A 288,358-nucleotide genomic window follows, 5' to 3' on the forward strand; every position below is an offset into this window, starting at 1 on the left:
AAACCAGCTAGACAAAACTTACTTAATTTGTGGAGAGATAATTTTATATAGTGTATTCCCTTTTTTCTCCTTTGGGCCTTGATGCCTTGTAATTTTGCTGAACCTGTACTATCCATTTTTTTATTTAATTGAAAAGAAAAAAATAGGTAGGACTCCCCTGCTGATTCGGTAAAAAAAAACAGAAACGATTTTTAGCAATGTCTCTATTTTTGGTGTAGGCTACTCTACAAAATCCGTCTCTAAAACTGGTATCCGAGCCAGGTCGTTGAAAGGTCCTAATGGTTAGAGGGGGGTGAATAGCTTATTAAAAATTTCTACAACAACACTTAATAAACCAGTTAGACAATTATAAGACGAAGCAAGTATTGTGCTAGCCTACTAAAAATACAAGCCACCTAGCATAATTCTAGTTTCTATAGTTTCTAATCACATAATGGCTATGTAAGTGTGCCCTCAAAGGCTAACTAAAAAACCACACTAACCAAACTAACAAACTCTCACAACTAGCTACACTAAAGAGCTTGATAACTAGTTTACGGTAATGTAAAGAGAATGAGCAAGATGGTTATACCGCTGAGTCGAGTGAACCAATCAATCATAAGAATGAATACCAATAAAGACTAATCACCTCAGAATCAAATGATGATACAATAATTTTTACCGAGGTTCACTTGCTTGCCCGCAAGCTAGTCCTCGTTGTGGCGATTCACTCGCTTAGAGGTTCACGCGCTAATTGGCATCACACGCAAAACCCTCAATAGGGTGCCGCACAACCAACACAAGATGAGAATCACACAAGCCACGAGCAATTCACTAGAGTACCTTTTGGCTCTCCGCCGGGGAAAGGTCAAGAACCCCTCACAATTACCACGATCGGAGCCGGAGACAATCACCAACCTCCGCTCGATGATCCTCGCTGCTCCAAGCCGTCTAGGTGGCGGCAACCACCAAGAGTAACAAGCGAATCCCGCAATGAAACACAAACACCAAGTGCCTCTAAATACAAACACTCAAGTAATGCACTTGGATTCACTCCCAATCTCACAAAGATAATGAATCAATGATGGAGATGAGTGGGAGGGCTTTGACTAAGCTCACAAGGTTGCTATATCAATGCAAATGGCCAAGAGAGTGAGTTAGAGCCGGCAATGTGACTTAAATAGAAGCCCCCCACAAAATAGAGCCGTTGTACCCCTTCACTGGTCACAGCTCGGGGTGATCGGATGCTCCGATCAGATTGACCGGACGTAGGACCCCAGCGTCCGGTCGCGCGATGCACGCCACGTGGCCTCTACTTCAAATGCTGATCGTCCGATCTCAACGGTCATCAGTACATTTAAGTTGTGACCGGACGCACTGCTCAAAGTGATCAGACACTGCTGGATGCACTGCTCAAAGTGACCGGACGCAGGACCCCAGCTGTAATACCTCAAAAATCCACACACCAAAAATCACAACCACAAAATTTTTGTGTTAGCACTATATGATGTTGAGTGAAACATGTAGAAGCCAAACCCTAGTTCTGGATTGGATGTGACCCAACTAGGTTAAAATCATAAGCATAGTTTGGTTTTATGCCACATGTGTAATTAAATTCCTAAATAAATAAATCATGCATGCATCCTTAGACCCACGTGTGATTTGGATTCTCTTGCCTTATGTGATGTTTAACTAACTTACTTAATATTTATGATAAACCCTAACCAAATTGGCAACAAATAAAAGAGAAAGGAAAGAAGAGGGAGCAGCAGCAGCCCAGGCCTGCTTGGCCTTGCAAACCAGCCCGCCTGCCCTTTCACGCGCGTAGCCCATGAAGCCGGCCCAGTATCACCGCCCGCACGTGCACAGCCGCTGACAAGCCGACCTCGCTTGTCAGCTATCATGCAGCCACATCACGCCAAGCGCCTGACGACCTGACCCCGCTTGTCAGCACAATAGCGTCTTCTTCCCCTCGCCCACGCAATCTCCCCGCGCGATCGGAGGCCGACCAGCGTGGCAGGCGCGGGCCTAGGGTCATGCAAATCGCATGACCTTGTTCCCCTTTGCACCGCGCTTATGCTACCGCACAAGAGCCATCGGATGCGCCGCACGTATCACCACCGCCCGATCGTCGTCCGCCATTGGAGCCCTTGGAGCTCGACTATAAAAGCCAATGTCCATGAGCCCTAACCCTCAGCCCGTTCGCCGCCGCCGCTGGTGGCATAGCACCACACAGCGTCAAGCCAAGAGAGAGGGAGGAGGGAGAAGCAAGGTGGAGAAGGAAGCCGCTACGGGGAGGACCTCGCTAGAGCCAGGAGCGCCGCCCCGATCAGCTACAGCGACATAGCTGCTCGGCACGGCACTGCATCGCCTCGTCATGGCCTCGCCTCGCCACCACACCGCCATCCTACCGCCACGAACCCTACGGTGAGCCATCTTGCTGAGACCATCTCCCTAGCCAAATGGAACGTGCACCGCCATGATCGAAACCTTGCTGAAGCTTCGAGCTCCAGCCTAGCCCAACTGGTTAGCTAGGGAGACTGCCATGGCCACGCTTGCTGAGACCTAGGACGCGCCGTGCGAGCTCCAGCCATGACGTTGTACATCGGAGCAGGAGCGCACATGCACGGACACGCTCATCATGGCCGAGAGCACAACCATGGCGAGACCACCGTGTCTTCTATGTTGCGGTAAAGGCAACGTTGACACCCCGACTAGCTCCGCCATGTAAAGAGACACACCGCACTCACCTTAGCTGAGGAAGAAGCCCACTAGAGCCCTGCGTTGCCGCACCGCACCTCGTCGGAGCGCCACCGCCTCTGTTTTGCCCCCACCACCGTGGCCGGAGCCACTGGGAGTACCAGGAGCTCCTCCAACACGCCCACCATGGCCGTAGAAGCACCGTGGAGCTCACACGCTCTTCCAACTAGGCTCTCGCTACCACTGCAGCCCTATCCATGCACACCGACGAACCCACGTCGCCGTTCACCGTGGCCAGAGCCCTAGGAAGCCCTAGCCGTCGCCCTAACCCCACCGTCGCAATTGCCGAGGCTTAGGGGAAGCTATTGCCTACCCTAATCGAATGCTAGCGCTGCCGCAGGAGCTTGTTGGTGACCTCACCGCCGGCGGGAGCCCTGTCGGGGAAGAGAAGGGGATTTTCCCATCATCGAGCTCCGACCACGACCACATCCCGAGCAGCTCCGCCGAGCAGCTTCGACCACGACCATGTCGTGCACGTGAACCAAACCCTAGGAAGGAGTAAGTGGACCAAGTCCATCATAGACCAGCTCTACGGTCTATGGACCAACACAGGCGGGTTCATCATGAACCGTGCCTCACCTGCGCTCGTGGATCACGGCCCGTTAGTGGCCCAGTAAGACAACGTGGCTGCACCAGTGTGTGCCATGTGGCAGGCAAAGCCCACCCCATATCTAGGCCCAACCGACCTAGTTTGGGCCCGGCCTATATTGACCATTGACCGGTCAAACGATGAACGCTGACCGAGGCCACATGTCAGTGACACCGCCATGCGAGACCCACCTGTCAGCCGTGGTTTAGCTCTGATGATGTCATGCTAATGTCAGCATGCCACGTAGACCAACAGGAGCGTGACATGTGTCAGCACGATATTAATTCAGCCTTTTCCCATTTCTAGAAATGATTGAAACTTCAGAAATTCATAACTAATTCATACGAACTCAGAAAAATACAAGACTAGGACCAAAATTCATCTAAAATCGAGCTCTACGTAATGAACCCATGTTTGAGTGCATTTGGCTCTTTTCGATTTCTCATTGCTTTTTGTGCTATTCTATAGACGTCGCTAACGTGACTATAATTTGATCATTTACAAACTCGGAGGAGAACCAGACGGATGAGGACCGAGAGTATCGTGAGGAGTACGGAGACGACTTCACTGAAGGTGCCACATCTCACCCAATCTCGTAGCACATATTACGCATGGCTAATATAGAACTGCTATTGCTTTACTTTACTGTTATAATCATACTATGATAGGACTTGCATGGTAGTATGCTTACTTGATGGCCTTTACCTTGACGCAACCTTACCCATGTATACCCTGCTATTAGGCTAGACACACGCTTACTGCTATATTTTATTGCTTATACTTCTACTACGCTTATACTACATTAATGCGTGGTGGAAACTGGTGTTATCTGGACTATGGGGAGAGTGTTGTGTGTGTGACTTGGGTGTGTGGAGGGTGAGAGTTATGTCAACCAAGTTGGAGTATACGATGAGCCTAGGGCAAGTCTTGCCATGGGGTGCTACCTAGGCACCCCTAGAAATGGATACCTATGGTGGGTAAATGGTATATAAGGTGGTCCTGGGTATGAACCTATGATGGAAGGAGCCCGGGGTGGAGGTGCTGTGGTGGCACGGTAAATAGAAACCCTAATAAAGACATTCTGGCTTGGTCATCCCTAAGGACTTACTAGTACTCAGATTCACCGAGAAGCCTTACGTACCACTCATCCTATATGGTGCGGGATGGCCGGACTACTTGGTAGGATATTGTCACTACTGCTAGGTTGATAGCGGACAGTGTAAGGAGGTACGGGGCGCGGAGGATTCCCCCACACCCTTTTGAGACTTCATGGAGACCTTGTGGACCCGACTCATGACTCACAGTTTCAGCCACCCCAGACTAGACTTAGGGTGTACCAGGGCTGAATGGTAGAGTGGCATTATCCTAGGCTAGCAAGCGGTCGGAATCAGCCCAGTTGATGATGGTTAGTGAGGAAGGCGGATCTTGTGGTTATATAAAACCTCTACAGAGTGTATGGTTGATCGATCGATACATGAGCCGACTTGTCGACTATGGACCTTTCCTGGATTTCTCTTAAACTAGATAATGAGATGAGTCCTTCTCTTCTTCCCCCGTGAGAGAGTGTCGGTCATAGCCGGGGGCTATGGGCCTTGAGACAGTGCCAAGAGGGAGTTGGCCTATCGACTGAGCGATGGTATGGTGATGGTGTGGAGATGGTGGTATATCGATCCCTAGATCGAAACTTGGCTCTGGACGGAAATGGGGTGGAATGGGTGTGGGAATGGTGTTAAAACTTGACCAACTATTATTATATACTTAATATGCTAAAACATAGGAAACCCCAGCCTTATAGGTTCCTTTTGATTATATCCCACTTGCATCCAATTTCCACAAAGCAATGCTCATAGGGTGGGAGTGGCCAGTACAAATCGTACTGATAAATTTTGGCACACAGGTTCTACTGAGAAGTATAGCTCCGAGAAGTTTGATGGTTGAGGGGTTCATTCCTACGCTCGAGTTTGGCGATCTTATCTTCAAGCTGTTTTGAATGAATGCTACTTTTGGTTCCGCCAATGCGGTGATGTAATAATTTATGTAATTTCGCACTATTTGTACTCTGATATTATCATTGTATGGATGTGATAGTCGACTAGAATTTGGGTAATATGATCTACAACGGTCATAATACACTTTGACTATATGGATTTCCCTTCGTGGAAATCAGGTCGCTTCAGTTGGTATCAGAGCCATACTTGACCATAGGACAAAACCCTCAGAAATGGACGATAGAATAGGATGTGAACAGCCCTTCTTTCGGTTATATACCGACTCTGCATTTACTTTTATGCAAGGCTTATCTATTATTGACCTGCTAACACCTGTTCCTCAAAACATGCAGATGGCAACGAACGTCGACTGGCCGCCTCTAGGACCGCTACCTCTGGACCACACCAAGCTTACCTTCGACCTACGTGAGCTCAGGGGTTTTGCATAGACCCTCTACCGAGTTCTCATCACGTTAGGAGTCCCTGACGAGCTTGTCAAGGTCACTTGCACCGGGAAGCTAGCTCAAGAAGGAGGAATCGAAGGACCGATTATCACCACAGTCGAGTCCCCAGCTAGCACTACCTTATCTTCTGTCCCAGCTTTCACCGAGTTGACTATAGATGACATAGTCGAGGAGGGACTGCGAGCTATCTCACATAAGGCACTTCACAGAGTGATGAGGGACCACTACGAGCACCTAAAGATGATAGAGTTCCATCTATTTCCCTAGGCCCTCGACCTCAGCCTTACCCCTAGTGAGCAGAGTTTTGAAGCCGACAGAGCTATCTTTGCCGAGGAGGATAGATGCCTTCGCGTCTCGGCTATCCACCTACTGGAGCAGGACAGGTACGTGACCCAGCTGGAGTAGAGGAGACGTCAGGACCAGGCCCTTCTGTGGGAGTACCAGGAGCGAGACTTGCAGGGAGCACAGGAGCGAGCTAGTCTACTTGAGATAGTTGCTAAGCTATAGGACGAGCTCAACCGTCGTGAAGAAGTCCACAGAATCGAGGTCGCAGACTTACAGGACAAAGCCGCTGACCTAGGCAACAGGAACTGCTACCTCAATAGCAAGGTCTTGGAGTTGCAGAGAGAGTTGGACGACAAGAAGGCCAAGTTCAGCCACAGAGGAGATAGAGAGAGGTCCAAAGGGATTGATATGCTGAAAATCCAATCAAAGAACAAGACCATGACTCAGGATCTAGAGGAGTTCAGGAAGAAGGCCATTTGCAACTAGGGTCACCTGATCGAGGCACTTTGGCAGAACGAGTACCTATAGGATAAGTGTGAGAGGACATGGTAGGCTTGGCAGAAGTCTGACAAGAAGCACCTCAGGGAGATGAAGGGTATGTGGGATCAGCTACCCAAGGAGATTCGTAGCAAGACGAAGCCTAGGATAGAGGAGTTTGAGTTAGCCCTGACTCGCCTCAACCTAGACGCCTACCCTACCCTACCTAGAGCCAAGCCTACTGAGGAGCTCGCTGAGGCCTTGAAGTACGTGTCCTGACTTCACAAGTCTGATGAGGAGATCGAGATCGAGAACAGTCGTATCCCAACTACGGTGTACGAGTTAGAGTAGATGACCCTACGTGGTCATGAGTCATGTCAGTGGCTTCCATAAGTTGTACCCCATGATGTACCCCTTATGAGATGTAATATGAGACACTATACGTAGTACGATTCTCACAAGTCTCCAAGTGTAGCTACTAGAGATGATGCTATGTAATAAAACCCATGTAATGAATGTTTTGGATCTTATTGTATTTTATGGACCTTATTGCTTCTTTGTAATGAGTGTTGGATAGAATAAATGTTTTTCTTTAAATCGTCAAAATCGTGTAATCATACTAAATTATAAGCACTTATGGCACAACACACTAAAATTCCTATGATCCATGTTGCAGATGCCGAACCGCCGATCTAATCGTCTAATGAACCGTGGACATGCGCCCACCCCTGAACTAGTCGAACCAAATGGGGGGCGTGGTGGCAACAACCGTGGTTGTGGCCGTGGCCGTGGACGTGGACGTGGACGTGGAGGGATACCCTTCAACCTAGAGAATACCCCGCCACCTGAGGAGAACATTCTGCCACCACCACCACTGAACCTAGCAGAGGTGATGGCACAACAGACCCAACTTCTTGCAGCTCTTGTTAACAGAGCAAACCGTCGCTAGGGAGGCCGGCAGAATGACTTCCAAAGGAAGCTGAAAGGATTTTTGAAGCTAAGGCCACCTACCTATGATGGCACCGACCCTGACCCGCTTGTAGCCGATGACTGGCTTAAGGAGATGGAAAAGAAGCTCAACCTCACCACCTTCACCGATGATGAGTGTGTTGGAGCTGCCACACACCAGCTCATAGGTGCAGCACGCGCCTGGTGGGATAGTTTTAGTGATTCCCATGAGGACCCTACCAACATCTTGTGGGATGAGTTCGTCGAAGCATTCACTAAGCATCACATTCCCAAGGGTATCATGGAGGCTAAGGCTGAGGAGTTCCGCAACATCAAGATGGGAAAGGATAGGGTGACTGAGTACACTACTCGTTTCACCAATCTTCTTCGCTATGCACCTTCCTATGTTGTGAACTCTGAGAAGGAGAAGCTATACTATTACCGCAAGGGACTTAACCCGCACATCAAGCTAAAGTTTGGCGGTATTGAGAGTAGCACATTGCGTGCTCTGGTGGATCGCTGCATTCAGATTAAGAAGGACCATGCTGAAGCTGGAGAGGAGTACAAGGAGAGGAAGCGTAAGCCTGAGGAGTCCTTCCATGGTCGTGATCGCAAGAGGTTCCGCAGAGATGCACCACCCAGGGAACGCTCTCGCCATAATAGGGATGACAACCCTAGATCGAGTAGGGGTAGTGGAGGCTACACCACCAAATACTCCCGCCCTGCTCAGGATCATTACACCTGAGACTATTATGCTCAGGACCGCAACACTCAAGACCGTTTCAACCGTTCTCGCTCTATGAATGAACGTCCAGCACTGAACTGCCCTGCACCAAGCACTGGAAACTGGAAGGCACCCGTGCCAACCCCTACAGGCAGAACGCCTTTCACCTGCTTCGCTTGTGGCCAACTGGGTCACAAGGCCGCTGAGTGCCCTCAAAACTCAGTCGCTCAGAAGTCTCAGCTCAAGGGATCTGCTACCCATGGATGTCTCAACCATCTAGACGCCGAGGAAGCACAGGCTGCCCCTGACGTGGTGTACGGTATGTTTTTAGTTAATGGCAATACTGCATTAGTTCTATTTGACTCTAGAGCAACTTGTTCTTACATATCATCCAAGTTTGCACAAGAACATGACCTGCCTGTAACTCCACGTGGAGAGCCTATCATCACCAGTTCACCTCTAGAAGACCTAAAATGCACCCACATCTGTAAGGGAGTGAGTCTTACCATTGAGGGTCTTATATTTAAAGCCAACCTAACCCTGTTACCTTCCACAAACCTAGATGTCATCTTAGGTATGGATTGGCTAACCATTCACCGAGGTATCATATCATGTTCACCTAGATACGTCCAAGTGACCCACCCATCGGGCCAAGTTATTAGATGTGAACCTCAGTCCAGAAAGTCCACTTCTATCCTGTGTGCCCTTAAAGCGAGTTCAAAATCACAAAAAGAGGAGAAGACAGTTCATGATGTGCTTGTAGTCAGAGACTATCCCGATGTATTCTCTGAAGAATTACCGGGTATGCCACTAGACCGTGATGTGGAGTTCATCATTGATCTCTTGCCGGGAACAGGACCCATTGCCAAGAGACCCTATCGCATGTCAGTTGATGAACTGGCCGAGCTCAAGAAACAGCTTGATGAGCTCATCTCAAAGGGATATATCAGACCTAGTGCTTCACCCTAGGGATCCCCCGTTCTGTTTGTTAAGAAGAAGGATGGCTCAATGAGAATGTGCATTGATTACCGGAACTTGAACGTAGTCACCATCAAGAACAAGTACCCCCTGCCAATGATTGATGATTTGCTTGATCAACTTCGAGGTGCTAAGTATTTCTCCAAGATTGATCTTAGATCTGGCTATCATCAGATGAAGATTCAAGAGAGTGACATCCCGAAGATAGCTTTTGTGACTAGGTATGGGCAGTATGAGTTCACCGTGGTGTCCTTTGGACTCACGAATGCTCCCACATACTTCATGAACATGATGAATAAGGTTTTCATGAATGAACTGGATAAGTTCATGGTAGTATTCATTGATGACATCCTTGTCTATTCACCCACCGCTGAAGAACATGAACATCATCTGAGAACTGTGCTTGAGAAACTAGCCCAACATCAGCTCTACGCAAAGTTCAGTAAATGCGAATTTTGGCTACACAGAGTTGCCTTCCTAGGACATGTACTATCAGCCAAAGGTGTCGTAGTTGACCCAGCCAAGATTGAAGCTGTGAAAGAGTGGGATCAACCCCGTAATGTGACAGAAGTCAGAAGTTTCTTGGGATTGGCTGGATATTACCGTCGGTTCATCAAAAACTTCTCCAAGATAGCTCGTCTGATGACCAACCTTCTGAAGAAGACTAAGGAGTTTGAATGGACGCCCACGTGCGAACAAAGCTTCCAGGAATTGAAACAAAAGCTTACCACAACTCCTATGCTAGCATTGCCTGATATCAGCAAAGATTTCGTGGTCTATTGTGATGCATCCCGTCAAGAACTTAGTTGTGTACTGATGCAAGATGGAAGAGTGATAGCATATGCATCTCGACAGTTGAAAGAACACGAGAACCGTTACCCAACCCATGATCTTGAGTTAGCAGCAGTGGTGCATGCCTTGAAGATTTGGAGACACTACTTGATAGGAAAAAAGTGTGATATCTATACAGATCACAAGAGCTTGAAGTACTTTTTCACTCAGGAAGATCTAAATATGAGGCAACACCGATGGCTAGAGTTGATCAAGGACTATGACCTAGAAATTCACTATCATCCGGGAAAAGCTAATGTAGTCACAGATGCTCTCAGTCACAAGAGTTACTATCACACTTTGATCACTGAATCCGTACCACCTGAGCTCAAGCAAGAGATTGATGATTTCCAACTTGAGATACTACCACATGACTTGTTGAATGAGCTCCGCATACAGTATGATCTCACAGATCGCATCTGTCAAGCTCAAAAAAGTTGTGAAGAGATCGAATATCTCTGTGGTCTGATGAAACTAGGCTACAAGACCAATCACCAAGAAGATGAACAAGGAACCATCTGGTTCAAGGATAGAATTTGTGTCCCTTCCAATCCAGCACTATGAGAGGAAATTCTATCTGAAGCCCATGATTCTAAGTACTGTATTCACCCAGAAAGTTTAAAGATGTATCAAGACTTGAAGAAACACTTTTGGTGGAAAGGCATGAAGACAGACATTGCGGGACATGTGGCACGATGTGACACCTGTAATAGAGTCAAGGCTGAACATCAAAGGCCTACAGGATTGCTAAAGCCTCTTGACGTTCCCGAGTGGAAATGGGAGAGCATATCCATGGATTTCATAGTTGGATTGCCCCGTTCATAGAAAGGCAATGATTCCATTTGGGTGATTGTTGATCGTTTGACCAAAGTTGCTCACTTTGTACCAGTTAAGACCAAGACCGATGCCGAAAAGTTAGCAGATCTATATGTTGAGCATATTCTCAGACTGTATGGAGCTCCCTCTAGTATTGTATCTGATCATGGTCCTCAGTTTGTGTCCCGATTCTAGGAAGCCCTGCACAAGTCCATTGGAACCAAGCTTGATTTTAGTACCGCTTATCACCTACAGACAGATGGACAGACAGAACGAGTAAATCAGATCTTAGAAGACATGCTTCATGCTAGTGTACTAAATTATGGCTCTGATTGGGAGAAATGCCTACCCTATGCAAAGTTCTCTTACAACAATAGCTACTAAGCCAGTATCAAGATGTCACCGTTTGAAGCTCTATATGGCAGACCTTGTAAGACACCTTTGATGTGGTCTCAACTAGGTGAAAGATCGTTCTTTGACTCTGCTAAGATTCAAGATGCCGAAGGAGTTACCCAAGTAAAGAAAAATTTGAGAATTGCCCAAAGTTGATACAAGAGCTATGCTGACAAAAGAAGAAGAGAACTTGAGTTCAATGTGGGAGACTTCGTCTATCTCAAGGTATCCCCGCTACGTGGAACTATCAGATTCCATGTTAAAGGAAAGCTAGCCCCTAGATTTGTTGGGCCATACAAGATCCGCAAAAGGATTGGAAAGCTCACCTACAAACTTGAGCTACCTGAGGAATTGGTGGGTGTACATCCCATATTCCATGTCTCATAGCTACGCAAGTGTTTGAGAGTGCCCGATGAAGTAGTTCCAACTGATACACTTGACATTCAAGACACTCTCGAGTATAAAGAACATCCTATCCGAATTCTAGGTAGAGATACCAAAGAGACCCGAAGCAAAACTATTCCTATGTGCAAGATCCAATGGAGCAATCACACTGAGAAAGAAGCAACATGGGAGAAAGAGTCTGACCTCCGGCTACAATATCCTTATCTCTTCGGAGGGTACGATCCACTTTAATCTCGGGGACGAGATTCTGTTAAGGGGGTAGGACTGTAACAACCCAAAAATCTACACACCAAAAATCACAACCACAAAATTTTTGTGTTAGCACTATGTGATGTTGAGTGAAACATGTAGAAGCCAAACCCTAGTTCTGGATTGGATGTGACCCAACTAGGTTAAAATCATAAGCATAGTTTGGTTTTATGCCACCTGTGTAATTAAATTCCTAAATAAATAAATCATGCATGCATCCTTAGACCCACGTGTGATTTGGATTCTCTTGCCTTATGTGATGTTTAACTAACTTACTTAATATTTATGATAAACCCTAACCAAATTGGCAACAAATAAAAGAGAAAGGAAACAAGGGAGCAGCAGCAGCCCAGGCCTACTCGGCCTTGCAAACCAGCCCGCCTATCCTTTCACATGCGTAGCCCATGAAGCCGGCCTAGCATCGCCGCCCGCACGTGCACAGCCGCTGACAAGCCGACCCCGCTTGTCAGCTATCACGTAGCCACATCACGCCAAGCGCCTGACAACCCGACCCTGCTTGTCAGCACAGTAGCGTCTTCTTCCCCTCGCCCACGCAATCTCCCCGCACGACCGGAGGCCGACCAGCATGGCAGGCGTAGGCCTAGGGTCATGCAAATCGCATGACCTTGTTCCCCTTTGCACCACGCTTATGCTACCGCACGAGAGCCATCGGATGCGCTGCACGTATCACCACCGCCTGATCACTGTCCACCATTGGAGCCCTTGGAGCTCGGCTATAAAAGCCAATGTCCGTGAGCCCTAACCCTCAGCCCATTCACCACCGCCGCTGGTGGCACAGCACCACACAGCGTCAAGCCGAGAGAGAGGGAGGAGGGAGAAGCAAGGTGGAGAAGGAAGCCGCTGCGGGGAGGACCTCACCGGAGCCAGGAGCGCCGCCCCGATCAGCTACAGCGACGTAGCTGCTCGGCACAGCACTACATCGCTTCGTCACGGCCTCGCCTCACCACCGCACCGCCATCCTACCGCCACGAACCATGCGGTGAGCCATCTTTCTGAGACCATCTCCCTAGCCAAATGGAACGTGCACTGCCATGATCGAAACCTTGCTGAAGCTTCGAGCTCCAGCCTAGCCCAACTGGTTAGCTAGGGAGACCACCATGGCCACGCTTGCCGAGACCCAGGACGCGCCGTGCGTGCTGCCATCAGCCAAAAGGAGGACCCCAGCCATGACGTTGTACATCGGAGCAGGAGCGCACATGCACGGACACACTCACCATGGCCGAGAGCACAACCATGGCGAGACCACCGCGTCTTCTACATTGCGGTAAAGGCAACGTTGACACCCTGACTAGCTCCGCCATGTCGAGAGACACACCGCACTCACCTTAGCCGAGGAAGAAGCCCACCAGAGCCCTGCGTTGCCGCACCGCACCTCGTCGGAGCGCCACCGCCTCTGTTTTGCCCTCACCACCATGGCCGGAGCCATTGGGAGTACCAAGAGCTCCTCCAACACGCCCACCATGGCCGTAGAAGCACCGTGGAGCTCACACGCTCTTCCAACTGGGCTCTCGCTACCACTGCAGCCCTGTCCATGCACGCCGATGAACCCACGCCGCCGTTCACCATGGCCAGAGCCCTAGGAAGCCCTAGCCGTCGCCCCGACCCCACCGTCGCAATTGCCGAGGCTTAGGGGAAGCTATTGCCTACCCTAATCGGATGCTAGCGCTGCTGCGGGAGCTCATCAGTGACCTCACCGCCGGCGGGAGCCCCATCGGGGAAGAGAAGGGGATTTTCCCATCATCGAGCTCCGACCACGACCACGTCCCGAGCAGCTCCGCCGAGCAGCTCCGACCACGACCTCGCCGACCATGACCACGCCGACCACGTCCCAAGCAGCTCCGCTGAGCAGCTTCGACCACGACCACGTCATGCACGTGAACCAAACCCTAGGAAGGAGTAAGTGGACCAAGTCCATCATAGACCGGCTCTGCGGTCTATGGACCAATGCAGGCGGGTTCACCATGAACCGCGCCTCACCTGCGCCCGTGGATCACGACCCATTAGTGGCCCAGTAGGACAACGTGGCCGCACCAGCATGCGCCATGTGGCAGGCAAAGCCCAACCCGTATCCAGGCCCAACCGGCCCAGTTTGGGCCCGAACTATATTGACCATTGACCGGTCAAACGGTGACCGCTGACCGGGGCCACATGTCAGTGACACCGCCATGCGGGACCCACCTGTCAGCCACGGTTTAGCTCTGATGATGTCATGCTGATGTCAGCATGCCACGTAGACCAACAGGAGCATGACACGTGTCAGCACGATATTAATTCAGTCTTTTCCCATTTTCAGAAATGATTGAAACTTTAGAAATTCATAACTAATTCATTCAAACTTAGAAAAATACAAGACCAGGACCAAAATTCATCTAAAATCGAGCTCTACGCAATGAACCCATGTTTGAGTGCATTTGGCTCTTTTTGAATTCTCATTGCTTTTTGTGCTATTCTATAGACGTCGCTAATGCGACTATAATTTGATCGTTTAGAGACTCGGAGGAGAACCAGAAGGATGTAGACCGAGAGTACCATGAGGAGTACGGAGACGACTTCACTAAAGGTGCCACATCCCACCTAATCTCATAGCACCTATTACGCACGGCTAATATAGAACTGCTATTGCTTTACTTTACTATTATAATCATACTATGATAGGACTTGCATGGTAGTATGCTTACTTGATGGCCTTTACCTTGACGCAACCTTACCCATGCATACCCTACTATTAGGCTAGACACACGCTTACTGCTATATTTCATTGCTTATACTTCTACTACGCTTATACTACATTAATACGTGGTGGAAACTGGTGTTATCTGGACTATGGGGAGAGTACTACGTGTGTGACTTGGGTGTGTAGAGGGTGAGGGTTGTGTCGACCAAATTGGAATATACGACGAGCCTGGGGCAAGTCTTGCCATGGGGTGCTACCTGGGCACCCCTGGAAATGGATACCTATGGTGGGTAAATAGTATATAAGGTGGTCCTAGGTGTGAACCTATGATGGGAGGAGCCCGGGGTGGAGGTGCTGTGGTGGCACGGTAAATGGAAACCTTGATGAAGACATTTTAGCTTAGTCATCCCTAAGGACTTACTAGTACTCAGATTCACCGGGAAGCCTTACGTACCACTCGCCCTATATGGTGCGGGGTGGCCGGACTACTTGGTAGGATATTGCCACTACTGCTAGGTTGATAGCGGATAGTGTAAGGAGGTACGGGGCACGGAGGATTCCCCCATACCCTTCCGAGACTTCATGGAGACCTTGTGGACCCGGCTCATAACTCACAGTTTTAGCCGCTCTAGACTAGACTTGGGGTGTAATAGGGCTAAATGGTAGAGTGGTATTATCCTAGGCTAGCAAGCGGTCGGAATCAGCCCAGTTGACGACGGTCAGCGAGGAAGGCGGATCTTGTGGTTATGTAAAACCTCTATAGAGTGTATGGTTGATCGATCGATACATGAGCCGACTTGTCGGCTATGGACCTTTCCTAGGTTTCGCTTAAACTAGATAATGAGATGAGTCATTCTCTTCTTCCCCCGTGAGAGAGTGTCGGTCGTAGCTGGGGGCTACGGGCCTTAAGATAGTGCCGAGAGAGAGTTGGCCTATCGACTGAGCGATGGTATGGTGATGATGCGGAGATGGTGGTATATCGATCCCTGGATCGAAACCTGGCTCTGGATGGAAATGGGGTGGAATGGGTGTGGGAATGATGTTAAAACTTGACCAACTATTATTATATACTTAATATGCTAAAACATAGGAAACCCCAGCCTTATAGGTTCCTTTTGATTATATCCCACTTGCATCTAATTTCCACAAAGCAATGCTCATAGGGTGGGAGTGGCCAGTACAAATCGTACTGATAAATTTTGGCACACAGGTTCTGCTGAGGAGTATAGCTCTGAGGAGTTTGACGGTTGAGGGGTTCATTCCTACGCTCGAGTTTGGCGATCTTATCTTCAAGCTGTTCTGAATGAATACTACTTTTGGTTCCACCAATGCGGCGATGTAATAATTTATGTAATTCCGCACTATTTGTACTCTGATATTATCATTGTATGGATGTGATAGTCGACTGGAATTTGGGTAATATGATCTACAACGGTCATAATACACTTCGACTCTGTGGATTTCCCTTCGTAGAAATCAGGTCGCTTCACCAGCGTCCGGTCGTTTCTAGTAAGGTTCCACTCGCAACCGGACGTGTTTGGTCACGCCCGACCAGACGTAGGACCCCAGCGTCCGGTCACTTCCAGTAAGCTCCCAGAGGTGGAAATTTGCGACCGGACTCACCCAGCGTTCGGTCACTCATCGTCTTCTCTGTGCGCTGCCACATCAGCGGGGTCGGACGTAGCCAGCCAGCGTCCGGTCACAAAGTTACCCAGCGTCCGGTCGAAGACCGACGTCAGCGTCTTCACTGCTTCCATTGACCGGATGCTCCGGTCCAGTTGAGACCAGCGTCCGGTGCACTCTGTGAAATCCTGTCTTTTCTATACAGGGCGCCGGTGGCACCGTCGGACTATCCGCCGGTGAAGTTTCTAACCCTTGCTCAAATGTGCCAACCACCAAGTGTATCACCTTGTGCACATGTGTTAGCATGTTTTCACAAATATTTTTAAGGGTGTTAGCACTCCACTAGATCCTAAATGCATATATAATGAGTTAGAGCATCTAGTGGCACTTTGATAACCGTATTTCAATACGAGTTTCACCCCTTTTAATAGTACGGCTATCGAGCCTAAATGTGATCACACTCACTAAGTGTCTTGATCACTGAAACAAAACAGCTTCTACCATTTATACCTTTGCTTTGAGCATTTTGTTTTTCTTTTTTATTTTCCAAGTCCAAGCACTTGATCATCACCATGGCAAGACCATTGTCATGTCATGATCTTCATTTGCTTCATCACTTGGAGTAGTGCGACCTATCTCATAATCACTTTGATAAACTAGGTTAATAGTTAGAGTTTCATCAATTCACCAAAACCAAACTAGAGCTTTCAACCGTCTCCAAAAATCAATTTTTAAAGGGCTTGGCCTTTCCAGTTGTCTTTAAAAATGCCTTAGCTGCCTCTAAAAATACCATTTTAGGGACGGCTAGGCTTTTCAGCTACCTCCACAAATGGAGGCATTTCTTCTAGAAATGGCTGGGAATTCTAGTCGTCTCTATAAATGGATTTTTAAAGGCGGTTGGCAATTTAGTCCACCTCTAAAAATAGGTGTAACATTTTATAACTTTTTTTAGTTAAGTCGTATCAAAAGAAACTTTATATCAAAGTTGTAGTATTCAAACGGATCTATAACATTACAGTGATGACCATTTCATTTGAAATCATCTAAGTTTTGACTTTTTTGAGTTTCAAGTTTTCATAACTTAAAATTCACTTTTTAATTTTTTTCTTAAAATGGCCTCGGATGAAGAAACTACATCCAATTATCAACAAACAGTTCTTGTTAATTGTGTGCTTTTCATGTCTTCGTCTCTACCTTTTAACTATTGTTTTATATTATAATTGTTATGAGATACCGATCAGTATGGTATATGTTGTTCGATCCAAATTAAATATTGATTACACTTAGCATATGTCCACCCTATCCGAAAATTTTAGTCTTGACTCGCCACTTAATACAGGTTTCGGTGCTTGTCTTAGTTCCTCCAACCCCAGTGCCATTTTACATGTCGACCGTATTTAGAAGAGAATTATCCTAGCCTCGTTTATCGGCGAGGCCAGAAAGTTTTCTAGTGTAGCAATTCATTTCGCTGGGAGGGAAAAAATAGTTATTTTAGTATTAAAACATAACAACAATTTTGTAGGAGTGGAAAACAAGAAAACACAAAAATCAAATATATGATCCTGTTTAGTTCTCAATGAGTTGAGAGGAATTGCTCATCAAATAATAAAACAAGAAAACACAAAATTCAAGTATAAAGTAATCTAATAATAAAATGGGACAGTTTCTAGATGTTAGTTTTATATTAATTTATAGTAGAATCAGCTGAACAATTTGAATGGGGTACAATTTATGTTTATGGTATCGAGGGAATTCGCTTAATAAAAAGTGAAAAAAAAATGGAGCGCTGTGTCTCGGGATGGCACGGCCGGCGCAGAGTACAACGTCTTGTTAAAATAAATAATAAGCTGAAGGCAGCGCCGAGGATGGAGTCACGCAAGCAAATCAAATGGCAGGTGAGGCACTGACACACACTTGACCTTCCCGGAGACGCAGCGCCGACCGCGCACACACTCTCGCCTCAAGGAGTAGGACTCCACAGCGACCCAACACAGCGGTCAAACAAAGGCAGCGGCAGCCGGCAGGAGCGAGAGAGCCGGCAGCGGCGTAACACCCCAAGTCACCTCCGCCTCGGCCTCCAAAGATCCCCGCTCCACCCCACCCCGAGGCTGAGCCGACCCGCGGTGATGTCGTCGGCGGTGCCCCCGCCGCCGCCCCAGCAGGAGGCCCCCTCCGGCGCCGCCGGCGGCGACAAGGTCCTGGCCGCGGCGCAGCACATCGTCAAGTCCCTCGCCACCTCCAAGAACGCCGCCGACGACATGATCCGCATACTCTCCGGCTTCGACAACCGCCTCTCCTCCATCACCAACGACCACCTCTTCCCCTCCCCAGACCTTTCCGCCGCCTCCGCGCCTGACTCCGCCGCCTCCGAGATCTCCGCCGCCGCCGCCTTCGACGCCGCCGACCAGCTCATCCAGCTCTGGGACGCCACCCCGGAGGCGCTCGTCTTCGAGGCCCCCGAGGACGACGTCGCGCAGTACCTCGCCGCCGTCGACGTCGCCATCGACCACCTCGCGCGCGGCGGCCCGGGGGGCGCACGGGCCGGCGTCGCCGTCCAGCTCGCCATGGCGCGCCTCGAGGAGGAGCTGCGCCACCTCATGATCCGCCACGCCGTCCCCATCGACCCCACGGGCCTCTTCTTCTCGCTCCGCCGCCTCTCGCTCGAGTCCATGGACGACCTCGACGCCTCCTCCCCCGACTTCGACGCCGCCACGCCGCACAGCCTCGCCCTCGACGCCACCCCCGCCGGCCCGGACACCGCGCGCGGCGCCGCCCTGGGATCTAACCCCTTCGAGGACCAGGTGTTCGACCCCGTGCGCCCCGAGGCCGTCGAGGACCTACGCGCCATCGCCCACCGGATGGCGCGCGCGGGGTACGCCCGCGAGCTCGCTGACGCCTACTGTGCCGTCCGCCGCGACCTGCTCGACGAGTACCTCTCCGTGCTTGGCGTCGAGCGCCTCAGCATCGATGACGTGCAGCGCATCGAGTGGAAGCTGCTCAACGACAAGATGAAGAAGTGGGTGCACGGGGTCAAGACGGTCGTGCGCGTGCTGCTGGCTGGTGAGCGCCGCCTCTGTGACCATGTGCTCGATGCGTCCGATGAGCTTATGGAGGAGTGCTTCCTTGAGTCCACCAAAGGATGCATTATGCAGATTCTTAGCTTTGGGGGTGCCGTGGCGGTATGCCCCCGCTCGCCAGAGAAGGTCCCTCGGATCCTTGACATGTACGAGGCACTCGCAGAGGTGATCCCCGAAATGAAGGACTTGTGTGTGGGAAGTTCTGGGGATGGTGTGATCAGTGACGTGCAAGCCATTCTTGATAGGCTTGGGGATGCTGTGAGGGGTAACCTGTTTGAGTTTGGGAAGATGTTACAGCAGGAGACCTCACGGAGGGCGATGACAACTGGAGAGATCCATCCAATGACACGCTATGTCATGAACTATTTGAGGTTGCTGGTTGTTTACAGTGAGACACTTGATGTACTCTTGGCTGATGACAGCAGTGATCATGATGCTTTCAGAAGTTCTGATGATCAGGATCAGGAACACTTGGAGAACATGACCCCTTTTGGAAGGCGTCTTCTGAAGCTGATATCTTACCTGGAGGCCAATTTGGAGGAAAAATCTAAGCTCTATGAAGATGCTGCCCTGGAGTGCATATTTGCCATGAACAATTTGCTCTATATTGTTCAGAAGGTAAAGGATTCCGAGCTAGGAAAGGTTTTGGGTGATCACTGGATAAAGAGGCGGAGTGGCAAGATTCGACAATATTCAAAGAGCTACCTAAGGCTTTCATGGACCAAGGCTTTGTCTTATTTCAAGGAAGATGGACATGGGAGTGGGAGTGGTAGTGGTAGCGGGAGTGGCAGTGGCAGTGGCAGTGGGCATTCAAGTTCGAGGATGTCCATCAAGGACAGGTTCAAGAACTTCAACATGACCTTTGAGGAAATTTACAGGAACCAGACACTCTGGAAAGTTCCAGATCCTCAGCTCCGGGAAGAACTGAAGATATCAATATCTGAAAATGTGATTCCAGCTTATCGTGCTTTTCTGGGCAGATATGGCAATCAAGTGGACGGGGGAAGAAATCCAGGAAAATATATAAAGTACACACCAGAAGATTTGGAGAGCCAGCTATCTGATTTATTTGAGGGATCACAAGTGTCTGCCAATCACTCTAGGAGAAGAACATAGTTCATGGTTGGCAGGATCATGTTGCAGGTATGATTTTGTTGAACGGATTGATATTGATGAACGTTTGTACACATCACATCTGTTGATTGGATGCTTGTTCCCATAGTAGTCACCACAATACTGTAATACAACATGTGAACCTTTTGTTATGCTTACTATTGCATAGTGTGAACGAAGAAATGCTGTACATTTATTGTCCTGTTGTTAATTGCAATCTGTGCTGACTATTTCACATTAGTCATAAGACCATTTGCCACTAGGTAGGGTACAGAGTGTCCAAGGGAACTTGTTCGGTTCGATTAATTAGGGTTGACACATTTCTTTGTTTCTTTCTTTTTTTTGAAAGGAAGGGGTTGCCACATTAGTCATGTGTTGTGCTGTCGCAGTCTTTTGATGATGGTGGACAAATATGTGATGCTAAACAGAAAAAGTTTATTTTTGCACCTTCAGTTTTCGGGTTATACATCTTGTACTGGCAAAGTTAAAAGAAAGTTTACGAGCTAGCTCATTCTTGACACTACCGGTAGCTCTGGCTTCATTGTTTCTTACTTGGCTTGTGACTTGTGGGCACCTTGTGCAAGGAACTCTGCCATTTAGCCTTTGATGATAAATTATTTCTCTGTTATCAATTATTACTTTTTCATAGTTTCAATTTCCATACACTGGTGTCTTATTTAGCCTCATATATATATATATAAGAGCTTGCCATTCAAAAGTTTTATTTGTGTGGTGCATGCTGCAAGCAGTGTGTTGAAGTATCCGTGGATTTCACACTTCCTAAAAATATTATGCTTTTAGGACATTGGTTATGCATGTAATCAATTTGGCATAAAAAATATCAGAGGTCCTGTGTTTGAGACCTGGTTGGCCCAAATACATGGAAAACCATAATCGTGATGCTTTAAAGGGGTCTCGTCTGTTCAAAGTGACATCAAGAGGATCCCATGGATCGACATGGCCCTACCACTGTTGAGTTCAGAAATCAGAGTGCAGTTATAGTTCACTGCAGAGTGTTTTAAGTAGTAGGTTGCCTGTTTTCTTCAGCAGCTTAAACTTTTGAGGAACGGGTGAATGCTTTAAAGTCAACTCTATGTAGATGGTACCTGAATGACTGAATCACCATTGCATGCCATAGGGGGCTAAACACTAAGATGGAATTATAGGTCTCCATTCAAAAGTTCTTTTACACGATAGTGCATACCAGAGGGGGCTAAACGCTGAGATGGAATTATAGCTTTCCATTCAAAAGTTCTTTTACACAATAGAACTCCCCAACTGCTGATTGCTTTTGCCCAAACATGGCTTTTGTATTAGAAGTTACAACATGCTCCACATATGCGAATTGGAAATTATACTATAGTAGTATCGTATTTGAATCTTGTTTTAGACAGCAGATGAGCAGAAGGATTTTATATTATCTCCAATTTGAACAAATTTTTGTTAATTTTGATCAAGCATTGTTGCATCACTAGTGGAACACCTGTCTTACTAATATCCTGATAATATATATGTACTTTGCCTCTTAGTAAAATTGTTGAGGTTCAGCATACACTCTTGGACAGTAGACACTTATTATGCATAGCATGTTTGCTCGTATCAGCAAATGAGGTTCCTCCGTCTCTGATGTTTCTCTTCACCAGTTTAAAACATCCTGCTGCATTTGGCAGCACTATCCAAGTTAGATATTAAAACCATGTCTAAATAGTAAATACATCAAACATTAAAAACATGGTAGAATCTCATTAGACGCTATTAATGTAAGAAAGGGAAATAATCCTGTAAAATTTAGATCTGATACTTGACTTAAATTGGAAAAGCCTGGATGGATGTCCAAAATTTTCTTTAGTTGCTGGTTTTTTCAAATATACAAAATAGTTAGCCAAATGAATCCTGAACTTAAACTTTGCTATCATAAGTATAGAAAGGAAAATAGACAAAGGAATTGGGAAGTTTTTTTTTCCCCTTTTGGAGTTCACGAATCGGGAAAATTTGTAGCATAAGCATAGAAAAGAAAACAATTAATGAGCTGTTGACCTCTCTGTCCAAAGAAGCCTACTAGAACCTGGTACTGGAACAACAAATACTAGATGGGACAATTGCACATTCACACAGGTTATCTAAGATCCATTCCAAACATACATTTACTCCCTCCGTCCCAGAATATCTGTCGTTCTCGCTTCCCGAGAAACAACTTTAACAAAATATATATTAAAAAATATTATTATTTATGATACATAATTAGCATCATTGGAAAGACCTTTGAATCTAGTTTTTTAACAAATTTATTTGGAGACACAAATGTTGCACATATTTTATACAAATTGAGTCAAAGTTATGGCACGGACACCGAAAACGACAGATAAATTGGGACGGAGGGAGTATGTGAAGACAATTTAAAACTAGAGCATGTTAATGCCAGTCTACCATACAATCAATAGAATAGTAGTGGTTACTACTGGGGTTCTGATGGGTACAGGTTGCAGCATGTTGATTGCCCAAATATCAAATAGATCAACAATTCAACATAAGTGTATGTGTCCTGTGCCATTATACAAATGTGAATTTGTGTTCTCATGTACATCCTATGGAGCATCCGAGCATGCGTGCATGGTGCTTGATATCAGCTTTCTGACATCATACTAGGACAAAGAAAAAGGTATCATGTTAGCCTCCTGTGGGTCTTCTTTCCCATTTGCCATCAACTAGTTTCTGATTTATTGTTCAAGCTTTCCAAATGCATGTAATCTATAAGCATATGCCTTAGTTATGCTGCTAAATTTGTACATACTGAAAACAAGTCTGTCAGACACATTTGAAAGGGTCTGTATATGTGTCATTGGTGAATACTTGTGCCTTTTCTGGTGCATCATAGGTCAACTTGTAATTTGGTGCTCTCTTTGTATCATTTATAGTATTGGATGTTTTCGTTGAGCTTTAACAAATGATTCCTTAAGTAATGTTTAGTTGATTCTGTCAAAAGAAAATGTACTCTTAATTTCTGCCTTTTGCTTATAGTAGTAAGTGATTTCCTATGTTTTCACATTGGCCGGTTTCTACTGTTAACTATATTTGTGATATTTTCTTGGACTACTCTATTTTCTGTTTTTTCAATTTGTCAACGTATTTTGTGGGGGGAAATGCTGTCGACTGTTTATTGTATATTATATTGCAATATTTGTGATGCTACTGAACGATGTACCTGTAGCCTGTAAGTCATTTTGGTGGAAACTTGAAGTACCCCTTTTGCTAGTGAGGTCATAGCATTTTTGTGGAAACTTGAAAACATGGTTTATGCATCAAATCGACTTCCAAATTCCTAAACCATATCAACGGCATATATGGAGTACTGCATCTATAGCAATTTTGCCATAAAGTTCTGGATTGGGTTCAAGTTTTCACTGAAAAACAATTGGAGTAGATATTCCCATATATCACCTGTATTGACTTGCTTGAAATTGAGATTGCTACCTGCCCTCTGGTTATGCTGCATATTGAATATTTGAAGGTACCATTTTTGTCAACCTGTCCATGTATTACTTTCTAGTTTTGAAACTTGAGACGAAATAGGGCGCTGGAACAAATATCTGAGTTAATGGCATTTTTTTTTTCAAAAACCTGGAAGGTCCAGTAGACCGGAAAGTCCCACCGGACACACAGAAAAAAGAAGACACCTAGCACATCCCCCAACGGGGGGTTAAACAGAGAATGGGTAAGTCGGGTTGTTAAGGACCCTAGAGCGTGTATCTATGTTCCTCCTTAGCTTTGAGGGCCACTTGTCGAGCATCCATCCTTAGCTTTGAGGGCCACTTGTCGAGCATCCATAGCCATGCCTGGGAAAATCTTTCTATTTCTTTCTTTCCAAATGTTCTACATCGTGTAAATCACCACCTCGTTAAAGTGTCGTCGTCGCTCCCTTGGGACTTTGGGTACCGCTTCTTCCCACCATGCTCTTATTTCTTTTGGTTGGATCTGAGGCTGGATTAAATCTGTTACAAAGTGCTCCCATGGCAACACAAGGTTCCAGACCTCTGTAGCAAAAGGGCATAGCAGGCAGGGGTGAAGGTTGGATTCCAATGGCCCATTGCACGTGACGCAGGTGATCTTGATGAGGTCAATTTTTTAGTTGCAAATTATCTGCCAGTGAGGATTTTGTTCTGGATAAGGATCCATGCAAAGAACATTCATTTATTTTACTGTGTGCGCTTTTCAAATAAGGTTTGGACGGAATTTTCTGAAACTCTTATAGAACTGAATTTGGTACGCCGAGCGAGTTGAGTATTTTTCATCAGGCGTCCATTTACTCTTACAAAGTGTACTTATCCTTCATCTTTGTTTCCTGGAGAATCTGTCTGAGGTTAGAGGCGATCCACACTTTCCTGAGTAGCACTGTTGCATTGGGCCCTCCATTGTGGAAACACCCTGTGGACAATGCACGTCATGCTTTTTAAATGTGGACCCCTTGATTTGTTTGCTTTCTTGTAAAGAGCTTTTATCAAGGCCGACAGATGTGAAATGCTGCATTGTTCAAAGGCATCGTAAAACCTCTTTGACAGAGATTGAGTGGTTAGATATTCTCGAATCTCGACAGTTTTGGCGTGCCTCCTCTTAAAGCGTCTGGATTTCACATGTGTGAGTGCTCAGGCACTTCGTTCCTTTCAAATAAAGGAAAAGTCCAGCATTTTCAGCAGGAAGAAACATGTTTTGCAAAAATCTTGATCATTTCTAACGTTAGTGTACTATATGAAAGCAAGGTGGGTCGTGCAATTGTACAGTTAGTATGCTGTCCAATTCTTTATGCAACTTATTTTTAATTTTACTCTAACATTCTACATTGCTAGTTGTTCCATCACGGGCGCTACGTCATGTTATGCTTTGACAACACCAAGCCCTTTATTATTGTTATTGCTACAAGTAGTTGTTCCACTACCTTCCGCGCTATGTCTTAGGGCCTGTTTGGTAGAGCTCCGGCTCCAGTTAAAATAGCTTCAGTTATGTCTTCATCTGTGGAGCAGATTCAATCAGAGAGTTGAAGCAGTTTTTATGACCGTTTGACAAAACAACTTCTTCTAGTAGTCCAAAAGGATGAAATGTCCGTAATACCCTTTTTCTTTTCTCTCTTTCCTTTTTCCTTTTTCCTTTTCTTCTCTTTTCTTTTCCTTTCTTTTCTTTTCTTTTCCCAACCTTATCTCATCGGTCAAACCACCGATGCATCCAACCATCCGCAGCCCCATGACCTTATCTGCATCCAGCCATCCGCATCTCTTCAACCATCGACGCCCGACGGCCGCCTACATCTGCATCCTCACGCCCGACGGCATCGGATGACCTCGGTGGCATGCGCCCGGCAGGTTCCACGCGGCGTCCCTGCGCCCCCAACGAGTGCTCGCACAACGGTGACCCCGGCGGACCCACACGGCGTCCCTGCGCTCAGCAGCGCGGCTCCTGCCCCTAAGGGCTCGCCCCTCGGCGACTCCAGCGGCCCCGGCGTCTCCGCGCTTGGCGGCGCCCGAATGTCCCAGCGAGTGCAAATCCGCCCGTCGCCCTGTGTTGGGCCCACGGGAGCAAGCGGAGCCGGTGGAAGCTAGGATTTTCTAGCTCCCACCCTCTCTCTCCTCTTCTCTCAGCGGAATATCCACGACTCCAAGCGTGAAGCCGTTTGCGTTGCCCCCGTTTGGTTGAAGAAGCGCAAAAATGGCTCCGGGAGCTGCCCAAGGAGCTGTACCAAACAACCCCTTAATTTATTGCTCTGACAACACCAAGACCTTGAGTTGTATGTATAGAGGGTTATGCCTAGTGCAGTTGCTCATATCCTCCATTAGGACGTCCTCAATGTCAACTTACAAATAGCTATCTAGATAAAGCTTAGAAATAATAAACAAAAACACTGTAGTGGAGGTTCGTATGAGCCGTGGGAGAGTTCTTTCTGAGAGATCACGCTAGACTAAGCTATTTAAAGTCGTTAGCTGTTGATCTCTCCCCTTGATAGTCAATAGAATTCTTTCTAAACTAGCTATTCGAGGACCATTGAGGATGCCCTTATTCACTCATATATCGTGCTTTGCAAATTAATGGTTCATCAAATTTTTTTTGTCATTGCTAGATATCACACTTTTAAACCCAGTTTCAGTGGAACTCTGCCTAGCTTTTTCGTGTACTTGAAAGCTCTAGTTTAGTTTTGGTTAATTGATGAAACCCTAAGTGCTAACCTAGTTTATCAAAGGGATCATGAGATAGGTAGCACTACTCCAAGTGATGAAGCAATGACGAAGATCATGACAATGGTGATGGCATGGTTATGATCAAAGGCCTGAACTTGGAAAAGAAGAAAAAGAAAAACAAAAGGCTCAAGGCAAAGGTATAAAATGTAGGAGCCATTTTATTTTAGTGATCAAGACACTTAATGAGTGTGATCACATTTAGGATAGATAGCCGTACTATTAAGAGGAGTGAAACTCGTATCGAAATGCGGTTATCAAAGTGCCACTAGATGCTCTAATTCATTGCATATGCATTTAGGATCTAGTGGAGTGCTAACACCCTTGGAAATATTTGTGAAAATATGCTAACACATGTGCACAAGGTGATACACTTGGTGGTTGGCACATTTGGGCAAGGGTGAAGGAGATAGAGATGATAGAGGGTCAGTCTTGCTGTTTTACAACTAACCAGACGCTGGTCTCAGGGAGACCAGCATGTCCGGTCAGGCATGGTAGTGATACCCTGGCGTCGGTCATGTGACCAGATGCTGGGCCTCTGACTGACCTGGACGCTGGAAGGCAGTGTCCGGTCAAAGCTGACGTAGCTGCACAGAAGTCAGAGGTAACTGACCGGATGCTGGATGTGTCCGATCAAGATTTGCCATCTTTAGGAGCTTACTGGAAATGACCGGACTCTGGGTGTTTGGCGTCCGATCACTTATGGCAGAGCGTCCTGGTCATGTCATGACCAGTTGAGATCAGACAACTCCTGTTGAACATAGGATGACACGTGGTCGCCATCGGGCGACCAGACGCTGAGCCCTGCGTCTAGTCAGTAGGACCGGAGCGTCCGGTCACCCCGATCAATACCCAGTGAAGGGGTACAACGACTCTATTTCGTGGGGGCTTCTATTTAAGCCCCATGGCCGGCTCTAGCTCACTCTCTTGCATATTTTCAGCAACCTTGTGAGCTTAGCCAAAGTACTCCCACTCATCTCTATCATTGATCCATCATCTTTGTGAGATTGGAAGAGAATCCAAGTGCATTGCTTGAGTGATTGCATCTAGAGGCACTTGGTATTCGTGTTGCGCTGTGGATTTCGCTTGTTACTCTTGGTGGTTACCACCACCTAGACAGCTTGGTGCAGTGGTGGAGGATCGGCATGAGTTGGTGATTGTTTGTGGCCGCCTTCGGTGATTGTGAGGGGAGTTGTACCTTCTTGGTGGAGTGCCAAAAGGTAACTCTAGTAAATTGCTCATGTCATTGAGTTACCTCACTTGTGAGTAGGTTCTTGCGGTGTCCAATCATGTGGACGAGGTTTGTGAAACACCTCTTAGCCGCTGAACCACCAAGTGTTGGTCGACACAACAGGGACGTAGCGTGTTGGCAAGCACGTAAACCTTGGGAGAAAATTGGTTGTCTCTTGTCATTTGTATTCTCCCGATGATTGGCTTAATCTTCATCTTGTGATTGGTTCACTCCTCTATATGGCGGTATAATCATTCTACTCACTCATTTACATTATTGTAAACTAGTTATGGCAAGCTCTTTAGTGTAATTAGAATTGAGAGCTTGCTTTGTTTTATTAAGTTCATCTAGTGGAGCTCTTTAGAGTAGGAAGATTGAGAGCTCTTAGTGAGTAGTAACTTTACAAGTTGTGTGCCTAGTAATCATTACAACTAGAATTGTTGGATAGGTGGCTTGCAACCCTTGTAGAGCTAGAGCAAGTTTGCATTTCGCTATTTGTCATACTAATCAAATTGCTCTAGTTGATTTATAGATTTTTAAATAGGCTATTCACCCCCCTCTAGCCATATTAGGACCTTTCAAGTGGTATCGGAGCCGTGGTCACCATTTGATTGAAGGCTTAACAACCTCGGTGTCAAATTATGGCTCAAGTTATGTTCAACCATGTGGAGGGCGAACCACCTGTTCTTTGATGGCACATGCTATGATTATTGGAAGAGAAAGATGAGGATGTATCTTGGTTCAATCAATGATTAAGTATGGGAGGTGACCGAGAATGACTATGCTATCATCGATCCCGATGATCCCACCAACCAAGATAAGATCAACAAGCAATGCAATACAATGGCTCTCAATACCATATGCAATGCCATTGATTCCAAGGTGTTTGAGCAAATCAAGGATTGTGAAAGAGCAAATGAGGTATGGAAAAGATTGGAAGAAATATATGAGGGCGCATCGGCGGTGAAGAGTGCCAAATTGTATATCCTCAAGGACAAGTTGACAAGTTTCAAGATGAAGGATGATGAAAGCATTCCGGAGATGTTCCATCATTTGCAAGTGATTGTTAATGATTTGAAGGCATTGGGAGAGAAGATCAAGGACGATGATGTCTCTCATCGGTTCTTGATGTGCCTACCTCCAAGATTTTAGATGTTGAGATTGCTCATCATAAGAGAAGGATTAAAGGAGATTACTCCCAACCAAGTACTAGGTGATGTCATGACACAAGAGACATACTGTGTGGAAAGGGAGGGGGATGACAAGGATGACAAGAAGGAAGAAGAGGACAAGAAGAAGAAGAGTATAGCATTCAAGGCTAGCTCATCATCATCATCTATGTGAAGACAATTTAAAACTAGAGCATGTTAATGCCAGTCTACCATACAATCAATAGAATAGTAGTGGTTACTACTGGGGTTCTGATGGGTACAGGTTGCAGCATGTTGATTGCCCAAATATCAAATAGATCAACAATTCAACATAAGTGTATGTGTCCTGTGCCATTATACAAATGTGAATTTGTGTTCTCATGTACATCCTATGGAGCATCCGAGCATGCGTGCATGGTGCTTGATATCAGCTTTCTGACATCATACTAGGACAAAGAAAAAGGTATCATGTTAGCCTCCTGTGGGTCTTCTTTCCCATTTGCCATCAACTAGTTTCTGATTTATTGTTCAAGCTTTCCAAATGCATGTAATCTATAAGCATATGCCTTAGTTATGCTGCTAAATTTGTACATACTGAAAACAAGTCTGTCAGACACATTTGAAAGGGTCTGTATATGTGTCATTGGTGAATACTTGTGCCTTTTCTGGTGCATCATAGGTCAACTTGTAATTTGGTGCTCTCTTTGTATCATTTATAGTATTGGATGTTTTCGTTGAGCTTTAACAAATGATTCCTTAAGTAATGTTTAGTTGATTCTGTCAAAAGAAAATGTACTCTTAATTTCTGCCTTTTGCTTATAGTAGTAAGTGATTTCCTATGTTTTCACATTGGCCGGTTTCTACTGTTAACTATATTTGTGATATTTTCTTGGACTACTCTATTTTCTGTTTTTTCAATTTGTCAACGTATTTTGTGGGGGGAAATGCTGTCGACTGTTTATTGTATATTATATTGCAATATTTGTGATGCTACTGAACGATGTACCTGTAGCCTGTAAGTCATTTTGGTGGAAACTTGAAGTACCCCTTTTGCTAGTGAGGTCATAGCATTTTTGTGGAAACTTGAAAACATGGTTTATGCATCAAATCGACTTCCAAATTCCTAAACCATATCAACGGCATATATGGAGTACTGCATCTATAGCAATTTTGCCATAAAGTTCTGGATTGGGTTCAAGTTTTCACTGAAAAACAATTGGAGTAGATATTCCCATATATCACCTGTATTGACTTGCTTGAAATTGAGATTGCTACCTGCCCTCTGGTTATGCTGCATATTGAATATTTGAAGGTACCATTTTTGTCAACCTGTCCATGTATTACTTTCTAGTTTTGAAACTTGAGACGAAATAGGGCGCTGGAACAAATATCTGAGTTAATGGCATTTTTTTTTTCAAAAACCTGGAAGGTCCAGTAGACCGGAAAGTCCCACCGGACACACAGAAAAAAGAAGACACCTAGCACATCCCCCAACGGGGGGTTAAACAGAGAATGGGTAAGTCGGGTTGTTAAGGACCCTAGAGCGTGTATCTATGTTCCTCCTTAGCTTTGAGGGCCACTTGTCGAGCATCCATCCTTAGCTTTGAGGGCCACTTGTCGAGCATCCATAGCCATGCCTGGGAAAATCTTTCTATTTCTTTCTTTCCAAATGTTCTACATCGTGTAAATCACCACCTCGTTAAAGTGTCGTCGTCGCTCCCTTGGGACTTTGGGTACCGCTTCTTCCCACCATGCTCTTATTTCTTTTGGTTGGATCTGAGGCTGGATTAAATCTGTTACAAAGTGCTCCCATGGCAACACAAGGTTCCAGACCTCTGTAGCAAAAGGGCATAGCAGGCAGGGGTGAAGGTTGGATTCCAATGGCCCATTGCACGTGACGCAGGTGATCTTGATGAGGTCAATTTTTTAGTTGCAAATTATCTGCCAGTGAGGATTTTGTTCTGGATAAGGATCCATGCAAAGAACATTCATTTATTTTACTGTGTGCGCTTTTCAAATAAGGTTTGGACGGAATTTTCTGAAACTCTTATAGAACTGAATTTGGTACGCCGAGCGAGTTGAGTATTTTTCATCAGGCGTCCATTTACTCTTACAAAGTGTACTTATCCTTCATCTTTGTTTCCTGGAGAATCTGTCTGAGGTTAGAGGCGATCCACACTTTCCTGAGTAGCACTGTTGCATTGGGCCCTCCATTGTGGAAACACCCTGTGGACAATGCACGTCATGCTTTTTAAATGTGGACCCCTTGATTTGTTTGCTTTCTTGTAAAGAGCTTTTATCAAGGCCGACAGATGTGAAATGCTGCATTGTTCAAAGGCATCGTAAAACCTCTTTGACAGAGATTGAGTGGTTAGATATTCTCGAATCTCGACAGTTTTGGCGTGCCTCCTCTTAAAGCGTCTGGATTTCACATGTGTGAGTGCTCAGGCACTTCGTTCCTTTCAAATAAAGGAAAAGTCCAGCATTTTCAGCAGGAAGAAACATGTTTTGCAAAAATCTTGATCATTTCTAACGTTAGTGTACTATATGAAAGCAAGGTGGGTCGTGCAATTGTACAGTTAGTATGCTGTCCAATTCTTTATGCAACTTATTTTTAATTTTACTCTAACATTCTACATTGCTAGTTGTTCCATCACGGGCGCTACGTCATGTTATGCTTTGACAACACCAAGCCCTTTATTATTGTTATTGCTACAAGTAGTTGTTCCACTACCTTCCGCGCTATGTCTTAGGGCCTGTTTGGTAGAGCTCCGGCTCCAGTTAAAATAGCTTCAGTTATGTCTTCATCTGTGGAGCAGATTCAATCAGAGAGTTGAAGCAGTTTTTATGACCGTTTGACAAAACAACTTCTTCTAGTAGTCCAAAAGGATGAAATGTCCGTAATACCCTTTTTCTTTTCTCTCTTTCCTTTTTCCTTTTTCCTTTTCTTCTCTTTTCTTTTCCTTTCTTTTCTTTTCTTTTCCCAACCTTATCTCATCGGTCAAACCACCGATGCATCCAACCATCCGCAGCCCCATGACCTTATCTGCATCCAGCCATCCGCATCTCTTCAACCATCGACGCCCGACGGCCGCCTACATCTGCATCCTCACGCCCGACGGCATCGGATGACCTCGGTGGCATGCGCCCGGCAGGTTCCACGCGGCGTCCCTGCGCCCCCAACGAGTGCTCGCACAACGGTGACCCCGGCGGACCCACACGGCGTCCCTGCGCTCAGCAGCGCGGCTCCTGCCCCTAAGGGCTCGCCCCTCGGCGACTCCAGCGGCCCCGGCGTCTCCGCGCTTGGCGGCGCCCGAATGTCCCAGCGAGTGCAAATCCGCCCGTCGCCCTGTGTTGGGCCCACGGGAGCAAGCGGAGCCGGTGGAAGCTAGGATTTTCTAGCTCCCACCCTCTCTCTCCTCTTCTCTCAGCGGAATATCCACGACTCCAAGCGTGAAGCCGTTTGCGTTGCCCCCGTTTGGTTGAAGAAGCGCAAAAATGGCTCCGGGAGCTGCCCAAGGAGCTGTACCAAACAACCCCTTAATTTATTGCTCTGACAACACCAAGACCTTGAGTTGTATGTATAGAGGGTTATGCCTAGTGCAGTTGCTCATATCCTCCATTAGGACGTCCTCAATGTCAACTTACAAATAGCTATCTAGATAAAGCTTAGAAATAATAAACAAAAACACTGTAGTGGAGGTTCGTATGAGCCGTGGGAGAGTTCTTTCTGAGAGATCACGCTAGACTAAGCTATTTAAAGTCGTTAGCTGTTGATCTCTCCCCTTGATAGTCAATAGAATTCTTTCTAAACTAGCTATTCGAGGACCATTGAGGATGCCCTTATTCACTCATATATCGTGCTTTGCAAATTAATGGTTCATCAAATTTTTTTTGTCATTGCTAGATATCACACTTTTAAACCCAGTTTCAGTGGAACTCTGCCTAGCTTTTTCGTGTACTTGAAAGCTCTAGTTTAGTTTTGGTTAATTGATGAAACCCTAAGTGCTAACCTAGTTTATCAAAGGGATCATGAGATAGGTAGCACTACTCCAAGTGATGAAGCAATGACGAAGATCATGACAATGGTGATGGCATGGTTATGATCAAAGGCCTGAACTTGGAAAAGAAGAAAAAGAAAAACAAAAGGCTCAAGGCAAAGGTATAAAATGTAGGAGCCATTTTATTTTAGTGATCAAGACACTTAATGAGTGTGATCACATTTAGGATAGATAGCCGTACTATTAAGAGGAGTGAAACTCGTATCGAAATGCGGTTATCAAAGTGCCACTAGATGCTCTAATTCATTGCATATGCATTTAGGATCTAGTGGAGTGCTAACACCCTTGGAAATATTTGTGAAAATATGCTAACACATGTGCACAAGGTGATACACTTGGTGGTTGGCACATTTGGGCAAGGGTGAAGGAGATAGAGATGATAGAGGGTCAGTCTTGCTGTTTTACAACTAACCAGACGCTGGTCTCAGGGAGACCAGCATGTCCGGTCAGGCATGGTAGTGATACCCTGGCGTCGGTCATGTGACCAGATGCTGGGCCTCTGACTGACCTGGACGCTGGAAGGCAGTGTCCGGTCAAAGCTGACGTAGCTGCACAGAAGTCAGAGGTAACTGACCGGATGCTGGATGTGTCCGATCAAGATTTGCCATCTTTAGGAGCTTACTGGAAATGACCGGACTCTGGGTGTTTGGCGTCCGATCACTTATGGCAGAGCGTCCTGGTCATGTCATGACCAGTTGAGATCAGACAACTCCTGTTGAACATAGGATGACACGTGGTCGCCATCGGGCGACCAGACGCTGAGCCCTGCGTCTAGTCAGTAGGACCGGAGCGTCCGGTCACCCCGATCAATACCCAGTGAAGGGGTACAACGACTCTATTTCGTGGGGGCTTCTATTTAAGCCCCATGGCCGGCTCTAGCTCACTCTCTTGCATATTTTCAGCAACCTTGTGAGCTTAGCCAAAGTACTCCCACTCATCTCTATCATTGATCCATCATCTTTGTGAGATTGGAAGAGAATCCAAGTGCATTGCTTGAGTGATTGCATCTAGAGGCACTTGGTATTCGTGTTGCGCTGTGGATTTCGCTTGTTACTCTTGGTGGTTACCACCACCTAGACAGCTTGGTGCAGTGGTGGAGGATCGGCATGAGTTGGTGATTGTTTGTGGCCGCCTTCGGTGATTGTGAGGGGAGTTGTACCTTCTTGGTGGAGTGCCAAAAGGTAACTCTAGTAAATTGCTCATGTCATTGAGTTACCTCACTTGTGAGTAGGTTCTTGCGGTGTCCAATCATGTGGACGAGGTTTGTGAAACACCTCTTAGCCGCTGAACCACCAAGTGTTGGTCGACACAACAGGGACGTAGCGTGTTGGCAAGCACGTAAACCTTGGGAGAAAATTGGTTGTCTCTTGTCATTTGTATTCTCCCGATGATTGGCTTAATCTTCATCTTGTGATTGGTTCACTCCTCTATATGGCGGTATAATCATTCTACTCACTCATTTACATTATTGTAAACTAGTTATGGCAAGCTCTTTAGTGTAATTAGAATTGAGAGCTTGCTTTGTTTTATTAAGTTCATCTAGTGGAGCTCTTTAGAGTAGGAAGATTGAGAGCTCTTAGTGAGTAGTAACTTTACAAGTTGTGTGCCTAGTAATCATTACAACTAGAATTGTTGGATAGGTGGCTTGCAACCCTTGTAGAGCTAGAGCAAGTTTGCATTTCGCTATTTGTCATACTAATCAAATTGCTCTAGTTGATTTATAGATTTTTAAATAGGCTATTCACCCCCCTCTAGCCATATTAGGACCTTTCAAGTGGTATCGGAGCCGTGGTCACCATTTGATTGAAGGCTTAACAACCTCGGTGTCAAATTATGGCTCAAGTTATGTTCAACCATGTGGAGGGCGAACCACCTGTTCTTTGATGGCACATGCTATGATTATTGGAAGAGAAAGATGAGGATGTATCTTGGTTCAATCAATGATTAAGTATGGGAGGTGACCGAGAATGACTATGCTATCATCGATCCCGATGATCCCACCAACCAAGATAAGATCAACAAGCAATGCAATACAATGGCTCTCAATACCATATGCAATGCCATTGATTCCAAGGTGTTTGAGCAAATCAAGGATTGTGAAAGAGCAAATGAGGTATGGAAAAGATTGGAAGAAATATATGAGGGCGCATCGGCGGTGAAGAGTGCCAAATTGTATATCCTCAAGGACAAGTTGACAAGTTTCAAGATGAAGGATGATGAAAGCATTCCGGAGATGTTCCATCATTTGCAAGTGATTGTTAATGATTTGAAGGCATTGGGAGAGAAGATCAAGGACGATGATGTCTCTCATCGGTTCTTGATGTGCCTACCTCCAAGATTTTAGATGTTGAGATTGCTCATCATAAGAGAAGGATTAAAGGAGATTACTCCCAACCAAGTACTAGGTGATGTCATGACACAAGAGACATACTGTGTGGAAAGGGAGGGGGATGACAAGGATGACAAGAAGGAAGAAGAGGACAAGAAGAAGAAGAGTATAGCATTCAAGGCTAGCTCATCATCATCATCCAAGAACAAGGGCAAGTCCAAGAAAGAATCAAGTGATGATGATGATCTTAGTGACATTGATGATGAAGCCATGACCCTATTTGTGCGCAAGATGGGTAAATTCATGAAGAAGAAGGGCTATGGTGTAAGAAAGAGAAGAGATCACACAAAGAGCAAAGAGTATGTGAGAAGATGCTACAATTGCAAGAGCCCCGATCATGTTGTAGCAAATTGTCCCTACAATAGTGATAATGATGAAGATGAGAAGAAGAAGCACAAGAAAGATAAAAATGAAAAGGAGAAGAAGGAGAAGAGAATGACCTTCCAAAAGAAGAAGAAATGTGGAGGCTATGTAGTCACTTGGGATAGCAATGGTTCCTTGGATGGTGATAACTCTAGTGATGATGACAAGAAATCTATCAAGAGAGCACTAGCAAGCATCGCCATCAACAAGAAGCTCTCCATCTTTGACACTCCATCGACATGCCTCATGGCAAAGCCTACCAAGATAAAATATGATGAGAATGATGATGATGAATGTGAAAGTGACTCTTGTAGGAATGAAAATGATGATGAAGATGAAGAGTACACCAAGGAGGAGCTCTTGGACATGTGTGAGCAAGTGCACGCTTGCAATGAGATGAAGAGAAATGTGTGCAAAGAATTGCGCAAGAAAGTAAAACTTCTTGAGCAATCCTTTGATGAGCTCAATGCTACTCATGAGAGGCTAATGGAAGCCCATGAGAAGCTTAGCAAAGCTCAGTCTAAGCTTGAAAAGGCTCACTCCTCTCTCATTGAGCAAGGCAAAGTGGAGGAAACCAAGAAGGAGCAAGTGATCATATCATGTGATGTGGGACTAACATATGATCTTATTGATGAATCTATTTTTGTTGCTCCCACTAACACTTCTTGTAGCACTACCACTTCTACTTCACCTTTGAGTGATGGTCTCACTTGTGAAACCTCACTAGTGGTGGAAAATAAGACCCTCAAGAAGGAGGTGAATGAGCTCACTCGTGCCTTAGGCAATGCCTATGGTGGAGAAGCCCGCTTACTAAAGTGCTTAGGTAGCCAAAGGTTTTCTCTCAATAAAGAGGGATTAGGCTATACCCCCAAGAAAGGCAAGACAACCTTTGTCACTCCCAAAGCTAGCTTTGTGAAGGGCAATGGTCGGTTTTGTAATAGATACAAGCAAGTTGGGCATATAGAGCAAAATTGCAAAACTAACAAGAACAAGCTACCTAATGTATCCTCAATCAAATTTGATTCTTGTTACATGCTTTATAAGGGTGCCAACGGTGTGAATGCTAAGTTCATTGGTACACTAATTGTGGGCCCAAAGAAGAAGGCCATTTAGGTACCAAAGATCTTGGTAACTAACCTACAAGGACCCAAGCAAGTTTGGGTACCTAAAAAGAATTGATCTTATTTTGTAGATAAATTATAAAGCCGAAGGAAGGCATTGGGTGCTTGATAGTGGGTGCACACAACACATGACCGGTGATCCAAGAATGTTCAATTCAATCAATGAAAACAAGAGCAATGGGTTTGATAGTATCACTTTTGGTGACAATGGAAAAGGCAAGGTCAAAGGGCTTGGTAAGATTGCAATATCTAATGACTTGAGCATTTCCAATATGCTACTAGTAGAGAGCTTGAACTTCAATCTATTGTTGGTAGCTTAATTGTGTGATCTTGGTTTTAAGTGCATATTTGGTGTGGATGATGTAGAGATTATAAGTGTAGATGGCTCTAACTTGATATTCAAAGGATTTAGATATGAGAATCTATACTTGGTTGATTTCAATACTAGAGAAGCTCAATTATTAACGTGTTTGATCACAAAATCTAGCATGGGTTGGTTATGGCATAGAAGGCTTGGTCATGTTGGAATGAAACAATTGAACACGTTGATTAAGCATGACTTAGTTAGAGGCTTGAAAGATGTCACATTTGAGAAGGATAAGCTATGTAGTGCATGTCAAGCCGTAAAACAAGTTGGTAATACACATCCTAAGAAAAGCATGATGAGCACATCTAAGGCATTTGAGTTGATGCACATGGACTTGTTTAGACCAACCACATACACTAGCATTGGTGAAAATAAATATGGATTTATGATTGTAGATGATTTCACTAGATACACATGGGTCTTCTTTCTTGGTGACAAGAGTAATGTGTTTGCAATATTCAAAACTTTTGTCAAGGGTGTTCACAATGAGTTTGAAACAACAATCAAGAAAGTTAGAAGTGACAATGGAAGTGGGTTCAAGAACACAAGAATTGATGAGTTGTGTAATGAATTTAGGAATTAGACATCAATTCTCGGCCAAGTACACTCCTCAATCAAATGGGTTAGTTGAAAGAAAGAATAGAACCTTAATTGATATGGCAAGATCAATGTTGAGTGAGTACAATGTGAGTCATTCATTTTGGGCCGAAGCAATCAACACTGGCTTGCTACTATAACAACCGACTCTATTGTCACCCCATGATTGGAGAAGACACCTTGAGTTATTGAATAGAAGAAAGCCCAACATAGCATACTTTCGGGTATTTGGTTGTAAATGCTATATATTGAAGAAAGGCACTAGATTGAGCAAGTTTAAAAAGAAATGTGATGAAGGTTTCTTGCTTGGTTACTCCACTACTAGCAAGGCTTATAGAGTTTGGAATTTGGCTAGTGGTACTCTTGAGGAGGTTCATGATGTGGAGTTTGATGAAACAAATGGTTCCCAAGAGAAAGATGAAAATCTAGATGATGTGAAAGGCACTCAATTGGTCAAGGCAATGAGAAACATGGACATTGGTAAGTTAAGGCCTAGAGAGGTGATTGATGCTGAAGATGACAAGAATCAAGTGTTCTCGAACTCAAATGTGAAAGCTAGTAGTTCTCATGATCAAATCCAAGCAAGCACTAGTGATGGCAATGTGCAAGATCAACAAGTGACTAGTTCATCATCTCAACCAAGTGATCAATCAAATGCTAGCAATCAAGTGCAAGTGCTTCAACCAACCAATGTTGCAAAGAGATAATCCATTAGACACCATCATTGGTGATATTTCAAGTGGTGTGCAAACAAGATCAAGATTGGCTTCATTTTGTGAGCATTTCTCATTTGTGTCATCCATGGAACCTAAGAAGATAGATGAAGCTTTGAAGGATGTTGATTGGGTCAATGCTATGCATGAAGAGCTAAACAACTTCACAAGAAACCAAGTATGGGAGTTAGTTGAGAGGCTGAAGGATCATAATGTGATTGGAACCAAGTGGGTCTTTCGAAACAAACAAGATCAAGATGGGATAGTAATAAGGAACAAAGCAAGATTAGTGGCTCAAGGTTACACTCAAGTTAAGGGTCTTGACTTTGGAGAAACATATGCCCTGGTTGCAAGATTGGAAGCAATTAGGATCTTGTTAGCCTATGCTTGTGCCCACAACATCAAGTTGTACCAAATGGATGTGAAGAGTGCATTTCTCAATGGGTACATAAATGAGCTTGTGTATGTTGAGCAACCTCCTGGTTTTGAAGATGAGAAGAAACCCAACCATGTTTATAAGTTGAGAAAGGCTTTGTATGGATTGAAACAAGCACCAAGAGCATGGTATGAGAGATTGAGGGATTTCCTACTCTCTAAGAGATTCAAGATGGGAAAGGTTGACACCACTCTCTTCACCAAGAAACTTGGAAATGACTTATTTGTGATGCAAATCTATGTTGATGATATCATATTTGGGTGAACAAATCAAGATTTTTGTGAGGAGTTTGGCAAAATGATGGCAAGTGAGTTTGAGATGTCTATGATTGGAGAGCTTAGTTGCTTCCTCGGTCTTCAAATCAAGCAAATAAAGAATGACACATTTGTGAGTCAAGGCAAGTATATCAAGGACATGCTCAAGAAGTTTGGAATGGATGATAGTAAAGCTATTAGTACACCAATGGGGACAAGTGGAAGCTTGGATAGTGGTGCAAGTGGCAACATGGTGGATCAAAAGATGTATCGGTCTATGATTGGAAGCCTACTCTATGTGACCGCATCAAGGCCGGATGTGATGTTTAGTGTATGCATGCGTGCTAGATTTCAAGCCTCACCAAGAGAAAGTCATTTGAAGGCAACTAAGAGGATATTAAGATACTTGAAGCATACACAATATGTTGGATTATGGTATCCCAAAGGAGCAAGATTTGAGTTGATTGGATATTCGGACTCCGATTATGCGGGATGCAAAATTGAGAGAAAGAGCACATCGGGTACATGTCAACTATTGGGAAGATCACTTGTATCTTGGTCATCAAAGAAGCAAAATAGTGTAGCACTTTCAACCGCCGAAGCAGAGTATATTTTGGCCGGTAGTTGTTGTGCCCAATTACTTTGGATGAAGGCTACTTTGAGTGATTTTGGAATTAGGATCAAGCAAGTGCCATTGCTATATGACAATGAGAGTGCCATCAAACTCACCAACAACCCGGTTCAACACTCAAGAACAAAGCATATAGATGTCCGTCATTATTTCATAAGAGATCACCAACAAAAAGGGGACATTTGCATAGAGAGTGTGGGCACCAAAGATCAACTTGCTGACATATTCACCAAGCCACTTGATGAAAAGAGATTTTGCAAGCTAAGGAATGAATTGAACATACTTGACTTCACCAATATGTGTTGATGCACCCCCGTTATATGATATGCCTCTCCTTCGAGCAATACAAGGTATAAATTGATTGGCATGACATTCATCCTTGCTAAGGACATGATTAGTGCATCTAAACATATTTCACATTTGAATAAGCTCATTTATGAAAATCAAATGAATTTGATGCTTGTATGTTACCACTATTGCTTGTATGTTTGAAACGATCTAGTGGTAGCATATGACATGTTTGTGGGCTTGTAAACCTAGTGTTTGATCTATAAAATGAGCTACAAGTGTTTAACTCAACATGGTACAAGATAACCCTTATTTGGAGGTGTGAAGAAGCTTGTCCTTGGATCAAACCGAGTTAAATATCTTTTGCAAGTAATCTAGATTGAACCAAATTGAAAAATGATCCTCATTTCACATGGTTTCACTCCAACCTATCTATAATTTGAACCTATCTATACTTTAAGCCTTTGTGGTCATTGATGACAAAGGGGAAGATAAACAAAGATAAGTGATAGGGGAAGAAATAGTGTACAGAGGATAAGATGTGACAAAGGAAGGGGATCAATTATAAATAAAATCTTGAGCACACAAGTAGGGGGAGCAAGCTCATGAACTTATATGGTGCATTTCATATGTCTGCTTGCATGGCACAAGTTTTAAATTTCAATATCCATGCTTGTGTGGTGTATGCTAGTTGTAGGTTTGAATGATAAAATGAAAAACTAGCATGCATAGGATATCTAATGATTTCATTTCAAAGTATTTACATGTGGTATCTAGCTATCAAGTGGTATCTAGCTAAAGTAACTAGACGTATGTTCATCATATGGAAACTAGATCCTTACTTGTAATATTGATCTCATGGGGTATTCTAGTTTTTATGTATGTTTAGTTACTAATGGTGCTAAGGATGGTATAATGGTGCACTCCGATTGGTATCACGCTTCAAAGATCCATCTCTTATACCTTAGCATCATTTGGTATAAATTATCTCCTATATTTCCTATCTAAGCATATGTGCAAAGCTACAATCCAAACTCTTAGCACATATGGAGGGGGAGCAATTACTACCATATGGAGTTCATGAAACTTGTCCATATCCTTTACACATGGTAAATATATTTGGGCAAGCAACATGAATTCAATTAAATCTTATTTCATATCTTTGTATAAGGGTTGTCATCAATTACCAAAAGGGGGAGATTGAAAGCTCTAGTTTGGTTTTGGTTAATTGATGAAACCCTAAGTGCTAACCTAGTTTATCAAAGGGATCATGAGATAGGTAGCACTACTCCAAGTGATGAAGCAATGACGAAGATCATGACAATGGTGATGGCATGGTTATGATCAAAGGCCTGAACTTGGAAAAGAAGAAAGAGAAAAACAAAAGGCTCAAGGCAAAGGTATAAAATGTAGGAGCCATTTTGTTTTAGTGATCAAGACACTTAATGAGTGTGATCACATTTAGGATAGATAGCCGTACTATTAAGAGGAGTGAAACTCGTATCGAAATGCGGTTATCAAAGTGCCACTAGATGCTCTAATTCATTGCATATGCATTTAGGATCTAGTGGAGTGCTAACACCCTTGGAAATATTTGTGAAAATATGCTGACATATGTGCACAAGGTGATACACTTGGTAGTTGGCACATTTGGGCAAGGGTGAAGGAGATAGAGATGATAGAGGGTCAGTCTTGCTGTTTTACAACTGACCCGCGTCCGGTCATGCGTGGCAGTGATACCCTGGCGTCGATCATGTGACCGGACGGTGGGCCTCTGACTGACCGGACGCTGGAAGGCAGTGTCCGGTCAAAGCTAATGTAGCTGCACAGAAGTTAGGGTAACTGATCGGACGCTGGATGTGTCCGGTCAAGGTCGACCGGACGTGTCCGGTCAAGATTTGCCGTCTTTAGGAGCTTACTGGAAATGACCGGACTCTGGGTGTTTGGCATCCGGTCACTTATGGTAGAGCGTCCGGTCATGTCATGACCATTGAGATCAGACGACTCCTGTTGAACGCAGGATGACACGTGGCCACCATCGGGCGACCGGACGCTGAGCCCTACGTCCGGTCAGTAGGACTGGCGCGTCCAGTCACCCCGATCAGTACCCAGTACAGGGGTACAACTGGCTCTATTTCATGGGGGCTTCTATTTAAGCCCCATGGACTGGCTCTAGCTCACTCTCTTGCACATTTTCATTGACATAGCAACCTTGTGAGCTTAGCCAAAGCACTCTCACTCATCTCCATCATTGATCCATCATCTTTGTGAGATTGGGAAAGAATCCAAGTGCATTGCTTGAGTGATTGCATCTAGAGGCACTTGGTATTCGTGTTGCGCTGCGGATTTCGCTTGTTACTCTTGGTGGTTACCACCACCTAGACGGCTTGGTGCAGCGGTGGAGGATTGGCATGAGTTGGTGATTGTTTGTGGCCGCCTTTGGTGATTGTGAGGGGAGTTGTATCTTCCCCGACGGAGTGCCGAAAGGTAACTCTAGTAAATTGCTTCGTGTCATTGAGTTACCTCACTTGTGAGTAGGTTCTTGCGGTGTCCAATCGTGTGGACGAGGTTTGTGGAACACCTCTTAGCCGCCGAATCACCAAGTGTTGGTCGACACAACGGGGACGTAGCGTGTTGGCAAGCACGTGAACCTCTGGAGAGAATCGGTTGTCTCTTGTCATTTGTATTCTCCCGGTGATTGGCTTAATCTTCATCTTGTGATTGGTTCACTCCTCTACACGACGGTATATTCACTCTACTCACTCATTTATATTCTTGTAAACTAGTTGTGGCAAGCTCTTTAGTGTAATTAGAATTGAGAGCTTGCTTTGTTTTATTAAGTTCATCTAGTGGAGCTCTTTAGAGTAGGAAGATTGAGAGCTCTTAGTGAGTAGTAACTTTGCAAGTTGTGTGCCTAGTAATCATTACAACTAGAATTGTTGGATAGGTGGCTTGCAACCCTTGTAGAGCTAAAGCAAGTTTGTATTTCACTATTTGTCATACTAATCAAATTGCTCTAGTTGATTTGTAGATTTTTAAATAGACTATTCACCCCCCTCTAGCCATATTAGAACCTTTCAGTACTCTAGTAAGACTCATTTTTATCTCTATTCTTAAAATGAACTATGAGCTGGTGAAGCTCTCTCGTAGCAAGGAGCTGAAGCTAGACAAACAACACCGTATCAAGCAGATCCTTACATTTGTCACCATCACCATGGGTTATGTCTTACCTACTTCCTCAGTGCAGAAAAGAATATAAGGTTTGACTTTAGTCAAACTTTGTTAGTTCGACCAAATTTACAAAAAAAATATCAATATTTACATATTTGAGAACATGTTTACTATAAAAATATACTTCATAATTAATCTAATTATATTTATTCAGTATTATAAATAGTTGTATTTTTTAGACCTTGAGAATTAGTGTTGATGCTCATTTTGTTGGATAAATATTAGTTAATATAATCAATTTAGGAATGTGGAAAACTATGGGCATCCTAAAACACGACATGGATTGGAAACCCATAATTTCATTTAGTGTTCAGTTAACTTTTATAACCGTCAAGTCATACATCGGACTTGATCACACCAATTCTCCTCCCATAAAAAAAGGAGTACGAGACCATCATTCTTCTCACATTCAAACGAACACTCCCAAATTAAAGTACGAATCCAAGAAACAAACTCGATTTCTTGTCACTTATTCTAATTTGAAGTAAGTAACTACACCCTGACCCCGACAGAAGTCGATCTTCCTTGATTAATTATTAGATGAAGCATGAAGATTGGCATGCAATGCGAGTGGGATATAGACATTCAGGCGCCCCTCTCCAGCAGCTCGCAGAACCTCTTGAAGGACTCGAGCTTCTGCAGCTTCATCTGCTCGTGGAACCGCCTGATGAAGACGTCCGCCACGCGGTCGATCTCGTCCTCCAGCCGGAACTCCCCCTCCGCCGCCGACCCTGCAGGAGCGGCGACGGCGGCGTCGTCCACGGTAGCAAGATGCTTCTCGCCTGCCGCTGCTGCTTCCACCACGTCCTTGTCCTCGTTGGCGCCGCCGCCGCCGGCGGCGTTCCGCTCCAGCGCGAAGCTCGGCAGGCTGCTGAGCAGGACGACCGCCCTCGCCTCCTGCTCCACAGCGAAGCTCGGCAGGCTCTGCAGCAGCGCGGCCTTCCTGGCGCCGCTGCTGGTTAGGAACAGGCGCTCGCCCTCGCCGCCGCAGCCTTGGCTGGCGCCCACCGCATTGCTGCTGCTGCTGTGGCTACTACTGCCTCCCATGATGGCGTGGATCTTGCTCTGGATGGCGTTGAGCAGGAGCTTCTTGTTGCGCATGATGCCGAGCACGATGAGGCCCGTCCGCAGGGAGCTGGCCTTGGTGCCCATCACGGCGGTGGACCTGGCCTTCACTGCCGCGACGATGGCGGTAAAGAGCTGCTTCAGGTACCTGGACGCCTTCTTCATCTTCCAAATGGAATAATGGGCCAAGAAATGCACAACTAATAATATGATTAACTAATGAGAGATCAAGCTAGCTGCTGTCGATCGATTGCTTTTGCTTGCTACAACGAGATCTGCTGGCTGCTGTCCCCGTCGCACGTGGTCACGCGGCCATCCTCGTCGGGCGAATGGGATTAGGCGATGGTAGCGGCTGGTCGGAGAAGCGGGTACCATTGCAGTCACATGCACGATCTGAGTCACGGCACGGCGGTGCGGGACGCTGGGGCACGCCGGCCGAGAACGTCGGGCGCTAGGCAGCGGCGGTGGTAGGGCGAGGGAGCGGACGAGCGGCAGCGGCGGTGGTGAGGGAAGGAGCGGATCGAGCGAACGGGAGCTAAGAAAATGAAACCGCAAAAAAAAACGTGGGGTGGGGGTGGGCGAGCTGAGATGCCAGCTGGCCGAATAAAGTGGGCCGGGCCTGTGCGAACGGAGGCACCGGGTGACCGAATTTTTTACAATTTAGTCTTTTTTTTGAAAGTTTCTCACAAATAAACTCATGGCGGAAAGAATTCAGAAAATAGACCCTTAGCTCGGCGTCATCGTCTCTAGCGCCGAGCTCCTGGGCACGATGGATGACCTGGCAGGTGGTGCCGAGCTCCCTGCATTTAACCCCGGCCCAACCTTCCTGCCCTAGTGTTCTTCCTATTCTTTCTCCTCCCTCTCGGGTTTTTTCTCTTCCCACTTCATCCTACCTCACGAATCGGCATATTGGACCTTGAAACCTTGTTGTGTGTGTGAATGAGAGGGAGCGAGTGATTATTTATAGGTTGAGAGGAGGAATGGATGCCTCTCAGTGTGCCATGTCAGCGATCCGTGTGCCTTTTCACCTAAGCCCTTGGATCAAACAATAATAAGATGGATGGTGGAGATAGAGTGGAGTTGTGCTTCCTTGTATGCCAGTACTATGTCAGTGATGTGATAAATCGTTGATGTCCCTGTATCTGAAAAGTCTATTTTTATTATCTGAAAACCATAGAATCATTCACTGTTGCTTGGTAACCCTAGATTCATCTACAAAGCGTATGTACGATACGTTTGGATTATACACTTTCTAATAAATTTATAATTAATATGTGTACTACATTTGTACCTTTTTAGCAGTGTAGTATGATTATTGTTTCGCGAAAAAAATTCATAAGAGTTTCTCTTGTTTTAGGAGCATCCATAGTTACAAATAGAGACATCATTATATATTCCAAACATTGAATCATCCAAAAAGCAAAATGCAACCACAACGAACATCACAACCAACATAATTTGTCCTGCTTAGTCCAAATAGTCCACAATGTCCTTACAGTCACAAATAGTTATAGAAAAGTAAATACAAAATCCATAATAGTGCATACTAACAACTACCACTTCCCTCACTGTCTCCTACTCTTGCCCTTACCCTTGTGACCGAGAGTGCTCGTACCTAGAGTGTAAGGGTCACGCGGACGGCGTCGCCTAGTGCCTAGAGGTGGTGTAGGATGAGTCGAGGGAGCTGTCATGGAGCTGAGAGGGGCCAAGCTCCTCGTGCCTCGTGTCCACGTCATCGTCATCAGTCTTCCTCGTCATCATCCCCGTCCCCTATAGCTACTTGACTAGAGGAACCCAAGCCACCTCTGCCTACGGAAGGAACGTACATGTCTTGCATCGTGTCTGTCCTGCAACCACAACGACCAGCCGCACGGCGTAGACGACGTGTTAACCTCTATTGTACAAAACTATGTTAACTGAAAGAATCCAACGTATTAATGATATGTTTGAAAGAATATTTTTAATCTTACGTCCAGGAAGCCAAGTATGTAGTCGTCATTGACTCTCGGCCAAACACGCTCGATCTCTTCAACTGAGCATTTGAGTGTATTGCCCTGCAATAAAGTTCTCAATAATAATACTTCTGAACATATAGCAATATGTTTTGTTTTCTTTTGTACAAGAATCTAATGTATTATAAGGGTTATACGGCTCAAAGGTTGCACTAACTACAATAGATAACTCCTAATGTCGGTCCAAGAATGCCTAATGTATTGTTATGCAACTTAACATATAAAAATAAGACAATTGGCTTACCACTCTGTCCAAGATCAGTCCTGCCTCCACCTGCCTTCCTGCATGAGTCGACTGGTTGTACGCCGTGTCTTCATCGTCGAAGGACTCGATGTTGGCGTAGTCAGCTTCGGTCCACTGTAGCCTCAGCCTGCACCGTGTCGCACGCTGGTACCAAGCTTGGTACCGCCTGAACTCACGGTTCATGTGCGGCTCGTTGTTGTCGTCCATGTTGTCGTGCATCTCCTCCCATTCCTCAATGAAGGACTGGTGGTGCCTCTCCTAGTAAAAAATCTTCTTGTTCCTCTGACGATCCAACTTGCACGTATGTCATCGTTACTTGAATCTATGTACATGTCACCATATTAATAGAAATGGACCATCATCATGAGACATTTGAAATATCAAAACACTTACTTGTGTAAGTCAACCCTAGTCGAGAACAGAACCGTAGGCCAAAGCTGTCTCACTCCAAATTGACGTGCAACCCTATCTGGCAGATGGTACTCGACAGTATAGAAGCAGATTAGAGGGCACCTCATCCTATAGAAGTCATCGTCAGCCCCACAAACGTTGCTCAGCTGAAAAGGAAGTGCGTCCTCTCCACCGTATGGCTCCCACTCCACCTACAACATGTCCAAACAAGATGTTAGATGGTATACTAATCCTTTTCAAACCAGCATGAAAAATAAAATTTACTTACACTAGACACCAGTCAGCGTGTCTAGCTCGTTGGTGAACTCAATGTACGCCCGGTCTAACCTCGCGTATGGAACCCTGGCCTGGTCCCAAAGGTATGACCACGTCGGCTGCCATCTTGGAGGCTGACCTTGGAACCACTCACGACGATCCAGGACAACCAACTGGAAGACAAGCCCACATCCACAGCTATAACAGGTACACGCATCCACCAAGTGATGGGTTTGACTGAAGACCGACGACACCCCTCACACAGCTGCCGGTATAGAAAACACAAGACTATAGAGCCCCAGCTATAGTGACCCGTCTGGTCCTAGTCACCGAGGCAATAGATCCACATCCAGGACGCACTATCACCCAGTGGCATCAGGGAAGAGAACGTAGGCAAATAGGTGTAGGATCCACGCCCTACAGTAGTACCCAACTAGTCTCCTCATCTGCCTCCTTGGGGCACTGTGCGAACTCTTCCCATAGCCAGGAGATGGGAACTCTAGAAGTGCGAGCCACTTGCTCGCCAAGCTCACGCCCAAGGAAGGCCTCCACTCGTGCTCTCCAGCCCTTTGACCTGCACTGCCCGGTGACTGGGTTGACGTGAATCCTTAGGCCTAGCATCTTCTGATAGTCTTGGAGCATGACTGTCATCTTCTCGAAAGGTAGGTGAAAGCTGTGAGTCTCCGGCCGCCACCTATATTTAAGACAAAGCAATATTAATTATCAAAAAGTCAATCGCATGAACAAATAGCCATGAACGGAGGCAATGATTCAATTTAATACCTGTCAACCAGTGTAGTTATGGCCACTGAGTTGAACTTGGGCAACCCACGATGAACCTAAAAAGAGATGACATCCAGGCCAGCTCTTTATAGGAAAGGAGTGTACCTATCGTCGTACCAGCATGTCCAAGAACCCACTGTGGGTTCTAGGACGAAGGAGCGGAAGGTCCTACTATCGAATAAAACATAAGTCTCCTGTTACTTCACGAATATATGTACGTTCATCAAATTTTGAACAAAACTTATAGATTATTACCTGCCCCAACGCTATGAGACGTCCTCGGTGGGTCGCCTCATACGTCGGGTCGAGCAGGTGGAATTGCTCCATCCTATAAAAAGTGAATGAATTAGAATTTCAATATACAATGAAACATGAACTTACAAATGTATAAGTAATTGACACCAATACAAGCACAAAATGAGACATGCATAATTAATTAAATGAAGACAATAAATATAAAATAATAAATTGAACCAATAGTCGCACCTCACTAATCTGTCAATGGCAACTTCATGAATTGTGGCCAAGTCTACTGCACTTGCCGCACTCGTACTGCTCGGGGTCAGTAACAAATGGAGTTCCTCTCCCATGCCTCGTTCTTCCGGGTATCTGATCCATAACCATCATGCGCCTCAGTTCTCTGCCTTGATCCACGCTTGTTCCAACGGTAAGCTGGATCCGCAATGTACTTCGACCCATCATATGGAGACCACTCTCTAGGGTCCCGAAAAGGCATGAAGTGGAGGCTCCATATGTGCACAAGCAGTGTCGACACTGAACTCGTGAGGTATCCTCCTCTCGATATTATAGTTGCGATGCCTAGTTGCTGCCACCAAATAAGAACATAGAAAGTGGTACTGTCTTGGTTTACCACAAGTGCACTTCAAATCTTGGAGGACAACCACATGTATCCTTGACTCTCGGACCTCGCCGTCGAACATTGTACCGCCCCTATGCTCGACCTGATAAGTCCCTGTGGCGTGGTCAAAGCATGCAACCTCATGTGTGCCAGCCCTTTCTCTTGCCTTCTCTAGGTGTGCCTTTGGTTTCGTAGCCCATATCTCTCCATCACTCCGCAACTGTAATGCATGGGCATGTCTATCGTTGAACCAGGCAACAAGCTTATAGAAGGTGAATTGAACGATTGCATTCACAGGCATACCACGTATCCCCAATAGCAACTTATTGAATGACTCTGCCATGTTGCTGCACTAAAACTCATACCTCCATCCACCGGCGTCGTGAGCTCTCGTCCATTTCTCCAAACCCCTCATCAAACCTGTGAGCCATTGTCTGCCTTCTGCATTTGATGCGGTTCTAACCTGCTCTAACTTTTCCTTAAAGTACTTGTCCTCAAGCTATCGAGTAGCCTCCTAGAACAGATCAAAGTTACTCTTGACACCATCCTTCTAGAGTAGATTCTCGGCAAGATGCCAAGTACACCAACGATGGTGCAAAGGTGCATACCCCTCTATCTGCTCTTGCATGGCATTAAGTATGCCCTGATGCCTATCGGATATGATGCCAACCTCCCCACCAGGCCCAACCACGTGTATCCAGACTAGCCTCAAGAACCATCCCCAACTGTCATTGTTCTCCTTCTCAACCAAAGCAAATGCCAAAGGAACCAACTTGTTGTTCACGTAACAGGATATGACTATAAGAAGTGTGCCCTGGTATTTGCCAATCAAGAATATACCATCAATGGAGAAGATGAGACGACAGTGCCTAAAGGCCTCGACACACTGAGGGAAGCACCAGAAGGCACGGAAGAATATCTGCCTCCCATCCTTCCATACATTAGGTTTTGGGATGTACTCATAATGCATTCCTGGATTCACCGCTTTGATTGCATTGAAAAGAACTGGCTGCTGCTCATACCCATCCTCCTAGTCCCCATATATCATCTTCCACGCTCGCTACTTAGCCCTCCATGCTTAACCATAAGTTATCACATATCCTCCATACAACGCCTCAACGGTCCTGATAATTGTCTACACCTTCATGTTGGGTTCTCCCTGCAAAATTTCCATCAACCGCTTGGCAATGAGGGTAGATGTCAACTACCGATGCCTCAGTGTCAAGCTCATGGTCAGCACAATTGTGTGGCCCAACAACTTTTGTGATCTTCCATTTTTTGGTTACCTGTTGCTTTCCTTGCACAAACCCTCCATGAGCAGCATTCCTTGTCACACACAACTAGTGTAACTGGCACTCCTGCATATGAATGCAATACCATGTAAGGCCTCTTTCATATCACTGCAAAAGTCTGCAACCACCTCTTCAAAGCAGGGAGGTCATTGAACACCCTCCCATTCTCAATTACCATGTTAGGACCGGCCTCAGGAAGCTTATAGGAGCTCATCATCACGTCCTTCTACAAACGCCTAATCGAAATGAGCAAGATTGCTGAACTCGTAAACTCTAGGATCACGATGACCGGGAAAGATACACCTCATCATCTCAACATCACTCTCCATCAGCTCTCCAACAGGGCGATCATCATTAGAATCAAGAGCCCTAGCCATCTCATATGGCTCTAAATCATGCATAATTTCAACACTATTGGAGCCACGAAATCCTATCTCCAAAGTGCACTTGCGCAGCAACAGGGGGCACATCCATATTCTCAGGAATGTCTCCTGCAACATCAGTACAGAAATAAGGAAAGAATGAAAAAATAGATGTAAGGAACGAGGTAAGCTCCCAAAAACCATGCGGTTAAGACACTTACTCGGATAATTCTGTGTCAAAGGGATCTCAAAAGGAGGATCTGCCATGGAAACATGAGTCTGACAACCATCTACAAATACCGCATTGGGGCAAAATGAGCATCGGGAACCGTAGGTGCAATCTACACATGCAGATAAGGTTCTAGAACAGGAGGGTCGATGTGTGCCTGATGATCCATTGCTGGGGTAAACCCATGACGGATGGGATCAACTAACACCCGACACACAACCACTGTCCAAACATTGCAGCTGGCTCTTCATAGCCGATCTCACATAGTTCTCCCACTGATCCGCACAACCAATTGAGATCATTCGCCTGAAGATGTTCGGAGGAGAACCTAGGTGCAAGTACACCATCAACTGTAATGTCATCATCTCCAAGGCAATGCAGCTCCTCCCGAGCCTTTGCAACCACCTCACTAAATGAAGGCCTATTATTGAATAGCACATGCACGCTTTGCATATCAAGAAACTCAACATATCTATAACGATCACTTTCAACGGTGCCTCCATGATATATGGTCACTAGGTTGTACATCTAGTTCAAACACGTAACGAAACACATGTCCTTTAGTCAAAATTAGACGATAGATAGTACCTCACAAGTACTTTCTAGCTATAAACTAAGTAATCAAGATAATAACTACTGTATATATATACAGTGTACTCACTAAATAGCTAGATCATATGTAGTTAACTAAATATGTAACTACATATCTAAGTAGCTATCTAACTATATCTATGAACCTATGTATCTATGTTACTATCTATCTACATATATATATCTCACTAGATCACTACCTGAGTCATCATATTAACTAGTAAATAACAAATGCCAACTAAGTATGCACATTGCATATTTATAATTTTTTACCTTTCCAACGACTGCTCCACGGACATCGAAGGAGTCGCAGCGGACGATGGGTTTGGGTCAGGCCGACGATCCGAACCGGCGGTGGCACGGTCGGCCCCTACAGGTGGCGGGGTCAACGGTGGCACGGTCGACGATAGCGATGGCGTGTGGTGGGCGCGGGATGCCTGGGCTCCACACGGCGCTCCTGCATGCCGAGGCGTGGCACGGGGGCTGGCGCGACCAAGGGGCGCGGGGCCGTCCGCTGGGCGCGTGGCGCGGGGTGGCCTCGGGGCCCGTGTGGGCGCGGCGTGGCTATGGGCGAGGGCGAGGGCGGCGGCGGCACGACGTGGGCGAGGGCAGCAGTGGCGGTGGTGGAGCTCAGCTATCCTAGGGCGAGAGATGGAGAAGAAGAGAGGAAAGGCGCGAGCCTAATAGGTATTAAAGGCTCGACACCATTGACGTTGGCGCCGAGCTCGGTGCCAAGATCTATGGCGCCGAGCTCCCTGCCGGGGCCCCTAGGAGCTCGGCGCTAGAGACGTTGGTGCCGACCTCGGCGCCAGCATCAATGGCGCCGAGCTAAGGATATATTTTCTGAATTCTTTCCGCCAGGGGTCTATTTGTAAGAAACTTTCAAAAAAAGGGCTAAATTATAAAAAATTTGGACCGGGTGAGCGCCCGTGGCTCGAGTTCGATGATTTAGGTTCGGTCGTCTACTGATTATTATTAAGTATTATTTAGTACCAGGGATATATATATATATATATATATATATATATATATATATAGAGAGAGAGAGAGAGAGAGAGAGAGAGTATATTTAGTAGCCAGCTATAAAATAAGTTATGCCGTAGCCACCTCCATTTACGATAATTTTATATACTAATGTACGATAATGTCAATACATATTTACGATAGTTGGGTTACTATAACACATGGAGATATTTACCATAACGTTATAGTAAACCACTTAGAAAGGAGTTACTATAATCTCGTAAATTAACATAGTAATTATCGTAACTCAAAGTGGCTTGAGTTATGATAATTACTATGTTAATTTACGAGATTATAGTAACTCCTTTTTAAGTGGTTTACTATAATGTTATGGTAAATATCTCCATGTGTTATAGTAACCCAACTATCGTAAATATGTATTGACATTATCGTACATTAGTATATAAAATTATCGTAAATGGAGGTGGCTACGGCATAACTTATTTTGTAGCCGGCTACTGAATATACTCTCCCTATACCTAGCTACAAAATAAGTTATTCTATAGCCACCTCCACTTACGATAATTTTATATATTAATTTACGAGAATGTCAATACATATTTACGATAGCTGGGTTACTATAACACATGGGGATATTTACCATAATATTATAGTAAACCACTTAGTAAGAAGTTACTATAATATCGTAAATTAACATAGTAATTATCGTAACTCATAGTGACTATAGAATAAGTTATTTTGTAGCCAGCTATAGGGTAGTATATACACACACACACTAGAGCTTCAAAGCCTATAGCAAGCTACATGCACACTTTTGATCTAACACTAACAATGTATGATGTATCCCATAATTTGTAAAAAAGGACAAGTAATAATATATAATCCGTTCATAATTATTCTGTTAATCCATCATAGCTAGGGCCTAAACGGAATCCAGTACAGTGCAGCAGCCGACAGGCGGGAGCCAGGAGCCACCGGAGCCCGACCAAACAGGGCCAAGGCTCAGTTGGCCGGATCCAGTACAGTGCAGTGAGCCGGCCAGTGATGAGCAGCGCCTCGCTTCCTTTTGTCCCCATGGTGAGTGGTATCTGCGTCCCACAGCCCTATTGCCACCCTACGCTGTGTCCCAGCAGCCTTGCCCGACCCTACATAGCTAGCTAGGGTGGCACAACCAATACTCCAATATCAGTACAATGCAACTATTGTCATGCAGGGACCAAAGTTTAACCTACCTACCTTTCTGAAAGTGGAAGAATGATCAACCGTAGTTTGTATTGATCTCTGGTGTACAATATATACACGTACAGGTGAGCCTTGGCTCAACGGACTCTCCTACAAAGCTGCTACGCGAGCTAGCGGCAGAGCGAGTACATGCGTGGCGTTGGCGAGCGTTGCGGATCGCGTGGTGACCGCGTCCATCGGATCGCGTCAACCACGTCCACCGATTACAAATGAGCTTACAAGCGGGCCCTATGCAGACTAATCCGCTAACACCCCCCCTTAGTCGCTGTTGTAGGTTTGCCAACGCAGAGGCTGTCTCAGAAGTCGTTGAAGAGCAAAGACGGCTAGCCCTTTGTGAAGATGTCCGCGAACTGGCGCTGCGCTCGGTATCTGAAGAACACGGAGCTCGCCGAGTGCACCCTTCTCTCTGACGAAATGAACGTCGAGCTCGATGTGTTTGGTTCAGTCGATGATGAACTGGATTGCACGCCATGTACACCGAAGAAACATTGTCGTAGTATGCGATCGTGGTGCCCTAGATGTGGCAGTGTAGCTCGCCGAGAAACTATCGTAGCCATGAACACTCAGCGACGACGTTGGTGACACCACTGGTACTCGGCCTCTGCGCTGGAACGCGAACATCATCGCCTATCTTTTGGAGCTCCAGGAGACGAGAGACTCGCCCAGGAACACTACAAAGCCCGACGTGGAGCGCCGTGTGTCCGGGCACCCTACCTAGTCCACGTCAGTGTACGCCGTGAGCTTGAGCGACACTGTAGGAAGAAGGTGGAGCCTGAGACTCATAGTTCCCTTGACGTAGAGTAGGATTCTCTTTAGCAGCGTTAGGTGGGCATCACGTGGCGCATGCATGTGCAAGCACACTTGCTGCACGGCATAGGTGATGTCCGACCGCGTTAGCATGAGGTACTGAAGCACCCCCACCATGCTTCTATACCAGGATGTGTCGTTGATGAGATTGCCGTCGGTGTCAGACGTTTTTGGGTGAACATCGGCTGGTGTCCCAGCTGCCTTGTAGTTGGTCATGCCAGCTCGTTCGAGGATCTCCTTAGCGTATTTCTCCTGTGAAAGGAAGAAGCCACCGTCATCACGTTGAATGTCGATGCTGAGGAAGAACCATAGTGGTCCCAAGTCCTTGATGGTGAACAAGAGCTTGAGCTTGGCGATGATGTGCTGAAGAAGGCGCAAGGACGAGGCCGACAAGATCATGTCGTCGACATAGAGGAGGAGATACGCTGTATCGGTGCCGTGGCGAAGCACAAAGAGGGAGCTATCAGCGTGAGATTGCATGAAGCCGAGGCTGGTGACATACGCGACAAAGCGAAGGAACCATTGGCGTGGAGCTTGACGAAGACCGTAGAGTGAGCGCGAGAGCAGGCACACGTCGTTCGGTTGTTCGGGGTGCTCGAAGCTAGTCGACTGGCTGTAGTACACCATTTCCTGTAGGTTCCCATGCAGGAACGCATTGGAGAGATCCAGCTGATGGGCCAGCCAACGCTAGGACACCACCAAGGTGAGTACCGTCCTGATCATCAGTGGCTTGACGACCGGCGAGAAGGTTTCGCCGAAGTTGATCCTAGGGCGTTGGTTGAAGCCGCGTACGACCCACCTTGCCTTGTACCGATCTAGGGTGCCGTCGGGGTTCCACTTGTGCTTGAAGACCCATTTGCCGGTTATGATCCGGGCACCGGGCGGGTGGTCTTAGAGCGTCCACGTGTTGTTTGCTTGGAGCGTGTCAAACTCGAGCTGCATTGCGGCACGCCAGTTGGGGTCGCGCAGTATCGCCCGGACTGACGAGTTAATGGGTGACGTTGTTGTGGACTCCATCTGCAGCGCATAGTTGGGGTTGGGCTTGAACACGTCGGCCTTTGCCCATGTCACCATATGGTGGGCAGGTGCTGGTGAGGCTAATGAAGCGGAGGCTGGAGATGAAGCCGGCGTGGTCGCGACATTCGATGCAGGCGATGATGCCGTGCCAGGCGAACCAGGCGGCATTGTGGCTTCCTAGGATGACGGCGAAGCCTGAGGAAGTTCCGCATCGGTGTCGACTATCGATGTTGGAGTACGTGGTGGTGCGGAGGATGTTGATGCTGCTGTGGTGTCGACGATCACCGATGCAGGCACCGGGCGTGCATCGGATGTGGGGGAAGCACAGAGGTGAGCACTGGTGCCACTGGTCTAGGCGTTGCACGCATGGGGCGTCAAGGTGGTAGGTGGTCGTCAAGCACAACATCGCACCTTGGTGTTGCAGGGGCTTCCTGGACTGCGCGAAACTGGAATACCTGTTCATCAAAGACAACGTGAAGCGAGGTGATCACCCGGTGCGTCACGACATCGTAGCAGCGATAGCCACAGTGGTCTGCGGGGTACCTGATGAATACGCAGAGCGTGGAGCGGGCGTCGAGATTGTGGTTTGTGGTGGTTGTGAGGTTAGGGAAGCAGCGACACCCGAACACGCGAAGCTCGTCGTAGGTCGGTTCGACGCCAAAGAGGAGGGCGAACGGTGTAGTGGTGCTGGTGGCGTGATATGGCCACCGGTTAATGATGTATGTCGCCGTGGACAGTGCCTCTACCCAGAACGCCAGGGGAGCTGCACTATGAAGAAGCATTGTTCAAACACAATCATTAAGAGTGCGGAGCACCCACTCGGCTTTCCCGTTCTGCTGTGAGGTATAGGGACAAGAAAGGTGAAATTGTATGCCATGTTCCACAAGAAGGAGCCGAGAAGCAGTAGAATCAAACTCCTTCCCATTATCTATCTGTAGAGCAAGAACGGGTAGACGGAACTGAGTGTGGGCGTATGCCAAGAATGCATGTAGGGTGGGCAGGAGCTCGGACTTCTTCCACAGAGGGAATGTTCAGAGGTAGTGCGTGAAATCATCAAGCACAGCAAGGTAGAATTTGTAGCCGGAATGACTGACAACAGGTGATGTCCAAACATCTGAATGTATTAACTGAAAGGGAAAATATGTATGTGATGTAGAGTCATTGAAAGGTAGACGAACATGTTTGTCCAATCGACATGAAGAACAAGAGTGTGCCACTAATTTATTACAATTGAAATCAAAACTAGCTAAAACTTGAGAAAGAACATGATGTCTGGGATGGCCGAGGCGCTGGTGCCACAAGGAGACCGTCGATGATGATGAAGCGGCGAGAGCTTGATGAGCCAGTAACCAGAGAGGGTAGAGGTCACCGCGGCTATCACATCGGAGCATCTCCCATGTTGGAAGATCCTTAATGGAGAAACCAGTGGGGTCAAATTCGATAGAAACATTGTTATCGCGAGTAAGACGTCGGACAAAGATTAAGTTCTTAATTAGAGAGGGAGCAACAAGAACATTGTGCAAAAACAAAGGGAAGAGGAAGTGGGGATGGAGCTGAAGGTCTGATGAGTCACGGACAATTGGGCACCATTGCCAACCGTGATCACGGAGGAGGAGGGTTTAAGGTGTTTAGGGAAAAAAATTACCAGGGGACGAGGCCATATGAGTGGTCGCGCCTATGTCGAGGTACCATTTGGCGGCGCTCGGAGGCTGCGTGGGCACGCCGACTGTGGACAGCGCCTGGTGGAGTGGATCCCAGTTGCCGAAGGAGCCGCTGTTCAAGGCTTGGGAGGCCATCATGGCCTGCTATGGCTGGAACCGATCAGTTCAACCCAAAAGCTTAAGCTGATGGGGAGAGGTGAGCAATTCACTTATATTCCAACACTCCCCCTCACATGGAGGCTTCCTCAGGCCCCGGACCTGGAATAAGAGCGAGCAACAATTATTTTATTTTAATTGCGCTAACCAGGATTCGAACTCGAGACCTCTGGCTCTGATACCATGAAAGTGGAAGAATGATCAACCGCACTTTGTATTGATCTCTGGTGTACAATATATACACGTACAGGTGAGCCTTGGCTCAACGGACTCTCCTACAAAGCTGCTACGCGAGCGAGCGGCAGAGCGAGTACATGCATGGCGTTGGCGAGCGTTGCGGATCACGTGGTGACCGCGTCCATCGGATCGCGTCAACCGCGTCCAGTGATTACAAACGAGCTTACAAGCGGGCCCTGTGCAGACTAATCCACTAACACTTTCCAAATGCCAAAAGCAAAATGTATAGGCCGAATCTTGCCCTTTCTTTTCCTCTCCGGCCGATCCTACCTTTCTTACACACCGTAGCAAATATCATTGACACACGTACCTATCATCTATTCCCTCCATCTAAAAACACTCATGCTTTTAGGATTCTTAGGATAAATTAATGCTCAAAACAAATTTACCCATGATTATCGAAGGTGATACATGCTAACTACTTCCTCCATTCTCAAATTAAATCAACTTCTAGAGTTGTTCTAAGGGCAGCTGCAATGGTGTCATTAGTGCTCTCTATTAGCTTCCACATTGGAGATCGAGAGAACCGACGAGCGAGAAGGAGTTCTCGCTGCTACTGGCAAGAGCCGCCAGCACGCGTCTCCACGCCAAGTGGGCACCATCACATGACTTCACCTCCCTTTGCTCTCATGGTTCGCATCCACATTCTTTTTCTCCCCTCTCACCGACGCCGATGACGCGGGAGGGAGGAGACCTCCACCGCCGTACCCCTGCTTATGGCTTGGGCAGGCAGATCTCGACCACCGTGCGCTGCCGGCGAGGAGGAGGTCAACTGTTACCTTGGGCCGACAGAACGCCCGTGTGCCCGTCCACTCCCTTCCCCCACACGAAACCAACATCTACATCTTGGTCTTCTCTAGAACGAAGGCAAGACGATGTCGAGGGGGGTGTCGAGGCCTTGGCGGGCTAGGCGAAGCAGCAAGCATTCGCATGGTGGATGTGACACGAGCTGGACTGGCGAGGCGGTCAACGCGGAGGCGAAGCACCGACATTAGTAGAGCGAAGCTCGACGTCGGTGGCTGACTCATGGAGAGGAAGAGCCATGGTCGATGGTGGTCAAAGAGGATCGGCTAGTTGGCTCGTGGGGAGGAGGAATAGCTGCCCATAGTGGCAAGGCAAAATGGGGAAGGCGTGAACACGGGACGATGACATTGCTGCCTACCTCGATGAGCCGAGCTCTGCGATCACCAACATGAGCCAGGGAAGACCGCCGAGAGAGAGAAGAGAGAGGTGTTGGGGTGGGGTGGAATGCGTTGGTGGCAAGGCGAAGCGGCATAGGCGTGATTGGGGATGGTGGCGTTGCCGCTTGCCTTGATGAGTTGAGCTTAGCCATCATTGGCACGAGCCAGGGAAGGCCATCGACACAGACGCACTGTTGTGTGTGGGGGGAGGGGTGCAGTGGCGAGCAGGGTGGGTCATGTTGCGCTCGTGCCAATGATGCGGTATATTAGAGAAAAAAACTGACATGCGGGTCCCACACAATATAGAAAATTTATGCTATAGATAAACAATTGGGTAGGTAATCTATACTTACTTAAATTTATGCTATAGGCAAACTATTGGGATAATTTTTGAATCCTAAAATTTCAAGTTTTCTATGACGGTGGAGTACGTGTGTAAATATATATACAGTGTATGGCACATGAGATTCCTATGAACAAAAGCAATGGAATCAAAGGCAGTACTAGGTAGGCCAGGGAGATTATTGGCCATTGTCATGGAGGTATGGATGGATGATTAGCTGTGATTATTCCTCTGGTGACCACCGTACCATCGAGTCATGGAGCTTTGCCGACTTCCGACGGCCGTCTTGGCCCTTGCATTGGGTGCGCGTCAGCTGGCAATCATCGTCTTCTTCCGAGGCATCACATGTTGATATATAATTAATGCGACGTGGAGCAATAAGCAGGTTGATCTGCGATACCAGTATACCACCATAACTGAGTGCTACTCTAGTTTTGTCTGAATAATTTACAACATGGCTTCGATCAGTAACTGGGCCGGGACACATCCAACAAAAATACGGTGTCTGTTCATCGTGGTCAGATTTACACATGGGAAAGCCAACAAGGGTTCAGGATACAAAAGAGAGAAATAATAGTGTTGGGCACATAGAGAGCTTTTAATCCTATCCGAGTCCGAGAGCAAATTCCGTGGGCTCCCGTATATATGCATGAACCTCTGTGCGTGTCGACCAAAGGTTCATGCACGATACAGCCTCGCCCAAGCCAACACTACGTGAAAACCAGTTTATATCAATAAGACTTTTTTTAGATACTGCTGGCATTGGAGCAGCTCATACAGTAACGTGTCTGAACTCCAGCACAGCAGTCGTTCCTACAAATAGCACAGTAGAGACGGCCGGTTATACGAGCCCCCTACAAATGCGTCGATTTGTAGGGACGACTGGTACGTAGAGGCGGCTTCTGTTCAACCCAAAGGTCCAAGGCCCAGTAACCTCATCTCTATCTCCACCGTTGGATGAATCAAATTGATGGTAGAGATGAAAACCTAGATCGGCTCTGAAAATTTCCCTCCTCTTCTCAAATGCGGCCACCCTCCCATCTCCCTCTGTGGGCACACGGTAGCCGGTCCTCACTCCAAATCGACGGGCTTTTTACATATTTATCATTATTACGATCGCCACTTACAGGAATCGCACTCTTAGAATGACGTTTACAAATTTAGCCGTTTTAGTTCGCGCTCCTTTCATTTTTACCACTTTCGCCTATGTGGCACGCCAGCTCGTGCTGACATGCTGGCACCGGCACGGGAAATGACCCCGCTGCCCCCAGCCATCTTTCAATTAGACGCGCCGTTGCCCTCTCCCTTTTCCCCCTCCCCATTTCGTTCGCCGCCGCCTCCTTCCTCTGCCCGCCCGCCGCCCCCATCCTGCTCGTCTCCACCGCCACGGCCACCACGGACGGCAACCATGTCGCATAGGGCGGAGTCATCCAGCTCGAGTAGGCCGGCGAGGAGGCTGAGTTCCACGGTCGCTAGGTTTGTGGCCTATCCGGTTGGTACGGAAACAGGGCTCCCCTTGATTGTCTGTCCCGATTGCAAGTTCGCTCGTGTGATTGAGCTTCGCGTGGTGCAGGACACTCGAAACAAGGGCCGCAGCTTCTTCAAATGCCCTAGAAACGCGGTGAGTTTTGGTGATATTCCTTTTTCCTTCATTCTAGCCCTAGCTTGTCTTATTTATTTCTTTTTTTTTGCACAATCCGCAGCTCTGTAGCTTCTATAGGTTCCAGAAGGCTTATTTCGATGAATTGGTCGACAAGAAGATCATCAGGATCTGCTGCGAGGAGATTGAGGAACTGGTGGAGGAGGGAGGAGAAGAGCACAGTGAAGGCGCCCATCTGGGGGTGGAGGGCTTGAAGGACCTGAAGACTGAGGCACTGGAGAAGAAGCTTGAGAAGATGATGTCAAAAATGAACTATGTCATTGTTTGTCTTGTGGTTCTTGTGTTTGGAGTAGTTTTCAAATCTATGATGACCTGATGTAGTGACTTTGTATGACAATGAACCCTTTTATTTCAATGAAATTGGTTGTCCAGTATGCTTGAATGAATGAGCAGTTGGAATTGTGCATTCTCAGTTTCAAATGAATGAGCAGTTGGAGTTGTTTTCAGTGAATGAGCAGTTACAACCAACTTGTAATGAAAAAGAGCAACTGCAAGCTGACATTGAAATAGGGGCTAATTGTTTGCCATTACATTACATAAATAAGATGTTCTTGACATTCAAATAGGGGCTAGTTTGCCATCACATAACTGAGATGTTCTTCACTACCAAAATAAGGGCACCATGCTTACTGTTTCTGTGCCCATTTAAGTACATAACATAAATTACATGCCATTGAACACAAAAGTTCCAGATCATTGCATAAAAGACCATCCATGGTGACTTGGCCTTGGCCTTGCCCTTCCCCTTGTCCTTCTCTCCATTCTTCTTAGGTGGTGGAGTTTTCTTCACTTTAGTTGCTAACTGCTTCCTCCTTGGTGTAATTTTTTTCACAGGCTCAGGTTGGACTTCATCTTGTGCAAACAGTGCCCTACTATAGGAAAAACATATTTAGTTACCAGCATAGTTTCAATTAACCATCTTAAAGAAGATGAAATGAGTACCTTCTAATTGGTGTTTCTGGTAGAACAGCTTCCAAAGCCATTAGTTCTAGGCCTCCTTCTTCTTCCCTTGCTGCTGCAAATTCATTTCTTGTAGCTTCCATTTCCTCCCTTGCTGCTGCTTCTGCTAGTTCCCTTGCTGCTTCTGCCTTCATTTGTGCTTCCAGGGCCTCCCTCTTAGCTTTTGCTAATGCTTCTCTTGCCAATGCTGCTCTTGTTCTTGGAGTTAGTGCTTCATCACCACCAGATGTCTTGGCCTTCTTCCTCCCAACCTTGGCTGGTTTCTTCTTACTTGCTCTCTTCCTACAAAGTGTAGGGTCAGTGGTTATCATTTACAAAAAAACAAAAACAAGTAAATCACAGTTAGAAGGCACCTTTTCTTTGTTCCAGTGTGGGGACACTTCCAGCTACTAGCCTTGTGACCATACTCTTTACAGTTTGGGCACCTGACTTGCCTAGTTGCTTTGCTTCCTATCTCCCTTGTTGGTTTCATCCTATTTTTCCTCAATCTTCCAGGCTCTTTCTTTTTCTGTAGTGGAGGGTGGACTTTGTACCCCTTGGCCACCTCAGGTCATTGATTCCTATCAGTGATGCTTGGAATTATACCTGCATATGCTGCTTGAAACTTGGCCACAGAATAATAGTTGTCCACAAAGGATCCCATGTCAGGGTTCCTCATGCTGGTGATAACTATCAGTGCATGTGGACATGGTTTACCAGTTAGTTGCCACTGCCTACAAGTGCAAATTTTCTGAGGTAAGTACACAACATGCCTTCTAACTTCTTCATCTTTGTACACCTCAGTGACCTCAGCTTCAGTAGGGTGACCTTTGGAAACATGCATGTGACCTAGTCCCCTAGAGGTAGCATTGAGCTGATAGATGACAGCAGGCAATATACCAGGAGGCAATGCTATAGAAATCTTCCTTCTTTTGGCAAACAAGATCATTATCTGCTCTCTAATGGCATCTACCATGCAGTGCATAGGCAGGTCTTTGTGCTCTTTGATCCAAGCATTCCAAGATTCTGCTAGATTGTTGTTTATGTAGTCACACTTGATATCAGCAGAGAACTTGCTTCTTGCCCAAAGAAATGGATGGTGCTCATCAAGCCATTTTTGCACCTCTGGACTAGCCACCAACACTTTGTTAAAGAAGTGCTTGAACTTATGTGGGGAATATGCTCTAGCTGCAGGCCACATATTCTTGCCATACACATCACCTGTGTAGTACTTCTTCATATTCTCCATCAAATGCCTAAAACATTTTCTCCACTCTGCATCTGGAAACACACTTTTTACAGCTGACTCCAAACCCTTGCATGCATCTATGCAGATTGCTAAGTGCTCCATGGGTCCAATTGCTTTCCTAAGTTGTTCCATAAACCAAACCCAATTGTCTTTTGTCTCAGAGTCAAAGAAGCCAAATGCTAAAGGAAACAACCAGTTATGGCCATCTAGAGCTAAGGCTGCTGGCATGTGGCCATTCTAGGACCCATTCAGAGCAGTGGAGTCTACACTGATATAAGGCCTACAGCCATTCAAAAAACCATCTATACTTGCTTTGAATGCACAGAAGAATCTGCTAAACCTAACTTTGCCTTCATCATCTGTGATAGTGTCTATCTCTACCACACTACCAGGTGATCTCAGTTCTATCTCAGCCTTTATCCTATACAACCAATCAAAAGAATCATTCCACTTACCAAAAAGCTTTTCAGATGCTCTCCTAGTACCATTGTACACTGTCTGGTAGGGGATGTCAATACCATATTTGAATTTCAACTCCTTTTTCATCTCTGTAGCCCCCATTGATGACTTCTTCTTTAAGAATTGAACTGCTCTCTCTGCCACCCATTTTATTGAGGCCATAGTGTTAGCTTCAACCCTTTGTGTAGATGCACACTTATGATCTTGTTTATTTATTTGAATCTGCATATACAAAAAAAGCCATACATAAGTATAATTGAAAGGCTTCAAACCACCAGTTCAATGGAGAAGATGCAATGCAAACAAAAACTACAACAAACATGTGTATAAAATCAGAAAATGTACCCTGACACTGCCATCATGTTGGGTTCTGGCTCTAAGTTTCCATGGGCAGCCTAGAGCACCACAGCAGACCCTGTATCTTTCTGTGTCTGAATGCTCAGTAACAAGCTCAAACTCCCTTTTTATAGCATATTGTTTAATTGCTAGCCTAAGCTCCTCCATGCTGGGATACACAGTGCCTACACTCATATCAGGATTGTCTTTGTCCCATTCATACAGTGGCTCTTCATGAGCAATGTCATCAACATCAATAGCTGCTGCATTCATGTCTTCATGCATCTGTGCTGACATAGCTGGAATTGGCACCTCTTATGTACCATGTTCTTCCTCTCTTGCCTCAGCTTCCTTGAATCCCATAGCCTCATATATCTGATCCTCATCAACAAGCTGTGTAGCAGTACCATCATCTTTAGGGTTCTCTTGAATGGTTATAATGCTCCAATCAACTACTACTATAGGTTGTTCATCATGGGGGGTGGGGTGCTACAAGTATCACCACAGCCTTCAACATCATTAGGCTCTGCACTATGTTCATTAGTCACACCAGAGACACATCTAGCTCTAGAAGCAGCTAAACTAGCATTGTCATTACACACACATTTCTTGACAACATCAACTGTAAGAAAAGCCACCCTCTCATCCCAGTGGTCCTTAATCATTTGCTGCACATGTTCATCCCTCCTAAGCTTCCACTCAGAGCCAGTCTCTTGGTCTACAACCCAGACTGCAAGTGTTTGAGAAGGCCCCCAGATAGTCTTTGTTGATAAATCATCATGGAATTTAGCAAGAGAGTACTGATCGTTCCTATCAAACCAGATGTCATGCTGCTGCTCTACCATGACCACTGGACCATATTCATCAGCAACATATGGACCAACCTTAACAACTAGCCTAAATGCACTGCCAGGATCGATCCTGGCATCATCATAGACATGGAAAAACATGAGCAAGTACAGACTAAGTACTACACACCTACTGTGGTAAAGTGCTTACCAAGGAGGGCAATCACCAGTGGCCATTGCGACACGGATCAGATGGAGACGTACTACATCAATCGCCTATGAAGAAAATAGCAGAGCAAGACGAAATCAGCGAACATTAACCTAATCCCTAACCCTACTCGGCGCGGGCTCTCTACCACACTACGAAGTAGGGCACGTACCTTCGATCTGTCGATGATGGATGTGCCGAAGAACACCAAGGTTGTCGTCCGTGGTGGCCGTGGCGGTGGAGATGAGCAGGATGGGGGCGGCGGGCGGGCAGAGGAAGGAGGCGGCGGCGAACGAAATGGGGAGGGGGAAAAGAGAGAGGGCAACGACGTGTCTAATTGAAAGATGACCGGGGGCAGCGGGGTCATTTCCCGTGCCGGTGCAAGCGTGTCAGCATGAGCTGGCATGCCACATAGGCGAAAGTGGTAAAAATGAAAGGAGTGCTAACTAAAATGGCTAAATTTGTAAGTGTCATTCTAAGAGTGTGATTCCTGTAAGTGGCGATCGTAATAATGGTAAATATGTAAAAAGCCCCAAATCGACTCGATAGGCGATAGCAGGTAGCGGCGGCGCTCCCGGTTCTGGCCCTCCGTGGCTTGGCGGCGCCACTCCCGGTCGGGCGACCCTACGTGGCTGCTCCTGACCCCAACCGATGCCCGTGCCCCTCAGCTTGCGTGCAAGCCTGAGCGCCACCTGCCTACGCCCGCGTGCAGGTCGCACAAGCAACGAGCCACCGGCGCCGCCGCGTCGGCCGCTGGGTGCTCCAACTCCCTCCATGATGGCGTGGCCACCTACACCTCGTCCATTTGCTGGAGCAGCGGAGCCCCACGACCCATCTTGCCTTAGGAGCCAGATCTGCTCATGCACGCCGCCCCTGAGCCAAATCCGCTCAACCACACAACGCTGGATCTCACATGCTGACTCCGCCCTGCATGAGGTATGGCAGCTTCTTTCTTCCCCTTCAGCTTATTTCAAAGGGAAAATTGGTTCTGTAGCATCGAAAGTTCGCGACTTCCGTAAAATACCATTGAAAGACATCGGTCCTGTAAAATATCACTGAAAGGTGCACACGCGAACTGAAAGCACCATTCTGTTAGATTTGAGCGTTAGGTCTGTACCCCTAAACCGGTAAGCTCTAAAAACATAAAAATCAAGCCCCAAACCAGTACAGGAGCTCTAAAAACATAAGAATAAAGTACAGGGCATGAACTGACATCATTTTAACACATGCAAGTCACCATATGCACTAAATATTAACTAAGCACATGAAAAATATTTTGGTTCAACACATGGACTAATATTGACCAACACATCTTGCAAGCACATGGCCAAATAGGTTCACAGTACAGGAACCATACTGGTCTGGTCCAACACATGCAGAACAACACATGCCCAAAATAGGTTCAGTACATGACTTTTTCATACAGCAACAGTTCAATAAAATGATTCAGGATCACACTAGCCTAGTTTATGATGACCCTCCTAGCAATGCCTCCTGGTGATGTATCCAGTTGTGCTGCCTTTCATCTTATTATTGGCCCTAGACTCACTGGTGTGCCTGGTGGTCTTGTTGGTGTAGAAACAGAAGCTGCCATCCTTCTTGTTGTTGGTCCTGGACTAACTGGTGCTTGGATGGCTAAGGAAGTAGAGGGGCTAGCTGTAGCTGTACCAGGTGATTGAGTGACTAAAGAAGTAGAGGTTATTCCTGTATCATTCTTTGAAGTACCACCTCCTCCCTTTCTTTTCCTATAAAATAGCAATGTAATCAAGTCATTTTGCATGTAGGGTAATTCAGCTAGAACATGAAACTTGAAGTTCAACTTACCTAGGTTCAACAGCAAGTTTAGTAGGGGGCTCAGAAGAAGTAGAGGTTCCTGTAGCATTCTTCTTGGACTTTTTGGAAGCATTCTTGCATTTTGAAGTACCACATCCTCCCTTTATTTTACTACAGAACAACAATGTAATCAAATCATTTTGCATGTGGGAAAAAAAGAAATCGATTCTATGGTACATCTTCTATCATGGGCAGTCAGCTGGGCTTATGGTCCCGGACGACAGTATGTCAGATCAGATCTGACCTGCCATACTACTGCCCTGGCTGGCCGGCCTGTAACCAACAGACTGCCCATGACATCTTCCAGTGATAGTCTAGTTTATAACCAACATATATATATATATATATATATATATATATATATACTCTAGAATGCTAGTGCTTTGTGGAACTGTTACTACTAGTCACAAATAATTGTGGTCTGGACACTAACAGGAATCTAGTTGGCTTCAACCTGCAGAACATACAGTGAGGTATTTGGGTGGGGAACACGACTTTCTTCTAATAGGCTACTTTAAGCACGTTTAGTGAATGTCTGAAATATTTTATCTGAAGCACCTGCACTAGGTTGGTTTCATTAAGGACTGGTAGCATGTGTTAATCATTATTTCTAGTTGGTGTGCAACTCTGTTTCTCCAGGTAAGAACTCTGAAAAATGTGCACGTGTCGACAGATCAGAGCCTCGAGGATCAGAGCAAAACTAAGGGCATGTGTTTCTGTAGTGTACTGCACATTGCCATGCAAGATAGCAGGTTAGTCACTAACATGATCCTTGCTTGATCTGTCAATGAAGTAACAGATTCTCATATGCATCAGCAGAAATGAATCAATAACTCAATTGCAGAAATCCTTTCCCATATGTGTTCTAATCATCTCAGAAGCTTGATTAGTCTTATTAGTAAAAGCATCACAAAGGGCTAGCTATACTGTATGCATGGAACCTTTCAACTACAGCTATAGCATGTTGTTTAGTACTCAATTACACATGAACACTGAATAGCATGGAAAATTTGTACAGGTGGTACTATCATTTTTCTAATAATATCAGTGATATACTCTGCAGCATGGCATATTTTCCTAAGCAACCACATGAACTAAAACTTGTATCCTACTGCAAGTTTGAAGAAGTAGAGGTTCAACTTACCTAAGTGCAACAAGTTCAGTAGGGGGCTCAGACGAAGTAGAGGTTCCTGTAGCATTCTTCTTGGACTTTTTGGAAGCATTCTTGCAGTTTGAAGTACTTGGTTTTTCTTTCCTTTTCCTACATAATAGCAAGGTAATCAACAATTATACTCAGAAGGAATTGGTATTGTACTAAGTGATAGGAGCATAAAATTAATTGACCTAGATTTAGTAGGTATTGGTTGTGGTAATTCAACACCAAGTTCAGTAGGGGGCTCACGACAACCCTTCTCAATGTGCCTAAAGTTGAAGCATCTTTTGCATTGGTAAGGACCCCTTTTTCCTGGCTCACCCTTACTCTTCAGCCTTTTCACTCTTGGCCTACCCGTGGACCTTTCAAGCTTTGGAGGCAACATTTGAAACCTGGGATCAACAATAGGCCACTGTGACTTGCCAACCATTGGGTTCACCTCAAACTGATAAGTAGCCTTGAAACGATGAACTGAGTAGTAGTCATGCACATAATCATCAAGTTTTATTTGTCTCAAGGAACCTATAAAGGCAATAACATGTGTGCAAGGTTTACCGGAAATATGCCACTGCCCACATGAACATGTCTTGCTTTCAAGATCCACATCATGCCTCCAAGGATAGTTGTCCTTAGTCAATCTAGATACCTCAGCCTTGAGACCACCACTCCCCTTAATTGTGTACTTCAAGTTTCTACTCTTCATTTTTAGCTCATTTATAACACTAGGGAGAATGGACCCTTCAAGTTTGTTAGCTATATGCTGCCTCATAGCTATCTTTTCCATGATCATACCCCTAATTGTGTCCACGAGGACATCCACAGGAAACCCTTTGGTCTCTTTAATCCAGTTGTTGAAGGACTCTGATATGTTGTTATTCACATAATCAACCTTGCATTCCCTTGAGAACTTAGCTCGAGACCAAAGTTGTTTGTGCTCTGCTTGCAAGTAAGGAATCGCTGCTGGACAATTCTCTCCAATTTTGTCCCAAAGCCAGTGATGCCTCCTAGGAGTACATGCCCAAGCACAAGGCCACATGTACTTTAGCACATCTCCATCGAAGTGCTTTCTAAAATTCTGCATGAGGTGCCTAAAACACTCTCTATGCTCAACATCACCTTGGAAGATGTCGTGGACCGCTATCTCTAAGCCTTTGCAAGCATCTGTGTGTATTGTGAGTCCATGTGGAGTTCCAATTGCTCTCTTCAATTGCTTCAGAAACCATGTCCAATTAGCTTTTGTCTCCTTGTAAAAAATTCCATATGCCACCGGGTACATCCAATTATGTCCATCAATTGTTGTTGCTGCAGCTAGCTGTCCATTATATTTACCTGTGAGGTGAGTAGAATCAACCCCTAGGTATGGCCTGCAACCAGCAAGAAATCCATTCACACATGCTTTGATGGCCACAAACATCCTACAGAAATAGACTTGACCATCCTTTTTGTTCTTCTTGCAATCAATCTCTACTATGCTTCCAGGACATGTACCTTCTAACTTGGCTTTGAAACTCCACAACATTCTAAAACTTTCGCCCCAAGTGCCATGTAGGCCTTTTAGTGCAAGTTGCCTTCCTTCCCACACCTTATTATATGACATTTTGATCGGAAACTATCTTTCAAGCTCAACTTGCAATTTCTTTGCTCCCAGGTCTGGAGTAGACTTGAGTATCTCTGTTGCTCTGTCAGCAATCTAGGCTTTGCTAGCCTCCTTACCCCTCACTTGGCTGGTGCTAGCACAGGTATGGCTAGAACCTATTGACACAACCTGAAAATAATAGAAGATATGGGATCTGAATTTAGTGTTTAAATATGGAGAGAACATGAAAAATAATACATTCTGTACATTCTAAAAATTATGGGTAGAACATGAAAACAACAATTAGTATACCATGAAAGTGGGGCAACCAAGTTTCTTTGCATGAACTTTCCATCCACACTCTGAATCTGCACATCTTGCCCTATATTTTGATTTATCACTATGCTCTACAAATGTTTGAAACTCCCTTTTTATGGCATATTGCTTAATCATCAGTACGAAGGCCTTTTTGTCAGTAAATGTCGAACCTTCCTTTATATCAGGGTTGTCTCTGTCATATGTAGTGAATGCAACATATGGAGCATCTTGCATCATGGTGGCTTCATTACTTGGCACCGCCTCAGGATCTGTAGCTTCAGTTACATTCTTGCTGCTCTCTATTTTCTTCTTTTCTTGCTGCACTTTCTCATTGCTTCCTACTTCAGGTACCTTCCTGAAATACCTCCACTCTTCATCAACTCCAACTGGATCATCTCCCTCATGGTCAACACCCGGCTCCATATATTGGTCACCTTCCTCCTCCTCTTCTACTCTAGAAGGACCAACAGCTGTAACACCAAGTTGAGGTTCCATGGCCCATTCTAGACCATCCAATTCTGCACTCACATGCATCTCATTGAATTTTTCTGTGACCTGAAGTTGTAAGTCATTCTCTTCATCTATCACTTCTCTTTCATTCTCAATCAAAGCCGTATCAACATGCTCACATCTATCTACGGTCATGATAAACTCCACCATTTTTTAGGCTCGCAGCAAAGTTAAAAGCTCTTGGTTCGTACCAAGGCAAATTGTTAGATTATTCTCACCCACAAACCAAAAGTTTGCCTCCTGATAACTAGCCCAACTAAAGTGCTTGAACACATAATTCTCCATATCAATGATGGAGTACTCTTCTGTATCCACCCACCAGTCCAAGCATCTACCCTTTTTGTACACAGATCGACCATCCTCAACAGTTGAGTAGGAAGAAACATCAATCACTACTCGACATGCATTGTTTGGATCGATCCTGAAATAGTAGTAGTGCAAAAAAAAAATTAGCACTGCTTCCAGATACCCTTTCTCATCGGTGACCATCCTCATACCACACAAATCGGACTTCGTAACTAATTTAAGTTGTATTACGAACCATGAACTAGATATCTATGGTTTCATTCTTACCCGTCGGGGATCTCAGATCGATGCATTGTTCCACCGCATGCGCACTGGAGGAGGAGTCACGGCCGGCGCAACACGCAGTCGAGGAGGAGGAGGTGGTGGACGGCGCAGGCAGCGTGGCCTCCACATGGGGAGCGGCCTGCGCGCAAAGAGGAAGCCACGACAGCCGACGTAGGAGGCCCTCCGAGCTCCCAGGCGACCGACGGATGGGCGGAGGCGGCGCGGCCTCCGCGCGAGTACCAGCCCGCGGCGGACGATGCGGCCTCCGCACGACGAGCGGCCCGTGGCGGATGGCGCAGGCGGCGAGGAAGCCGCGGTGGCAGGCGTAGGAGGCCTTCGGAGCTCCCAGGCGGCTGGCGGACGGGCGGAGGCGGCGCTCCCAGTAGAACCGAGCGCGGCGCGGCAAGACAGACAGGCAGAACCAGGCGTGCGCGGCGCAGCTGAGGTCTGAGGACAGGGATGGGGATAAGGCAAGGGCACAAATGTCATTTTCCCTTTGGAGTTTAGGTCAAATTAACGCTCCTGACTGTAAAACCTGATGAAGTGCTATTTGAAGTTAACGGTGATAACTTTCAGTGCTATTTTACGGGGACAAACTCTTTCAGTGGTATTTTACGGCGGTCGCAACCTTTCGATGCTGCCGAACCAATTTTCCCTATTTCAAATCGTCAAATCAGTACGACAACGTGCGTTTCTCGAGCTTTTCTCGAGTACTGGAGGCACGAAGGAGGCCGGACGCGGTGCCCTAACCCCAGTGCGGAGGGGCCAACGATGGTGCTCTGACTATAGCCCGCATGGACGTGAAGGGGCAGCACCTTCCGGTGAGCACTCAAACCCACACCACCGGCTGCTCTATCCACTCTCCCACTCAGATCTGGATGTGTAGTTGTGGCAAATTAGTACTTGTATATGTCGTGGTTTGATTTGATTATTGCAGAATTAGGCGTCTGTAGATGGATAATTGGTGCTCCCGTTCCAAATCTAACTTAGAACATTGAAGTAACATGTTTTAGCCTAATATCTTGATGCCTATTTTCTGGTTCACTAAATCATCGTATATGTAGATCTATAACATGAATACGATGTTGTGAATTTGGACGCTCTCCAAAATATGTGAATTTGGCTTTTGAAGTGTCTCCAAGAAAAGTTCAGTGTCCGAGCTTAGCATCTCTGGTGCATCACTGAATTTTTTGGGTTGAGTTCCACTGCTGCTACATAGATGTTTCCCATCAGCAGTATCCTCATACTAACTTCAAGTGTGCAAGGAGGATTATCTAACTCAGCAATCTTTGTTTGGATATCTTTGTTTGGATTAGGACCTTCAGCTCTGTACAGAGCTCCTCATTATTCTTGCAATTTTTATGAGGCCGGTCATCATGCTCCCTATGAATTTATCCTAAGAAATCTGCCTAGGCAAATTCAAGTTTATTTTCTTCTGCTTCTTTCATGCAGTTGGAATCTAATTGTATTATACTGCATGTTAATTAAACTTGTGTATGTTAAGCTTTCTGTTTCAGTTCAGTGACAATTAGTTCTCCCCAGTTTCTGTATCATACTGCAGATGTTCTCATGCAGTAAACTTTCTTGTCAATTTAGTACTTACAATAAGTCCTCATGTTTGTCATCTCTCTTTGATCATTGAGCAGGATGACTATGAAGTTGTTAGGAAGGTTTCTTTGGGGGCATCATTAAAATCAAGCCTATGAAGAAAATAATGTAGGCTATGAATCATATCTCCTTCCCCATTGCAGCTTTATGGTTACAGTACAAGCTTTTTTTATGAAACATGTCCTTACTTACTACATTGAACCTGGACTTGCTTATTTCTCTGAACTCCGAGTTATCTAAGTTACCTGCTTATATGCATTAGCTGCTATTAACTATTCTCTAACTGAACCTGTACTTGTTCTCATAGTTAACTGCTTATGTGCATTGACTTGCTTGTGTTTTCATATGCCGAAAAGAACCATGCAGGAAAATTGTTGTCCACCAGTTGATAAGTAGATGATTGGGTTTGTTGCTCTATAATACTTAGCCATTTTAAATTTGGACAATGAAATTGTTGTCCACCGGTTCATAAGTAATAGATGATTCAGTTTGTTGCTCTATAATACATAGTGATTTTAAATTTGGTTGAGTAACAGCTATGTTTGTTGGATGCTTGACAGAATCGCACCGGAGAAGGTATATGCTCTTAACTCTACTCTTATGTTGGACTACTTTCTTACTGTCAATACAACTTGTTTAAATCTGTTAATTTGCAATCCCATTACATAATTAGTTTCTAGTTTATTAAGGAGTTTTGTTTATTAAGAAGTCTAGTGGTACAAGGGATAGATGCAGTCTAGTTGCTGCCTTGTCGTCTTAATTTCCCAGATCGAATGGCTAGTTACCTGATTATCTGCACTGCAGTTCCATTTTTTTTTGCACTGCAGTTCTATTTGTAGTCATTCTTCCCTGAAACCTGGAATTCTTAGTCAACAATGAAATGATCTCACATTTGCTGTCATTCTTTCTTGAAACCTGTAAGGCTGTAACTGAGAACCGAAGTCACTCTAGCGCTGGTTGAATAATAAAGCTATGACCTGAAACGATTCATGGCGAGCCAGATGGACCTCAAATCAACAACGCGTTCTCGTTGTCAATCTCGTGGAGATCCATGTCGGTCCACGACGACAATTCATCGCTGGCTACACCAGCCCCGGCAACAGCAGATCCGATCTCGGAACTACCTCCGATGTCGTCTTCACCAACAACTCACCGTCCGCCAGGTGCTCGCCGTCAACGCCGACCAGATAACGCCATACGTCGTCGACCAGACTTTTTGTCTAAAGCTAAGTCATGCTTTAATATTTTCCTAAGTATTCTCCAATCTCCGTATATCGCCGCAATGTTTCTCCGAACTGTTTTCTCCATATTTGCTCTCCAAATGATTTTCCGAACCCCCAAACAGTCCTGTTGATGCTCGGTCGCCTCCAGAGACGGTCATGTCTCTGGCTCCTCCCTACACGTGCACGAGCGTCTGCCCTCTGCGTTATGGGTGGTCGGTAGCGGCTCCTTGGTCATGCCTGTTCCTCCTACACGTGCACGAGCTCCGCGCTCCGCGTTATGGTTAACGAGCTAGCTAGGGCTGGAGACTCAGCTACACACTAACTGTTCGGACGGTTTATATCAAATATAAATATATCTTCACGCCAACTGATCGACGAACCGCATACGCCGTTTCATCACCACTGCTGATTTTTCTCCAGAGTTCATTTATTTTTATATCATGTATGACCCGTTCTACATGTTTGTATTGTAGGATCATCGTCCAGCTGATCAGATCACCTGGTGCTCGGCTTCTCCACCGATCAACTGGTCGGACCGCTTAGTTCATGGACTTTGTCGTCGACTAGTTGATCGGACTGTTCGCCGGTCGCTTCTACTCAATGCGTACTTCACCGCCAACCAGTTGACCAGACTGTTCGTCGCTCGTGCTTCATCGTTAGCTACGCCGGGGACTCCTCAGCGCTCATTTTCTTCCTGCTCGAGGAGTAAGTGGGCACACTTCACCGCACGGACGTCGCCAGCTACGTCGGGGACTCCTCGGCGCTTGGACATTGCCAGCTTCGCCGGGGACTCCTCGGTGCTCGGACATCGCCGCCTACACCGGGGACTCCTCGGTGCTCGGTCATCGCCAGCGACGCCGAGGACTCCTCTCTCCTTGGTGCTCGGTCATCGCCTACGACACCGGGGACTCCTCGCTCCTCGGTGCTCGGACATCGCCAGCGACGCCGGGGACTCCTCCCTCTTTGGTGCTTGGACATCGCCAGCGACGCTGGGGACTCCTCGCTCCTCAGTGCTCGATCATCGCCAGCGACGCCGGGGACTCCTCGCTCCTCGGTGCTCGGTCATCGCCAGCGACGCTAGGGACTCCTCGCTCCTTAGTGCTCAGTCATCGCCAGCGATGCTGGGGACTTCTCGCTCCTTGGTTCTCGATCATCGCCATCAACGCCGGGGACTCCTCGCTCCTCGGTGCTCGGTCATCGCCAGCGACGCCGAAGACTCCTCGCTCCTCGGTGCTCGGTCATCGCCAGCGACGTCGGAGACTCCTCGCTCCTCGGTGCTTGGACATCACCAGCGACGCCGGGGACTCCTTGCTCCTCGGCGCTCGGACATCGCCACCTACGTCGGGGACTCCTCGGTGCTCGGTCATCACCAGCGACGCCGAGAACTCCTCGCTCCTCGATGCTCGGTCATCGTCAGCGACGCGAGGGACTCCTTGCTCCCTTGGTGCTCGGACATCGCCGCCTATGTCGGGGACTCCTCGCTCCTCGGTGCTCGGTCATCGCCAGCAACGTCGGGGACTCCTCGCTCCTCGGTGCTCGGGCATCGCCAGCGACGCTGGGGACTCCTCGCTCCTCGGTGCTCGGTCATTGCCAGCGACGCCGGGGACTCCTCGCTCCTCGGTGCTTGGACGTCGCCAGCGACGCCAGAGACTCCTCGCTCCTCGGTGCTCGGTCATCGCCAGCGATGCCAGGGACTCCTTGCTCCCTTGGCGCTCGGACAGCGCCGCCTACGCCGGGGACTCCTCGCTCCTCGGTGCTTGGTCATCGCCAGCGACGTCGGAGACTCCTCGCTCCTCGGTGCTCGGACATCGCCAGCGACGCCGAGGACTCCTCGTTCCTCGGTCCTCGATCATCGCCAACGACGCCGGGGACTCCTCGCTCCTCGGTGCTCAGACATCGCCAGCGACGTCGGGGACTCCTCGCTCCTCGGTGCTCGGACATCGCCAGCGACGCCGGGGACTCCTCGCTCCTCGGTGCTCGGACATCGCCAGCGGCGCCGGGGACTCCTCGCTCCTCGGTGCTCCCTTGGTGGTCGGATCTTGCTACGTCTCGTCGATGTGCTATCAAGTTGTTCAATGCTGTTCGGATCAGGATGCTGATCTTGGGCAGCACGTTTGGGGTCTTGATACGCGCATGTCAGACGACGTCAGCAAGCTTTTAGACTTCTTTTTCTTTGACCCTGCTACAAGATTCATTCTTCATCTTCCAGCAGGCTCGGGGACTAAGTGGGCACACTTCACCTTACGGTGAATGTGCTTGTTCTCATCTCGAGGCTACGCCCGAGGACTGGCTGCCTGCTCGGCTGGTCTTTTACTTTCTGACCCTGGCACCACGCGACTACGTCACCTACTGTCAGGCTCGGGGACTAAGTGGGCACACTTCACCTTGCGGTGAATGTGCTTGTTCTCATCTCGAGGCTACGTCCGGGGACTGGCTGCCTATTCGGCTGGTCTTCTACTTTCTGACCCTAGCATCACGCGACTACGTCACCTACTATCAGGCTCGGGGACTAGCTGTGGGGGTATGCCCCCCGGTATCCTCAAGACAAGACATGGGCCGCACCATCGGAGGTGGCCCAGCCCACAAGATCAAGGCGTGCATGACGCTGCTCGACGTGCACCGCAAGACCTTGTATAGTACCAAATATTATACTTTACTTGTAACTCTATCCCTCCAGACTATATAAGGAGAGGCATGGGTCCTCTAGTGGACAAGATTCATCTAGATCTATCTACTACATCTCAATACAATACATCAAAGACACATGACGTAGAGTATTACGTCGATCAGACGGCCCGAACCTGTCTAAATCGCTGTCTCGTGCGCCCTGTGTCACCATCCGGTTCCTGATCACGCGCACCCCCACCGACAAATCTACCATCGCGGGATACCCTCTCGGTGGACTGCCGAGCATATTCTGTCGACACTTCCTCTGCCTGTTGCTTTAAATGGAGAGACGGAAGAGCGAGAGAGACACGAGATGGATTCGGAGACGATAAGTCTAAGTGGCCACCTTCCTGGAGTATCAGGTATTTATATGGGGAGTACAATATGTGGACAACGTGAGGCCACATAGCATCCGACGTCTAGGCGCGGAATAGACGCCTGTGGTGGAGCATTACAGATTTACTAATGCATGCTTTGGTCTCAGGTTTATAAGAGTACCCATCAAAATGGTAAATCATATATTGTGTAACTCCTAGAATATTCTCATGTGCTCAAGAAGTACAGTAGGAAATTATTAGTGACCGGTTATGAGTTTGGCCCTCTGATTACTGCAACGGACCTTCGAACTTTCAGAACAGCCGGCACACTCTGAAAACGCTTACATTTTGCACCAAAATCACACGAGATGAGGGAATAATCAGAGCTTCATCAGCCGAAAAAGAAAAATGCAAAACGCCGATTTTGTAGCGGAGGCCCGCGGTTGTTTGTTGCCTTGCTGTCCTCCTTTTCCGGTTGGTTGGCGACGCTGGAGTGGAGGAGAATGCAGGCTCCGGCGAGGGCAACATGCGTGTGCCTATGGGTCTGCTAAGCTTCGTGGGCTGTGCGACTGAGTTGGTGTGGCGTGTCGGCCTAATCGTCCGTGCCTGGCCCGAGCATAAATGATCTAGGGAGGCCTTTCGTACCCAAGACGGCTTAGGGCACGTTCAACAGTTTAGACGGCTGTCGTCTGCAAGCACGGGTCATGTCACATAGAGACAGTAATACAGACAAATTATACAATGGGTTATCTTTTAGGCTATCTGCAAGATAATTAATTTTTGTACAGACTTATAAATTAAGGTGATAAAAAATGGCTTGCGAGCATGAGCCCCCGTCGTACAACGGTGCTAGAGCGGGCGATATAGCTTGGGAGCACGAGCCCTCGTCGTCTCTTCGCGAAGAGACGGCACACCCGTCTGTTGGCTGAGTCGAGGGATTTTTTTGCAAAAATGACATCTCCTAGACGACAAAAAGACGACCGTTGTACGTGCCCTTAGCTAGAGGTAAAGCCCAGCTCACTTGTGATAACGGGGTTGCTAGCTCCTGGACCAATGATCTGAGCATTTAACGTCGGACAGTGCAAATTCCCGTTTACACGTTAATACACAAATAAAAAAAAATCCTGTGCCCCACCATGTTTATTTGTACGCCGCTTCTTTCATATGGATCTAGCACAGTCTTATCCTCTCCCCTGTTGTCGGTTTGCAAACACAACATTATCCTCTCCCCCTGCCACTTTTCCTCCCATCGATGCCAATGTCTGAGCCGACGAGATTGGCAGCGGACGTTGCCTACGGCGCGGAGGCGAAGGGACTCGTCTCGCGACTCGTGCCCATGCTCAAGATGCGCAACCATTGGACAGCGCGGCAAAGGATCCGGTGGATGGCGGATGGTTCGATGACAGTGGGGCCTGTGCGCTCAACGGCGGGCACCATGGTGGCTTGGAGGATCCGCATGTCACAAGTGATCCGACCAAAAGTGACTTTGCAACACGGAGCAATGCGAGATGCAACATCAGAAGTTTTTATTTGCAACAATGAGAGATATATGATAAGAATAACATCATCTGATCCCATGAGATGTTTCATGCCGCAATATCCGATCGGAATCCCTTTTTACCTGTAAGTGGGAGACTTTGTAATTCAGCTATTAAAACATCCGACAACAACTCATGCAACAATAAAAAAAGACTAATGCAACACAGAAATATTACTTGTTGCAATATCAGAACAAGGCTACTGCAACACCACATTCATTCAACTACAACATGAAAGTGTTGCCTTCACGAAATCATCCCGCAAGGAAGAAGGGTACCCCCATGGCAACACAAATTCCCACCTTAACATCTCCAATCAACCATCGTAACATGCAAAATCAAAACATTGAAACATCACAAAATCTATAGAGAGGGGCAAGCAACAATCAGAATAGAAATCCTAGAAAAGTGAACAAAATCCGCAACAAGAGAAACGAACAATTGAAACAAATGAAATAAATACACAAAACATCTGGGCTTTACCGCTTGTCACGTCCATCTTGAGCGGAAGAGTCAGGTCGCCACAATGATTAGCCGTGGGCGAGGGGCCTAGGCGGCGACGACAGTGAAGCAGTAGAGGAAGAGCCGTAGGCAGGCGTGCGAGGGGGGAGGTGGCTAAGAAGGGGCATGGGCTGCGCTGAGTAGGGATGACCGCGTCCCCAACGCTGGCGAGCTCGGTCGGAGGAGGGACGGCTACAGGTGACGACGAGGCTACGTGGCATCCTGAGAGGCAGCTGCGAGCACCGCCGCGGAATGGCGATGAGGCAGCACGTCATGGTGAGGGAGCTGCGAGGGGCAAGCACCACTGCCAATGAGGCATCTGTGAGCGCTGCCGCGAAGAAAGAGAGTGAGCTACAGCAGAGAAAGAGAGAGGGGATGAATAGGATGAATGGCAGTGGGGGAGGAAGAGGATAGATACGTGGGTGGCAGGACATGTGGGGACATATGGGTGTGGACAACGGAAGCCTCCCATAAGTTGCGCCCGGATCGACAGAGCATAGGCTACACAGCACAGTGCTTGGCCACACACAATCTGCATGGTTATCATCCTCATCAGTACCATCTAGATCTCCTCTTACCATCCGGTCCGAACGTTCCGTCCGGATCTGCACTTACCATCATGCTTCCACGATCCCAACAGTAGCAGAATGTTAGGATAACTGAGCAGGGGATGGGGAAAAGGAGGACAGAATTAGGAAGGAGAAGCAGAGCACGGGATTGAGTTCAGATGAATGATTATAGATTGGTCTGTTTTGGTTCATACATGTTGTCCCGTTCTATGAGCGTATGGTTCCCATATATACATCTGGTTTACCGGTGGGCTATTCTAGCAGCACAGCTGCTTCTAGACCTAGGAATCAAGCCCATTGAGGCCCAGTAGTACGAGTACTTGGAAGCTTAACACGCTCACTCTTCCTCTATGCTATTGTCAAATGATGCACCGCTAATGGGCCGTCTTCAGGTGCTGTCGATACAGTAGGAGCTGCCCTGACACTCCCTCCCCCTTTAGGACTTGCTTGACCCCAAGCAGGAGCATTGGGGAATCGTTGCTTGAGAGGCTCGAGATCTTCCCATGTAGCTAATGATGGATGAAGGCCAGACCATTTGATGAGGCCCTGCAGAACCACAGCAGAGGAATCGCTGGAAGAAACACGGTGCTGAAGGACTTGTTCAGGAAACTGGAATCCAGTCAGCGAGGGTGGAAGTTCAGCCACTTGATGCTTAACTGGTAATGCTTGCTTCAATTGTGATACATGGAAAACTAGATGGATTTGTGAAGTTGGTGGAAGAAGGAGCCGGTATGCTACTGAAACCAACTCGAGCTACAATCTGGAAAGGACCAAAGAACTTGAATGACAACTTTTGATTTGCACGAGGGGCCACAGAAGACTGGACATACGGTTGCAACTTGAGATAGACCCAATCACCAATCTGAAAAGTTCTTTTCGATCTCTTTTTGTCAGCTTGGTCTTTCATACGACACTGAGCACGTAACAGATGTTGCTTGATCAAGTTTTGCATGACCAGTTTGTCTTCCAGCCAGTCAGTGTGCTCAACAGATGGGCATGCATCAATAGCATCAATGCCAAAATATCGAGGAGAATAGCCATAGAGGACTTCAAATGGTGAACGATCCTAGGGTCGAGTGCCAACTAGAGTTATACCAAAACTCAGCAAGATGAAGCCACTCAAACCATTTGACTGGTGTAGCATGAACAAAACAGCGAAGAAAAGTTTCCATACATTGATTCACGCGCTCTGTTTGGCCATCCATTTGCGGATGGTATGCGGAGCTTATCTTCAGCTAGACATCCGTGAGCTTGAACAATTCTTGCCATAGAGTACTTAGAAATATTTTGTCATGGTCGGAAATGATGGAAGATGGTAAACCATGAAGGCGGTAGACTTGCTGCATAAAGAGCTTAGCCACGCCTAGTGCTATGAATGGATGCTTAAGGGCAAGAAAATGACTGAATTTGGAGAAGCAATCCACTATGACCAAGATACAATTGTACCCATGAGACTGCTGGAAGGCCTTCAACAAAGTCCATGGAGATAGACTACCATGTAGAGGATGGTATAGGGAGTGGTTGCAGTAGGCCTGGATAGCGACACCGATTAGGTTTTGACTGCTGGCAAGTAGGACAAGTGGTGACAAAGTTATGCACATCAGATTTCAGTCCGGTCCAGGCAAACAATTGACGAACGCGACGATAGGTAACCAGAACACCTGAATGGCCACCAACTGCTGATGTATGCAGAGCCTGTATCACTTGAACTTGCAGCTTCTTGTTGTTACTAAGCCAGATGCGGTCTTTGTAGCGGAGAAGCCCATTCTGAAGGGTGAAATTGGGCATTGCAGAAGGGTCCACAGCCAGTTGTGCTATATAAAGCTGTGCTTGAGGATCAGAAGAGTAGCTGGCCACAATTTCAGCACACCACTGTGGAATGGCGGAAGAAACGGCAAAACAAGACTCTGGAGCATGTGGTCGGCGAGATAAAGCATCGGCTACACGATTGTCAGCCCCTTTCTTGTAGATAATGCGATATTGTAACCCAATAAGCTTGGTAAAAACTTTCTGCTGCCAAACTATATTCAAGCGTTGTTCATTAAGATGTATCAAGCTTTTCTGATCTGTAAAAATGAGGAACTCAACAAGCTATAAATAGGATCTCCATCGCTCTACTGCCAATAAGATGGCCATGTACTCCTTCTCACATGTGGACAGACCTTGAGTACGTGGACCCAATGGTTTACTAATGAATGCCAAGGGATGTCCCTGCTGCAAAAGAACAGCACCGACACCATTGTTAGATGCATCCGTTTCAATCGCAAATGATTTAGTAAAGTCTGGAATAGCTAGGACTGAGGGCCGAGCTCATGGCTTGCTTCAAGGTATCAAAAGCTAGCTGATGATTAGATGTCCAAACAAAATAGGTGCCCTTTTTCAGCAAGTTAGTCAATGGCTTGGCAATGACAGCAAAGTGTCGGATGAACTTCCTGTAAAAACCAACCAAACCCAGAAAACTGCGAAGTTCACTCACATTAGAGGGGGTTGGCCATGTAACAATGGCGGCAACCTTAGCAGGATCTGTGGCAATGCCCTCTGAGCTGATAATGTGGCCAAGATATGACAGCTTTTGTTGAGCAAAGCAACACTTAGATAATTTGATGTGCCAATGCTCTGACTGTAGAAGTTCAAACACCTTTCTGAGATCAATCAATGCTGCTCATAAGTTGGACTAAAAACTAAAATGTCATCAAAGAAGACTATCACACATTTGCGAAGAAGGGGTGCCAAAGTCAAATTCATGGCCTACTAGAAAGTGTTTGGAGCTCCAGTGAGACCAAACACCATGACCTTAAACTCAAAGTGGCCGGAGTGAGTGGAGAATGTTGTCTTATGTTCCTCACCCTCCTTGAGTCTGACTTGATGATAGCCAGCAAACAGATCCAAGATAGAAACCAGCGAGCTCCAAACAATTCATCCATGAGTTGGTCAAAAACAGGCATAGGAAAAGTGCCCTTGACTGTAAGATCATTCAAGTATCGATAGTCAACACAAAAATGCCAAGATCCATCCTTCTTTCACACCAGCAGCACTGGAGATGAGGAGGCAGAGCTGCTGGGCTAGATGAGACCTTGCTGAAGCATTTGTGAGACTTGGGCTTCTATTTCATCTTTAAGTGCTGGTGGATATCGATAGGGCCTGATGTTGACTGGTCGAGCTCCTTGAACCAATGGAATGGTCATATGGCCAGATTGGAGGAAGTTCAGAAGATGGATCACACACTGATTTAAAAATCCTACAGGAGCGGTACTATATCAGCAGGTAACTGGGATGCCTCACGAATAGGTTGAATCCCTGACCGAACTGACAACAGCTGAAAAACCATGTCAGAAGATTGCAATTCAGGGGAACCATGCAATACCACAGTGGAAGTGCCCATAGGAATCTGCATCCACTTGTTCCTCCAATCCACCCTCGAGCCAATCCATTCCAACAACAATATCATAAGTGCTTAATGGCAGGAGTTTCAGGGAATGAGTGAAAGAATGAGCAGCCATAGACCAACAACAATTCTCAGCAATAGCAGAACACTGTAAAATATCACCATTGGTGACCTAGACTCTATAACTGGCTGGCCTCAAGGCAACCGACTGCAGCTTATTAGCAACATGAGTACTGAGAAAGGAAGTAGTACTGCCGGAATCAATAAGAACAACAATGGGTATATCCTGAATGAAGCCAGCAAACTGCATTGTGCGAGGACCAGCCACTCCAGAAATAGATTCTTGTGAAATGACAAGGAACATGTGCTCTTCGGCTGGTGACACATCATCAGGTTCAGTACTGGCATCAGTGAGGGCAAAGAGTTCCAGTACCTCTTGCATGGCATGTAGTCGAACAGTAGCTGCACACTTGTGATCACGCGACCATTTCTCTGCACACTTATCACAGAGACCTCGGGCTCGACGATAATTGCGGAGCTGCTCGGAGCTTGTCTTTAGCTGTCTTGGCATTGGTCAGTGTAGTGAAGCCTAGCATCATCAGGTTTGGAATTGCGATCGCCTGCTCCTGGTGGAGGAGGGAGAGGGTACGCAGTCCTGAATGACTGTCGATGATAAGATGCCTGATCACGCCGACCGTCCTTGCGCTTGGAAGGATCGGCCACCTCTTCCTGCAACAGAGCCAAGGTATATGCAGTATCCAAATTTTGGGGTCGCTGAACCACAATAACAGAACGAATATCTTCACGCAAACCATCAACAAAATGAGTCGTATAGTATATCATGTCAATGTTTGGGTTATAGGCTTTGAGCTGATCGATCAATTCAGAGAAACGTTCGACATAATCGATGACAGTGGACTCTTCGTGAATATGGAACATACGACGGATCAGAATTTGGTGTTGATCACGGCCAAAGCGCTCATGCAGCATGCGGACAAAAAGTGGGCCAATCAAGTGATTTTCAGGTGGGGTTCGATAGATTGGATCCACCGAGCGGCAGTATCCTTGAATTGTTGTTTGGCGATTTTAAGCCAGAGGTGGGACTCAACTTGGTACATATCAAAGTAATCCTCAGCATTGGAAATCCACAGCCGAACGTTCTCAGCCGTGGAAGGTGGGAAAGGGAAACTTAGGTAAGCGACTAAGCGGCCAGGTATGGGGGTCAAGAGGTTTGTTGCGCGCGGTATACAGATCATAAGCAGTACCATGGAATTGAGGGATGGAGTTCGTACCATTGGCCGGGGAATGAGTGAGGGTGGTGACAACCCCGAACTCATTCTCCCATGGGGGTGTGTCGACGCCGTGCCCGCTGGGCCGAGCAGCCATTTCGACAGCAGATGGGCGCTTGTCGGTCTGCTCAACACCTGGTGGATATGCAATCAGGCCCGAAGCAGAAGATGATTGCTCGACGATGGACCGATCCCATGCCTTGTTCAGCTTCAGAACCTTCAGGTGCATATCGTCGAGCACTCCCTCAGCATCCTGGCGCCACTCCTCCAGGCCGCCCGTTACCTTCTCGATGATCTTCAGACAACCGTCGTGGCGGCGCTCGGACTCATTGAGGATGTTGTCGATGCGGGCCTCCGAGTCAGCGATGCGGCCATCGAGGCGAGTCTCCGATTCGATGATGCGTTGCTCCACCGAGTGCTCGGCATCTGCAAAAGGCTGATCTAAGATCTGCGTCTGCTCCTTAAAAAGGCGCTGGAGCTCCACCATCAGTTGTTGGCCTTCGGGACTCATGGCTCCCAACTTCTTGGTGGATCGGGTGTAGTGGGGATGAGGTGGTGGTGGAGGTGGGGGTGGTGGTGGGGAACTCGCCAGATCGAAGAGATTCTCCACAAATCGTCGAATGGGCCGTCGGAATTACAATAGTTCGTCGGAGCGCAGCAACTGACTGACCACCGGAAAACTCGAACCAACCGACAGCGTGTGTTCAGGCGATCGATGGCAGTGAATCTCAGGCGATCGGGATCGACTCGTCTTTGATACCAGGTTTGTTAGGATAACTGAGCAGGGGATGGGGAAAAAGGAGGACAAAATTAGGAAGGAGAAGCAGAGCACGGGATTGAGTTCAGACGAATGATTATAGATTGGTCTGTTTCGGTTCATACATGTTGTCCCGTTTTGTGAGCGTATGGTTCCCATATATACATCCGGTTTACTGGTGGGCTGTTCCAGCAGCACAGCTGCTTCTAGACCTAGGAATCAAGCCCATTGAGGACCCATTAGTACGAGTACTTGAAAGCTTAACACGCTCACTCTTCCTCTGTGATGTTGTCGAACGATGCACCGCTGATGGGCCGTCTTCAGGCGCTGCCAGGTACAGTAGGAGCTGCCCTGACACAGAAACAAAAGGGTGACTCGAATCCCCGGTGCTTGCAGTTGCAGTCTTGGAGATGAGCAGATGGCAGTGCGGGAGGCGAATGGTCCCGGGCGGGGCGGGGCGGCGACGTGCGAGCGCGGTCACCGCGGCCCTCACGTCGCCGTGCCGGGCGGGCGGGCACGACCGACCTCGTGAGATCCGGTCAAGACGACTCGTGCTCGGGGTCGGGGCTCGGCCTCGGTGGATGCATGTCGTCTGCTCTGCTCTGCTCGCTCTTTGCTATTGCTACCCTTCTTCCCCTTGCCTTGAGATGCGGGAGCACATGCACATGGACATGCCCGATCCTCTTCCACCTACCCTACTCTAAAAGCAGGAGCAAGAGCGAAGAGCTCCTCTCTCTTCCTCCGCCGCATCCCCATGTGCAGTGCAGCAGCTGCAGCTAGCGCGCATTGTTTTCTGCTCCCTCCAGTAGTGTAGCCCGGTCGGCCGGTCCATTCCTAATTCCATCGCCGACGACCGAGGATTAACGCAGCTGCTACCTACTGTCGGGGCACTGCACGCCACCTAGGAGCACTAACACTCCGATCCACGGTAATCATATTCTTTATTAAGCTGACATCCCCTTGCATTGCCAAGGTCTGATTGTCGTCAGTCAATTCCCAAATCGATCGTTAGGGAAACGGCAAGTAGAATTCAATCAAATCATGGTTTAAATCTAACGAGTTCTGGCATGTTTTGGACATGCGCAGGCGGCATGCCTAACGATAAGTATAGTACATGTACATATAGCTCGATCATCAGTTCTAGTTAATTCAATGTATGTATCCCATACCAATGGACAGCTTGCATGCGCTCTGTTTCTTGCTTGTAGCATCTGCCCTTCTTACCTAAACTTGATTGGATTAGTTTAGTTCAATGCACCAGTCGTCAGTCTGGCCACTCTAATCTCAAGTTAATCTCCCCAGAAGGCCAAAACCAAGCAGCTAGCTCTCAGCCAGCATGCAATCAAACCATGCAATGCATACTCCTCCTCATCTTCTTGTTGCCCTGAACGGGGACGGCTGAACCAGTGAACCGAAACCACCTCAGACAAGAAGCTGGGGGCATCCAATCCCCAATCATATGCAACAGCCAGACAGCTCATGCCTGCTGCTCCCAATCTGCATGCCGCCAACCCAAGGCCATCCATCCTCCATCCATGATATACTCCTACACACAGCCACGCACCCCATATACCCCTGTCTCCTCCATCCGTCCGTCCTTGCTCGCTCCGCTCTTGTGTGGGTGTGCGCGCCATTGCTCCTGCGCGCGCGCGCACACACACAGAAACCTGCAGATGCATGCCATGCAAGCTCTTTCTCGTGTTCGTTGCCGCACAAGACTTGAGCTGATGCCACTGTAACCAGGAGATCGATCGCGCTATCGCCAGCCGCTCCTCTTCCATGGGTACCATTCCGACCTATCCTTTCTACAGTCTACGCATAGCAGCAGTTCATTCGGTGCCCTGCATAGTATAGTTCTATCTTGGGTTGGCAGCTAGCATTTTTTTTTGCGTTCTTGTCCTACTGCGCTGCATTTCTTTGAGATTAGATTTTGTCCACAGAGGTCCACGCGGCTTTCTAGGAATGGTCTTTTTCTTGGATGTCTCTGTTTTTCATTTCTTTTTTTCACAGTTTCAGCCTGTTGTGGTCCTGGTCCACATCTTATCTGGGCGTAGCACCGTATCTTTGCTTTGTTGCTACTCCTGTACTGCATGTAATCTTTTGCAGGAGTACGCCTTCTTTGCACAGACAGAGCACCTAATCGTATTTGCTGTAGTAGAGATCTCTAAATTTTTCTCGTTTTGCGGGACTCGAATGTGGAATGGAATCCATGGAAGTAGCTTTACCCTGTTCCAAGGAGTAGGAGAACGAGACGGCGAGATCCTCCCTCCATCTTTGTTGCCTTTGGCATGCTCTTCTTATTCCTTCCACCAAGTCTAGTCACCAACAAACAAAGCTGCATCCATCTGATCTGACTCACTGCCCTTTCGACTCTTTCCTCCTTTTCCTTTGAGATCCACCCGCGCGCTTTTTCATCAGTTGATCCGAGTCCGGGAGCTGCCTGCCAGGGCGGCGTCGCTGATGCTGTCGCTGTTGAGCAGAAGCACGCCCAAATCCCGAGGCAAATCCGAGCACATGACTAGCCCCGCATCCTTGCTCCTTTCCGTTGCTGCTTATTCCTACTCCTATTCCTATAGGAGCAGTATTCATTCAGGTGGATCTCACCTGTGATACATGTGAAATCATTTCGATCGCCTTCTTTCTTGTGAATTTGTAGCACGTAACAAGCGATGTTTTTGTTTCTCATGGCAAGAAGATTCCGTCTTTACCAGCTGATACCTGAATCCAGGACTTCGATGCTGAGGGAGTCCACTGGGCTGGGCAGAGGAGTTTCCACCGGCACCACCAAGATCCGCAAGCGTTGCGCCGTGCCGCGTCGTCCTCGGACCGCCTCCGCCAGACGAGGAGGTGGGAGCTGCGGGCGAAGCGGAGCGTGCGCCTGATCGGCCGGAGCGTCAGAGCCGCGTCGCATTGCCCAAGCAGCAGCAGGAGGAGGAGGATCAAGAGGAGGAGGATGTCGGAGCCGTCCTGGACGAACCGGCGCTGCCGCCACGGCGACGTCGAGACGCGGTCCGCGGCGTCGGCCAGGAAGCTCGTCAGCGCGCTCTGGCAGCACGGCAAGGGCGGGAGCGCATTCGAGGAGGAAGAGGAGGAGGCGGAGGGGGAGGTCGGGTGGGACGACGCGGCCGCCAAGCGCCGGAGCTCCTCGGATCACCGGCGCAGCGCGTCGGTCGAGGTGGTGAGCGCCGCCGCTCGCCGTGTCGTGCTGCATGTGTTTGTTGTGTCACTGTCGGTCCTGCTCTGAATCTGTTTGTTTGCTTTCCTGCAGCTGTCCAAGTTGTCGAGAAGAAAGATCAAGGCTTTCAAGGATGATGATGGAGAGAGGAGCTGGCACAATGGCCATGCTCATGGCCACTGCTTCTCAGATGTCATGAGCAATGGCGGCACTGTGGGGGTAAGTTCCAATCTCCGTACAGTCGAACCCTTCCCTTCGCGTGTGAATTATGATGTTGGACAATTGCTTGCTCTTTGAATAACTATATACTTACTGTATCAACTAATGAGATTTTCCTTCTTCGTCAAAAAGAAAAAAACTAATGAGATTTTCCTAAACGTTGTCAACGCTGTAAGTATTACAGATCTTCGTTCAAAAGATTCAAAACAATTCAGAGTAAGGATTTTCCTTGCCAACCTTCACATTATCATAGACTGAATGAGGTTAGGATACAGAACCGAATCCTGCAGTTTTACCTCTGTCTGCATTTCTGCTGCGATTTTCTAAGTACGGCAGCCACCCCTCTGAACCTTTTTGGAGCCTAATCTATCCTCGTGGTTAGGCTGTACCGACTTCGATTATCATACTACTAACCTTGGCTTGCATTTCCAATGATGCATCATCTGTCTTCTGACAGCCACATGTGATCTTTGTCCACTTGCTCCACCGGCTGCTGTACTCTGCACCAGCCGGGCTTGTTTATTCGTCAGCTGATGCGATTCTCCTGCTCATCACCTCATGCCTAGCAGGCTAGCACCTAGGCTGTTGGTTAGAGGTGGCATTAGCTACTAGCTACGGTGCCCTTGTTAATTCTCCCCTAACTCTAAGTTTATGCGGCGACGCGAATAATTGACTGATCTATAAAGTTGGAGCCGAGATTCGACAGTTAGTTGGGACCTGTTTTTCAGTTGGTACAGCGGTTAGTTGAAGACGAGCGCCACGACGACAGCCTCAGCTCTGACTGTGTGTCTGTCAGCGCCGCCTAATCATGCTGCTGTTCAATCATCCTGCACTAGTCCTTGAGATGGAAGTTTACAGGGTAGTGTTCGGGCCGACTTTAATTTTTACTGTTCATGCTAGAAAATATCGTTCGTGCTAAAATATTGTGAGAAAAAACACTGCTTCGTCTGGAAACTGTGGCCAACCAGCCAGCCAAAAAACGCCAGCCGAACACACTGTGTAGTTGCTGATCATTTCATCTGTACCACCACCTTTTTCTGTTGAGTCTAAACATCTTCCAAGTTGCTGTTCATTTGCTGATATGAACAATTCGAGTATGGCCTTGTTTAGTTCTTCGCCCTAAAGTTTACTTTCCTATCCCATCAAATATTTGGACACATGCATAAAGTATTAAATATAGATTAAAAAATAACTATTGCACAGTTTACGGCTAATTTACGATACGAATCTTTTAAGCCTAATTAGTTCATGATGCTACCACACATGTGCTAATGACGGATTAATTAGGCTTAATAAATTCATCTCGTGGATTATTAACGGATTTTGTAATTTATTTTTTTATTAATATCCGAATATCTCATGTGATATCCCCATGTGACACCTAATATGATACCACAAAACTTTATAACCTATATTTAAACAAGGCCTATATGAAACAAGGGAAAATTGGTTTCATACATCCAAAGATCACGACATTCGGAAAATACTATCGAAAGACGTCCGTCACGTAAAATACCACCGAAAGAATGAAACGTTACCGAAAAATAGCATTCCGTCACGGTGGCCGCTTTTGCCGTCAACCCTTCCGTCGAGGCACCTTTCTTTCTCAATCCCGTGGCTTGCTCGGACGGTACCTCACCATCGCCATTGTCGCCCTCGTCCAGCCACCGTGAACTCATCGCGAACTCGTTTGCATGCATACAAACTCAATTGCTCTAGCATGCCGTGAGCTTATCACGCTCGGTGCCGGTGGGCTCCACATGGGCTGTGCGAGCTGGCCACGGGGCTCCAGATGCGCGTGCCTCTCTAGATTCACCATTGTCGCCCTCGTCCAGCCACCGTGAACTCATCGCAAACTCGTTTGCATGCATACAAACTCAATTGCTCTAGCATGCCATGAGCTTATCACGCTCGGTGCCGGTGGGCTCCACATGGGCTGTGCGAGCTGGCCACGGGGCTCCAGATGCGCGTGCCTCTCTAGATTCACCGTTGTCGCCCTCGTCCAGCCACCGTGAACTCATCGCGAACTCGTTTGCATGCATACAAACTCAATTGCTCTAGCATGCCATGAGCTTATCACGCTCGGTGCCGGTGGGCTCCACATGGGCTGTGCGAGCTGGCCACGGGGCTCTAGATGCACGTGCCTCTCTAGATTCGCCATTGTCGCCCTCGTCCAGCCATCGTGAACTCATCGCGAACTCGTTTGCATGCATACAAACTCAATTGCTCTAGCATGCCATGAGCTTATCACGCTCGGTGCCTGGTGGGCTCCACATGGGCTGTGCGAGCTGGCCACGGGGCTCCAGATGCGCGTGCCTCTCTAGATTCGCCATTGTCGCCCTCGTCCAGCCACCGTGAACTCATCGCGAAACTCGTTTGCATGCATACAAACTCAATTGCTCTAGCATGCCGTGAGCTTATCACGCTCGGTGCTGGTGGGCTCCACATGGGCTAGTGCGAGCTGGCCACGGGGCTCCAGATGCGCGTGCCTCTCCAGATTGGCATCAGGCCTGGTCCCCTCCATCGTCGGCATGGCCACCACGGCCATCTGTGTGGTAGAACCGCTCGAAAAAGCACACTTATGGGGGCGCTCGTATTCCACCAGACACTAAGCGCCCCGAAAGCCAGCTACATTGGGTGGTATCCGTCGGCCACATCCCGAGGAAGAACCCAAAACATCCATATTTTTCCCAAGGATCCAATAATGAGAACGAGTTACAATACAAGTCCATTTCATACATCTGAGTTTCTTAAAAGTACATTATTACAATACCAAATACTAGAGTGCGGAATGATAACAACGGAATTTTAAAAATAACATCTAGCGGTAGGGGCGAGGATTCCGTCTGAGCCCACTAGAAGGATCCTCCACACAAGGGTACTCTTCAAGCATCACCTGCAACAGGGGTAAATAAACCCTGAGTACACAATGTACTCGCAAGACTTATCTGACTAGTGGGAATAATTTTCCAACTCCAAGGAATATGATCGGCTTTATGGTTTGCTGTTTTTCTTTAGCAGAAAGCAATACTAATAGTGAGTCCCTATTTATGTGTTATTATTATCAGCCGTATTAAGTTATCATCTAGCCAGTCGATATAAGCACCTGTTCTACTTTCAAGCAAGAGTTGAGCAATCAGTTATATTTCTTCTCCTTTCCACTTCCAGTTCTTACTACGGATGCTAAACCGCAGACAAGCTGTACCGGATTTTCCGGCGATTCGCGAATCAATGTGCCCAGTTGGGTATCCCGAAAACACACTGCCCCGCTTGTACCCCAAGGCACAAGCAGGACTAACCCATCACTCTCCTAGTCCCGGGTGTCCAGGTCCCCATCCAAACTTGGACTCCAAGCCCCCACTCCTGAGTCCCGGACTCCGTGTGGTGCAAGGACCTCCACCATCCCCGCCTCCAATCAGTCAGTCCGGAAAAGAGCCGGATCCGCGATAAGAGAGCAACAAGTCTTCCCTACGCCCATACCCAAGTATGCGCTCGGGATAATAAATCTATGACTTGTCTAGAGCCATATGCAACGACTGGTCCTTAATCGACATGGACTAGGGAAAAAGTGTAACCAAGTTATGTCCTGTTGGCCGCAGGACACAACTCCTTACACCCACCAATACCCAATCCATATCCCTGCCCGGTCACCATTTTTCTTTCCACCATTTTATCATGAATGTTCATATTTTATTACCTATTTGCGAGTAACGGCAGGTTACTCACGCTACCGGTATCCTGAGCATAGCGGCTACTTGGCCTGTACTAGTAGGACTCATGGGTAAGTATGTTTATGCAGGTAGTTTCCATAAAATGCCTGTAACTTAAATGCACATCACATATATATATTCAATGATCATAAAAATATGGGTTATGCTCCGGGGCTTGCCTTGGGCAGGTGTCGGGTTAGCAGGGTCAGCACCAATAGGCTCCTAGGCTTCCTCCTACACGAGGATCTCCTCCTCATACTCCTCGATCACCTCGCCGTACTCCGGCTCGCCGACGGGCACGAAGTCTACCAGTTCGTGATCTACATGAAATGATGATGCAACGTTTAATAATACGGTAACAAAAATTCTTAAAATAAAAGTACATCGATTAAACTACTAAGTGAGGTCTACCCACTAAAGGCTAAGCTACATACCGTCACCACTAACAAGTATGAAACATGACATTCATTCTTATAGCAACTACAGGTATTCTTACTCCTAATGCTAATCTACACAATATACGATAAAGCAAAGGTAATGGCTACTCTATCTAACAACTAATTCTAAGGCTACAAAATTTACAGCAAGTACATAATGGCCTAGGGAACCTACCGTAAAATTTTTATATCGATAGCTATCACCAATTTTCCACAAATATTCCTACAAATATGAATCTACATAATACCAAGCTTTCTAATTAGACTTTACGAGCCTATCATCATAACAGCTAACTGTGAACTAACTACACTAACAGATAGATGGTGTTTTTGTGAACCTAACAAAATTAGTCTTGCTATTTTTGGACAACTACGCAATTTACTACGATTTATCAAAGTTCAATTCATAACTAAAATAAATAAACATTTCTAATTCACTGGAATTTAAGGAAACCGAATCCTACCCCTCGGCCCAACTTGCGCTGGCTAGGCCCGCCATGGCGCAACGCGCGTGCCAGCACAGCGTGGCCCACGCGCACGTGCGGCCCAGCCGGCCAACGGCCCGCGACGAGGGAAGACCCGCGCGCGAGGGCAAATATGCACAGACACCCCCGAACTACTATGTATTCACAGCGAGCTCTAAGACACTATTCTACCAGTCTAAGGTTTTACAGCTGCACCCTCCCCTTTCTCCTTCTTTACCGCGGCGACGTTCCCCGGCACCCGTGCGCGCACTGGCGCGATGGCGCGGGCATCGGGCGGCCACGCCGGCGTCATCCGAGCCTCTACTACCTAACTAAGGGGCAGATGATTACCTTGGGGACCAAGCGTAGCGACTGGAGGCTTCACGGTGAACAGGGGCGTCGTGCCGAGCCCCTCCCCGACAGTGGTCCCTTCCCTGCAATGGCGGGCGCGTTCCCATGAGTGATAGCGAAGGTGGAGCAAGCAACTAAGCTAGAGAGCTCAAGGGACTACCCATGGATACCTTCGTGTTGACAGTACGGCCAGAGACGGCCCGAGCCGAGCTGGCCGCGTGCGCACCGACACCGCAGCGGCGCACGGCGATGACACGACCACGTCAGAGAAGGTTGGACTGCTGCAACACTATGATCGAGGTGTGCAGGATGCTCAGGAGGGTAAGGCGGGGCTAGTGGTGCACTGAATTGCCATGGGGTGCCTTGGTTGCGAGGTTAGCCAATGGCGCAGGCTGCCCTGGTCTTATGGACCCGATGGCGTGGTGTTTCAAAATTAAAGCCTACGATGGAGCTACAGGCAGCGATGTGGGGTCGGTAGGACTACAGGCTACCTAGCGGAGTCGAGGACGTAGTCAATTTGCAACAGGGCACTGCTACCATGGCAAATTAGAAAGAACCAACCCGACGGCCATGGAGATAGCGGAGGCAGGGGAGGTCCTGGCGTGGCTTGGCTCGGTCTAGCTGTGGATGTCAATGCAACAGATAAGCACACGCCACGATGGGGGACAGTGGGACGTGCTCCAGACGACTGCCCGCACGGCCGCGGCTGCAAGCCAACAAGGCTCAGCATAGCATCACAGCGGTAGTGCCAGATAAGGAAAACATAGTGCGAGGGACGTGGAGGTGATGGTGGAGCAGGCTATTGTCCTACGCGCGAGCAGCCAAGGCAGGGTAGGGCATGGCACAGCAGAGCTTGGTTGGCGGCCCGGGCGTAGCGCGTCAGCCATGGTGCTGTGACCTGCGCGCCAACAAGTGTAGTAGGTAGACAAGGCAGTCACGCCAAGACCCTGCGCACGTGTGCCTCGACAGTGGCAGTGTGGACACAGCCAGCGCATTGGCGCACACGCGTTTGGGCGAGCTAGCAGCTGCAGACACGGCCAGTAACGGCGATGACCACGATCAGCGTGCATGGCAGACGGCCTTAGCACGCAGCGCAAGGCCATGCGCGTGCACAGGCACGGCGGTGGGGCGCAACCGGCATGGCAGCGGGATATGGCCGGCACGGCAGTGCGCTGGCAAGCCAGCAGCGGTGCCAGGCCAAGTGGTGACCGCGCCTAGAGCTCAGTCATGTGCCATGCATGCTTTTTAAAGCAGCTTGAAAACTTGTACATAATGCTCCAAAGGCCAAACCAACTGTTCGATGCACAAGAGGGTACGTTGGGCTGTCAATCAAAGTCTAGATATCGTACCACTTCCTAAGCCGATCGCTCTACAATTATTGCCAAAGATGGCTTCGTCGACTTTTTTAAAACTTACGCGGAACGACGTCGATTCGAACGATTTCGCGTCGAATCCCAAATCCGACCTATGGGATGTACTAGCGGGTTATCCTTGTCCTTGACCGCACATGTTTCATCGCCGTTCGCAAAACGTTCTATACATTTTTGTTCGACAAAATTAAATCAAGTGACATGACGCGTAACATTGTTTCATGTTCCGCATAAATGTTTCAAGTGTCTAACATTGATTTATAATTCGTGTTATACACAGATGCACATAAATATGATGCTCATGTGATGTTTAGCAAGAATAGTACAACGTAACACCGAGGGTGTTACAAATCTACCCCCCTAAAACAAAATCTTGACCCAAGATTTCGTGTGCCTAGTGTGAGAAAGAGACAGGGAATACATTTTTGGCGCAACACTAATTATTCGAGCCGGCGAGAAGGTGAGGGTAATGCTGCAATAGGTACCCTTGTTCCCAAGTGGCTTCAGCCTCTGAATGATTTTGCCACTGCACCTTGTAGAATTTTACCACTCTGTTCCTGGTCACTCTCTCCTCATCCAAGATTTTTATAGGGTGATCCACATACGTTAAATCTGGTTGGAGGGGAAGTCCTTCCATTTCCACTACTTCATCAGGAACTCACAAACACTTCTTCAGTTGTGATACATGGAACACATTATGTACTGCCGATAGAATATCTGGAAGTTGTAGTTGGTAAGCAACTGGACCACATTGCTCCAACACCTGATATGGACCCACATATCAAGGGGCTAGCTTGCCATGAATGCCAAACTGATGCACCCCTCTCATAGGAGACATCTTGAGATATACATAATCTCTAGCTGCAAACACCAAGGGCCTTCTCCGCTTATCAGCATAAGCTTTCTGTCAGCTTTGAGCTACCTTCAAGTGACTCCAAAAAATGCTCACTTAATCCCAAGCCACTTGGATGAGCTCATGCCCAAAGTATCCACGGTCTCCCACTTCAACCCAGTTGACTAGCGTCCTATACTTCCTTCCGTATAGCGCTTCAAATGGTGCCATGCGGATGCTTTCCTGATAACTGTTATTATATGAAAATTCAGCTAACTTCAAACACTTATCCCACTTCTCAGGAAAAGAAATGGTACAAGCCCTCAACATATCCTCGAACACTTGGTTCACCCTTTTAGTTTGACCATCAGTTTGTGGGTGGTATGCTGAGCTTCTAAGAAGATGAGTACCCAAACAGTGTTGCAGTTGCTCCCAGAAACGAGAGACAAAAACTGACCCTCTATCAGAAATGATAGTAAGAGGAACTCCATGTAGGGTCACAATCTGACTGAAATATATCTCAGCATACTTCTTAGCAGTATATCTAGTGTCCACTGGGATAAAGTGAGCGGACTTGGTGAGACGGTCCACAATGACCCAGATAGAATCATAACCTGTGGATGTGCGGGGTAAACCCACAATGAAATCCATGGAAATATCCTCCCATTTCCAAACAGGAATGGGCAAGGGCTGCAGATATCTAGGAGTACACATATGATCTGCTTTAACCCTGCCACAAGTGTCGCACTTCGCGACGTGCCGGGTGATGTCTTGCTTCATGTTAGACCACCAGTACAAGTGGCGCAGATCATGATACATCTTGTTACTGCTAGGATGAATAGACAACTTTGAATGGTGAGCTTCATTCAAAATTTTTCTTTTTAGCTCTTCATTGGATGGAACCACCCGTCTATCCTTGTATCCCATGACCCCCTGCTTATCGATGCTAAAGTGAGGGCCACGACCTTCGGCCATCAACTTCCTAATGTGAGGAATCTCTTCGGGGTCTTCCTTCTATTACTGAATAATCTGCTCCAGCAATTCTGAGGTCAATGCAATATGAGCTAACACCTCTGTGTGGTTGAGAGACAAAGGTATTTCCTCAACCTGATGTGACTTTCGGCTCAAAGCATCTTCTACAACATTGGCCTTTCCTGGGTGATAATGGACTTCCAAATTATAATCCTTTATCAACTCTAACCATCTCCTTTGCCTCATGTTCAGCTCAGACTGAGTAAAAATATACTTGAGGCGCTTGTGGTCTGTGAAGATGTACACTTTGTTGCCCAACAGATAATGCCTTCAAATATTCAGAGCGTGGATCATAGCAGCTAGCTCTAAGTCATGAGTGGGGTAGTTCACCTCGTGCTTCTTCAGTTGGCGCGAAGCATAAGCTATCACACGCCCATCTTGCATAAACACACACCCCAACCCCGTCCTCGAGGTATCACAATATACATCAAAGGGCCTATCAATATCTGGTTGGGCCAACACAGGAGCAGTGGTCAGAAAAGTCTTCAGAGATTGAAAAGCTTCTTCACAAGCTGAACTCCAATCAAACTTAGCTTCTTTCTAGAGTAGCTTGGTCATGGGCTAGGCTATCTTGGAGAAATCAGGAATGAAATGCTGATAGTATCCAGCTAGACCAATGAACTAACGGATCTGCTGCACAGACTTGGGAGATTTCCAATCCAACACATCTTGCACCATGCTGGGATCTATAGAAATGCCTTCAGGTGTCAACACATGCCCCAAAAACTACACTCGATCCAACCAAAACTCGCACTTGCCAAATTTAGCATACAGCTTGTGCTCCCTTAGTCAAGTTAGTACTATCCGAAGGTGTTGGGTATGCTCTTCATCATTCTTGGAATAGATTAGGATGTCATCAATGAAAACCACCACAAACTTATCCAGCTCCGGCATGAAAACTAAATTCATTAGGTACATGAAGAAGGCAGGAGCATTGGTGAGACCAAAAGACATCACTAGGTACTCATACATCCCATACCTAGTAGAGAAAGCTGTCTTTGGTATATCATGTGGCCTGATCTTGATCTGATGATAGCCTGATCGGAGATCAATCTTTGAGAACACCTTAGCACCAGCTAATTGGTCAAACAAGGTATCTATGCGGGGCAAGGGATACTTGTTCTTAACTGTTACCGCATTAAGAGGGCGGTAATCCACACACATTCGCAAGGTGCCATCCTTCTTCTTCACGAAAATAGCCGGGCAACCCTATGGTGAAGAACTAGGACGGATGAAACCTTTGTCCATTAACTCTTCTAGCTACTTCTTCATTTCAGCTAGTTCTCTTAGAGCCATGCAGTACGAGCGTCTAGAGATTGGAGCAGTACCAGGCTCAAGCTCAATGGAGAATTCTACCTCATGGTCCGGTGGCAACCCAGGAAGATCTTCAGGGAAAACATCTAGGAACTCACATACTACCGGAATAGAGGTAAGATCAGGAGCAGCTTCAGCATGGGCAACAATAGGTAAGACTGGATCCGAGGGTACAATAAGAGACATCCTATCCTCAGAAGAAGGAAGCCATAACTATACACTTCTCCTCTGCATATCCAATACTACCCCATACACCCGCAACCAGTTCATTCCAAGAATAGCATCAATGCCTTACCCAGGCATGACCATAAACTATAGGCAGTAAGTGTGGGTGGCTAATACCAAACTTACTGTATCCATGCGGGTATTGATGAACATTTGTGACCCCGTAGTATGGATCTTATAGGCATACGGTATAGCCATAAGTGGTAAGTTGTGCCGCTCTACAAACCCCATGCTCAAAAAGGAATGTGATGCATCGGAATCGAACAACACCAAAGCTAGGTGGGAGTCGATGGTAAACATACCAGCCATCATCGGCTCCAGCTGCAAAACCTATGCAGCATCTATGAAGTGCACCTGGGCAGACCTGCTGGGCACTTTCTTCTTAATGATGGTCCTCTTGACAAGCCTAGAATTTGCGAACGGTTGAGCTGACTGAGCTGGCTAGTTCTGAGGACAGGCTCGGGCATAGTGGCCATCTTTGCCACACTTGAAGCAAGCTCCTGGCCTGTTCCCAAACCCCTGATGAGGTGGGACCTGCTATCCTTGAGACTACTATGGCTACACCTGCTGTGGAGGTGCACGGTACTGAGTAGAGGAAGCCTACGAAGTCTGCTGGGGTTGCCAGAACAAAGGCCCGCCGGATGGTTGATAGGGCCCCCACCGGATAACCTAAATCTTCTATGTGTGAGGGTGGCTAGAGGATCCAGATGCCACCTACTTCCTCTTCCAATCAGCCTAGGATTCCCGCTGAAAACCCTCCATAGCAATGGCGGCGTTCATTAGAGCCCCAAAGGTCTGATAGTTCACCGTGTAGAGTTTTTCCTGAAGGAGGGGAGCCAGACCACGAAAGACGCGTTCCCTCTTCTTATCATCAGTATCCACCTAACTGCCAGCATACTGAGCCAAGTGATTAAACTTGCTCACATATTCCATCACTATCCTGTTCCCCTAGCGCAGCTCTAGGAACTCAGTCACCTTCTGGTTGATGACACCAGTAGGGATAAAGAACTCTCAGAACACGGTGGAGAACTCCTAACAGGTTGCCGGATGATCCACCTGCTCCATGGCCTGGAAGGTGTGCCACCATGCACCCGCGGACCCCAAAAGCTGTTGCGCTGCAAAGCGCACCTTCTGCTCGTCGGCCACTCCGAGGAGCCGAAACTTATGTTCCATAGTGCGAAGCCAGTGCTCCGTCTCTAGAGGCTCATTAGATGGGGTGAAGGTGGGTGGGTGAGTCTTGAGGAAGTCCTGGTAGGAGGATAGTCCCTCAGGACGACGGGCACCACCCGTGTTCCCACCGTGACCCCCGTGGCCTCCGTGGGCGAGGCCCATGATAGCCTGTGCCATAATGTCCATGGCACGAGCTGTTTCCTGGCGAGCAGCAGCTGACTCCTGGCGAGCAGCCAACAGCTCTACCATTATCTCTGTGGGAGTCATCGGCGGAGGCGGTGGCAGCGGCAGGAAAGGATGAGGAGCTAGAGGTGGAACCTCCTGACCTCCCTCGTTGCCGCGCTCAATGGCTCGGCCACTGTCACCCTAGCCCTCGTGATCCACCCCAGAACTGGTGCTCTCGTGTCCAGACCTTAGATTCATCTACAAGAGAGATGAACCATCCATTAGAACACCTTCTGGGATCAGAAGCAAGGAATTAGGGGATGACAACACATTTATTAAAGCATTTTGTTAGTTAGTCCTATCAATTTACTTTTTCAATTATATGTGAAGGGGGATTTCAGTCGAAGTAAGATGCTATTATCATGATGCATGCTTCGACCTATACGTTCACTCAAGCCAGAATATAGCGGCATTCGTAAAATTTTCAGCGCATCGCACACTCACTTTCCACAAGACTAAGCGATTTCTTACGTAACGTAAGTTAGTGTACCTACAGAAAATTGATTAGATAAAACCAGTGCCGCTATCCTAGATAGACTATATTGCTAGGGCTTATACTTATTTACCTAATATAATCGCATCCTACTTTTCGCAAAACTTTTGTTGGTCAAATTTTTAAGTTTTTGAAAAAGGGTGATGAACTCGTAACCATTATTGGCTCTGTACCAACTGTGGTAGAACCGCCCGAAATAGCACACTTACGGGGGCGCTCGTCTTCCACCAAACACTAAGGCCCCAAAAGCCAGCTACATCGGGCGGTATCCGTCGGGCACACCTCAAGGGAGAACCCGAAAGATCCACATTTTTCCCAAGGATCTAATAATGAGAACGAGTTACAATACAAGTCCATTTTATACATATGAGTTTCTTAAAAGTACATTATTATAATACCAAATACTAGAGTGTGGAATGATAACAGCGGAATTTTAAAAATAACATCTAGCGGTAGGGGCGAGGATTCTGTCTGAGCCCACCAGAAGGATCCTCCACACAAGGGTACTCTTCAAGCATCACCTGCAACAGGGGTAAATAAACTCTGAGTACACAATGTACTCGCAAGACTTATTCGACTAGTGGGAATAATTTTCCGACTCCAAGGAATATGATCGGCTTTATGGTTTGCTGGTTTTCTTTAGCAGAAAGCAATACTAATAGTGAGTCCCTATTTATGTGTTATTATTATCAGCCGTATTAAGTTATCATCTAGCCAGTCGATATAAGCACCTGTTCTACTTTCAAGCAAGAGTTGAGCAAACAGTTATATTTCTTCTCCTTTTCATTTCTATTTCTTACTATGGTGCTAAACCGCAGACAAGCCGTACCGGATTTCCTAGCGATTCATGAATCAATGTGCCCAGCTGGGTGTCCCAAAAACACACACCCCGCTTGTACGCAAGGCACAAGCAGGACTAACCCATTACTCTCCTATCTCGAGTGTCCAGGTCCCCGTCCAAACTTGGACTCCAAGCCCCCACTCCTGAGTCCCGGACTCCGTGTGGTGCAAGGACTTCCACCATCCCCGCCTCCAATCAGTCGGTCTAGAAAGAGCCAGATCCGCGATAAGAGAGTAACAAGTCTTCCCTGCGCCCATACCCAAGTATGCGCTCGGGACAATAAATCTGTGACTTGCCTAGAGCCATATGCAACGACCGGTCCTTAATCGACACAGACAGGGAAAAAGTGTAACCAAGTCATGTCCTGTTGGCCGCATGACACAACTCCTTACACCCACCAATACCCAATCCATATCCCTGCCCGGTCACCATTTTCCTTTCCACCATTTTAACATGAGTGTTCATATTTTATTACCTATTTGCGAGTAATGGCAGGTTACTCACGCTACCGGTATCCTCAGCATAGCAGCTACTCGGTCTGTACTAGTAGGACTCATGGGTAAGTATGTTTATGCAGGTAGTTTCCATAAAATACCTGTAACTTAAATGCACATCACATATATATATTCAATGATCATAAAAATATGGGTTATGCTCCGGGGCTTGCCTTGGGCAGGCGCTGGGTCAGCAGGGTCAGCACCAACAGGCTTCTATGCTTCCTCCTGCACGAGGATCTCCTCCTCATACTCCTCGATCACCTCATCGTACTCCGGCTCGCCGACGGGCACGAAGTCTACCAGTTCATGATCTACATGAAATGATGATGCAACGTTTAATAATACGGCAACAGAAATTCTTAAAATAAAAGTACATCGATTAAACTACTAAGTGAGGTCTACCCACTAAAGGCTAAGCTACATACCATCACCACTAACAAGTATGAAATATGACATTCATTCTTATAGCAACTACAGGTATTCTTACTCCTAATGCTAATTTACGTAATATACGATAAAGCAAAGGTAATAGCTACTCTATCTAACAACTCATTCTAAGGCTACCAAATTTACAGCAAGTACATAATGGCCTAGGGAATCTACTGTAAAATTTTTACGTCGATAGCTATCACCAATTTTTCACAAATATTCCTACAAATATGAATCTACATAATACCAAGCTTTCTAATTAGAATTTAAGAGTCTATCATCATAACAGCTAACTGTGAACTAACTACACTAACAGATAGATGGTGTTTTTGTGAACCTAACCAAATTAGTCTTGCTATTTTTGGACAACTACGCAATTTACTACGATTTATCGAAATTTAATTCATAACTAAAATAAATAAACATTTCTAATTCACTGGAATTTAGGGAAACCGAATCCTACCCCTCGGCCCAACTCACACTGGCTCAGCCCGCCACGGCGCGACACGCACGCGTGGCCCAGCCGGCCAACGGCCTACGACGAGGGAAGACTCGCGCGCGATGGCAAATATGCACGGACACCCCCAAACTACTATGTATTCACAGCGAACTCTAAGACACTATTCCACCAGTCTAAGGTTTTACAGCTACACCCTCCCCTTTCTCCTTTACCGCGGCGACGTCTCCCGACACCCGTGCGCGCACTAGCACGACGGCGCGGGCACCGGGCGGCCACGCCGGCGTCATCCGAGCCTCTACTACCTAACTAAGGGGCCGATGATTACCTTGGGGACCAAGCGCAGCGACTGGAGGCTTCACGGCGAACAGGGGCGCCATGCCGAGCCCCCTCCCCGGCGGTGGTCCCTTCCCTATGATGGCGGGCGCGTTCCCGTGAGTGACAGCGAAGGCAGAGCAAGCAACTAAGCTAGAGAGCTCAAGGGACAACCCACGGATACCTTCGCGTTGACGTTATGGCCGGAGACGGCCTGAGCCGAGCTGGCCACGTGCACACCGACGCCGCAGCGGCGCACGGTGATGACACGGCCGCGTCAGGGATGGTTGGACTGCTGCAACACTATGACCGAGGTGCGCAGGATGCTCAGGAGGGTAAGGTGGGGCTGGTGGTGCACTGAATTGCCACGAGGTGCCTTGGTTGCGAGGTTAGCCGACGGCGTAGGCCGCCCCGGTCTTATGGACCCGATGGCGCGGCGTTTCAAAATTGAAGCCTAGGACGGAGCTACAGGCAGTGATGTGGGGTCAGTAGGACTGCAGGCTACCTAGCGGAGTCGAGGACGTAGTCAATTTGCAACAGGGCACTGCTACCACGGCGAATTAGAAAGAACCGACCCGGCGGCCATGGAGACAGCGGAGGCAGGGAGGTCTTGGCGTGGCTTGGCTCGGTCCGGCTGTGGATGTCAACGCAACAGACAAGCACATGCCACGATGGGGGACAGTGAGACGTGCTCTAGGCAGCTGTCCGCACGATCGCGGATGCAAGCCGACGAGGCTCGGCACGGCGTCGCAGCGGCAGTGCCAGACAAGGAAAACACAGTGCGATGGATGCAGAGGTGATGGTGGAGCAGGCTGTCATCCTACGCGCGAGCAACCAAGGCGAGTCAACAGAGCAGTGCCAAGCGTGGCCGCTGGCGACATGTAGCGCGGGACCTGGCGCGCCTCCGGCCAAGGCAGGGCAGGGCATGGCGCGGCAGAGCTTGGTCGGCGGCTCGGGCGCAGCGCGTTAGCCGCGGTGCTGTGACCCGCGCGCCAACGAGTGCCAGCAGGGAGACAAGGCAGCCGCGCCAAGACCCTGCGCGCGTGTGCCTCGACGGTGGCAGTGCGGACGCAACCAGCGCATCGGCGCGCGTGCATTTGGGCGAGCCAGCAGCGGCGAACACGGCCAGCAGCGGCGATGACCGCAGTCAGCGCGTGTGGCAGACGGCCTTGGCACGCAGCGCAATGCCGTGCGTGTGCACAGGCGCGGCGGTGGGGCGCAGCCGGCGTGGCAGCGGGACATGGCCGACGCGGCAGTGCGCTGGCAAGCCAGCAACGGTGCCAAGCCAAGTGGTGACCGCGCCCAGAGCTCAGTCATGTGCCGTGCACTCTTTTTAAAGCAGCTTGAAAACTTGTACACGATGCTCCAAAGGCCAAACCAACTGTTCGATGCACAAGAGGGTACGTTGGGCTGTCGATCGGAGTCCAGATATCATACCACTTCCTAAGCCGATCGCTCTACAATTATTGCCAAAGATGGCTTCGTCGACCTTTTTAAAACTTACGCAGAACGACGTCGATTCGAACGATTTTGCGTCGAATCCTAAATCCGACTTACGGGATGTACTAGCGGGTTATCCTTGTCCTCGACCGCACATGTTTCATCGCCGTTCGCAAAACGTTCTATACATTTTTGTTCGACAAAATTCAATCAAGTGACATGACGCGTAACATTGTTTCATGTTCCGCATATGTTTCAAGTGTCTAACATTGATTTATAATTCGTGTTATACATAGATGCACATAAATATGATGCTCATGCGATGTTTAGCAAGAACAGCACAACGTAACACCGAGGGTGTTATAATCTGCGAGCAAATTGAAGCGCCTCGTCGTCGTTGCCTCGTCGTCACGTCCGTGCTCACGTGCTTCGCCATCGGCGAACCGCTCCCAGTGACTCTGTGTCCGAGACCAAAGTCCGCACCCCGCCCGGTTGGCGTCCCCTCATCGCCGCCGCCGCTCCGCGTCATCACGCAACCACAGCGCGAGGCACGACAGCAGGACGCGGGCGCTCTAGGCCGCCATGAATGCCTGCTCCGCGGCCATGGCCCACATGGCGAAGCAACAAGCACGACTTCCATCCACGCCATCCACGGCTGGCTCAAGCTGAGACTGACGCTGGTCAACGGCGTCGTCGAGGCCTCCCCCGTGATAGCGGGGCTCGCTGCATTCGTTGACCGGTGGGGGAAGGTGCTCGACCGCGTGCACTGCATGGACGTGCTCAACAGCTCAAGTTGATCAAGAGCAACACGAGCGCAGCCCGCGCGATCCACGTGCTCTAGAGCTACGAGCTGCGGGTGGCGCGGTGCATGAGGCAGTACTCTGCTGATCCTTCTTTTTTGCGTTTGCATGGTGAGGAGCTAAACGGTTGATTCACGCTGTTTTGCTCCAAATTATTACATAATGCTAGTTTCTGGTAACGGACGATTCTTTCAATAGTATTTTACGTGTCCGAGTTGTTTCAGTGATATTTTTTTGATACACGATTCTTTGAGTGCCATGGAACCGATTTTCGCATGAAACAATCTTGCTCCACCCATTTTCAGGGCCGCACTCCGGCACGCCAGGGTGACCGAAACAGAAGAATGGAGATGCAGGAGCTGTACAACAGCCTCACGGCTTCCAACGAGCTGGTCAGGGTCCTGGCCAACCTCCTGGGACCCACGGGGGGCCTCAACCCGACGGCGGCGTCCCTCCTCGCCGCGCTGCGCTCCGAGCTGGACGCCGCGCGCCAGCTCGTGAAGCAGCACAGGCGTGGCGGCGGCGAGGACGAATACGAGCGCCTGCTGCGGAGGCAGCTCGTGGAGGAGGTGCGCGCGTGGAAGTGCAGGCACAGGGAGAAGGCCGCGGCGACGGCGCGCCTGGTCGCCTCGGAGCTCGACGGCGAGCGGCGGTCGCGTAGGCGGGCGGAGAGGGTGGGCAAGAAGCTAGCGGAGGCGCTGGCGGAAGCGGAGGCGTCGCTGCGGGCGGCCACGCGGGAGCTTGAGCTGGAGAGGGCGTCCAGGGAGCGCCTGGAGAAGGTGTGCGACGAGCTCGCCAGAGGCGTTGGCGCCGGCACGGAGGCAGAGGAGGAGGAACTCAGGCGGGAAGCCGCCACCGCTCTGGAGGAGCTGGAGAGGGAGAGGGAGATGCTGCAGGTCGCCGACGAGCTCCGTGAGGAGCGGGTCCGGATGAAGCTGGCGGAGGCGAGGCTCCAGTTCGAGGAGAAGAATGCCGTCGTCGACTGCCTGCGCCAAGAGCTCGAGGCCTTCTTGGGCACCAGCACCGAACGTCGAGAAAAAACGCCTGTCCACCATGAACTGGTGACCAAGGATGTGGTGGAGGATCAGCAGCTGCAATTGGCTCTTGCCTCTGAATTCGGTGTCGACGGCATCGATCGTGTGGTCACAGAGAAGAGCGGACAAGAAGAAAATGCTGAAGCTAATGACGACTCGGAAGGCAGCGACATCGAGCTGAACATGGACGGCAACAGCTGGAGCTACACCAACACCTCCAGGTCCAGGGAGACGACGGCCAAGAACGCAGCGTCAGTGCACGGCTCACTTTCAGACAGAGCAACGGAATGTGGGGCCGACGCCGGCACCTTCGATCGGAGATCTGAGGCAACGAGGGAGGCACTGGAACAGGACTGGGCGGCGGACGGATGCAGTGACGACGGGACCACCACCAAGGACATGGACGAGGACGCGGAGAGGTACGAGGCGATCAAGAACCTCAGGGAGCAGATGCTGGCCGGCCACGCCTTTCTCTTCCTGTCCAAAGGTGAGGCCGACGCTGACAGCGATCGGCATCGCCATGGTTTCGCTTCTCATTTTGAAGACGGTGGCCTCTGGTGAGCCAAATTGCTTGGTGTTCAGCCGTTGATAGTGACACCAGCCCTCTTTCTTCAAAATTTGTGTACTCTCTTTTGGTTTTGTTGCTCCATTTGCACAGCACAGTTATAGAGTTCTTTTCCTCTGGGGTTTGGATGGATACTATTTCCACAGGAATCGTGGTTTCAAAGTTTTGATGTTTTGGCACTGGCATTTTGCGTTTGGTATCACAATCAAAACTCAAAACTCACAAATGCCTTATTTCTGTATACAGAATTATAAACTTACAACCTTAATTAATGTTAGTGGAGGCCTGCACTTAAATACCCAAGAGACGTGCGAAAAAAATAACTTCTAGAAATTCTGATAAGAATAAAAAAATTCTAGCAATCGATTTAGCATACTTAAATCGCTAACCACCGGATCTATTATCAGCCTGTTCGGGAGGCCGTAAACGATCGTGGATTATTTACTGCTGGCTGGTTTGGTGTGAGAGAAAAACACGGTTTCTGGCTGGAAATTTACGATCATTTACGAGCAAGCGAACAGGCTGTATGTTTTTGAAAAATATTCACAGTATCATCTAAACTTGTATCCAAATTACATGTATATGCCATCATAAAATACAATTCAAATTTACATCTAAATTACCCGCTACGCTATTAAGTGACCCCTTGTAAGGATTAAACGGTCGAAGAGGTGGGTGGTGGGTTGTTGGGGGGGGGGGGGGGGGGGGGTTGGGGGCTGAATTGTGCTCTAAAAAAAATAAAATAAACTGATAACCTTATGTTATGCAAACTGTAGACCCCTTAAGTACCTTTGGTTCCTAAGTTCTTCTAGAAAGCAATCTATCGAGTCCTTAGAGCCAACACACTAATCATCTCCTTAGCTAGGATCACACTTAAATAAGTTCCTTAGATAGCGAGTATGAAATCTATGCTAAGCACACCAACATAACACCTAGTTGTCACACAAGAAACGTACAATCAAAAAATAATGTAAAGCAAGTAGCGAGAAAGGTCGAGACAACTGGATTTTTTTTCCCGTGGTCTCGGTTTGTTGCCATGGGGAAATCATATGATGAACTAACCTTATTTTCTATGACACTATAAATTGAAGATACATCTTCATGTGTAGAGAATTGTCAACAAGACAATAGAACAGAGGTTCATGAAGGGAGCTGAAACTAGAGGGCAACACCATGCCAACGTTGCAGATCAAGAACTATTAGTGGCGCTACAAAGCATTGTGCTGATCAGATCTATCTAGGCATAAGGATTCATCCTACCGACCAATCTCCCTATGAGGTTTAGTGTTTATGGATTTATCTAGCTAGTCATCCAGTATAAAGCTAGGTGACATCTACAAGTATCTTGTTAACGATATTATAAGTTAATCTTTATTGGAAACTTATTACACTTGAACTGTGCCATGTGTTGTATGTTGTGCTTCATCTAAAGTCTGTTTCTTATGTGATTAGATCACTACAGGAAAGCCTCTGAGTGATCATAGTACATGTACCCCCACAATCTCACACAAATATACACATGGGCCACTAAGGGCCAAATCCAAACTAGATCGGATGTCACATTTCCAGCCCTACCTCTCATACTAAAAATGGATTAACCTTTCATGTAGAGTTAACTAACATTTTTAGTTTATGCATCCATAAATCAACTAGCTACGGATACACATATATCTCTATGCTTAAAGCAGCAAAGAAGAAACATTGGGACCACCTTGCAGTTTATAGTTTTCCTCCTTTTTCCAAATTTCCAAAAAGCCAATGGCAAGCCAAATTTCTCCATTCACCCATTCTCCAAGCCCAAACTAGTAGCTACAAAACCAAATATGAATGCATGGGACAATAAAACACTAAGAGAGGTGAAATACAACTGTAGGAGTAGAGGATTAAAGTACATCACCTTAGACTTTTAGGAGATCCAGTTCAGTAGCATGTTAAGTCAAGGTTGATGATGAAGACTTCTCACATATGTTCTTGAGAAGCTTTGCATTGAGATTCAAGACCCTTCATCATCACTATGAGAGAAGGATGGAAGAACCTTACTCCCACTCAAGTTCTTGGAGAGGTGGTAACCCAAGGTACATGATGTAGACTAGGCCCGATCTTCCGAAAGGTATGATAGCGTCAATTGGTGGAGACTCGACGTTCACGATCTAGGCTTCGAACCAAGACTGATTCGGACCCCCGCAACCGTTACACCACTGCTCCGTTGGTTATCAATCACGCGAACGCGATTGACCTCGCCGAGAAGGCTTTCCTGCAAGCGAATCGAGAACACAAGCAAGAACGGGATGAACGCAATCTAAAATTGCAAATAAATATGAGGCTTATGATAACGAGAAGGAGTTCAAGTCTTTATTCGAAAGGACTAATCGCCACAGGCAAACAAGATCAAGAACTAGGGCCCTGGTTCACAGCAAGTGGCCTTGGCGGCGACAGTTGCAGCAAATCGACGTCTGTTTCACGAGGAAATCAAGAACTAAACAAAACCCCCAAACCCTAAGGAGAGCGACGGCTGCTATTTATAGAGTCTTGGGCGTCACCCCCTAGACGCGCCCCCTAATGGGCCCAAACACGATACACGGTCCAACGGACCAAAAGACGGTGTCATAGCACCCTGGCAGATTCTGAATGCTGACTTATTTCTATGATTTCCGTTGATTACGAAGGTCTTTTGATGTGAAACCAATTGGGTTGGATTCCTTATCCAATTAGCTTTCCATCTATATATGGATCATCGAAAACAGAGTCCGGATGCGTCTTGGGTGACCAGTTTAAGGCAGACTGGTCTTGGAGGCCGAGACAGACTCGAACTTGTGTTGCTTTGGGCCTCCACCTCGGGGACTCGAACCGAATTGGCCTCGGACCTCCTTCTTGACCCTTGCTAGCCTCCTACCCCTCCATACCATGTGCCAAACATGGTCATATGCATGAGTGTCATGTCCTCATCATCCTTCCCTTCTTGACAAAAGCCGTCATCGGCGTCGATTGTGCTTGAAACTGATCCTGCACAACATAAAGGAGAGCGGGGTTGCGAAAACAAAGGGAACCGAAATAATTGTGAGAAGAAACATGACCATGTTACTAAGTTTGTAGCATGTCATCTCGCATAAAAATTTTAGCAAGCATGTAGACTCCATGATCCGAATGCACACGATGTATGTCAACACTATCCTGTAAAAGATTAGAACTAACCAAAGACAATGTAGGAATAGATGATCTAGCAGACATAGGTAGCAACCAACAATGCTCCCCTTCTTGGAAGTGAACTTGTTTCTTTAAGGAACATGAGAAAATGTTTGTATTATTATGGCTGCCCTCTAAACGATCATAATCTTGTACAACAAAAGGAGAATTCATATTACTACGAATGTATACTCGATGTATCATATATTGTCCCTTGTTGTTATATTTGCCAATAATATGATATGTATGTTTAGAAAACCAAGGCAAATCAACATATTTAAATAGGCTCTCCTCTAAACAATCTAGGTTACACAAAACATCAAATTCAATGTAACCCAAAGTATGTAAAGAAGCCAACAGTTTGAACTCATTAATTTTAGTAGCAATATGAATAATATGTTTATTTTCAGCAGAAGTGACTGGTTCCAAAACATGTAAAACTGAGGCATCATCAACCAATTCATCTTTATCATAAGGAACTTTAAGCAAATTATCATGGGACGGAGATAAATCAAGAGAGGGTTCCACTAACAATTGCTCTATGATAGTATGGTTTGTGGAAGAATTTAGTACATTAAAACTATTCTCACCTTCCGTGAGTGTAGCACCATGGGCATTACTTGTGTTCTCAGCAGTAGTAATAGGTGCATTGTGAAGTGATGGTTCTGAATTTGCATATGAGGTTGTATGCTCCTTATTTTCTTCCATGTCATCCTCTCGCTTATGTACATTATCATGCAGAAGGTTAGTCATAGCAAGAGGAATAACAACAGACTCTTCCTCTAAATGGTGCACCTCATCATATGAAGTCAAAACAGGAGGTGGATTAACAAAGGTTTCTCGCATAAGAAGTTTCATATCATTCCAAGTTTGAGGTTTATCAGAAGAATCTAAAGACTCCCACCAAGATAACGCAGAATGTCGCAAAACACTAGCTGCATTTTTTACCTTCCTCCTTGGACACATAAAGCGAGTAGCAAATATGTTATCTATGGCAATTTCTCACTCCATGTACTCATCAGCACCTATACCATCATAAGTCGGTGGATACGAACGACCTATCATTGTTAGAAGACAGCAAAAGACAACACAAGAGTATTATCCCTATCAACTACTTAGGTTGTGGATAAGAAAAAACAAGGCACTCAACTCTCAAGCGTCTTACCATGATCTTACAAGTGTTCTTACCAAAGCAACAGGCGATGCAATCGGTCGGTGACTGTGATACCGTTGTAGCTAGAGTGTAACAGTTGCAAGGCGGACCTATACTTGGTTAGAAAAAAGTGGAGCTTGGACAGGCACAATATAGTAGCAAGGAATAGCAAAATTCGCAACTGAATAGCAAAGCTGAATAAGTATCCCAAGTACTTGTCTTAGTTGCTGGCCTACTCATGTTCCAAATACCAGATGTATCAAGTGATGTGAACAACAAGAATATGATTTGGAACAAGGCAGAAATCAGCACACACAAACACAGCTCAAATGGTGTTCTCTATGTGCTCCTCTAGATATTGTTCCAGTTTTACCCCTCTTTTTCTCTATTTTTGGGCCGTCGTTGTTTTTTTGAGATTCTTTGATTTTTTTTCTTTTTATTTTTTGATATTTTTTCTTCACTTAGTACCACAAAAGAAGTAACCACAGAAAATATGAGCTTAAATAAGTGAAAGACGTGGCCTGTGGAATTTTCAGAAGACGTGCTCGAAATCGACAAAGACCTTGTGACCACGAAAAGAGGATCTTGTGACCACTTTTTGACCAAAATAAAAATCTCCGACCCCAACAAAGCTAGGGATGGATGGATCCAAATTTTTTTTCTGATTGATTTTGATATATGGAACATCGAAATCCGAGTTCGTATGCGAAAACTAGACCAGTTTTAAGAACGGACTCCAAATTAGAGGACAAAACGGGAACAATGCGCTCAAAATTAGTCACGACAGCAATGATTTGATGAAAACAGTGAAGACAAGTGTAGGAAATTAGATGACGTGGACTAGGGTTTGATGGATACAAAGGAAACTCAATAAGACTTGGAGATGTTCACGGATTATGATGAAAAACAAAGGGAAAAACACAAACTGAACTAAAAAATAATCTAAAACTAGCAACAAGAACTTGACGTAGGGCACAAACTCAACAACGCGAAACAGAGATGAAATTGCATGGCACAATAAGGCTATAGGACAGGAAATATGTGGTGGTGTACATTTTTTTTTTGCTTTTTATGGACTATAGGTAATGCAAAAACAGTAACAATCTAAAGGAGAAAACAAAGTTATACCTAACGGGCAACAAGGTCTCTGATACCACTTGATGTAGACTAGGCCTGATCTTTCGAAAGGTATGATAGCGTCGATTGGTGGAGACTCGACATTCACGATCTAGGCTTCAAACCAAGACTAATTTGGACCCTCGCAACCGTTACACCACTACTCCGTTGGTTATCAACCACGCGAACGCGATGGACCTCGCCGAGAAGGCTTTCCTGCAAGCGAATCAAGAACACAAGCAAGAACAGGGTGAACGCAATCTAAAATTGCAAATAAATATGAGGCTTATGATAACGAGAAGGAGTTCAAGTCTTTATTCGAAAGGACTAATCACCATAGGCGAACAAGATCAAGAACTGGGGCCCTGGTTCACAGCAAGCGGCCTTAGCGGCGATAGTTGCAGCAAAACGATGTCTGTTTCACGAGGAAATCAAGAACTAAACAAAACCCCCAAACCCTAAGGAGAGCGACGACTGCTATTTATAGAGTCTTGGGTGTCACCCCCCTGAATGCACCCCCTAATGGGCCCAAACATGATACACGGTCCAATGGACCAAAAGACGATGTCGTAGCACCCTGACAGATTCTGAATGCTGACTTGTTTCGACGATTCCCGTTGATTACGAAGGTCTTTTGATGTGAAACCAATTGGGTTGGCTTCCTTATCTAATTAGCTTTCCATTCATATGTGGATCATCGAAACAAAGTCTAAATGCATCCTAGGTGACTAGTTTAAGGCAGACTGGTCCTGGAGGCCGAGGCAGACTCAAACTTGAGTTGCTTTAAGCCTCCACCTTGGGGACTCGAACCAAATTAGCCTCGGACCTCCCTCTTGACTTGGACACCCTTGCTGGCCTCCTACCCCTCCATACCATGTGCCAAACATGGTCATATGCATGGGTGTCATGTCCTCATCAGTACATTTGACCAAGAAGAGGTTGAGGAAGTGGAGAAGGATGATAATAAGAAGAAGAGTATTGCATTCAAGGCCTCCTCTACCAAGGGCAAGAAAAAGAAGGAAGAATCATGTGATGATGAGGATTATAGAAGCTCAAGCATGGAGGAGGAAGAAATGGCTCTTGTTGTGAGAATATTTGGCAAGTACATGAAGAAGAAGGGCTTTGCTGGTGGAAGTAGAAGAAGAAGATCATCATCTAAGATGAAGGAAGGAAGAAGATGCTATGATTGTGGGGAGGTTGGTCATCTTGTGGCTGATTAACCCAACAAGAAGGACAAATCTTCCAAGAAAGATAAGAGCAAGAGTAAGGAGGAGGAGGAGGAGGAGGAGGAGGAGGAAGAAGAAGAAGAAGAAGAAGAAGAAGAAGAAGAAGAAGAAGAAGAAGAAGGGGCATGGTTATTGCATGTAGTAGGATTCAGATGCCTACACAAGTGATGATGAAGAGAAGGCCCCATCCAAGTTTCTTGCCAACATTTCTATTAACAAGAAGCCCTCCATCTTTGACACTCACACTTGCTTCATGGCCAAGGGCCCTAAGGTACAATATGATGAAAGTGATAGTGGTAGTGATAGTGAGGAGGAGGAGCTCTTGGAGCTTTTGTAAGAGGCCCAATCTCTCATGAACAAGAAGAGGGAGGAATTCAAAGAATGGCACAAGAGACATAGAGCTCTTGAGCAATCCTTTGAAGATAATTTGGCTACCCATGAGGCTCTACTTGACTCTAATGAGAATCTCAAGGATGCTCACTCCTTTATTCATGCTCAAAGGGATGAGCCTATTGCAAAAGATAGCATAAGAGTCACTTGTGATCTAATTGTTGAAAATATTTGTACTCCTATTATTGTTGCTACTAACCTTTCTTGTAGCACTAGCAAAGCTACCCGTTTGAGTGATCCACCACTGATTCATCTCCCATTATAGAAAATGAGACCCTCAAGAAGGAGGATGATGAGCTCACCCATGCATTGAACAAGGCATATATGAGTGAAGCACGCTTGTAGGAATGTCTAGGGAGCCAAAGGCTTTGCCTTAACAAGGAAGGCTTAGGATATGTCCCTATGAAATGCATTAAAGCTTATGTTTCTCACAACTGTTTGTGAAGAGCAATGGCAAGTTTTGCAACAAGTGCAAGCAAGTTGGGCACTTGGAGAGGGAATGTAAGAACAAGACTAACACCATATACTCCATCAAATTTGATTCTTGTTGTTTACTTTCTAAGGGTGCTAATGGTGTTTGTGCTAGGTTCATTGGTACACATCTCAATTATGCATCACTAATTAGGGTGTCTCCATTATTCTGTTTTGGCATAGTGATTGCTGGTTTTAACCCCTTTTTGATAAAGACACTCAAAAGAGTGCTTACAAAAGATGAACAACATGACATGAAACGACCTCTGAAAAAATAAGAGTATACTAAAGACTAATTTGGTTATCTTCTTCCTCTGATCGTCCACCGAGAGCTTGAAAATCACATTCAAAAGACAACAAAGAAAAAGGATACCTACGAACACCATCGCCATCCAAGGCTTTGAAGACCGCAAAGCCACACATCATGAACAACGAGATCTAGTACTCATAAAACATTGGCTGGAGAAAACCCCCAAGGAATGTAGGCTTACAACCCTTCACCATTAGAATAGAGTGTTGAAGATGCCAGACCTTGCTATAGAATAGACCAAAAGAAGAGATCAGAATCACTACATTGAAAGCCTTGCTTCCCATGACAAACACACCAATTGTCAAGATCTAAAAAGAACCAACAGATCTAACAAACCATACACTTTTTGGCCCTCGCCAATGCAGAATTGAATATCGTTGAGGTAGGAAGAGACTAAAGAGACCTTATTCCAATACGCCATCATCACCACCACCTCATCAATAATTCTAAAGACTAAACTCTAGATGAATAAGGATCAATAAAACCTAAATTTACGAAGGGGCTAGATTCTGCTTCTATGTAATGACCCAAATTCGCTACAACCTAGGCTCTCAACTTCGACCACCGACAAAGCTCCTAGATGAGCCCTACAATTTTTTGACACAGCAGAAACCGTGAATATATTGCTTCCTACCCAATGAGGTGACTCACAATCTAAAAGATGTAACACAACAAATCAGATTGTTAGAGATCAGGTTATTGACCTTTGGAATAAAAATTAATTGGCCCAGTGCCAAATCCTAAGTGTTGATCCCATCTCTCCACCAACAGAGAATACCAGACAGTCCGATGTCATACCGGACCATTCGCTAGTATCTGAACTGCATGTAGTGAGTGGGGAATGAGTTGTCCTCAACTCAACCCTTGACCCCACATGTCATATGCACGAAATTGGATGAACCATACCTCAGCTGAAGCAGCACCAACTGAACCCATTCTCCTATTTCTCACCTTCCTCTCTCTCTCTCTCTAAAAAGAGCAAGAACAAGGAAGAACTAGAGAGACAAAATGGAGATTGGAGATGGAGGTGGAAGATGGAGTGAAGGAATGCAACCCAAGATCATCACTTCATCAAGCTCAACTCATCCTCACCTCATGATCATGGTTAGCTCATGAGCTCTCATCTTAGTTAGTTGGAAATGTCTCCCAAACCCTAATCTCAATCTTTCATGCATGAATGGATCATGGAGTGTGGTGACATCTCATTCATCACAAAGGTAAGGTCAAGGCTCTATGCATGACCAATCTCATGAAACCCCTCTCAATGTCACTCTCATGCATTTCTTTGGATTCTTGCAAGGATGTTGGTATTTCTCTTCAAGAATGGAAAGCAAGGTGTGCTCAACCTCTTATCAAGGATCCTAGCCTCTCATGATTATCAACTTTGGAGTTAAGTTTCTTTTGCTCAATCTCAAGCCTTAGTCTCAAGTGGTTCATGAGAAGGAATAGAACCCAAATCACTAGGTGCACTAGTTAGACATAACCCAAAACCCATCTAGCTCTAGCGTAGCATATCCCTAGAGTTATTCTAGAAGTTTGGTGCACACATGTCTACTACCCTAAATTAGGATCTAACCAACTGAAAGCTCTAGTTTGGTTTTGGTGAATTGATGAAACCCTAAGTGCTAACCTAGTTTATCAAGTGATCATAAGATAAGTAGCACATTCCAAGTGGTGAAGCAAATGAAGATCATGACATGATGATGGTGATGCCATGGTGATGATCAAGTGCTTGGACTTTAAAAGAACAAAGAGAAAAACAAAATGCTCAAGGCAAAGGTATAAATGGTAGAAGCTATTTTGTTTTGGTGATCGAGACACTTAGTGATTGTGATCACAATTAGGATCGATAGCCGTACTATTAAGAGGGGTGAAATGCGTATCAAAATGCGGTTATCAAAGTGCCACTAGATGCTCTAACTCATTGCATATGTATTTAGGATCTAATGGAGTGCTAACACCCTTGAAAATGTTTGTGAAAATATGCTAACACATGTGCATAAAGTAATACACTTGGTGGTTGGCACATTTGAGCAAGGGTTAGGAACTTCATCGGCGGAGTGTCCGTCTGTAGAGTGCGTACAGTCCGATGGTACCATCGGCATCCTATACAGAAAAGATAGGGTCTCATAGAGTGGACCAGATGCTGGCCTCAACTAGACCAGCATGTTCGGTCAGTAGAAGCTGTGAAAACGCTGGCATCGGTCTTTGACCGGATGTAGGGTCACTTCATGTCCGAACACTGAGTGGGTGCGTCCAGTCCCACTAATGTGGTAGTGCATAGAGGAGACGTTGAGTGACCGGACGCTGGGTGAGTCCAGTCGGGCATGATCGGACATGTCTAGTCGTGATTTTTCGCTTCTGGTACCTTACTGGAAATGACCAAACGCTAGTGTTGGTGCGTCCGATCACTTTGAGCAGCGCGTCTGGTCATCACTTGACTGTTGAGATTGGGTGAACAACGTTTGAAGCCAATGACACATGGCAAGCATTAGGCGACCGGACGCTGGGGTCCTGTGCCCGGTCGACCTGACTGGAGCGTGCGGTCACCCGGAGCAGTTCCCAGTGAAGGGGTACAACGGCTCTATTTCGTGAGGGCTTCTATTTAAGCCCCATGACTGGCTCAAGTTCACTCTCTTGGCCATTTGCATTGACATAGCAACCTTGTGAGCTTAGCCAAAGCCCTCCCACTCATCTCCATCATTGATTCATCATCTTTGTGAGATTGGGAGAGAATCCAAGTGCATTGCTTGAGTGTTTACATCTAGAGGCACTTGGTGTTCGTGTTTCACTACGGGATTCACTTGTTACTCTTGGTGGTTGCTGCCACCTATATGGCTTGGAGCAGCAAGGATCACCAAGCGGAGGTTGGTGATTGTCTCTGGCTCCAATCGTGGTGATTGTGAGGGGTTCTTGACCTTTCCCCAGCGAAGAGCCAAAAGGTACTCTAGTGGATTGCTCGTGGCTTGTGTGATCCTCATCTTGTGTTGGTTGTACGGCACCCTATTGAGGGTTTGGCGTGTGATGCCAATTAGCGTGTGAACCTCCAAGTGAGTGAATTGCCACAACGAGGACTAGCTTGCCGGCAAGCAAGTGGACCTCGGTAAAAAATCATTGTGTCATCATTTGATTCCGAGGTGATTGGTCTTCATTGGTATTCATTCTTATGATTGATTGGCTCCTTCCTCGACACGGTGGTATATCTTGCTCACTCTCTTTACATTACCGTAAACTAGTTGTCAAGCTCTTTAGTGTAGCTTGTGAGAGCTTATTAGTTTGGTTAGTGTGGCTCTTTAGTTAGCATTTGAGAGCATACTAACTTAGTGTAGTGACATAGCTATTGTGTGGATAGAAACTATATAAACTAGAATTGTGGTAGGTGGTTTGTATTTTTAGTCGGCTAGTGCAACACTTGCTTCGCCTCATAATTGTCTAACCAGTTTGTTAAGTATTGTTGTAGAAAATTTTAATAGGCTATTTACCCCCTCTAGCCATTAGGACCTTTCAAGTAGTATCAGAGCCGAGGTCACCATGATTTGAGGCTTAATAACCTTCGATGTAAAAATGGCTCAAATCAACAACACCAAGAAGCCACCCCAATTTGATGGCTCAAATTATCCCTATTGGAAAGTTAAGATGACAACTTATATCAAGTCAATTAATAGGAAGGTTTGGAAAGTGGTGGAGACCAAAATTGAGATTGAGGATGAAGAGGCTCCCACCACCGCCAAAGAGATGCTACTCCAAAATAATGACATTGCTCTTAGTGCCATCTATGATGCTTTGGATGAGAGAACATTTGAGTAAATCAAGAACATTGAGAGAGCTCATGAGACATGGAAAAAATTGGAGGAATCATTTGAGGGCACTCAAGCCATGAAGGGTGCAAAGGCATACATTCTCAAAGAGAAGTTTGCAAGCTTTAAGATGAAGGAGGATGAGAGTGTATCAGAGATGTTCCATAGGCTTTAAGTGCTTGTCAATGATCTCAAAGCACTTGGAGAAGAGGTGAAGAACAAGGACTTCTTCCACAAGTTCTTAAGCTGTTTGCCTTCAAGATTTGGCACATTGGTCACTATTCTAGTGAGGAGTGGTTTGGACACCATGACACCAAATCAAGTGTTGGGAGATATAATGACTTATGATACATATAGAGATGATGATGAGAAGGAAGAAAAAAAAGGAGAAGAAAGATGAGAAAAAGGATGAGAAGAAGAAGAGTGTGGCATTCAAGGCTTTATCATCCAAAGGCAAGGCAAAGCAAGATACATCAAGTGAAGATGATGGCTCATGGAATGATGATGATGATGATGAGAAGATGGCTCTCTTTGCCAAGAGATTTGGTAAGTTCATGATGAAGAAGGGCTACCATGCTAGAAGAAAGAAGTCTTCATCCAAGAACAAGGAAGAGTCAAGAAGGTGCTTCAATTGTGGAAGCAAAGATCATCTTGTTGCTCAATGCCCATACAATAGTGACAAAGATGATGACAAGAAGAACAAGAAGAAGGACAAGAAGGAAAAGAAAGAGAAGAGGGACAAGATGACCTTCAAGAAGAAGAAGGGTGGTTAATATGTGGTCACTTGGGATAGTGATGCTTCCTCAAGTGCTGATGATGATAGTGATGATGACAAGACCACCAAGAAGAAGGCACTTGCAAGCATTGCTATCAATGAGAAGCCTTCTCTCTTCGACACTCTATCATGCTTCATGGCTAAGGCCACTAAGGTACAAATTTGTGATGATGAAAGTGATGAGGAACATGATAATGAAAATGAAAATGAAAGTGATAGTGATGCTGATGAACCTACTAAGGATGAACTATTTGACATGCTAGAAGATACTAAAGAACACTTTGGCATTAAGAGAAGGGAATGCAAAAGCTTGCATAAGGAACTAAAATCCCTTAAGCAAGCCTTTGATGAGCTCAATGCATCTCATGAGAGGCTAGAGGAAGCCCATGAGAAGCTTGGCAATGCTCACAAAAAGCTTAAAAAGGCTCATTCATCTTTGCTTGATGAGCAAAATAAAAAGAAGCATGTTGAGACTTGCAATGTAGGCTTAACTTGTGATATAATTGATGAATCATTATCTATGCCTATCATTGTTCCTCCCGCTAATCCTTCTTGTAGTACTTCTACTTCCACCTCATCTAGTAGTGATGGTTTCACTTGTGATGCCTCACTAATGGTTGAGAATGAGAACCTTAAGAAGGAGGTCAATAAGCTCACTCACACCTTGGCTAAGGACTATGGTGGTGAGGACCGCTTGCTTATGTGCTTGGGTTGCCAAAGAGCTTCTCTCTATAAAGAGAGATTGGGCTATACCCCCAAGAAAGGCAAGGCGACCTTAGCTCCTCACAAGACTAGTTTTATGAAGAACAATGGTCGGTTTTGCACTAGTTGCAAGCAAGTTGGTCATAAAGAGCATGAATGCAACAACAAGAGCAAAAATGCTAATATATCCTCCATTAAGCTTGATTCTTTCTATATGCTTACCAAGGGTGCAAATGGTGTAAAGGCTAAGTTCATTGGTAAACCATGGATGGGCTCAAAAAGGAAAGCCATTTGGATACCTAAGAGCTTAGTGAATAACTTTCAAGGACCCAAGCAAGTTTGGTACCTAAAAAGAAATGATCTTCTTTTGTAGGTCAATTACAAAGCTAGAGGAAGGCATTGGGTTCTTGATAGTGGGTGCACTTAACACATGATCGGTGATGCAAGAATGTTCAACTCAATCAACATCAATGGCAATGATGGTTATGATAGTATCACATTTGGTGATAATGGCAAAGTCAAGGTCAAAGGGCTTGGTAAGATTACAATATCCAATGACATGAGCATATCCAATGTGTTGCTAGTAGAGAGCTTAAACTTCAATTTGCTATCCGTGGCTCAATTGTGTGATCTTGGATTCAAATGCATATTTGGGGTAGATGATGTAGAGATCATAAGTGTAGATGGCTCTAATTTGATCTTCAAAGGCTTTAGATATGAGAGTCTATACTTGGTTGATTTCAATGCTAGTGAAGCTAGATTATCTATATGTTTGTTCACTAAGTCTAGCATGGGTTGGTTATAGCATAGAAGGCTTGGTCATGTTGGAATAAAACAATTGAATAGATCGGTTAAGCATAACTTGGTTAGAGACTTGAAAGATGTTATGTTTGAGAAGGATAAGCTTTGTAGCTCTTATGAAGCCAGCAAACAAGTTGGAAACACCTATCCTAAGAAAAGCATGAAGAGCACTAGTAAAGCATTTGAGTTATTGCACATGAATTTGTTTGGGCCAACTCAATACACTAGCATTGGTGGAAACAAATATGGCTTTGTGATAGTGGATGATTACACTAGATACGCTTGGGTATTCTTTCTAATGGACAAACGTGATGTGTTTGCAACATTCAAATTATTTGTCAAGGGCATTCACAATGAGTTTGAAACAACCATCAAGAGAGTTAGAAGTGACAATGGTAGTGAGTTCAAGAACACTAGAATTGATGAGTTGTGTGGTGAATTTGAAATTAGACATCAATTCTCAGCCAAGTACACTCCACAATCAAATGGCCTTGTTTAGAGGAAGAATAGAACACTCATTGATATGGCAAGGTCTATGCTTAGTGAATACAATGTGAGTCAATCTTTTTGGGCCGAAGCTATCAACATGGCTTGCTATTGTAGCAACTGTCTCTATTGTCACCCATTGAAAGAGAAGACACCATATGAGCTCTTGAATGGTCGAAAGCCCAATATTGCATATTTTTGGGTCTTTGGTTGCAAATGCTAAATGTTGAAGAAAGGCACTAGATTGGGCAAGTTTGACAAGAAATGTGATGAAGGATTTCTACTTGGATACTCAACCACTAGCAAAGCATATAGAGTTTAGAATTTGGATAGTGGTACTCTTAAGAAAGTTCATGATGTTGAATTTGATGAAACTAAGGGTTCACAAGAAGAGAATAAGAACTTGGAAGATGTTAGAGGCATTCAACTTTCAAATGCCATAAAGAACATAGATGTTGGTGAATTGAGGCCTAGGCAAGTAAATAATGATGAAGATGATCAAGTGCAAGTGCTCTCTAACTCAAATGTGCAAGATGGTACAACTCAAGCTAGTACAATTGGCTCTCATGACAATGAACAAGATCAAGTGGCTAGTACATCATTTCAACCCAATGATCAAGCAAGTGCATGCAATCAAGTTCTAATCCTCCAACCAACCAATATTACAAGGGATCATCCATTGGACACTATAATTAGAGATATTTATAGATGTGTACAAACAACATCAAGATTGGTATCATTTTGTGAGCATTTCTCATTTGTGTCATCCATTGAACCAAAGAAGATAGATGTAGCATTGAAAGATGTTGATTGGGTGAATGCTATGCATGAAGAATTGAATAACTTCACAAGAAATCAAGTATGGGAATTAGTAGATAGACCAAAGGGACACAATGTAATGTGAACCAAATGGGTCTTTAGAAACAAGCAAGATCAAGATGGGATAGTAGTAAGGAACAAAGCAAGATTGGTAGCACAAGGCTATACACAAGTTGAAGGTCTTGACTTTAGAGAAACATATGCCCCGGTTGCTAGATTGGAAGCAATTAGAATCTTGCTAGCCTATGCTTGTGCCCACAACATCAAACTCTATCAAATGGATGTTAAGAGTGCATTTCTCAATGGTTACATCAATGAAGAAGTATATGTTGAGCAACCTCCCAGTTTTGAAGATGACAAGAAGCCCGACCATGTGTACAAGTTGAAGAAGGCATTGTATGGCTTGAAGCAAGCACCTAGAGCATGGTATGAGAGATTAAGGGACTTCCTACTCTCTAAAGGGTTCATGATGGGCAAGGTTGACACCACTCTTTTCATCAAGAAGATTGGAAAAGATTTATTTGTGTTGCAAATCTATGTTGATGACATCATATTTGGATCAACCAATCAAGATTTTTATGATGAGTTTGGAGAGATGATGGCTAATGATTTTGAGATGTCCATGATTAAAGAGTTGAGTTACTTCCTTGGTCTTTAAATCAAGCAATTGAAGAATGGTACATTTGTGAGTCAAGGCAAGTATATCAAGGATATGATCAAGAAGTTTCGCATAAGTGATAGCAAAGCTATTAGTACACCAATGGGTACAAATGACAACTTGGATAGTGATACAAGTGGCAATATGGTGGATCAAAAATTGTATCAGTCTATGATTGGAAGCCTACTCTATGTGACCGCATCAAGATCGGATGTCATGTTTAGTGTATGCATGTGTGCAAGATTTTAAGCCTCACCAAGAGAGTCATTTGAAGGCTACAAAGAGAATATTGAGGTACTTGAAGCATACACAAAATGTTGGTTTGTGGTATCCCAAAGGAGCAAAGTTTGAGTTATTTGGTTACAATGACTCGGATTATGAGGGATGCAAGGTTGAAAGGAAGAGCACCTCAGGCACATGTCAATTGTTGGGAAGATCACTTGTTTCATGGTCATCAAAGAAGCAAAATAGTGTTGCATTATCAACCGCCAAAGCCGAATACATATCCGCCGGTAGTTGTTGTGCACAAATACTTTGGATGAAGGCCACTTTGAGTGACTTTGGAATCAAGTTCAAGAAAGTGCCATTGCTATGTGACAATGAGAGTGCAATCAAGTTGACCAACAATCCAGTTCAACATGCAAGAACAAAGCACATTGATGTCCGCCACCATTTCATAAGAACTCACCAACAAAAAGGGGACATCTGCATTGAGAGTGTAGGCACCGAAGATCAACTTGCCGATATATTCACTAAGCCATTAGATGAGAAAAGATTTTGCAAGCTAAGGAATGAGTTGAACATATTGGATTTCTCAAACATGTGTTGATGCACCCCACTCATATGACATGCCCCTCCTTCAAGCAATCTAAGGTAAAAGTTGATTGGCATAGCATACTGTAAGGAAAATGGACCCTAGGCCTAGTTACTTTGGATTTTGGTGTTTGATGACCAACACAACCAAATTAGACTAATGAATTTGCTAGTGATTGTTTTGTAGTTCAATAGGGTGCAAGATGTGACTTGGACAAAGGAAACATGATGATCTGATGATCAACACCATAAGCAAGACCTTAGAAGCACAAGAGAAGACCCAAGATATCAAGCAAAGTCCAAGCATGAAGATAGGAACCAAGCCGTACGCAAGATCGTGAAGAAATGAGCTCATAGAGGTGACCGGACGCTGGACCAGACGCTGGAGGAAAGTGACCGAACGCTCCGATCAAGAGGCTCGGCAATAGGCGTGACCGGATGCTAGACCGGACGTTGGCGGCAGATCGATCGGACGTAGGACAACAGAGTCTAGTTGAGTACAGAGAGGTTCCAGAGCGGCAAAAATGTGATCGAACGCGTCTGGTGGCATGTGACCGGACGCTGGCAGCGTCCGATCAGTGGATCATGGCTCCAACGGTCGAGACAACTGACGCATCCAGTCAGGACGTGATCAGCGTCCGGTTAGTAGCAGAAAAGTAGGATTTCATCCCCAATTGCTACTTTCTCAGTGGGGCTTATAAATAGACCCCCCAACCAGCCATTTGAGGGGGTGGAGTTGAGGAAACATATCTAGGGTGTTGATACACCATATTAGTGATCTCCACTTGCATAGTGCTTAGTGTTTTATTAGGTGATTAGCATAGGTGCTTTGTAGAGTGCTTAGGTTAATTAGACCACCGCTTATACGCTTGCTCTAGGTTTAGGCCTAGTGTTTAGTGAGATTTACATACCTCTTACCACTCGGTGCTTGCACACACCATTGTTGTACATCGGAGGGGCTTGTAGTCTTGTGAGATCACACCAACCACGGTTGTGGTGTGGCCGCCATAGTGTACCGGAGGGAACAAGGCCCGCGGCGTTTTGGCCAGAAGCTTGATAGTGAAGACAGCGGGGAGCATCCGGGAGAGGCTTGCCGGAAGGCATGTTGGAGACCCACTTGCACGTGGGGAAGGCCTGTGGCTATCCACAGAGTTACCCAATTAGGTGCTTGGCCCTTGCAAGGGGCTCCAACGAGGACTAGGGGGAAGCTTGCATGCTTCTCGATACCTCGGTAAAAATACCAAAGTTGTCGATGGGAGTTTGCATATCTCTACCTTGCTCTTTAGCTTCCACATTTACATTGATTGTATTACTCCTTTTGTGGTAGAGATAGCAACACACTAGAAAAACCATAGTTGCACATTTAGATAGTTTATCTTTTGCATAGGTTTTGCTAAGGTTAGAAAAAGAGGCCATAGTTTAGAGTAAGAATTTTAAGTTGCCTAATTCACCCCTCTTAGGCGTCATGGTCCCCTTCAATTGGTATCAAAGCCGATTGGCTCAATTTGGACCTTTGGCTTAACCGTCGTTGAGCCGACGCTATTTAGAGTGGTTGGGAAGGATACCTCTGGGCCTCCGCACTTTGACGGCACTAACTTCCCTTACTATAAGGCTAGAATGGCTTGCCATCTTGTGGCGGTTGATTTGGGTGTATGGAGAGTCACTCGTGATAGGATGAAACCCATCAAGAATCCTAAAAACCCATAAAGAGTGATGAAAAAGAAATGCATTTCAATGCTAGAGCTAAAAATTGCTTGTTTGAATCATTTAGCATGGATGTGTTTAACCAAGTGTTCACTTTAAATACGGCACATTAAATTTGGTTAAAACTCCAAGAGCTCCATGACGACACAAGTAATGTCCGTGAGCAAAAACATTGGCTAGCTAAACAAAATTATGATTCCTTTACAATGAATAATGATGAGCTTGTTCATGATATGTATTCTCATTTGAATCTAATTATCAATGAGCTCCATTCAATAGGATTAATAAAGCTAGATGATGTGTACATCATGAGGAAGATCATCTCCATGCTACCACAAAAGAAATATGCAAGCATCATCACCATCCTTCACAATATGGAGGACTTGAGCCCCATGACCCCAGGTATAGTCATTGGCAAGATAGTGGCATTTGAAATGTCACATAAGATGGGTCAAGAAGAAGCTTCTTCATCAAGCAAAGGCAAAGCTCTCACATGTAGCGAGAAAAAGAAGATGAAGGGCAAGCAAGTTGAGACAAGCTCAAGCTCAAGCTCCTCAAGTGAAGATGAAGAACAAGATGAGGACGATGATGATGATGATGAAGATTCAAGTGATGATGATCAATCTTCCTCCTCCACCTCCGACCTTGATGAAGAATCAATCAAATTAATCAACAAGGTGGAGAAGATGATCCAAAGGCTCAATGTTAAGGGTGTGCCCATCCAAATTCAAGATCTCATTTTTACCAATCAAAGAAATGAGCAAAGAAAGATAGGATGCTATGGATACGGCGAGTTGGGGCACTTTGTGGAAGTTTGTCCAAACAAGCCCACACTCAAGACAAAGAAGAAGGCGTGCAAGAACCAAGCCCTCACAACAATAAGATCATAGGATGATTCTTCAAGTGAAGAAGAACACCATCACAAGAGGCGAGGTCGCAAGCACTCATCATCAAGCTCTTCTCGTGTGTGCCTTATGGCATGAGGTAACGAAAGCTCATCCTCTAGTGAGAGTGATAGTGATGATGATATGCCTTCTTATGATGAAATTGTGCAACAAAATCTTAATTATGCTAAAATTTGCACTAGTCAACAAAAGAAGCTCAAAAATTTAAAAGAAAAGCTAGATAGTTCACAAGAAGCTTATAAAACTTTGCTTGAACAATATGAGAATTTTGCTAATCTAAATGTTGAACTATCTACTAAAATTAAGCAACTTAAGGCTAGTGCAACAACAAATGCATGCACAATCAATGATGAGCAACTTGTAAAGAAAAATAAAAAATTAAAAGAAAAGTTAGCTAGCTCATAAGATGGTTATAAAAGTTTGCTTGCAAAAATGGAAATCATGTGCAAACATTGTGATGAGCTAACTAATAAAGTTGCTAATCTTGAAGCCGTTAATACAACTCCCACCAAGGCATCTAAAAAGAGTTCTATCTTTAACATGTCTAAAAAGGATGCCTCTACTTCTTGTAATGATTTATGTTTAGACTCACCTTTGTGCAACCAAGTTTGTGTTGAGAAAGTTATTGTAGATACATGCACACAAGAGGTTGCAAAGGAGAATGAGCAACTCAAGCAAGAAGTAGCTCGCCTCTCTAAAGACTTGACTCAAGTGAAAGGCAAGACGAAGAAAGCCCAACTTCATCAAGATAACACCATCAAGGGAGTGAAGAAGCTTGATGAAGGACAAACCGTGGTTTGCTACATGTGCCGCAAGGAAGGTCACAAGTCCTATGAGTGCAAGGTGAAGAATGGGGGTGGAGCAAAGAAGAAAGAGAAGAAACAAGCAAGCAAGCTCTCCAACACCTACACCAACAAGGTGGACAAGAAGGCCTCCACACCTTATCTCTTGAAGAAGAAGAAAAATGACAAGGTGGTGGCCATCAAGGTGAACAAGCAAGCCAACAATGGGGTCAAACGCTTTTGGTGCCAAAGGAGATCATTTTCAACATGAAGAGCACCAAGAAGGTTTGGATCCCGAAAGGGAAGTGAGAAGTCCAATGGACTTCGAGGAATTTGGAGACTTGGCAAAGTTTGGATGCATTTCATGGGGTGCATCATGATGGACAAAATCATTGCCAAGTGGGTTAGTGAATACTATGGACCCAAATTCTTCTTTCCATGTTAGGTAACTAGATTCAATTACCTTCAAGTAGTATCAATTTGCATTTCCTATAAGTGGTATTTTTACAATTTTTTTAAGCATCTAGTTACTCTTCATGCCTATGTTTGCATTTGCATGCATATACCTTTTGTCATGCATACACTAGGTATATCTTATGGTAGGCTTGCTCAATTTCTTTCTTAACCCTTGGAGCAAACCTACATGGTTTAAAATTGTTTAGGAGCACGACACATAGCTTGTCTTTTGATTGTTCATCTAATATGTGCCATAGTCCAAATTGTAGATAATTTCTCCCGAATATCATCTTCGAAAATGATTCTCACATTCATGAGATGTCATCTTTCAAGTGGTATTATTGATTCTAAAATCAATGTGCATGACTTCTACAAGTATCCCACACTTGTGTGCACAATTTTAGGGGGAGGGTTACTCTACAAGTTGTATGCTTTGAGACTAACACCTTTTTAAGCTTATCATGTGTGTAGTAGTCTCATTGCAAGGAAAATGGAGTCCCCGGAGTTAAGCATCATACTTCAAATATCCACCACCTATTACAAGTGGTAGAAATCAAATTGGTTTCCACATGTGGTATTTCTAAACCGATATCATCATGTTGATTTTATTTTTGATATTTATATGCTTTCTCCATGCTTTATATAGATTAAATTCCCTTGAGCAATAATTTGCCAAATATGCATATGCCTTGCTTTCTACTATATGTATGCATATATTTAGGGGGAGCTTAATCTATATAATGTGAGAGTCAAATTTTGTGACCTATTCCACTCTACACACAAAGGATCACAAAGTTTGACCCTCCCTTGTGCTACTAATGTCTTCCTTTTTGGAGTTTGATTCCAAAGGGGGAGAATTTATAGGACCAAAAGCAAGCATTAATTTGTAGGGCCATAAGCTAGACAATTTACAAGTGGTAATGGTCTGAGAAAGGGAGGATAGTGGATTATGGATTAGTCTATGTAATGAGGAGAATTTATAGGAAGCAAGGCTTAAATCCATAATGCCACATGGGGACATTTTGCAAAGGGCACGATAAGTTTTTATGTAGTATTTTTTAGTCTTAACAAGTAGTATCTTTTAACATCATATAACCTTGTCCCTTGCATTGCATCCTAACAAGTAGATAGATTTTAAATTGTAAATTTTTATTATTTGCTTGCTTTGGTCGTGTTGTCATCAATCACCAAAAAGGGGGAGATTGTAAGGAAAATGGACCCTAGGCCTAGTTACTTTGGATTTTGGTATTTGATAACCAACACAACCAAATTGGACTAATGAATTTGCTAGTGATTGTTTTGTAGTTCAATAGGGTGCAAAATGTGACTTGGACGAAGGAAACGTGATGATCCGATGATCAACACCATAAGCAAGATCTTAGAAGCACAAGAGAAGACCCAAGATATCAAGCAAAGTCCAAGCATAAAGATAGGAACCAAGCCATACACAAGATCACGAAGAAACAAGCTCGCAGAGGTGACCAGACGCTGGAGGAAAGTGACCAGACGCTGGACCAGACACTAGCGACAGATCGACCGGACACAGGACAGCAGAGTCTGGTCGAGTACAGAGAGGTTCCAGAGCGGTGAAAATGTGACCGGACATGTCCGATGGCATGTGACCGGACACTGGCAGTGTCCGATTAGTGGATCACGGCTCCAACGGTTGGGACGACCGGACGCATCTGGTCAGGACGTGATCAGCGTCCGGTCAGTAGCAGAAAAGCGGGATTTCGTCCCCAACGGCTATTTTCTCAGTTGGGCTTATAAATGGACCCCCAACCGGCCATTTGAGGGAGGTGGAGTTGAGGAAACATATCTAGGGTGTTGATATACCATTTTAGTGATCTCCACTTGCATAGTGCTTAGTGTTTTATTAGGTGATTAGCGTAGGTGCTTTGCGGAGTGCTTAGGTTGATTAGACCACCGCTTATGCGCTTGCTCTAGGTTTAGGCCTAGTGTTTAGTGAGGTTTGCATACCTCTTACCACTCGGTGCTTGCGTGCACCATTGTTGTACATCAAAGGGGCTTGTAGTCTTGCGAGATCACACCAACCACGGTTGTGGTGTGGCCGCCACCATGTACCGAAGGGAACAAGGCTCACTGCGTTTTGGCCAGAAGCTTGATAGTGAAGACGACGGGGAGCATCCGGGAAGGGCTTGCCGAAAGGCACGTCGGAGACTCACTTGCGCATGGGGAAGGCCTGAGGCTATCCATAGAGTTACTCGACTGGGAGCTTGGCCCTTGCGAGGGATTCCTTGCGAGGGGCTCCAACAAGAACTAGGAGGAAGCTTGCATGCTTCTCGATACCTCGGTAAAAATATCGGAGTCATCGATGGGAGTTTGCATATCTCTACCTTGCTCTTTAGCTTCTGCATTTACATTGATTGTATTACTCCTTTTGTGGTAAAGATAGCAACACACTAGCAAAACCATAGTTGCACATTTAGATAGTTTATCTTTTGCATTGGTTTTGCTAAGGTTAGAAAAAGAGGCCATAGTTTAGAGTTAGAATTTTAAGTTGCCTAATTCACCCCCCCCCTCTTAGGCGTCACGGTCCCCTTCACATACATCCCTGCTAAGGACATGCTTAGTGCATCTAGTCATCTTTCACATTTACTAAGCCCATTCATGAAAATCAAATGAATTTGATGATTGTATGGTACCACTATTGCTTCTATGCTTATTTTGATCTAGTGATAGCATATGATATGTTTGTGGGCTTGTAAACCTAGTGTTTGATCTAAAAAATGAGCTCTAAGTGTTTAACTCAACATGGTACAAGATAACCCTTATTTGGAGGTGTGAAGAGGCTTGTCCTTGGATCAAACAAAGTTAAATATCTTTGGCAAGTATTCTAGATTGCACTAATTTTGAGAAAATAATCCTCACCCCATTGATTGACATTGATAATCTCAACCTATCTACATTTTGAACCTTTGTGGTCATTGATGACAAAGGGAGAGAAAAACAAAGATATTAGTGATATTAGTATATGGGGAGAAAAACAAAGACATTAGTGTACTAAGATAATGAAAAGACAACAAAGCGGGAGAACTTGACATAGGGGGAGAGATATGACAAAGGAAAGGGATCAATTAAAATTTTGAGCACACAAGTAGGGGGAGCAAGCTCATGAACTTGTATGGTGCATTTGAATGTGCATTTCATATGTTTGCTTGCATGGCACAAGTTTTAAATTTCAATATCCATGCTTATGTGGTCTATGTTAGTTGTAGGTTTGAATGATGAAATGAAAAACTAGCTTGCATAGGTTATCTAGTGTTTTCATTTCCAAGTGGTATAGAGCTAACCATGATGCTAAGGATGGTATATTGGTGCACTCTGATTGGTATTATGCTTCAAAGGTCCATCTTTTATACCTTAGCATCATTTAGTAGACATTGTCTCATATATTTACTATCTAAGCATATGTGCAAGCTACAATCCAAACTCTTAGCACATATGTAGGGGGAGCAATTGCTACCATTTGGGGTTCATGAAACTTGTCCATATCCTTTTACACATAGTAAATATGCTTGGGCAAGCAACATAGATTCAATTGAATTTCAATTCATATCTTTGTGAAAGGGTTGTCATCAATTACTAAAAAGGGAGAGATTGAAAGCTCTAGTTTGGTTTTGGTGAATTAATGAAACCCTAAGTGCTAACCTAGTTTATCAAGTAATCATAAGATAGGTAGCACATTCCAAGTGGTGAAGCAAATGAAGATCATGACATGATGATGGTGATTCCATGGTGATGATCAAGTGCTTGGACTTGAAAAGAAGAAAGAGAAAAACAAAAGGCTCAAGGCAAAGGTATAAATGTTAGGAGCCATTTTATTTTGGTGATCGAGACACTTAGTGAGTGTGATTACATTTAGGATCGATAGTCATACTATTAAGAGGGCTAGTGGAGTGCTAACACCCTTGAAAATGTTTGTAAAAATATGCTAACACATGTGCATAAAGTGATACACTTGGTGGTTGGCACATTTGAGCAAGGATTAGGAACTTCACCGGTGGAGTGTCCGCTCGTAGAGTGCGGACAGTCCGACGGTGCCCTATATAGAAAAGACAGGGTCTCACAGAGTGGACCGGACACTGGCCTCAACTGGACCAGCGTGTCCGGTCAGTAGAAGCTGTGAAAACACTGGCGTCGGTCTTTGACCGGACCCTAGGTCACTTCGTGACCAGCCACTAAATGGGTGCGTCCGGTTCCACTGACATGGCAGTGCACAGAGGAGACGTTGATTGACCAAACGCTGGGTGAGTCCGGTCGGGCATGACTGGACGTTTCTGGTTGTGATTTTTCGCTTCTGGTATCTTACTGAAAACGATCGGACGCTGATGTTGGTGCATCCAATCACTTTGAGTGGAGGTTGGTGATTGTCTCTGGCTCCAATCATGGTGATTGTGAGGGGTTCTTGACCTTTCCCCGGCGGAGAGCTAAAAGGTACTCTAGTGGATTGCTCATGGCTTGTGTGATCCTCATCTTGTGTTGGTTGTGCGGCACCCTATTGAGGGTTTGGCATGTGAACCTCCAAGTGAGTGAATCACCACAACGAGGACTGGCATGTATGGTAAACCTATTTCTAGTAGTAGTATAAGTGAAACCATAATTTATGATAATCTAAAACTGAAACTTTTCTTTTACGAGCAATTTCCAAAGGTATAGTATAGATGATGATAATAAGGAACCCCCAAAAAGATAGATATTTACCTCATATGATTTCAGATCATCTGAAAGTCTCAAAATAATGCAGAGTGTCTTCACCAATTTAGGTACATCAGATACCCAATCAAAAGCTTCTTTTGTGGCTATATCTATCATTCCAACAAATGATGCGCATGACTGTAACACCCTAAAAAATTACTATTTTTGAAATAGGGTTAAAAATATTTAATTTGGTATTTCTATGCTCATGAAAGCATAGGTAAATAATTTTTTTAATAAATTAAAATTTAGCATAAGGCTCAACAACATTTTTGTGCATTCATGCCATTGCATTTTGTTTATTGTGATGAGTGGTTTGATCCAAATTCAAATTTATTTAAAATGTTTTTAAAAATGGATTTGAAAATAGAATTCAGAAAAGAAAGAAAAAGTGGATTGGAAAATAAAAGAGTTTAAAAAGGGTTGTAAAATTTATTTTTGGAAGCCTACCAAAATTGCTCATTTTTATTTAAATTGAAAAGTATATTTAAATGCAACGTATCGGTGCAAACCAAGTAACCTGTGCAAACTTAGAAACTACCAATCAGGACCATTGGATGTTGATCCAATGAATGGGGTGAGAGGTGGGGTTTTTTGTGCTTAAGCCCCCCACCCGTTGTCCCTTTTTTTGCGCTTAAGCCCCCTCACCCCATCCATTGGATCAGCATCCAATGGTCCTGATTGGTAGTTTCTAAGTTTGCACAGGTTGGTTAGTTTGCACATGATATGTTCCCATATTTGAAACTATATTTGGATTTGCATTTGGTTAGTAATTGAATTTGGTTTTGAAAACAAAATAGAAAAGGAAAACTCACCGCTCTCCCTGGCTTTTGGCCCGAGCGGCCTAGCTTCGCTTTCCCCACAGCCCATCTCTCTCTTTCCCCGCTTCGCTATGCCCCGCTCTTGGGCTGGCCCAGCAAGCCAGGCCACAACCCAGCAAAGCCATGCAGCTGAGCCCCCCTCTCCTCACGCTAACATCATGGCCCCACCGACCAAGTCGCTGATAGCCCGGGCCCATGCGTCAGTCGTCCTCTACCTCGAGTCTAGGCTAGACTCTGTTCCGCCCGGGAGTTCGCCACCGCCCCGTTTTCCACCTGTTTGGCGTGCTGCCCATGTCGTCGCCCCCTTAAATAGCAGCCCAACGCCCCACCACCTTCCTCAAACCCTAGACATGAGCCACTGCCTCACCTTGAGCTGCAGCAGCCACAGCTGCATATGCCGCACGCTGTCGGAGATCCGCCGCCATGGGACTCACCGTTTCGCCGCCTCTCCACCACCGCGACCGCATCGCTGAGCATCTATGAGAGGTAAGTGATCTGTTGGTGCCACGAACACTCTCTCTCTCTCACCCTCTATCTCTCCCTTCACATCGCCGAAGTTTTGTCGATGAGCTAATCCGCCATGACGGGCGCAGCTTCGCCACCGCGCCGTCGTAGCTCCCTTCGAACCCTCCATCGAGCTCGCCTCGAGCTTCTATTGCATCCCATGGTCCTCCCATGCCGGTGGTGGCCAGGAATGTCGAAACCTATTCTACCAGCGAGCTTCTCGCCGCTGTCAATGGTAGTCGCCGTGTCGACCCTTTCTCCGGCCGGTCGTGCTCTCTCCCCCCCCCCCCCTCCCATGTGATCTGCACCGTTCCCTTCAGATCGTACGGTCCAGATCGGCCGGTACCCTTTCGCCTAGTTTATTTTCTAAAGATCCCCTAGGGTTTTTAATTATAGAACCCACAATCCAAAGCGCAATCATAGAATTCTCCTTCTTTTAAAAGCATAATTTCTTTCGAGTTAGATCCAAAATACGTTTCATCTATTTATAGTTTTGCCACTAGTTTCTATAGGCCATAACTTTCACATTTTAGCTCCGATTTGATCCGTTCAACTTGCGTTAGGTTCATAATTCCATAATCTATATATTCATACTACTGTTAGATATGTTTCAACTTTTAAAATTTGAGGTTAGATTTAATCTATTATTTTATTAAAGGAAATCTTGTTTAATTCATATCTTCTATGTTTTAGCTCTGATTTGACCTGCTCAAGTTGCGCTAGATTCATTACAACAAGATCTATGCGTTAATAACAATGTTTATCATGTCACTATTTCTGGAATTTCATATTTTAAACTCTAATTTGAATAATAATTATGCAACTAGATTTTATAAATAAAATATGATTTATTTTACTTTAGTTTTATAATTTAAATCTAAATTTGACTTAATTCAATTTATATAAGCTTCTATATAGTTAAAACACATGAAGCTTATAGTTTTATATTTTCTCTTGTGAGTAGATCTTTCGGTAGCTGTTTTTTTCAAACCATAGCTCCGATTAGTGTGCTCTTCATGCCTATGTGTGTAAACATCTTTAAAACCTTTTTACTTGTTGTTTATTATGTTTGGTGTACTGTTCTAATTTAGTTCTATTATTTGATTTATGTATGATTGCATGGATGCTTGTGTGGTGTTTTATGATGATGTCTAGTCGGTGAGCTTTGCTTTGGAGATCAAGAAGCAATTCATTGAAGGTTTGGACTAGAGAAAGGATCTGAGTTTAAGGCAAGTATAGTATGGGATCTTCCTTGTTGTCCTATACACCTTTAATCATTTAATTCATACTGTATGTGTCTACCTTGACTTCCACTAAGGATATCCTAGTCTTTTATACTTGTACCTTGATACCTTTAGGTTATTGCATTGGGTAGCTTTGCTAGTGCTCAACTAAAGCCATGATCTTGTAACTGGACTAATGGTATATGCAATAAATGTTAAAAAGATGCTTTTTAGCAACATGGAACAAGATGGCTAGAGCATTGGGCTATTTTTATGGTGCTCTAGATTTCTCTCCCTAAGGACTTATCTGTAAGTGATCATCCAGGACTTACAATACAGCTGTGAGGGCTATATGGCTCTGGCTTTAGCTTAGTATGAGAACCTTTTCTAGCTTATTAGTGGTTAGCTTTATTGGCATAAGAATGGCTTGACGAATCGGATATAGTTCAGCCTCTGTCCCCTTAAGTATAGGCTGCGTGTCATTGTGCCATCGGGAAGGGGGGCTCTACTTCTGTTTGCCGAGTGAATCTAATGGCCCTAACTTGTTAGACGAACCTTTGAAAGGCTTCATAGTGAGCCCTGCCGATCTTCCTTGGAAGTGGGTCAAGAAATTAGCTACCTCGGGCGAAAGGGTAAATCAAGACTCACAGTGAAATTGTACAACCTCTGCAGAGTGTAAAACTAGTATATCAGCCGTGCTCATGGTCATGAGCGGCCTTGAAACATTTACAAAATAGATTATCATTAATGGTTAATGATGATAAACACTGATGATACTGATGATAAAGATGCTCACTAATGAATACTGTTTATGCTATTCATTATTCTTGTTTACCTGATCATGTGTTTATATGGGCTTGTGAATAAACTTGTTGCCACCCTATTGCTAAAATCATGACTCATTAAAAGCTAATCGTAGTTAACCAGTGTCAGCCTTTTAACCCTCATGAACCCCATGTTATATCTGTTCAGTATGACATATACTTACACTTGCTTTCTTTTTCAATTATTTGGATAAAAATGCCAGATGGGTACCAGATTGCTAGAGTTTGAAGGAATTAGGCTTATGATCAACCAGTTAGTTGTCCCTATGGAATTAGAGTCTTCACCCAAAGATCGGAGTTATCTTTCCGTTGTTTGCTATCTAAGGTTATATTCTTTATACTAGGTATGTTATATATTGAGCATTGTCTATTGATATTACCCTTATTTATAGCTATATGTGAGAATTGACTTCCTAGGCTCACATATGGTTTGTATCTGGTTTTATTCTTAAAACCAGATCCTACAAAGTGATATCAGAGCAATGTGGACTGTAGAACGCAAGCCTAGTAGAAACTGGTCGTTCTAAGGTTTAGAAGTTGCTACAAAAACCTTTGCTCTATGTGCCTTGATATTTTCTTCTCTACTATATCTCTACCCTTGCTATTCATCTCTACCTTGGTGCTTATTTTAAAGTCTTTGTTCTCATCTTCACTCCTTGATTTGATATGCTTTTATAACTGTCCCTCACCACCTTCTTGCGTAATCAGAAGATGAGTCTTATGATTGTTACCCCTAATATAATGAGGACGATAGTATCGCAAGTGGAGTCAATGATTGAGTTAAGCACGTTTATTGCTTTGTTGAATTGACATTATGCTTATGCTTGTTTTGGATCTTTGTAATGACTGCAATAATCTTGTTGAGTGTTCCCACAATTTCATTTAGCTTATAGGCCTAAGGTATAAGGATTAATGAAGTAAATAGTTGGGTTATGGTTTTCTTTTGTTCTCCCTATCCTGTATTTTCGGAGCAGTCTGCACTCTTCAGCTTATATCTTTGTTTTTGGATGACCAAAAGTCATGACAAAATTTTGGATAATAGTAGACTTTGATATGTTTCTGTGACCACCCGAATCACCCTAATAGATATTTTGTTATGGATTTATGAAAATCACAAGACGATGCATCTATGCTGTTTGAAACCTAGAGCAGTTTCTGTTGTGCACTAGTTTCAACTACCTTAACTGAGGAATTTGGAAAAGTGTTCTACTAGGAAGTTGCGGAGGATTTGATAAGCTTTTCAACGGTATAAGCTACAACTTCATTGGATTAATGGAATGAGAGTTACAACTGTTTTACTGTGCTGTTGTTTTTTGCTCGCAAGGAATTTTAGATTTCTTGTTCTTGCCCATACACGAGAGTATCATTGGGATGTCAGAACGTCTTGATACTAGTTAGTCCATATGGAAGGAGCTGCAAGTTACCCTTTTGTGTCCCCTAGTTGATCTTTTCTTAAGGAGGGTAGCCAAGTTGAAGAAGTTGCAAGATGAAGTTTCATACGTTCTAGTTATTCATTTGGAAGCATCGATTATCTCTGTGATGGTTGCTACCATGAGAAGGTGCTTGTTGCATCTGGCCAACTCTAGGGCGTAGCACAAGACTAGTGGGAGTCTTACTAGTATGGATGTCCCAACAATATTGGACAGATCACTTGGAAGGAGTTTAGTGAGAGCTTCAGGTCATACCACATTCCCTAGGTGTGGTAGAACTCAAGCCAGATGAGTTCTGGGCTCTCAAGCAAGGATCTATGACTGTGTGTGAGTATCGTAACGTGTTCACTCAGTTGTCACACTATGCTCTAGAAGAAGTGGATAATGATGCTAAGAAACAGAAATGCTTTTTGAAAGGACTGAATGATGGAGTTCAATTGTAGTTGATGATTGTTGTGTATCCTGATTTCAAAACATTGGTGGATAGGGCAATTCTAATTAAGAACAAGAGTCGAGGGATGGAAGAAAAGAAGAGAAAGAATGACCTTCAATGCCAGATTAGAAACACTCATCTCCATTTTGCTACACAACCAGAATGTCAGTCACACCCTATGAATTTGCTTGAGAGTACAGATCAGGATCAGTATCAGCAACCCTATGAGGAAGTGCAACATTCTAGCTCTCAAGAGCCATGTCTATCATCTCCCACTATCACTTTGATAATGACAAATACTTCTACTAGTAAGGAAGGTTATGATTATGGTGAGATTGAACCCTATAAGAATGATTGTCTTGAGAAGTTTGCTGGGAGTAATCAAAGCCAGAATCAACAACAACATGAGCCAAAATAGAATATCCATAAGGAGCAGGTGCAAGGCAATAAGTTAAAGCAAAACTACATTTAAGGCAGGTTGAACAATGTGGATATGATTACCACTCATGGAGCTAAGGACACTGCCATGGTGTTGTTTATGGTTTGATTGCAGTAAGCTCAGACACTGCTTTGGTGTTATTTGACCCCTGTGCGTCACATTCATTCATCTCTAGGGAATATGTGGCAGAACATAAGACGACTATGCTTCTGATGAGGAAACCCCTAATAGTTAACTCTCTAGGAGGAGAAAAGAAGGCAAACCGCATATGCCCAAAAGTTAGTCTTAACATAAAAGGGAAGAACTTCGAGGCAAACCTTATTGCTTTGGAGTTAATGGACATTGATGATATCCTTGGAAGGGGATGGTTGTCTGCATGCAAAGGAATGATTAAGTATGCCCAACGTTCGGTGCTTCTAATGGCACCATCAGGAGAAAGAATTGAGTACGGGAGTATTCAGCCTGCACCTGAGGAATATGAGAATTACCTATTAGAAGGTGTATACTCAGAGGATGTATACCACTGAAGGTCTTCATCATCCAGAGTAAGTATCCTTTGCTCAGTTGATAAGTTATTGGATCATCTATGAGGAATAGATGCATTCATCAATATGGCTCTGCAATTCGAGCTATCCTCATCTGGGAGTCCAATCTTCAACATACCTAGGACAAGTAGGCGTTGATGACAAAGGAATGAGATATCTGATAACTACAGATGGTTCTATGGAGTCTTAGGAAATCCCAATGATAAACTAAGCATGATAGGAAGGTTTGGATTAAAGAGAGTTAATTGGAATCCACTCAAAGATGTGAGAGAAACTCAGTCTTTAATAATGAGGTTTGATTAGAGGTCCAAGGGAAGTTTATCCAAGATATTGATAGTAGTACTGGAGAAGGTTTAAGTTTGCTTGGATCAAGAGACCTCAGCTTAGTATTTGAAGGAGTAAAAAAAAAGAAAAAAAGAGAGGTTGAAGGAAAACCTAAGTATTAGCTTTGCCAGATCAGGACAAGAGCTTTATATCCACTAGGATGCACCATGTTAAGGTGTGGGATGTGTCCTTATGCAAGAAGAAAAAGTAGAGGCTTATGCAAGAAAACATGAGATGGAACATCTGACGAATGATCTAGAGTTATCCATTGTGGAGCATAGAAGTAATATCTTCTTGGACGTAAAAGTGACATTTAGGTGGATCATAAGAATCTATAGGATAAATTCACTGAGATGGTTTTGAGTTGAGAAATCATTGTTGGATTGAAGCAATCAAGGTTTTATGACTTTGAAAAGTGCTATCTCTTCGAGAAGCAGAGTCATGGCTGATGCCCTTAGCAGCGGAGAATTGTGCTAAAAAGGTTCAGGTGACACCAAGGACTAAGAATTGTATTCCAAGTTCGAGCAACTTAACCAGAATCATTAATGTTTTGAAGATTGGTGGTAGATTCTCTTTCTGACCAAGAGATTCGTAAGGCTCCGTTAGAAGGTGAACATAGGAAGAAAGAGGTCTAATAAGTATGGACTAAAAAGGAAAGGTGGGCTAGTGATTGGAGATACCTAAGAGTTGTTCAATGTGCCTGTTAAAATTTTGGAATTAGTTGAGCAAGTTACTTGGAGTAAGGTTAATAGGTATGCAAAGTAAAGTGGGATCCATATCAAGACGATGGAACTACACGAGGAAGTAAAGAAGAATCCAAAAATGGAGTATCCCTATCTCCTAATCGACGTCTTCTGAATCTCGAGGATGAGATTCATCTTAAGGGGGTAGAATTGTAACACCCTAAAAAATTGCTCTTTTTGAAATAGGGTTAAAAAGATTTAATTTGGTATTTCTATGCTCATGAAAACATAGGTAAATATTTTTTATTAAATTAAAATTTAACATAAGGCTCAGCAACATTTTTGTGCATTCATGCCATTGCATTTTGTTTATTGTGATGAGTGGTTTGATCCAAATTCAAATTTATTTAAAATGTTTTTGAAAATAGAATTTAAAAAAGAAAGAAAAAGTGGATTGGAAAATAAAAGAGTTTAAAAAGGGTTGTAAAATTTATTTTTGGAAGCCTACCAAAATTGCTGATTTTTACTTGAATTGAAAAGTATATTTGAAACTATATTTGGATTTGCATTTGGTTCATAATTGAATTTAGTTTTGAAAAGAAAATAGAAAAGGAAAACTCACCCCTCTCCCTGGCTTTTGGCTCGAGCGGCCCAACTTCCCTTTCCCCGTAGCCCATCTCTCTCTCTTTCCCCGCTTTGCCGTGCCCCCGCTCTTATGCCGGCCCAGCAAGCCAGGCCGCAGCCTAGCAAAGCCATGTAGCTGAGCCCCCTCTCTCCTCACACTGACATCATGGCCCCACTGACCGAGTCGCTAATAGCCTGAGCTCACGCGTTAGTCGTCCTCTACCTCGAGTCAAGGCCAGACTCTGTTCTGCCCGGGAGTCTGCCACCACCCCATTTTCCGCCTGATTGGCGTGCTGCCCCATGCCATCGCCCCCTTAAATAGTAGCCTAGTGCCCCGCCACCTTCCTCGAACCCTAGACGCGAGCCACCACCTCACCTTGAGCCACAGCAGCTGTAGTTCCATATGTCGCACGTCGTCGGAGATCCACCGCCTCTCCGCCACCACGACCGCGTCGCTGAGCATCTATGAGAGGTAAGCGATCTGTTGGTGCCGTTAATGCTCTCTCTCGCCCTCTATCTCTCTCTTTGCCTCATCGAAGTTTTGCTGACGAGCCAATCCGCCATAACGGGCGCAACTTTGCCACCACGCCGTTGTAGCTCCCTCCGAACCCTCCATCGAGCTCGCCTCGAGCTTCTCTTGCTTCCTGTGGTCCTCCCATGCCCGGTGGTGCTCAGGAACATCGAAACTAGTTTCACTGGCGAGCTTTTAGCCGTCGTCAATGGCAGCCACCATGTCGGCCCTTTCTCTGGCTAGCCGCTCTCTCTCTTCCCCTCCCATCTGATCTGCACCGTTCCCTTTAGATCCTACGGTCCAGATTGACCGGTACCCCTTTGCCTGGTTTATTTTCTAAAGAGCCCCTTGGGTTTTTAATTATAGAACCCGCAGTCCAAATCGCAATCATAGAATTCGCCTTCTTCTTTTTAAAGCGTAATTTCTTCCGGGTTAGATCCAAAATATGTTTCATCTATTTACAATTTTGCCACTAGTTTCTATAGGCCATAACTTTCATGTTTTAGCTCCGATTTGATCCATTCAACTTGCGTTAGGTTCGTAATTCCATAATCTATATGTTCATACTACGGTTAGATATGTTTCAACTTTTAAAATTCAAGGTTAGATTTAATCTATTATTTTATTAAAGGAAATCTTGTTTAATTCATATCTTCTACGTTTTAGCTCCGATTTGACCTGTTTAAGGTGCGCTAGATTCATTACAATGAGATCTATGCATTAGTAACAATGTTTATCATGTCACTATTTTTAGAATTTCATGGTTTAAACTCTAATTTGAATAATAATTATGCAACTAGATTTTATAAATAAAATAAGATTTGTTTTACTTTCATTTTATAATTCAAATCTAAAATTGATTTAATTCAATTTATATAAGCTTTTATATAGTTAAAACACATGAAGCTTATAGTTTTATATTTTTGCTTATGAGTAGATCTTTCGGTAGCCGTTTCTTTCAAACCGTAGCTCTGATTAGCCAGCTCTTCGCGCCTGTGTGTGTAGAACATCTTTAAAACCTTTTTTACTTGTTGTTTATTATGTTTGGTGTACTGTTCTAATTTAGTTCTATTGTTTGATTCATGTATGATTGCATGGATGCTTGTGTGGTGTTTTATGATGATGTCCAGTCGGTGAGCTTTACATTGGTGATCAAGAAGCAATTTATTGAAGGTTTGGACTAGAAGAAAGATCTGAGTTTAATGCAAGTATAGCATAAGATCTTCCTTGTTGTCCTATACACCTTTAATCATTTAATTCATGCTGCATGTGTCTACCTTGACTATCATTAAGGATATCCTAGTCTTTTGTACTTGTACCTTGATACCTTTGTGTTATTGCATTGGGTAGCTTTGCTAGTGCTCAACTAAAGCCATGATCTTGTAACTTGACTAATGGTATATGCAATAAACATTTAAAAGATGCTTTTTAGCAATATGGAACAAGGGGGCTAAAGCATTGGGCTATGTTTATGGTGCTCTAGATTCCTCTTCCTAAGGACTTATCTCTAAGTGATCATCCAGGACTTACAGTACAGCTATGAGGTCTACATAGCTCTGGCTTTAGCTCAGTATGAGGACCTTTTCTAGCTTATTAGTGGTTATCTTTATTAGTGTAAGAATAGCTTGACGAATTGGGTATAGTTCGGCATCTGTCCCTTTGAGTATAGGCTACGTGTCATTGTGCCATCGGGAAGGGGGGGCTCTGCATCTGTTTGCCGAGTGACTCCAATGGCCCTAACTTGTTAGATGAACCTTTGAAAGACTTCATAGTAAACCCGCCGACCTTCCTTGAAAGTGGGTCAAGAGATTAGCTACCTCAGGTGAAAGGGTAAATCATGACTCACAGTGAAAGTGTACAACCTCTACAGAGTGTAAAACTGGTATATCAGTCGTGCTCACGATCACGAGCGGCCTTGGAACATTTACGGAATAGATGATCATTAATGGTTAATGATGATGAACACTGATGATACTGATGATAAAGATGCTCACCAATAAATATTGTTTATACTATTCATTATTCATGTTTACCTAATCATGTGTTTATATGAGCTTGTGAAAAACTTGTTGCCACCCTATTGCTAAAATCATGACTCATTAAAAGCTAATCGCAATTAACCAGTGTCAACCTTTTGAGCCTCATGAACCTCATGTTATATTTGTTGAGTACGACATGTACTTACACTTGCTTTATTTTTTAATTATTTGGATAAAAATCCTGGATGGGTACTAGATTGCTAGAGTTTGAAGGAATTAGGCTTGTGATCAGCCAGTCAGTTGTCCTTGTAGAATTGGAGTCTTCACCCAAAGATCGGAGTTGTCTTTCTGCTGTTTGCTATCTAAGGTTATATTCTTTATACTAGGTACGTTATATATTGAGCATTGTCTATTTATATTACCCTTATTTGTAGCTATATGTGAGAATTGACTTGCTAGACTCACATATGGTGTGTATCTGGTTTTGTTCTTAAAATCGGGTGCTACAATGACAATAAGTGACAGGCACCGCTTCTTGCTGAAACCTGCAAGTGTTCCTCAACTATTGCAGGGACATACCCTTCTTCGCGCCATTTGACCTCCTCGTTGTAAGCTCTAACTAGATCTATAATCTACATTAGTGGTACCTAGCTATTAGTATGGGTGGTTAACGAGCAAAGAAGAGAGTGTACCTTAGTCTATTTAAAAAGCTCAAGCCTTTGTTTGTCTTGCTACAACGGTGGACCTCCCTTGATTCAAGGGTATTATGTTCATTTGAAGGCCTAAAATTTGTGGCCATATGCATAGAACTTTCTATTATTAACTTATATATTTTTATTATAATTCTTATGTGATTTAGGATGTTTGAATGCCCAATGTAGAAATCATGTTTAGTAGCTCATCATAGTTCAACGTTAGTATTAAGATTACTTAAAGTAGAGATGATATTAAGCTTCCTCATGTTATAATATCTAAAATGATAATTTGTGATGACATTACCGAAATCACCAACATGATTCAACAAATTAATTACAACATACATGTTTGTAGATTCAGATAGATTTTAATACTATATTTGACTTAGCAGTTTGATGCCATGTTTAATTGAACCAACTTGTAATGCTACCATAATACTAAAGAAACTAGAGTTTAGTATATATTTTCATATTTGTCATGCTCATTGAGACAATCGACTACACCACGTGTTAGTTCTATTATGCTTATAAAAAGTGGATCTAGGTCTTTGTGTTGAAGAACACCTTTAAGATTATTTACTACATCCTTGGCATAATTTTCCACGAGTGTGATAGTAATAAGAGCATGAAATTGGTGCACCAAAAGGGTTAACTTACAAAGTTTTTTAGGTAGGGCATGCGGTACTTCTCCTCAGGTGATAGCTCATCCTCAATGCTTTGGTAGGTATCCATAATTTTCCCAAAAATGAACTTCATGTTCTCTGGAAGACCATCAGCCACCATACGGTCCCAGCTAGACAAAAGTCACTTGCATCAATGATATGGAATTTACCATTTAGATCACAAGTTATTGTTGGCAAACTACTTATTTGTTGCATAGTTTATTAATAAATTCACAATGAGCACACATCAATGAATGACTACTAGACAAGAAATCCATATTACATAAAATTGTTCCAATAATGTTACCATAAAAGATAAAACAATGTGGTAGAAAAGGATATGAGATTAAGTATACAGACCTTTCTACACAGCTTGTAAATAACTCACACTCTTGTAAAGTTCCATAGACATCATAATTGTCATCCAAAATGGAAACAATGGCAAGCACTTTTGTCAATATTATTCGTCCTCGTGAGTAACTTGGTTCATAATATACTCCTACTATCCAAAAATAGCATTCCACAACTCTATCACGAGCAAATGATAACCTTGATTGAAGTTCCAGGTTCTTCCACCACCTGGACATTTGTTAACCACTATCTTAAATTTGAATTGTCATGTCCATAAAGAAAATTGGAAACATAGAGTAAGCTCTGCCTTTTGTGTGTTGGGGTAATACTTGAAGATATAAGTTGTTTTTAATTATTGCCTTTTGTGTGTTGGGGATACTTGACATATATAAATTAGTTTTAATGAGATGAGTAACTTCACCTCGTAATGATTCTGAGCTCTTGCTGATATTGGAGTTGTACGATATTAGAGTTCAACCTCGCGAGTTCCATTATCACTTCATTGGCTTGTCCATGCACAGATATGTAATACTTGGCTTCATATATTCTTACCCTTCTGGGGGATGGTATCTCAAGTGCACACTTCACTTCACGGGCTAATGGCCCTTGTAGGTTGGTTAATACTGATTCTAAACTCCTTTTGGTGAATGAAACAGCCTCATCAAGAATTATCTCTCCATTAGTCCTTAGATATGCAGCATTGTAAAGGCTCAGTACTTCCAATGGATTGTTTGCTGCAAAATTCCCTTGTTCATCTTTGAACTTTGCAAAGACATCTGGAGCATGAAGGAGAGTGATAACATTATATCTTAATTTTTGACTCGTTACCATTTTTGAAGGTTGTAAAGGGTACTCACTCGAGCATAAATAAGTGATTTTTGGGTATTGTAGCTCAGAAGTGGAATGAGCATATTTGTTACAATGAAAACTAGTGGTCAATGTTTAGAATAGTTGACTATAGGGGGTACTACCGGAGACGTCCTCTTTGCCGAGGGCTTCTGGGTTTGCCGAGGGCTAGATCTTGGGCACTCGGCAAAGGGGGTCTTTGCCGAGGGCCAGCCCCAGGAGCCCTCGGCAAAGATAGGCCCTCGACAAAGAAGCCTTTGCCGAGGGCCTGGCCCTCGATAAACAAACGGCCCTCGGCAAAATAAATCTTTGCCGAGGGCCTAGCCCTCGGCAAATTGGCCCTCGACAAATATGGCCGGATGGGTCACGGCGGCCACTGGCGTTAGTCTTTGCCGAGTGTCCGCCGTCAGGCACTCGGCAAAGATTTTTTATTTTTTTTAAATATTCTTTGCCAAGGGCCATTGGCCAGGCCCTTGGCAAAGACCCCCTTTGCCGAGGGCCAGGCTAGACCCTCGGCAAAGAGTTTTTTTTTGTTTTTTGAACCTAGTTTTTTTGTGGTGCTATAATACATTATTTAAATCTCAATTTTAAAATTTGGGCCAAATTTGAATTTTTATGATATATTTCCCTAATTTATTTCTTTTCATTGATTTTTTTTGAATATTTCAAATTTGAACTGCAGGTGGATGGAATAATGCAATTTAGTGATTCGAAAAATGTTATTCATGGTATTTGGTGTATGTTGAGTCCCTATCCACGAACTCGCATCAAATTTCGGGCATCTTCTTCACGTAACATGACGAGGAACTTGTCGGAAAAGTGTTTTTAAATTATATAAAATCCATATGAAGTCCGAAAATCATGAAACTTGTCGAGGTGTCATGTTATTGCATGTGTAGGCTGTGGTAAAAATTTGAGAAGGTTTTGAGCAAGTTGTGACATCGAATGCCTAAAACCCAGACATCTCCACATGTGAACGGATATCGCTTCCACACAACAAGTTACGAGCAGATTCGGCTCAAACGAAAAACCACAAATAGCGGAGTTTGTACGCCTGGCACTGATGGCGTCGACTATCAGGGTAGAGTTGAGGAAATCTATGAACTCTCATTTCATGAAGACAAACCTCTTAAACCTATCATGTTCAAATGCCACTGGTTTAATCCTCGATCAACGAGACGAACCCCTCATCTTGGGCTAGTTGAGATTCGAGAAGATTCTATCTATCCTGGAAAAGATGTCTACATTGTGGCTCAACAGGCCATGCAGGTGTATTATACTCCATACGCCAACCAAGACAAAGAGGATCTTAAGGGTTGGCTATTGTGCACCAGGTATCTCCACACAGTAAACTACCTACCCCAAACGATGATGATTACAACTTCAACGCAAACACATATGATGGACAGTTCTATCAAGAAGATGGGCTACCAGGCACGTTTGAGATAGTCTTACCCGAAGCAATCGAAATGGAAGTAGACAACGAAATGGTTGATGGCGAGGTCGATGGAGATGTGGTGGTAAATGCCAAGGACATAGCAATGCTTGAGCGATTACTTCTAGGCAATGACTACGATGACAACATAGAACCTTCGGATAGTGTTGCCCATTTGGATAATTTTGACAGTGATGATGAGACCTATGATCCCAATCATGAAGATTATTCCTAGTACATGTAATACTATGTTTTTTTAATTTGTGTTGTTTATATATTTTGAATCTATTTCTAATATATGTACTAATTAGTTTTGTTCATTCTTTGTGATTGCAGGTGATTGAACAAAGATGGCGAGCAGACATCCACGCCGTGACACACCCTCAGTTTATAGGAGAGACCGCCCTCTCCTTCGAGGTGAGGGGTCGTCGTCCGGAGCAGCGTCCGTAGGAGGTGACGAGAGGAGGACCAGGGGCAGTAGCCGTAGGAGGCAGTGATCTCCTCCCTCACCACGTGACGAGGTGCTAGAGGAGGAGCATGTGACGGCCACAGCCACATCATCATTGGAGGATGAGAGGGGTCAGCAGATGGGCGAGGGAGGCAAGGTGCTCGAGGGCGAGGGAGGCGAGGCGCTCGAGGGTGAGGGAGGCAAGGGGCTCGAGGGCGATGGAGGGGGTACCGCTACCCGGACTCCCTACGAGCGAGGTCCCGTGAGCCTCCCTCCGGTTCCACTTCCTCACAACCGCCCAGTGATTCAGCCTATGGCAAAGAGGTAAGTAACTATAAATGTTATCACAACTACTTCATAAGATATGTTGGAAATCATAAGAGAAACTGATAAATTTTCTTAATCGCTTGTGCAGGTCCTGGTTGGTTTTGTCAGGTACTCCAGCACGCACCCCCGCGAGCATTCTTGGTGTTTTGTGCAGGAAATGGTACCCCAGCATTATGCAACTGTCCAAAGAGACGGTGGTGCGGGAGCCGGCCTCCAACTGGGACAGGTACGCGTTGGTCACGGATGACACTTACCGCAACAAGCAGGAGCGGGTATTGGTGGAGTTTTGGGTAAGTTTCTCTCGCACAACATTGCTTAATACATCTCACTCATTGGTTAAATGTTTTATTGAAATAATGAATGGATACATCAGTTTTGTATGTAGAAAATTTTCAAGGCCGAAGAAGGACTTGAGGCCCAGGCGGATCGGACAGCTGCCGCAGCTTGTAGGAAGTACGTCACCGAGATGCACCACCATGGGCGCGTCCAAGCCCACATAGACTACTACAGGTCGGTACTTAAGCAGTCCCTCCCCAAGCCTCAAGCAAGACTGATTACGTTGACCCGGGACTAGTACCTTGAGGTAGGTGAATAACATTCATAATGATTTATTTTGATATTAAGTAGGTTCAATTTCATCTTCTTATATGTCAAATACTCGATGACTTGTAGGTGATTCCTTGGTGGTGCCGATCGTATCCCGAGTGCTGGGCCATGATCGTGGACAAGTGGTTATCACAGGACTTTGTTGGCACGCACGAGAGGCTACGGGAACAGCGTCTGATGAGGCAAGGTCCAACTCACCATCAAGGCAGCCATAGCCTCCCCGGATACAAACAAGCATACGTAAGTGATTTCTTTCATTTATTTTGATGCTCAATTCTGCTTGATTTCTAACCATCTTCCCATCTTTCTCGCAGGAGGCTGCGCACCCGGGCGAGGAGGTCTCGGAGTTCTCTGCGTGGGTTATGTCCACATGGGTAGGGCATCGTCCTCTATCTCCTTCGACCCGGCTGCCCCGCCCCAGGTGTACTCTGACCCGAACGTATACACTAAAGTCCAAGAGTACACGTCCTCGGTAAGGGAGATCTATGGGGAAGATTACAATGTGTGCACTGAGCCCATTGATGCAGAGACGATCATGAGGCTTGGAGGAGGCAAGAAGCACGGGCGGCTGTGGATTGCAGACGGCACCATCGACTCCACCACTATTCCCTCCCTCGACGCTATCCGAGCACGGAGCATGAGCTCCAGCCAACCTATACGCTCACAGCCTTCTCCAGCACTGCAGCAGGTCCAGGCACTCCAGGTAATTCCTGTTTTACTCGTCGTATATTGATATTTACACACCTAAATTAGATTTGCATTACTGATACATTGGAGTAAAATATTGCAGGCCGAGCTACAAGAAACAAAAAGGCAAAGTCAAGAGCAGAACGTGGAACTGACCGCACAGCTGTAGGCCCAGCAGGTCACGTTCAAGGCCGCGCAGAAGCAGATGGCGGAGATGATGGTGATCATGCAAAGTCTTGGGCAAGCATCGGGTGTACCTGTGCAGTTTTTAGCTCCTCCACCTCCTACTTCTGTAGCTACTCCTGTAAGTATGAAAGTTCACTTTTCGCTTGTGCTTTGCATGTATGTCAGCGTTCGTGCCGTTGTGGATGTCGGCGTTCGTGCCATTGTTTCTTGCAGGTTTTGGAAACCTCTCCATGCAGGGGAGGTGCTATCGAAATTTTCAATTGAGTCTAATCTTTTTGTATTCCTAGATTACTAGATGCAATCTCTAAGTTCCAAAACTATTTTCCCGGATTACTCACACATGCAATCTATGCTCCTTTGTGCAGCCTCCGTCCGCGGGTTCCAATCAATTTGATAGTGCGTCACCGGGTGATCCCGCCTTTCCTTCACCACCGTCTCATAGGCTACCTTGATGAGGACTAGTGCTAGGTGATGTGGTTGGACTTTATTGTAATATTTGTGGTTTATGGTTCTGACTTGTGCTTGGATTTTATGAACTTGTCGTAATAAACATGTGAATGATGATGAACATGTAACTTGTCATTGTAATATATTATGATTTGTGGTTCACAATTATGGTTGTGATATATTGTGAGAAAATGGGTTCTGTGTGATATATATATATATGTGATGGTTGATATATATATGTATATATATGAAATGCTTATGTCGATGGAATGCAAAAAACAAAAAAAAAATTAAATTTCTGCCTCTTTGCCGAGGGCAATGACCAAGGCCCTCGGCAAAGAAGGGTCCTTTGCCGAGGGCCGTCCCATTGCCCTCAGCAAAGATTTTTTTTAAAAAAAATAAAATTTCTGCAACATTCCTTTGCCGAGGGCCATGGTTGGAGGCCCTCGGCAAAGACTTTTTTAAAAAAAATAAAATTTCTTTGCCGAGGGCCTGCGTGGAAGCCCTCGGCAAAGTTTTTTTTAAAAAAAGAATAATTCTTTGCCGAGGGCCGTCCCATTGCCCTCGGCAAAGATTTTTTAGAAAAATTCTGCATATTTCTTTGCCGAGGGCCATGGTTGGAGGCCCTCGGCAAAGATTTTTCAAAAAAAAAGAATAATTTTTTGTCGAGGGCCCCCGGAGACGGCCCTCGGCAAAAACTCCGTCCCAGGCGTCGGCGCCGTGACGGCTGCTTTTCTTTGCCGAGTGCCGCTCCAGCCCTCGGCAAAGGCTTTGCCGAGTGCCTGATAAAGGGCCCTCGGCAAAGACCCTCTTCGCCGACTCAAAATTCCCCGAGAGCTCTTTGCCGAGGGCCGCCCTCGGCAAAGAGGCTGTCTCCAGTAGTGACACACTTAACTAAGAATAAAATCCATATAGGATATACCCATTACCTGGAGAAACCTGATATCCATGTTTACGAAGTAGATAGAACCACAAAGCTGTCGTTTGAAGATCACTCCCACTAACATCATTAGTTTTGTAAATTTCAGATAGTATGGCATTAATCTCCTCTTTGAAAAGATGATCGAGGCAGAGACGTTCCAAAACATTAATGAGTTGCATCCTTTCATATAGGGTACAATTACTTGAAGCTGATATTGTCTTAGACACATTTCTCGTCAGATGATTAGCTCATTCTACCATCCTTGCCAGCTGAGAAAATAAATATTGAATCAGCATATAATATTTTTATGCATATGACATATGACACGGTAGCAAATGTTATAAGCACAGCCTCCTTGATTTTTTTTTTGAAAAGCACTTTGCGAAAATAAGTTAGTAGCTGGGTATGACCTTGTTGGTAGAGAGGCCCAAGCTAAGCTCAATGATCATGTAGTCATTTTAGAAGCAGTTATTTTCTGCCCGCAAAAGGTCATGTGGTATTTTCTAATAATTCCTCACTTGAAGTGGTTATTTGCAAATAAAAAGATAACTAAGATGTTGCGATGGCATGTCGAAAAACGCTTGAATGATGAAAAGCTCAAACACCCACCGGATGGATCTCATAGTGGAGAGCTATTAATAACTTCAAATACAAGAAGTTGTTTGCATGGAATCATACACCGGTCGTGATGAAGAGCTCAACACCACCGGATCATACGCTGAGCTGATGAAGAGCTCATCACTGTCGGGTCATAAGCTAGATCGGCGGTGATGAAGTACTTTCACCATGGGTTTTGAACATATGGTGATAACCCTGCTTATCATTGCCCACTTTCACTAACGATGGGGAAAATCAGCAGTGAAGGGACGTCTAGGACCGGCAGCAATGAGGTTTCTGAATCAATGAACTGTAGGGACACCATCTTTAATGATGCGCATCAAGTAGCTATAAAGATTTTCATGTATTTGTTTGTCTATGCTGATGGGTGTAGCAGTGGATCCGCTAGCAACTAATAGTTAGTTGGCTCGTAGCTCAAAGCTACAATTAGCAGGCTAATTATTAGCTACGAGATGTTTAGATCTCATTAGCTAATAGGTGGTTAGAGTGCTATTTTATAAAAATACCCCTTTTTTACTATTGCACGGCTAATAGTTAGTTGCTATACTTTATCAATAGGTGGGCACACATATTTTGGTTAACTTACCATCAATTAGCTGCTAGTATATTAGCTAGGTTCCCCAGCTAATGAGATAGCTAGGTGTCAAGCTAATAGTTTGTTGTCCTATTAGCTAGGCAAGTTTAATCCACCCAATTAATTTTTAGCAGATAATTATTAGCTAGTTTGATCTAAATAGGCCCTTAACTTGAAGAGTAGGAGAAGAGCGGGTAATAGTTGATACCCATAGCAACGCTACTACAAGCTAAGATGAATTAAGATTTGTTGTTCTGACAACCGAACGAGTGCAGGAGGTTGGAGTTGGATTGCTGATTTTTCTATTACGGGGCCCACCTTTTTACTGGATGTACACTGCACGAGTGGGGGAATTACTACTACCGCTGATGCTCTAAGCAGTTAGCTAAAAACGTACCTGTTCGGTGGAGGAAGCCAAAGGACTCGAGTAGGTGAGGAAGAAATCTCCCCAGACGGATGGTTCAAAATTTGGGACATTTCGGCTAATAATTTGATTTCCCTCTTCGTCCAGAAGCTCTTGACGTAGGGTAGTAGCATTACTGGTGGCGGCAGCGCTGGCACCAATGTCCCAAGTCCGAACATGGTGGCTCCACGAAAAACACGGGAGTCGCCGAGCCAGCACCGGCTTGGACTCCAAGACGCCGCCGATCAGTACCGGCGGTGGTTCAGGCACCTGCTGCTTTGTGGTGGCTCCCCTTGGACCCTACCTGCTTCGCGGGGAGGAAGGCGAGACCGACACGCGTCTAAACTTTGTATAATTTTGCGGCTCCTTTTGAGCACACGCAGGGGCGGATCTGCCAGGGGGGCTGCCGGGGCTCAAGCCCCCCTACCCTGGCCGCGCCATTGAAGTCCCCATGAATTTTTCAGCCATTAACAATAGGGAAGGAGGTGCCGGAGTGCTCCCAACGGAGGTTGAAGATGAATTTCGAGTTGAGCTGCCTTCCTAGCCAGCATATGTGTTTCAGCGGCATAGTAGAGTGTAGAGAAGCTAGTTTTCAGCCCATTGGGAAATAGCTCTCTTAGTCCTAGCCCCCCTAAATGTATTTTCTAGATCCGCCACTGAGCACACAATACAACTTTGTGGCACACTTTGCAACGTTTATATATAGGCCACACGTACTACGCGCACCTGGACGCGGTGACGAGCGGCCATGCCTTCGCACGCCATCGCACGAGCCCTGGCACAACACCACCATCGTGGACTGCTCACGATCGTGACCACGCACTTGAGCATCGCACCCACACGAGCACGGTCGAGCACAGCCACTACACTAGTGGCCGGAATGGTTTGAACCTCGTGCCGCTCGGCCGAGATGCCACCAGCATGCGTGCGCTCCACGCCACGCCCTTGGACGATGCCACGGCATGAGCACGCATGCGCACATACCGCCCTGGCCTTGTCGTTCATAGCTTCTGGCTACCGCCTCGCCGGTGCCGCGCACCTCCGCCTAGCCGCGGACGCGCGCGACACGAGCGGCACACCCCGCTTGCACGAACACCAGCCCTAGACCCTGCCTTGCGGTGTTGCTGCACCATTGAAGCCCTGAAGCCGAAGCCGGCCAACGAACCACAAGCATGGCCAACCTCTACTTCGTCTACGACAAGCCCTGAACCGAACCCCGCTGAGCTACTACGACAACGTTGCTGCGCTCCCAGCATCGAGCCCTACCCGCGTCAAGTGACCTGCCATCCACATGCCCTCAGGACCTCGTTGATCACGTGTTAACGATAGCCGTAGATATGTGGCACGTACACCTCGCACTCGCCCATTTCCTTTCGTGGCACTCACGTCTCGGACAACCCTGGCATGAGCCTGTTTTGTCACGCGGTCGGGCACCTTAGCACGACCTTGGCTTGCCACTGTCGCGCGCCCAAAGGTGCCACCTTGCACACACACGAACGCCTCGGCATTTTGTCAAGCACTCCGTAGACACTACGTGGCCCTCCCCATCACTTCTGGTTTGTGCTCAAACCTCGCACGCCGTGAACTGGGAATGGCGAGGCACCGCGAGAAGGACCAACCCACCTCTCGAGTTTAGTTGAGCCCAATGGCGAGACCAATACCCTAGGCCCAAGGCGTTGCCCTTGTTGCCTGCTATGCCCTCGTTACTACGTTACCTCTGAATCCTAGCTTAAGCCGTCCTCCTTTGCCTCACTGTCAGCATGTCGTATAGGTGCCGATCCTTGAGCCATGCCCTTGCTTGCGGGTACGCACCGCCATGGCTATTGTCCGCACCCGATCACTAACCGGCCGGAGCACTGTGATGCTGCACAGCCTCACCAACTCGACTCACCACCTCCATGGCCAGTCCCATCACCAACACGCAACCTGATGCCACCACCTCGTCTCGCCCTAGATGCCATCATGCTTCACGCCGCTAGCACTGCATAGGCAAAGCACCACCACACACCGCACGCGCACACGCATGCACTGGACGCGATGTCCCTTACCTTCGTTTGGAATCAAGACCAAGGTTAGACCTTCATGGCCGCTATTGCCATTAGAGAGCGGCAATGCCACTCACACCCGCGTCCTTCAACTGCGTACGCACATCGCCTTGCTGCACTCTAGCATGTGCAGGCAGTAGCTGGGCCACACCCGAGCCAAGCTCGTGTGGCCCTCATCTTGCATCCACCGATAGCACCGTTCTCTCACATGTAGCCCTACAGACACGACGAGGAGGTCAGGGATCTCCATCAGATATCCACAAGTCACCCTCCAGCCGAAGTCACCACTTGAACGCTTGCACGCTAATCGCGTACATCCGGCATGGCACCACCGCCGCCGTGAACCACGCACACATGACCACAAGGAGTGTCTACCCTCCTTCACTGCACCAACACCTTGATGCCGTTGTGCAATAAACGTCCACGGCCTTGCCGAGGTCATGATGTTGCCGCTGTCGCACTCACGGACCCCCTCGTCGCCCATGAGCCTCGTGCTTTGACCGCCCTTAAGTCACTAGTGAGCCTTTCCTTGCCCAAAGCCATTGCCTTTGCCCCCTACCACCTTTATGGAGCCGGATGAGCCCTAGATGCCATAGGAGCACGGCTGGACCACCACCAAGTCCTGCTATAAAAGCTCGCCATCGGCAAGACCATTGAGGGTAGGAGCTTTCTCCCCGCTGAACGCACCCACACATGCTCGAACCGCCTTGGACCAAGTCACAAGTCCACGGTAAGATAACCCTCTCCTACCATGCACGGTCATGCGATGCCCTAAGTCACCACCCTTGCCTTGTCTACTATCGCCTCTATGGAGCGTGGTGAGTCTACGGCTGCATGACCACCACGCGTTGAGCTACATGTCGCGCATGACCATCATGCTATGCAACCTCCGTGCCGAGCCCACCAAGAATCCTTAGCCGGCATTGGAAGCACCTCTGGGTGATTGGTTGTTGGACCACGACCACTCGAGTACATGTCCGATGAACATGTGGACACCGCATTATGCACTTGCATAGCGGACTCGAACCAATGGGACTATGTTGCCACCCTTGCCCAAAGCAAGCCTTTGGCCCACGTAGCCACACTAAGCACAACCGCGCTCACTCCGCTTGAGCTAAACCGAGCCAAGCCTAAGGCCCTTTGCCGTTCTTGTCGAGCGACAACCAAGTACTCACTTATGATCTCGGCTAGCCTAATGGACCTGGCAATCAAGCACATGTCGCCCTGCCACCAACCTACACGTGCACCACCATGACTCAGCCACAACATGTCTGGGTAGAGTCCCAACCTGCAACTCATGCAACCACATCAACATTCAAGTGTGGTGGTGTCAAGACCAACCTAATCCTAGCCCTTGGCTTAGACAGACCTCCACTTGATAGCCTCGCTTCTACCTAATCCTAGCTTGACATAGCTTCGGTAGTCCATCCCCTATGGCCATGAGAACCTAACGCCAACATAAGGAGCCCATCAACCCTGTGTCCATGCTGAACCTAGTCTCACCATGGTAACCTAACTTAGACCCGTAGCCACCTTGCGCCTACCAAAGCTTAGATCAAGCCATAGGTTCATAGCCGTATACAAGTGAGTTTAGTTCTCCTTTGTTTTTTGGCTCTTTGTGATAATCCATAGTTTATAGGTTATCGATTGGACATGTGTTAGCTCTAGAGGAGGACCCGTGGAGTGGAGCTGACCTTGGAGGTGGAGGATCCATGCTGATCAACTACACCGACTGACAGAGACTTGTACCACTACTACCTCGACGTCACAGGTGTCATGGTAGCACCTTTTCTTAGAGAATCCTATTAGACATTGCAAAGTAGATCTGCTATCGCTTTACATTTATTCCTTTGCTAGAATCTGTGATGCATGCTATTCATGAGCCTTGATTGCCTTGATTGGAGCCACTTCACCCTGATTGCCTAGCTTTGTGCTCGCACTTATATATGTTTGTCTGCTTGCTTGCATTTACTCCATCATAATTACATATATTCCTTGTTATGTGATGTGTGATGGATGTTTGGATGTTGTGGATGGTGGTTGGGGTTTAGCCACGAGGCACCCCATGAGGTATGGTTTGATACACGACGGGAGCGGTGAATCCCGAGTGGGTGGTGGTGATGTGACGAGTTCTAGAGATTTTCCTTGTCCTCGACCTAATTCTTTGGAGATACTAGCTAGAGTGAGAGGTTGCTGTGGTGTACGGAGTGCACCAAGGGTAGTTCCTATGGTGGGAACACAGAGTCCTAGAGGGACAACGGTCCTTGAGGGACATTGGGATAAGGAGTTTGTGGATGGACAGATCACCTCTGTGGGGTGAGTCTAGTGCTCTGAGGGCACACATATTGGTGGAAGGTGCTTGCTCTGGCCAACCTAAGGACTAAATCACGAGATACTTTTGTACACACCACATGCCTAAATGGGTACAGCTCGTTGCCCTAGTAGTGCAGGCGACCATCAGTCTCTGTGGGAGTGAGTAGGCACGCGGTCTATGGCCCTATGCAATTAGTGTCAGGGGAGCAGAGACTACTCCATGATACCTCGATGACATGACCCTAGCTTATATAGTGGCATCTATATATCTTCGCTCTGGCTGGTGGATAGGACTGGTGTTAGTCAGCCTAGTATGCGGTGGTGGTGTTCATTGCTGATGGTGATTCATTGGTGGTGTTCATGTGGGGTAACAATGTACTCTCTACATAGGTTAATAATTTATATGTATAGCCGCGATCTCAGATATGATCACTTACCTGTGTGTAGGGTTTAGCTGACTAGCTGCTCTTGTGCTTTGCTTCTCTCCCCCTGAAGTTAAGGTCTGGCTTGAGGCCGTTAGGACGAGGGTCATGGGGAGGCCGCCTCATTGACTAGACTGAGAGACCGAGGGTGTTGTGAGGGATGATGAGTGGTGACTTGTGATGATAATGAGTGTTTACACCATAATTTGGAAGAAGGATTGTAGGAACTCAAAAGCTCCCAAGATCATGTCATCAAGGAATCGATTGCATAAAGGTTGGTATTAGCTGATTCGAATGCAGCACAGGAATTAGATCTCTTCAGATAGCACCCACAGATAACTATAATAGCTGCAATCGGCGCCAGGAAAAAACATGTTGGACTCTACAAAAAGGGAAAGATTAGGGTCCAAGTTATCTTAAATTAGGAATGTTTTCTCTTAGACCACAAATTATAATGAGTCGTGATTAAGAAAGACTCATACATAGGTTTCGGGTATAAATATTGGACCTCGGCTATTTTAAAGGACACAATCAATCAAATACAAGTTACTTCTTCAGCTCCGGCCACCCTGTAGGAGTAGGAGTAGAGTAGATCTTAGCGAGTTCTTCAGCGAGTAGGGCTGCATCAGTTCGGCCGACCTCTGGCTTGTCTGTAAGTACTATCATGGCTTATACTTCTGTTCGTATGGCTGCATCGATCTGGTCGACCTCCACTGTGACTCTGGTATAAGCTAGTTATCGACTCTTGTCTAGTTTAAGTACGGCTGCATCGATCTGGTCGACCTCCACTGCTCGAACTAGATTAAGGTCAAGTTATCGGCTCTATCTAAGGGCGATGTCCTTCAGGTAGATTCATTAAGTTACCGATATTGCTTATTGCTTTCATTATTTATTTAATTATAGCAATATCACTTTGCCTGATTGGGATTGATCCAGATCGGCTTTATATCATGTTTAACCCATCGTTTATTAATCTAAACTGATCCAATCTACACCTTAAACGATGAGTTATATTTTATCAACTGTTTTATGTCAATCTTGATCATGCATAGTGTGCGGTTAAGGCATGCCTGGTCTTGAATAGATCTATCAGCTAACGAAAATCATTCCATGGCCCATTATCATGGCCTATGTGATTCTGTCTCACACCCCACTGTTAGCACCGTGGAGCGAGGATCGTTGTTTGGTAGATCTGTCCCTGATAGGGCACGACCTTAATTGTGCGCTATGCCTGAATCGACCATTTTAGCCAATATCGAGTGTTTTTACATATACAGTTCACGCCATGAGACCATTGAAGTAAGGGTAAGTTGAAAGATATGTTAGCCCCATGATTTTATTATTGTATTACGACCTACATGATTCTGCCTCATGCCCCACTGATATTAGTAATAAGTTAGGGTCGTCGAATTTATTGATGTTTCTACGGCCTACATGATTCTACCTCATGCCCCACTAGTCATAGCGATAGATGAGATCTAATATGTTCATTAGATTTATCTCTAATAAATGGTTAAATGATGATGAGCTGTTTCAAAATCTTTAATATAAAAAGAGATTCAGTTACTTGCAGTCATTGGCTTAGCATAAACCGATTAGTGTTGACATCCTATTGCCATTGACTAATATTCATCTAAATAACGATATTCATCCTGAATCATAACCGATTTTTCTTCCACAATTCCACGAGGTTTAACTAATTTATTCTTATGGGTATGCTGGAATCAACTATTTAGTCAATCTCCTTCCACATCGGCTCTTAGAGCCACATATTCAGAACTATCTGGGCACAAACCGGCATGTTCCACCTTAAAATTACTGATAAACTTTCTCTCCTTATCAATTCTAGGGTCAAATTGACTGGCATGTCTCAGGAGAAGTACGCAGGATCTATTGTCCCCGCGTTGAAGCCAGGTGGATCTCTAGCTCCATCGAGCAGACCCTTCTGGCTTGCTCGTGTGCCCGACACAAGACGAATTTTGTGCCAATACACGTTCTGGCATGCCCGGTGGGACCCCACAATCGTTATGGCGGCTCACAACAACAATGACATCCTTATGGTACCTTATGAAGACCTACCTGATAGAGATAAAGATATCATCAACAAAGCTATAGAAGAATTTCAGAATAAGTGTTTGTTGTCCTACACCAAAACACATGACAATACAATTGTTCAGAAATATCCACTACCAAGAGTTCTGCTGCATGGGTAGATAGATGCAGATGAAGCTGAAGACAGGCGTTTTTTCACGGAAGCTATAAAAAATCTGTTCATGATGCCATATCGAACCATAATGAAATTTTCTTAAACACGTTCCACAACACCATGAAGGAGGTGTTTCATGAGTTTCTAGTTGATCAGGTTGGACCGGCTTATTATAATATTCCACATCCGTCGACTCAAGGGACTAATCAAGTCACTCCTAGCCATCAAGAAGTAGCACTAGCTGGTAATGATGATGTCTAGGTAGTTTAGAGTCCATCTGAGCAAGTTCAAGGCGCTACTACAAATTAGATACAGTATAATCCTGGATCGTCAGTGTAGCATGTGCAACAGCTAGCGGGGCAAGGTCAGAACCAGATGGTTAATTTTGGCACATCAGGCCACATACCGTCGTTGGCTCAAAAAAATAGCACCATCAATTCAAAGAATCCGTAGAGATATAGATCCTAATGTCTATAACTAGAGACTTCAAGCAGCAAACCAGCAAAGGACTTAGCAGATAGAGATTCCATAAGGGTATCATTATGGCACAGATTACAATACCCTTCATATGATTCCAAATCTAGGATATCAAGGTACACAGGATTTCAATCCATAGATGGGTCAGCAGGTGCGGAGAAATCCAAATTCAAATGCTGATGAGTTGTTGCTGAGAGTGACCGAGATGATGAAGAATTAGTTTAGTCTGAAGCCAAAAGGACTGACCTTCTCGTACAAACATCCATATCCAGAATGGTATGATTTGGTCGCTCTTCTTACAAATTATAGGCTCCCAGAATTTGCTAAGTTCACTGGCCAAGACAGCACAAGCACAATAGAACATGTCAGTCGGTATCTTACATAGTTGGGCGAAGCGTCTGTTGAAGAGGCCCATCGAGTTTGTTTCTTCTCCTTGTCCCTGTTAGGGCCAGCCTTCACTTGGTTTTCATCACTGCTAGTCAACTCCATTGCCAATTGGGCTGATCTAGAGAAGAAGTTTTATATATTTTTTTATACTAGGATAGGAGAAAAGAAGATTACCGATTTGACAACTATAAGGCAGAGGATTAATGAATTGGGCATCGAGTTTCTTCAAAGGTTCCAAGAGACTAGAAATTTGTGCTTCTCGTTAAACTTGGCTAATGATCAGCTAGCTGCTTTGGTCATTCAAGGAATGTTGCCAACGTGGAAAGAGAAGCTGCTGGGACAAGAATTTGATAACTTGGGTCAATTGGCTCAACGAGTGGCAGCGCTCAATAGCCAATTCCAGAGTATACACAGAGATACCCGATTCTAGAAAAGTGCCACAATGGCCGAGGCTTACAATCCATATTTAGTCGATGATAGCTATGAAGACGATGAAGAAGAAGAAGTTGCTACGACTAAATGGAATTGGGGCAAAAAGACAGTAATGGTGTTAAATCCTTGGGGAAGAGGAGTCGAAGAGAGCTATGACTTTGACATAACGAAATCAGACAAGTTCTTTGAATTCTTGCTTGAGAAGGGACAGATCAAGTTGCCCGATAATCATGTTATGTTGCCCCCTGATCAGTTGAAGAATAAGAAGTTCTGCAAGTTTCATAATGCTATGCTCATTCTACTAATGAATGCAGAATTTTCTGGCAGCATATACAAAGGGCTATTCAGCAAGGAAGGCTTAAATTCTATGCGCCTTGGAAAATAAAAATTGATGATAATCCTTTCCCAGGAGGTCAGAACATGGTCGATGCTAGGCTGCTCAAAGGAAAGACTAAGGTCCTGACATCAACCAGATCAAGAGAAACTGGAACAGTCGATCCCGAGATGCAAATATCGGTTGCTGAATATAAAGACATTAGAAGACGTCGCGATAAGCAAAAGAGCCGATATGAGCAAGGAGAAACATCAAAGGATGGAGCAACAAAGCCACGCGTTACATCTCAAATTCTATTGAATAAATGACAGCGGCAGAAGGAAAAGGATTATCAGCGTTGGTTAGAGGAACAAGAATACCAGCGTCAACAGGAAAAAGAGAGTTATGAAAGAACACAAGCTGAATGACATCGGAATTGTCCTTTCTTTAGACATTACAGGAACGAAGGTTTGAAATTGCCTACCAAAAATAGTTGTCTAGAGTGCAGCGAACAATATTGGAAGTTTAGGCAATCTCAAGCCAACCGCCGGTCTATCCATGCTCAAGATGTGTATCATCATAATAACATGGATCAGCGCTTAAAAAATGAAAGTGTTCCTGATCGGCTTGGAAAATGAGTTGTTGATCAAAACTGGGCTAATTATGAAAGTAATGAAGAAGGATGTGTTTGGCAGAAAGGCCAGTGGTGTCCAGGCGGTTTGACAAGAAGCCAGAAGAGAAGAGTGCAACGCTTAAGGAATAGACAGTTGGAATAGGCTCAGGCATCCGGTAAACCTCAAGTATGGCGTGCTAAGCAAACAGCCGATAGAAGACAACCATCGGCTAATATTCAAATGGTTTTTCTATTGCCATTAGAGTTCAAAGCTTCAGTAGATCAAGAAGTTTACTCAGATTTTGATGAATCAGAGTATGAGGAGATAGTTGCCAAGTTAACAGTTATACAACAGACAATATTTAACAAACCAGTCAAGCATCGGTACTTAAAGGCTTTATATGTAAAAGGTTTTGTTGATGGGAAGTCGATGAACAAGATGTTGGTGGATGGAGGTGCTTCTATCAATCTCATGCCTTACACCACTTTTCATAAACTTGGCAAGGGACTAGGAGATCTGATTGAGACCAACATGATGCTTAAGGACTTTGGGGGTAATGTGTCTAAGACCCACGGGGTAAAGAACGTCGAACTGACAATCAGGAGTAAGACTCTACTCACTACGTTCTTCATCATCGATAGAAAAGGTTCCTATAGTCTACTCCTTGGTTGAGACTAGATCCATGCAAACTGTTGTGTACCATCAACCATGCATCAATGTTTAATTCAATGGCATGGAGATGACATTGAGTTGGTTCACGCTGATGAATCTATGAGTGTTGCAACAGCTGATCTAGTCTTTTAGGAACTAGGAGACTTAGAATGCTTTTTTTGGTAAGATATGGGAAGGAGGCTTCATTAGAATCAACGATGAGAGCCAACAGCCGATCCAAGTAGTCGGCTTTGAAAATTTGTCTTAATGGATAATTCAATAGATGGTACAGATGGCAAACTAGGACATGCCTTCACGTCGGTCGATGAATTAGAAGAGGTAGATATTGGCTCTAGAGATAGACCTAGGCCGACATATGTGAGTGCCAAGTTGGATCCTGAGTATAAGCAAGAGTTAGTTGATTTATTAAAGGAATTTAAAGACTATTTTGCTTGGGAATACTATGAGATGCCTGGTCTAGACCGATCAATTGTTGAACATCGGTTGCCAATCAAACCTGAATATTAGCCATTTAAACAAGCTCCGAGGAGATTCAACACAAACGTGCTTGGTGATATAAAAAAGGAGACTGAAAGGTTACTAGAAACAAAGTTTATCCGACAGTGCCGATATGTAGAGTGGATATCGAATGTTGTCCCTATGTTTAAGAAGAATGGAAAATTAAGAGTTTGCATCAATTTCAGAGATCTAAACAAGGCTACACCCATGGATGGTTATCCGATGCCAATAGCCGATATGTTGGTAGACGCAGCAGCCGGGCATAAAGTTATTAGCTTCATGGATGGCAATGCAGGATATAATCAAATTTTCATGGCTGAGGATGACATAGCCAAGACTGCTTTCAAGTGCCCTGGTGCAATTAGTTTATTTGAGTGGGTTATGATGACCTTTGGTCTGAAGAATACCGGTGCAACTTATCAGAGGGCAATGAATTATATTTTTTATAAGTTGATCGGTAGAATTATTGAAATCTACATTGATGATGTGATGATAAAATCCAAAGGGTACAAGGAGTATCTAGCTGATTTGCGAGAGACTCTGGAATGCACAAGAAAACATGGTCTAAAGATGAATCCTAATAAGTATGCTTTTGGAGTGTCAGCTGGACAATTCTTGGGTTTCATGGTCCATGAGAGAGGAATTGAAGTTGGTCAAAAAAGCATAAAAGCAATTGATGAGGCAGTTCCCCCGACTACTAAAACAGAGTTACAATCTTTGCTTGGTAAGATTAATTTTATTAGAAGATTCATTTCAAATCTGTCGGAAAGAGTTCTACCGTTTTCTTCCTTGTTGAAGTTGAAAAATGGTCAAGAATTCAAGTGGGGTGGCATACAACAAAAGGCGTTTGAGGAGATAAAAGAATATATGAAATTTCCACCTGTGTTGGTCCCTCCTCAGCAAGGTAAGCCTTTTAAGTTGTACATATCGGTTGATGACAAAATAATTGGATCGGCCTTAATGCAAGAGTTTGAAGGAAAATAGCGAGTTATTTTCTATGTAAGTAGAAGACTCCTAGATCCAGAGATGAGATGTTCTCCCACCAAAAAGTTATGCTTGTGCTTATATTTCTCTTGCATTAAGTTGTGACACTACTTATTATCGACCAAATGTACGGTTGTTTCCAAGGTTGATGTGATTAAGCATATGTTATCAATGCCAATACTGAATGGGAGAGTGGGAAAGTAGATTCTTGTGTTATGAGAATTTGACTTGAAGTATGAATCGGCTAAAGCAGTCAAAGGACAAGTAATGGTCGATTTTGTCACCCAGTATCATAAGCCAAGTATTGACTATGTAGAGCCGGTACCTTGGACATTATTCTTTGATGGATCATCATGCAAGCAAGGTGGTGGCATTGATGTTGTTATTATTTCACCTCAGGGGGCAAGTTTTGAGTTTGCTCTTCCAACTGAACCAATGATTACCAACAACCAAGCGAAATATGAGGCTATTCTTAAAGGACTTTAGCTTTTTCATAAAGTAAAGGCCGAAGCAATTGAAATATTTGGAGATTCATAGTTAATTATTAATCAGTTGATCGGCCTATATGAGTGCAAAGAAGATACTTTGAGAGGATACTATGATGAGTGCCAAAAATTGGTCAAGGAATTTCTTCATGTCTCTTTTCAACATATTCCAAGAACACAGAATCAAGAGGCTAATCGATTAGCTCAAAGTGCGTCAGGTTATCGAGTGTTTTAAGAAGTTTTGAGTAGTGAAACCTCGAATGACAATGGGAGAGTTGAAATAGCCAATTACCTTAGGAATCCATCACAGAAAGTTGCCAGAAAGCTAAGATATAAATCGACTAAGTATGTGTTACTAGATGATCAGCTATATTACAAAGCAGTCGATAGGGTGTTGCTCAAATGCTTAAATCAAGAAGAAGCTAAGGTGTTGATGGGCAAAGTGCATGAAGGGATATGTGGGGCTCATCAATCGGCTTATAAGATGAAATGGATTATTCGCAAAACCGAATATTTTTGGCCAACAATATTGGAAGTGTGTTTTGAATATTATAAGGGGTGCTAGGACTGTCAACATTTTGATAATGTCTAGAAATCGCCTGTATTGGCCATGAATCCGATAATCAAACCATAGCCGTTTCGAGGTTGGGGAATTGATTTAATTGGCCAAAATTTTCCGCCCTCAAGTAAAGGACATAAGTTCATATTGGTATCAACGAATTACTTCACTAAGTGGGTTGAGGCAATTCCTTTGAAAGCAGTAACCTCAAAGAATATGGTTGATTTTGTCAAAGAGCATATTGTGTATCGTTTTGGGATTCCTCAAACTATCACTACCGATCAAGGGACAATGTTCACATCAGAAGAGTTTGGATATTTTGCTGCCAGTATGAGAATCAAGCTACTAAATTCTTCTTCTTACTACGCTTAGTCTAATGGCTAGGCAGAGGCATCCAATCAGATTATGATTAAGCTGATCAAGAAAAAGATTAAGGAGCAGCCAAGGAAGTGACATTCAACGCTTAATGAGGCACTATGGGCATATAGAATGGCCTATTATAGATCGATTAAAACATCGCCCTATGAACTTGTGTATGGCCATAATGCAATCCTTCCTTGGGAAGTTCAGGCTAGATCAAGGCGTGTCACGTTGCAAAATGATTTGTCAGTCAAAGTCTACAAGAATCTTATGATAGTCGACTTAGAGGACTTGAGCTGCCATCGGCTACGTGCTCTTGAGAATATCGAAGCCAATAAACTAAGGGTTGCAAAATATTACAATAAAAAGGTCAAGAGCAAGCAATTTTCTAAAGGCGACTTGGTCTAGAAAGTGAAATTGCCGATCGGGTCAAAAGACAGCAAGTACGACAAATGGTCACCCAATTGGGAAGGACCTTATTGGATTAAGCGTTGTACGCCTGGCAATGCTTATATTTTGGAAATGCTAAGAGGAGAGGAAGAATTTGGTAGAGCAATCAATGGAAAATATCTAAAGAAATATTACCCTAGCGTTTGGATTAATACTTGACAACCAATTTGTTCGGTCGTCGGCTCTAATAGCCGATACTAGAAGGGTATCACCTCTAGTACAAAAATAAACCCAAAGGGGTAGAAGCCGGTATGATGTGTATCGCCTATAGGAGCAAAGCAAACACGGACAGATTGATGCATGGAATATGAAGTATGAACCAAAATAAAATCCCTCAAGACAAAGAAATTGTTTGCTAAATATCACCCATTACAAACTATGGAATAGAAAACACTTTGGTTACTATATCATCGGCCTAGGAAGTAAGGGCTACAGAGTTGGTGGTGCCAAAGAAATCCTTGACTAGGCGCTCATGATCCCTAGGGTGTGTCGTGGCTGGAAAACCGTGAGGAAGAAGCCGAAGCTCATGGCCAGAATGGCTTGCGAAGCAGCCAATGCCATGGCAGCACCATGACAAACACCATGCAAAGCGACCTCCCTGACATGGTTCGGGATGTCGTGCAGGTGAACCACCGAGACAGCGCCTCTGGCGTTGATGAACCCCGCCGCGTACTCCGTAGCCGATCAGAGGCTTTTCAGCTAAGCTAACAAATCTAAAAAGATTCAGAGGGGAGATGATCAGGATCTTGAAGATGAAATTGAGAGGAGACAAAAAATTATGATAGATGTCTCACCCATGATTCTGGCCTCGGCCTTGGCCAACCTATCCTCCACTAAATTGGCCTCAGGAGGCGATCAGCATCAGACCTTGGCCAGAGCCAATTCTTCAAGGGAGAGATAGTCGATGAGATTCTAGCCATGCCTATTGATGGAGGCGAGCAGGTCGTCATTGTCAACCTGCCTCCTCAGATAGTAGGGGAGCTAGTGGCGAGCTATTGATGAAGAGAACCCCAAAGGCTAAACGGAGTCAGCCCTATACCCCGAGGTAGTGAGAGGATCATGAGTTCCACCCTCCTGGTGACGAAGGCGCTGGCATGATGATGCAGCTCCATTGAGGGCCTCCTCAGCAGACCTCTTGCTATTCTCCATGATCTCACACCTATGGGAAAGCAGAAATCGTACTAAAGACACGAAAGGTTTGAGACGAAGCGGGTTATTTCTCGATCCATAGCCGTGGCCCGTATATATAGCCCGGTAAGGTAAGAAGTTAGATTTTGTCGGGGTTATGGAATTAAAGTTAGATATAGAAACGGATCGACACTTCAGAAATTCAGCGGACAGATAACGAAGAGATAACAGATTTGGACTTATTGCTTCCCATAATCACAAAATATCGTGGGGTGGATACGAAAGGTTTACATTGACCAGTGATTAGCCCACCAAGGCTTCTTTGGATTGAAGGGAGTTTAGATCCCTGCAAGGCCAAAGTTCATCGTGAACCGAGTCACATCAGCCCATTGAAAAAATTATGCCAGGAGAAGGGGAAAGGTCGCCTGCTTAACAGATGCCCAGCTGATTTCTCGGTAACTAGGAAACTGTGGAAAAGAAGTATGTGGCTTTCTCGATGGGCATTTGATTTAGCAAACAAGGGGAAGGTGTCCACACATTTAGCCCTTGCAAACACTAGAACAGCTCTGCGAGCATGGAGAGAAGACTCAGGTGATATCACAAGAATTCTTCTAACTGCAGTAGTTGATCCTCTTGCTCGACAAGGCGCTAACATGAGCGACACAATCACCCTATGCATAAGAATTCTTATAACCACTCGAGATCCTCATAGCAAGGAATTAGACCATGGAGGGTCCGACGGAGCCAGAGGCACTCGAGGAAGTAGATAGAAGAGAAACATAGTTGAGTTGTTGAAATGCTCTTGCCAGAGTCGAATAGACATTTTATAGTCAGACTGGAAAGATGGATCCAAGCACCCATGAAGTGATGATGCTCACGTAAAGTTTTGAAGCATGGGCTCATAAGCTGACATAGACGGTGACAAACAGTAGATCCCAGATCAAGATTCTCTACCCATGACTGCAGGACCTATCGGGGGTACAGATGTGATAATTTTGGAATAAAATTACTTTTATCCCAAAATTGGGGGGCATGTGTTTACACCAGAATTTGGAAGAATGATTGTAGGAACTGAAAGCTCCCAAGATCATGTCATCAAGGAATCGATTGCATAAAGGTCAATATCAGCTGATTCAAATGCAGCACTAGAATCAGCTCTCTTTAGATAGCGCCCGCAGATAACTATAATAGCTACAATCGACGCCAGGAAAAAACATGTTGGACTCCACAAAATGGGAAAGATTAGGGTCTAAGTTATCTTAAATTAGGAATGTTTTCTCTTAGGCCAAAAATTATAATGGGTCATGCTTAAGAAGGACTCATACGTAGGTTCTGAGTATAAATATTGGACCTCCAGCTATTGTAGAGGACACAATCAATCAAATACAAGTTACTTACTTTTTTGGCTCCGGCCACCCCTTAGGAGTAGGAGTAGAGTAGATCTTGGCGAGTTCTTCAGTGAGCAGGGCTGCATCGGTCCGGCCGACCTTCGGCTTGTCTGTAAGTACCATCATGGCTTATACTTCTGTTCGTATGACTACATCGATCTAGTCGACCTCCACTGCGACTCTGGTATAAGCTAGTTATCGACTCTTGTCTAGTTCAAGTACGGCTGCATCGATCCGGTCGACCTCCACAGCTCGAACTAGATTAAGGTTAAGTTATCGACTCTATCTAAGGGTGGCATCCTTCGAGTAGATTCATTAAGTTACCGATATTGTTTATTGCTTTTATTATTTATTTAATTACAACAATATTACTTTGCCCGATTGGGATTGATCTAGATTGGCTTTATATCATGTTTAACCCATCGTTTATTAATCTAAATTGATCTAATCTATACCTTAAATGATGAGTTATGGTTTATCAGCTGTTTTATGTCAGTCTTGATCGTGCATAGTATATGGTTAAGGCATGCTTGGTCCTGAATAGATCTATTGGCTAACAAAAAAAAGTTCTATTGCCCGTTATCATGGCCTGTGTGATTCTACCTCACACCCCACTGTTAGCACTGTGGAGCGGGGATCATTGTTTGATAGATCTGTTCTTGATAGGGTACGACCTTAATTGTGCGCTATGCCTGAATCGGCTGTTTTAGCCGATATCAAGTGTTTTCACATATATAGTTCACGCCACAAGACCGTTGAAGTATGGGTAATTTGAAAGATATGTTAGCCCCATGATATTATTATTGTATTATGACCTACATGATTCTGTCTCATGCTCCACTGATATTAGTAATAAGTTAGAGTCATCGAATTTATTGCTATTTCTATGGCCTGCATGATTCTGCCTCATGCCCCACTGGTCATAGCGATAGATGAGATCTAATATGTTCATTAGATTTATGTCTATTAAATGGTTAAATGATGATGAGCTATTTTGAAATCTTTTATATAAAAAGGGATTCGGTTACTTGCAATCATTGACTTTGCATAAACTGATTAGTGTTGACATCCTATTGCTATTGACTAATATTTGTCTAAATAACGATATTCATCTTGAAAGATAACTGATATTTCTTCCACAATTCCATGAGCTTTAACTGATTTATTTTTATGAGTATGCTGGAATCGACTATTTAGTCGATCTCCTTTCACATCGGCTCTCAGAGCTGCATATTCGGAACTGTCTAGGCACAGACCGACATGTTTCACCTTAAAATTACTAATAAACTTTCTCTCCTTATTAATTGCAGGGTCAAATTAACTGGCACATCTTAGGAGAAGTACGCATGATCGATCGTCCCTACGTTGAAGCCAGGCGGATCTCCAACTCCATCGAGCAGACCCTTCCGACTTGCTCGTGTGCCCAACATGAGATGATTTTTCATGCCGACAATGAGAGGCAACTTGTGATGATGATGAGTGGATGGTGAGAATGAGATTGTGGTCTAGGATTAGAGGTGATATACACTTTACTTGTTATTGATGCTTTTCTACATGCGCTAAGGATGCAAACCACGGCCAAACTATTAGGATCGCTAGATCCCTTTATTTTCTATTTTCCACTAAAGCTCATCGGTGCTGACCATGGCCTGCACACATCTGGCGGTGTGCAAATTTGCTTGACTTGCAGTGATGTGGAGATTAGTAGTTGGTTTCGTTCTACGCTCAAAGATGCCTATGGATGGAAGATCGCCAAGTTTCGCTTCCATGATAGAATAATGGTGTTTTGTATGTTGTTAGCTATATTCAAACTATTGTAATATATTTACTTATGCACTCTGATGTTGTATAACTCTATAATCATCTATAATATAGACGCCCATGATAGCTGAGGTATCCTGGGACTATCATAGAAGGGCAAAAGGATCAGAATTTCTCTTTTGGAAATCTCGGTCTGCTACACACAGACATGTCCCAAGAATGATCATAGTTGTCCATGATCCGTGTAAAAAAGAAAACAATATGTAGAAAAAACAAAGAACAAAGATGCCTAGTAGTAGGGTGGAGTGCAAAAGCTTTGGGATGAAACTAAAGCGGGAGCTCTAGAGAGCCTTCCTCTCGCCCCTTGTCTCTATTGTTATATAGTTCGCGGGTCGTAGACCACCCCATGACCCATGCGCACGGCTACATACCCATGACCCCACATATATGGCACAAGAGTTGACATGATCTGTATTTTATTGTTTCATCAAAACTATGACCCGACCTGTCAAGATTTCTTTAGTATCGGACTGTCTTAGGCCCTGTTTGGGTGGACTACGACTAGTTAGACATGGCTAAAAAACAGCCAACTAAAAATCAGCTAATTAGTTGTGTTATTATATCATACCTAGTTGTATCCTGAACTAATTGTTGGGTTCTATAGATTAGAACTAGTTGTTAGCCCCTAGTAGTCTGGTTCTATGGACTACTTGGATGGCCCGTGTATTTCGTAGTGATTCGAATCATCTATATTTTGTAGGGTCAGACTATCTTAGGGTCTAGAAAATTTCAACATCTATACGCCCACGTCGTTCGATCAGAAAAGGCAAACACCGTTAGTATAACAAGTTTCCAAATGATGAAAGGACCTGAGCTATACAACGCTCAACAGAGTTTAACCAACCTAATACAAAGTTCAACAAAAGTTAACACAGACATGCATGCAAATAAGACTTCACATACGGTCGTCCCATAGACCAAACCTAGTCATGACTTGTACTACTGATATGTCCCATAGATCAAGGGTTGAGACAGGCGTGTTGTATGTTGTTGTCCACGTTCACCTTCGCTAAGACAGCGTTGGCAACTGGCTAGAGGCTCACGAACAATAGGGATGTACTCAAGCAATGGAAAGTACAGCACCGACTGTGACTCCAGTGAGAAGGAGGATGATCCAGAGCACTGGCTAGCCGATGAATCGTAAGAGCGCTAGCCAGGAGGAGGATGCTTTAATTTTTTTCTCTTCTCTAGAAACTCAAAGCATCTTAGAATACATGACTACTTTTTCTAGGGTAGGAAATCCAAGGAGATATAATTTGAATAACCCATTTAGTTTTTTTGAAGGATTTTCCATCCCTGGGCGTGCCTTCCCCTTGCTTCCTAATTATAGGCCTTAGTTCAAACAGTCGCAGATGCAGTCACACACAAAAATTGCCAATTGTAGCGCAATAAGCTGCAGCGAGCAAGTTTATTTTTTCTTTTTTTTGGTAATTTTAGGTGTCAAATTCATGGATCTTTTAATTGTTTATTATCATCCTCTTTTAGTTTTATGTTTATTTATATTATGAAGAAACCAAAAAGGCAACAACTAAGGCCATCCAAAATTCTGGTCTCTACTGATTTTATTTTGCACCGTGCTGAGCAGTCCCGCCAACACGCCCAAAATTAGATGTCTCTCTTTTGCCCTCTGCGTGGTAAATAGGTTTACCACACCATCAATTTTAGACAAGAGCTTTTGTGGTAATATGATGGCCACATAAAAGCGCAAAGAGTCGTTGTCTCCGCCTTCATCTCCACTCTCCAGCCGTACCGTCTCTCCTCCAGCTCTAAATCTTAGTCCCATGGCCTCCCTTTCCACTCTCTAGTTGCCCCTCTGCCACCTCGCTCTAGACCCTAGGTGCCATCGAAATAGCAGCTCGACTCTCTCTCCACTCTCTAGCCGCACCCTCTCTCATACATTTCTGAACCTTCGCTAGAACCAGATCCCCTTTGATTCGTCGACAACAGGCCGATCAGCTAACAACGGAAGGACCGCCTCGACAACAGTACAAGCTAGATCTGAATCCCTACCTAGCTTGACACCTATCATGACCGACCGGATATGATCCCTAGCCGGAGCCAAATCTGGTACCCCTTTGTTAACACCGGCCGCACCAGCTCCACGACCGCGATGATAGGACAGCGGTGCTGACGACAAAGCAAAGCCAGGGAACATAGAGGAAGAGGTACCCAAATTCCTTTTATGATGTGTGCTCTACTATAGTGGCTAAACCAAGGATGTGTAGATAGCGATGGGGTTACATATTTCCTATAGTTGAGTGTAATTGACATGTGCTTTATTGGATTAATGACTTCCATATAAGCTGTAGTTACTAGTTAAGCATTTATTTGCATACTCTTGCTCTATTATGTTGACAATACATAGAAGCTTTAGTTAATAAATGCCTTTGTAATATAGATGAACAACCACTTACTGCTTATGAACGAGCACAAGATGCACAAATCGTAAGGAATCATAGAAAGATGGAAAAACTTGGACTACGACATGTGGGCCCAAAACCTGTGTCTCCAAAGGCTAAAAAGTCAAGCATAAAGGGTAGACATGGTGAAGATTTGGAATATATCCTTAAACTAGGGAAGGTACTTGAGGGATTTGATGATACAGATGAAACAAATTCAGATTTAGAAGAAGAGCCAATGCCCCTATCAATTGATGAGATGCGTGTTCTATCTTGTATTTAGTTCAGAGGGGGTGTAGGTATCTATGCAATCTTTATTGTTTTGGATAGCAATGGAATTTGTACATGCTTGCTGCTTAAGTTTGTATCTCCAATTTCAGTGTCTGGGTCGAAGAAGCCATAGAGGAGGCTCTGCCAGCAGGACAAAAGGCAGCGCTACCATGAGTCCTAGGCGAAGGCTCTCCAAGCGAGTGAGGTCAACACCACCAGAAGAGGCTGCTCATGGATTTTGTACTTGGAGGTCTTCCGCTAGCAAAAGGGTGGAGGTAGCAGCAGTAGGTGAACATAATTCTCCATCATGACCAACACCTGAACCTAGGGATCAATTCCAAGTTCATCAATTGACTGGAGACATTGGTCGGGATGTCACCCTACATAGCCCTAAGAGAGACTCCTCATGGCCAAATGATGATAGCCCTACCAAAGAGGAGCCCTCTCAGCAAACCCCCGTCTCCTCACACCCACAGAACGATGAAAGTTGCCAAGGTTGGTATTACCTTATAAATGTCTATCAATCAATTTGCACTAGCTATTTGATATCCATGTAACTTTTCTAACAATTTGAATGTATGAAATTGTGTAGTACCATTGCCGGGAAGAGCGAGGAAGTCAAGGCCTCAAACTCGTGGAATTATGCTTGACAAAATGAGTAAATCACTAGGAGTGAGGATGGGCATCTCTGTTGCCGAGGGGAACATAAGGCCACATGATCCAATGCAAGCTGTCAAGTTTGCCTTAGAGGTAGGTGTATTAGTCAGGAGTGAAGTACCAATTTTGACACATTCAAAACAATACAAGGGGAAGAGGCCTGGCTCCATCTATTGCACAAGATTTGTGGATTGGTTAAATGTATGTATGAGTATCTCCTCTTGACATTCAACTCTGCTTTGAGTAACTTTAACAGATTTACTTTTCATTTACACTACTGTGTGTAGCGAAGGCTGCACGTTAACGAGCTCACTCACCAACAAAAGAAGCTTGCTAGAATGTAATGCAATCTGCGGTATGGCAGGCACACTATAGGTTGAAGCAAAAATACTTCATTGGCATCCCTGCTGATCAGATCCATATGACCTCTCTTGTCTCGTCCATGAACGATGCACAGTGGTGTGAACTTATCAATATTTGGTCTAGTGCTAAGAACAAGGTATGTGAACCCATCGATTTCTTGTCTAGTCTTGCTATGGTCTACTTATGCTACAGTCTAACACAAATGAAGCTATAGGAAACATCTGAGAAGAACAAGCGAAACCGTGCAGAAGTGAAGTACCACTAGGCTATAGGATCTCGCTCCTATGTTGTCTAGATGCAAAAATTTGTAAGTGATGGTTGTGTTTTATTGTTACTCTTGTCTTTGTATAAATATAAAGCGAAACTCATGTGCAATGTGAATAGAAGGAGAACAAGAGGAAGGCAGTAGAACACGATCAAGGACTTGAAGAAGAAAATGGTCCACCTAATGAAGATGTTAATACTGTGGAAGTCTTTAGGGACTTCCATACCAATAGGAAAAAGGGCCTGAGTGATACTGCAAGAGCAGCAGTTGTAAGTACCTTCTTTTACTTCCCTTGAAATCTACTGAAGCCATTGCCATAAAAGAACAAAACATAGTAGGAGCCTAGTGTTATGGAAATCTACTAAAATCTACTAAAGCTTATGTAATCTCTATCAGCAGTAGGCTGAAGAAGACCTATGTATTACTTGTTATGAATCAATCTCCTGGGTTTTTAATTGAAGTCCTCTTACACTATCTGTAACCTAATGTTTTACTGATTGAATTTCGCAGAAAGCTATGGAAACTATACCAGCAGAACCTATTGTTGATGGGCAGCAACCAATGACTAGTGCTGGTATTGTTTACAAGGTCTTCTGCGTCTACCAGGGCAAGGCCCCCTCCTAGGGAAGCGACAACAACCATTTTTTGAAGAATGCTGGTATCCAGACAAGCTCCGCCAGAACAGAGACATCGAAGGAGAGAATACTTTAGGAACAGCTTGCTGCGGAACAGGAAAGTTTCACTGTCCTCTTTGATTAAGTTGATAAACTGAAGAGGAAGACAGAAAAGACTGAAAGAGAGCTTGAGGAATACAAGAAATGGCAACAGGAGGAGTACAACAATCTTCATGAGCTATGCACGCGCTTTAGCTTTTCTGGTAACTCTCAGTCTTCAACTCCTATGGCTTGATGTAGTGAACATTTGTGGTTTGATGTATGGACTCATATGCTAGTTTGATGTGTGGACTCGTATGCCAGTTTGATGTGGTGATACTCTGTCAGTGGTTTGTTTCTAACGTGTGAAATATATTTTTTGTTATTTGATTACCAGGCTAAATAGTTATGTAGTTAGTCTGTGCAGTAGTGATAATCTCGAATTACTTCTATGATGAATTGATTGTACTCCATGTGGTAGAATCAGGATAGGCCACGTGATCAAATAAAAAAACGACACGTGGACGAACCATTGCATGACACATGCAATAGCTAGGAATCGACATGTGGGCAATTAAAATACAAAACATAGACGGATAGCGCCGTGACTCATGGCCGAATAAGAAACGGTCACATGGATCAATAAAAATACGACACATGGTCTAATGAAGAAGTGACACGTGATCCAACCGCAACATGACACATGTGCCAATAGAAAACTGACACGTGGAACAATAGAGACCCGACGCGTGGTCTAGTAAGAACCTGATAGATGGAAGAACTAGAGATTGACACATTGTGCAATAAGAAGGTGACATGTACCCGAACCATCTTCAATGCAACCGGCTATAGCATGTACATGTGGGCTATAACATGTACACGTAGAAAGCATCTCCAACAGAAGCGCCCACCAGCGTGGCAGCCCCCTGCCACGTATGCCAAAACAGTTTTATGACGCTTTTTTGTCACAGATCAAGACATTTCTATGACGATTTTGTCAGATTCGTCATAGATGTGCAAGTGTGACGTGACTTCTATGACGAATCATTTTTCGTTATAAATTCATCATAAAACTAAAATTATGACGAATTTGGCTCCTTCAGTGACCAAATCTATTCATCATAGAAGTGGATATTTCTAGTAGTGGTATGAGGTTTATGGAAAACCTCAGCAAGCAAACTGCTTCAACCAAGTCATTTAAATCACAGTTTGATTAAGCGTCAAATTTCAATAACGTGATAATAGATACATCCATTGCTTCATAAAAATATAAATATATTTCATAGTGCAAATGCGAATGATGCAATACAATGCATGACTTCACTTCTACCCACACGTCCTAAGGAGGAGTGAGGGCTGCCACCATATTGCTCATCAACGTGCGTTGCTGTACTGGTACTTACCGCACCAATTTGGCTACGGTTTCTTCAAATGCATATCAATGGAAAAAAGTGCAAATGGACCACGGCGCCACGTTTACTTGCCTTCACCGAAGCTCAAGAGTGAGGGCTAAGCACAATCCAAATATGCACCACCTGATCACAAGTAAGTCTTAGCATCAACGTCATCATACAAACTAACACAAACAATAGATAACAAACTAGATCTCCCCAAACCCGCCATTCAAGCACCTACCACTACGCTACCGTTCATGACAGTAGCACAGCCCCTTCTATTTTTCATAAACATATAACTGTTCATTCAAAAATTCTCAAAATCTCTCGGATGAAAGAGAACTCAATTGTCTACAACTTTGTCATAATATGATTCGGAACAAGAGATCTCCAAAATAACATAAATATCCTCTTTACTTAACTGAACTTTCTGACTATGAAAACAGGACACCAATCTTATAAAATTCATAACTGGAGATATACTCATCCAACAAATATGTTCTTTAACAATATGGAAACTATAAGACAACTCTTCCAACTTTTGTTTATACCAAAGGTTCAGATTCTTCCATTACGATGGCCAAAAATTGAATAGATGTAGAACTGTCCAGATTCTCGTCACTGAAAAGCAGTCTACTTAAGATGATCATATCTCTAAAAATACAGAGGCTATGAGAGTGATCTTGGTATCAAAAGAAAGGTATTAAAGTCCTCTACGACTTTGTCCATAGTGACAAAATTTATTAAGGCCATTAAGATACTCTAAAGCAACGATGAACAGAAACTATTTTTTAGAACATGGACGAAAATTAATTTCGACAATTTCAGGAATTGCTAATTTCGACAATTTCAGGAATTGCTCCAACTAAACCCCTTCTAATTCAATGATTCAATCCATAAAACTCGATCCAAAGAAGTAGATTAGGATTCGACATCTCACCTCGGGCAAGTGCAGCGAGAACGATGACAAACCCCAACGATCCACGCCTTCCTTCCTTCCTCTTCTCCTCCTCACAGCGATCTGCGCTGCTAGGACTGTCTCACCATTGCGATCTACGGCGAACGTGGTATATCCACCGTGAATAGAGACAGGAACCAAGAAATTGAGGGCAAAAACATGGGGAGAGTAGATGACACCTAACCAATAGTCTGAGGATGAACAGCACCGCGGACCATGACGACGGCCGCGGCGACGGCGGCGGACAAACTATCTTCCTCCCCCTTTCCTCTTCTCTATTTTTTTTCCATGCGCCAGCAAATGACGAGCGCCCAGGAAGTCGAAGAAAAAGTACGAATCATCTCCTAGTCGGACCATGTACGTGGATATTTTTTATTTTTTTATTATTCCTTTTTAAACTAAGAATAAACATAAGTCCATCATCCGAAGTCAATTTTCTTCCTTTATTGATACGATGGAGAAGAAAAAAGCTTTGGCCATGCTTGTTTCCACTTATAATCACCTTTATCGTAGGGATTTTGCTCGATCAAAATTCTGAAGTATAATGTCAAAAGAATTAGAATAATCAAAGGTCTTTATGGAATTCTTGTTTTTTTCATTGAGATCCAATTACAAGCGAAACAAACAGGGTATTTGCCCCCACCCACCCAAAAAAAAATCCCAAACATATTCTTTTGTATCTTCGCTGATCACCGAGATTTCCAAGGGAAAATAATAAGCCAGAGAGAAGTTTGCTTCCGATCCGAGATGCCGGTCCATATCATTATCCTTGGGCCCTTCCCATCCTCTCGCGTCTCCACTCAAACTTTCCACCGCCGGTACGTGAACCTGAACGCCTGCAAGATGCAGAAATGTCTTTTTTTTTCCTCTGTAACTCCTAGAGTTTTTACTTTATGCAAGCGTGCTCCACCACGCTGCTGAGCACGAACTGATGCCAAATGGCTGAAAAATCGGACAGGAAGTCAGCGGGTAAAAATAGCTTCAGCAGGCAACAGGTGAGCCCAAATCCGTGCCTGCTCTCTTGTTCCCCTGCTGTTTTTCTATCAAAATCTACTAAGGGTCTGTTTAGAACGGAGAAATTTCGTAGAAGTCTCATAAAAATTTCACAAAAATCAATTCAATTTCAAGAAAAAAAACGTAAAGAATTTTTTTGCCGCGATCCAAACATGCCCTGCTTCCGCAGTTCCGCTGCAAAACTTGCGCCTGCATTCCCCTGGCTCGTGCTATGGTGTTTCATAATTTTTTATTACTAAAAAGAGAGAGAGAGAGAATGGAATGGAATGACCTGGTCCTGGTTGGGCCTTGTCCTTCTTTCCCAATCCCCAAACTGCTTCACTTTAACCGCCATCTCATCTCTATCTCGTGGTGTTCCTCCGCTTGGCGGGGCCGACAAGAAAAAAGCTCGGACGGTTGGCTCCGGATGCGTCTCCGGCCGTCCGCCGCCGCCTGATTTTTACTTGTGTTTCCATTGTTCGTTTCCACAGTGCGAATCACCTCCCAGTTTTTAGTCAAGAATAGCTGCTGGAGCCCATGGAGGTGCAGGTGGCGACGATGGAGGAACCGAGGGACCCGTTCTTGCCGCTGCGGTGGGAGAGCACGGGCGACCAGTGGTGGTACGCCACGCCCATCGACTGGGCGGCGGCCAGCGGCCACTACGATGTCGTCCGGGAGCTCCTCCACCTCGACCCCAACCTCCTCGTCAAGCTCACCTCCCTCCGCCGCATCCGCCGCCTCGAGTCCGTCTGGGACGACGACGCGCGCCTCCGCGACGCCGCCACGAACCGTGCCGCCGTCGCACGCCGCCTCCTGCTCGACTGCGAGCCTGCCGATAAGCACCACCACCTTCCCCGCGGGGGCGGAGGCGGCGGCGACGCCAACCGCCTCCTCCGGGCCGGATACGGCGGATGGCTCCTCTACACGGCCGCCGCGGCCGGGGACGGACGATTAGTGCAGGAGCTGCTCGCGGCGCAGCCGCTGCTCGTCTTCGGCGAGGGGGAGTACGGCGTCACCGACATCCTGTACGCCGCGGCGAGGAGCGGACGCCCCGAGGTGTTCCGCCTCCTGTTCGATGCCGTGCTGTCTGCGGCGTCGTGTCCGGTCGGGGGTGACGAATTTAGGCGCGAGATGATGTGCCGCGCCGTGCACGCCGCGGCGAGGGGAGGCAGCCTTGACGTGCTCAGGGACCTCCTGCGCGGGTGCTCCGACGCCGCGGCCTACCGGGACGCGCAGGGATCAACGATCTTGCACGCCGCCGCTGCAAAGGGCCAAGTTGAGGTATGTGTTGCAGACTTGAAGTTGCAGTTTTTCCTACTTAGCTTCATTCTTTATTTCAGGATGAATGTACATTGTCACTACAGCTACAGTACCATGTGATGTATATGTCCCGGGGAACATCAGTTTCATGGAACATTCATCAGTCTTAACGTTTTCACTGCTTGATTTGAAATTACTCGTGCGGCTTGATCTGTATAGCCTAGTAATTCTGTATAAATATATGTTGTCTTCCACTTGATTCTCCTTGTAAATTGACTCGGAACATTTTAGCCAGGTTGTCAGCAGTCTCCTTTACAGATATCCTTGTTGTTAGATATGTTCTATGTTGCATAGTTTAATAGAGTGGGAGAAGCATGCTGATCATTGTCTCCAATTCATTTATAGTTAATACTGCTTCTCTGATCTGTAATCTAAGAATTGTTTATCCCCGTTGTGTTTGACATTATTCCCACTTTGGCCCTTTAAGTTGATCCCGTGCACATGCTTGCCAGTTGCCAGGTTGTTAGTTGATCATTCAAATACGGATTAAACTTGTGCTATGTCTTGATTAAACTAATGGCTGTACTTGTTGGCACTCACATTATCTTTTAATACTGGATTAGAGTTTCATAAAGGTTGTCTGCCATCAAAATTTCACGGCAAAAGAGTACTTAAGGTTTGCTTGGTAGCATGTGAATTTAGAGTTATGACAATGAACACTTTTGATTTTATTCATTGATGCTTTGGCGATGGAAAGTTTTGTTCACGGGCCTAATCATTACATTTATGTTGCTCGCATGGAACCTTTTGTGTTTGTTATGTTCATTGATTGAAGCATATTCGAGATGATTCTTCATCACTAAAGGGGTTAATGACCTTTCCTTCAATCTGGGTCCTATGCTTAATTTTCTATGTACAGACAGTTTACAAAGTACTAAACTAAATTTATGACAAAACACTGCAGGTTGTCAAGGATCTCATTGCATCTTTTGATATAGTGAACTCTGTAGATGACCAAGGGAACACAGCATTGCACATAGCAGCCTTTCGAGGCCATCTTCAAGTGGTTGAGGCTCTCATTACTGCATCATCATCTCTTATATCAGCAACAAATGAAGCTGGTGACACGTTCCTTCACATGGTACTGACTGGTTTTGGGACTCCTGAATTCCGAAGGCTTGATCGTCAGATGGAGCTTATTAGGCAATTAGTTGGTGGAGCAATTCTGGATATCAGCAGTACTATCAATGCACAAAATTATGATGGAAAGACAATTCTTCACTTAGCTGTGGTTGGCAATCTTCATCCAGACCTTGTTGAACACTTGATGAGTGTGCCTTCTATTGACCTCAACATCTGTGACAATGATGGCATGACTCCTCTGGATCTACTCAGGAAACAGACACGAACGACGTCATCAGAAATACAGATCAAACAATTGATTTTGGCTGGTGGGTTCACAAACTCAAGGGACCATGAGACTAGGTCAGTTATCGCTTCTCAGATAAAGATGCACTCCATTGTAGGAAGCCCAGGGACATCATTCAAGATATCAGATGCTGAGATCTTCCTCGATGCTGGAATTGACGTGCCAGGGATCAGCGAAAGAGCAGTATCATTGTCCTCCATTATTGGCACTGGCAGGGTAGATGCTGACATCCTGAGACCCAAACTGAAGAAGTTGAATTCATTCCAAGATGCAGCAAAGCATATCAAAGTCCTACTCAGATGGCCTCACCGCAAATGGAAGAAATCAGGCAGCAGCCAAAAGGATCTGGATGATGATGCCTCGTCCGTGGACTCTGCCAAGACCTGGAGCCATGAAGAGACTCCGACACCGCTGAGGCAAAGGTATTCCAGGATCGGCTCCCTGTTCAACAAGAGGACCTATGCGGAGACTTCACCTAGCGAAGCAATGCAGAAGAGTGGAGTGGTACAGCCTGATTCTATTCCAGGTTCTACATCTTGGTCATCGTCATCGTTGGTTGACAAGATTGAAACTGTCCATCTGGACAAAGATCAATCTCCTTATGTCAGTAGGCTGATCAGGCATACACCTAAGAAATCTGGATCCCTGAACAGTAGACTTATGAACCAGTCCTTGCGCCTGAGGGCATAAGACCTGCCCAGGAGTCGACCTCCGAGCCCCATTCGAATCTGATATTCAGGTGATCATATATGTCACTAGCCTGATTAAAACATCAGTTAGCAGATAGGCACCAACATTGACAAGGCTTGCTTCCCTCACTGGTTACAACTTACAACTTCACTGATACCAGATAGATGATTCCCAATATCTAGCCGCCCTGCCACAGCAGGCAGGTTTGTATCTCTGGTTGCCGGGGAGTGGTTTTAAGTTTAGTTCGTGTTTGTATGTAACTATTATTGGAGATATACAAATGTGATACACTTACAATGCAAATGTAGTTTTATACTGGACTTGAATTTAACTTAAATCATAATAAGAGATGATTTGACTTCGACACACACCACCGAGAGATGGTGCCATTTGCGTTTGCATTTGCATTGTTTTGGCAATTTTTATGGTACTCTAAAATGACTGTGAATCATCCATTTAGTTATATCTAAATGGTGACTGGACTTCACCTTTAACCCTATTGGATGTAAATGTAACACGTGACAATCTAATTAAGTTCACCTTTTAACGTGACATGGCAAACTAATTCAGATAACTAACATGTACTCCATCTGATAACTAACATGTACTCCACCTCCACCTTTTAACAGGACAACGTGATACGTTTCGATCAAACTAATCAGAGAGTAAATCGCAAAAAAAAAAAAACATAATCAGAGAGTAAATACTTTTATTCCCCATCTCTTAGCTTGGGCCGGACCTCCATAGCCCATGCCTCCCTCGTCTCTGGACAAAACAGCAGGCCTCAACCCCTCTCCATCTTGGGCACTTTTCGGTTCCTAGCCAACACAGCCCAGCAGTTATGTAAGACTTCAAGGTTCGAACTCACACGACACACCCACGGACAAACCTTAGAGAGTACAATAAGTAGTATTAGTACCTTAACTTAGGATGCGCTTGGCAGGCCTTTGTAGAAACGTTTCGGATTCAGGTTCTCTCAAGAAACGTTTCTAATGATTAATCATAATCACTTTATGGAACTGTTTGGCTCGTAAACCAGATTTTGATTCAAAAAAATCATGTAAATAAAAATATGTTCAAAAAAATTCTAAAATTTTGTGTGGATGGAGAACAACTTAAATACAAACCATTCTAATTTGTTGCACTAAAAAATAATTAACTGAAAAAAGAACAAAAATAAGTAAGAAGCAATGATATGAGAATTTGTGCGGAACCAGCCTCCGACCGTTTCACGTGAGTACGTAGAAGCGGTGAAACATTTCAGTTTCGAATCACCTGCTGGAAAGACCGTTTAAAAGTGATTCAGGTGATCATAAAAAAACTCAAACGTTTCTCGTATCCAAACGCAATCTTATTACTTATTGGGACCTTAGAAAGTGGATTTTGTTTGGACTGAATAGTGTCCTCCGTAAACCTCTGAATTAAACATATCTGATGCAGGCATGTCCTTAGGAATGAATAAACAGGTGCTTAAGACGAAGGCAGTTTTATATTATAGTTTCAATTTATTCCGCTACCTCCCCATCTCCATCTCCATCGCCGGGCGGGCTGGGCATCGCACGCACGAGCCGCACCCAGGTTTGCCAACTTCCCGTTCCTCTCCCTTTCATCTTCTTCGATTGCCTCCATTTCTATCCCCAAAATCTCTACGCGTTCGTGCTCTTCTACGCCTTCCCAGTTCTTGTTCGAATCTTGTTACAAGACTGACTACGTCTTCAGAACGACAAGGAGAAGCTGAAGGCGCCAATCTTCCTGACGATGAACGAGTTGGGCTGAAGGCAAGAGAGAAACGAGTAAAGAAACCCAATCCTCACGTCGCTGGCCCAGAGTGGCTTCAGCTGGGCCTGCCAGAGCCCATGTAATCTTCTGTTAAGAGAGGCACGAGGATGTAGCTTCTGTCTTAGGCTTTTAACTGTGTGTCATTATAAAAAATGGTCTAGGCCTATATGCCATTAAAAAGTTCGAACACATCCTGATGTCATGACGCTAAACTCTGTTGCCCCACACGTCATTCCGTCCACCTACCGTCTGGTTTCCACCGTTTGGCAGCCCTGACATGTGGGCCCAGCCGGTCACAATGTCTAAAATACCCTTCTCTCACAATCTTTTCCTCTCACTTCTTTTTCTATGTCCGGTGGGGCTAAGCTGTAAGTGGCCCGAGCACCTTCTTCCTCCTCAAGAACGTGGCCGGGGAGAGCTCGTCTATGCATTGTCGCAATTGCCGGGGGCGGAGCTCGCCCGCGTGGGGGTAGGGCGGGCCAGTCGCGGTGGCGCCCACGCTACTGGTGTCGAGGACGACACACGCGTCCGCGGCGTGGGGCAGGGCGCACGCAGCGGCGGTCGCGATGATGGCACCGGGGATGGCTCGTGCGGCCGTGGGGCAGGGCGGGGCGCCCGTGCGGCTACGGGGCAGGGCGAGGCGCTCGTGGCGTCCGCACGGTCGCGGTGTGGGGCAGGGCGTACACGGCGGCCGCCGCGGGGTAGGGTGGGGCGCTCGCGTCCATGGAGGAACATGACAGGAGCAGCGCACGGAAGTTGAGTAGGATGTCGCCCGCCGCGCCCGTAGCTCCTCCTGTCGGCCAGCCGTTCCAAGCCCCCACATGCCTACTCCCACCTCGACCTGTTGCCGTTCGCCCGTCACTAGCGTGTGGTCGTCGACCGGCACCACCACTCCGAAGATGGAGCGCGCGTCAAGAGGACGCCAGCGGAGGGGGCGTCGCACGTTGTGCGGGGCCGAGCCCGCACCCTCATTGGTCGGGGAGCTATACACCACCTTCGTCAGATCCTTTGCCGATGATGACCACCCATTCGTCGAAACGGCGTGCCGCCAGGCAGTTCCAGCGACGACCTGCACCCTACGCTACCCCCTCCCCCACCCTGGCTCAGCGGGCGCTCACAGCATGACGGGGACGGCGAGGCCGCGGCCGCTAGCGTCATCTCGGACGCCGACAAAAGGCGCTGCCTCGACGCTGCCTCTAGTCGCTCTCCTCCCACGACGTCCACACCACGGCGCTCGAGGAGATCATGAACCGTGGCATCTTCCATGCCTTCGAGCACCTCGTGCAGACCGTGCGAGGTCCCGTACCAGGAGGCGCCAGTCGTCGCCCCGCCGGCACGGAGGTCTCCGCACACACCCGACAAGGTGGCCGCGGCCGTCGCGCGCGCCGCGGAGGCGCTCGGCGTGGCCCCGTCCACCCCGTGTTGCACGACTCCGCGCTCGCTGTCGCGTTCGCATTTGCGTCGGCGAACATAGGGGCCGTCCGGAGCATGACGCTGGTCACCGCCGCCGCGTCCATGCTAGCGTTCCCGGCTACGGTCTTCGACGTGCCCGTGCTGGGGAGGCTAGTGCTGCGGGTGCCGGCGCTGTTCCGCGGCCTGGTGCGGCTATGCTACGCCCGGGGGTTGCTGCGGGTTGCCGTGCGCGGCAGCCATGGCGGCAGCAACCGACAGGAATGGTGAACTCTATCATATCTTGAGCTGCGAGCGCGGGGTGGAGGAGCGGGAGTCGGGCTTGGTGGCGATCTCATCTTGGCCTGCAAGGGTGTGAAGTGGTGGGACGGCGGCTGCAGCGCTGTTCCGTGTCTGAGTCCATGGCGCTTGGGCATTAGCATCGTCTCTACAGGGTGCTGCCCTCAAAATCGCGAGCACCAGCTGGTGCGCGTGGCTCGCAGGGTGGGCGCTCAGTCATTGTTTGCCGCCGGCATGGCCTCCACTCGCGGGGAATCGGCCGTGCTAGGCCCGTGGTGCGGACGGGAGCTTCTGAAGTCAGGATAAGGGCTTCGTTGTTTTTTTTATTTTCTCTTGGCAAGTTGATTTTTTATTTTATTAGCCACACGCTGTCCTGTACTCAGCCTGTTCGGCTGGGCTTATACGATCGTGGATTATAAGCTGGAACAATATTTTTTTCTCACATCAAATCAACCAAACCAGCCCGTAGTAAATAATCCACGATCGTTTACGACGAAACGAATAGGATGACTATCGTGTCCAATGCCTCTCTCCTCTACACTCACGTGCGTTCAGGGAAGGGTGTTTTGGACTTCTCCTATCCCAGTTAGACAGCGGTAGAGCTTAAAGTAAATAGAATGGTCTGAAAGACAATAAAGTTAAACGTCATAATACCTGGGTACATTTAAACTTTTTAGTGACACGTAAATCTGGATTATCTTTTATAACGGCACACTTTAAAAAGGCTCTTTTGTCTTCGACTTGTATTCGACATTTCAGAACCGTGCGGCTGTGCCGGCGGCGACGGCGGCGAACTCGGCTCCGGCTGATCCGACGAACACAAGTTCAATTTACCTCTAAATACTACCCAGACACTATATCATGATTCCTGGTTGGTAACAATTGGTATCAAAGCTTCGATTCTGGCCTTCCATAGTTATCTTACGAGGCGGCAGATGAGCATGGCGTCGCCGGAGGAGCAGTTTGGCCAGATCTTGGCCCTGCTCGGCGAGAACTCCAAGGGGATCGCAGACCTGCAGAGCTCCATGGTGGAGATGCGGGCGCTGCGGACCGACATCAACACTCGGAAGCCCCAAGTCGACAACCACGTCATCGAGCTGGAGCACGTGGTGATGGATCTCGTCGAGCGTGTCGAGCAGGCGCTGGGCATTTTCCTTCCCTAGGCTGCAACCCTGGAGTTGGGCGAGGGCATCGTCACCATCGCTTGCCCATCTCCAACTGCTGTTCGCGAGGATCCTTCTGCCTCTGCGAGCCCGAAGATGCTGGGTTCCGCTCATCTGGAACCAACCCCGCATGGGGCGGCGTCTGGGTCAATTGACGACGGCAAGGGAAATCTCCACCGGGGGTCCTGAGTTCGGGGTGGTGTACACCGCCATCCCGCAACCGGCCCTAGTCACAGGTGCGACGAACCTTCCAAATTCTCCTGCTCTGCAATTGAATTTACTTGGTCCTGAACACCGTGGCCTCACGCTGGATTTGAATGCTGCTATGCCTCAACTGAGTTTTCCTAAATTTGATGGTAGCAACCCTAAGCTCTGGATTAAGAATTGTGAAACCTTCTTTGATGTTTACTCTGTTCCTGAGCATCGCTGGGTCAAGCTTGGTACCATGAATTTTACTGACTCCCCTACTCTGTGGTTGCAAACTCTGCCTGCCTATGCCCATGATATAACTTGGAAGGATTTAGGAGTTGCCATTAGTAATCGTTTTGATAAGGATGAGCGTGACCACCTGTACCGTAGATTTTTTCACCTGCAAAGTTACTACTGTCACAGAGTATATAGAACACTTTGGTGATATTGTTCACCAGTTACTGATTCATAACCCAAACATGGAAGCATCCATTATCACCAATCGTTTGATAGATGGCTTACGTGATGATATTAAAGCTGTAGTCATTGTTCACCGTCCTCCCGATCTGGATACTGCTAGTTCCATCGCGTTATTGCAGGAGGAAGTGACTACTGGTTCCAGCAAGAAGGATTTCCGCAGAACTGATTCTTCCAATTACAACAAGAAGAATATGGTGGAGAATGGCCGGAATTCTATGCCACTTACTCCAAACCATACAAGAGTTGCTACACAAGCTAATGAAGACAGAAGAACAAATGAAGCCATGAAGCCCAAGACATATCGGCATGCTTAAGGGCTTTGCTTCAAATGCAGCGAAAAATGGGGTCCTGGACACAAATGTCCTAAGACAGTTTCTCTCCATGCAGTAGAAGAGCTATGGCGGTTCTATGATGCAGCTCAAGAACCTCCTGAACCTCCTGACCACACTGAATATGATTCAGGTGATGATCCGATGACCCTTTCCACTCAAGCTGTTAAGGTACTGAATCAAACAAGACAGTCAGGTTAATGGGTTATCTGGCTAATCAAAATGCTTATATGCTGGTTGACTCTGGTAGCACAACCTCTTTTATCAGTCAACAACTAGCATCTCACATCTCAGGTCATTCAGCATTAGAACAACCAGTTCAAGTGAAGGTTGCCAATGGTAACACCCTACCTTGTACACATGAACTCCCAGATCAAGTTTGGGGAGTCTAGGGTCATACCTTTGTTACTACATTCAAAATTATTCCATTGGGCAGTTATGATATCATACTGGGTATGGATTGGCTTCAGCAATCCAGTCCTATGCAAGTTCATTGGCAAGATAAATGGCTTCAGTTCAAAAAGGGTGATGAGCTTATTACTCTCAAGGGCATAACATCTGAAGCTACTTCTGGACCACCACTTTCTGTTACTCAGTTGGCTGCATTTATTGAAGGATGATGCCATATTGTATCAAGTTCAGTTGAAACCAGCCAATGATAATTCTCTGCTAACAGAACCTCTACCTACAGAAATTAAGCAGTTAGTTTCTGAATTTGCTGACATATTTGAGCCCCTAACTAAGTTACCACCAAGACGTCTTGGAGATCATATTATACCTCTAGTTCAGGGAGCTCAACCATTCAAATTGAGGCCTTATTGTTACAATCCTGCTCAGAAAACTGAGATGGAGCAGCAGATCACTGAGTTATTGCAGAAGGGCCTTATTCAACCAAGTACTAGCCCTTATTCCTCTCCAGCACTCTTAGTCAAGAAAAAGACTAGGGATTGGAGGCTTTGTGTGGACTATAGGAAGCTGAATGCATTCACAGTGAAGAACAAATTTCCTCTTCCAATTATTGATGATATATTGGATGAACTCAGTGGAGCTAGTTGGTTTACCTCTTTAGACCTTAGCTCTGGTTTTCATCAAATCAGATTGGCCCCAGGTGAAGAACCTAAAACTGCCTTTCAGACCCATAGTGGTCACTATGAGTATAGGGTCATGCCCTATGGAGTAACAGGTGGACCAGCAACTTTTCAATCAGTTATGAATTATGTGTTGGCATCTTTTCTCAGGAAATTTGTTGTGGTATTCATAGATGACATTCTCATCTATAGTCATAGCTGGTCAGAGCATCTGGAACATATCCAATGTGTGTTTGCTGCACTCAGGCAACATCAATTCAAAGTCAAACTCAAGAAGTGTGTGTTTGCACAGTCTGAGCTCAAGTACTTGGGTCACACCATCAGTGCATCTGGTGTGGCCACTGATCCATCCAAAGTCAGCATCATTCAAAACTGGCCAACACCATCTACAGTAAAAGATCTCAGGAGCTTTTTGGGCATGGCCGGATATTATAGAAAATTTGTGAAAATTTTTGGTCTTCTCAGCAAGCCTCTGACAAATCTGCTCAAAAAGGGTATCCTTTTCACTTGGACATCTGAAACTCAAGACACCTTTGATGCACTTAAACATGCCTTAGTGGCAGCACCAGTTCTTGCACTACCAAATTTTGCAAAGCCATTTGTAGTTGAAACAGATGCATCTGATAAGGGAGTGGGAGCTGTGTTACAGCAAGATGGACACCCTGTTGCCTATGTCAGCAGGCACTAAGCCCAAAATCTCAAGGCCTTTCAACCTACGATAAAGAGTGTTTAGCTATTCTAATTGCAGTTGATCACTGGAGATCTTATTTGCAACATTCTGAGTTTATCCTCAAAACTGACCACAGAAGCTTAACCCATTTGGATGCTCAAAGAGTTACATCACCTTGGCAACAAAAGGCATTAACTAAGTTGATGGGCCTCAACTTCAGACTGCAGTATAAAAAGGGAGCTGAAAACCGAGTAACTGATGCACTGTCAAGAGCTTCTCATCAAGATACCTTGTGTACAGCAGCAGTGTCAGTTGTACAACCTGTGTGGGTCACTAAACTTCAAGATGCTTATATATCAGATCCTCAGTTAACTGAACTTTTTCAGACACTTTCATTATCATCTCCTCAAGGCCATTTCTCATTACAAAATGGTCTTATCAGATACAAAAATAGGATATGGCTGGGTTCATTGGATCAACTTCAGCACAAAATCCTATCTGCTCTACACACAAGTCCTATGGGTGGGCATTCTGGTGCTGAAGCCACTTATAACAGAGTTAAGAAATTTTTTGCCTGGCCCAAGCTGAAGCAATCTATTGCTACATTTGTGTCACAGTGCTCAGTTTGTCAACAAGCCAAACCTGAAAGGGTTCCATACCCTGGTCTTCTATCTCCTTTACCTGTTCTAGAAGGTGCTTGGCAAGTGGTTTCACTTGACTTCATTGAAGGTTTGCCTCAGTCCCAACATTACAACTGCATTCTTGTTGTGGTGGATAATTTTTCAAAGTATGCCCACTTCATTCAACTATCACATCCATTCACTGCAATGCAAGCAGCCATCAAATATATGGACTCAGTCTTTAAGTTGCATGGTTTTCCTTCAGCTATCATTTCTGACCGTGATAGAGTTTTCACTAGTACCATTTGGCAAATATTGTTTAAACTAACTGGTATTGATCTGAGAATGAGCTCTGCATATCATCCTCAAAGTGACGGTCAGACTAAGCGCGTAAATCAATGTTTGGAGACTTACTTACGCTGCTTTGTGCATGCTTTCCCCAAGAAATGGTCTAGTTGGTTATCACTTGCAGAATTCTGGTATGACACCTCTTATCATTCTGCTCTTAACAAGACACCGTTTGTGGTGCTCTATGGTCATGAACCACGCCAACTGGGACTGGACATTGAGAATTGCCAAGTACCTAACCTGGATGAGTGGCTACAAGATCGATCTCTGATGCAACAGCTCCTGCATCAGCACTTACTACGGGCTCAGAAGAAAATGAAACAATCTGCTGACAAACATCGCACTGATCGTAGTTTTTCTGTTGGTGATCAGGTATATCTCAAATTGCAACCCTACGTTCAGTCATCTGTTGCCACCAGGTCTCCAAACAAACTGGCATTTCGTTATTTTGGGTCCTATACTATAATTGGCAAAGTGGGTTCAGTGGCTTATACTCTTCAGCTCCCAGCTTCAGCAAAGATACATCCCACTTTTCATGTTTCTCAACTCAAGCCGGTCATCTCATCCTCACAGCTGGTATGTCCAGAACTTCCCAATGCCTTCGATAAATCTACAGGTTCCTCTGGAGATTTTGGACCGTCGCCTACGCTATCACAACAACAAGATGATTCAGCAAGTGCTCGTTCGCTGGTCCCGTACACCTTCGGAGATGTCCACCTGGGAAGGAGTTCCCCCGTGCGCCGGCTTGGGGTCAAGCCGTCTTTCAAGGAAGGAGGAGTGTTACACGACTGACTACGTCTTCAGAACGGCAAGGAGAAGCTGAAGGCGCCAATCTTCCTGACGATGAACGAGCTGGGCTGAAGACAAGAGAGAAACGAGTAAAGAAGCCCAACCCTCGCGTCGCTGGCCCAGAGTGGCTTCAACTAGGCCTGCCAGAGCCCATGTAATCTTCTGTTAAGAGAGGCGTGAGGAAGTAGCTTTTGTCTTGGACTTGTATTCGACATTTCAGAACCGTGTGGCTGTGCCGGCGGCGATGGCGGCGGACTTGGCTTCGGCTGATCCGACGAACACAAGTTCCATTTACCTCTAAATACTACCTAGACACTATATCGTGATTCCTAGTTGGTAACAAATCTGCGGATTCATGTCTCCATAATTCCTCTGGCCTCCTTGCCGCAGCTTGTCTGAGCACCACCTGATCGACGGGATGCCCCCCAGTGACCCCAACGCAACGGCCGACATGTCAGGCGACCCGCGCGTTCCTGGCGCCATGTGCAGGATCAACGCCCTGCCCGATGACATGCTCCTCCTCATCTTGTCCTACCTGAAAGCCCGCCAGGTCGTGCAGACGTGCGTGCTGTCACGGCAGTGGCGCAACCTCTGGCGTTCCGTGCCCTGCATCAACACCACGCCCGTCGAGTTTGAGCACATGTCTAATGACTGCCGGGAGTACACCGTGCTGTTCAAGAAGTTTCTCAACCGTTTCTTGATGCTCCGTAACCCATTTGCCTTGGACGAGTTTCGGCTCTGGTATGACATGCCTTGGTTCTTTGATGAGTATTCAGAAGATGCTAACCTATGGATCTGCCATGCTCTACATTGCAATGCTCGATCTGTCATGGTTACGGGACGGGACTATAGGTTGGAGCTGGATCCCGCGGTGTTTCTTCCTGGATGCTTCTTGAGAAGGCTGCATCTTACAAGTGTTATCTTGTACCCTGGTTTCTTTTGCCAACTTGGAATAGGTTGTAAAGCATTGAAGTATCTCATATTACATGACTGTGGCATTTCTGATGTTCAGATCATCTCTAAGACGCTGAAGGTTTTGACCATGGATATTGATTGTTACTACTCATTTGAAGAACAGTGCTCTATTTCGATTCCCAGCCTGGTCTGTCTTAACTATAATCATCAAACAATAATACCTCTGCTGAAGAACATGAAATCACTGGAGAGAGCATGTGTTGTACTCGATACCGACGATACCGATGTTGATGATATCCGTCAGTTCCTCAAGAGCCTCTGGTATTACTGATTTAAACTTCAGTTATGAGGGAGATATGGTATGCTTTTTGATTCAGGTCTTGTTTAGTTCCCCCCCTAAAGTTTACTCCCTATTCCATCGAATATTTGGACATAGAGTATGAAATATAGAATAAAAAATAACTAATTGCACAGTTTGCGACTAATTTGCGAGACGAATCTTTTAAGCCTAATTAGTCCATGATTTGACAATGTGGTGCTACAGTACATACATGTGCTAATGATGGATTAATTAGGCTTAATAAATTCTTCTCACGAATTACTGACGGATTCTGTAATTTATTTTTTTTATTAGCATCCGAACACCCCATGCGATACCCCAATGTGACACCCCAAAACTTTACACCCTGGATTTAAACAAGGCCTCAACACTCTGCATCCATGCCTATATTTATGTGTCAAAATCTGAGATCTAAGCATGGTATACAGTTTTTATTCCTTTGCAAAACCAAGTGTTTCACAGTTTATTTTGATGCTACGACCTAGAGGATGATTAATGCTCTCAACTGATAATATAACACGATTTAGTTCTCGTACTCAGTTCATTTGAAGGTTTACAAAAGTTTGTGGAACATAGCCTTAGTTGGCGTTTTGACACAAGGAACTTTGATATACATGTGACAAGAGCTGAAATGCATCTTGTCCACAATGGGGTTGTTTAACATGTGACAAACAGTAAGTGCATCCCTATACTTACAATCAGATCAGTAGAATCCAGTAGATAGGTCACCTAATCCAAGCCTTTCACCAGTGTATCTGCCTGTGCTCTAGATGGTTGAATCTCACTTAAGAAAATAGGCACAGTATAATGTAATGTGAATTATTCTTATTAAAAAACATTTGTGCTTAGTGTGACCTTTGTCAGATATTATATTCTGAAGATATATTATCACTGAAGAATCAAAACTATTTGGCACATAAATTTAGCTCGTTTCAATTGTCTTGACAACTTTGCTGAAGTCATGAATGTTTTATAAAATATGGAATTCTTTATCATGTCTTAATCCTATGAACCTTTTGCAGCTGAATATGGGAAATATACAATGGTGCCCAAAATTCAACAATCTTACAACCCTGACACTCAGTCAATGGTGTCTGCATCCAGACTTCTATCCATTGATAGTATTCAGAACTCACCTAGCCTGGAGAATCTAACTCTGAAACTCAGAGGGGTACATGGCTCTCTCCACATGTTAATTGATCCTTGTACAGAAGTTGATGCATGTGCAATCAAATCAAAGTGAAACCTGTGTTTTCTCACATTTCAGGTTGGCCATACACATCAGAGATTCATTGGGGAACTAGAAGAAAGGTCGTTCAGCTGTGAGCACCTTGATAGTGTTGATATTGTTTGCTGGGAGGTTCAAGAACATGAGCCTGTGCTCGACAACCTGGTGGAGGTTCTGACTGAGAATGGCATAGAACGTGATGAGATTGACATCAGTATCTCACTATAGATTTCATTTGCATCAATCACTGGAACAAGTCACAGTTCATTCATTCGTTTGTGGACGCAGGACCATGCATGCGGACGTTTGGTTCACCTGGATCTTAGTCTCAGTTTGGATGGATTCATGTTGTGAAAAACTGGATAACTTGTATGCGCATCAATTTAGTGCTTTGTTACGTGTTACCAACTCACATCTGCTCGAGCTGCTTTAGTCTATTTCTTTTAAGTATTGGTTCAGGCCAAGGCGATCAATAACAATACCCTGTTAAAGGCTTGAAGATATTTGGAAGTGGAATTCAGTTCTTTTGACTTCAGCTCGTGTGGCAAATTTCTATGCATTTATGATACGCCATTGATGTTCCCCGATGCAAATAATTTATATGTTTACAATGCCATGGAGATTAGTTCAGACTGAATTGTAGACTTTTCTTGAAATATAATACTAAATAAAACAAATTAGGCGTTGCTGCCTTGCTGGGCGCACGCGGCACGCGGCGGCTGCACTGGCCGCTGCAGGCCACATGCGCTGGCTCCCCTGACCGCTGCAGGGAGGAGGGAACCATCGCTTGCAGGCCAAAAGGCGAAAGTGTGACAACCAGATTTTCTAACATACTCATCTCTACATTAGACAAACTAGCTATGGCCCTAACAACAAGGCTATAATTAGAACACTACAACAAATACTCTCCCAAACCCTTTTAACTGTCGTTCTCACGTATCAAGAAATCAAACATACTCAACTTTGACTAAATATATACAAAAAAAAATTACTAATATTTGGTGCGTAATAAGTATCTAGATTAATCAGCGTATATATTTTTATAATACATTTATTTAGAGATACAAATGTTACTAATATTTTCTAAAAATCTAATCAAAATTAAGAAAGTTTGACTAGCAAAAAAAAAAAAAACCTAGGCAATATTTAAACAGGAACAGAGGGAGTACACGTTACACTCTCTCTTTATTAAGTTGGAGCCAAGACTGACTAATACTGCATTGTTTCCTTGTTAACTTTAACTATTTTCATCAAAAAATTAATGTAGACTTTATTCCATATGTTTGTCCATGTAAATAATTTAGTTATAGTTTTTGGCAATAATATGGGATTTTCAAGTTAAAATGTATTTCTATTGGTTTATTGGAATTAATTAAAATCTAGACCACATGTACGTATTGATATATGACACCATACTGTTCTCTTGCTGTAGATAAATCTTGCTATATAGATACGTAAAGCAAAACAATTTTGTGGAAGAGATGTGATCGCAGTAATAGTTAAAGCAAATACTTGTTTAGAGCATATGGGTGTGTTTGGATAGGTGTCTTATTAGGGCCTATCCAGACATAGCTAATGTAGGCTCTTCATTCATGTTTGGATGCTTGTCCGAGCTGTTAGCCAGGCCCGAGCAAGCCAAAACGGGGGGTCGGTGGCGGATACATCTTTGGTTTTCGTCTCATCTGTGCGCCGCCGCGCCGTGCTGCTGGTTCGCTCGAGCCTCCAGCTTGAAGAAGAGGAAGGGCGAGGGATTTGGTGAAGCAGAGAGATTTTTGGTGGTGCGCCGTCATGCTGCTTGTATTAGCTTGAAGCAAAGAGATTTGGGGGCTGCTTGTATTAGCTTGAAGCGCAAAGAGTTTCATGGCGGTGGGATTTGGTGCTGGGCTGCTAGCTTCCATGGGCGGTGGCGGCTCCAGCTTGGAGAAGAACAAGGGTGAGGAAGAGGTGAGACAACCACTTCTTGCATTGTGAAACCAGGCTTTGGATGTCCTGGCTTAGGATCTAGGTCAGGTCTAAAACGTGAACCAAACGAACCGGTGTTTTCAATTTAGGTATTGCAAAAATTTTGACCACCACCAAAATAAACAGAATTTCATGAAATTCGACAAAATTTTTACCAAATTTTATTTAGAGACTAGCAAATGAAGTATGATTTTTCTAAAAAATAGATCTAAATAAATATTAGTATGATTTGTTACTACACATATATTGAACAGAAGAATACGCAATATAAATGTGGCAGAACCGTCCGAAATAATACACATTCGGAGGTCCTCGTCTTCCACCAGACACTAAGCACCCTAAGAGCGACATACTTCGAGCAGTTCCATCGAGCACACCCCAAGGGAGAACTCGAATAATTCATGTTTTTCCTCCAGGATCCAATAATGAGAATGAGTTTACAGTACTTAATCCATTTCATACCACCAGGGTTCTTAGAAATACATTATTATAGTACTAAGCTCAGAGTGCGGAATTTAAACAGTAAAATTACAATAAACGTCTATCGATAATATATAAGGATATGTCTATGCCTACTAGAAGAATCCTTCACACAACAGCTACTCCTCAAGCTGCACCTGTAACAAGGGTAAATAAACCCTGAGGACACAATATACTCGCAAGACTTACCCGACTAGTGAGAATAATTTCCCGACTACAAAGGATATGATAAGTTTTATGGTTTGCTGGGTTTTCTTTTTGCGGAAAGCAATATTATTAGTGAATCCTTATGTATGTTTCTTATTAGTAGTCATGATTAGTCCATTATCTAACCATTCTAGGTAAGCACCTATTCTACTTTCAAGCAAGAGTTGAGAAAACAGATCTATTTCACCATCTTTCATCTTCCAGTTCTTACTACGGTGTTAGATTCTAGATAAGTCGTACCGGATTACCCGGCGATTCATGAATCAATGTGCCCATCTGGGTACCCCGAAACACACATCCCGCTTGTACCCAGGCACAAGGAGGACCAACCCATCACTCTCATGTCAAGGGATCCAGGTCTCCGTACAAACTTGGACTCTAGGCTCCCACACCTGAGTCCCCGACTCAGTGTGGTGCTTAGACCTCCACCATTCCCGCCTTCAATCAGTCGGTCCGGAAAGAGCCGGGACCCATGATAAGAGAGCAACGAGCCTTCCCTGCTCCCATAAATAAGTATGTGTTCAAGATAATAAGTCTGTGACCTGACTAGACTCCAATGCAACGGCCGGTCCTTAACCGACACGGATAGGGAAAACAGTGTAACCAAGCTATGCCCCGTTGGCCACGGAACACAACCTCTTACACCCACCAATACCCATACCATATCTCTGCCCAGTCTTCATTTTTCCTCTCACCATTTTATCATGAGTGATAATAATAATCACCTATTGTGAGTAACGGCAGGTTACTCACGCTACCGATAAACCTAAGTATAGCAGCTACTCAGCCTAAGTTAGTAGGACTCATAGGTAGGTATATCTATGCGTGCCGTTTCCATAAAATACCTGTAATGTAAATGCACATCACACACACACACACATATATATATATACACAATGATCATTCAAAATAAGGGTTATGCACCGGGGCTTGCCTTTGATAGGTGAGGTGTTAGCAAAGTCAGTTGCTGGTGGCTCCGGGGCTCCCTCCTGTACAAGAATCTCCTCCTCGTACTCTTCAATTACTTCCTCGTACTCCTGCTCGCCCACGGTCATGAACTCTACCAACTCGTTATCTACATGCATGAAATGATGATGCAACACTTAGTAATACGGCAACAGTAACTCTTAAAATAAGAATACATCTACCAAGCTACTAAGCTAACTCTAATGACTAAGATGCTAAGTTACCTATTATTCCACTCAACAGGTATGAAACCTTTCAAGCATTATCTTAGCAACTAAAGGCATCCTTATTTTTATTACCGATTTAATATATATACCAAAACAAGGAGTACTTAACTACCATATTTCTCAATCTATTCTAAGGCTACAAAAATTATAGTGAGCACATAATAATCTAATGAACCTACTATAAAAATTTCATGGCCAAAGTTGTTACCAAATGCCACAAAAATTCCTACAATTATTATCTAAATAACATTAAACACTTTCAAATGATTTAATAGACCTTAGCATCAACATAGACATGTATAAACTAACCATGATATCAGATAGACAACATTTTTAGGAACTCAACAGAATTTATTTCATAATTTTTGAATACTTATACGATTTTATATTAATTATACAATCTCAGCTCCGGAATTAAAAGAAAAACCATTAGCCAATTCCTAGAAAAAGGAAAACGAAATCAGCATAGCGCGGCCCATGGCCAACAGACCGGCCTAGCAAATGCGGCCCACGCGGGAATGCCACTCGCGCGCTGGCAACCTTGCAAAAAGGACCTTGCACTAATGGCGAATTAACCAGCGGTCCTCACCACTGTTCCACCTTTGAAAATTTGCTAAGTCTTGGGCTGAATTTTAATCCAAGTTCCCTCTCTGAGCTATTAGAAATACTATCTAACAATAATATTTTCAACAACAAGTATTTTATTGCCATCTACAAAGTTTGTACTTCAAACTTTATTCAAGTATCATATACATGTTCTATAGCATTTTTGCTTAATAAAAATTGATTTTAAACCCTAAATGATATAACATGACTATGGAATTAACTTTCGTTTCGCACTTCCGTTGATCGTTTTGAGTTACGGAAATTGATCTACACTCTTTATTACATGCATTAACACATAAACATGATGCTCACGACATGTTTTAGCAAATGGTTTACAGCGTAACACTGAGGGTGTTACAATAAATAATAGAAAATATGAGTCTAGAGTTATATAACACATGTTACATGTATTAGTGTAGTACAAAAATTCAGATTTTTTCTTTCGGCCACCACCGAAACTACCGAAGTTCGCAAAATTTCATACAATTTTTTTTCTCGGTCACATAAAAGGTTTGCACGTCTTTGTATTAAGGCAGAGAAAAGTTGAATACAACACGCCTTAGCGGCGCCTTAAGGGGTCAGAAGAGTTGTACATGGACGCTTAGACCCACCAAAATTTCGCCGAAATTTCGAACCCTGAAACGCACCCTATAAGTGATAGATGTATTTTACACTGGTTTGTGGTTAATAGAAATGTAGAAAAATACCCCCGTGTATTGTTGTGGGAGTTTTAAGTGATAGAACAGATCGAAAGGTATTCCGCGTGTATAGAAAACGACTAATATAACTCAATTACTTTATTCATTAGTATATGTCCTCAATAAATTAGGCTCAGCCAGTACAATACATCATCACTCATATTATTATTAATTATAATACCGATTACGGAATAGTATATATTAGGGGGGGCCGGCTGCTATCCAAATACTTGTCCTCACTGGAGTGGATTCTTTTTTGGGTGAGGGCGAATTGTTGCGTGGTAGACGGCCTATCATCAAATTAATTAGTCCAGCTGGTACGGTAGGTACTTGATATATGAAATTAGTGGTGCATGTAATTGTCAGGCGGCGATGTTCAGTTATCCACGTCGAGCACGAGAGGCGTGTCCCCTTTGTCGACGGTGAAGGCCTTGAGCATCTTCGTCCCCGTGGCCGTGGTGACCTGCGCCACGTAGCTGCCGTGGAAGCCCCTGAACTTGAACTGTCCATCGGCGTCGAGGCATCCCCGCGCGTCGGACGTCCACTCCCTCCGGAGGTCAATGAACCTCTGCCCGGCGTCGTTGACGGTGCCGTCGGTGTTGACGAGCGCGGCGTCCTGCCTCCACATGTGTCCCTGCATGAACCCCCAGAGCACGACGCCCTGGACCGCCGGGTGCGCGTACGCCTCGCGCATCACCACCTCGAGGTCGTCGGCGCGCAGGGCGTCGTCGGGCTCGCACACGTCGAGCTCCGTAAACCAGATGGGCAGGTCGGTGGCCGCGGCGAGCGTGTCGAGCGCGTCGCAGATGACCTCCCCGACGGGGTGGGTGACGTGGCCCTGCAGCCCGACGCCGCCGACCTGCGCGCCGCGCCGCTGCAGGTCGCGGATGAGCTCCACGTACCTCTCCGGCGTGGCGTTGGCGTCGTTGCCGCACTCGACGTTGTAGTCGTTGACGAAGAGCGCGGCGCCCGGGTCCAGGCGGGCCGCCTCCCGGAACATGAGCGCGGCCACGTCGTCGCCGAGGCGGTCGCGGAAGAAGCGCCCGTGCAGCATCTCGTTGTTGACGTCGTAGTGCGGGAACCGCCCCGCGTAGCGCGCCAGGAGGCCGTTGAGGCGTGCCTGCACGGCAGCCATGAGCTGGTCCGGCTCGTCGTGGTCGGCGATGTCCTTGATCCACTGCTGCACGTCGCCGTCGACGGCCCAGAAGATGCAGTGGCCCCGCACGGGCTTCCCCGCGCGGTCGCAGAAGTCGAGCAGGCGGTCGGCGTCGGCGTAGTTGAGCTGCCCGCGCTGCGCCTCGGTCCAGTACCACTTGAGCTCGTTCTCGAAGACGGCCCAGTCCATGTGGTTGGTGAAGAAGTCCACGAAGGCCGGGTCCTGGATCACCGTGCCGTTGATGCAGCTGCCAATGGGGAAGGCGCTGTCCAGCTGCACCACGCGCACGGGCGCGCCCGCCGGGGCCCCGTCCACCTTCACAACCACGTCACGCTTGCGCACCTGCAGCCATGGTCCACGCATGCATGTCACGCATCATGCACTTGTCATCGATACAACACAAGGGAAACCTATAATGTACAGTACATATATTTTACATGCTTATTACACATCAGCATAAGTATATAACTCTAGGCTAGAAATGATACTATCATGATTGCTCGGCGACGGCGTGGCTGAGAGTGATGGGCACCACTGATTAAGGGTGGTTGGGTACCAATTTTTGTCCAATCAAAATTATAGCAAGCCAAAATTTAGGCTTGCCAAGATAAGGCTAACAAAATTAGGGGGAAAACATATGTGTGCATTTGGTTGACTACCAATATTCTCCTCTATGCAGTTTAAAAACTTTCTAGAGACTTGACAAAACTTTGACCATAGATATTTGTGTGTCAATTCTTTGGCAATGAGCCAATTGATGATTACAAATTTTGACATGCCATGATTTTGACCGGACAAGAATTAGCGCTAGAGGGCCGGGCTGCAAAAGCAAAACGATGTCGTCCCGTAGGAACAATACGTATGCACGCAGCACCTTCATTTGGTGCGGTCACTATCGATGCGCGCGGCACCACCCGGCCGTCAAAACGCAACACGCCTAACAAATATAGCAAGAAAACAATACGTACGGGGCACCAATGCGACCAAACCATGCATAATATTCTCTCATTTCTCCCGGACCGGTCGATGCGGTCATATCGCCCCGCGCGCCACGCAACTGCCGACCTTAATCATGCGTGACTACTATTTATTCGTAGCAAGTTAGCAACCAGGACAAATGGCACTAGCTAAATAATCCATGGAATTGTTTCTCTCAAGCTAAGTTCCTGTTCATTGTCATCATTGTTGTAAGATAGCAAATTAAAGTAAGTAGGTTTGGTTAGTTCATGCATGCATCATCGGTGTACACGTTACACCCGTATACCAATGACATTAATTCAATTATATATATATATGTATATAAGTAGGCCTATTGTTGGGGACGTGTGAGTTATATATCTTCATTTACAAGCCTCTCGAAGCACTGATAGTTACATTTTCCATACCAATCTTCTTCATGGGTCTTGTCGATCGATCAACGTACAGTAATCTAAGTAGCATGTATATAGAGTTCGTCGAGTTCAAAACCAAACTAGGAATATCTTTTGCTACGATTTTTCTGAAACTAAATTCAAGCATGTTGTTAAGAAGTATAATATAACATACTACGAATTGTACTATTATTATCATTACTATTAATATGTGTATGTGGGCGTTTGTGTGGTCGCTTTGGATAAACATGCATATATAGTGTGTAAATATTTTCTTACAAGTCCTTTGTACATATATTCCTTTCTTACTTGAAAGACAGATCTCCTGCCACTTTGTTGGAAAAAACATTTTCTTACGGTCATTGACTGAGTTATGACTTTTGTAATTTATCTGTTGACAGTTTTTTTATTAAATCTATCAGATTTCTATAAGGCTCGACAATTCCATATTTCATACTTCCAGAATAATTTTTTTAAAAATCCTTTAGATATTTGATATTTTTGGCACCCGCATCATATACACCTACGCAAAGCCTTTGCGCTTTTGTGAAACTTTTATTGAGTTGACTCGTATATATACTAGAACCCGTTTCATAAATCCGTGCACCAGTTTTTTGGTTCCGTATGCAAATAAACTTACCTTTGCAACATCATGCATCGTATATATACGTACGTATACGTCGATGCCCTGAACGTCCGTATACTTACCTTATACTAGTTGATTTTGATGAAAAGAACATAAAGAACACATTAGCTAGGTAGAGATAATAACAAGGGTTGTGAATACTAATACTAATACTAATACTAATACTAATACTAATACTAATACTAATACTAATACTAATACTAATACTAATACTAATACTAATACTAATACTAATACTAATACTAATACTAATACTAATACTACAGCCCTGGTCGCGGTCAAAATTAAACCAGTTGGTTAAGTTGGGCATTTCAAGACGTAAATGCATGAGGCGTGTCGCTCACCTTGTCCGTCTTTTCCTTGAGGTAGCTGAAGCGCGCTTTTCGGTCCGTGGCAATGATCCTTAGGTCCATGACCTTCACGTCGACGCCGGCAGGCGCCCCATGCACGTACACCACGGCGCTGCGGGGGCTCTCCTTCAGCCGGAACGCGCCCTTGATCTCCGCCCACCTGCTGCCGCCTGTGCCTGCCTCGGACTCGGAGTCGGAGGCGGCCGAGCAGGCGACAGCGCCGCCGTCGACGCGGATGCTGACGTGCACGGGATGGTGGGTCGTTGTTCCTCCCACCCCGGCGCCCGGCGCCGCCGCCGCTACGCTGACCCAGCCGGCGACACGGTACGTGACCCGGGGCTTGAGCGCGCCCGGCGTGATCGCCTGGCACAGGCCGTCGTCCTCGTCGGCGCGGCCCGCCGCCAGGACGTACCGACCGCTGGGCGTGCGCTCGTGCCCGATGGCGGCCACACCTTTAGCGGCGGGGAGCCTGGCCGGGTCGAGCTCGTGGTGCAGGGACAGCGCCGTGCGCGCACCGGAGGGAGCCCAGCCGATGGCGTTCACCTCGAACACGACGACATCACCCTGCAAGGTCGATCGATCAACATGCACGCAACAAAGGAAGTGATGAGACGATCGACGTAGAGTATGCACGCACTTCATTGCAACTGTAGTCTGTAGTGTACAATACAAGGGTAGTGCGCCGGCCGGCGGAGAAATTAATGGAGTCATGTATGTTTTAATCTTCTGTTCGTACTGTACTGGTACGACAAAATCAGCCGGCTTGCACAAGTTTACACATATATGCGTGCGTGCGTGTGTGTGCACATACATACCTGGTGACTGCAGGCCATGGTCGGCAAGCTGGAGGAAATGGTCTCCATATGATCGAGCTGGCGCCCGGGAGTTTTTTGTGTGTGTGGGCGCGCGTTGGGACTAATGGAAACTTGTTTGCTCGTGTGACTTGTTGCGAGGAAACGGGACCGAGGACGCAGCCGTATTTAAAGACATTCGGCTGTCATATATTTATCTTTGTGGCAGAAAAAATATACTACCGCTCGCTAGCGTTGCTTGCAGCAATGCGTAGTAGCAAAGACGAACTAACTTACCCCGGTTGATGATTCAAGGAACAAACTGCAAGCAACCAGCTGTGTGATGAATGTTATTACCAAGATCTCTCTCTCTCTCTCTCTCTCCTGTTTTTTTTGGAAGTCAAGGTGAAGCAAGAGCACTCTCATTGGCCAGACTTAAATTTGTAGAGATGATACATACATGCTAATTCAAAGAAGTGGGTGTTTAATTAGATTCTTCTCTTATATCTGTACTCTTAGTCTCTTTACTGATCCATCACTGCATGTGTGTGACAAATTAGCGCCTGATATCTATCACCTTGTTCACTACAGATTATCGTGTCCACTGGAAATAACTACCCATGATAGCAAAGCAAGAGTTAGGCTCCATACTGGATTTTTGCATTGACGACCATGAAAACTATTCCAGGGATCACGCTACCCTTTAATTGATTCTATCAAGTATACATATATGCCATGGAAACTGATTCTATGATGAACTAATAACAAGTAGTACGTAGTGCTATATATAAAATCTTTGGCAGTTGATAAAAAAATTATATATATCGAGATATATATCATACCATGTATATGGAGCGTGCAGATCAAGTATAGAGTTCATGGCACCAATTGCTTGCAAGTTGCAGCCGCCACCCGCACTGCATGGAGGAGACGATGGACCATGATGCGCCCAGTTCGTTTAGGCGTACAGCGTCGCTAAAACTACTACAAGCATGGCTTCAAGGCACGGATAGCGGCTAAAAGCTAGCAAAAGCGTAGCATGCATCAATTATGTTGTGTCATGTGTGTGTACCTATTTATGGTGATGCACCGCGACATCGCTCTCGCCGTGCTGACGTACGTGCACTGACCAGAGGGCCATTGTTCGGCATGGATGAGCCGCCCAATAACTGTGTAGCATAAGCAGCAGATAAACCTAAGATCGCAAGGTTAGGTCTTGTTGGCAGCATTTTTATTTGATTTTTAGCCATTTTTTGTGATGATTTTCATTCAAAGTTCATGTTTTGGAGTTCTTTCAGTGTGATGATAGTGGATGATGGCCATGCTGGTACTGAAAGGAAGAAGGTGTTGAGCTATTGAAAACTTTTGCAGAGGAGGCTGAGAGTACACCTGTGCTTAGTTGGGACGGTAGGTTTAGTTTGTTTAGTGTTAGTTGGGATGTCTAGATTGTTTCTAGGCTCTAAACATTCTGTTATATATTTGTATTAGTGTTAATTTAAAATAGGATTAAGTTCACTTTTGGCCCCTGAACTCTCATGTCGGTCTAATTTTTACCCCCAAGTACAAAACCGTCTGATCTGAGCACCCGAACTTTGAAACCCGTTCAGTTGAAGCCCCTCGGCGCGTTTGAGGCGGTATGCGCTGAGATGTTCCTGGTTTTGAGTGGCCATGCTGGCGTTGACGGCCACGTTGGATCACGGTGTGGGTCAAAACACGAGCCGGGGCGCTCAGCTCTATCTCTTCCTCTCAATTCCTCTCCCCCGAACCCTAGACGACGACGCCGCCGCCTCCATCGTCGTAGCCGCTACCACATCCTCTCCTTCGGTGCCTCCGCATCCGCAGTCTCCCCTCTGCCGCCGCCTTCGCAGTTGTATATGGCGGCCTCAAGCAGATCCAGCTGAACTTTGGGGACCCAAGAGTCACGATGGCGTCGCCATGGCGATTCCCATGGCGATTCTGATGAGGACATCACCTGCCTAGATACAACCACATTAGCAACTTTTGATTCACAGGTGAAACAATCCTTTACCATGATTGTATTTGATACATTTGATGAATTGATGCTGCACCATGATGTGTGTTCGTTGTCATTTTCAGAAATACTTACATGGATCAAGGGAAGGTTTGATTGCATATGGAAAGCATGGAAGGTTAATGAAGTTGATTGGGGACCAAATCCATGTATTCCTAACGTCCTCCACCTGGACACCACGTCACTTTTGGTCCAAGGAAAGAAAGAGATCAAATCCAACACGTTTTGGGGCTGGATTCGGACTCCAGGACAGCTCCAACTTGTGATGTTCACCACGGTCGCATACGGACTCGGATTGGGACGTTCTAGCACTTTTTGGAAAGCTTATCAAGTCTATTTTCCAACGGATCTGGACTCATGGCTATATCTTATCCGATGCTTCCGTAGTCGTCGTTTTCACGCCAGGACCTTTTCTGCCTTTGGTGCTGCGTCACCCTATTTTGGGGCGATGGCCCATGTATCAAGTTGGGTCCATTAGGGATGCGTCCTAGGGTTGGAGAACGACCCCAACACCCCTTGGTCGTTCCCTAGGTATTAATAAGGATTAGAGCCGCAACAAACAGATTGGGTTTTGTTTAGATCAAGTTTAGCCATTGCTACTTCCTTGTAGACGCGTGTGTCGACTAGACCATCCGTTCTACTCGATTCAGAACCCCAACTTTGTGATTTCAGATTGGTTTTTCATCTCCATATTTGCAATTGAGTTGCTTGTTCTACTTGTTCTTGCTTGTTCCTCGATTGCTTGCAGGAATTACCCTAGTGGTTTGGTTGATCGTGCTCCACAAGATCGCGACGGCTGTTGGAGGTGGTGTATCGGTTGCTAAGGCGCAGCATCCTTGGATGGTTGTAGTCGGGCCGTGAACGTCATCTCCATCCCCAAATCGAGTTATCCACCTTCTCTCATCGAAAGATCGGGATTCAACCCTAGCGGGTTCATATCAGTTGTAATCAGAGCCAGGTTGATCGGTGAGAGACTTCCAGTTCTTTGCTGTTTTTAATCTCCTTTAGTCCAGAAAAAGCCAAAACAAAATTAGTAGATTAGTTCTTCATAATCCCAAAAACCCTTTGAGCTTAATACTATTACTGCTTAGTTAGGGCTTATTGAATTAACGGTTGCATCGTCGTGTCAAGTTGCTGGTCTTAGCGTCTAGTCGTTTAGAGTTTCGAGTTCTAGTCACGTTTCTGTCACCATCGCAGATTTGAGTTTATTTGTTTCTCTCTACAAATCCGAGTGGATTTCCAAATTCCTTTGTTTTGTTTACCACCATTATCCTAGCCACGTCCTTGGAGGTTTCATCCACGTCCATATTTCCATCTACAAAAAGGAAATCCAACAAGATCAAGGTAGAATTCGATTCGGAGTCCTGTTTTATCCTGAAAAGAAAAGCACCATATTTCCTTTGTCAGGAGTCCGAATAAGGAGTTTAAATATAATCTGGAAACCTTAACTTGTGCTCTTTCCAACAGATCTGACATTGCTCCTAAATTCATTTTGAGCGCTTCGTAATCGCCCTGGAGATTTGCGCATCTCCTGGTTTTGCAAAACAGCCACTGGTTTGACTTTGCTACTGAATCACCCTTCCCAAGGATACATTTAATTGCTGTAAGTAGCTTGTTATCTCTTGTTGCAAAATTTCAGCTTTGTGCTACTTGAAAGAAAAAGAAAGAAAAGAAAGAAAGAAAAGAAAGAAAGAAAGAAAAGAAAGAAAGAAAAGAAAGAAAGAAAAGAAAGACAGGAAGAAAGAAAGAAAGAAAGAACAGAAAGAGAAAGAAGAAGAGAAGGATTTTTCTTTTGTTGTTATTCCTCTCCTTGGGATCCTTCTTTGTTGCAGCTCAGTGACTTCGTTTGTGTCTAGGCTCGCGTCTCTAGCATGTACTAGCCTAGGACCAGCACAATAACGTCATTGAGCGTTTGTTCAATTTGCTTGCAACTAACGTGGTTCTAGTACTTCCTTGCTTTAGCCCACCTATAGCTCCACATATTTCGACTACAGCTTGACAGGTGTTGTTGTTGCGGCACCGATACACTTCATTCCATGGTTGTAGACTTGTTGGTTGCCGTCACCTCCTGTTTGGCTTGGTAAGAACTTGTAAGGGCTTGTTTTAACAAGTTGAGTTTGAGAGAATTACAACCGACACATCCTAGTAGTTGATAGGAGGATACATATTGTTTTTTGTGTTTCTTGTTTTCTACTAATCATGGCAGGTGATATGGAGATTTTTGAGCTGTTGAAACTAGACCCTCATATTCAGGATATCATTCAACACTTGCCGTTATATGATGGTAAGTTTGATCCTCAAGCTTACATTGATTGGGAGTTAAAAGTAGACAATGAATTTGATGAGCATGACCTGTCCGAGAAACAAAAGATTTGTATTGCCTCTAATGTTTTGATTGAATATGCTTTACTAGAATGGAAACACATTTGTAGGCATAACAAAGTTCTAGAATCTTGGGAAGACTTCAAATTTCTTTTTAGAGATGCATTTGTTCCTTCATATTATGCTGATTATTTGCTTGCAAAATTAGACAACTTGAAGCAAGATAGTAGGACTGTAAAAGAATACTACCATGATTTTAAGATTTGCATCATGTTTGGTGGATTAGATGAATGCATGGAAGATGTTATGAGTAGGTTCATGAGAGGGCTCAATTCTGAAATTCGAACCTTGTTAATTAGTAAATCATACAAACATATTAGTCAATTGTTTTGTCTTGCTCTCAATGCTGAAAAGGAGAGTCTATTATTTGTGAATACTTGCAAGAATGATGTGACCCATAATGTCCAAAATTTGTCCACTCTGCATGCTAATGAAGAGCAACAAATAGTGGAACCCACTACTGATTTTCCTTTGTCACAAAATGAATTACTTGTTGTTCCTTGTGATAAAGAGGAGTTGTGTGCTGATGATTCTTTTACTCTTATGCCACAAGTAGCGAATAAGTGTGATACTTTTGGTTTGGAACCATACAAATGTGCTGAAGATAAGCTTTTTCATCCTATTACATGTGCACAAGATGAACTGAACTTGCTATCCTCTTTAAATACTTTGGGTTATATTGAATTTGATATTCTATGTAATCTAAATTGTCTAAAAGAGAAACTTAAATTTGATTCTGGTTTGCCAAGTTTTAATCATTGCTCGCTTCATGCAATTGGCAAATATGACAGCAAAGGAGAATATTTGGTGCATAAAGTTTATATTTGCTCTAATCTAAAATATCCTTTTGGGCCACAATACCAAGATCAAATTGAGGGCTGCACTAACACTAATAATGTCTTGCAAAGTTTTCCTAGTTTTTCCAATATGCAACAGGGTAAGGCCAAAGAAGGGGAGCATTGCTGGTTGTGGCCATGCAGCATAGTCGTCGCTCCATGCTCCAACATCAAAGCAAGCACCTTTGAATGCCATTGGGGCAAGTCGAGGACGACTTGCAGCCAACAAACAGATTGGGTTTTGTTTAGATCAAGTTTAGCCATTGCTACTTCCTTGTAGACGCGTGTGTCGACTAGACCATCCGTTCTACTCGATTCAGAACCCCAACTTTGTGATTTCAGATTGGTTCTTCATCTCCATATTTGCAATTGAGTTGCTTGTTCTACTTGTTCTTGCTTGTTCCTCGATTGCTTACAGGAATTACCCTAGTGGTTTGGTTGATCGTGCTCCACAAGATCGCGACGGCTGTTGGAGGTGGTGTATCGGTTGCTAAGGCGCAGCATCCTTGGATGGTTGTAGTCGGGCCGTGAACGTCATCTCCATCCCCAAATCGAGTTATCCACCTTCTCTCATCGAAAGATCGGGATTCAACCCTAGCGGGTTCATATCAGATTCGTCCTCACCCATCCCCTATCGTGAAGGACCACTAGAGTATACCGCAGCTGTGCTATGCAAATGCGGTGCAAAAGCTGCTAGGTTCATATCTTGGAGTGATTTGAATCCAGGACTGCGGCATCTGAAGTGTGCACGGGCTCATGTAAGTTGTCCTCTTCGTAATTCATAGTCTGTAGATGCATCAGTGATTGAGTGTGTCTCTAATTTGTTGGTTATTGGTTTGTTTCATAGGATGGTGGTTGCGACTTTTATAATTGGGTGGATCCGCCAAACAGTAGCTTCAAGAAGCAACTTCTGCTTGATTTGCGAGATGCAGTGAAGTACTGGAAGCGTGCAACTGGAGTAGCTGAATAGAGTTTGGAAGATGCAAGAATGGAGACTGCAAGACTCTTGGAAGGTGCAACAAGGGAGAATCAAAGACTGCAGCTTCAGCTGGAAGGCACAACAAGGGAGAATCAAAGACTGCAGCTTGAGCTGGAAGGCGCTGTCAGGTACAATGAAGACAGAGGGGCCATGTTTGTTGCAGCTAGGAGAGATGTGGCCATTATGCAAGCTAAATTGCAGTTGGGAGCTGAATCTAGGGTTGAGTTAGAGGTGAGGATAGGGACATTGGAGAAGGAGAGGAAGTTCTTGTTTGGTGCTCTATTTGTTTGTGTAGGATTAGTGGCTGCTTCCTGGATGCCTTGGATCATGTAAGTCAATGTGGTGTTAGCCTTGGTGTAGTTGTAGTTGTAGTTAGGGATCCATGTTGGTACTGAAAACCTGTTCAGGTTGTATTATGGGTTGTGTATAAGCTTGATGCATGAGCATAATGCTCAGGACCATGTATGAGTATCAGGTTAATGCTCATGTCCTAATGTTTTAGTAAAATGTGGTTGCATGAATCCTTTTATATGTGTAACCAGTGAGCTTTGTCAAATTTTTGATAGCGTCTGCACAAAGAGATGACTAAAGTTCAATACAACAGTCCCAGATATGATTGCAATAGTTGCCAATGCTTCTTTGCAATTCTTGTAGTTCAATGTGTGTTGTTGTATTCAGACTTCTGAGTCTAGACCTGAGTAACCAAGAAACTTCAAAATATATAGTTCAGTGTGTGTTGTTGCATTCTGTTGTCAAATTGACCATTTTGTAAGCACCAACAAGCTGCAGCCTTAATCTTAGTGCTTTCTCCTGCTCTTTATTTAGAGCACACACTTCTTTCATTTCAGTATTGAGCTCAACTTCAGTAACCAGTGAGCTTTGACACACATGAAGTAAGGTAGAAGGATAGATCCAAGTTCATTACAGTAGTTCATTACAATAGTTCCAGATAGCATAGATAAGACAGATCCAAGTTCATTACAATAGTTCCACCTAGCCTAGATAAGATAGATCCAAGTTCATTACAATAGTTCCAGATAGCATAGATAAGACATAGACACAGACATGGGCTCAAGGATTTGGGCCTGTCAGCAGTAAGGTAGAAGGAGTGGCTCTCTTGTGATCAGATGCACTTGGTCTTCCTTCCTCTGGATAAATCTACTTGGCTGGTCCTGCAGCTGAAACAACAACCTTGGAGGTAGAAGCACCTAAAACTAGGAGGCTTGCTTTACTGTGATTTCCAGACATCCCTGGTATAGTGGCCTCTAGGGTGACCTTAGCCCGAGCCCCTTCCATCAGCGTTGTCTTCACTCTTGCTGATGACTTCATAGATTTTTGTCCATCCTGCAAAACAAAAGAAGTATATAACTAAGACAAAGAAAGTATATTACTATTAAGGATGACCACATGGAATAAGTAGGTAAACTTACACTACAGTGTCTTTTGCTACTACCAGCAGTAGATGAAGGGCATGACTTCCTTTTTTATGAGCCTCCTCTACCAGACTATGAAGCACCATCACCTCCTCTAACAGACTGTGAAGCACCACCACTTGCATTACCAGACTGTGAAGCACCACCACTTGCATTACTAGACTATGAAGCACCACCACTTGCATTACCAGAACCTGTCCTCCTGCTACAAGTTGTCCTGTTGTGTCCAATCCCTTTACATACTCTGCACCTTATAGATGTTCCTTTCTTGGATAGCTTACCCTGAGGTGGCTTCTTCTTCTCCCCATCTTACTTTTTCCTCTCCTTCTTTGGTCTTCTAGGCATCCTTACATACCTAGGGGTAATGGCTTTTCTCTATTTGATACTGGCTAGAAGGCCTTGCCTTCCCCTGGTTGCAGGCAGTGTGCATATGTCTTGTTGTACTCCTCAACAGAATAACACTTGGCAATAAATTATTTTAAAGGCCTGGATGCATAGTAGATGCAAAAAATAGCATGAGGGTAGGGCAAACCTGACAACTGCCAGAACCTACAGGAGCAAGTTTTCTCATCCAAATTCACAGTGAATCTATGATCCCAGTAGGTTACTTTATAGCAATTGTTGCCATTGCTGATAGCATGGCGGAACCCACTAGCTGTGACATATGTCATCAGCTTCTTGTAGGTGTTTGGATAGATGAGACTTGTCCACCTTTCTGCCTTGTTCCTGTTCTCATAGATTCTTACCATAACTTGGCGCCTTATACCTTCAAGCATACTTATGATTAGAAGGAACCTTGCTTTCAGAATCTAATGGTTGAAGCACTCACACATGTTATTGTCCACAGAATCACAGAATGACCCAATTTTGAACCATGCTCTACTCCAATGCTTAGGATCAGTTCTCAAAATAGCATCAGCCCCATGTGGTGTCTCTGCCCTTAGCTTGTTCATGTTGTAGTTGAATAGATTCATTGATGAAGACTTTGCACATCTCCAAAAAAGCTTCTGATACTTCTTGTTAGTGAACTTCTTCCTCTAGTTAGCATAGATATGCCTGACACACATCCTATGCTCCACCTTAGGTGCCCACTTGTTTACAGCATTGATGAGCCCCTTCTGTTGGTCAAAAATGAATACCCAGCCATCACCATCACCAAAATGTAGGTTAGTGCTCAGCAAAGATAAGAAAAAGTCCTAGGACTCCTTGGTCTCCCTCTTTACAACTGCCTAAGCTATTGGGTATATTTGATTGTTGGCATCTCTACCTAGTGCACAAAGCAGTTCTCCATTGGTTAATCCCTTAAAAACAACCATCCAGTCCAATAACCTTCCTATAACCAGCAAGGAACCCCTTCTTACATGTATCAAAGCAGACATAAAACCTCATGAACATGGGTTCAAGTTCTTTAGTGTCAAGCTTCACTACTATTATACTCCCAGGATTGCTTCTCAGTAGTTCAAGCTGGTAGTCAAACACCAGAGCATACTCCCCCATGGTTGCATCATACATCCTTTGCATCACAATTGATTTTGCTCTCTTAATCTTTGAAATACTGACATCTACAAACATGTCCTCCTAAATTGTTTCTCTCATACTCTCAACTGACCACTGTAGGTTAGCCAATATAAACTTCTCATATTTATCTGCTATTCTCCTTGATGTCACTAAAGAGTTGTCTCTCCTTGGTGGGCATGTGTGCACATCTTTACATGTGGCTATAAGCCAACTACTTGCCCTTGATGTCTTTGACAGATGCAAAACCCAAGTGCACTTTGGCCATGAACAAACTGCTCTACACTTTGTGCTCTCATTCTTCACAAACTTAATCACCTTCCTTTCTGCTAGCCCATACTTGATGACAGCCTCCCTGAATGCTGACTTATCACTAAAAGCCATCCCAACATTGAATATTGGCACTAGAGCATTGGCATCAAACTTGGGGAATTTCTTCTCCTTCCTAACCAACTCTCCATTAGATGTTTCATTATATGAATCATCCTCTTCATCAGTATCCATAGCATGGGAATCATAGCCATCCTCTTCATTAGCACATTCCACATTGAATTCATGCCTTTCCTCATCAACCACTAACATGCCTCTAGCTTTCAATTTCTTCTTTAACTCCTTTAGCTCAGCTCTAATCTGGATTACCTCCTCATCCTCTCCACTACTCTCATCATCACCAGGCAAGTAATCCTGGTCACTAGAATCATCCATATCTAAACTGTGTTCCTTCTATACAAGAGCCTCTTCATGAACAGACACTTCTTGCATAACTAATTTCTGTACAGGAGCCTCTTTCTCTCTAACTCAATTCAAATACTTAGTAGCACCTACTAAGTTCTTCTTCACTTGTTCTGGTGATGACATGTTCATTATAGCCAAATCCTCAACCACCACATTGTCTTCATGAGGTGTTTCCATCCTAGTGTTTTCACTGTCTGCTCTTTCACTCTCCATTTGAGCATCTTCCTCCCAATCACTACACTGGTCCTCCCCATCCTCTTCCTCCTTAGTCTTCATGCCATCAGCTTTCACTTCAATAAGCTCAACAAACACATCTACAACCCCGCCATCAGTAACACATTCAGACATGTCCAAATAAGCCTTGTCATCTACCAAAACTCTGAGCCCATTCAGTAAATCCTTGCTTGGGAACAACCAATGGAGAAGAACAGGCTCTGAAGCATTGTAATGGTCTTTAAGATGTCCAATTACTTCAGGCAAAGATATTTTGTCACGCTCGATGAATGACATCTCCTTATTTCCACCTAGATAATGAAGCTTCTTCCCATCATTGAAAAACTCACCACCAAAGTGAAATCGAACACAAACAAATTCCAAAGGGTCCATTCCTATAATAGATAGTACAGTCTTAGGACTACGAATTCGAGGTAACTAACCTAACAGTACTTCCATCCCTTCATCAAGAAATGCAGAAGGATTCAATCGTACCTAACTGTGTTCGTTTCAATCCTCCAACCCCATACAACTGCGAAGGTGGCGGCGGAGGACTCCCAGGCGAAGGGGAGACTACGAACGTGGAGGCACTGGAGGAGAGGATGCGATAGCGGCTACAGTGATGGAGGCGGCGACGGCGTCTAGGGTTCGGGGGAGAGGAACTGAGAGGGAGAGACAAAGCTGAGCGCCTTGGCTCATGTTTTGACCCACACCATGATCCAACGTGGCCATCGACGCCAGCATGGCCACTCAAAACCAGGAACATCTTAGCGCATACCGCCTCAAACGCGTCGAGGGGCTTCAACTAAACGGGTTTCAAAGTTCGGGTGCCCAGATCATACGGTTTTGTACTTGGGGGTAAAAATTAGATCGGCATAAGAGTTCAGGGGCCAAAAGTGGACTTAATCCTTTAAAATATCTATATTGTATATCTATCCAAGTTTGTAGCTAGAATCATGGAAAATAATTCTGAAAATTCTAAAAGATTTGGGGATAATATTTAGTGTTTTTTAAACGAAGTCAGATGTAGATAAACTCTATATCGAAGTTATACATCTCAAAGAGGTCTACAACTTTATGGTTTACCACATTTTCATTTGAAATAATTTAGACCCCGCAAATTTTGCTTGAAGTTCTCACATTTTGACATTCAAATTTTTTGAATTCTTCAAACGATCTTGGATAGAGAAATGACCAAAACCAAAGTTCTAGATCTTGAAAAGATCTACAACATTGCAGTTGGTAACTTTTTCATTTAAAAATAATCTATACTCGCAAAATTCATTTTGAAGTCCTCACAATGTGAAATTCAAAATTTTCTAAACCATCTCAGATGGAGTAACAATCAAAACCAAAGTTATAGATCTTAAAGAGCTATATATACAACATTATAGTTGACAACTTGTTCATTTGAAATCATTTATCCAAGAAAAATTCTTTTCAAATTTCTCACATTTGGAAATTGAAAATTGTCAAATGAACTCAGATGGAGAAAGGGCCACAACAAAAGTTGTAGTTCTCGGTGATACATACAACTTTTCATTCGAAACCTTTTTCATTTGAATTAGTTTAGGTCCAAAATTTTTATTCCAAAGTATAGTAAAGTGAATGTAAAAGAAATGTATCTACCCATTAGTCACAAAGTGAGTTTTATGTGAAGTGGTTAGGGGAGGTACATATGATCTTGACCCTCATAGTCGCTCACGCGAGTTCATGCCAAAAATCGCTTGTCTTGTGACATGCCTACTAAGGGCCTCCCCAAAGTTAAAAAAATGTTGTTGTTGTTTTGCATGACTTATGATTTCGGAAAATAATTTCTAGAGGCGGCTGGATTTTAAATCACCTCTAGAAATCGATTTTTGTAGAGGTGGCTCATGTTTTGAGCTGCCACTACAAATCAATTTCTGAATACGACCAAAGAACCGCCTAATTTCTAGAGATAGACATGTATAGGTTGCTGGGCCAGCTGCCTCTATAGAGGCTTATCAGTCACCTCTACAAATTCTTTAGGTAGTAGCGGGTTTTGATTTTTGTTCTCTATAAAAATCAGTGACAAAACAAGCCAAGGAGAAGTGATCTGTAGGTGGGCTTAAGGCCAAGGCCCTTCTATGAAATCCAACTCGAACTGAGCGTGTATCTTTTTAATACCAAGTTGGATGAAGATAAATTTTATAATGAAATTGTATTGTTCAAGTGGCCAAGCGAGATCTATAATTTCTAGCGACAAAGTTTATACTCGAGATGATTTAGGAGTCCAAATATTTATTACAAGATCTTAGAATTTTAATTTATTTTATTTTAGAGGTAATCACTTAAGATGTTCACCTATCAAAATGATTGGGTCCTCAACAGGCCCGCCTTTAGAATAGTTTAGTTATTATAAAGCAAAGGTTTTTCTATTGAAATCAGCAATGGGCATGTATGAGACGGTAAAGGAAGGTTCATGCAAACGGCCCGCGCCTTAAAAATAGTTTAGCTACTAATGAAAGGTTTTTCTAGCAATAGGCTTGTATGAGATGGCAAAGGAAGGTTCATATGCGGCCGAGAGGTCTTTGGTTTCAACTCCTAGCCATAACCTACCACAACTAACTTTAGGCAAATGTAGCAAATCAAAAAAAAGTGTGACTAGCAAATTAGAAGCCACACTTTCTCATGTCTAAGGAAATCTTGCCACACTTTTTTACTCTATGACATACGTGTTAGATTGATCTCTAACCCCAAACAGAGCCCAACGACCCAGTTGGGCCTTTGATCTACGCCCTGATCAGGGGGCGTCCAACCCACTCTGGCTAGAGGGCTCCTGTCACACTACGCAATAAATAGAGGTGGGGGCTGGCGGCTCAAGTCACGAGGTTCGCCTGAGCCGAGCTCCCCACCGAAACCAAAACCCTAATCTGATCTAAAGGGGCGCAGCCAGTGACGGAAGCCACTAGCCACGCCGCCCTGCTCCACCGACGTTGATGGCTTCATCGACCTCTTCCCCGAACGTCGCTGCCCGTGCGCAGACTTTACCGACGAATGAGAAGGCCAACGCCTTTGGATCGACTCCCTATGTGGTGTTAGGTTTGACACGTCCATCTTCTACCCCTCCCTTTTTCTCTCGTTCTACCTACTGTTACTGCACTAGTAGATGTTCTAGGGTTCATGATTTTATTCAACAGCAAGTAGACATGCTAGTTCTATGTTTATAGATCCTGTTCAAGGTCTAACAATGGTACCAGAGCCTTGTTTGGGTATAGATCTAGCCTATCAGATTAGATCCGTTCGGATCTGAGAAAAGAACAGACGGTTCGATCCGTTTTCGGATTGAAACCCTAACCCTAATCGGGAAACGAACCCTAACCTATTGGGGAAGAAGAACAGTGAATCAACTATACACTAACCTATTGGGGAAGATGAACAGTGAACGAAACCCTAACCCTAACCAAACCCTAATCTCGATCCTAACCCCATCCCAAACCCTAAATCAGATAGATCCGAGAAAAGAAGAAAGGAAAATCAAAGAAAAGAAAAGAAAAGGGGAAGGGGAAGAGGCCTACCTCGCCGCCGCACCATGCTGCCGCCTTGTCGACGCGTGGGCGGGTGCTCAGGCCAAGGGCGCTGTGGCCAGGCCGCTCAACGGCGGCGCGCTCACCCGCTGGGGAGCGTGTGCGCCGTCAAGAGGGCCGGCGACGGCGTCGTCATCGTCTGGACCAAGACCGAGGGGGAGGAGAATATGCCGGGTCAGATCTAGGGTTTTAAGAGGATCAGGGCACCACCGCTAGTCCGCTCGACGACGGCGCGCTCACCCGCATGGGGAGCGCGCACGTCGGCGAGGGGGCCGGCAACGGCGCCAAAGTTGCTTGCGCTCTCGCTCTCGGTTGTTGCTGCTGCTTGCTACGTTGAGGAAGGAGAGCGGCTGAGAGAGAAAAAGAAAGAAATGCCTAGGGTTTCAGGGGCAGTGCGCGGCCGTAGGGGGTTTTGATCTAGTGACATCATCGCTCGCCCATCGGATCAACGTGGACGCTCTAGATTCACTGGACCGCTGGCCGGCCCAGGCCCAGGTTGTGGCCTGGGTGCGGGCAACGCGCGTGCAAGGGAGGCAGGCCAGGCCGATTTCTTGGTCGGGCTGAAGGAACAATGTTGATTTGAGTCATTTTTTGTTTTTCTTTTTCCAGTAAAAGTTTTATTTCCTGGAAAATGGATAAATGGCTTAAAGAAAATAGAAAATAGAATTTTCCTGTGGGTAAAATTTACTAAATTGAGATTATTTTTCCGCTGTGTATTTAAAGTTGTTATTTTCATTATTAAATTTGAACCAACGGGAGAATTTAATTTTGAAAATGGATATGTTTTAGTTAATTATAATATTATTATTATTCTGACCAACGTTGATTAATGGTAATATTATGATGTTATTTATGAGTTTTATGATGCATTAATTCTATTTCTGCCCAATGGTTATGTAGAATTAGTGTAGAGGACAATTGTATGTTTTAATTTTGACCAACGTTGGAACTAAGACATGCAATTGTTATTATTATGTATATGTTCTCACTCTATATGAATTGTGTTTTCAGGCGGATACAACTTGATGGGTTGTATCAAAGAGATCCCCACTCTCAAAGGTGACAACTACATGGAGTGGAAGAAAAAGATTGACCTGGCCTTCATCTTGGCTGAGGTGGACTAGGTAGTCACCTCACCATGTCCCACTGAGCCTGTGGCACCGGTGAGGGAGACAAACGAGGCTGATGTCCGCTTGGGCAACTAAAGAGAGGGATTTTGCATCCAAAAAGATGTCCTATGACCTTGAGCATAGGAAGTGAGGTCACTGCCAACAAGAAATGTTTGGCTGTGATAAAGAACACGATTGAACCTGTAATTGTGGGCTCAATCTCAGAGTGTAACACAGTCACCGAGTACCTCGATAGAATAAAGAGTCAGTTCATTGGCTCTTCAAAGACATATGCTACCCAACTAATAAAGCAGCTGGTGACAGAGAGGTACTCTAGAAATGGTGGCATAAGAGAGCACATACTAAGGATGAGCAATTTGGCATGCAAGCTAAAACCAATGGATTTGGCTCTCAAGGAAGAGTTCCTTATCCATCTGATTTTTGCTTCCTTGCCAAAGGAATTTGACACTTTTATTGTCAACTACAACATACAGCCCGAGAAGTGGGACTTAGAGAGGCTCATGGCTATGTGTGTGCAAGAGGAGGAGAGAATGAAAGCTGCCAATGGTGGCACTATCAATTATGTGAAAGACAACAAGAAAAAGAATAATAATGCTAAGTACTCCTCAAAGCTAAAGGGAAAGGGTCCCATGCCACATCAGCCTCAGCAGAACAAGTTCACAGTAGAGAAAGACCAGTGTCTCTATTGCAAGAAGACAGGACATTATAAGAAAGATTGTCTCGATTACTTAAAGATGATCATGGCAAAGAAATGTGAGAACATTATTACGTTCATAAATGAATCCCTGTATATACAGTATTCGAAATCTACTTGGTGGATTGACTCAAGTGCAACTAGTTCATGTTGCTAATTCTTTACAGGGATTCCATTTGACGAGGACTACGCAAAGAAGAGAAAGACACGTTAAAGTAGCAAATGGAGTTCGAGCAGATGTTGAAACCATTGGCGATCTTTCTCTAGAACTTGCTGATGGTTTCACACTTTTACTTAGAGATGTACTTTATGTTCTCTCCCTACAGAGAAACTTGATTAGTGTTTCATGCTTGAATAATGATGGATATGATTGCCATTTTGAAAATGGCAAATGTAAGATAACATTTAATAATGCATGTGTTGGTCTTGCTATCTTACAAAATGAGCTTTATTTGTTATCACTACGTGATGATGTGAATGTTGTATGCGATGATGGGAACAGTTGCACGCGACAATGAGAATGTATCCTCGTCTGCGGATGTAAACAGAAAACGAAAAGAGAGCTCACGATGCGTTGTCGAAATTATGGCACTGTCTTTTATGCCATATTTTCGAGGGGGAGAATAGAAAGACTAGTAAAGAATGATATTCTTCCTCCATTAGAGTTCTCAGATTTAGAACAATGCAGAGAATGCATAAAAGGAAAGTATGTAAAGAAAATTAAGAAAGATGTCAAACGAAGCGTAGGAATTTTATAGATTATTTATACAGACATTTGTGGTCCGTTTCCTGTAAAGAGTGTGGATGGTTATGATTCGTTCATAACATTCACATATGATTACTCCCGTTATGGCTACATTTATCCAATTAAAGAAAGAACAGAAGCATTGGATAAATTTAAGATATTTACGGCAGAAGTTGAAAACCAACATAATTTAAAGATTAAGATAGTCAGGTCCAACCGTGGGGGGAGTACTACGGTTGGCATACCCCATATGGCCAAGTTCCTAGACCTTTTGCAAGGTTCTTACAGGAGAATGGCATAGTAGCCCAGTATTCTACACCGGGCGAACCTCAGCAGAATGGAGTAGCTGAAAGATGCACAATCGTACCCTGATGGATATGGTGCGCAGTATGATAAGTTACTCCACCTTACCAGTTGAGCCTGTGGATGGAGGCGTTAAAAACCACCATTCATATTGTCAATAGAGTACTAAGTAAGTCGGTGCCCAAAACACCGTATGAGTTGTGGACAGGAAGAGTACCCTCACTAAACCACTTATGTGTGTGGGGGAGTCATGCTGAGGACTAAAGTATTTAACCCAAACATTAGGAAGCTAGATCCTAAAACAGTAAGTTGCCATTTCATTGGCTATCTAGAAAAGTCAAAAGGTTTTCAGTTTCTACTATCCTAGACAGACATACAAAGTTTATGGAAACGAGACACGCTGTCTTCCTAGAGGATGAAATGATGATGGAGAGCATGGTAGCTCAAGAAATTGACCTTGAAGAGGAAGCGGGTGTATGCGCCCACTCCGATGATTCATGAGCCATTTTTCTCACTACCTGCTATCGTTGCACCGACAGTGCAAGATACTATGGTGCCAGCACTTGTTGTTATTCCGCCTGTGGCAACAATAAATGACGATGAGGAATCTGTTCTTCAGGATCCTATAGAACCTATTGCCACACATGAGGGAGAGCAACAATAGACTCAAACAGAAGATGTGCCAAATGTGGAGGCCCCTAGAAGGTCTCAAAGAGTTAGAAAATCAGCTATTTCTGCTGACTATGAAGTATACAACACTAAGGAATTTCAAATGGAGGATGATCCCATCTCATTTGAAGAAGCCATGAGAAGTGATCATTCATCAAAGTGGCTTGAGGCCATGGAAGATGAAATAAAATCTATGAATGCCAATAAAGTTTGGAACTTGGAAATAATTCCTAAAGGAGCCAAAATAGTAGGATGTAAATAGATCTACAAAACAAAACTTGACTCTTAAGGGAATATAGAGAGATATAAAGCACGACTTGTGAAAAAAGGCTTTACGCAAAGAGAAGGAATTGATTACAATGAGACCTTTTCTTCCAGTCTCATGTAAGGATTCTTTCAGAATCATAATGGCATTAGTGGACACATTATGATTTAGCAATTACATCAGATGGATGTAAAGACGACATTTCTCAACGGGGACTTGGAGGAAAATATTTACATGGCACAACCGAAAGGTTTTGTCATAGGAAGGAAAAGAACGAATGGGAATACCGCCTAAAGAAATCCATTTATGGATTAAAACAAGCTTCAAGACAGTGGTACTTGAAGTTTGATCAGACAATAAGGAATTTTGGGTTTAAAGAAAATATAGAGGACAATTAGTGTCTATGCAAAGTTTAAGAATGGGAAAGTTTATCTTCCTTCCTTGTATGTGGATGATATCTTACTTGCTAGTAGTGATGTCAGTCTACTGCTGGAGACAAAGAAGTTTTTATCCTCAAAATTTGATATGAAAGATCTTGGTGAAGCTTCGTTCATTCTACGGATCGAGATTCACCGAGATAGAAGTAAAGGGGTATTAGGACTGTCACAAAAGACATACACAGATAGGATCTTAAAGAAATTCAGTATGCACAAATTAGTCCTCTCACCTGCTCCTATAGTCAAGGGCGACAGATATGGAGATTTTTAATGCCCGAGGAACCAATATGATATTGATCAAATGAAAACGATTTCATATGCTTCAGCTGTCGGAAGCTTGTAATATGCTCAAGTATGTACACGCCCTGACTTAGCATTTGTTACCGGGTTACTTGGCAGATTCCATAGCAATCCTGGAACAGAACACTGGAAATTAGTAAAGAAAGTCTTGCATTATTTGCAAGGAACGAAAGGCCTCATGATGACATATAGAAGATCAGATTCACTCCATATAGTGGGATATTCTAATTCTGATTATGCGGGAGATGATAGAAAATCCACGTCTGGATATATATTCACTCTCACAGGGAGAGCTATTTCATGGAAAAGCTCAAAGCAAACCGTCACTACATCGTCCACAATGTATGCCGAGTTTGTAGCGTGTTATGAGGCAACGGGGACAGGTGAACTGGCTAAAGAAGTTCATACCCGGTTTGAAGGTGGTTGACGACATCTATAGACCACTTAAATTATACTTGCGATAATAATCCGGCAATACAGTATGCTCACAACAATAAGTCAAGTGGTGCTGCCAAACACATTGACATAAAGTATTATGTTGTGAAAGATAAAGTCCGGGATCATGTCATAAGTCTTGAGCATATAAGTACCGAAAAAGATGCTCGCGGATCCGCTTACAAAAGGCTTACCACCCAACGTGTTCAGAGAACATGTAGCCGGCATGAGGTTTAAGGGAAAGCCTATAATTCCTGGACAAAAGAAGGCATAAAGTTAAGTATCTATTTCAGAACAGAGTGGTGTGTTGTAGCTGTTAAATCTATCGGCAATTGACCGTGATGATGAAACATGCTCTATGCGCTAATCTGTAATGGAATGAACAAAAGTAAATGATATAAAATTGAAAGATGGTAGGAGATCAAGAGGGAGATTGTTAGATTAATCTCTAACCCCAAACTGGGCCCAACGGCCTAGTTGGGCCTTTGATCCGCACCCTGATCGGGGGCGCCCAGCCCACTATGGCTGGAGGGCCACTGTCACACTGTGCAATAAATAGAGGTGGGATCGGCGGCTCAAGTCACGAGGTTCGCCTGAGCCGAGCTCCCTACCGAAACCGAAACCCTAATCCGATCTAGAGGGGCGTAGCCAGTGACGAGAAGCCACCAGCTGCATCGCCCCGCTCCATCGACGTCGATGGCTTCATCGACCTCTTTCCCGAACGTCGCTGCCCGTGCGCAGACTTCACCGACGAACGAGATGGCCGACGTCTCTGGATCGACTCCCTCTGCGGTGTCAGATTTGACACGTCCATCTTCTACCCCTTCCTTTTTTCTCTCGTTCTACCTACTGTTATCGCACTAGTAGATGTTTTAGGGTTCATGATTTTATTCAACAGCAAGTAGACATGCTAGTTCTATGCCTATAGATCCTGTTCAAGGTCTAACAATATGAAGCCCAAAAGAATCTTGACTAAAGTTAGTCACCAACTAAACACTTGCCAATTTAATCAAACTTGCCTAAGATAAAGTGCGGCATTGCAACCAAACAGCCCCTAAGAAACACATACGCGTGTATTTTATTTCTTTGCAATTGGATTTGTTTTGGGATTAAATTTATTTTATAATTTCTAAAAATCGCAGAGGCTGAGGCTGTTTAGCTGTGCGTTGCAGCGATGCTTGCTACAGTAATTTGTGAGAGGAAAAAATGCGGCTGCAGCAATATGTGAGAGGAACCGAACATGCCCCTAGGCTTTCTCGTCCCTGGAAATCTTTTTTGGAGATGGATTCTTTCTCACTTTTATAAATGAACCATTAATTTCTACAAACCTTCTTACCTTCAAATAGAGAGAGATGGCAAAAGTCGTCTCCAAAATCACTTCGGTCGGCTCTGAAAATCACTTGTTGTAGAACTGGGTACAGCGAAGTGTATACGTGGGTGTATGCTTCGTTGGACGGCCAGGTACGTTTCAGTAGTTGCAACATGGTCGCTGGTACAATAGTCGCTGGGTGGCCAACCGAACGGCCGCACCTGTGCTTGAAGCCAATTAAATCGTCATCCATATATGCCGTGCGTTCATGGTACACTGATCAAGTGGATCCATGCATGGAGTTCCGACATATCGATCGAGCTGATGACCCTGATCTGATCCAGATGCAGGCTGATGACTACTCTAGCATGTTGCTTTCAACCCACGTAGACAATTTCGTCCGTCGGCACAAGATAGGCATCGTTTGAACTCTGTACACGTATAGGTTTGGAGTTTGCACAGTTCGTAAGCAAGTTTCTAGCTAGTTTGTACACGTAGTATCATCATCATTGAGAACTTATCTGGCTACTTTCCTTTTTCAAAAATCACTACTACGTACAATAATCTTAGAGTGCGTAGGTAATTTATTACTCCTACCATTTAGTATATTAGTATACTTCCCTACTGGGCCAGGTCCTAGTCCAGTCCGGATCATATCCGCTTGCCTCTTGGGCTCCGTTCATTTGGAGGAATCTGAAGAAATCTGGAGGAATTTATGAGAGAAAAATATTGTTCTGGATAAAAAAAAAACGGATCAAACCGGGTTTAAGGACACGCAAACGGGGCCTTGATTCCTTTGTTGTTCTTGGTTCGCCTGACGAACGACGACGAGGTGGACCTACCAAGCGAACCGAGGGTATCAAAAGGGTATAAAAAACTGTTGTAAAAAAAGGGGTATCAAAATACTATGATGATGCATGGTTATCAAAATGGTCTGAGCCTTGTGCATCTCCTACCTACTACTCCTGTAAAGGCATAACAATTGCAGATTTGTAAAGTTTCATAGCACGAAAAAAAAATTCTGTGCATGACTTGATGGTGATTCACGCTGCGATTTTAGGATACCATATAAGATTAAAATAATTCTAAGCAAGGAACAGAAACGTAGAGCATGATTTCAAAAAATATAAAGTCAAATAAGATTTTAGTATTTTTACACAACATTTGGATAATTTTTTAAAAAAAATTATTTACGCAATTATTGAATAAAGTTTAACTGATCTCCCTAACTATTACGAAAGTGCAATAACTCCCTCATGGTTGACGTGGTATCACGTAGACGTGGTATTACGAAAGTGCAATAACGAGAGTGGGTGCTTCTGATACCGAAAAGGTACCGCGAGCTAACCCAGATAATTGCATCACGTGTCAATGAGGCATGATAACTGTTATTCTATTATTTTATATAAGAGCAAGGCTAATAATAGAGCCGGCTTGCTGGCTGTAAGGTTCCTTGCAGCCTTCTCTCAGCCCACTCATATAGTAGTTAGCTCTTTACAGTTAATACATAGTCCACTTGTCTCTCTCATAGACCTTTTTGGTTCTTGTGCCCAAGCCAGCTGTAAGCTTACAGCCCGCTTCTCCTCTCTCTCCTCCACCTCAGTATTTAGTCGGCTTACAACCTGCTATTATACTTGCTCTAAGAGATGCACTTGGATGTCTTCATGGGTGGTCGTAGTACGTGTCTCAAAAGCATACGGTAATAGTCACGGGCGGGCGTCCGTCCCGACTTTCAGGCTTGTAAGGCGTACCAAGCATGTCTCCTCTTCTTTACGTTTCCCACGTCTCCCTCAAAAATTATCCACTCGCTCACCCATCACACGCTTCACTACGTCGTGTGGCTGTACATCTACCTCACTCCACATTAGCCGCCGCAGCCATCTCCCTGCACGCACCCCACTCTGTGTTGTTCGCTTCTCACTCCTACCTGTCGCGCGCTCCCACCCGCGCCTCTCACTCCTGCGCTGTCGGGCGCGCCGGGCGCCTCTGCTGATGCTCGTGGTGCCATCACGCGCCTAAAGTCGGTCCCCGGCCGAGCCAAGGACACCCATGAGCGCGGCCTGTGCTGGTGGTGCTCGCGCCCCGAGGCCGAAATCAACCGGCCCCGACCTCCCATCCTATATGTTGCAAATGCATGTTTCAAGTGTTTTAAATGTTTCAGAGGTATGTTGCAGGTGTTTCGTATGGATGTTGCAAAGTAGATCAAGGATATGTTGCATATAGACCTGCTAATGGGTTGGGGCAAATGGGTTTTTTGGGACGGGTTCTGATATGGGGTGTGTCTAGATGGGTGGAAATGGGTTCTAATTTCGTGTGGGTCGGGGCAGGTCGGGGTTATAGAGAAGGTGGGTTGGGGCGGGTTGGGGTTACCCGTCGCGCTCACGTCCATGGCAGCAAGGGCTTCAATCCCATGTCCGTGGTGGGCTCGCTGAACTCTGCCCTTGCGATGTGCTCCATCTTCCCGTACCGCGTTCGTCAGCCCGGGCCGTGCATGCCTAGCACCACGTTGAACGAGCTTGCCACCTGCGCCTGCTCCGCCTCCGCTGCATCGTCGCCACGCTGCTCTGCTGCCACTGCTGCGTCGTCGCCGCACTGCTCCGCAACCACCGCCTCCGCCGCTCGTGCCACCTTCGGCTCGTTTGTGATCCAGATCAGCAGCAGCTACGGCTTCTTGTGCAGCGGCTCCCGGCCCAGGCTCGCCGGTGCACCGCATGGAAGCGCGTAGATCTCATGCAGGAACCGGTGAAGTCCGCGGCCGCCATGGAGAGCGCGTAGATTGGGGCTCAATGGGTGAACCTGCAGGAACGGGGTGGGTTTGGGCTGGGTTTACTAATTTGAGTTTTGGGTGGGGTTGGGTTGGGACCTAGTGATGTCAACGAACGGGGTGGGGCGGGTGTGGGTGGGTCTTGCAACATTAGCAGGCCTAGCTGCATATGTTGCAAGTATTTAAGAGGCATGTTGCAAGTGTTTTAGAGGCATGTTGCAAATGTTTCATCTGTTTCAGACGTATATTGCAATTATTTTTTATCTAGATGTTGCACATGTTTTACACCTATGTTGCAGGAGTATGTTCGAAATGTTTCAGTTATTTCAGTCTTATGTTGCAATAAGTGTTCTCATGTTGTGATTTGTAAGTATTTTATTTGGATGTTGCATATGTTTCACACACATATTGCAATTGTATGTCTAAATATTTCATCTGCTTTAGTCGTATGTTGCATCCAAGTGTTTCATGTTTCAGATGTAGAGCATCATGGGGGGCACGGCCTAGGCGCCGAGGGCTGGGGGCGGCAATCCGTGGGCCTGCGGCCGGGACGCGCAATGCACCTAGGATCCTATAGACGGGACGTGCTCGTCCTCATGCAGGCTCTCAGGTCCTACCCGCCCAGAGATTGAGGAGGGGGTCAGGGGGAAGGAGCAGCGGCCGTGGCGTTTCCCACGGGCACGTGGGCGTCCAGACTCACGGTCGGGGAGAGAGGAGGGGGCCAAGGAGGAATGAGCGGCAAGCGCGGCCTTTTCCGTGGGCGTGCATGACGAAGTTGGTACAGGCGTCCGGACACGTGTTTTCGTTCGGACATCCGGACGCTAGTATCTCCGAAAAGTATATATGCTCCCCATTGCTCTGTTAGGCTAGGTTAGCCTTGCTCCGCTAGCCATACTTGGCAAAAGAACAAGCAGGCTGCAGACCCAACAAATCCTGTTTTCCGGTTGAAGGAGCTAACTCGACCTTACTTTTTTTTTAAATCAGCACCACTTTATTCAAATATGAGAGTAATTACAAACTCCATTTGAAGGAAAAAGCAGCCATTCATAAATTGAGCTAACTCGACCTTACTGTTTTTCCTTCTATGTATTGGAGCCGTTCGGCCTGCTTTCTGCTTAACATCTGGTCAGGTTTGTGATGCTGCGAAAAATGTGGCGCTTGACTTGTCGGACTGGAGCAAAAATATCCTAGGCGATCTGAAGAAACGTATTAAGAAAGGGCAATAGTAAGGTACATCCTTTACCTCCAACGAGGAAATATCTCAAATAAATTTGAGCCGTTGATTTTTAGATTTTTTAAATCAATTAATTAACCTAAGAAAAAGAAAATATCTTGCACGGGACAGACAGAAAGCGGCGGCCGGCCGCGCGGCCCTTCCTTGTTGATTGCGGAGCCTTCCTTTCTCTTTTTCAGTGTGTGTGTCTATATATATATATATATATATATATATATATATATATATATATATATATATATATATATATATATATATATATATATATATATATATATATATATATATATATATATATATATATATATATATATATATATATATATTTTCAACTACAAAATAAATTATTCTGTAGCCACCTATATTTACAATAATTTTATATACTAATTTACGATAGTTGGGTTACTATAACACATGGAGATATTAACCATAACGTTATAGTAAACCACTTAGTAAGGAGTTAATATATATATATATATATATATATATATATATATATATATATATATATATATATATATATATATATATATATATATATATATATATATATATATATATATAAATATATAATAACTCCTTACTAAGTGGTTTACTATAACGTTATGGTTAATATCCTCATGTATTATAGTAACCCAACTATTGTAAATATGTATTGATATTATCGTAAATTAGTATATAAAATTATCGTAAATAGATATGGCTACAGAATAACTTATTTTGTAGCTGGCTACTGAATATACTCTTTATATATATATATATATATATATATATATATATATATATATATATATATATATATATATATATATAATCAACATGTATACAAGAGGTATCACGGTTTATTCACCAGTAATTAAAAGTTACGTTACATATATATAAAAAAATATCAATAGTTAACACATTAATTGAGACGTGACTTTAGCGATCTAAAACATGTTATATATTGACACGTTACTATAATCGAGTGTGTATATTATACTAACTCGATTAAAACTATATTTCGTAGCTGAGAGGGCCTTTACCTACGTATATTGAGCATGCCAGATGGCCATGTAAAGTTTCATGTATGCACGTAAATTTTCGTGCACGTTGGGCACATACAGACGTCAATCTCACGTCTCTTTGAGCACATACGTGTAGTACAGAGTTACGTGAATAAAAAATATGTAGTTTATGTTAATTGACTTATGATATTTCTAAGGTTGCAACAAATAAAAAAGATTTACCACATCCAATGGATCATGTATGCATCAATTAGATCCAAAACGATCTTTATCTCTAAAACTTTTCCGGATTTCATACTTTCCAACCAATTTTTTTTTATTTTTTAGTCCTTTTTTTGAAAGTTTTTCACAAATATGCCCTCGGGGGAAAGATTTCAGAATCTGGGCCTTTAGCTCGGCGCCATCGTTGCTGGCGCCGAGCTTACACGTCTCGGCGCCAGCGTCCCTGGCGCCAAGCTCTTGGGCTCGAAACGGATGTGGAGGTGACATGGTAGGAAGCTCAGCGCCAGTCACCCTGGCGCCGAGCCTTTATTACGTATGGGCCCCGCCCCACTCTTCCTCTTCCTCTCCCTCTCCCTCTCCCTCTCTCGCCCGACCGGAGCAGAGCAGAGTAGCGCCGCCGCCGTCGCCCGTGCACGTGCCTCCATCGGCCACCCTCGCCCGCACGCGCCTGGCACAGATGGCCGCTCCGCGCTGCCACCCCGCCCGCGCCGGCCGCCCGTGCCTCGAGGCCGCCCTACCCTCGCGGCCGCCCCGCGCCCCGAGGCCGCACAGGAGCGCCGCGCCTGGCCGCCCGCGCTGCGCTGCCACCGTGGCCGAGCCACGCCCATAAGCCCACTCACTGGTCCCCTCGCCGGTCCCTGCGCCCGTGCCGCGCCCTAGCCTCGCCCGACGTGCCGCCCGCGGCCGCCTTGGCCGTGCCCCGCCGCGCCGGTGCCGTGATCGTGACCTTGACCGTGCCGCCCGCCCCCACTGGCCTCGCCCGTGGTTGTCGTGCTATCCGCGCTCGTCGAGCCGGACTCACCGCCGGAGCGCCGGGCATCTCGCGCCAGTCAGCGCCACCGCCGGCCCTGGCACCTGCAGCGGCCGGTCGTGCCACCGCCGCCCCAGCTCGTCGGCCTGACCCACACCCGGTGTCCGCCATGACTCCGTCAACGTCCGCGGATCAGTCGTTGAAAAGGTAAAAATTATGAATATGCAATGTACCTATTTAGTTGGCATTTATTATTTACTAGTTAATGCGATGACCCTGGTAGTTGATTTAGTTAGTGATCTAGTGAGATATATATGTAGATAGATGGAAACATAAATACATAGGTACATAGATATAGTTAGATAGCTAGTTAGATATGTAGTTACATATTTAGTTAACTAAATAGGATCTAGCTATTATCTTATTTACTTAGTTTGTAGGTAGAAAGTACTTGTTAGGTACTATGTACCGTCTAATTTGGACTAAAGGACATATGTTTCGTTATGTGTTTGAACTAGATGAACAACCTAGTGACCATATATCATGGATGCACCGTTGAATACGACCGCTATGGATATGTTGAGTTTGTTGACATGCAAAGCGTGCCTGTGCTATTCAATGATAGGCCTTCATTTAGTGAGATGGTTGTAAGGGCTCGGAAGGAGCTGCATTGCCTTGGAGATGATGGCATTGTAGTTGATGGTGTATTGCACCTAGGTTCTCCTCCCAACATCCTTAGGCGAATGATCCCAATTGGTTGTGCGGATCAGTGGGAGAACTATGTGAGATCGGCTATGAAGAGCCAGCTACAATGTTTGGACGTGGTTGTGCGTCGGGTGTTAGTTGATCCCATCCCTCATGGGTTTTCCCCACCAATGGGTCAGCAGGCACACATCGACCCTTCCGTTCTGGAACCTGATATGGATGTGGAGGTTGCACCTACAGTTCTCGATGCTCAATCTGCCCCCAATGCAGTAGTTAGAGATGCTTGTCAGACTCATATTCTTGTGACAGATCCTCCTCATGAGATCCCTTTGACACAGAATCATCCGAGTAAGTGTCTTAACTGCATGGTTTTTGGGAGCTTACCCCATTCCTTACATCCATTTCTTTTATTCTTTCCTTATTTCTCTACTTATGTTGTAGGAGACATTCCTGAGAATGTGGATGTGCCTCCTGTTGCTGCACAAGTGCACTTTGAAGATGGGTTTTGTGGCTCCAATAGTGTTGAAATTATGCATGATTCAGAGCCATATGAGATGGCAAGGGCTCTTGATTCTGATGATGATCGCCCTGTTGGAGAGCTAACAGAGAGTGATGTTGAGATGCTGAGGCATATCTTTCCCGGCCGCCGTGATCCAAGATTTCACGAGTTCAGCGATCTTGCTCATTCCGATTAGGCGTGCGCAGAAGGATGTGATGATGAGCTCCTAGAAGCTCCTAAGGCCGGCCCTAACATGGTAATTGAGAATGGGAGGGTGTTTAATGACCTCCCTGCATTGAAGAGGTGGTTGCAGGCGTTTGCAGTGATACAAAAGAGACCTTACAAGGTCTTGCATTCATTTGCAGATCACCGTTACACAGTTGTGTGTGACAAGGAACGTTGCCCATGGAGGGTTTGTGCAAGGAAGCAAATAGTCACCGGAAAGTGGAAGATCACAAAAGTTGTTGGGCCACACAATTGTGCTGACCATGAGCTGACACTAAGGCATCGGCAGTTGACATCTACCCTCATTGCCAAGTGGTTGATGGGAATATTGCAGGGAGAACCCAACATGAAGGTGAGGACAATTATCAGGACCGTTGAGGCGTTGTATGGAGGTTATGTGATAACTTATGGTAAAGCTTGGAGGGCTAAGCAGTGAGTGTGGAACATCATATATGGGGACTGGGAGGATGGGTACAAGTAGCTACGAGTACTTTTCAATGCAATCAAAGTGATGAATCCAGACATGCATTATGAGTACATCCCAAAACCAAATGCATGGAAGAATGGGAGGTCGATATTCTTCCGTGCTTTCTGGTGCTTCCCTCAGTGTCCCAAGGCCTTTAGGCACTGTCATCCTGTCTTCTCCATTGATGGTACGTTCTTGATTGGCAAATATCAGGACACACTTCTTATAGCCATATCCTGTGACGCGAACAACAAGTTGGTTCCTTTAGCATTTGCTTTGGTTGAGAAGGAGAACAATGACAGTTGAGGATGGTTCTTGAGGCTAGTCTGGATACACGTCGTTGGCCCTGGCAAGGAGGTTGGTGTCATATCTGATAGGCACCAGGGCATACTTAATGCCGTGCGAGAGCAGATAGAGGGGTATGCACCTTTGCACCATCGTTGGTGTACTTGGTACCTTATCAAGAATCTACTCCGGAAGGATGGTGTAAAGGGTAACTTTGATATGTTCTAGGAGGCTGTTCGATAGCTTGAGGACAAGTACTTTCAAAAAAAAGTTGGACCAGGTCAGAACCGCATCAAATGCAGAAGGTAGACAATGGCTCACTAGTTTGATGAGGGATTTGGAGAAATGGACGAGAGCTCACGACGCCGGTGGATGGAGGTATGAGTTTCAGTGCAGCAACATGGCAGAGTCATTCAATAAGTTGCTATTGGAAATACGTGGTATGCCCGTGAATGCAATTGTTCAATTTACCTTCTATAAGCTTGTTGCCTGGTTCAACGATAGACACGCCCATGCATTGAAGTTACGGAGTGATGGAGAGATATGGGCTCCGAAACCGAAGGCACACCTAGAAAAGGCAAATGAAAGGGCTGGCACACATGAGGTTACATGCTTTGATCACGCTACAGGGACTTATCAAGTTGAGCATAGGGGTGGTACAACATCCGACGGCGAGGTCCGAGAGTCGAGAATGCATGTGGTTGTCCTCCAAGATTTTAAATGCACTTGTGGTAAACCAAGGCAGTACCACTTTCTTTGTTCCCATTTGGTGGCAGCAGCTAGGCATCGCAACTATAATATCGAGAGCAGGATACCTCACAAGTTCAGTGTTGACACGCTTGTGCACACATGGAGCCCCCGCTTCGTGCCTTTCCGGGACCCTAGAGAGTGGCCTCCATATGATGGGCCGAAGTACATTGCGGATCCAGCTTACCGTTGAAACAAGCGTGGATCAAGGAAAAGGACGAGGCATAGGATGGTTATGGATTAGATACCCAGAAGAATGAGGCATGGGAGAGGAACCCCATTTGTTACTGACCCCGAGCAATACGAGTGCGGCAAGTGTGATAGACTTAGCCATAATTCACGAAGTTGCCATTAGCATATTAGTGAGGTGCGATTATTGGTTGATTATATTACTTAATATTTGATGTATTCATTTAATTAATTATGCTTGTAATTATGTCAATTACTTGTACATTTCTAAGTTCATGTTTCATTGCATATTGAATTTCTAATTCATTGACTTTTTTTGTAGGATGACGCAATTCCACCTACTCAACCTGACGTACGAGGGACCCACCGAGGATGTCTCATAGCGCAGGGACAGGTAATAATCTATATGTTTTGTTCAAATTATGGATTTTATATTTATTTTCCTATAACTATTTGGGACTGTATGGATATTGTGGACTATTTGGACTATGTAGGACATGTTATGTTGGTTGTGATGTTCATTATGGTTGCATTTTGCTCCTTGGATGATTAAATATTTGGAATATATAATGATATCTCTGTTTATAACTGTGGATGCTCCTGAAACAAGGAAAACTCTTACAAATTTTTTCTGTGAATCATTAATCATACTACACTCCTAAAAAGACACAAATTTAGTACACAGATTAAATACAAATTTATTAGAACGTGTATAGTCCAATCGTATCGTACAAACTTGGGTTGGGACTTTCGATTGTCGGAAGTTCTGACTCACATCAGGACTTCCGACGGCCACAATCACTGCGCAGGCTAAGTGACTGGGCATCAGGACTTCCGGCATGAGTCGTGACTTCTGACTGTCGGGAGTTCCGGCTTACGTCGGGACTTCCGACACCAATAGTCACTGAAAATATTCTACGTGCTCGTGGAGTGCTAGAGTGTCTCTCTTTTGATTTTATTTTTATGCTTGAGCACTATTTCTTTCTCAGACCAACTAAGTTTGCATTCCTCTTTATAGTGCAGCAGATCCTAAACTCAAAAACAAAAATAAAACCATTGGAGAGCACATGAGTAATAGCTGCGACATATCTCATTAAGATGATATTAGTCCCTAATTTTGATGTCATCAATACACCAAAACCCATATAGGGGGTAAATGCACTTTCAAATACTTATTCTGAAACATACTGAGTAAGCAACTCATCATCCGAGTACCAGTCCTCTACCACAACCCTGTCGCTGTGGCTAGGCTCACCTGCATTGCTCTGACCTGCCTGTCGCCTATAGTACATGACCTTCGCTTCATCTGCGGCCGCTGCGGCTTGAGTGAAGAACGTGTCGTCATCCTCCTCTGCCTGCAAGCCCGCCTTTGCTAGAGTGATGAGCTCGCTCAGTCTACCAGTGTCGTCCTCATCCTCCTCTGTCTACAAGCCCGCCTTTGCTAGAGCGATGAGCTCGCTCAGTCTGTCAGTATCGTCCTCAGCCTCCTACGCCTGTAAGCCCATCTCTACTAGAGCAATGAGCTCACTCAGTCTGACAGTGTTGTCCTCACTCTCGTCCCCCTCATCAGACAACACAATCAATGATTGAACGGTGCGACCAGCTCGTGATCTATGCTCATCTAACTTTTTCTCCTCATACAGTCATACCTTGCATGAGCCACCTCTGCGGCAAGTTCCTCGCTGCAACCAATCCCTTCATGTATAAAATGCAATCAGGTAGCAACGTGTAACACCCCGGTGTTACGATCCTAATTAGCGCCGCGATTTAGGCCTAAGTAAAACTTTCGAAACGAGTTTCTCGAATTTTGATTTAAAACGTATTCGACGCGATACGCGAATCTAGTGTGACTGAGTTCGCGGACTCAAGTAAACGCTCAAGTTGAATCACGCCGGGCGTAGAAATAATTAGGAATGTCGAACGGCAATTCGAGCCAATCGATAGCAAACGGTTCGTTCTATTAGATTAAGCATGAAAAGCAACGTTTATAAATAAAATAAAATCCATTAATAAAAAGAACGATATACATATATATATATATATAGCGCTTGAATCGAATTTAAATTTGAACTTTGCTAAAAATTTTCCTGCGCCGTGATGTTACCGTTTGTGTAAATTAGTAAACCGTGTATATATATATATATATATATATATATATATATATATATATATATATATCAGTTACATAAAGCAAAGTGCCAGCTCGAGCTCCTTTGATGTTTGAGCACGCTGTTGTCTGCTCTGCTCTACTCGTCACTGTCCACAGTCATAATGTCAGACCCGTCGCTGCGCCTCTGCTGGCTCTGTTTGGGCTCTTTACACGAGACTATACCAGTTGACTTTGTCTTTTCTTTTCTTCGCTCACCTGCTGGTTACTGCAGCCTTACTTCGCATTAACTCGGCTTTTGCCTTTGCTAGCAGAGCACGTTGTTCGGCCCCTGCCGTGCCGTGTCCCTTGCGTGCGCAGTCATCACTTCCGGTCACGTTGTACCAGGCTGCACATGCTGCTGTCCCACACCCAGTCCTTCTCTATTTACCGACCGGGCCACGTGATCGATTGGACAGCTCTGCTTTCCTGGTTCGCTCTCGACTGCTTGCTGTTCCTTGCGCGCGTGCTTTTTCTTTGCCTCCGTTCGCTCTTCCTCTCACTACTGCCATCGCCGTGGTCATAGCTGCTGGTGTCGGTCCTCCCTCGCGCATGCCCCTCCCTCGGCTTACCACTACTGTGCCAGCACTGAGCCGCTCACTTTTCGTTCCACCTCCCAGCGTCCGCGCCGAGCCGTCATCCGCGCGGCGCGCCTGCTGCCCGTGGCCGGTGCTGCGTCCCCTGTCCTCGCCATGCCACCGAGCGCCGCCGAGGCCACGCTCTGCACCCCGGTCCACGCTGCCCCCCCAGCGCGACAGCCTACGCCCCCGCAGTCACCTCTCCTTCTTCCTCCCGTGCTGGTCCGGCTACCTCTCGGCAAGACCGTGCTCGACTGTACCGAAGCGCCGCCATGGCCAGCCAGCATCGCAGAGCGACTCCGCCTCGGCCCGCGCCTCTCTCCTTGGGCGCGCGCGAGCATGCCTCACCACCCTGTTGACATCCCCACCGTGTCTGCGCCGCTTCCTCCGCGCAGCCCCGCTGTGCCCGAGCCCGTCTGGACGTGCCACCGATGCCCCACGCGCCGCGACCGCTGCTGGTCAAGCTCTCAGTGCCGCCCCTCCCTTCCACGCGGTCCTGCACCGTGTTTCCAAACCGCGCGCGAGCGCGCCGCTTCGCCCCGGTCAGCGCCGGAACCACCGTGCCGCAGCCCCAGATGTCATCAGCCGTCGGTACCAGCCTTCACCCGCAGCTGCGCTGCCACCTCCACTAAGCGCCAAGCCGCTCACCCCGCTGGTGCTGGTCGCCCCGTGAGCGAGCGCGCCCGTGCCCTTTCGCCCTCGCTAGACCGTCAGCCCTGCAACGCTGGACCACGGCCGCCTTGGATGCGCCCGTCACCACCGTGCCGTGCCCGCTCGGCACCTCGGTGTCCGCACAGCTGCACCTCACCGCGCTGCCCCACTGCGGCCGGAGTCGCTAGCATTTCCCCGCGCCGCCTCGCGTCTCCTCCACCGTCGGCGAGCCGCCGATTGGGCCGGCGGATCGGTTCCCGTCCGTGCTCTGTTTTGGAGATGAAGAAAGGGACCCAGGGGTAAGAAACGAGTAGTTGCAGGGTTCTTTTTGTAAATTACGTGACCCATATGAACAGTAGTGTACTAAATAAGGAGAAGCGCAGGGTTGTTTCTACTTAATCGCCAGTACTGTCGGGCAGGCCGCGCGTTGGGCCGGTTTTGCCGCTGACCGCGCGTTCGGCCGGTTGCCTGCGCCTGGGCCGGCCTGGTTTCTTCTGGGCCGCGCCTGACGCACCTGGGCCGTCCGCGCCTAGCCGCGCTGTGCGCCTGTGGGCCGGCATGGTGACGCGCGTTTGTGCCGGATGTTGAAGCTGGGCCAAATGGGGTGTCACCGGCCTTTTTGAACTGTAGAGCAAATTATGATTTAGCTTATAAAGTAAACTTGTAAAATAAATATAAAATAGAATAGGGACCCAAAAATGGTGAAACCAGTTTTGTTAATCTTCTAGAATCATGATCTACCTATTAGTATATTTTATTCACAAAGTTTGGCAATATTTTTGGGAGCTATATAATTATTTTAATGCTGAATATTGTTAAAAGATGAACTTGGAGGGATTTTCCGTGGTAACTTGGTAATAGCGTTGAATCCGAAATTTCTACAGTAGATCCCCAGCAATATTAGTTACTCACCATAAATTTTGTAGCTCCGGAATAACTAGTTGCTAATTAGATAATAATGTCCTATTGTGAATAAAGAAACACCTTGGTTTATATAACTAAAATAATTATGGGGAAATAACGCCTTGTCTGACAACATGAATATGTAGCCTAAGTGCGGTCGTCGTTAGAACTAGCTCGTTAACTTGAGAGGCGTAAAGCGTATTTATACGAGTCACGATTGCAGTCAATTAATTATATCTTTGCATGGCATTACATTGCATATCATAATAGGGACGTCGGTGGATCACGGAGTCGTCAGGAGTTGCTGGAGGAATGGTGCTTTTGGAGATCATGTCGCCATGATGGAAAGCTAACTTCTGATTATATTTTTCCCAGGCAAGCCCCGGTGCATAACCCCTACCTTTCTGCAGTTTAAATTATATTTGTGCATTAAGTTTTAAGGAGTTGAATGAAACCCACTTGCATATATATATTTATTCCTACGAGTCTCACTAGTATGACAGGATCGTGTAGAATGCTATGCTACAGGACTCCGGTAGAAGTCGAGTGATTGCCTGTCATTCGCGAGATATAGGAAATATGTTACTATATGATTATCACTTGGAATATATAAATGGTGGAAAGGAAAATGGTGACCGGGCAAGGATATGGTTTGGGTATTGGTGAGTGTAAAGAGTTGTGTCGCCGTGGACACGGGGCATAGCTTGGTTACACTGTTTTTCCCTGTCTGGTCGATTAAGGACCGATCGTGCATATGACTCTAGGCAGGTCACAGACTTATTATCTCGAGCACATACTTGTGTATGGGCACTTGGAAGACTTGTTGCTCTCTTGTCGCGGATCCGGCTCTTTCTGGACCGACTGTCAGGGTTTGTTTTTGGTGGAGGAGGTCCTTGCACCGCACTGAGTCCGGGACTCAGAGGCGGGGGCTTGGAGTCCCAGTTTGGACGGGGACCTGGACACCCGGGATAGGAGAGTGATGGGTTGGTCCTGCTTGTGCCCGGGGTACAAGCGGGGCGTGTGTTTTCGGGGTACCCAGCTGGGGGCATTGATTCGCGAATCGCCGGGCTATCCGGTACGGCTTGTCTACGGTTTAGCATCGTAGTAAGAACTGAAAGATGGAAGATGGACAAAGGAAATCTGATTGCTTACCACCTGCTTGAAAGTAGCACAGGTGCTTACCTAGAATGGTTAGTTAATGAACCAATACGGCTATTAATAAAAATCAAATATAAGGACGCACGCTTAGTAATGCTTTCTGCAAATGCAACCCACAAACCAGATAGCCTTGCATATCCTTAGAGTCTTTTCTTTTCTCCTATCGGGTAAGTCTTGCTGAGTACAATTGAGTACTCAGGGTTTTACTCCCCCCTGTTGCAGGTGACAGGTGGACGCTTGAGCTGACCTTTGTGTGTGGATTCCTCCTGGTGGGCTCAGAGAGGATTTCCTTTACGCTGCGATCGTAGTTGTTATTTATAACTCTCACCAAATACTTTTATAAATGAAAGTTTCATAATCTGTTGCCGTAGTTTATATATATCAATACTTCACCATGTCGTTAATAGATGTTTATTTCCGCTGTAACTCTGTTCACATGTTTCTATTCCGCTGTTCAATTAAATTATTTATAACTCTGATAACATGATTTCATTCCGCTGTTATATTAATAAATATTATACTCTGATGTTGTATTAAAAGTGATTTAAGAAATGGTTACGAATGATGTAAGCTTTATTCTCTCATTTGTGATTCTGGTGGCAAAAATGTGGATTTTCGGGTTCTCCCCTGGGGTGTGTCCGACGGAACCGAGTAATCTAGTGTTCTCCCCTGAGTGCTTAGTGTCTAATGGAAGACAAGCACTCCTGTGAGGCATTAAATTAGGCGGTTCTGCCACAGGTGGTATCAGAGCATAAATGAGGAAATAAAGCTTCGAAAACATTTTCTAAACTAAAAATTGACAACCCATTGTTGCAAAAAGTTAGGACGTTGCATGCGAAGTTATATACGTAGCCCTATTACTATGGTTATGTATCCAGGATAGATGGCACTCTGCTGACTTAGATAGGCTTGATCAAGTTTTCTACAGGTACACTGACTCGAGCATAGTTCGATAGTATTGACTAGTTACAGGGAGAGAACGATGTGCCAAAATTCTGAGAACGGTTGCCCTATATGTTGGCAACGGTGAAAGGACGTATAGGACGCGCATTCATGCATATCCCGTTTATGCATTGTAGTACTCGTATTACTTGCAGATACACTGTCCATAGGGGTCACGCGTGTCGTATTGTGCACGAATGTCTCGTCCTATTCTAGAGTTAGGTCTGAACTGTGGCTTCGTGTTTCGCGTTCGCCCGTGGTTCGCGCCGGTCGTGACCCACGTCTCCCCGTACCCCTTTCTGCGCTCTTGTCGGACCCTTGCCCTGCAGTCGTACTAGTCAGTAATGACATCGCACGTCGCTCACCTCGAACTCGTGGAATTTGGTCGATCCGCCGTAGTGATATCGCGCGGGAACCCTGGTGAACCGCGCCAGGACCACTGAACGCTCCGCCTTTATAAGTAGAGCCTAGCTTAGCCATTGGTACCACCACTCAGCGCATTTTAGCTCGCTTAGCTTCTCCTTTGAGCCAGCTTTTCACTCAGCCTTCCTTGCAACCACCGCCAGAGATGGCAGGAGCCTAGGTTAGCACCTACTGCCTGAATGTTGAGGGGTTTCCCAAAATCCTGCATGCCACCCTGCAAAAGCTCGGAGTCAATGATCGCCCCGAGTATGAGGGCCGTGAGTATGAGGAGCATGGCACCGAGCGGTGTGAGGTTACAGTCTACGTCGGGAAGAGTGAAGAGTTCCCTAACCTCACCGAAGCCTGGAGTGTGACCGCAACCGGGTTTAGCTTCATCGACACCTACCAGGTTGTGGCCCGCAAAGCCTTACGGTACCTCTGCCAGATCTATGAGGAGCCCATTGCCCGTACCCCCATGCGGTTCTTTCCACCTTTGGATAGGAACCGGCGAGCATGGAGGGCTCGCATGGAGGCTTTGCAAGGGCGGGATGTGCAAGAGGATAGTCCCACCGTGGTGCACTTGACCACATACCTGCTCGCTCTAGATGAGCAGTATGACCGGCAAGCCTTGGAGCTGAGGGCGTGCCTTCGGCGCGCCGAGGAAGCCGAGGTCTTCAACCGGATGCTCCAGGTGTAGCTCGCCGAAGCGCATGCCAGCGCTGTAGCTGCTGAGAGCCGAGAGGCTACCATGGAGGAATCTCTAAAGGAGGCTGAAGATCGGCATGTCCATCAGCTAGGCGAGGCCTATCTGTTCACTAGGGCTAGGCGGAGGTCACTGGTTGATGGAAGGCAGGATGCCCCGATCTTGGAAGGGATCCCTCTCCGCCTGCCAGAGAGAAGAAGAACCGGTGATGCAGAACCGCCAGCACCTCCACCGTCGGAAGTGTTAGAAGCAGAGCCCTTGGTTCCTCTCACTCAGCTGTTGCCCCGCGAGGATGTAGACTAGTTGCCTTGGGACGTTGTGCCCGTAGTAGTAGTGTTTTTCGTTGCTGTCCCACTGTATTTTTCTCTTGCCGTTGTTGTCGTCCGTAGTTGTTGAGATCGTCCGGCCGTAGGTGAATGCTATGTCATGAATGTGAGCCTGAATGCCTGTACGTTGTACCCGTGTAAGATCGTTGGAACATGCATTTTAATTATTTCGCTGTGTTTATTGCGTTCATTTACTTTAAAGTCTTGTTAGGCTTGCTCCAAGTTTTCAAGGGCGATATTAAGCGGGTTACAAGAGAAGTTGTCATTCCGATACCAGCAGATCAGCCGTGATTGGGTGTTATTGGACACTGTATCGACTAATTGTGGATGTTCCAACAGAACACTTGAATCTTGTTAAAACAAATCCGTCGTTGGATTTGAATTCCTTGTCCCTTGTTGTGGAGGGAAACCTTTGTTGTTGAATTTTTCCCTTGAGATACCCCTTACTCTGTGGTCTATGACCCCCCTACCTTCATGGCGTGTAAGTTGGTGATAGTTGCCTGGTTAAAAGCTTATGGTGCCGCGACGAAACCGAGGGCTCCATGTGGAACAGCTGCCACATGTGACGCTGCTCGGCACGCGCTGGTATCGAGGTTGTTAACCAAGTACCTTTACCAAGTTACACCGCCGTACTGTTTTGTTTTAAAGTTTTCTCCTTGAAAATGTTCGGGTGTTCAAACGGGAAATCCATAATGGGGATGCAAAAATGTTCTTTCAAGGTAAACAAGAGATGGTTTGGAAAAAGAAAGAATGACATGATCTGGGTTTACAGAAAAGATGGATGTGGTCAAGGAAGGTCAGCAGTGGATAGTCGGGAGTAGTTGCAAAAGTCAGAGTGGACGTTTTGTCCCAAGCCCTGTGCTTAGTTGACCGTGCTACGCATGCCGGGTTATTTCGCTGCGTGCCCTGCGAACGCCGTCGATGTCGGGTCCATTATCGTCCTATTTTCGAGTGACCGCGGCATCGTGCAGTGCACACCGTCTTTGTGCACTGTGCGTTGCTCCTTTTCCAGCATCCGGTCGGCTCCCGACTCTCGCGCCTCGTCCCTGTACCGGACCCCCCCCCATTTCCTTTTCTTTTCCTTCTTCTTTTGGTGACACGACCGCCCGCACGCCTGCCTCATCGAGCGGACCTCCTCTCTTCTCCTTTATTTCCCCCTCCGTCGCTCACGCAGGGAGCGCAACATGTCCAATCTTATCTCCACATCATGCACAGTCTGTGTATTCCAGCCCCGCCGCATCCGCCGTCGATGTGTTGCTTTCCCCTCTTCGTTCGCCTCTATAAATACCCTTGGTCCTTGCTTTTCTCCTTCATCCCCATTTCCCCTCACCTTTGGAGCAGAACTACGAAATCCAGTCGATGTTGTGAAGCTATGTTCGTCTGTCTGAGGTGATGGTGTGATCGAAGAAGAAGGAAGGATCCGGTTCGTCGAAGAAGTTCAATTTCCCTTTTTGGGTAGTCAATCTTAGGGTTCACGATGTTTTACTTCTCAGTCGACTGTTTCTGGATTTGTTGGTGCTACGCCATGTTTTGGATAATCATTATCTTGTTGTTCCTCCATTGTCCTCGTCTATCCCGACTTTGGGAGTAGATCTTGGGTGTATCAAGTTGCTCTTAACCAGGTATCCCTAGCTCCCCGTGTGGTTTAGTATCCGAAGTCGTGTAATCTTTCGGGTAATCCCTGATCTACAAAATGTAATCGCGTGTTCCCCTTTTGGTTCTTGCTTCGAATCTCGGGGCGAGATTCTTTTTAAGGGGGGTTGGTTGTAACACCCCGGTGTTACGATCCTAATTAGCGCCGCGATTTAGGCCTAAGTAAACTTTCGAAACGAGTTTCTCGAATTTTGATTTAAAACGTATTCGACGCGATACGCGAATCTAGTGTGACTGAGTTCGCGGACTCAAGTAAACGCTCAAGTTGAATCACGCCGGGCGTAGAAATAATTAGGAATGTCGAACGGCAATTCGAGCCAATCGATAGCAAACGGTTCGTTCTATTAGATTAAGCATGAAAAGCAACGTTTATAAATAAAATAAAATCCATTAATAAAAAGAACGATATACATATATATATATAGCGCTTGAATCGAATTTAAATTTGAACTTTGCTAAAAATTTTCCTGCGCCGTGATGTTACCGTTTGTGTAAATTAGTAAACCGTGTATATATATATATATATATATATATATATATATATATATATATATATATATATCAGTTACATAAAGCAAAGTGCCAGCTCGAGCTCCTTTGATGTTTGAGCACGCTGTTGTCTGCTCTGCTCTACTCGTCACTGTCCACAGTCATAATGTCAGACCCGTCGCTGCGCCTCTGCTGGCTCTGTTTGGGCTCTTTACACGAGACTATACCAGTTGACTTTGTCTTTTCTTTTCTTCGCTCACCTGCTGGTTATTGCAGCCTTACTTCGCATTAACTCGGCTTTTGCCTTTGCTAGCAGAGCACGTTGTTCGGCCCCTGCCGTGCCGTGTCCCTTGCGTGCGCAGTCATCACTTCCGGTCACGTTGTACCAGGCTGCACATGCTGCTGTCCCACACCCAGTCCTTCTCTATTTACCGACCGGGCCACGTGATCGATTGGACAGCTCTGCTTTCCTGGTTCGCTCTCGACTGCTTGCTGTTCCTTGCGCGCGTGCTTTTTCTTTGCCTCCGTTCGCTCTTCCTCTCACTACTGCCATCGCCGTGGTCATAGCTGCTGGTGTCGGTCCTCCCTCGCGCATGCCCCTCCCTCGGCTTACCACTACTGTGCCAGCACTGAGCCGCTCACTTTTCGTTCCACCTCCCAGCGTCCGCGCCGTGCCGTCATCCGCGCGGCGCGCCTGCTGCTCGTGGCCGGTGCTGCGTCCCCTGTCCTCGCCATGCCACCGAGCGCCGCCGAGGCCACGCTCTGCACCCCGGTCCACGCTGCCCCCCAGCGCGACAGCCTACGCCCCCGCAGTCACCTCTCCTTCTTCCTCCCGTGCTGGTCCGGCTACCTCTCGGCAAGACCGTGCTCGCCTGTACCGAAGCGCCGCCATGGCCAGCCAGCATCGCAGAGCGACTCCGCCTCGGCCCGCGCCTCTCTCCTTGGGCGCGCGCGAGCATGCCCTCACCACCCTGTTGACATCCCCACCGTGTCTGCGCCGCTTCCTCCGCGCAGCCCCGCTGTGCCCGAGCCCGTCTGGACGTGCCACCGACGCCCCACGCGCCGCGACCGCTGCTGGTCAAGCTCTCAGTGCCGCCCCTCCCTTCCACGCGGTCCTGCACCGTGTTTCCAACCGCGCGCGAGCGCGCCGCTTCGCCCCGGTCAGCGCCGGAGCCACCGTGCCGCAGCCCCAGATGTCATCAGCCGTCGGTACCAGCCTTCACCCGCAGCTGCGCTGCCACCTCCACTAAGCGCCAAGCCGCTCACCCCGCTGGTGCTGGTCGCCCCGTGAGCGAGCGCGCCCGTGCCCTTTCGCCCTCGCTAGACCGTCAGCCCTGCAACGCTGGACCACGGCCGCCTTGGATGCGCCCGTCACCACCGTGCCGTGCCCGCTCGGCACCTCGGTGTCCGCACAGCTGCACCTCACCGCGCTGCCCCACTGCGGCCGGAGTCGCTAGCATTTCCCCGCGCCGCCTCGCGTCTCCTCCACCGTCGGCGAGCCGCCGATTGGGCCGGCGGATTGGTTCCCGTCCGTGCTCTGTTTTGGAGATGAAGAAAGGGACCTAGGGGTAAGAAACGAGTAGTTGCAGGGTTCTTTTTGTAAATTACGTGACCCATATGAACAGTAGTGTACTAAATAAGGAGAAGCGCAGGGTTGTTTCTACTTAATCGCCAGTACTGTCGGGCAGGCCGCGCGTTGGGCCGGTTTTGCTGCTGACCGCGCGTTCGGCCGGTTGCCTGCGCCTGGGCCGGCCTGGTTTCTTCTGGGCCGCGCCTGACGCACCTGGGCCGTCCGCGCCTAGCCACGCTGTGCGCCTGTGGGCCGGCATGGTGATGCGCGTTTGTGCCGGATGTTGAAGCTGGGCCAAATGGGGTGTCACCGGCCTTTTTGAACTGTAGAGCAAATTATGATTTAGCTTATAAAGTAAACTTGTAAAATAAATATAAAATAGAATAGGGACCCAAAAATGGTGAAACCAGTTTTGTTAATCTTCTAGAATCATGATCTACCTATTAGTATATTTTATTCACAAAGTTTGGCAATATTTTTGGGAGCTATATAATTATTTTAATGCTGAATATTGTTAAAAGATGAACTTGGAGGGATTTTCCGTGGTAACTTGGTAATAGCGTTGAATCCGAAATTTCTACAGTAGATCCCCAGCAATATTAGTTACTCACCATAAATTTTGTAGCTCCGGAATAACTAGTTGCTAATTAGATAATAATGTCCTATTGTGAATAAAGAAACACCTTGGTTTATATAACTAAAATAATTATGGGGAAATAACGCCTTGTCTGACAACATGAATATGTAGCCTAAGTGCGGTCGTCGTTAGAACTAGCTCGTTAACTTGAGAGGCGTAAAGCGTATTTATACGAGTCACGATTGCAGTCAATTAATTATATCTTTGCATGGCATTACATTGCATATCATAATAGGGACGTCGGTGGATCACGGAGTCGTCGGGAGTTGCTGGAGGAATGGTGCTTTTGGAGATCATGTCGCCATGATGGAAAGCTAACTTCTGATTATATTTTTCCCAGGCAAGCCCCGGTGCATAACCCCTACCTTTCTGCAGTTTAAATTATATTTGTGCATTAAGTTTTAAGGAGTTGAATGAAACCCACTTGCATATATATATTTATTCCTACGAGTCTCACTAGTATGACAGGATCGTGTAGAATGCTATGCTACAGGACTCCGGTAGAAGTCGAGTGATTGCCTGTCATTCGCGAGATATAGGAAATATGTTACTATATGATTATCACTTGGAATATATAAATGGTGGAAAGGAAAATGGTGACCGGGCAAGGATATGGTTTGGGTATTGGTGAGTGTAAAGAGTTGTGTCGCCGTGGACACGGGGCATAGCTTGGTTACACTGTTTTTCCCTGTCTGGTCGATTAAGGACCGATCGTGCATATGACTCTAGGCAGGTCACAGACTTATTATCTCGAGCACATACTTGTGTATGGGCACTTGGAAGACTTGTTGCTCTCTTGTCGCGGATCCGGCTCTTTCTGGACCGACTGTCAGGGTTTGTTTTTGGTGGAGGAGGTCCTTGCACCGCACTGAGTCCGGGACTCAGAGGCGGGGGCTTGGAGTCCCAGTTTGGACGGGGACCTGGACACCCGGGATAGGAGAGTGATGGGTTGGTCCTGCTTGTGCCCGGGGTACAAGCGGGGCGTGTGTTTTCGGGGTACCCAGCTGGGGGCATTGATTCGCGAATCGCCGGGCTATCCGGTACGGCTTGTCTACGGTTTAGCATCGTAGTAAGAACTGAAAGATGGAAGATGGACAAAGGAAATCTGATTGCTTACCACCTGCTTGAAAGTAGCACAGGTGCTTACCTAGAATGGTTAGTTAATGAACCAATACGGCTATTAATAAAAATCAAATATAAGGACGCACGCTTAGTAATGCTTTCTGCAAATGCAACCCACAAACCAGATAGCCTTGCATATCCTTAGAGTCTTTTCTTTTCTCCTATCGGGTAAGTCTTGCTGAGTACAATTGAGTACTCAGGGTTTTACTCCCCCCTGTTGCAGGTGACAGGTGGACGCTTGAGCTGACCTTTGTGTGTGGATTCCTCCTGGTGGGCTCAGAGAGGATTTCCTTTACGCTGCGATCGTAGTTGTTATTTATAACTTTCACCAAATACTTTTATAAATGAAAGTTTCATAATCTGTTGCCGTAGTTTATATATATCAATACTTCACCATGTCGTTAATAGATGTTTATTTCCGCTGTAACTCTGTTCACATGTTTCTATTCCGCTGTTCAATTAAATTATTTATAACTCTGATAACATGATTTCATTCCGCTGTTATATTAATAAATATTATACTCTGATGTTGTATTAAAAGTGATTTAAGAAATGGTTACGAATGATGTAAGCTTTATTCTCTCATTTGTGATTCTGGTGGCAAAAATGTGGATTTTCGGGTTCTCCCCTGGGGTGTGTCCGACGGAACCGAGTAATCTAGTGTTCTCCCCTGAGTGCTTAGTGTCTAATGGAAGACAAGCACTCCTATGAGGCATTAAATTAGGCGGTTCTGCCACACAACGCGATTATATTATATTTAAAATCAGGCATCGAAAAAAAGCTTTTAAGCACTCACAGGCACATAATGCAACAACATGCTCATTCAAGACTTGCATCTGTACTCTTGTCTCCTCCCTTGCCTCATTCCTTACCCTCTCCTCCTCTAACGTCATCCGCCTCTCTAATCCCTATTTGTTAAGCCCAACATCGATCAGGTTACAAATACCGCGTTGTCTAGCAAACTCACGTATCTTTTCTTTGTAATGTTTAACGAATAGGTTGACGTAGTTAGGTCCATATCCCCTCTTTCGTGCAATTACTTGCCTCCTCTTCAGTTCATCCAAGAACTTAGCTTGACCATCATAACATTCCCACCTTCATTTCCTAGTGCTCTGTTCGAAAGAAATATTATATCATATATGTCTTAGCAAAAGAAATAAAATACGATTTCATGTTTACCACAAAAATAACCAACCTCATCATACTCAACCATATAGCCGCAATAATAGCCTATTCCAAGCTCCGAAGGGACTATGCCATAGTTGGATTTAACACCACATTCACACATGACAGGAGGTGCTTTGTAAATTACCCTTTCTTTCTTATTTTCCTTAACCTTTCGCGGTTCTTCCAGCCATTGGTTCTTAGGACCATACAACCACTCCTTGAAATGACACTTCACTATTGAAAACACCTAAATAAGGTGACATTAGTACATGAACACATATAGCTCAACATTTCAACACATACACTTTGCACTTACTTTATGCTTGTTTGGACACACAAACTCCAATGTATTCTCAGTGTTTATCACAGCTCGATTTCCGCAATCGCACAGAGGAGGTTCCTCGAGTCGTCTAACTGCGGCTAGGTGCTTCTCCTTAGCCGTCATTGGCGGAGGGTTAGGGGGGGTGGAACCCACCGCTTGAAGTGCTCACGTGGAAGTCTCCCTCTAAACCAATCGTCGAAAATGAGGTACCTAGGATCAAACTTATCTGCACCATCAATCCACTGAAAGAAAAAGCACCTCTCATGGTCCTAGACAACGAGATTCCAACAAAATATTAGTAGCATACTTACACAAATAAAGAAAAAAAATAGTGGAAATAATTTCTTACATTAAAACGACTGCATGTATAAAAGCACTGCGCCTCTGTGTCCGGATGTTTTGATTGAAAAACATTGGCCGAGAAACCACAGTCACAGTTAGGGACAAGGAGGTCAGGAGGGACGGGGGCATATTTGCTAGACGCGTTGGGGTATAATTCTCGAGGACAACCCCATTTTCGCCAAAACTCCTCCCGAAATATTTCTTGCATCTAACAAAACGGATGTAATTTAACAAACATAAATCAAAACATCACAAATAAATGTCAATGAGAACCATAACTACAATACAACCAATTTCGTTCTAAGAACCGAAAGCAATTAACATTAAACCCTAAACCTAGGGTTTTCAATGTTATGCACAACAATGAACCCATAAAACATAACAACATGCGCTGCGGTTACCTAGGTATAATACAAATATTAAAAATTGCATGAAACCCTAAGTAATGACGATTCTTAGGTTCAAAAATCCGACTAATATATACCGAATCGATGCGAAAAAAACTAGGAGAGGAGCGATGATACCTTGCTATTGAAGATCTATGGATCAAATCAAAGTTTCTAAGGTCCAATATGTCGATTTGTGAGGTAGGGCGAAGTGGGGAGAGAAAAAAACCCGAGAGGGAGGAGAAAGAAGAGGAAGAAAGCTCGGGCAGAAAGGTTGGGTCTGGGGTTAAAACACAAGCTCGGCGTCAGTCACCCTGGCGCTGAGCTCGGCGCCAAGATCTACGGCGCCGAGCTCGGCACCAGGATGACTGGTGCCGAGCTCCCTGCCATGTCACCTCCACGTGGGTCTCGAGTCAAAGAGCTCGGCGTCAGAGACGCTAGCGCCGAGGTAAGGGTCCAGATTCTAAAATCTTTCCAAAAAGAACGTATTTATGAAAAACTTAAAAAAACTAAAAAATAAAAAATTTAGACTTTCCAAAATTTAAAATAAATAAATATATATTATATATATTACCTTCAATAGTTGATCGTGACCATCCGATCGAAATAAATGACAGTCCTTTAGTTGTACCGCAGCAAAGCCCATTAAAAAAACGAGGAAGATGCTGGAGGCTTGCCGGCGGGGCCGATATCTCATTGACGAGCAAGCTGCAGCTTCTAAAATTTAAACCGGAAAGATGGGAGGATCAGCAGAATTTGTACGGGAGACAGAGAGCAAAGGTGCATTGGTTGGAAAATGGTGACCGCAACACCAATTTTTTCCACCAATATGCATCTGAAAGAAGGAGAGGTAGAGTTAGTAGGATTGTTCCTGATGATGGGCGTGTGGTGGATGATGAGGGAGAGATGCTGGGCGTGGTGTCAAATTTTTATAAAGACCTTTTTGCATCTAACGTAGGCAACAGTGATGACGAACTGTTGCGTCACGTGATAGCTAAGGTCACACCTGCTATGAATGAGGGATTGCTGAGAGAATTTACTGATGAAGAAATTAAACAAGGGCTGGACGGTATAGGCGATCTGAAAGCACCGGGGCAAGATGGGATGCCAGCGCTTTTCTACAAAAATTTCTAGGCTACGGTGGGCGAGGACGTCACTAGGCAGGTGAAAAACTTCCTGAATGGTGGCCCTATGCCAGAATCCTGGAACGATACTGTGGTAGTCCTAATCCCCAAGGTGCAAAATCCAGAGAATTTGAAGGATCTCCGTTGTATATAAGATTGCTTCAAAAGTACTCTCAAACCGGCTGAAAATTATTTTGCCGGATATTATTTCTCAAAATCAGAGTGCTTTTGTCCCTGGTCGACTCATAACCGACAATGTTTTGATCGCCTATGAGACGACACATTTCATGCAAACGAAGCGAAGTAGAGGGGATGGGTATGCAGCTCTAAAGCTAGATATGAGCAAAGCATACGACCGAGTTGAATGGTCCTTTGTGGAGAAAATGATGAGAAAGCTCGGGTTTCATGATCGGTCACCTTAATTATGCGTTGTGTCACTACCGTGAATTATAAAATAAAAGTGAACAGTGAGCTTACTGAACATATTACCCCGACTAGGGGTTTGCGACAAGGTGATCCGATTTCACCGTATTTGTTCCTACTCTGTGCGGAAGGCTTCTCGGCTTTGTTGAATGCGGCAGAGTCTGAAGGTCGGCTACAAGGGATTTCGATATGTGCTAATGCCCCAAGCATCACTCATCTTTTGTTCACAGATGATTCGTTGCTTCTCATGAAAGCAAATGAGGAGAATGCACCGCATCTACGGCAAGTGCTACATCTGTACGAGGTATGCTCTAGGCAAATGATTAATAAGGACAAATCGTCTGTTATGCTCGGTAAGAATACAAAGGCGCAAGAAAGAAGAAAGTTCATGGATGTAATGGAGTTAACACAGGAGTCAATTAATGCAAAATATTTGGGGCTTCCAGGCTACATGGGGAGATCAAAGGCTAGACTTTTTGCCTATTTAAAAGAGAGAGTTTGGAAGAAAATCCAGGGGTGGAAGGAGAAGCTATTGTCAAAGACCGGAAAGGAAAAACTGATCAAAGTTGTGGCACAGGCAATACCCTCCCATGCTATGTCATGCTTTGATTTAACGAAATCCTTTTGTGTGATGATATTGGCCGGATGATTTGTAGGTTTTGGTGGGCACAGCAGGATAAAGAGAACAAGATGCATTGGGTGTCTTGGGACACTATAAGAAAAGAAAAGGGAGGACTTGGGTATAGAAACTTGCACCTTTTCAATTTGGCGATGCTGGCACGACAAGGATGGCGCCTGGTACAGAACCTAAACTCCTTCTGCGCGCAAATCTTAAGAGCCAAATATGGTGCAGGTGGTTCTCTGTTACAAGCCAAGGAAGGTCTGGGCATATCTTATAGGGATTGATATGGCGTGTTGAAAGCTCTAGTTTGGTTTTGGTGAATTGATGAAATCTTAAGTGCTAACCTAGTTTATCAAAGTGATCATGAGATACATAGCACATTCCAAGTGATGGAGCAATGGTGAAGATCATGATGATGGTGTGACCATGGTGATGATCAAGTGCTTGCACTTGGAAAAGAAGAAAGACAAACAAAAAGCTCAAGACAAAGGTGAAACTTGATAGGAGCCTTTTGGTTTGGTGATCAAGACACTTAGCGAGTGTGATCACATTTAGGATCGATAGCCGTACTATTAAGAGGGGTGAAACTTGTATCGAAATACGGTTATCAAAGTGCCACTAGATGTTCTAACTCATTACATATGCATTTAGATTCTAGTGTATGCTAACACCCTTAAAAATGTTTGTGAAAATATGCTAAAACACGTGCACAAGATGATATACTTGATGGTTGGCACATTTGATCAAGGGTGATGGAGTTAGTGAAGTTGAGGAAGGCACTGGAACTGACCGAACGCATGATTGGACGCTAGACCTGCGCGTCCGGTCAGTGGTGTAAGAGGTGGCACTCCTCTCGGCCTGTGATCGGACGTAGAGGACAGCAAGCGACCGGACACATAGGAGGGTGAGTCCGATCGTGGTGACGTACGGTGACATCAGTCGCGCTGTTTGGTGCGTAAAGGAGAAGAAGGATCGGACTCTAGCCTGAGTCCGGTCACACCTAAGCGGACGCGTCCAATCGCTAAAAAGCGGCTCTGGATGCTTACTGGAAGTGACCGGACTCGGCTTGGGCGCGAGTTAGGTCAACTTAGCAGTGCGTTCGGGCGTTGGGTGTTGGTGCACGGGAGCGTGAGGACCTGACACGGGCGCGGTGTGTCCGATCAGCTTGCGTGCCCGTCTGGTCATGACTTAGGCGTTGCACTGAGCCACTTGACCATTGAGATCGTGCAGATATCGTTGAACACGGGGACACGTGGACGACGATCAGTGACCGAACGTTGGGGCTAGTGCGTCCGGTCGATCTGACCGGCGCATGCGGTCACCTCGCAATAGGCTGCAGTGAGAGCCCAATGGCTCTATTCATGGGGGCTCTCTATTTAAGCCCCATGGTCGGCTCAAGCTCACTCTCTTGCCCATTTGCATTGATATAGCAACCTTGTAAGCTTAGTCAAAGCCCTCCTAGTCATCTTGATCATAGATTCATCATCTTTGTGATATTGAGAGTGAATCCAAGTGCATTGCTTGAGTGATTGTATCTAGAGGCACTTGGTAATCGTGTTTTGCTATGAGATTCGCTTGTTACTCTTGGTGGTTGCCGCCACCTAGACGACTTGGTGCAGCGAGGATCGTCGAGCGGAGGTTGGTGATTGTCTCCGGCTCCTATCGTGCTGATTGTGAGGGGCGTTTGACCTTTCCCCGGTGGAGAGCCAAAAGATACTCTAGTGGATTGCTCGTGGCTTGTGTGATCCTCATCTTGTGTTGGTTGTGTGGAACCCTATTGAGGGTTTGGCGCGTGATGCCAATTAGCGCGTGAACCTCTAAATGAGTGAATCACCACAACGAGGACTAGCTTACCGGCAAGCAAGTGAATCTTGGTAAAAAATCTTGTGTCATCTTGTTTGAGGATTTCTTGGTATTCATAATGATTGATTGGCTCTATCTTGGATTGGCTTATACCTCGATACGTTGGTATAATCATCGCCATCCCCTCTTGCATTTATATTTCTAGTGTTGCTTTGCTCTTTAGTGTAATTAGCAAGCTTGTGTCGGGTCTAGTGATTAGTGTGACTCTTTAGTTAGTCTTTGAGAGCACACTGACTTAGTGTAGTGACATAGCCATTGTGTGCTTAGAGATCATATTCACTAGAATTGTGGTAGGTGGCTTACATTTTTAGTAGGCTAGCGCAACATTCACTTCGCCTCATATTTGTCTAACCGGTTTGTTAAGTGTTGTTGTAGAAATTTTTAATAGGCTATTGAACCCCCTCTAGCCATTAGGACTTTTCAAGTGGTATCGGAGCCATGGTCACCATAATTTGAGGCTTAACAACCTTTGGTGTCAAAATAGTTCAAATCAACAACACCGAGAAGCCACCCCAATTTGATGACTCCAACTATCCTTATTGGAAGGCTAAGATGACAACATATATCAAGTCAATCAATCAAAAGGTGTGAAAGGTGGTGTACACGAAGATTGAGACTGCCAATGAAGAGGCTCTCACCACCGCCGAAGAAGTGCTACTCCAAAACAATGACATTGCTCTTAGTGCCATTCATGATGCTTTGGATAAGAGAACATTTGAGCAAATCAAGAACATTGAGATGGATTATGAGACATGGAAGAAGTTAGAGGAATCATTTGAGGGCACTTAAGCCATGAAGGGTGCCAAGACATATATCCTCTAGGAGAAGTTTGCTAGTTTCAAGATGAAGGATGATGATAGTGTGCCGAAGATGTTCCATAGGCTTCAAGTGCTTGTCAATGATCTCAAAGCACTTGGAGAAGAAGTGAAGGACAAGGATTTCTCCCACAAGTTCTTAAGATGCTTACCTTTGAGATTTGGCACATTGGTCACTATTCTAGTGAGGAGTGGTTTGAACACCATGACACCAAACCAAGTATTGGGAGATGCGATGACCGATGACACATATAGAGATGACGATGAGAAGGAAGAAATGAAGGAGAAGAAAGATGAGAAGAAGAAGAGTGTGGCATTCAAGGCCACATCATCCAAGGGCAAGGCAAAGCAAGAATCATCAAGTGAAGATGAAGAATTGAGCTTTGATGAGATGGATGATGAGAAGATGGCTCTCTTTGTCAAGAGATTTGGCAAGTTCATGGTGAAGAAGGGCTACCGTGCTAGAAAGAAGAAGTCTTCATTCAAGAATAAGGAAGAGTCAAGAAGGTGCTTCAATTGTGGAAGCAAGAATAATCTTGTTGCTCAATGCCCATACAATAGTGACAATAATGATGACAACAAGAAGAGCAAGAAAAAGGACAAAGAAAAAGAAAGAAAAGAAGGACAAGATGACCTTCTAGAAGAAGGAGGGTGGTTCATATGTGGTCACTTAGGATAGTGATGCTTCCTCAAGTGATGATCATGATAGTGATGATGACAAGATCACTAAAAAGAAGGCTCTTGTAAGCATTGTTATCAATGAGAAGCCTTCTCTCTTCGACACTCCATCATGCTTCATGGCTAAGGCCACTAAGGTACAAACTTGTGATGATGGTTGTGATGAGGAACATGATAATGAAAGTGAAAGTGACAATGATGATGAACCCACTAAAGATGAACTAATTGACATATTAGAATATGCTAAAGAACATTTTAATATTAAGAGAAGGGAATGCAAAGACTTGCGTAAGGAACTAAAAGTCCTTAAGCAAACCTTTGATGAGCTCAATGCATCTCATGAGAGGCTAGAGGAAGCCCATGAGAAGCTTGGCAAAGCTCATAAGAAGCTTAAAAAAGCTCATTCCTCTCTACTTAATGGGCAAAATGAGAAGGAGCATATTGTAACATGTGACAAAGGCTTAACTTGTGATATAATTGATGAATCATTTTATAAGCCTATCATTGTTGCTCACACTAACCCTTCTTATAGTACTTTCACTTCCACCTCATCTAGTAGTGATGGTTTCACTTGTGATGCCTCACTAATGGTTAAGAATGAGACACTCAAGAAGAAGGTAAAAGAGCTCAGTCACACCTTGGCTAAGGCCTATGGTGGTGAGGACCGCTTGCTTATGTGCTTGGGTAGCCAAAGAGCTTCTCTCTACAAAGAGGGATTGGGCTATACCCCAAGAAAGACAAAGCGGCCTTTGCTCCTCACAAGACTAGTTTTGTGAAGAACAATGGTCAATTTTGCACAAATTGCAAGCAAGTTGGTCATATAGAGCAAAAGTGCATGAAAAAGAAGACTCAAGCCAATTTATCCTCAATTAAGCTTGATTCTTTCTATGTGCTTACCAATGGTACTGATGGTGTGAAGGCTAAGTTCGTTGGTGCACCATGGATGGGCTCAAAGAAGAAAGCCATTTGGATGCCAAAGAGTTTAGTAACTGACTTTTAAGGACCCAAGCAAGTTTGGGTACCTAAAAAGACTTGATCTAATTTTGTATGTCAATTATAAAGCCAGAAGAAGGCATTGGGTTCTTGATAGTGGGTGCACTCAACACATGACCGGTGATGCAAGAATGTTCAACTCAATCAATACCAATGGCAATAATAGTTATGATAGTATCACATTTGATGACAATGGCAAAGGCAAGGTCAAAGGGTTTGGTAAGATAGTAATATCCAATGACATGAGCATTTCCAATATGTTGCTAGTTGAGAGCTTGAACTTTAATTTGCTGTCTGTGGCTCAGTTGTGTGATCTTGGATTCAAATGCATATTTGGGGTAGATGATGTAGAGATCATAAGTGTAGATGGCTCTAACTTGATCTTCAAACGCTTTAGATATGAGAATCTATACTTGATTGATTTCAATGCTAGTGAAGCTCAATTGTCTACATGCTTGTTCACTAAGTCTAGTGTGGGTTGGTTATGGCATATAATGTTTGGTCATGTTGGAATGAAATAATTAAATAGATTGGTTAAACATGACTTGGTTAGAGGCTTGAAAGATGTTGTATATGAGAAGGACAAACTTTGTAGCTCTTGTCAAGCTGGCAAACAAGTTGAAAACACCCATCCTAAGAAAAAGCATAATGAGCACTAGCAGGGTATTTGAGTTATTGCACATGGATTTATTTGGGCCAACACAATAAACTAGCATCGTTGGAAACAAATATGGCTTTGTGATAGTGGATGACTACACTAGATACACTTGGGTATTCTTTCTAGTGGACAAGAGTGATGTGTTCGCAACTTTCAAGTCATTTGTCAAGGGCATACACAATGAGTTTGAAACAACCATCAAGAGAGTTAGAAGTGACAATGGTAGTGAGTTCAAGAATACTAGAATTGATGAGTTGTGTAATGATTTTAGAATTAGACATCAATTCTCGGCCAAATACACTCCATAATCAAATGACCTTGTTAAGAGGAAAAATAGAATCTTGATTGATATGGCAAGATCAATGTTGAGTGAGTACAATGTGAGTCAATCATTTTGGGCCGAAGCTATCAACATGGCTTGCTATTGTAGCAACTGCCTCTATTGTCACCCATTGAAAGAGAAGACACCATATGAGCTCTTGAATGGTAGAAAGCCCAACATTGTATATTTTTGGGTCTTTGGTTGTAAATGCTATATCTTGAAGAAAGACACTAGATTAAGCAAGTTTGATAAGAAATGTGATGAAAGATTCTTACTTGGTTACTCCACTACAAGAAAAGCATATAGAGTTTGGAATTTGGCAAGTGGTACTCTTGAGGAAGTATATGATGTTGAATTTGATGAAACTAAGGGTTCATAAGATAAGAATGAGAACTTGGAATATGTTAGAGGAATTCAACTTTCAAATGCCATGAAGAACATGTATGTTGGTGAATTGAGGCCTAGGCAAGTGATTGATGAAGAAGATGATCAAGTGTAAGTGCTCTCTAACTCAAATGTGTAAGTTGACACTAATCAAGCAAGTTCAAGTGACTCTCATGACAATGTGCAAGATCAAGTGGCTAGTACATCATCTCAACCCAATGATCAAGCAAGTGCAAGCAATGTTCCTATTCTCCAACCAACTCATATTGCAAGAGATCATCCATTGGATACTATAATTAGAGATATTTCTAGAGGTGTGCAAACTAGATCAAGACTAGCTTTATTTTATGAGCATTTCTCATTTGTGTCATCTATTGAGCCAAAGAAGATAGATAAAGCATTGAAGAATGTTGATTGGGTGAATGCTATGCATAAAGAGTCGAACAACTTCACTAGAAATCAAGTATGAGAACTAGTTGAGAGACCAAAGGGACACAATGTGATTAGAATCAAATGGGTCTATAGAAACAAGCAAGATTAAGATGGGATAGTAGTAAGGAACAAAGCAATATTAGTAGCACAAGGCTATATACAAGTTGAAGGTCTTGACTTTAGAGAAACATATGCCCCATTGCTAGATTAGAAGCAATTAGAATCTTGCTAGCCTATGCTTGTGTCCACAACATCAAGCTCTATCAAATGGATGTCAAGAGTGCATTTCTCAATGGCTACATCAATGAAGAAGTATATGTTGAGTAACCTCCCGGTTTTGAAGATGATAAGAAGCCCAACCATGTGTACTAGTTGAAGAAGGCATTGTATCGCTTGAAGCAATCACCTAGAGCATGGTATGAGAGGTTGAGGGACTTTCTCCTCTCAAAGGGATTCATAATGGGTAAGGTTGATACCACTCTTTTCACCAAGAAGATTGGCAAAGACATGTTTGTGTTGCAAATCTATGTTGATGACATCATATTTGGATCAACCAATTAAGACTTTTATGAAGAGTTTGGAAAGATGATGACTAATAAGTTTGAGATGTCCATGATTGGAGAGTTGAGTTACTTTCTTGATCTTCAAATCAAAAAATTGAAGAATGGTACATTTGTGAGTCAAGGCAAGTACATCAAAGACATGCTCAAGAAGTTTGGTATAAATGAAGCAAAGGCCATTAGTACACTAATGGGAACAAATGACAATTTAGATAGTGATGCAAGTGACAACATGGTGGATCAAAAGTTGCATTGGTCTATGATTGGAAGCCTACTCTATGTGACCACATCAAGACCGGATGTCATGTTTAGTGTGTGCATCTGTGCAAGATTTCAAGCCTCACTAAGAGAAAGTCATTTGAAAGCAATAAAGAAAATATTAAGGTACTTGAAACATACACAAAATATTGGTTTGTGGTATCCCAAATGAGCAAAGTTTGTGCTAGTTGGTTATTCCGACTCGGATTATGCGGGATGCATGGTTGAAAGAAAGAGCACCTCAGGCACATGTCAATTGTTAGAAAGATCACTTGTTTCATGGTCATCAAAGAAATAAAATAGTATTGCATTATCAACCACTGAAGCTGAATACATATCCACCGGTAGTTGTTGTGCATAAATTCTTTAGATGAAGGCCACCTTAAATGACTTTGGAATCAAGTTCAAGAAAGTTCCATTGCTATGTGACAATGGGAGTGCTATCAAGCTCACCAACAATCCGGTTCAACATGCAAGAACAAAGCGCATTGATGTCCACTACCATTTCATAAGAGATCATCAACAAAAAGAGGACATATCAGTTGAGAGTGTAGGCACCAAATATCAACTTATCAATATATTCACCAAGTCATTGGATGAGAAAAGGTTTTACAAGCTAAGGAATGAATTGAACATGTTGGATTTCTCAAATATGTGTTGATACACCCTCACTCATATGACATGCCTCTCCTCCGAGCAATCCAAGGTAAAAGTTGATTGGCATGGCATACATCCTTACTAAGGACATGTTTAGTGCATCTAGTCACTCATCATGTCTTTTAGGCTCATTTATGAAAATTAAATGAATTTGATGCTTGTATGGTACCAATATTGCTTCTATGCTTGACTTGATCTAGTGGTAGCATATGACATTTATGGGCTTGTGAACCTAGTATTTGATCTAGAAAATGAGCTACAAGTGTTTAACTCAACATGGTACAAGATAACCCTTATTTGGAGGTGTAAAGAAGCTTATCCTTGGATCAAACCAAGTTAAATATCTTTGGCAAGTGTTATAGATTGGACCAAATTTGGGAAAATGATCCTCACCCCATTGATTGATATTGATAATCTTAACCCATCTAAAATTGAACCTTTGTGGTCATTGATGACAAAGGGGGAGAAATTTTACAAACATAAGGTTAAATGACAAAGGGGAGAACCTTGACATAGTGGAAGAGATATGAGAAAGTAAGGGGATCAATTAAAATTTTGAGCATATAAGTAGGGGGAGCAAGCCATAAACTTGATTGATGCATTTGAATGTGCATTTCATATGTTTGCTTGCATGGCACAAATTTTAAATTAAAAATTCCATGCTTGTGTGGTATATGTTAGTTGTAGGTTTGAATGATGAAATAAAAAACTAGCGTGCATAGGCCGAGTAACTAGACTTGTGTTCATATTATAAAAACTAGACTCTTGCTTCTAATGTTGATCTCATGGGGTATTCTAGTTTTTGTGAATGTCTAGTTACTAATGGTGCTAAGGATGTTATAATGGTGCACTCCGATTGGTATCACGCTTCAAAGGTACATCTCTTATACCTTAGCATTATTTGGTAGACATTGACTCCTACATTTCCTATCTAAGCATATGCGCAAACTTCAGTCCAAACTCTTAGCACATATGTAGGGGGAGCAATTGTACCAATTGGGGTTCATGAAACTTGTTTATATCCTTTTACACATGGTAAATATACTCGGGGAAGCAACATGGATTCAAATGAATTTCAATTCATATATTTGTCTAAGGGTTGTCATCAATTACCAAAAATGGAGATATTGAAAGCACTAGTTTGGTTTTGGTGAATTGATGAAACCCTAAGTGCTAACCTAGTTTATCAAAGTGATCATGAGATAGGTAGCACATTCCAAGTGATAGAGCAATGGTGAAGATTATGATGATGGTGTGACCATGGTGATGATCAAGTGCTTGGACTTGAAAAAGAAGAAAGACAAAAACAAAAAGCTCAAGGCAAAGGTGAAACTTGATAGGAGCTTTTTGGTTTGGTGATCGAGACACTTAGTGAGTGTGGTCACATTTAGGATCGATAACCATACTATTAAGAGGGATGAAACTCGTATCGAAATACAGTTATCAAAGTGCCACTAGATGTTCTAACTCATTGCATATGCATTTAGATTCTAGTGAGTGCTAACACCCTTGAAAATATTTGTGAAAATATGCTAACACACATGCACAAGGTGATACACTTGGTGGTTGGCACATTTGATCAAGGGTGACGAAGTTAGTGAAGTTGAGGAAGTCATTGGAACTGACCGAACGCATGATCGGACGCTGGACCTGAACATCCAGTCAGTGATGTAAGAGGTGATGCTGCTCTCAATTTGTGATCGAATGTAGAGGAGAGCAAGCGACCGGACGCACAGGAGGGTGAGTCTGGTCATGGTGACGTACGGTGACATCAGTCGCGCTGTTTGGCACGCAAAGAAGAAGAAGGACAGGACTCTGGCCTGAGTCCGGTCACACCTAAGCGGACACGTCCGATCGCTAAAAAGCGGCTCTGGATGCTTACTAGAAGTGACCAGACTCAGCTTGGGCGCGAGTCAAGTCAACTTAGCGGCGCGTCCGGTCATTGGGTGTTGGTGAGCGGGCGCGTGAGGACCTAACGCGGGCACGGTGCGTACGATTAGCTTGCCTACGCATCCGATCGAGACTTAGGCGTTGCGCTGAGTCACTTGACCATTGAGATCGTGCGGATATCATTGAATGTGGGGGACACGTGGATGGCGATCAGTGACTAGACGCTAGGGCTGGTGCGTCCGGTCGATCTGACCGGCCTGTCCAGTCACCCCGCAACAGGTTGCAGTGAGAGGCCAATGGCTCTATTCATCGGGGCTCTCTATTTAAGCCCCATGGCCAGCTCAAGCTCACTCTCTTGGCCATTTGCATTGACATAGCAACCTTATGAGCTTAGCCAACATCCTCCCAGTCATCTCCATCATAGATTCATCATCTTTGTGAGATTGGGAGTGAATCCAAGTGCATTGCTTGAGTGATTGCATCTAGAGGCACTTGATGTTCGTGTTTCACTGCAGGATTCGCTTGTTACTCTTGGTGGTTGCCACCACCTAGACGGCTTGGTGTAGCGAGGATCGTTGAGTGGAGGTTGGTGATTGTCTTCGGCTTCGATCGTGCTGATTGTGAGGGGTTCTTGACCTTTTCCCGGCGGAGAGCCAAAAGGTACTCTAGTGGATTGCTTGTGGTTTGTGTGATTCTCATCTTGTGTTGGTTGGACAGCACCCTATTGAGGGTTTGGTGTGTGATGCCAATTAGCGCGTGAACCTCCAAGTGAGTGAATCGCCACAACGAGGACTAGCTTGCCGGCAAGCAAGTGAACCTTGGTAAAAAAATCTTGTGTCATCTTGTCCGAGGATTTCTTGGTATTCATAGTGATTTATTGGCTCCATCTTGTGATTGGCTCATACATCGACACGTCGGTATAATCATCACCATCTCCTCTTGCATTTACATTTCTAGTGTTGCTTTGCTTTTTAGTGTAATTAATTTTAAGAGCAAGCTTGTGTCGGGTCTAGTGGTTAGTGTGGCTTTTTAGTTAGTCTTTGAGAGCACACTAACTTAGTGTAGTGACATAGCCATTGTGTGCTTAGAGATCATATTCACTAGAATTATGATAGGTGGCTTGCATTTTTAGTAGGCTAGCACAATATTCGCTTCGCCTCATATTTGTCTAACGGTTTGTTAAGTATTGTTGTAGAAATTTTTAATAGTCTATTTACCCACTCTAGCCATTAGGACCTTTCACGTGTTGGGGATGAGAGCAATATCAGGATCTAGGAGGACCCCTAGGTCGGTCATGGGCTCACTAGACGCCCTATTACTCCACATGGGCTGACTTTGCTAACTCGTGTGGAGGAGCTTTTGGACCCAATGATGGGATGGTGGGACGAACAGCTTGTTCGGGATGTTTTTTTGGGAGGACGTTATGCACATCTTGGCTACGCCAACGAACCTGGGACACGAAGATCACTTGCCCTGGCACTTTGATAGAAGGGGCTTGTTCTCGATCAAGTTAGCATACCATGTCCTAGATGATGGCAAGGAGATGGAGTTGGTTCGCCAGGAGGGGCAGTGTAGCTCGGGCAACCCTGCTCTCGAGTGTGCAACCTCGTTCTAGCAAAGATTATGGAAGATATCATGTCCCCCGAAGCTGAAACATTTTTTGTGGCGGTTAGCGTGGAATAGTTTGGCACTAAAGATGAACCTACAGAGGCACGGAATCAAGCATGACACACGCTATCCAGTTTGCAATCGACTGGATGAAGACGGTGGTCATTGCTTCCTGAAGTGCAAGTTTGTAAAACACTCCTGGGCTGACCTCCAATTAGAACATGTTCAATTAGAGCTGCTACTCAAGAGCTCGGCATGGGAGGTGGTTGAAGCGGTGATACACTTGATGGAGGATGATCGACTGAATACAATAATCCTACTCTAGAAGTGGTGGAGCGTCCGAAACCAAATTGATCATGGCAAGCACGGTCTGTCTAGGGGAGAGGTTGTGGGTGCAGTCCTCAGCCTTGTGGGTGACCTTACAGGCAAGGAGAAGGGTGTATCAGACCGAATACAAAGACCAGTGTAGCGCTAGCGTGCTCCACCTCCGGGACAACTTAAGATCAATAGTGACGACTCTTTTGTTCAAGATACACACAAGGGCGGATGGTGTTTCATTGTTAGGGATCATCATGGTGAACCTACCATCGCTGGAGCAGGGCGACTGACAGCGGTACCGGATGTGTTATCAGCATAAGCAGCGGCATGTGCGAAAGCCTTGCAATCGGCAATGGATTATGGGATCTATTGGGTCCAAGTCGAGGTAGATTCAACGCTCCTTTAGCAGGCGCTTCTCACGTCATCGATGGACCTGGCGGTTAGTGGTATGTTGATTAGGGATACATGGGTCCTTCTTCATGAGCATTTCGTATGTGATGATGTTCTCCTTGTTCCTAGAAATTATAATTCAGCTGCGCATGCTCGAGCTAGCTTAGGGATGAGTTGGAACCCGGGTGAGTCACATGTCTAGACAAAACCCCTCCCAGAGGCTGTAAAGTGTTTGGTTTCAATAACAAGACCGTAGAGCCAGCCGTTTCAAAAAAAAATGGTCCTAGACTGTGGCCCATACGGCCATACTCACCGCTGGTAAAGCCCAGTTTGACCAAAAAAAAAAAGAGGAGCGGTACCAAACAGCAGCGTCGCTCCAAACCATAATCTGCTGGATGGAAGCGATTCAGGTTTTGTACAGTTCCGCTTGCCACCGATTCACTCTGGATTCGGCGGTCTCGACCCGGCCCCGCGCCTCTCTCCGTCGCGGCGTGGCCCGCCCGTGTCCCCTCTCTCCATCGCGGAGGTTCTCCCGCACGGCCGCGCCGCACCGCACCGCCTGGAGACGAGCTAGAGCCGGAGCCGAGTGACGTTGGAGTTGAGTGGAGTTGGAACCGAGTGTAGCCGGAGCTGGAGCCAGAGCGGCACGAGAGCGCTACCAAACGGGGCCTGCCACGTCACGTGGAATGCGTCATCGGTCCGACACCCGAGACCAGCGCTCCTGCTTAGGGCAGTCCCAATAAAAGAAACTAGTAGTTTCTATAATATAGGATATCGCACCAAAAAGTACTGCTTTCCAACCCATGGTTTCTATGAGTAATAACTATTTTCTCTTTCTCTCTCCCAACTCTATCTTTTCCTCCAATGGAAGTGGTGGTTTCTCCCTATGACGATTTCATAGTTTCTTGGTGCATTGGGTCAAGAGTAGACCTGGTTTCTTCACGAAGAAACCATTTTTATGATTTTTGCTCTCTTTCTTCATTAATTATGTTGCTATGTCAGTATTTTACCTATGTGGCAAGTCATTTAATGAGGATAGAAAGCATCGTCAATGCACCCTTAGACTTGCGGCTGTCTCTGTCATCGGCCACGCACGGCGGCGGAGCATAGGCATAGCAGCAAGCAAGCAGCGGAGACGCCGGAGAGCGGTGAGGAAGCATGGAGAAGGAGCAGCTCGGCACGCTGCTCCGGGACCTCGACGCGCTCAAGCAGCATCCCGACGACCTCGCCTCCACCATCGATCGGGTAATCCCTCCCACCTGGCTGCACCATGGATCTCGGCAGTTTCTATAGCCATCTTCCCTTCTGCTGTGCCTTTCCAATTCCTGATCCCGGTTCATCTGATTGCTAGATGCGGGAGCGGTTAGTGGCGATGATGAATCCGGCCGCCGCCGGCGCCGCTTCTCGATCCAAGATTAAGGTACGATCTGAGGGCTGATTTCGGCGTTCAGGCGCTCTGGGCTGTGCAAATTGAGTGCCATAGTTTTGGACAAATCGTGAATTTTACTCTGTTTGCGCGAAATTGGGGATGCAGGACATGAGCGCGGAAGTAGTGGACAACAATCCCTACAGCAGACTTATGGCGTTGCAGCGGATGGGTGTAGTGGAGAATTATGAGCGCATCAGGGACTACTCCGTCGCCATCGTTGTAAGCATCCTTCTCACCTAATTTAGCATTGCTACTCTTCAAACATGGTTACATCAGCTCGGAATTTCGAAATTGGCATTTACTTCCATCCTTGAGTAGAGGGAGCCTCTCTCTCCATGGTACTGAAAATGTGATTTGGATATCACGAAGCTCAAGGGTCCTTTGGGACCATGCAAACTCGAGTATATTTATCTGTCTAGAGATCGATCTAGGTATACCGTGTATTATGTGCTGAATATTGGGAAATATAGTTACAATACCTGTTTAGAACAACCAACTATCGAGCTATTGTTATTTCTTCATGTTGATATTAGTTTCAGCTTGATCTAGGACAACAGTTCAAAGTTGTAAAAACAAAGAGGTTGTAGCTTCATCACATCATGCATGAAAAGATAATTTCGCACATACAGATGGGAAAATTCAACTCAGAGCAAACCTTTCATTCATTATCCTTCTCTTTACAGGGCATAGGTGGTGTTGGTAGTGTTGCTGCGGAGATGCTCACTAGATGTGGAATTGGACGCCTGTTGTTGTATGACTATGACACAGTTGAGTTGGCTAACATGAATAGGTTGTTCTTTCGTCCAGAACAAGTAAGCTTCCAGGACAGTATTTATTTTGTTGTTGTTTGTTTTACACCAAGACATTTTTCATGTTGAAGTACTTATGCTCACTGCTCTGCAAGACTGCAAGAACATAATTCAAATCAGATCGTGACTGCATTCAGTCCATATACTTTGATAGGTTGGAATGACCAAAACAGATGCTGCTGTACAGACACTTTCTGGAATAAATCCTGATGTTGTGTTGGAGGTGAGCAACTATGCCCAGCATCAATATTCTCTGTTAGCCTTTTTTCCTACATCAGTAAACCAAATCATTTCATTAGATTCTGGCCTCTGGGCATCATTAGTTTTTGGTAGAAGTGACAAATCAAGAGCATGCAGTTTTTGTTGAACTAACCATTCTTAATGTTTACTACTTTCCATTACTTGCTCATCTTCCACTGTATATGTATAAAACTAGAAGTTTTTGTTGTACTGTTTCCTCTTTACTGTCTTTATTACGTGCTTCAACTTGGTACATTGTCTTATGAGAGGCAAAATAGCAGGCATGATTTCTTTTTTTCGGCTGTATTGGATGGAGTAGCAATACCATTGTATTCCTTCTACTTATAAGAAAACCTATTCTAACATCTCTTTTCTACTGTAGAGCTACTCACTGAATATTACTACAGTCAAAGGTTTCGAAACATTTTTGGCAAGTTTAAAAGCACAGAGCTCTCATGAGCGTAGCACTGGAGTTGATCTTGTCTTGAGCTGTGTCGATAACTATGAAGCTCGTATGGTTGTAAACCAGGTGATTTGTCCACAGACAACTAAATTATTTGGTCCCTCCTTCACGTGCCTTATAATAACATTATGTGCATAGTTATGTATTATGGTGCAGTTCATTGGTGGGAATTTGCTTATTTGTTCTTTGTACCTGCTTTTCAGGCATGCAATGAGCTTGGTCAGACGTGGATGGAGTCTGGTAAGTTGTAAATCACATTTTTTGTCTCAAACTTGCATTTATTGACAGCAAAACTTTTCAGAAACCACATTCCTATTAATGATTAATTAACAATATGATTATTGCCTACTTTTCTTGTGTAATGCTGCCATTGTATCTCATTGTATACCCTAATCACACCTCAAATGTGTCAAGCAAGCTTCACTTGTACAGTGTTTTCTCCTTGTTTTATATCACTAGTCAGTATCCTTCAGCCATGATACTTGGTCATCAGTTGAACCTTGTGCATTGCTAATTTTTCAAGGCACACAAGGGAAACTGATTTTCTGTCAGGATCCTATTTTACTGCGTTACTGCTTAAATTTTGCAAGGATGTTCAACATAGTTATACCGGATTATGGATCAAAACAGATCTATGTTTCACATAATTGGTTTGGAAAACAGGATGTAATTGCAACCCACAGAAATATACACACAAGTTTAAGTTTTGAAGCTTACTGGATTACAGCCAATTTTTTATTGAACTCATAGTGATAGTGATGGTACAAAAGGCTGAGATAGCTTCTGACTATGAACAGGTGTCTCAGAAGATGCTGTTTCTGGTCATATACAACTGCTGGTTCCTGGTGAAACTGCATGTTTTGCATGTGCTCCTCCATTGGTATGTTCTTTTGATCTTATATTTGCTACTCTTGTTTAATGGTGTGCAGTGTGCTCTTGTGAATTTGATACTTTTAGATTGTGGATGTGTATTTCATATTGTCATTCCTACCATTTTCCGTGCTGAGATTTCAGTGGTTATTCTGGCTTGACAGAGATGTCCCCTGTGAACTTCCATAATATTTCCTTTTCATTTCTGTATCACTTGTCTGTAATACCTTCAATTATAGGTTGTAGCATCTGGAGTGGATGAGCGTACACTTAAGCGAGAAGGTGTTTGTGCTGCCTCTTTGCCAACTACAATGGTGAGGCGTTGTTTTATCCTTTTACCATTTCTTTTGTACTATTATTTGCCACTGTCTCGATGCTTGAATCAGTGATGTTTCAATTATTCGTGTTGTGTAGTGCCTGGTAGCCTTATATGGACCAGTGCATCTTTTCATTAGTTTTGAGACATCGTGATTTTATTGTGTGCTTTGCTTTTTCTCATTATATTAAGAAGAACAAAGGGAGTCTTGGAAGAAGAAGGGCAGGCCTGGTGTAGTGGTGAGAGTTGTCTCACTGAGTCACCAGGTCGTGGGTTCGAAGTAACCTCTCCGCAGATTTTGCGGGGGAAAGGCTTGCCTTGGTTTTCCCCTTCCCCAGACCCCCACTCATGTGAGAGCCTCTGGCACTGGGTCTGCCCCTTTTTTTTAAAGGGAGTCTTGGAAGACTCGTACACACTTATTAAGGCAGGTTTCCTTGCACTCTATAAAGCATAATCAACTGGGGAAAAAATCTGGTGCGGGCCGTCCCTATGCGACGTCGTGCGGTCTGTGCAGCTGATGTGTGGACCACAATATCATCATCACCATCCAGCATGGTGAATCAGATGCCTCATGGGCCATGCGTTAGCTGTACGTCCGCACAGTGTTTTCATGCAGATGGCCCTCACGCAATTTTTTTCCATCAACTGCAATGTAACATGGAAGCTATATCTGTGTAGCTGACTAGTTGCCGTTTATATGTAATATCTACAGTATTTTCTCAACATTGTTGGAAACAACTGTAATCTAGTGGATCAAACATTTCATGATTGTGTACTACCACTCTGAGGATGCATTGCAGTCTTTACACTTAGAATTCATCTTTCGTCTTCACCAGAAGTTCATACCTCCTCTCCCATTCCTTTTCTAGGTCTAATAAATATTGTTTTTGCAGGGTGTTGTTGCCGGTCTCCTGGTCCAGAATGCTCTGAAATATTTGTTGAACTTCGGACAAGTTTCCCCTTACTTGGTAATTATTTGATTTTAACTATGGCGTTGGTAATCCTGCAAACTTTTTGGAGGTTTCCATTTCCCCCTAAATAACCCCCCTCCCCTGATTAACTGAAGAGTCTTCTCTTCTTTGGATTCTTCAGATTGTAAATACTCTTTCCTTTAGTTTCTTGCTTAAATGTGGTGCGTATGATATGCTCCCTCTGATTCGAAATATAAGTCCTTTAGGACAGCAACAGTCTCCACTCTTCTTTTTTTTCTCGAACACGCAGGAGAGCTGCGTATCATTGTATTAATAGAAGAAGAGAGAGTCATACATAGACCCAGACCCACACACACAAAACCCACTACTACAATGTGATGCTTTAAATAGTGCAAACTATATATCATGAAACCATGTTCCATGATAAATCTAGTAATCTCAACCATGTGCCAAGTTAAACTTTCCATATATAGATGGGCCAAGTTAAAAAAGTTTGGCCGGATAGAATCCTAAAGCAACCTACACTTGGAACTGGAGGGAGTATATTTGTTAGGGTTAATACAAATAATTTTGGGCTTGAAAGGTTAGACCACCGTGTCTCATGTTGATCCAGTGTATCCATCCCTACATTTCATATGAATGATAGTTTTTTTTTTTTTGAAATCTTTTTATCTATTCATTCATGATTTGCAGGGATATAACTCACTTAAGGATTATTTCCCTGCAATGGAAATGAGGCCAAATCCACAATGCTCGAATCCAGCATGTGTTCAGAGACAGGTGTTTGTCTTCCCACAAATTATTGCTATGCTAAATGCGAAAACTGATGAAGGGTTTCTAACATCATCATTTTCAGAAAGAATATATGGACTCCAAACCTGCTAGAGATGCAGCAGCAAAGACTAAGTTGGAAGCTGAAGCATCTGCAGAAAATGAATGTCCCGTCCACCTAGACAACGATTGGAATATTAGGTAAATCATTTGACATCAACTTAAATTTATTTTACTTGAGAATACTGATTTATTTGTGTCATAAACAAATGTGTAACAACGTTCGTCAAAGATATGTATATATTACTGAAAAGTACTACTAATATGAATATCACTGATGCGACCTAGTGTTTCATTAGCTACCATTTCAATTGAGTGGGTTATCCATATATAGCTAACTGAGCTAATAACATTGTGGTGGACCAATGGAACACTGTACCCATATTCAAAGTTGAAACCGCATAATTTCTTGAGCAACCTCATTAGCAAGATTGCATCGTAGTTGAAAATATAGTTCAGATTTTTTGACTAAAAGTTTATGGCTAGCCTGAACTATTCTTTTTAATAGAGTATATGATACTGAAACTAATTGGCTAGTACTTTGATGCTGGTGCCATTGTATTTCCAGTATTTTGTTTGTCTACTGTACAGCAAATTGACATGCTTGATTCATAAATATCAGTTTTACATCATATCTAAATTATAATTTTTATTTTTATATGCAGTGTTGTTGATGATGAAGAAACTGGGACATCAAGCATTCGTAACACTCCAGGTAAATGAAATGACATTTTCAGATCAGAACAAAGTATATTTCCTCTTATCAGCCGGACACCTTTTTACACTGAAATTCTACAGATATTCTACCAGAAGGTCTTGTCCGTGAGCTTCCAGATGCTGATTCATATGCAGAACCAGCTGCGCCAGTGAGTTCCAGTGCTATTGATGATGATCTTGAGGAGCTCCAGCGTCAACTTGATGCCCTAAACGCATCTTAGCCTTGATAAGTAAGCTAGCTCATCTGCGTCTCGGCTTCTCCCCAATCCCAACTTGGATGGGGAAACATGATTCACATACTGTTGTTTGTGTCGGTTCTAACGGAGTTGGTAAATTCACCGGATATAGCCTTTATTCGTAGCACTGTGGTAAAAGGGGGAAAAAAAGAGAGAAAAGCATAGCTATACTGCTTTGGGAGTTTGACTTGCAATTTTGGTTGAGAACATGTACATTTCTGAGCCAGGCAACTCGTTGGTACTAATGTCTCAATTTTTGTCGATTGCTTACAAGGCCATGTTTAGTTCCCCAAATTTCCTGAATTTGACACTATGCAAAAAGAAGATTCTCCATCACATCAAACTTACGGTACATGCATGGAGTACTAAATGTTGATGAAATCAAAAACTAATTGCACAGTTTGGTTGTACTTTGCGAGACGAACGTTTTGAGCCTAATTAGTCAACGATTGAACAATTATTACCAAATACAAACAAAATGCTACAGTGCTCTGCCTTTCCGACGGCGCCGAATCCGGATGGAAACTAAACATGGCCCAAATCAGAGGTCTCATAGCTGTTGGTATTCAAAGGTTTGTCTGGAACCGCCATTTGCTTATTATTCAGAGGTTCCACTACTGCTTCCTGTTAACTCTGATGACAGTTTTTATCTGATTGCGAAGCGTTAAAGTTTAATCTCCTGCTTCGTATCTTCTGAGTTGCAATGCTTCCTCTTGACAAGAGTCGGAGATTTCAGAACATATATAATGTAGAACCGAAACCGCTTTGGATGCCATGAGTCGCTGTGACTGAGGTGTGTGAATGTCGAGTGGTGCAACTACACCCACGCCGATGAGCTTGTTTAGATAAACACTACTTTTCCAGTATATGTCGTGACAGTGCAAATTTTTTGGCAGATTGGGCCAAAGCTGAAACTCAAGTGAACTGTAATTTGGAACCGAGGGAGTATATGGATTGGAGCGGAAAATAGACTAATTCTCTGTTAACCTACTAGTGTTGTTTATTGTTTATCCAATGGAAAGAGTGAATGGGGTCAAATGAGTGAGGAATGTAGTTATGGACTATGCTGCCCACGCGGCCACTCCTACCTGACGAATGGGGGTAAGTAACTGATCATAGGCCGCGAGCGGTGCCTAACCCACGAACGGGGAAGGTGGTTTTGGGTTGCCGACATGTGAGAAGTGGCGATTTGTTCCCAAATCCCAAGCCGGCCGGTTGCTGGCTGGTTGGAGTAGCGCGCGCAGGCAGGTGCACAGCAACGTGTGTGACGAAATAGAGGTACTCCGCAGTAAAGATGCTGACAACTAAGAAGTCAAGCTAGAAATGGATAAATGTTTTCAAAGCAAATAGAAAGTGGAGGACGATCGAGTAACATGCATGTTAACTAACTAAAGGAAACAACGGATGGGCGAAGGAAATAACATGATGATGAAACCAACTATTTATATATATATATGCACCCCGCACCAGATCGATAGGAAAAGTGGTTTCGGTTTAGGCTCGTTTGCCCACACAGAGGCGACGAGACAGCCGAGCAATGCAAGGAAATTGAGTTGGTGCATGCATCAGGGGCCGGGATGCTGTTGGATGGATCGGTTTCAGCGGCCCTCCTGCTCCTGCACCGGCTTTGCCGGGAAAACGACCGTACGCGTGCATAAAGTGCAACGCGATGGAGCCATATATGCCACGGACTCGAAAGAGGCCACTTCACCGGACCTTATTTGCTCACCCTACCTAAATTCAGTTGACGACGTGTTGTTTAAAAATGGACTGCTTCGGTGGCTTGCAAACTTGGAACGAAGATCCTTGGAGGGAAGATCGTTGAAGATCCTTGGATTTTAAATGGATTGTTCAAGCACGTAACATGCAGTTCGGCATACATCATATCACTCATCAGACATTTTCGGTGGCTACGAGTGATAACTTATTATTACCTACTACTCCCTTCGTTCCAAAAGAACTACATATTTAGATCTGGTTATTAAACTCCACGTATTTTAGATTTCACTATTTGTAGAAAATAGTATGAACAATTATATTTTCAAATAGATATACAGTAAAATACATTTCACGGGAATCTAATAACACTTATTTAATCGCTATCATAAATATTTTGTATTGAGTTTTGCTCCAATGGTCCTTTCCATGGAAACTGCACGTATCTTAAAGCATCTAAGTAATTATTTTAATTAATTACGTCCTGATAATTATTTGGCCCCGCCCTACCCTTCCATAGATCGTGGCCCGCCCATGCCCACAGGATCGACCAGCACGCGCGGACATGTTCGTGTGAACTATTCCGGCCTCGCCGTCGTCGGTGAGCGTCAGGTACGCCCAGAGGGAGGCAGCTTCGCCTGTACGTAGTACTGGAGCTCGACGTCCTTCCTGTTCGCATCCTACTCCAAGCGCCTCATGGGTCATGGCGTCTGTCGCTCGGTGCGCCGGCAATGGCCGTGACCCTATCGGTCCTTGCAGGAGGACCTCGTCCAGGATCAGCTGGTCGGCTACACACCCGGACGGGGACTGGTACCTGACATGAGCAAGTTGATTCCAAGCGTCTTCTATACATGCAAAACGATTTTTAGCAACGGTTCAATTTTTTTTAGAGTGGCTGGTGATGGAGCCGCCCCTACAGTGGCGTGCTCGGGTGCCCCGACACCAGCCGCCCCTACAAATGGGATCTGATTTGTAGGGGCGGCTCAATCACCAGCCGCCCCTGGAAATGCTATTTGTAGGGGCGGCTGGTGATTGAGCCGCCCCTAAAAATGGCCCCGTATTTATAGCTCCGATTTATAGGGGCGGCTCAATCACCAGTCGCCCCTACAAATGGCCCCCATATAAAACAGAAGCATCACTTTTTTCCTCCTCGGGGCACTCACTCAAACCCATGAAAGAAAGGTGGGGAGACTTTGGGCACCTCCCAAAAATTGCTCTACTAAGGGGGAAGGTTTTGGTCTCAAATCCTTTGGTGGAGAGGTTGTAGAAGGTAAGAAAATGCTATTCCATATTTTTTTAAAGTTTTAATCGTTGGTTAGTGAGTAATTAGAGTTTTGTTTTTCTCTCTCTTCTATGGTACTTGAGCTATTTATGAGCAAATTAGACCCAACTTTTAAATGTACTAGGATAAATTAGGGAGGGGAACAAGATATTACCCTTATTTGGTCTACGTTTCTTGATTTTAGTGAATCATTAGTTAGTTTTATGGATGTTTCATGTCATGTGATCTAGATCTAGGGTTTGATTTTTTTATTAATTTCGTTTTTGTAAATTTATGTTTGATAAAATTGGACTAGGGTTTGTATGAAAGATATTGGATAAAGTATAATTATTGCTAATTATTGTCTTTAAAATTATTTATTGTAATCAATAAATATGTATTTTAATTATTTATGGATAAATGGGCCATTAATTAATTTTTCTCTACCATGGTGTGTTTGTATGCTTAATGTAATTATATTAGATTTATATTCATATATATCTGAGGTATATACAATTATTCTCAAATAATTATTACTTTGATTCATTTTTATATATATCTAAATAAGTAGTTCTATAATGTTTGTTTTGTTGTTGTTGTAAAAGATGGAGTACATGAACTCTTGGATGTATGGTTCGTTAAGGTTCAAGGCAGGTTTTCGTGAAGAGGTGGATAAATTTATTGAAGCCGCAATGAAGCATGCAACGACATTGAAAGAGAATAAGAATACAATTATTTGCCCCTATAAAGATTGCAAGAACCGTATGGTATGGATAGATGTGATTATCATCAGATCACATTTGATTATGCGAGGATTTGTTGAGGACTACACAGTGTGGATTCATCATGGTAAAACGGTTATTGTTAACGACGAAGATGAAGAGTAATACGACGACGAAACCATAGAATCCCTATCCCAATATTCAGTAGAGCTTGATGCACGAATGGATTTTGAGTTTGGCAATGAACAAGGTGGTGATGATGGTGGTTGGGATAGTAACGACGAAGGTGGTGCCAATAATGATGGTGGAGCACGTGTCGGAGTTGAAGATGATTTAGATGACATGATTCGAACCCTTGGACCAGAGATTTTACTAAATAGCCCGAAAAGTCTAGAAAATTTGGAAAGAGTGACAAAACCATCGAAGGAGATAGTGTATGGTGTTGAAAAGGGCTGTCCGGCACATTGGATATTGCTATGTTTCGTGCTTGAGCTGCTCATCCTGAAGGCTAAGTACGGCTGGTCAGACTGTAGTTTCAATGATCTATTGCATCTCCTGTCATGGGTGCTGCCACAACCAAACTCAGTTCCCGCCAACACATACCAAGCAAAGAAGGTCATAAGTCCATTGACAATGGGGGTTGAAAAAATACATGCATGCCCCAACCACTGTATACTTTTTCGTGGCGAAACATTCAAGTCACTAGATAAATGTCCCCGGTGTGGGACCAGCTGGTACAAGAACAATGACCTTTACGGTGGGGACGAACCATCCACGGGAAAAAAGAGGAATAAGAAGGGTACAAAAAAGGTGGTACAAGAATCTCAGCCCCCAGAGGACACTCCATTAGGCAACGATGCAAAGCAGAGAAGAATTCCTGCCCTGGCAATGTGGTACCTGCCAGTGACCGACCCCTTGAGACGTATGTTCCTAAACCCTAAAGAAGCCACACTCATGACATGGTGGGATGATGAGCGCAAGGTGGATGATGATAAGATTGCACACCCGGCTGATTGTAGTCAGTGGCAAAGGTTTGATGAAAAGCACAAAGAATTTAGCGATGACCCAAGAAATGTACGGTTTGGCCTGAGCACCGATGGAATGAATCCCTTCAATGAGAGGGTGAGCAACCACAGCACATGCCCAGTGATCTTGACTATGTACAACATCCCAATATGGTTGTGTCAGAAGAGAAAGTACCTTCTCCTCACTATTCTTATTTCTGGCCCTAAACAACCAGGCATTGATATAGACGTGTTCCTCGAGCCCTTGATGCAAGAAATGGAGAGGCTATAGAGGCATGGGGAGCAGATGTACGATACGTTCCGAAAGGAGGACTTCATATGTAGAGCAATAATATTTGTTACTACCAATGATTACTCTGCGTTGTTTGCTTTATCTGGACAGATCAAAGGGAAGACGGGATGCTTGGTTTGCTTGGATGGTACTATATGGGTGTACCTGGATGCATCCAAGAAGATAGTTTACCTAAGGAACCAACGCTTCTTAAAGACAAGTCACAAGTACCGCAACAAATTGTTCTTTAGATTTTATGACAACGCTCCAGAGATTGAACCCCTCCGGAGAGACGTCATAACGGAGAACATGTGTACAGAATGGTGAAAAACATACGCGTCGTCTATGGAAAGAAGACTCCGAATGGGACGAACAGAGATAGAAGCACACCTCCTGTCGAAGGCGTACCTTTCAAGAAACAATCGATCTTCTTTCAGTATCTGCCTTATTGGCCAGACTTACCCCCATGCCATTGATACTATGCACGTGTAGAAGAATGTCTTTGAGAGTCTCATTGCTACCTTGATGGACACAGGCAAGTCAAAGAATGGTCTGAAAGCACGGAAAGACATGGTGCCCAGCGTCAACTTGATGCCCTAAACGCATCTTAGCCTTGATAAGTAAGCTAGCTCAACTTGGATGGGGAAACATGATTCACATACTGTTGTTTGTGTCGGTTCTAACGGAGTTGGTAAATTCACCGGATATAGCCTTTATTCGTAGCACTGTGGTAAAAGGGGGAAAAAAAGAGAGAAAAGCATAGCTATACTGCTTTGGGAGTTTGACTTGCAATTTTGGTTGAGAACATGTACATTTCTGAGCCAGGCAACTCGTTGGTACTAATGTCTCAATTTTTGTCGATTGCTTACAAATCAGAGGTCTCATAGTTGTTGGTATTCAAAGGTTTGTCTGGAACCGCCATTTGCTTATTATTCAGAGGTTCCACTACTGCTTCCTGTTAACTCTGATGACAGTTTTTATCTGATTGCGAAGCGTTAAAGTTTAATCTCCTGCTTGGTATCTTCTGAGTTGCAATGCTTCCTCTTGACAAGAGTTGGAGATTTCAGAACATATATAATGTAGATGCCATGAGTCGCTGTGACTGTGAGGTGTGTGAATGTCGAGTGGTGCAACTACACCCACGCCGATGAGCTTGTTTAGATAAACACTACTTTTCCAGTGTATGTCGTGACAGTGCAAATTTTTTGGCAGATTGGGCCAAAGCTGAAACTCAAGTGAACTGTAATTTGGAACCGAGGGAGTATATGGATTGGAGCGGAAAATAGACTAATTCTCTGTTAACCTACTAGTGTTGTTTATTGTTTATCCAAAGGAAAGGGTGAATGGGGTCAAATGAGTGAGGAATGTAGTTATGGACTATGCTGCCCACGCGGCCACTCCTACCTGACGAATGGGGGTAAGTAACTGATCATAGGCCGCGAGCGGTGCCTAACCCACGAACGGGGAAGGTGGTTTTGGGTTGCCGACATGTGAGAAGTGGCGATTTGTTCCCAAATCCCAAGCCGGCCGGTTGCTGGCTGGTTGGAGTAGCGCGCGCAGGCAGGTGCACAGCAACGTGTGTGACGAAATAGAGGTACTCCGCAGTAAAGATGCTGACAACTAAGAAGTCAAGCTAGAAATGGATAAATGTTTTCAAAGCAAATAGAAAGTGGAGGACGATCGAGTAACATGCATGTTAACTAACTAAAGGAAACAACGGATGGGCGAAGGAAATAACATGATGATGAAACCAACTATTTATATATATATATGCACCCCGCACCAGATCGATAGGAAAAGTGGTTTCGGTTTAGGCTCGTTTGCCCACACAGAGGCGACGAGACAGCCGAGCAATGCGAGGGAATTGAGTTGGTGCATGCATCAGGGGCCGGGATGCTGTTGGATGGATCGGTTTCAGCGGCCCTCCTGCTCCTGCACCGGCTTTGCCGGGAAAACGACCGTACGCGTGCATAAAGAGCAACGCGATGGAGCCATATATGCCACGGACTCGAAAGAGGCCACTTCACCGGACCTTATTTGCTCACCCTACCTAAATTCAGTTGACGACGTGTTGTTTAAAAATGGACTGCTTCGGTGGCTTACAAACTTGGAACGAAGATCCTTGGAGGGAAGATCGTTGAAGATCCTTGGATTTTAAATGGATTGTTCAAGCACGTAACATGCAGTTCGGCATACATCATATCACTCATCAGACATTTTCGGTGGCTACGAGTGATAACTTATTATTACCTACTACTCCCTTCGTTCCAAAAGAACTACATATTTAGATCTGGTTATTAAACTCCACGTATTTTAGATTTCACTATTTGTAGAAAATAGTATGAACGATTATATTTTCAAATAGATATACAGTAAAACACATTTCACGGGAATCTAATAACACTTATTTAATCGCTATCATAAATATTTTGTATTGAGTTTTGCTCCGATGGTCCTTTCCATGGAAACTGCACGTATCTTAAAGCATCTAAGTAATTATTTTAATTAATTATGTCCTGATACCTAACGATAGGTCAAAAGGGCGGTCTAATCTCCAACTGGAAGGCCTAGCTAAAAGGAACGACACCCGCTTCCGACTTCGGCCCGTCTCTCTGATCGGAAGACCTGGCCGAGAAGGAACAGCGCTCGCTTCCGACTCCGGCCCGCCTCTCCGACCGGAAGGCCTGGCCAAGGAGGAACGACGCTCGCTTCCGAATCCGACCTGCCTCTCCGACCGGAAGGCCTGGCCAAACGCTGCTTCCGACTCCGACCCGCCTCTTCGACCGGGGATGGACCGAACCTCTGCTTACAGCTCTTCTCCAACTGGCACAGTCGGAGCCGACAGGGACCAACCGACCGGGGACGCCCGCTCCGTGAGGACCTAGGAAATAGACAGAGCAAGTAAGGCAGGGCGCTCAAGTCAACTGCAATACCAACGACCGTACCTTGTACACTTGCAGTACCGATAGGACATGTCAGAAGGGTGCCCTACAACCTTCTAGGCATGTCAGAACCCAAGCAGTGTTGTGGGCGTCGACGTTTTGCCCTACAGTGTTATGCCCGCCATCAATCCCTATACCAGACAAACACGATAGGACCCCCCACATGCCTCTAGGCATCAACGGTGTTATGGGCGTCATCATTTGCATACATGGTGAATGCGGTAAAAACCTCCCATATGCGTATGACATAAACAATATTGTGGGCGCCTACAATCATCTCGTACCCGATAGCATGGGCGACAAGACTTAGTAGCATACGTACTCTCTCTCGCTTGTAAGACCGTCACCTTCATCTATAAAAGGGGATACGCTCTCTCCCAACGAGGATGAATCTCACAAACACAGAGAACACACCAACGACTCTCGAGCAATTCGAACAACCAACGATCGATTCATCCCCTGCTAGCTTTAGACACTCTAAAGCTACATAGAGCACACGCTCGAATACTTAGTGCACGTAGGAGCTCCCGTCACTCTCAGCCCTTCAGTCCGGAGTCCGACCGGACCTCTTGCACCCCCTGTCTTTCTCCCTCTCATTTGTAAGCCCACAGCAAACTTCGAGCACCTGGGCTCAGGAATAAAGTCATCGACCGACTCAAACTGGACGTAGGGCACATTGCCTGAACCAGTATAAACCCTGTGTCATTGAGTGCTAGGCCACATCCGATCACAACGTATGACAAAACTACAAATATTTACATGTTGGTCACTTTCTGCACTGACAGTTGGTGCCGTCCGTGGGGAAGACGCCGTATGTTCACGCTTTTGGTCATCGGATGGCCCACTTTTCCGCCATCTTCGCCATGGCACGCTCAAGCGATACGACTCGCTTCGGCTAGCTAGAGTTTCCCACTCTCCCACCTACTGGAATGTAGGTTCCTCCCGTCTTCGAGTCATCCCAGGCCTTCCTCTTTGGAAGCCTGGACTTCATCGCCGACCGGCTCGGCGTGCTGCACCTCCACGAGGAGGCACTTGTTCCGCCGCCCGTCGGAGGAGGCGTCTCCTCCATCGGCTCTGGGACTCCCGGTGACTTCAACGATGAGGCACCTGCGCTTCGCTCTGAGCCCGCGCAGGGCTCAAACTCAACTGTGAGCAACGTACGGTTTGTTATTTACTCGCTATTTACTGTTTTTCACCGATTCTCTGGAGGGACCCCGTTGTCCCTACCGCGTCCGCCATGCGATCGGTTCCCCTAAGTCCTCACGTCCCCCATGAACGTGTATGCCCGAGGGCTTCAAAGGATGCTGGCGCCGCCCCCTCGTGGGGATGGTGAGCTATGCTCCCGCCTCTTTTCACGACCTCATGGATGACGATGTTGAGAGCGACGACTCTAGCATCATCTACCGGTTCGGTGTTCCTAACCGTATCATCACTAACCACGGGACTAACTTCACCGGGAAGAAGTTCCTGGACTTTAGTGATGGATACGGCATCAGGATCGACTGGGCCTCGGTCGGACATCCACGTACTAACGACCAGGTCAAGTGTGCCAATGGTATGGTCCTCCAAGGACTTAAGCCACGCATCTTCAACCGACTCAACAAGTACACCGGGCGATGGGTTGTAGAGGTCCCAGCGATCCTCTGGAGCCTGAGAACAACCCGAACCGATCCACAGGGTTCACACCCTTCTTCCTGGCCTATGGAGCTGAAGTAGTATTGCCCTCCGACCTCAACCAAGGCTCCCCTAGAGTGAAGGCCTTCGACCACGACCGAGCCACGGAGGCTCAGCAAGACGCAGTCGACCTGCTCGAGGAGGCCCACGAGACGACTGTCATCCTCTCTGCTCGCTTCCAGCAGACTCTCCGCAGGTACCACGAGAGGAAAATTAGAGGAAGGATCCTCGAGGTTGGAGACCTCATGCTTCGAAGGACCCAGTCGACCAAGGAGAAGCACAAACTCTCTCCGTCATGGGAAGGACCCTATACGGTGACCAAAGTTATCCGACCGGGCGCCTACCGACTGAAGGACGACAACGGCGACGTTCTCACCAACACTTTGAACATCGAACAGTTACGTCGTTTCTTCCCTTAAAAATTTAGTCTTACCGTTTTTTCATTCAACGTTCACTCCTATAGAGCACCCCGGCCCGAACACTTTTGGCCCGGGTCGCTCAGGGGCTCCATGGGGGTATGATACCACCTCTTTTTTACTATCATATGATAAATACATTTTTTACCCGAACGAAAGAGTAGTCTGTTCCTTTAATTATCTTACATAACTTTGCCTCAACATTCCGACCGATCGCACCCCACCTCTACCTACGGTTACGAGCAACTGAGCCTTGCAGGCCATGCCCAGGCTCTTAAGGTTGCAGACTACGGGACGAACGGGCAGGTGCAAAAAAGAAAGAATAAAAACAAAGCTATGCTAAGGTAAAAATAAGGAACGGACGGGACAAACTTCCCCGAACGAAGTAATTCATCACAAAACAAAAATTGATGTATTCGTCAATACAACTGTTCACACAGGAGCTCCCCCACGAACTTAAACCATTACATCTACTGGCTACTTCTACTGTGGCCGCCCGACGGCATCGGCTGGGGACACGACTGGCGAAGATAAAGGCTGCTCACCCTCCGACGGGGCAACGCTCGGCTCTGACGGAGCTTCCGACCTGACCTCAACTCCATCCATAGGCTAGGTGACGTCTTCTTGACACACGCCTTCAGCCACGCTCGCACGACGAGCCTCCACCACCATGAGGACCCTGCCCGGTTCCGCTCCCTCGACTTCGGTGAGCGCAACGGGTACCTCAAGGGTGTCGCACCCATAGATGCTTAGCAGAAGAAAATGGAGCTCTAGGCTTTCCCATACAGACAGGGCAGATCCTGGACAAGGATGCTGCCTACCGTAGTATGGCCGCCATGGCTAGACGATGTCTCTGACATCTTATCAAACTTTATGAACTAGCCAACCTGAGGCGCTGTAGGGATGAAACCCCCACTGGTGTGGTCCTAGGTGGCTTCCCCTCCAACAAGGCTCGCTCAGTGAAGATCCGCCAGAAAGAGTCCACGTACGGCTCCATCCCAAAGAAGGCCTCGCAGACGGTGATAAAGCTGGCGACGTGCAGCACCCTAGTCGGATTGTGCTGCTATAGCTCTAGGCCCCACTCATCAAGGAGCCCGTGCAGGATCCAGTACGCCACTTCCTTCGGCGGAAGCTGCCCATCCTCCGCGAAGGCGGCCAGCACCACCTCGGATGGCCTCCAGCTCGACATTGCGCTTTGGATTCACGAATGGATCTGTGAGTTCTCCCCCTCACTTACCCTCTCTCTCACTAAGGAACCGCCATGTCACACAAGCACTATTGGCGAGAAGGAAGAAGGAAGAGAGGCGGCAGATAGAGAATAGGCGAGCTCTCCCCTCCCCTATTTAAGGAGAAGGCGCAGCAGTTGGGGAAAGGTGAGGGATTAGGGTGAAAAAAACCCTCTCTCTCTTTCCCCATTCAATGCGGATGGAATATGGCAGGACACACCCAGACTAATAGGATGCGCCCCTCTCGACAAGACGATGCCTGGTTAGACGGGACGTGGCCTGGGTATGGCCCACCACTACTACATGTCGGGCATGGGAAACAAGGCGCAACTACACGTAGGCGGCCCTCCGCCTTCCCAGGCAACACTTGGAAGGGCCCAACAACGGGATCTCCGCCCAGGAGAGACCAACGGGCTTCCTAAGTCGATCGGATGGCTTAGGTGAACGTCGAGAGATAGGTAAGGAGCAGAGGGACGCCCCATGTGGGCCATGCTGACTCCGTTATGAACGACGAGCACGGATCCCGATCGGACATATCCGATAGGAGCTCCTCAAACCCCGTCACTCGAGTCATCAAGGTAACATTACCAACCCCCAGTATTTCTTTATATGATCATTCATTCATATGCTGTCATTCATACATTCATACACACATTCACACATTCATCCATGCGCGCATTCATTGATCCCATACATCCGAAGCATCACATATGCAGTTAAATGCATCACAACGCTCTGTGTTGCGTCATGAAGCGGCAGTTGCCTCATTTAACATGAGCAACGACCGACCGGGGTTCGAAGGCCGACCCACGAAGGGCTCGAGGCCACCTCGCATCAAACAGAGTCAGGGGAGAAAACACAGATGAGCCCCAGTGGCCCTCGCCCAGTCTGCTCCGAAGAGGACAGGGTCATCTCAACCTTCTCGTTTGATCCTAACCTCGAGCCGTGCCCACAGAATCTCCATCGAGGGGAGGCCAGCGGGCCACCTAGGGTCGGTCTCCGAAACAACCCAGGCATCTGTCGGGACGTGGGTTAAGGAGCAGTGGAATGCCACATGAGGGCTATGCCGACCCCATCACGAACGACGGATCTAGATTTCACTCAAACGTGCCCGTTAGCGAGCTCACCGAGCGCGTCACTTGAGCCATCGAGGCAAGCGACGTTAGCTCAGCCCCTCTGGTTGCGAAAAACCATAGACGGGGTAACGCACGAAAACCCAAACTGACCCCTACTAAGCCCAACGGGGCTCGGGAGCTCAGAACGCCCAAACACCTCGGCCTATCCGCGACTCCGACTCGCCTGATCCCTGGTTGCGCCCAGCGCCTAGATCCGTGACTCCAACTCGCCTGATCCCCCATTGCGCCTAGTGCCTAGATCCACGACTCTGACTCGCCCGATCCCTCGTTGCGCCCACCGCCTAGATCCGCAACTCCGACTCGTCCGATCCCCCGTCGCGCCCACCGCCTGGATCCATGACTCCGACTCGCCAGATCCCCCATTGCGCCCAGCACCTGGATCCGCGACTCTGACTCACTCGATCCCTCGGCCACCCGTCCGACACCTGGATCTACGACTCTGACTCGCCCCATCCCTCGGCACGTCCGACGCTTGGATTCACGACTCCGACTCGCCCCATCCCTTGACACGTGCGACGCCTAGATCCATGACTCTAACACACCCCATCCCTCGCTGTGCCCGATGCCTAGGCCCGTGAGTCCGTCTCGCTCGATCCCTCAGCTGCACCGGACGCCTGGTCCACGAGTCCATCTCACCCGATCCCCCGCCTGTCGCTTGGCTACGCTCGATGCCTAGATCCACGAGTCCATCTCGACCGATCCCTCGGCATGCCTGACGCCCTGGTTGACGACTCCGTCTCACCTAGTCCCTTGATCGCAACCTAACGCCTAGAACCACACTCCTAGAAATGATGGGTCAGAAACTAGAAGGAGGAGGTTACGCCCACCGAGGTGCACACACACACATGCCCGCTGACAAACCCCCCAAGATGATTCTGCCTGAATCGCCTGGGGGCTCGGGGGCTACACCCGCGGGTGCGCTCGCGCGCACCCGCTGATGAAACAAAAAATTCCCCCGCTGCCAACACAAAAAACCCCCAACGATTCTACCTGAATCGTTCGGGGGCTCAGGGGCTACACCCGCGGGTGTGCTCACGCGCACCCGCTGTCAAGACAAAAACCCCCCAGATGATTCTGCCCGAATCGCCCAAGGGCTCGAGGGCGCCTGTCGGGTTCATAAACCCAGGGTCCCTCATGGACCTACTTCCCAGCAAAAAGCTCGGCCCAGCAGACGACGTTGCAAATGACGCACAACTCCTGGGTTCGCCCAAATACCTAACGATAGGCCAGAAGGGCGATCCCATCTCAGACCGAAAGGCCTGGCCAAAAGGAACGACACCTGCTTCCGACTTCGGCCCGCCTCTCCGACCGGAAGGCCTAGCCGAGAAGGAACAACGCTCGCTTCCGACTCCAGCCCGCCTCTCCGACCGGAAGGCCTAGCCAAGGAGGAACGTCGCTCGCTTCCGACTCCGACCCACCTCTCCGATCGGAAGGCCTGGCCAAATACCGCTTCCGACTCTGACCTGCCTCTCCGACCGGGGATGCACTAAACCTCTGCTTATAGCTCTTCTCCAACTGGCACAGTCGGAGCCAACTAGGACCAACCGACCGGGGATGCCCGCTCGGTGAGGACCCAGGAAACGGACGGAGCAAGTAAGACAGGGCGCTCAAGTCAACAGCAATACCAACGATCGTACCCTGTACACCTACAGTACCGACAGGACATGTCAGAAGGGTGTCCTGCAACCTTCCAGGCATGTCAGAACCCAAGCAGTGTTGTAGGCGCTGGCATTTTACCCTACAGTGTTATGGACGCCATCAATCCCCATACCAGGCAAACACGGTAAGACCCCCACATGCCTCTGGGCATCAACAGTGTTATGGGTGCTGTCATTTGTCATACATGGTGAATATGGTAAAAATCTCCCACATGCGTCTGACATAAACAGTATTGTGGGAGCCTACGATCATCTCGTACCCGATAGCGTGGGCAACAAGACTTAGTAGCATACGTACTCTCTCTCTCGCTTGTAAGGCCGTCCACTTTATCTATAAAAGGGGATGCGCTCTCTCCCAACGAGGATGAATCTCACAAACACAGAGAACGCTCCAACAACTCTCGAGCAATTCGAACAACAAACGATTGATTCACCCTCTGCTAGCTTTAAACACTCTAAAGCTACACAGAGCGCACGCTCGAATACTTAGAGCACGTAGGAGCTCCCGTCACTCTCGGCCCTTCAGTCCGGAGTCCGACCGGACCTCTTGCACCCTATCTTTCTCCCTCTCATTTGTAACCCCATAACAAACTTCGAGCACCTGGGCTTAGGAATAAAGTCACCGACCGACTTAAACTAGACGTAGGGCACGTTGCCTGAACCAGTATAAACCCTGTGTCATTGAGTGATAGGCCACATCCGATCACACAGTACGACAAAACAACAAATATTTACGTGTTGGTCACTTTCTGCACCGATACCATGAGTCACTGTGACTGTGAGGTGTCTGAATGTGGAGTGGTGCAACTACACCCATGCCGATGAGCTTGTTTAGATAAACACTACTTTTCCAGTATATGTCATGACAGTGCAAATTTTTTAGCAGATTGGGCCAAAGCTGAAACTCAAGTGAACTGTAATTTGGAACCGAGGGAGTATATGGATTGGAGCGGAAAATAGACTAATTCTCTGTTAACCTACTAGTGTTGTTTATTGTTTATCCAAAGGAAAGGGTGAATGGGGTCAAATGAGTGAGGAATGTAGTTATGGACTATGCTGCCCACGCGGCCACTCCTACCTGACGAATGGGGGTAAGTAACTGATCATAGGCCGCGAGCGGTGCCTAAACGACGAACGGGGAAGGTGGTTTTGGGTTGCCGACATGTGAAGTGGCGATTTGTTCCCAAATCCCAAGCCGGCCGGTTGCTGGCTGGTTGGAGTAGCGCGCGCAGGCAGGTGCACAGCAACGTGTGTGACGAAATAGAGGTACTCCGCAGTAAAGATGCTGACAACTAAGAAGTCAAGCTAGAAATGGATAAATGTTTTCAAAGCAAATAGAAGTGGAGGACGATCGAGTAACATGATGATGAAACCAACTATTTATAATATATATATATGCACCCCGCACCAGATCGATAGGAAAAGTGGTTTCGGTTTAGGCTCGTTTGCCCACACAGAGGCGACGAGACAGCCGAGCAATGCAAGGAAATTGAGTTGGTGCATGCATCAGGGGCCGGGATGCTGTTGGATGGATCGGTTTCAGCGGCCCTCCTGCTCCTGCACCGGCTTTGCCGGGAAAACGACCGTACGCGTGCATAAAGAGCAACGCGATGGAGCCATATATGCCACGGACTCGAAAGAGGCCACTTCACCGGACCTTATTTGCTCACCCTACCTAAATTCAGTTGACGACGTGTTGTTTAAAAATGGACTGCTTCGGTGGCTTACAAACTTGGAACGAAGATCCTTGGAGGGAAGATCGTTGAAGATCCTTGGATTTTAAATGGATTGTTGAAGCATGTAACATGCAGTTCGGCATACATCATATCACTCATCAGACATTTTCGGTGGCTACGATTGATAACTTATTACTCCCTTCGTTCCAAAAGAACTACATATTTAGATCTGGTTATTAAACTCCACGTATTTTAGATTTCACTATTTGTAGAAAATAGTATGAACAATTATATTTCCAAATAGATATACAGTAAAATACATTTCACGGGAATCTAATGACACTTATTTAATCGCTATCATAAAAATATTTTGTATTGAGTTTTGCTCCAATGGTCCTTTCCATGGAAACTGCACGTATCTTAAAGCATCTAAGTAATTATTTTAATTAATTACGTCCTGATAATTATTTGGCCCCGCCCTACCGTTCCATAGATCGTGGCCCGCCCATGCCCACAGGATCGACCAGCACGCGCGGACATGTTCGTGTGAACTATTCCGGCCTCGCCGTCGTCGGTGAGCGTCAGGTACGCCCAGAGGGAGGCAGCTTCGCCTGTACGTAGTACTGGAGCTCGACGTCCTTCCTGTTCGCATCCTACTCCAAGCGCCTCATGGGTCATGGCGTCTGTCGCTCGGTGCGCCGGCAATGGCCGTGACCCTATCGGTCCTTGCAGGAGGACCTCGTCCAGGATCAGCTGGTCGGCTACACACCCGGCGGGGACTGGTACCTTACATGAGCAAGTTGATTCCAAGCGTCTTCTATACATGCTTACAGCCACACAGGGCCCCAAGAACCGAACGCGTGCTCGCCGGCCGGTGCCGTCGTCGTTGGTGGATTGGGTCGCAACAACCTCGCACGTCCAAGCCGGCGATCGGCCTACTGACCTACATCAACGCCCAGCTCATTGGCATGCTGGCCATACACTGTCGTCTCATATGCTCCAACCAGGCAACCTGAAGGGAACGCGTGCCATTCGTGTGGTGTTTCATCGAGCATCCTGAGGAAGGCCGGGGATGATTGCGCCGCGGCCATGCGTGAGTCAAAATAAAAACTTGCCGACCCGACGTGCCTATCGGATCGGAGGATGAGATCCAAAATAATTGATGGGCATGGGCTGGGCTTGGCCTGAGTCGAGGAGGATAATACCCATCTCAAAATTAATGAAACTATAATTACTTGGATGCTTCAAGATTCGTGCAGTTTTTATGGAAAGGACCAGCGGAGCAAAACTCGTATTGAGTTTTTTTTTTTTTTTTTTTTTTTTTTTTTTTTTTTTTTTTTTTTAGATTTGGTCAAGATAAAGATGGTTTGACTTAGTACTCTATCTACGAGTGCTTTCTTTTGGGGATAGAGAGAGTATATATATGCAAAACTATAGGATCATTAGTACACAGTTCAAAGACTTTTCTCTTATTTTGTAGAAAGTGCAATTTCAAAGTTCCCAAGAAAGCCAACATCTAGAATTCTAGGAAAACAAATTATAAAACCTTTCGCAAAGCAACAATAATCCATTTGAATCACTGTGAGTTTTGGCTCCTTCACTGAAGCATTGTATTGGTACTTCCTCCCAACAGACTTCTAATAAGCGTGTGGTTTATAATTTATTGGAGTTTGATACTATAGAACCAAATATACATGTGGTTTCAGTGAATTTTGTTTTCCCTTTCAGTGCAATAAACCTATTTGACTGGAATATGTGGCGGCACTTGATCCAACACATTGCTCTTGATATTCATCCGAATTTCCCTTTCCCATGAAAATAACACTAACACATCACTATGCATGTACAAATCTAAACTCTATAATACCAAGTATTTCGTATTAGAATCGAACAGAATATTTAGAGGACTACATTAAGGTATTCCTAGCATTGGTCCGGAAACTTTTAAGATTGTAAATGCAAAGAGAATGTTTAAGAAGGCACCGAATAATAATTGGGCAGTGTGGCACATCATTATTCATTAACAATAAAGCACTGATTAGGCATCCAGTACAAGCATCTACATCTCCTTCTCTCTGTAGCTCTTCTTTTAAAAATGAGGCTAGACAATTTGGCAGGTTTCATATTCGTGCAGGCACCTGCCAAGAGCGCCTATGCTCCTACCTAGAGAACATGTCAAGGCCTGAAATGGGACGTTTCCGGCCGGCTTCTCTCCTCGCCCTCGTCCTTCACCTAAGTTTCGCTTATATTTTAATTAAATAGGTTTTCAAGTATATATTCCAGGAGAAACAAAGAATAGAGAAGCTATTTGACCAGCAGTACTGTCAGTATCATGCATAGCAGAACAAGTCAAATGAAAACAACTGTCTAGATTATGTTAATCGAAAATCAACTAGTTGAGCAAAGTCAAACTGAGGCAGACAGTTTATTTTTTTTGAAAACAATTTGTCTCATCGTTGTTTGATCCTGACAGGAGACAGCAAATGATGGATATACGGATCCAAGTCAATCAAGCACGTGGCCAATTCAATTTCCGGTGGGCTTTACCATGTCTACCGTCGATCTCAGCTACACTCAGCCTCAGCTGGCTGCTTCCATCCAGCGGCTACCTTCTGACCAAGGCAACTACTATCCTGCGCTATTTCCGTTCCTTTTTTTAATAAAAAATAAAACTATGCTTAGCCATTATTTCTTGATCCAAACTGAAATTGACATAAAATTTAAACAACACGTTTGGATTGAGACGAGCGATAAGCTGCGTGATGACGACACATTATATTTTAATGGCTAGCACAACCACCGGATCAGTCTATGATAGCAGTCGGTACAAATCTAGCTACTAGGTCCTAGCTCCGTCTACTAAAAATACTCCATCCGTTCTAAATTGTAAGTTGTCTTGAGTTTTCTATATATATAGCTAGGTTTTGCTGAGTATTTAGAGATAATAGTTATATATCTAGACACTTAGCAAAAATCTAGCTAGTTTTCTATATATATATAGCTAGGTTTTACTGAGTATATATATAGAAATCAAAATGACTTATAATCTTAAAACGAAATACTAGTTGTCAAAAAAGAAAAAAAAAGATGCTTAACCTAGCCTTTTATAAAAAGAATGCTTAAACGGCTGACTTTGAATTCATGTATCGACCATTGACCAGTAAATTAATTTTACCATAAATTACGGTGGCATTGTTCATCAATCAATAATAACCACCATAATAAGGAAATTGTGTTGAGTTAGATCTTACCTTATATTTTGAGACTGAGGGGGTAAGCATGTGTTATACTTCCTCCGTTCTGAGATATAGGGGGTATTTGAGACTGCTCCGCTTCACGTTTTCAGCTCCTCTCTATGTTTTTTAGCCAAACGGTTTTAGCTCCACGCACTCTGTTCGAGGAAAAATGGTGGAGTTGTGAGAGCACTCCACAAACTCTAGTTTTTTGTGGAGCTGCTTCACGGTGGAGTTTATGGAGCAGTCCCAAACACCCCTGTAAGATATCCAAGTAATTTTAAGACATATTATATGGAAAGACAAATGATGTATACAACCTCTTCTGTATTTGGGTTGGTGATAGACATTAATGGTAGGTATGCACGTGGCCATTATCTTTTGGAGTGTTTATTCACTAATTTGGTAAAATTTTGAATACTGTATATTTTAAAACGGGAGAGTATGTAGTATGCATTAGCAGCTAATTAATACGGTGACAGAAGCTACATACCTACTACTCTGGAGCCTATCCAACTTATTGGAAATTGAACTATTGTCGTTTTCATTGTGAATACCTTATATTTTCAATAATTCATTCGCATGCCATATATCGACGTGGATTCTTGCAATTGATGGGATACAGTGACCATGCGTGTTATACCTTTGTTTAATGGTACAATACAATTAGCTAGTCTCTATGTACCTTCAACTTCATCTACAAAAGTGAACAAATTGGGGACTTAAACATAAAATGGGCAAATTCCACCATAATAAACTTTCAGTTTGCATTGCACGGATGATTCATAGATCGACAAGAATGGTGAAAACAATACCTCTCAACAAATGGATAAATATAGCATCAAAATGGACGGGCTTATATATCATGAAAACTTAGGCCAATTAACCTTTAAGGAAAGCATGTTCTAACAAATATGGGCCTTACAACAATATAATGATGGACTAACAGGTACGTATTTATATTTTGATCTTAATTTAACTCCGGTGTAAAAACCCAAACACTACCTTCGGATATTAAATTTAACTATGGTCATATGGTGACATAAAACCCCTCAGCGATCAGTATCTCATAAAGCCACTATACTGACTAGTTTTCATAATTTATGTTGTTTTATTTTATATATAGTATTGTGCTGGTGTTTTTCACTCCCGCAAAATAAAACTGTTGTATCTTTATTGGGAATATATTGATTGTCTATGGCGGCATAGCTATGCACGTAACAGCACAATAGTTTCCACATGTTTTATGGACATAGAGACGATGAAATTTCAAACAAATCCTTATCGCGTCACAGTTCTTGATCAATGCATTGTCATTCATATCCAGAATAATTGAAGAGGATTCGATAACATTATTTAAAAAAAAGGGGAAATCCATATCAGGTGTGGATTACACAAAAGTAACTGTGACAGCACGCTGGAGTGACCTATCTATAAAGCAACATTTGTTGACAATAATAAACTTGTGGAGCTGTCCTGAATAATAGTCACTACTGGCAAATTTATAAGGAAAAGTGGAAGAATCAATATGTAGTTGGCTGTCTAATCACCTTTTCTCAATGAATTCTTAATAGTGGCTTAGTCAAACGATGATGCACCAACAACCTTGTGCAAAAAGAGAAGGGACAAGGTGATTGTATGAACGGTTGTTGGTTGGAGACCACTACTACAAAAACGATTTATAGCAACGCCTTGCTTTCTTTATAGGGGCGGCTCTATATTAAGCCGCCCTACAAATGGTTGCCAAATGAGCCACCCTTACAAATGAATTTGTAGGGGCGGTCGGTGTTATCGGCCGCCCCTACAAATGGCCCGATTTATAGGGGCGGCTCTATATCCATCCGCCCCTACAAATCGGATTTGTAGGGGCGGCTCAATATTGAAGTGCCTCTACAAATAGACGCCGAGTATTAAAAATTAAGCACTAAAATTCAAAATTTATAAACGACCTCAGATGGAGAAACAATCAAAATGAAAGTTGTAGATCTCGAAAAGTTATGAAACTTTGTAGTTGACAACTTTTTTATTTGAATTAGTTTAGGGCCTCAAATAATCAATTTATGCTCAGTTTTGTATAATATGTGGGAAACCAAAATAGAACGTAGACACACGTGATCATGAGATGCAGTGGTAGAGGGGTTTACGCGCGAGCGAGAGGTCACGGGTTCGAAACCTGGCCGGCACAAAGTGTGCAAAAATCATGAAAAAAATGCTACAACTGTAGCATGAGGATGTGTGTGGCTGCCGGTGGGGTCCTCCTCCGATTAAAAAAATTACTATTTTTTTGCCCCTTTTTTCATAATTTCTGAAAATTGATTTATAGGGACGGCTCAATATCCAGCCGCCCCTACAAATCAATTTGTAGAGGCGGTCTGAAAACCGCCCCTATAAATCAGTGATTTGTAGCCATCTTTTTATAGGGGCGGCTGGCAAAACCGCCCCTACAGAGGGTTACCAGCCGCCCCTAAAAACCTTTTTCTACGTAGTGGTCACTACTATATTGGGCACTCTCAATTATTTGGCACACTCTGCATATCTCTAATTTAAGTTGTGGACGAGACATATTTAGCTTTAGTGGATCATATCTAGCATATGCATTCATGTATATTCCTTTTTTTCTAATGTTCATGACAGAGTCTACTTTAGTAATTCTTTTATTTATATTCTGCTATCCTATTCTTCATACTTAGAAGGGTGGGACTGGTGCAGTGGTGAGAGCTGTCTCACTGAGTCACCAAGTCATGGGTTTGAAGTAGCCTCTCCATAGATTTTGCGGGGAAAGGCTTGCCTCGGTTTTTCCCTTACCCAGACCCAACTCATGTGGGAGCCTCCGGCACTGGGTTTGCCCTTTTTTTATGCTATTCTTCATACTTACTTGCTTTTAATAAGTATAATTATCAGATTTTGTTAGTTTCCTCACGAAGGTTCGAGACTATGAAACCAAGAACTAAACAAGTACATTTGAAATGTACCATAATTAAAACAAATCATGTTTCCCAACTCACTGTATATATGCTTTCTCTGACACAATTAGACTTATAGATTTAAACATTTACACTCCAGTTATAAAATGAATACGTAGAGTATCCAAAATGAATATTACTAGTTACTCACTTCGTTCAGAAATACAAGGTATCATAAGAATTCTATAATAATATTATAGGATAAAGCAAATAACACATGTAAATCTCTACTATAGTCTAGT

At 45.2% G+C, this 288,358-nt stretch overlaps 7 protein-coding genes, 1 long non-coding RNA gene and 4 pseudogenes across 11 annotated transcripts; 6 read left to right on the forward strand and 6 right to left on the reverse strand.

The window, feature by feature from the left end:
- Positions 1 to 18,091: 18,091 nt before the first annotated feature.
- LOC136463368 (exocyst complex component EXO70B1-like) lies at positions 18,092 to 20,596 on the forward strand. The gene has a single exon (XM_066462371.1). The coding sequence runs from the start codon at positions 18,331 to 18,333 to the stop codon at positions 20,395 to 20,397; it is 2,067 nt and encodes a 688-aa protein (XP_066318468.1). The 5' UTR covers positions 18,092 to 18,330; the 3' UTR covers positions 20,398 to 20,596.
- Positions 20,597 to 44,030: 23,434 nt separating this feature from the next.
- Positions 44,031 to 44,783, reverse strand: LOC136463369 (uncharacterized). The gene has a single exon (XM_066462373.1). It carries the CDS (start codon positions 44,673 to 44,675, stop codon positions 44,031 to 44,033), a length of 645 nt encoding a protein of 214 aa, XP_066318470.1. The 5' UTR covers positions 44,676 to 44,783.
- Positions 44,784 to 61,187: 16,404 nt separating this feature from the next.
- LOC136465614 (uncharacterized) lies at positions 61,188 to 64,116 on the reverse strand (annotated as a pseudogene).
- Positions 64,117 to 66,337: 2,221 nt separating this feature from the next.
- LOC136463370 (uncharacterized) lies at positions 66,338 to 69,437 on the reverse strand. Its single transcript, XM_066462374.1, has 3 exons — positions 67,993 to 69,437; positions 67,850 to 67,909; positions 66,338 to 66,479 (listed from the first exon to the last, which is right to left on the reverse strand). The coding sequence occupies exons 1-3, from the start codon at positions 69,396 to 69,398 to the stop codon at positions 66,338 to 66,340; spliced, it is 1,608 nt and encodes a 535-aa protein (XP_066318471.1). The 5' UTR covers positions 69,399 to 69,437.
- A 17,460-nt stretch (positions 69,438 to 86,897) lies between these two features.
- Positions 86,898 to 106,130, forward strand: LOC136463371 (uncharacterized protein At5g41620-like). Its single transcript, XM_066462375.1, has 5 exons — positions 86,898 to 87,222; positions 87,358 to 87,441; positions 87,474 to 87,807; positions 87,898 to 88,023; positions 104,731 to 106,130. Exons 2-5 carry the CDS (start codon positions 87,365 to 87,367, stop codon positions 106,018 to 106,020), a joined length of 1,827 nt encoding a protein of 608 aa, XP_066318472.1. The 5' UTR covers positions 86,898 to 87,222; positions 87,358 to 87,364; the 3' UTR covers positions 106,021 to 106,130.
- Positions 106,131 to 114,503: 8,373 nt separating this feature from the next.
- On the reverse strand, positions 114,504 to 151,811 carry LOC136465615 (alpha-terpineol synthase, chloroplastic-like; annotated as a pseudogene).
- Positions 151,812 to 174,212: 22,401 nt separating this feature from the next.
- On the reverse strand, positions 174,213 to 175,669 carry LOC136463372 (uncharacterized). The gene is made up of 3 exons (XR_010760993.1): positions 175,535 to 175,669; positions 175,333 to 175,445; positions 174,213 to 174,533 (listed from the first exon to the last, which is right to left on the reverse strand). It is a non-coding gene; the product is annotated as an uncharacterized lncRNA (long non-coding RNA).
- A 442-nt stretch (positions 175,670 to 176,111) lies between these two features.
- On the forward strand, positions 176,112 to 180,081 carry LOC136463373 (uncharacterized). 3 transcript variants are annotated; one of them, XM_066462378.1, is made up of 4 exons: positions 176,112 to 176,168; positions 176,251 to 176,345; positions 176,835 to 177,624; positions 178,568 to 180,081. In XM_066462378.1, exons 3-4 carry the CDS (start codon positions 176,881 to 176,883, stop codon positions 179,720 to 179,722), a joined length of 1,899 nt encoding a protein of 632 aa, XP_066318475.1. In that variant the 5' UTR covers positions 176,112 to 176,168; positions 176,251 to 176,345; positions 176,835 to 176,880; the 3' UTR covers positions 179,723 to 180,081. The 3 variants fall into 3 exon arrangements, with proteins under 3 accessions (XP_066318475.1, XP_066318473.1, XP_066318474.1); XM_066462376.1 differs by having other exon boundaries at positions 176,142 to 176,345; XM_066462377.1 differs by lacking the exons at positions 176,112 to 176,168; positions 176,251 to 176,345 and having other exon boundaries at positions 176,433 to 177,624.
- Positions 180,082 to 189,284: 9,203 nt separating this feature from the next.
- LOC136467062 (putative F-box/LRR-repeat protein At4g13960) lies at positions 189,285 to 191,878 on the forward strand (annotated as a pseudogene).
- A 4,743-nt stretch (positions 191,879 to 196,621) lies between these two features.
- LOC136463374 (endo-1,4-beta-xylanase 1-like) lies at positions 196,622 to 201,827 on the reverse strand. 2 transcript variants are annotated; one of them, XM_066462380.1, is made up of 3 exons: positions 201,651 to 201,827; positions 200,012 to 200,581; positions 196,622 to 197,993 (listed from the first exon to the last, which is right to left on the reverse strand). In XM_066462380.1, the coding sequence occupies exons 1-3, from the start codon at positions 201,651 to 201,653 to the stop codon at positions 196,872 to 196,874; spliced, it is 1,695 nt and encodes a 564-aa protein (XP_066318477.1). In that variant the 5' UTR covers positions 201,654 to 201,827; the 3' UTR covers positions 196,622 to 196,871. The 2 variants fall into 2 exon arrangements, with proteins under 2 accessions (XP_066318477.1, XP_066318476.1); XM_066462379.1 differs by lacking the exon at positions 201,651 to 201,827 and adding an exon at positions 200,833 to 200,947.
- Positions 201,828 to 206,149: 4,322 nt separating this feature from the next.
- Positions 206,150 to 207,370, forward strand: LOC136465616 (uncharacterized; annotated as a pseudogene).
- Positions 207,371 to 260,408: 53,038 nt separating this feature from the next.
- On the forward strand, positions 260,409 to 266,315 carry LOC136463375 (ubiquitin-like modifier-activating enzyme 5). The gene is made up of 14 exons (XM_066462381.1): positions 260,409 to 260,599; positions 260,706 to 260,774; positions 260,889 to 261,002; positions 261,467 to 261,595; positions 261,747 to 261,815; positions 262,215 to 262,361; positions 262,499 to 262,535; positions 263,093 to 263,175; positions 263,405 to 263,479; positions 264,375 to 264,449; positions 265,107 to 265,193; positions 265,270 to 265,385; positions 265,910 to 265,959; positions 266,043 to 266,315. Exons 1-14 carry the CDS (start codon positions 260,513 to 260,515, stop codon positions 266,180 to 266,182), a joined length of 1,278 nt encoding a protein of 425 aa, XP_066318478.1. The 5' UTR covers positions 260,409 to 260,512; the 3' UTR covers positions 266,183 to 266,315.
- Positions 266,316 to 288,358: the final 22,043 nt, after the last annotated feature.

Source organism: Miscanthus floridulus, chromosome 7 (genome assembly GCF_019320115.1).
Source record: "Miscanthus floridulus cultivar M001 chromosome 7, ASM1932011v1, whole genome shotgun sequence".
Classification (NCBI taxonomy): Eukaryota; Viridiplantae; Streptophyta; class Magnoliopsida; order Poales; family Poaceae; genus Miscanthus; species Miscanthus floridulus.

Bases quoted from the DNA above. Each gene is read 5' to 3' on its own strand.
- LOC136463368 (XM_066462371.1), top strand. From the start codon at position 18,331: ATGTCGTCGGCGGTGCCCCCGCCGCCGCCCCAGCAGGAGGCCCCCTCC.
- LOC136463369 (XM_066462373.1), bottom strand. From the start codon at position 44,675: ATGAAGAAGGCGTCCAGGTACCTGAAGCAGCTCTTTACCGCCATCGTC.
- LOC136463370 (XM_066462374.1), bottom strand. From the start codon at position 69,398: ATGTCATATAATAAGGTGTGGGAAGGAAGGCAACTTGCACTAAAAGGC. The intron at 67,910-67,992 runs GTCAATTAATTT...GCTATTATGTAG, and splicing joins CCAATACCTACTAAATCTAG to GAAAAGGAAAGAAAAACCAA. The intron at 66,480-67,849 runs GAATGCTACAGG...ATCACCTGGTAC, and splicing joins GCTTCCAAAAAGTCCAAGAA to AGCTACAGCTAGCCCCTCTA.
- LOC136463371 (XM_066462375.1), top strand. From the start codon at position 87,365: ATGCTGAGGGAGTCCACTGGGCTGGGCAGAGGAGTTTCCACCGGCACC. The intron at 87,442-87,473 runs GCGTCGTCCTCG...CCGCCAGACGAG, and splicing joins CGCAAGCGTTGCGCCGTGCC to GAGGTGGGAGCTGCGGGCGA. The intron at 87,808-87,897 runs GTGAGCGCCGCC...GCTTTCCTGCAG, and splicing joins GCAGCGCGTCGGTCGAGGTG to CTGTCCAAGTTGTCGAGAAG.
- LOC136463373 (XM_066462378.1), top strand. From the start codon at position 176,881: ATGGAGGTGCAGGTGGCGACGATGGAGGAACCGAGGGACCCGTTCTTG. The intron at 177,625-178,567 runs GTATGTGTTGCA...AAAACACTGCAG, and splicing joins CTGCAAAGGGCCAAGTTGAG to GTTGTCAAGGATCTCATTGC.
- LOC136463374 (XM_066462379.1), bottom strand. From the start codon at position 200,880: ATGGAGACCATTTCCTCCAGCTTGCCGACCATGGCCTGCAGTCACCAG. The intron at 200,582-200,832 runs GTATGTATGTGC...TCGACCTTGCAG, and splicing joins CCATGGCCTGCAGTCACCAG to GGTGATGTCGTCGTGTTCGA. The intron at 197,994-200,011 runs GTGAGCGACACG...CCATGGCTGCAG, and splicing joins TCAAGGAAAAGACGGACAAG to GTGCGCAAGCGTGACGTGGT.
- LOC136463375 (XM_066462381.1), top strand. From the start codon at position 260,513: ATGGAGAAGGAGCAGCTCGGCACGCTGCTCCGGGACCTCGACGCGCTC. The intron at 261,003-261,466 runs GTAAGCATCCTT...TTCTCTTTACAG, and splicing joins ACTACTCCGTCGCCATCGTT to GGCATAGGTGGTGTTGGTAG. The intron at 263,480-264,374 runs GTGAGGCGTTGT...TTGTTTTTGCAG, and splicing joins CCTCTTTGCCAACTACAATG to GGTGTTGTTGCCGGTCTCCT.